We start from the raw sequence: 288358 nt of genomic DNA on the forward strand, positions 1-288358 counted from the left end.
TCAAAGCTGCAAATCTCTGATTCAGGTTGTATACAACCAAGTCAAAAAGCCACAGGGATTTGGCTTTACCATTTGCCTTTCTTACGTAGCTTTTTTTCAATGACTAGCCTTGAAAATATTCAGAACTTCCTAGAAACTAAAAGGTAAAAATTGTCCCTAATGTTTCTTTCAAATGGCCTTTTACTCAAGCAGGTATCTTTTTGATTAATGAGAGATCAGATGCCTGTGACATCTGGGAATACTGGCTATCCTAGAGGTGGCGTCAGGACACAAACAGGAAAAAATGAAACCACTCTGAATATATAAACCAGAAGGATTGAAATGCGAGAATCGACTAACAAATGATGAAATACTCCAAAACAATGGCAACCAGGAAACAGGAGACAGAGAATCCAGATATTCACAGTAGGAAGCCCCCCACGTTATCCACCACCAGACAAAGGGACTAGGACTCAGGGATCAACATTATTTGGTAGAAGCTAGGGTGTGTTCATACTAACTGGTCAGCACATTGTCTCTATATAAGGCAGCAGTTCTCAAATTTCGTGTGCGTGAAAGTTATATTGCTTAAAATGCAGACTCCGAGGACTCACCTCCAGAGGTTAGGATTCAGTAGAATCTGATTCGATGGTATTAAGCATAGGAATATGTATTTTCAACAAATACCCTTGGTGATGCCCGTATAAGTTGTCATGGGCCACATTTGTAAATATATTATTAAGGAGTAATTTTTCACAGAAGGTCTAACTATAACAAAACTACTTGTTGAGAAAAAAATGTTGAGTGGAGAGTGATGGAGTTAGAGGATGTTCACGAAAAAAAAAAAAAAGGAGAGAGAATGCATTAATTTCATGCATCCATTCAAGCCCAGATCTTCCGTCTCCTTTTCTTAGACACTTGTGAATCCCATTCCACATATCTCAATTTAAACATTTGAACATAAAAGTATATACTAAAGAATTTCTTAGATTGCATAATAGAGACAACCTCAGATCACTTCAGGATTAGTGTTAAGTGACTCAAGAGGGTAAAAGCAAAGAAAAATATTTCAATGGCTGCACAGCTGCTACTGAAAACTGAAATTGCAAATCATTATTTAGGACATCATGTCGAACATCAGTGTGGTGCTCTAACAGAAGATTGGGTGACCCAGTTTTTTAATTCTCTTATATTTAGGGGTCTGCACCTCAGTTCCTTTGCCATTAGGACTCAGCTTTTCTTCTTACCTCTTTCCGTGAATTTTATCTCTTTCTTTCCATGTCTGCATCTTCCTCAAATGATTTATTCATTACTAACTCTGAATCTAAAGTTATTTATCTACCTTTATATTCAAAGCCCCTCAAAATGCTGTCATCAAGTATATTAGGTAGCATCCTATATGGAGCCTATACTGAACAGATGTCTCAGATTTGTTTAGAATCTTCAGTAAGAATCCCACTACAATCCCGCTTTGATTAAGACTGCATGTCCCCATATTTCTTCATATAATTTTAATGGACAGTTGCTCATGTAATTTTAGCAGATGACTAACTTTATCATTTGCATTTTAACTTTTTTTCTAAATTTCCTTTTCAAATTACAGATACTCTCAAACCCATGTGCTAACCAAACATCCAATACAGACAATGAATTAGCTGTTACTCAAAGGTTTCAAATAAGGGTGATGTCACCGCGTAATCTGTCTGCCTAGTCTATCATGGCAGATCATTCACCATTCCAAGGATCTTCCTCTCTAGGAAGTTGCAACTGCTTCACTAAAACTTTAATAAACGCATACCAATGATGTCTGAAAGTTATATAAAATACACATAATTTATTCTTTCTCCAATAGAATAGCTACTCAAATATTTAAAAGCATCTATTATGGCTCTCCTAAGTCTTTTTTATCTCTAGCCTAAAATCCCCCAGTTCCTTTCATCTCCCTTAATGTGTCAGAGTTTTCAGACACCTCACTGTTCTGAACACATGCTAATTCGCCAATGTCTGTTTTACATTGTGATGTACAGTATTAGAGAAATTATTCCAAGTGTGAACTGCATAGCAGATGAGATGAATAACTTTCTTTATCTGGATATGAGACTTTGATTAACTCAATTTAATGCTATGTTGTGATAATATTTTCAGTGGCATGATCAGAGTATTGAATCATGCTGAGCTTGTCATAATCAACAAAAACACAAGAATTATCTATCCAAAGATGCTATATATCACTTTTTCCTGATCTTTATCCTAACTAGTAAAGTCAGATATTGGCATTCTTTCCTTTTAAATTTCATAATATTGATTTGATTCTCTCACTGGTTTTTGTAACAATAATTTGAAATATTGAGGTCATTTACTCTTACAGCTGGAAATGGTTTAGTTTTATCTATAACATCAAAAGAAAGCCCAATGGACAAAATAATCTCCATAGTCCAGAGTTAACTGACCTTCACTATACAACAATTCTCTAATTCCCTAATTCTAAACTTCATCCATGTATGTACCATCTGAATACTTGACAGTTATAATTAGCGATGGTTCCGAGTTATCAAAAGATTAAAATAAAAATAATATTGCCTCAAGGCTCCTGGGTGACTCTGTAAGTAAAGAGTTGGACTCTTGATTTCAGCTTATGTTATAGATCCCAGGGTCCTGGGATGGAACCCCACGACAGGCTCTGCGCTCAGCACAGAGTCTGCTTGTCCCTCTCCCTCAGCTCCTCCACCCGCTCATGTGTGCTCTCTCTCTCAAATAAACAAATAAATAAATCCTAAAAAAAAAACCATCCCAGAAATAATACTGCCTCAACTGATGTTTACAGAATCTCTGATGCAGAGAGCTGAAATTATTATTCTTGATGTCAAAGATTTGCTTACAACATTAGAGCTAGTCTAACACACAGCAGAAGACACAACAGAACTAATAGAGGTGGAGAAAAAGTAGACCTGGAAGGGATGAAAGGATTATAAAGGGGCATGAGGACTCTTTTACGGTGATGAATATGTGTATTATCTTAATCGTAGTGATGGATTATCAGGTGTATTCTATGCCAAATTCCTCGGATTGTACTTACTTATATGTGTAGGTCATTATATACCAGTAATACCTCCATAAAGCTGTCAAAATAAATTGAGGGACTCAAGGCCTTTTTTCATGCTGATTATATCTATCAATATTACTCAATAGGTAGTTAAAACTGAGAAAGTTTAAAAATATTTGTTTATTCATTTAAAAACAATGCTAATTTCACCTCATGCTAATATAGCATTTTTATGAAAAAAAATATTTTCCAAGATATGAAAAAGTTAGTGAAAATAGAAACAGTACTTTACATTTTTATAAATCTCTTTTTACATCTGATAACAGAAGGCAACTAGATTTTCATACATACGACATTCAGTCTATTACTAAACATTGTATTGATTGATATATCTCAAAACATACTGACTCACACAGATGCATAACTGGAAATGAGAGTATTTTCATAGCCTTTTCAGATAGTTGTGGATATTCTTTGATGCTATACCAAACTCAACAAGTGGTGGTTTCTTAAAGGTACATTGCACTATAAAAATTCAAATTCTATCAATAAACTTTATATGTTCTGTTACTTTAAAATTTATTAGACTACATTTCATATTAAATAGATTTTTACCTATGCATGAATGTGTGTATGCATTATAAATTTGAAAAAATATGGATTACCTGAGCTCTGCAGTTCTTTCCAAATTATGATCCATTTTATTTTACAGTATCAAAATGACAAATTCCAGTTTCATCTTGAAAACAGAGATTTTCTTCTCTGTGTAACTATTGTTTTCTTGGTCCTTTAGGTGATATTCTGATTCAGTAAGTTAAAATATGTAAGACCATTCCCCTTATGAGTAAATGCCTAACTTATGGTATGGTTATCTATCCTTTCATGGATAAAGACTATTTCAGTATAAAATGTACACTCATAACATTCTAGCTATGGGACATGAGGCCTTCAAGATCTGATTCCTGCATATATTTGCAGCCTTTTCACCATCCTGTGTCTACACTCAGTTTCCTGAATTCGACTTGCTTGTACACATTTTATTGAGTTGCCACATATATATGTGTTTTATTCTGGACAACACTATTCTTTTGGCCAAAGAACTCTTACTGTCTGCAGAAGTGAGATGCTTAACCATGACTTGAGGTAAGCCTCCTTGACCAACCAGAACAAGATGGGGGTTCCTTTCATGTGCTGATACACCAACGATCCTACCTACTTTCTTGGTCTTTATGAATTAAGGAAAGGCACTCCCTCCAGTAAGATGCAGGAAGGCACATGGCTTGGCAACATCTTCCTAACAGACACATCTTCACTTAATTAGACACAGCCTCCACAGAGAGCTGGGAAGGAAGAACTGGCTTAGATTTTACCTACCATGCGATGCTCCACCAGAAGCCATTGTAAGAGCATAATATACAAAACTTTTCTAGATGTTTTGACCCTTTCATACTACTGTTCATGAGTAAAAAGGCATGTCCTCAGATACACTATAAGCACCACAAGGAGGAATCTGCTTTATGTGTATCCCCAGGATGCAGCACAACATCTGACACATTACCAGTGCTCACCAAATAGGCATAGAATGAGGGAATATTGGTGGAAATCTATATACTATATATATACTATATACTATGGCACATATCAGAGATTTCTCTTGGAGCTTATGTCATGATATGTATTTTCCCTCCACTGCTAAATTCATCCCATCATCAATCTTCACAGGATAGATTAGTGTGGGAAGCTAGCAAATTAAAATACAATTATTTATGGGAAAATGTTTTTTTCTTTCAAAATGAAAATGTAAAGCATAACAAACAGACAAGTAAATATATTTCAAATATTATTTTGGTTACCGGCAGAAAGAGAGGAAAACAGCAAATTTCAAACATGTTTGAATTAACAAGATTCAGAGGAAGTGGGAAAGCCATGGAAAGAACAAGAACTGTTCTTCATAATTGTGCGTAGAAATCTAGTCTGTCATTTTTCCGGGCACATGAATTTAGGCAGATTGTTTAACCACTCTGATCTCAATTTGTCATTTGTAAAATAGATGTATACTTACCTCCTAGTAGTGTTGTTGTGAAGAGTCAGAAAAACAAATGATGCATGTAAAAACCCAAGACATCACTTGGCATATTGCAGGCACTAAGTATTTGGTGGTTCTTTACTAATTATATATGTTCTTATCATATTACTGAAAGTAAAAGACACCATGAAAAGAGAAAATAATTTTTTAGATATGAAGTTCAAAAGATGGAAGTCTTGATTTTTTTGATGTGCCATTTCTGTTTTGTACATTGCTTCAAATTTGCATTTTCGTATCAGTGACAAATGCATGAAAAAGTGTACATTTTAAAATATTTAAATTAGTATATATTATTTAAAAATGCATAGTAGCTTTACTATTCCATAGGGCATTTGACTTCAAATAACCAAAAACATGACATAACAACTTGTAAAATTAGTTTGCTTCACATAACATGAAATTTGAAGAGGCAGCTTAGAGCTGGAGAAGAAGCTCAATACACCAGGATTGACGTGGATTCTCTCTTCCTCACCCTTCCTTGGCTTAGTTGCACTCATACTCATGCTAGTGAATTCTGCACAGGCATGGCTTGCCTATCCTTAAGTGGTGGATGGGAAATTTAACTTTTAGTTTTCCAACACTGACAGTAAAAGGAAGAAAAATCAAAAGTGGATTAGGTAAGTCTCTTAACTGAGAGCAATTATGATGTATGGTATAGCAACTAACCCAACCACATTTACATGTTTTCATATAAATGAGATTAAATTTAAATGAATTTACCAATATTCTACATTACACTTCCTGCTCAAGTTGCTTTTGTACTTTGACAATGAAAAATGTGAGTTGTGAGAAATACACCCATTATGTCAACAAATAAGCTATTAGAATATCAAGGATTCAGGGGCGCCTGGGTGGCACAGCGGTTAAGCGTCTGCCTTCGGCTCAGGGCGTGATCCCGGCGTTATGGGATCGAGCCCCACATCAGGCTCCTCCGCTATGAGCCTGCTTCTTCCTCTCCCACTCCCCCTGCTTGTGTTCCCTCTCTCGCTGGCTGTCTCTCTGTCAAATAAATAAATAAAAAATCTTTAAAAACAAAAACAAAAAAAACCCCTGAATTAATCAGAATTGCGTTGAATGTAAATGATCCAAATACTCCAATGAACAAATGAGAATCAATCTGAATGAAAAAAGGACACGAACCTAACTCTGTGCTGCTTGAAGATACAAGAAGGTTGACTATAAAATGATATAAGCATATATAAAAACATTAGGCAAAAGTAAACTGATGGTTCCATTAATATCATACAAAGTAGATTTTAAATCAAGAGGATTATGTTAAAAAACAAAATACATCCAACTAAATTTTAAAGATCAAATTGGCTTTATTCAGTGATTCATGAATTGATCAGCATCCCATCCAGCAAACAGAAAGCTCTGTTGAGCTGCAGGGAAGAAAGAGTTTTTAAAGAAATGGGGGTGGGGAGAGGGGGGGTGGAAAAAGGAAACTATTAGCAAAGAATGCATTGTTTTAGGCAAGGTTGCCCTCCTAAGGGGAATGGAAGCGGCCTATCAGTAAATTTCCTTCGAGGGCTGACCAGGAAACTCCAGGTTGACTGGTTAAAGGTCACATTCCTAGCTGGGTGAAACTGCAGTGAGGTTAGGTATTAATTCTTGGTTTGCTGATCTGGGGCCTTAACATAAGTGATTACCACCTGTGCGGTTTTCTTTTTAGCAATCATTAGAGAAAAAGTACATGCTGTAATGAAAACAAATCTCAAGCAAATATAACAGTTCTAAATCACTGTGTGTGTCATCCCAGAGTCACAAAATAAGAGAAGAAATAAATCCATTGAAGAGATTATTTGTCCTGTTGATGAGGACAAAAAGTAATGGTAGCTTTCATAGTCTATTAGCAAGGAGGTAAATTCATACTACCACTACAAAAAACTGACAGGATCTAATAAAGCAGAATACAGGTTTGTTCTGTGACCCAGTAGTTAATATATATCCAGTAGAATGCTAATTTATCCACTAGAAATGCCTACATATCTGAACCAAAGAATATGCACTGGAATACTCAGGGCAGCACTATTCATAATAGCTCCAAACCTGAAACTGCTCAGATGTCTGTTACTAGGAAAATAAATAAAGTGTACTATATTCATACAATGGAATGTTAAACACCGATGAGAATTAATGAACCACTGCTACGCATAACTAAATGGTTGAATCTTACCAACATGTGTTGAGTGAAATATGCCAAACAAAAAAGATACTACATAATTCTAGTTTTACAAATTTTTAAAACAGGAAAAACTAATTTATGGTGTTAGAAGTCAGAGAAGGCAGTTCCCTTCCTAATGACTAGGAAGTGGCACAAGGTGGCTTTCTTTGTTCCGGTTATGTTCTATTTATAATTGTGTGTGTGTGTGTGTGTGTGTGTGTGTGTGTGTGTGTGTGTGTGTGTGTGTGTTTAAATGAAATTGGCAGCATTGTGATATTTATTTAGCTCTGTGTTTATGGCTTGATCAATTTTATGTATGTATATCATATTATGACTGTTTTTATTTTTTTTAAGATTTTATTTAGTTATTTGAGAAAGAGAGAGATCACAATCATGGGGGAGGGGTAGAGGGAGAAGCAGACTCCCTGCTGAACAGGACTCCATCCCAGGACTTCGGGATCATGACAGGAGCCGAAGGCAGACGTTCAACCGGCTGAGCCACCAGGCACCCAACGACTATTTGTTTTTAAAGGTACATTATGTATTTGGCCCTTAGTTCCGTGTAGAAAATGTTTTCCTAAAAAAGTTCCATTTGAAGTGAATCTTCAGAATTATACAGAACTTATAACAAAGATCACAAAACTTCCCAACTATATGACCTGTAGGAAATTAAGAAAGCCCTATTGGTGGACATTTGGATGTATTTTTTTCAATGATAACTGGCAATGTAAATGTTCCTACACACCACTGTGACTAGATAAATAAATAGATTAAAACATATATATAAGATATTATGATATATATAGGACATGCCAATATGGTATTATGAAATATATAGGATACTATAGGTACACGTGGCATTATAGATATATATAACATCATATATATATATAAACTAATACTAATTTTATTGTATTAGGTATCACATATATACATATATAATACTCATGATTTTGGAGATTATCCAAGAGATTATTGAAAATCATTGTCTACTTAAAAAAAATCGATTGTTTTAATGACCATTACAGTACAAAGTTCAATTTCTGAAAAAGCAAAATGTTTATAATGACAAATAAGTCTTTCTCATACTTTTTCCTTCTAGATCGCCTCCTGGGAAGTAATTGCTATGAACACTTTCCTGTTTATTCTTCCATTTCTTGTTTCTATTTTTCCCTGTACAGTATTCTACACCTTATTTCTTCTTCCCCCACATAAGTAAATCTTGCAGGCAGTACATTTTTGTACATATGGATCTGTTCCTTTCATTTTAACGGCTACATAAATTCCATTGTATTAATGTAACACAGTTGATTTAACTGGTCTTTTACTGATAGATATTTAGCTTTTCCCAAATTTTTTCTATCTGTACTGCATACAATGCACATTTTTATGCATTCATCATTTTACATGGGTGAATATAGCTATAAGATGAATTCTTAAAAATGAAATTGCTTAGTGAATTGACATGAGGATTTTTAATTTTGATTGATAGCGTTTCATAGTTTTCCATTAAGTGGAAGCAATTTACATTCTCATCAGCCATGTATGATTTTAAGCATTTGTGTTTTAGAAAAATAATTCTGTGTTACGTTGGACCATGACAAAGAACAGTGATATGTGGGATGCTAATTCAGAAACTAATACAGTAATAGTCGATGCAAGTAGTCAGGGCAAAGGCAGTAAGAAGTGAGAGGAAGTAACAATTTCAGGAAGTATTGAAATAGTTGAGTTGAGAGGATTGAGATAATGACACCTTTGAGTGCTCTATCCATAATGGCCTTAAGTGTATCTTTTACTAAATCATCGAACTGAAGTCCCAATAATTCAAGAGACATCCAGTCCATTACCACTTCACCCCTTGACTTGTTAGCCTTTCAGTTCCTTTTGCCAAATTCTCACTTCATTAAAGTGCTACTAAAATGAATTCCTTTTGTCAGATGTCTCCACTATTCTCCATTAAGCCATTAATACGGGCTCTTCTCTCTCAAGAACTTTGGCCTTAAAGGTTAGCAAACTTGAAGTTCAAGTATTTGGCCTTTATCATTACAAGACTGAAAAAAGCTATTCTTAAATCGGTCTCCAAGTTTAACCTCCAAATTATATTAGGTCCAGCATTAACAACTCTACAGTCCCTAGAGGAGAGCTGTCCTCATAATTTACATGTGGAGAAACATTTAAATTTCCTGCAGGGAAACTGAAGTTTATCAGGGAGTACAAGCAGCAACTCTTGATTATTTGCATACATTCTTCACCATAGACCAACCAGTATCCAAAATCATGTTGAGAAGCATGAGATACTCTTTCTTCCTTACATGAGAACCCGATAATCCCTGTCACTTTCTTAAATGTGATTAGCTTATAAATTTGAAAGAAGGTAATGGAAGCTAAAACTGTGATGCAATTTCTCTTGTTGAAGAGAAGTAAGATTCTGTGATTTTGTAAAACTTTTATTAATCAGTTTTGCTTGGACCTGTATTACATTTGACAATCTCACGAGGGCATGATAATCTCATAGTGGTCTTCCCACACTCCCTCCCCAGGTGGCATAACTAGCTGATGACAACATAAGAACAGTTTAGAGGATAGAAAAGGTGGTATGACCCCTGGAAAGGTTTCATAAGGGCTTGAGTTTTATCTTCTCCTGGTAGAGATGTCTGTGGAGGATGGGCGTACAACATATTTCGTTCCAGCTTAGATGCAAACTTCAGGCCATTATTTTTTGAAATCTGAAGCTGGCAGATACAAAGTTGAGAGGCCTGGGGAGCAAACAAATAAAAACTAAGCTAAGCAAACCTGTGGTTTTGAAGTAGTCAGGATATTTTCTGCTTTCCAATTGTTAGAGACTTATATTCTACTTTCAGGGAGGCTGTTTTATTGTTCCAGGAAAACAGTGCATTGAAATGTGTTTTTTAATTTTGAAGATGTAAAGCAGAGATGTGACTCCAAGGAATGCAATTGCTCTGTAAGAAAATGTAGAGGTTGGCTACGTTGCAAGTAGACTTGCATATCTGCAGATTGTGTTTCCCTTAGAGGAATTTTTTTTCCAAGTATGGATTTAGAATGTGCTGTCTCTGACAATTATGGCAAGCCCTGGGGGGAATCCTTATGAAAACAATGGCCACAAGACATGAGCAATAGAGACCTCATAGGACTTAAAAACGGGAAAGCCCAATTAACTTGGGCTTGAAGAGAAACTGTACACTGGTAATGAACCAGGCTTGGCTAAACAATGGACTATTGCATTGAACTGCCGATGTCCCACACTATTATTATTCAAGACAAATAATTTGCTTGAGAGGAAAGGGGTTGAGGCATGACTATTGTTTCCAAGAAATTATTTTTTTGAAGGCTTCAGGCCAGACTGCACCTCTGCGGTTGGAGATAAAATCTTCCTTAAAAGAAGTAGAAATGCTCATGACAACCACCCTGGGAACAGGTGAAACTGGGGACAGAAATTCAACTTGGTAGGTCTTAGATTAGAAAAAAATAAAAAATAAAAGACATTGTCTGTTCTACTCTGGGTAGTAGGATTGTCATCCTCAAGAACACCCCTTTAAGTATGGGAGGCAAAGTTTTTAGGAGGGAAGGAAATTGGCCATCACAACAAAGATTCAGGCTAGAAGCTAAATGAAGCTATTTTGTTAGGAAGATTCTAATAGTAAGGCTAGTTTAGGTGGTACTTTGAGCTGACATATCTAATATGTAATACGTATCTAATACTAATTTTAAATTACATGCAAGTTTTATTTCTATTATATTTTAACTTTCAGCATCCTCAGTGGAAGATTAAGGGAAAGTTCATGTCCATGCTTGTGATAAAGGACAAGAGATAAAAAAACACACTCAGAGACAACATACTTACTTGTTCTTTCTGCAGAAGTTTGTCATACTTTCTATATACCAGGCACCATTCTGGATGCAGAAAGTAGATTGGTATGCAAAATAGTCTTGATGAATGAGACAATGTCTCTCATAACACTCACACTCCAATGTGAAAAGATCAATAAAATAGAGAATCACCAATTTAAAAGTAAACAACCAGATAATATAACAAATAGCAATATTATTAAAATAATAAAATAAGAAATTATATGTTTGTGTGAACTCAGCCCTCACAATAGGCGCCGATTTCCATTTCGCGATCTATGTTGTCCATGATCCATGATCTATGACACCATGGTGCCCGGGTAGAACATGTGACCTACTGTAAGGCAATCAGTACATTCTATTCACTAAAATGATAGGTTTGGGGATAAGCTCTTGACCCAAGATGATTCAACCATCTTGGAGTTTTCCAAGAATTTCTGAGGCTAAGATATGAAGAAAGAAGCATACAGTGCTTTGAGCTGCTAGAAGCTATATTTATATCGTGAAGAGAACAAATCCTAGGGTGACTGCAATAGCATTAAAGGCAAAGTAGAAAGACAGAAAGAAGCTTTGTCCTAGGGAACATTATTTAGTCAAACTCAAGTATTATCTGAGAAAAATGCCACCTCAAGTTTTCTAGGTATGCAAGTCAGAAAGTTCCTTTTATTATTGAAGCCATGTTTATTCATTGTTACTTCCAACAACAACAAAAAGTTATAGCATAAATTTGCCTATAGAATGGAGACTAGCTTATAGTTCATCATAATGCAGAGACTGGCAATGCTTGTTAAGTGACCTGGAATTCTTACGGGAAAAAGGGATAAGCAAGATCCTCAAATCAGATCAGAAGAATATAGAGTTTAAGATTGAAATACTCTAACAACATCACATCTTCTATGCCACAACTGAGGCTCAATGATGTTTATATTACACAAAATATATATATATGAAACTTTCATTCCAAAAAGCTTGGAACCCCTTGGAAGGGACTCATCAATTTTCCTCATAATATCACTCCAAAGTAGTCATATTATAAGTAGTATTATTCATATTTTACATAAGGCAGGAGAAATTTAAAATTCTTATAATCCCATTTATCTAAAAATATGAAACTATTCACTCCAGACTAAATATAACTTTGCAGTGAGACACATTGGTCCTGAGCTGCTTTAAAGTTCAATTCATAGAGCAGCTAAATGCTGAAGTTTTTAGGCATTTTTATTTTATTTTATTTCTTATTTATTTTTATTTTCTTAAAAATTTAATTATTTATTTGAGAGAGAGAGCAGGGCGGGGGGTGGGGGGGGGAAATTTAAGCAGACTCTGCACTCACCACGGAGCCCTACGTGGGGCTTGATCTCACAACCCTGAGATAACGACCTGAGCAGAAACCAAGAGTCAGATGCTTAACCCACTGTGCCACCCAGGTGCCCCAAGTCTTTAGGCATTAAAAATTTTTTTTACAGTGGGAAACCTGGGAAGAAAAAACTTTTTATGTGCTAACATGTATTTATATTTATATATTCTACCCAAACTGTTTTCAAACCATATTGTCATTCTGTTAAGAATTAATATTTCATTTTACCATCAGAAAGAAAAATGACAACTAACATGATGTCGTCAAATGGGACAAAATTTTGAGATACTATTTTAATAATAGTATTAATAATAATGAATTATAGATTTAATATTGATTCATTAAGCTTATCCACCCATTCCAGCTTAGTATTTCTTTGGCGTAATAATGCATATTTTGAGACACTAGTTTTCTGAGTTAGAAACAGTCTGTGTCAAGAAATTATCTACATTAACCAATTGAGACAATTGATTAATTAACAAACTGACAATCACTGCTTTGCTAAAAATAAGCAGATAATTAGATGACTTCTCATAATAATTTATGAGTTTTTGTCTCATTTTGTAATATTAAATATGGCACATACATTGGGATTACAGTTAGTAAACTTACACTAGGCACATTACCATCATTAAATGAGTATATCCTGCCTGTATAGATGCGACTAAATCAGGTGCTAAGGCTTATGAGCTTAATTTTCAACTGTTCTATGATAGCTGTCCAAATAGTCAAGTGTTCCTTAAATATCTTTTAAACAAACAACAACAGCAACAAAAAAAAAAAAAAGAAGAAGAAGAAGAGAGAGAGAGATGGCATATCTACCATAGACTCTGCTGGAAATTAAATACATTTTAAAATTTACTTCTTATAAAATACCATTAAAATGAAGTAATAATGAATTTTTGCAAAGGTAGGTTCTTACACAATGTTACTGGAAAATGAATCAACTTTAACTCTTAAATGCATTCTAGATTAATGTATGTTACTAGGAAATTCATTTTGGTATGCACATCTATCACTTGAAGCTACTAATTGAAATGTCCTAGCCACAAAGAGTCACCTTAGATACTGCAGGGTCATGACACAGAAAAGTTAATACTATTTCCAGTAATTTTTTCCTCCTGAAATTAATGAAGTCTTAACAATTAGAGGTTTCTGTGATCCAGGTAAAAGTCATATTCAATTAGAATGGTTTTAGCAGAAAGTAAATTTAGTATAACTGCTTTTAAAAAATTACGAGCTGGTTTTAAAATTAAAATTTTCAAATATACACTAGTTCCTTTCTAAAATTGCTAAAAATATTAAAGCAATTTGTGGTATAGATTATATGTTAAATGGTACAAAAAAATCTAATTTCTGGAAAATTGACCAAATATCGAAAAGAAAAATGTTACCTTAATCTGGGTGACAGTTCGTGAACTAACTAAAAAATAAAATGCCAAAAAATAAAATAAAATAAAAATTGCAATGTCTCTACCTTTCAATTAATAGCATTAATGGCACTCATCCTCAAAACTTACTCAGGATTTTTAATTTGAATTTGTATGTTAACAGCACTAAGTAATTGAACACACAAAGTAAATTGGTTAACAAATAGTTCAATGGAAAGATTTCTAAGTTCACTTCATAAACGAATTTTACTGTTATCTGTCTAATTTATGCCCCATATGTGATATGCATAAGCACTCACACATATAAAGCAAAGTAATTGTCATGATAGAGCTCCTCGTTGCATCTTTGACCGTGATCTATTGTGCTGAAAAGAGATTCAGGTTTAGGTAGGGATTTGAGGGAATAGTTGAGTAGCAGATGTAAGGTAAGGTTCAGGTATAGAATATGAATTCAAGGATGAAGCGGGGAATGAGGCAGTTTCAATACAATTATTACAGTAAATTATACAATTTAAAGGAAGTAAATTGATACAAGAATTTTAGAAAGCAATTCATCAACTTAAGGCAACTTTAAGCCCCAAATAAAGTTCCATATTTTTAACCCACTCATCTAATTCTTGAGATTCTTTACGAAAATATATAAAAATTGTGAGGGATGGAGATCAACTGTACAGAATGAAGATGCTCTTTCAGTGACAACATTTACACTGGCAGATGTTAGAAACAATCTAAAATTCCAATATTGTGCAATTAGCTTGCTTATTTCAGATGCACCTACTTGATGAAATTTTTGCACTAATTTATTCATTTAGCAAGCATTTATTGAGTGCCCACTCTATTTAAGAAAATGTCCTAAGTGTTAGAGACAGAGTGGTAAAAAAAAATTGTTCATGATTCCTGTCTTGTTGGAATTAACTACTACCAGTCATCATCAATTATAATACTCTTCAATGTTATACAAGTACGTGGAACAATGATTATGAATTATTCAATCACTGACTTTTTAAATAAATTATTTATATGAAAGTTTCAAATATAGTGTGTAGCATTTCCTTGCATCCTTCACCCAGCTGCCCTCAAATATAACATTTTACATTACCAAAGTATAATTGTTAAAACCAGAAAGTTGAATTAAATACCTGGAATAAATTTGACCAAAGAGGTGAAAGACCTGTACTCTAAAAACTGTTAAGACACTGATGAAAGAAACTGAAAAAGACACAAATAAATGGAAAGCTATTTAGTGCTCATGGATTGGAAGAATTAATATTGCTAAAATATCTATACTATCCAAAGCAATCTATAGATGCAACAAAATCCTTATCAAAATTTCAATGGCATTTTTCATAAAAATAGAGCAAGCAATTCTGGGGCACCTGGCTGGCCCAGTCAGAAGAGCATGTGACTCTTTATTTTTTCTTAAGTATGTATGTATGTATGTATTTATTTATTTATTTATTTATTTATTTATTTATTTATTTAAGACAGAGAGAGCGGGGGACGAGCAGAGGGGGAGGGACAAGTAAATACTTCACTAGGTGCAAAGCCTGATGAGGGGCTTGATCTCACAACCCTAAGATCATGACCTGAGGCAAAAGCAAGAGTTGGATGTTAAACTGATGGAGCCATTGAGGCTCCTGAGCATGTGAACCTTTATCTCAGGGTTGTGGGTTCAAGCCCCATGTTGGCTGTAGAGAGTACTTAAATAAATTCAAATTTAAAGAAAAATAATGAACAATCCCAAAATTTGTATGGAATCACAAAAACTGAAATAGCCAAAGCAATCTTATGAAAAGAAACAAAGCTGGACACATCGTGCTTTCTGATTTCAAACTATCTTACAAAGCTGTAGTAATCAAAACAGTGTGGTATTGGCATAAAAACAGACAAGTAGAACAACGGAGCAAAATAGCCCAGAGATAAGTCCACACATATATTGTTAATTAATTTATGAAAGAGCAGCCAAGAATATACAAAGGGGAAAGGATAGTCTCTTCAATACATGGTTTTGACAAAAATGAATAGCCACATGCAAAAGACTGAAACTGGACCACTGTCTTGCACTGTACACAAAAATTAATTTAAATAGATTGAAGACTTGAATGTAAGACCTGAAATCATAAAACTCATAGAAAAAAGCTCTTTGACATCAACCTTGGCAGTGATATTTTTTTAAATGCTTTTTTTTTGAGAGAGAGAGAGAGAGGGGCAGGAGGGTCAGAGGGAGAGGGAGAGAATCTTAAGCAGGATCCTAGCTCAGCATGGGGCCTGATGCGGGGCTCGATCTCACAACCCTGAGATTATGACCTGAGCTGAAATCAAGAGTTGGATGCTTAATCAACTGAGCCACCAGGCACCCCTGGCACTGATTTTTTGATCTGAAAACCAAAGGCAAAGTTAACAAATGCAAAAATCAACAAGTGGGACTATATCAAACTAAAAAGCTTCTGCACAGCAAAGGAAACCATCAACGGAATGAAAAGGAAATCTACAGAATAGGAGGAAACACTTGCAAATCATGTATCTGATAAGGGATTAACAAAATATATAAATATATAAAATATACAAAAAAACTCATACGACTCTACAAAACACAAGCAATCTCATTAAAAATGAATAGAGATTCTGAATCAATGTTTTCTCAAAGAAGACAAACAAATGGACAAGGACATAAAAAAGTGCCCAACATCACTAATCACTAGGGAAATGCAAATCAAGACCACAATAAGATATCACCTAACACCTAAGAGTTGGAATGGCTATTATCATCAAAAAGAAGGGAAAACAAGTGTTGGCAAGGATGTGGAGAAAAGGGAAATCTTGTGCATATTTGTGGGAATGTAAATTGGTATGGCTACTATGGAAGAGAGTATGGAGGAGCCACAAAAAATTAAAAATAGAAATATACAATCCAACAATTCCACTTCTTGGTGTTTTTTCTGAAGAAAACAATAATATTAATTTGAAAGATATATGCACCCCCCTGCTTATTGAAGCATCATTTATAATAGCCAAGATAGGCAAACAACCTAAGTGTCCATCAATGGATAAATGGATAAAGAAAATGTGATAGATGATATATGTAAGATATATGCCTATTTATATGATATGCACATATAGGTATAAATATCACATATGATATATACACACACACACACATATATAATAGTCCATTGTGTGTGAATACACACACACACACACACACACACACACACACAGAGTGGAATATTATTCAGACATAAAAAAGAATGAAATCTTGCCATTTGTAACAACATGGATGGATCTTGAGGTCATTATGCTAAATGAAATAGAGTAAGACAATTACTGTATGATTTCACTTATATGTGTTTCTAAAAACAAAAACCAAACAAACAGCAACAACAAAAAACTCATAAATGAAGAGAACAAAATGGTGGTTGTCAGAAGCAGGGAGTAGGGGTGGGGGGCAAAATAAGTGAAGGGGTCAAAAGGTAAAAAGTTCCACGTATAAAATAAATGAATCGTGGAGATGTAATGTATAGAGAAGCAACTATAGTTGATGATATTGTATTGCATATTTGAATGTCACTAAAAGAATAGACTGCAAAATTTCTCATCACAAAAAAAATTATTGTAACTTTGTATGGTGACGCCTGTTAACTAGATTACTGTGGTGACCATTTCCCAATATATACAAATATTGAATCATTATATTATATACCTGAAACTAATACAATATTATGTATCAATCATATCTCAATTAAAAAAACAGGAAATTGACATTGGCATGATAATATTAATCAAACTACAGACCTTATTTAGATTTCTTTAGGTTTTATAGTCATTCTTTGTGGGCATAGCTCTATGCAATTTTACCACATGTATAGATCCATAACCAACACAGTCAGAATACAGTAACATTTTCTTACTCCAAACAAAATTTCTCTTGCTGCACCCCTATTGTCTCATCTCTACAAACCTAACTCTTGACTACCACTGACCCATTCTTCATAACTATAATTTTATGATTTCCAGAATACTATAGCATGTAACCTTTTGAAATTGGCTTTTCTCACACAACAACAAGTTGTTGCATGCCCCAATAGTTTGCTCTGTTTTATTGCCAAGTAGTATTCTCTTGTATGGATGTATCACAACTTGTTTACACTTTCAGCTGTAGAAGAATATCTAATGATTGATGCTTGATGACATGAAAGTGACATGTAAGTTATGTGTATATATTTTAAAATTATAAGAGCACACAAGCTCCCTTAAAACATCACTTCATAGCAAGATGACTAGACCCATTAGGTGATTAATAAATATTTATTGGTTAAATAGATGCCCAGAAAAGAAAAATGGAAAAATTGTATTAGTTCATTTCATGAAGTGATGTATAGTGACTGTTGTCATAATTTTTTTTTTATGGAGCTCTATTTTGAAAAGAACATGGACTGCACAACCTAATAGTTAAACTTCCAAATCTTTATCTTTTTAACTACAATACGTTTAACATTTTACTAATATTTTATCCACACTCTAGCTTATATTATCAATAAAAAATTTCATGAAGTATTATTTTCCCATGTTCCAGATAAGAAAGCTGAGGCTTAGCAAATAATGAACTCATGCAAATTGGTAAAAAGAGACTACTTCCAATAGAAAAATGAAGAAAAACATTAATAAAATGCCTAATAATTATTTTAAAATACTTAACTATCTAGTAAGCAAATACACATTTATTGAAAGACCAATATTATTTTCTAACTATCAAATTATCAAAGATTTTTTTTTAAATGATAAATATCCAGCACTTGAGATTTATGGGATCAGAAGTTGGCACAAAGTTATGGAGGGCAATTGACCGCAAATATTTTCACTAAGATGATAGTAAATCCACTTCAAGTATTTTCTTTTTTTTTTTTTTTTAAGATTTATTTATTTATTTGAGAGGGAGGGGCATAAGAAGAGGGAGAGAGAGACTCTCAAGCAGATTCCTGCTGACCATGGAGGCTGACGCAGGACTCGATCTCATGACCCTGAGATCAAGACCAGCCAAAATCAAGAGTCAGATGCTTAACTGACTGAGCCACCCAGGTGCCACACTTCAAGTATTTTCTTAAATAATTATGTGTGTGTTTGTGTGTATATACATACATATATATTCACACACACATATACATCCATATACTTGTTTAAAAGTTGTTCATGATAATAACAAAAAAGATGTTATTTAAATATCTAGGAAGGGGCCCCTGGGTGTCCCAGTTGGTTAAGCATCGCCTTTAGCTCAGGTCATGATCTTGGGGTCCTGGTATTGAGCCCCACATCAGGCTCCCTGCTCAGTGAGGAGCCTCCTTCTCCCTCTGCCCCTCCCCCCTTCTCGTGTGTTCTCTCTCTCAAATAGATAAATAAAACCTTATAAAAAACTTTAAAAAATAAAATAAATATCTAGGAAAAGAAGAATGATTATATAAAAAATGAAATAGCAGTATTTATAGAATTTATAGATGTTTTTCATAGTAACCGCTATTGTTTTAATATTTTTCTTTACAATTATATTGTAATATTTATATATACAATGGTTATATATTTTACAATAAGAATATACATGTAAAAATAGTTTATATTGTTCAGCCACTTTCTATGCTTAAAAATCACTTCTCACTTATGTCTCATTTGATTGCACAGTAACCACTTAAGAATGTGATTATGGTTCCCATTTTCCTGACAGAATACTGAGACCTAAACTTATGAAGTGATTTGCCAATATCTCACATATAGTGAATGTCAAATTTAGTTCTAACAATCATGTTTTCTTTCTCGTGGTGTATAGCATTCTTTGTACTATATTATGCTGACAGCATATGAAGAATTACAGTTCATGGGTAATAAATATATCTCACCACATTTATGCACTTTAAAACTTACATTTGCATAAGTAGTAGTTTTAAGTACATAAGCTTGAAATGATTATAGCAGTTTTTTAAATTATTCAGTCCTTGACAAATGTAAACTGTGACAAATACATTTCCTATCAAAAGAAAGATTGTCAAATAGCTAAACATTGAATGGAACACCACCATCAATATTTCCAATATTTGGTTGTTATGAAGGACATTGAATTTTGCTGTAATACAAGAATAGCCCAGGGGTGCTATATTTAAAACTATATAGTCATTTCTATTAAAATCCCAGCTTTTCAGGGATTTATGCCAAAGCCATAAAAATTTTATTTGATAGAAAGGCAGAATTGAAAGTCTCTGTGGAGATTGTTTTCTTCCCTTTTCATATAAGATAAGCCTACCTGTTTGTTGTCTTCATGGAATCCAAACACTTTAACAGAATACGAATATCAGATAACTATTAAGCTCTTAATGTATACCAGCACTCTACCAGTCTGAGAAAATGTGTGCTGGTTATACTGTCTCAAGGCTTGCCTATTCCAAATTCTGTTCTTTTAAATCTAAAAAGGTTTTTGGTTAATGTTAATGGGCTCCAAACTCAGAATATTTTGAGTCACTCTGCCATCACTTTACATTGAACAGAGAAATGAAATGTTAAGTTTTCCGTGTTATTGAGAAAACTCTCTGATTATATTTTATTTTTGGAAGGGTGACACAACTATCACCTGTCAGCTATCTCTCAGAAGCATATGAATTTAAAGCTAACTTTTGTAATTTTTTCTATTATTCAATTAAATATGCCTTTATTGAATCAGAATTCTTTGCTTAGAATCATGTTACTGCTATAGGAGATAAAGAGAAATACTGGAGATTGTTCTTTCCTCAAAGAGCTAACAATTTCATTGGGGAGATAAGATAAACCCATGAAGCAGTGTGGTTCAAATACATAAATTGTGATCATTGTGAAACATTTGCTAAGAGCATAGATAAAAAATCCTGTGGTTGAATACAATTTAACTAGCTATTGCTTCACTTCTTCAGGACCTTATGACTAAAGCAGTATGACGCAACTGGGTGCGTAAGGTACATTAGGACATTGGTAGTGTTTTTGATCAAACCGAATCTGTGTTTTCTTTCTTTTTTTTTTTAAGATTTATTTATTTGAGAGAGAGCAAGAGAGAAAATGCACGTGCTGAGAAGGGAGAGGGGCAGAGGGACAGTGAGAATCTCAAGCACATTCCCTGATGAGTGGGGAGACTGCCACGGCTGATTTCACGACCCAGAGATCATGACCTGAGCCAAAATCAAGAGTCGGAAACTCAACCTACCGAGCCACGCAGGCTCCCCAAGAATCCGAGTTTTCTTAACTAAAAGGTGAAAATTAAGTATGATCAGTGTTTTTCAGACTTTAAAAAGACTGTTAAACCCCCATTAGTAGTCATGAAATCAATTAAATGGATCACAGCCAGCATTCTTTCACAAATTGAAATAGTTTAAAATAGGTAAACAGAAAATATCAAAGTGTACCACCTAGTTAGGGTAAGTGTTGTTTCATGAAACTTTTTATTTATGTTATGTGTATGTGTTTGTGTATATATAACCCACCATAAAATATATTTCCATCTGTGGGTCATAATAAATGAAGTTTAGATTAGATGGACTAGTTTCATGCCATCTCTTAAAGTTTATAGTTTTGTAAACTCTCTCAGATTTCATCAGGCCATTGCAATACTATACCACATTAAAGATCGATGACATTGGCTTTAAACTTTCATCAATTTAAGCAAGAAATTCATCCTTCTAAAATCCCCATTTTCTCAATCTGTTATTGTAAAGAATATGAAGGTTGGTGGTATCTTGCATGTGTCATGACTGTTTTAGTATAACTTTTTCTATTCTGGCACTGTTTTCTTGGTGTTGAGTCATATCTATCCTGAGACTTCTTGCCAGTGCTTGAAATCTCTGTAAGCACTATATTTCATGCACAGTATCATGTGGACCCTGAAACCCCAAGGCTCATTCCTGGGACCTCATAGTGCAGTACATAAACTGAATTCATTCTTTCAACTTCTAGCTTAAGGCAGGAGTTTTTGTTTGTTTTGTTTTGTTTTAAACAGAGATCAAATTTTGTCCAACTAGCTGTAGGGCAACCAATGCTGTCCCATCATTTTCATATTTTGACACTTCCCTCTCCTCTCCTTAAGATCCTAAAGAACTCCCCTATCTTCCTCCAGCCAAAAAGGAACAGCCCTTAGTGTCAACCATTTGCCTATTTGCTGTTGGCCTACGAAGTCCACCCTTCTTGGCTCTGCTATATATTTTAGGCGTCTTGGAGTCAGCACATTGTATTTCTCAGGTCCCTTTGGCATCTGGCTTTTCAAGGCATTGCTATCATTGGGAACTCAAACAGGAAATCAGAAAGTGGGAGGAAGCTTCTTGCTTCTGGGGTCTTTGAATTGGTAGTTATTGAAAATTGTTAAGAGATATGGGGGGTGATATTGGATTTAAGCAATCTGGAGAAGACAGTTACCTTTTCAAAGTCAGTCTTCGTTGAGCTGAAATTTTGGTGGGTAAAACACGTACAATAGGTTCCAATAGAACAGCAGCAGGCATAGCACAAGGACTTTTGAGTATCATTACTTTTTTTTTCCAACTTCTCAATACAAAACCCTTTTTCTCCTCATATCCATCCAATACTTATATAATAAATTCTCCAGATTAAATCTCTTCCAAATTACTACAGTTGATCTGTATACCTAACTGAACCCTGACTAATATAGTCCCATACATGGTAAATCCTTCAATATAGTTGGGGAGGGGAGACATGACTGAACAACACTTCCAGAAGAATCTGGGTTAGTCAGTCAGCTCTGGTTTAGTCTATGAAATAACAGAAGAAAATGTTTAGCTTGGGTTTATTAGGCATTAGTTTGCCAAAGATTCTTGAAGTAGATTGTGATATTTTTCAACAAAATTTATTCTCCCCAACCTTGCTGCATGGGGGATATATTTCTCTGCTCCGTAGAAGTTGGGTATGGCCATGTGATTTCTTTTGACCTATGAGTTGTGACATAACTAACAGCATTAAAGTAGTGAGCCCTGGGGTTCCTGAGTGGCTCTGTCAGTTGACCATCCAAATCTTGGTTTTGATCTCATGGGTTGTAGGATCAACCCCGCATAGGGCTCTACACTCAGTGGGGAGTCTGCTTGAAGGTTCTCTCCCTCTGCCACTCCCCCCACTCATGCACGCACACACTCTCTCACTCTCTCTAAAATAAATAAATCTTAAAAAAATAAATAAATAAGTAGAGCCTTAGCCTTATGGGACATCCACGTATTTCTGCAGCCCATTGGGGTGCTCCTGACTACCACCAGAAGAACATCATGCCCCAGTTGGCTTCTGCCCTTCTGGTCTCAGAGGGAACATGCATGGAGCAGAACCATCCTAACATACATATGGACCTGCAACATGAGGTTGAGTTCCCCTTGTCAACCCATAGGTCTATAAGCATGAGAATAAAAGCTGTCATTAGCCATTGAGGTTTTGCAATTGGTTGATATGCAGACACTACTAATGTCATAGATTTCTAACAGTATTTTAGCCTTTTCTACCTTGTTGACTTCTCTATATGTAATTGCTGACATAGATAATCCCTGCAATCAATATCTGTGTAACCCTGACCTGACCATTCAGACCTGTTGTGACCTGCTATATAACATCTGGTGGTTTCACATAGACCCCTGAGAAAATGAAAATGTGATTAATTTTTCAGGACTTGCACAACACTGAAAAAAACTAAGAGGCTTAGCCAACATCTTTAAGATATAGCATTTCTTCAAAAAATACACTGTACTGTGTTTAAACTAAAAATTTATTATCCTTTATTCATTCATTTGTTCATTCATTTATAATTGTTTCAGGTATAGGTGATATGGCAGCAAACCAAATCAAGGTTCCTATCCTCATTCTAGAGGTGTGGAAAGACTCCAAAATATAGATAAATACATCTCTAATATACTGCCATGGGCTGTTTTAGGTAAGGTGGTCAGTGAAGACCTTTGGTCTTCTGACAATTATAGTAAACACTAGTAGAGCTTATGTCTGTGTTATTGTTTTGTGTATATATATTATTGAGTATATATAGTATTATATATAATATTAAACTGATCCATATTAGAAAAGAATTGAAAGTATGTTTTTCGTATGTTCTAATTAATGACTTTTCTGGACATATTGGGTTATATATGCAATTATACATATTATTGTGTATATATAGTATATATATATATACTATATATATATATACTATATATACACAATATATATGTACACAATATATATACATAATATATATATATAGTGTATATATATATATACACTATATATACACAATAATATGTATAATTGCATATATAACCCAATATGTCCAGAAAAGTCATAAACTAGAACACATGAAAAACATACTTTTAATTTTTTTCTCATATGGCTCAGTTTCAAGGACATAGGAAAACATTTTATTTATATGGCTCCTCATAAAAAGTGGTGTATTTGAATTTCTCTTATATTGTGTTTTAGATTTAAAATAATATAAATATTGTCTTTAGGCAGTTTGATGGCTAAATAACTCCATGGGAATTTCAACACAATATAGTTCATAAATACTGGATAAAGCTATTTGACATTCATAAAGTCCCCTGACATCCTTACATGCTCTGTTAGTATTAAATTCATAAAGGCAGCAATGAGATTTAAAAGCATTACTTGTGCAGACTATTTTCCAGTAAAAATACAAATAGAACCCTTTGTATTTGGGTTCCTCACAACAAAAGGAGAGGAGAAACTTCTGGTGACTTAATAACCACTATTTACTCTGAAGTAGTAGGAATCACAGAAAATTTTCACCACCGGTAATGCTGTTCCAGGCACTGAACAAAGAAAACTACATGATACGCCCTTTGTCCTTCAAGAGATTACAGTCTGAGAACATTTATTTTGCCTAAAAGAAACTAATTTAAGTGACCTAGGGCAGAGCAGAAGTCACATATACAGTTCCCAGGCAGTTAGTATGGGGATGAAACAGAAATGGGAGAGACAAGACTCATCTTATGTCTGTGGAAATGCAAACCTTCTAAGAGTAGGAGGAACTGACCTTTCACCTGTGTTAAATACTCCGAAGGCACAAAATAACTGACTCGATTCCTCTTCAAAATCTTTTCACTGCAGTTCACTTACGCTTACTTCTGTTTTGTTTTTGTTTTTGTTTTCTCAACTCTCAGCTGTTAAAGAAATCATAGAAAGCAAGACAAAAATATATTTTTTTCTGGGAATAATAGAGGCAAATAAAACACATTACCACCAGTGTCACACATAAGGCCACACAGAGGTAAGAATGTTCTCATAGTGGAAGCAGCGAGAAAAATAAAAAGAAGACTGGATATTATTTTAACTATGGCATTAAGGCACATAAAGAAAACAGTGAGAATCAGATGGTACTTAAAAAACTGAAAACTGTAATGAAATGCAAGAGTGTAAAGACAGTGAGGTTTTTAAAAAATGCTATGTAATATTTAATAACACACACACACCCCAAACACGCATTTAAAAAAAAACAACTCCTAAAGCCATCAACAGCATAACAACTAGAACGTTTTATACCCATGTGCTCCTGCTTTGATTTTATCCCTATCCTGACTTTTTTTCACCATATCTTTCATCACAAAATAGGTTTTACTACAAATGCATGTGTCAAAAGAAAAGGCTGATAAATATAACATCAAAATTTAAATGTTTTGATAAACAAAGGGGAAAGTAATCTTGAAAGATACACAGTAGAGGATGAAACATATTATATATAATTGATAAAACATGAAAATAAAAGTGAAATACGAAATCAGCAAAGAATATGAATAACCAGTGTGTAGAAGAGGAAACTCAGATGATTTACACACATATATACAAATTCAGTAATTCTCAGTTGTAATCATAGCAATTTAAGTTTATAGAATAAATATCACTCATCAGATTAGAAAAAATGAAAAAAAATAATATGAACATGCCAATGATGCATTGACAAATTGTGAGGAAATCCTGTTTTCTTTCTTTCCTGATGGGAGAGTATAAGGCAGTAGAGCTACTTTGGAGAAGAATTTGGCAATATCTGTTAACACTGAAAATGTATTTATACTGTGATTCAGCAATTCTAATTCTAAGTAACAAGATAGAAAAAGCAAATTCACATATGTATATGGAGATGAACTAAAGTCTTTTATGAAAAACTCTTTCCAAAACTTAAAACCTAAAATAACCACAGTTTCCCAAACAGGAAAATAGTTAAATCTAGTTTGTTCATCTGATAGAATAATATATAGCAGCTGTAAGGACTCAACTAGACCTCTATGAGTTAGCATAGACAGGTTCAAAACGTATCTGAGTGAAAAAAGCAATCTGCAAAATATGTACACTATGGTATTATTTATGTAAAAATAAAAGCCTGCGCCAAAATTTTTGTATGTTTTTGTTCACGTATTTGGATGTATAAACAGTCTTTCTGGTTTCTACTAGAAGGATACACATGAAATTCCAGCAAGGAGGGGAAGACAGAAGGATGGTGATCAAAAAGATGTAAGCTTCAAATGGAATATTCGTATGAACAGACTAATACAATAATATATTACTTGAATAATTGAAAACTGTTAAGCAAAAATAACATTGAAAAAGAGGCATTTTCAGGGAAATGGAAAGTTGAATCACACACTCAACCTGGACTCTAAATATAATACATATTATGTCTTCATGGAAATCATAACATGAAACATTCAAATAATTGTTCTTCCTTTGAGTCTACATTCACCTGGTACCTTATAATTTTGATATTTATCTCAAGGAAAGAATTTGTTTAGCTCAACAGAATAAATTCCTTTGTTCGCTTAGTATTAGATGTCTACCATGTGGCAGTCACTGTTCTACACAATGGGGCCATAACAGGCAATAAAATGGACCATAATTCTTGCCCTGTGGAGTTTATCTAATAGTTTTATATATAAAGATGTTAGATGGTAGTAAATTATATGGAGAAAAATAAAGCAAAAGAGGGCCACAAAATTTGAGAAAGGAGTTATTGGGAATGAGAGGTGGACAACAACATCATTAGGTTGTTGTAGGTTATCCTCGAGATTTTGAATCTGAAGAAGTCGGTTAGTTTTAACCAAAAGAGATCTTATTAGGCTCTGTCTGGGTACTGTGTTGAGAATACACTAATACCGAGCAAGGGTAGAAATAATGAGACTTCTTTGTGAGTTACTGCAATAGTCCAGACAAGAGAAGTTGGTGATCTGGACTGGTGTGAATACAAGGAAATGGAAAGACATGGTCAAATTCTAGATGTGTTTTGAACGTAGAGTCCACAGAATTTGCTGCAGGACGGTTGTAAAGATTTGCAGAACAAGGAAGACAGAGATGAGTCCAAGGTTTTTGGTTTAAGTTATAAATATCCAGTGACAATTAGCTGAAGTGGGTAAGACTGTAGAAGGAGCAAATTTGTATGAATAATAAGAGGCTGTGTTGAACACGATAAAATTGAGTTACATATTTCTTAATATATGACTGCTCTAATTCTCACTGTAAATTAATAATAAAAATTCTGGTTAATATAGCTTTGCTTCTGAGTGTGGTTAGTGTCTTTTTCTCTGTAAGATTGCACAATTGTCAATGCACAGGTATGACCAAGAATGTAGATTATAATGAAGACAAAGAGACTGGATTTTGCGAGGGAGTCTCTTCACAGCCAGCAAGCCAGTTTACCGTGTCACATTTTCTAGGGACATCTATGCTTCAGCATCTACTGCCTTCAAATGTCAAGACAGTGATGGAAAAATACCTGTTACTGTGAATTGATGCACCTAATCTACTATTTAGCTTGGGAGAGAAAGGAGAACAAAGGCATAGATTGTACCTTCCAAGGGTATTACCTTAGACGCGCTAAGCAGGAAGAAGCAAGTAGCAAAAGAGGAACTATGCATACAAACTTGGAGTTGGCTGTGGTTGACTGCTTTTCACATATATCTTCCTAGGGTTAGAGCACAAGGAAGCAGTTTTATCAAATTCCGTTGCCTTCCGTTTAATTTCCACTCACCCCAGACCACTTGTTTATCTTTTCCTGCTTCAAAGGCTTCAGAAAAGAACAAGTTAGACAAAGCTTCTATTGCCAAGGAAGCGAATCCCAGATTGAAATGTAGTTAGCTATAGCTCTTGCTACTGAGAATTATGTTTTCTAGAGCTTTCACAGAACTTAAAAAAAAAAAAAAGGATAGGGATGAAGTAGATTTTACAAGTAGATTTTATTCAGAGAATGCAAGTGTATTAGGACAAATTAACAATTTGATATTTTTGAGATAAGCATTAGGTTACTTTAATTTATGGAACAAGAAGAAACACAAGCTTACTGAAATTTTTACTTTGCTCCTGTTGAACCAGTGATACTTGAATATGCTCACTATAGTACTCTGTTTCATCAATCATGACATGCTGATTTTTTTTTCACATTTTAACATCATTGCAATGGATACGTATTGAAACAAATGTCTCCAAGCAGCAATCAGCCTACTTGCCGGTGGGGCATAGTTGGCATTACCTGTGCATGGGCAACCATCAAAATGCCTGATGAAAACTTGCAGAAAGATGGCGGGAGCTTGTAGGAAAGTGCAGAGATAATACTGGAGTGTTTTTTTTTTTTTTAACTCTTCAACATGATCAGAAAAGACAATGTTTAGCAAAAATTCCTGACATTGGGGTGCCTGGGTGGCTCAGTAGGTTAAGTGTAGGACTCTTGAGTTTAGCTCAGGTCATGATTTCAGGGTCATGATCTCGGGGTAATGAGATTGAGCCCCGTATGGGGCTCTGCGCTCAGCATGGAATCTACTTGAGTATCTCTCCCTCTACCCTTCCCCCACTTGCATGCACGTGTGCATGCTCTCTCTCTCTCTCTAAAATAAATACATAAATCTTTTTAAAAAAAATCCTGACATGGTTTTTTTAAATTAAGCTAGATTTTTATAATTGCGAAGTTGTCTTAGGAGCCCATTATGGAAGGATTTTTAATTATTCTGTGTAAGATTTTAAGAAATGTTGTCTCCTCAGTACTCTTAAAGATAATATTAATGACCGAATTGAAAAATTTCTCAGAAAACTTATAGCCTGATTGTGTAAAACTTTCAGAAACAACTCAACCAATTTACTTAGAATGTTCTTTCCTTCTGTGAATGCATTAGATTGATAAAACGCTATGTCTATTTAAATCTAAAAGAGCTCTTTTAGTATAAAAGTATAAAATATGAGTCTAAGTGACAATAAGCATGGAGTTATAGTTTAATTGGCATCATCTTTTTTAGAGGTAACAGTGCATCTTAGAGTCAGTGAAATACAGTCTATGATTTACAGTGATGGCTTCTTATCAGATCAAGACCAAGATCAAAACAAGGTCAAGTTAGCTTGAGAAACTGATGCAGTAGGCAATCAAGAGATCTAGTTACGACACTAACTTGCTGGGGGACATAAGGTGGTAAATACAAAATTTTGCTTTATTTTTCCCAGCCAGTAATGCAAAAATGGAAACAATTGGTTAGGAAATAAATTATGTGTCAGAAGTAATTGTACAAATTCATTTAACACCCCAAACATTTTTATGATTTTTTTTTTTTTTGCCCTGGCTCTTAGATACAAAATGATAATCCACACGGCATGTATTTATAGTAATCCTTTTACCAAAAATATGTCAATGTAGTTCAAAATAGCAGCTTCCAAATTAAGTATCTAAAAAAGCTCAATTTTGGCACCAACTCTTAAGTGAGTGAAATTATCTCTCCAGGGACCAGAGCTCAGATGATCCTTTTGGAAGATCAAAACAAAACAAAAGGGATGCTTGGGTGGCTCAGTTGGTTAAGCGTCTGCCTTCAGCTCGGGTCATGATCCCAGGGTCCTGGGATCAAGTCCCACATCAGGCTTCCTGCTTAGTGAGGAAGCTGCTTCTCCCTCTGCCTGCCGCTCCCCTGCTTATACTCTTTCTGACAGGTAAATAAAATCTTAAAAACAAAACAAAAAGTGCCCATTTGTTTCTTTGATGATAGAAAAGCAAAAATCATTACAATTAAATAAACACAGCTGGCCAGGTTGTTTCTCTGACTACCGTGTATAAGTGTAAAATAGCATCCTCGTCACGCTCTGTCATCTGCTCCCGCATTATTAGATTAACATTTTATATTATTACTGTGTTTTTTATTGTCCTTTCCTTCCCCAAACTGTAGCCTCTGTGAGAGCATAAGACTGGTCAGGCTTCTTTGTCTCCTAGGAAGTGTATGAACTACAGGAAGTTTTCAATAAAAACTTGTGGAATGACTGAAAAAATTAGGTATTTGGAAAGATCTCTAAGCAAAATAACAAGTATATATAAACCCGATGTGTCATTGAGAATGAGACTAAAGATAGCATGATCCTTACCCTATATTTTCACAGACACATGTTTAATAGATGTGCTCATCTGGGGTCAAGTCTGTGATATCCAGGGAAGGGGGTTTTCAATCTAAAGGATAAAGCAAGGGTTAAGAAAATCAAACTTGATCTTTCTTTTATTCTCTGGTTTCTCTTGTTTTCATCACATCCTGACATAATTTAAGAAAAATTTTAATGTCATATGTTCTATGACATGGAACAATTTGATGATGGCTTTAAGAAGAATTTTGAGAGTAATTTTTATATCATACTTACTGAAACTTAAATTACTGTGTTTTCTTTTGAATTGCTATGGTTATGTGTTTCTATTATAAACTTTCAGAGGTTTTTTAGTGCTTTACAGTTCTGTCTTTTGCTTACGCTCGGAATATGTGTTTTAGTTATTAAGTGAAAATTACTAATCTATTTTCTAAACAATTTAATTTGAACAAGTTGCTGCTTAACTTTTTAATTTAGATTTAGATCTCTGTATCATCCATTTATGTAATAATTGTTAATAATTTTATATGCTACTGTGTCTGTAGTACACATTTGACCTTAAGCTAAATGATTTTGCAAAAATCAGTGAATAAGTAATATGCACCTATGGACATTAGAAAAGCCTAGTCTTTGAAGTTTGTTTTTCTTGTTTTTGAGTTTGTTTGTTTTTTTTAACAATAAATACTGGGTAAGAATATTTCAGTTCTGAATATGTCTCTAATCACAGTTATAGAATTGATCACATTTTTAAATTATTAAACAAGCATTTTTCATGATTTCGTCCCTGATTAAGCAATCTGGTGCAGGGGGAACATTAAAGAAGGCCTGTGAGTTAATCTTCAGAATTTTCAAAATTTACCATCATCTCAAGGTCTAAGATTACTTCTACTGCAATGAATATTAGCAGTCTAAGCATCACCTAAATGATTTAACAAAAGTTGAATGCTCTCTTTCCTCTCTCTCTCTAAAAGTCTAAACTTTTAGACTTTGGGACACCTGGGTGGCTCAGTCAGTTAAGCGTCCACCTTCAGCTCATGTCATGATCCTGGGGTCCTGGGATCGAGTCCTGCATTGGGCTCCTTGCTCAGCGGGGAGCCTGCTTCTCCCATTGCCTGCTCTGCCTACAGCTCTCCCTGCTTGGGCTCTCTCTCTCTCTGACAAATAAATAAATAAAATCTTTAAAAAAATAAAAATAAAAGTCTAAACTATTTGGGCCATAATAATAATACTAACAATTAACGTTTCTATGTCCTAACTACTCATTACTAAGCACTAGTGCAACTATGCTATCTCCAGGTATTCTACACATATTACCTCGTTTAATCTCAAAAAAGTATTTTAGAGTCTAGGAAGACCAATATGGAGAAGTGAATTGTAAAAACCTACAGTTCTCTTTCTGTGTGTTTCTACTTTACACAGAACACTTCACTACTGACACTTCTTGTTGCCAAATGTGTGTAAGTCTTTCCACACACACCAAACAATTCTTGACACCCACCGGGTGTCCTACAATTTAACGTAGGTCTGACACTATCTACCTGGAGATAGCGACCGACCCACAAAACTGATCCCTCCCCACTTCAGATGCCAATTACGAGTAGTGATTCCCAGGTTACCCACAGCTTCTGTGAGATTTGGCGACAGCTTGGATGTCCCCATGATCCCCTGCTTGGGTTCGATTAATTTACTAAAGCTGCTTTCAAAAGATGCTCCTAGTGTTCTTCTTATCACTTATTATATATCTTCTATTATCTCACAAGAAATAAAGAGACTTGCCTCAGATTAAAGACCTTTATTTTTTTTTTAAAGATTTATTTATTTATTTATTTATTTATTTATTTATTTATTTGACAGAGACAGAGACAGCCAGCGAGAGAGGGAACACAAGCAGGGAGAGTGGGAGAGAAGAAGCAGGCTCCTAGAGGAGGAGCTTGATGTGGGGCTCGATCCCAGAATGCTGGGATCACGCCCTGAGACGAAGGCAGAGGCTTAATGACTGCGCCAACGAGGCGCCCCAGATTAAAGACATTTAAACACAGGTATTTCCAACTTTGATACCAGATCTTGACCACGGTGTTATAAAAAGCTACCGTGCAATAATTAATTATCTTATGTGATATGCCTTTGTCAGATATAGAGGAGTTCGTTAGGAGGATTGTGGCTGGTGAAAACTATCACTGTAGCTATTCCTAATAGTCCGAAGTCTCAAACATCTGACTTGAGAGGACTTAAACTCACCTATATTTGAGGTATACTAGCTACTACCATAAGCAGATCTTTAAATTGAATAAGGAGACCTCCAATATATCTTCCTTTGTTATTCTAAGTAAGATAACACATTGTATCTTTAACACAAAGCAATTTGGCTCAAAACTTTCAGTGTAGATGATTCCTTTGACCGAGATGGACTGTTTTTTAAATTATTATTTATTTGCCTTACTAGCGAAACATATTTGAGTGTAAGTTTATTCAAAATAAGCTGCAGAACATATTCATATCTTTACCTTTTATAACATTTGCCTGTAATAAATACTAAGTACATATTTCTAATAAATGAACAGCAGTATTAACATAAGTATCAGAACAATATTAATCAGAAAAAATAGAGAGAAGGCATCTATGCCTATAAAATATCCACTTGTTAGTTCTGCCATTGTCTTAAAATGAATTTGATGTGTGTGATAAACTGAATAATGGCCCCTCAAAGATGCCCTTGTCTTTAATTCCCATAACCTATAAATGTGTTTCCTTACAGTGAGATTGACTTAGATCCTATGGAAGAGGGCTCCTGGAAAGTAATGGAGTGGAGCAGAAGGAAACTAAAAAACAGGTGTTGAAGGTCTTCATATTAATCTGCATGGAGATGCAGTCACCTGTATCGAAGGCAATTGAACGATATCCAGGATTCTCAGAAAAAGACAAACATATTCAGCATAGAAAGGCAATGTTAAATATCTGCAAATCTCAGAAAATGAAATGCCATTTTATAAGTGTATCAAGTAGTAAGAACGTCCCTGGTTCCCTTTTCTCCGCTCTGTCCACACACATCTTCCTTCCCTTGGATCCTACCTCTAGCACCAGAAACCACTTTTAGGGAGCTCAGGGAGAAGGGATGTGAAAGGGCCAGATGAGGAAGTTAGCCCTCTTCCCTTGCATCTTTTGCTGAAATAGATCTCAGCAGTGATGGTCAGCAAAGATCTTATGTTAAATTAAAGTCAGTTGTCATTATTAAATAGAATTGGACTATTTCCATATTTGAGATGTTTGGGGTTTTTTTTAATTCAAAGAAGCTAACAAACTATTTATTTTGTACAGGAACACACTAGAACTGGCCAAAATCTGGGACTGAAGGTCTAGCACCTATGGAATATATATGGAAGGCAAAATTTCTTTATGATTATACATCATTAATTACAACTTATAAAATATTATGATTTATTTAATAAACAAGAGTGCTGATAAATCATTCAAGACCTCTAAATTACTTATTTTTTGACAAAGAATTTCAGAAATCACAACATGAATAAGGTCAAGTAGTACACAATTAATCAATCCCATTTTTTTTTACAATCCTTGTAAAGGAGGTTTCAAAATGTTCTCTTGAACATGAAGCCACTGATGGTAGAGCTCCTGGCGATAATGGGCCCGTGAATGCATTTCTGTGTTTAACCAAGAGCCTTGTGTCAGAATGACCTTTAAATATTACGAACATTTATAATAGGAAATGTAATAACTCTTTATAAGTATAATTGAAAAGACTTCAGTCTTTTCTATCCGCAAACACCACAAATCTGTTGGCAGTTTTATTCATATTACTTAAAGTGATATTTTCATAACTGCCCTCCATGAGAACCCTGGACAGGGTGTCAGCAGCTCTGGATTCTTTTTTGGCCCTGTTGCTAGCTAACACATTACTCTAGAAATACCATCTAACTTCTGCATTCTCTCGTTCCACATTAAAAACAACAACAACAATAACAACAACAACCACCACAATAACAACAACAACAATATATTATAGCTACTCCAAACAGGCCAGAAAATGATTTTCAAGTGCCAGGCATGTATATAAGATATGGTTTCCCAACATCTTCAACTATGCTTTACCTTGTACTTAAGGGAGGCTTATTTGAAGATTTAAAGTTGCCTGGAAATAAGTAATCAAAAATGAAACTTAAAAAATGCCATTTAGACTATTGTCAGAGAACAAAAATAAAGAATGCATTTAATGAGAGACGTTCATATTGCCTGCATAGAAAAACGCAAAAACCTACAGAGAAAAGTTAGAGAAGACCTAGATAAGAGATCTATCCTGTTTATAGATACAAGTCTTGATGCTTTTCAATTATCCTCAGATTGGTCTACAGAGTCAATGCCATCTCAACCAAAATCTCAACGGCACTGTTTAGTAAAAATTGGCAAGGTGGAAGAGGCTCAAATAACTAAGTATTCGTATGGGGGAAAAGATGAGCCCTCCCTTCTATCTCACATGATACATAAAAAATAATTCAATAGGTAAATTCATAGAGACAAAAAATAGGACAGTGGTTACCAAAGAGAAAAAAATGATGAGTTATTGCTTAATGGGTACAGAGTTTCAGTTTGGGTTAATGAAAAGTTCTGGAGATGGGTAGCAATGATTGCACAATAATGTGAATGTACTTAATGCCAATAAACTATACACTTAAAAATGGTCACAATGATCAATTTTATGTTTTATATAGATAGAGAGAGATATATTTTAAAACCACAATTATAAAAAAAAAGTAATGGAATCTTTGAAAAGCAACGTGGCCCTCATCGCAACCTCTGGTCCTAACTTATTTGTGGCTTAACAAGTAGAATGGGATGAAACCACTTTGCCACACTCAAAGGCTCGGAATGAAAGACCAAATAAAATGGTGCTTAAAGACTTGAAAGTATACATCAGACTAGTGGAATTAAAAAATGCATGGCAGGTACATGTTGAAAAATGTGTTCTTAGGACTCTGAGAAAATGAAATAACAGAATTTCCATTAGACTGAGACGTGAGACTCCCTTGAGATGCTGTATCTGGCTTCTTACACAATATGTGCAGTTTAATGTATGCCAATTACGCTTCAATAAAGCTGTGAAGAAAATAGTGCAAGGTGAGTGATAGAAAAAAAATGTAACAGCTAAAGATATAAAACTTGTAGAATAAAAGAGAAGAACGTCTGTGATAGAGGTAAACAAATATTTTTACAGAACACAGAACACAAAGAGCCCTAATAATAACAGAAAAAGTAAGACCAACAGTGACAAAATACTATATGCTCGTCAAAAGGAATCACTAAAAAAAATGAAAAAGTAAAACGCACACTTGGGTATTTATCTTTGCAATGCATATATATGATAAAGAATTTGTTTCTAGAATATATATTTTAAAAATCTCAAAAGCTCAGTCGTATAAAGACAAGAACACAAAAAATGGGCCACAGATGACTGGATTAAGAAGTTGTGGTCCATATATACAATGGAATATTACTCAGCTATCAGAAAGAATGAGTTCTCAACATTTGCTGCAACATGGACGGCACTGGAGGAGATAATGCTAAGTGAAATAAGTCAAGCAGAGAAAGACAACTATCATATGATTTCTCTCATCTATGGAACATAAGAACTAGGAAGATCGGTAGGGGAAGAAAGGGATAGAGAAAGGGGGGGTAATCAGAAGGGGGAATGAAACATGAGAGACTATGGACTATGAGCAACAAACTGAGGGCCTCAGAGGGGAGGGGGGTGGGGGAATGGGATAGACTGGTGATGGGTAGTAAGGAGGGCACATATTGCATGGTGCACTGGGTGTTATACGCAACTAATGAATCATCGAACTTTACATCGGAAACCGGGGATGTACTGAATGGTGACTAACATAATATAATAAAAAATTATTAATTAAAAAAAATAAAAAATAAAAAAATAAAATGGGCCAGAGACTATTAGAAACTTCCCCAAAGAACGTGCAACTGATGCATAAACACATGAAAGGCATTCAATGTTATTATTCATCATGGGAATGCAGGTAAAACCACATCAAGAAATCATTTCACTAGAATGACTAAAATTAAAAAGAATGACAATACCACGTGTCAGTAGGCACACGCAACCACTGCAACTTCCATGTATTCCTCGAGAAAAGGAACTGGTACCATCATTTGGAAAACTATTTGGCAGTTCACTATGAAGTTAAAATATACCTACCCTGTGATCAAGCAAATTCATTCCTAAATATCTTCCCGGGAAAAATCAAAATCTATGGTCCCCAAAATACTTGTACAAAAATGCTTAATACAGTTTTATTTATAATACTAAAAATTGGAAACAAACTAAAATGCGAACGCATAAACACTGTGAATATTTATATAGGGAACACTGGTCAGAGATATAAATAAAAGCACAATCAAGGTGCACAAGAGCATGAAGGACTCTCACAGAAATCATGTTGGGCAAAAAAAGCCAGTTATTTAAAATTCTACTTGTATAGAGACATAGACCAGGAAAAACTGATAATAGAAATCAAATCAATGATTGCCTGGCATGGGGAGAGACTGAATGAAGGGTGCATGAGAAAACTTTCTGAGGTGTTGGAAATACTTTCATTTGTGATGTGATCACCTAGGAGCAAATACTTGTCAAAACTCATTGGATTAAATACTTAACATCTTTGCATTTTATTCACGTTATGCCTTGTGATCATTAGCTCTGTGTCAACACGGAGGATATTTTTGGATGAGATTAACATTTAAATTGGTGAACTCTGAGTAAAGCACATTGCTCTCCATAATGTGGTTAGGGTTCATTCAGTCAAACAAAGAGAACGAAATGACTGGCCTCCCCAGCAAGAGGGAATTCTCCAGCTGAATGCCCTTGGACTTCATCTGTACCATAACCTCTCCTGGGACTCCAGCATACTGGTCTATACTGCAATTTTGGACTTGCCAGCTTCCATAATCGTGTGGGCTGGTTCTTTATAATAAACCACCTCTGTATACACACATTCTATTGATTCTGTTTCTTTGGCAAACATTGACTAATACACACTTCAAATCCAGAAAACAGCATTGAGTAAATTCACTAGGAACAATATACTAGTTCCTCAAGGAAATCCTTCCAAAATTTCATTCCAATCTAAGTTTCAGAGTACATACTTCAGAGATAGCCAAAAATACTGTTTATTTTTCTTTATGAAACTTAATTGTTCCTACTATTAGGGAAATCAAATTTGAAGTTTTATTCAGTCGATCCCATCAATTTACATAATCCAACTTCCTCCTTCCTAAAGGTTCTGAGCCTCTATCATCCATGAAATCTATTTCTAAGAGGATATTTCGATGTGTCCCTACTCCTAGACCACAGTCCTCTGGCTATGCTCCTGCCACAGAGTCTTACTGCTATGCATAGCCCTTCTGGGGTCTCAGTGGGGAGTGCCTGGAGTTTAACAAGGCCCCTCCTTCTTGGGAGAATCTAAACGTCAATGTTCCTGTAAATCCCTGCTAACCTGTTTGGCTTGTAGCCAGTCTTCCACCAGGTTTCTTAAAATCTTGCTCTACCTGGTATAGCTTGGGAATCAGCCAAATGCTTGAGGAATTTGCATGTGGCTTTTTGTACTCACTTTTATGAAGTTGCCTTTCTCCAGGATTTTTCTGCTTCAAGTCTCATCCATTTTCTTAGTACCAAACTCATCTCTGTAAAATTAGCCATTTTCTGCTCCTCATTCCCATGAGCTGAAAATTGGAAAATACCTTTGAAGGAAACAGTCCAAATGCTCTAGTCACACCACTTTTCCTTCCCTTCTCCTAAGGTGGAGCCTTACAACCCAATTAGTCGCTCTGAGTCTTAGTTGCTCTCTAGCGCTTTCTAACAGTTGTTTTGCATAGTTTTTCATAGTTAGTGTTTTCAAGGTCTTCACAGCTAGAACTAAAACCTTAGTTTTAGTTTAGTTTAGTTTACCAGAGCAATCTTTAAAAACATAAATCAAATCAAGTCACCCCCCACCCACACCATAAAATCCTGTAATGGCTTCCCAATATACTTTGAACAAATTCAGATACCTAGTCTTGATCTAAAAGTGCTGCATAATCCGACCCTTGCCTACCTCCCCTAGTTCACCTAGAACCAGTCTTGTGTCATTTCCAGGTTTATATGGCCACATGTCCCTCCTTACTGGACAGGGCCCTTGGTGCCTGTGCTCTTTATGTTTGCAACCCTCTCACCTCTGTCTGAAACACTGTTCTCTGACTCTTATTGGTTGATTTCTTCTCATCCCCATGGTTGACCTAACTATAACCTTCTCAGAGAGCTCCTCCCTGGTTGCATTGTATAATTCCATACTATCTTGTTATTCCTTATTTCTGCACACTGTTTTTTACTTTTCCCTCTCAGTTGGTATCATGATAAAACACAGAGCAAAAGCACATAAGAAGAATTGGGGAAAGTGAAGGAAAAGTAAGTAGGATTTAGCTTTGCAGAGAAGGGGAGAATACAATTACAGCATCTGCAAAGTCACCTACATCAGGAACTAATGAGAATATTCCAGTCCACGGGAAGAAGATAAACGAAGAAAGGGGTGGGTTTGGGCCACGTTCTACAGGGTTCCGTGAGACCTACTAAAGAGATTTCCTTTCATCCTGGGTTCAGTGCTCTAAATGAGCATTTATTAGAAACTGAGACCATTCTTTATCAAATTTTGTTTTGTTTTTCACTAAATAGTATATTGCAAACCAGTTTCCAAATCAGCACATATGCACTAATACTGTTATGCTTAGTGGCTGCATTTAAACATCCCATATGGAGGACATTAAAGGTTGTTTCTAGAATATGACTACTATGACTAAGGTGTTTTTGAGCACCTGAGAGAGGCATTTTGTGCATTTCTCTGATTATATTTTGAAGACTTGATTCTCAGAAAGTGAAATTTCTGATTTAAAATATATATACACTTTTAAGGTTTAATGTTCTTATTGTCAAAATACTCTAATTTACAAATAAACAGTATCATGCAAGAGTACCAGTGTTTTGCCACATCCTTTCCAAACAGGATATTGCTGTTTTTCAATATTTTTGTCAATTTGGTAGAAAAGTGATACCTCATTTTGATTATAAGATAAATTGAACATCTTTTACTGTATTTATTAATTGCAGTTCAACATTTATGAACTATCTTTGTGTGTATCCTCAAACACCTTTCTATTTGTACAGATGTTATTTTTTTACTAAATTCAAATTGCTTTTTATGTATTTAGCGAGTTTTGATAGTCTAAAATATGTAACTAACAAACATGAAGTTATTTTATTTTTATCAATATTTAGACTAAATTTGCTTTGTATGTTCTCATCTCCTTCTATGCAAGCGAAGAAAATTAATATTTGGTGGTGTATTTGTTCTCAACTATAGTGGATCTCCAAAACATTTTACGTATTCATTTTGCAGTGAGATTGCTAGATTTTCCTTACATATGTGGTACAAGTTTTAAAAGTTCTTGACTTTTAACTTTTCCATATTGACAGTTTTAATTTTATGTGGTAAATCTTTTTTTCTTTATGCTCCCCCACCTTGATATACTTGGAAAATACTTCCTTACCCTAAGATACATTTTAAAATCATCTTAAAATTTCATTGTAGCATATATTAAATAGATCTAGAATTTATTTTGATTTATGTGGTGCAAGGGGAATTTAAGTTACTATTTCCTAAATAAAAGCAAGTCATTGTTGCATATGATAAAGTAATCTTTTCTCTATATGTTTAAGATGTCAATTTTATGAAATACCCAAGTTATACGTGTAAGAATATATGGATATATGTGAATTCAGCCCACATGCACATACTCACATACATGGACACACCTGGATCCAGGTATTTTGCCCTGCTTAAGTGATATACCCACTAACTTTTACAATAGTACTTCTTACTATTCATTAAATTACACATTATATTAGTCACTAAATTTTCACTTGATATTTGCTTAGTAATGGAATTAAACAATTAAATATAGTATATAACATCTCAACTTTACATACATATTTTAACATATTGTAAGACAAAGCACCATTCATTATTCTTGTTTTCAGAAGTTATTGAATATCTTACTTTATTTTTAAAAAGTGGTACAATATCAAATGATTATCTCAAACCACATCACAAAAATGTTTGTCACATCTGATGCAAACATGAGAGTCATCTCGAAATTGGAATAAATATAGGAGGAGAAATGTTTTCTACAAAACTGGGATAAAACTAGATTCCAAGGATTTGCTCAACCCTATTATCATTCATCCAGTGCCTTACTGAGTACACAGAAACCTTTCAGTAAATATTTATTGATTGATTGAAAAACACATTTGAAGGCATTTAAAGTGTGAACTATTTGTTCAAGCTGTACAAATAAAATTACACAAAGAGAAAATTCCCCTTTACAATTTTATCAGACATGAGTTTGAATCAACAATTAATACATGTTTATTGGCTAGTTGTAAACATCTCAATTGTTTTATAGTATATACAACAAAATAGAAGATACAATGAGTCTCAAAAAGATTGTAGTAAAATGTGCATTTAACCATTAAGAGGAAATTAAGAATTCTGAGGATAAGGAAGTTTGCAATGTCTGGAATCTCACAGGTTCTGTAAAGAAGATAATAAAGAATGATGGCCTTTCTCCTTGGGGCTTTAACAATAGGCAGGGCAAATGTCAGCACAGCAGAGATTCTCTCCTCTAGTGCTCAGGACTCCTAATGAGAGAGCTTTGATGAACTATTCCCCTGGAAGCAAGTAGACTTCTCATGTTTGTGGCAATTATCGTAGGTGGAATTATTTTTGAAAATATTGACTGGAAAAAATAAAACATAATATTTTTAGCTCCTTTATGCATAGTGTGCATTCTCCTTGCCCCCCCCACCTTTTAAAAAAATGTTTGCTTTCTTCTCTTTTTTATTTTTTATTTTTTAAAGTTTTTATTTATTAATTTGACAGAGAGAGAGACAGCCAACGAGAGAGGGAACACAAGCAGGGGGAGTGGGAGAGGAAGAAGCAGGCTCCCAGCGGAGGAGCCTGATGCAGGGCTCGATTCCAGAATGCCGGGATCATGCCCTGAGCCCATGACAGACGCTTAACCACTGAGCCACCCAGGCGCCCCTCTTCTCTTTTTTAAATTTCATTTCCAGGTAAGAAACTTAGGTTCATGACAGAGGGTATCAACTAAGTATTCAGTTCTGTATTCTACAGGTCTTAGTACTGTCCAGCTGTTTACGTTATCTATTTCCCACATAGTAACACTGTAAGCACAGCATATGCTAACAAAAGAAATAAGGAAAAGCAGATGAAATATATTTAAGCCCACCATGTGTTATGCTTGGAGACATGATGCCGGGCTCTCCAGAGGAATAAAGAATAGGACCTCGAATAAGTTTGACTTTGGGGACACTGGACTAATACACCTGAAAGAAAAAAACAGCATTAACAACCTAATGAAAAAAATCTATTGAGATTAAAACATAAATAATTAGATGATACTTCACGATATTGTTCTTAATGTATATATATCATCTGTCTTTAAAAATCTCTTTAATATTTTATATTTGGAGAATTAAGTTCAAAACAAAATGCTTCACAACAGATATGTCAACTTGAGCTTTGCATTTCATATTTTATCCCGGAATGTTTATGAATTCTCTGCTCATTAAGTCTTTACCCCAATAACCTTAGAAGTTCCCTTGCGATTCCCATTTTAGTGCCTGCTGGTTGATATTTATATCTTTCAGAAACAAATACTTCTACTTTGAAATTATGAAGGGGTTAAAGTAGTTTATCACATGCAGAAAATAAACACATTTTTTCCTGATAAAATACCAAGAAAATGAAAATAAATAGATGGATTTATGGATGTATACCAAAACATCACTAAAGCTTAGTTGACTCTGTATAAAAGCCACCTCAATAATCAGTAGAGATCACTGCCAAATCCATTCGACAATAACAATTGAAGTCAATAGTAAAGTCAGTCAGAATCATCCCTCCAACTACATTGTATCCTCGTTCAGTTATCTAGCCTCCGCAGTCACGGTTCCAGATAGTGAACCCTTTTTGTCACTATCATTCTCTTTCATTCTTCCTCTTTTATCTACAACTACTCTATAGAAAATAGATTTATGTAGCCCAGTTTTAGCACTAGAGTTTCAATATAAAAGTGAAATAGTCTCTCTCTCTTTCTCTCTTAAACCAATTCAAGAAAGGAGAGAGGATAGAGAGGAACCCCTGAGGCTCAAGTGTCCTCAGTAATTTCTTTTTGGTTTTGATATGTGGTAATGGCTGAAAATGGAGTAATCAGAGCATCTAGTGCCCAACTATTTCTTCTTAGACTCAGGGTGAATTGCAGCAAGGTACCTACTTCTCAGGAAGGCCCTGTGAGCTAATAGATAATTTATGCTAGGGCAAATCATTTCACAATAATTTAATAGTTGTTAGTTAGGTGTTAATAACTATTCTTCCTAGCAGTTCACAAAGAAGCTCCTGGGAGAATGGGAAGTACAGAGTATTTAACAACTATGACACAGTCCTTTGGACCTTTTAACCCTTTGGAAAACTGGTGTTCTAATCCAAGTAGATTATTCACAAAACGTAGTGATTAATAGAAGCTCTTTCCATGATTTCTGTTCTAGTCTACCCAAGCTCTCCCAAAGAACCCTCACCAATAGAGAGTATGATGGTCATGATCAACTGACGAGAATCCACATAAATGTGTCTTATCTATTAATATCAACATTGTGATGACTCAGCTACAGTCCCTCTCCATTCATGACTGGCAAGTTAATAATAGTACTACCTCATAGTATTGGGATAATTAAAGGAATTCGTACATTATATTAGAACAGAGTTAGCACTCAATAGACATTAATGGTTTTACTCTTCTGCTTCTTGCTGTAGCTGCCATTGCTGTAATTAGCAGTATTGGATACCAGCCTGCATGACTGCCTCACCTTCCTGGTCCCTCTCCAGGCTCCCATATCCTTTGGCCCACTGCAGCAATGAATGTGAAAGCATGTGGGAGTGAGGAAGGCACAGACCTCCACGTTACCATTTTGGTACAAGAGTTAAATAGGTCCTACCCTAAATTTCCTTCTACAGGATTGTGTCTGAATCACAACTCTTAAAAAGATTTAACTGAAAGTTCATAGTCAACAAAGGGGGATGCAATCTGCAGCTATTTACAACTGCTAAGCCATGTGGTTTATTTCCGAGCTGGCTGGACCTGGATCACCCTCAAGGATTCCCTAGCAGGGTAGCACTCTAGCGGACAACTTGTCAAAAAAGTAGCAAGCCAGTTTACCTCTCATCATCAGAAAAGTGGTGGAACATTCTCTTCTAGGAGAATGCCCATTATTATGAGGCCCAGAGAGAAAAATTCTCCCAACCAAATGCTTATCTCTTCAATTCTTATTTTTTTGTCCCAGAATCTGCATTTTCCTCTGAGTCATTTTCAATAAAACTCTGATCTCTGCAATATAACAATACAGTTTAATGTAGTTTAATCCATTCTAAGTATTCTAAAGAAAAGAAACATTTCTACCATCTGTCTCCTTCTGCCTTCTCATCCAGTTAAAAAACAGCAACAAAGTCAGCACACATAGAAAGTTCTGCCTCAATCAAATATACACAATTTTATATTGCAAAGCTGAATGTTTAGTTTCTTTATCTAAATCATCTGCATTTAAGTTAATGGACACTTTAGTTCTTCCATAGAACAATGGTTGGGTACATTATGGCACATCACAAACTTTTGCAGATGTGCTCATTAATTTTTTTTCCAAAAATTGCTTTAATTGCCCATGATATGCTTGGCACTGGTAAATAAAAACAAATAAGCAGAAATTATTTTAAAAACGACTCTGTCCTTTGAAACTAAAAATATGCTTTTAGAGAAAAAAAATAGTTAAACACAGAATTTTACTATGGCTTGCCATAACTTTTATGAAAGTAACAGGGAACAGCAGAGAATAATGAAAGATGACATTCTTCATGGCGTGGTAGGTATCCTTTTGTCGTTGTGTGGTTTGTCCAGCAATGGCATGTTTTCTGGGTATGATCTTGTTTTTGAGGACACCATTGCCTCCATTATGTCTGGAAAGTGCAGAAGCTGGGTAAGTGTTGAAAATACTAGTCAAAAAAAAAAATTTCACTACAACAAAACTAAAGTGGCAGTAATATAACTAAATATGTAATGAAAATGGCAAATTTGGCATGTGTGTATGCGATGAATCTTTTGAAGATAGTATGGATTTTGAGCAACATTAGCAAAGCATACATCATGTGACCAATACCGTGCTGATGCAATTGCAAAAACTAGCAAGAGTAGCCTGCTGGCCTCTCTCATCCCCTACCTGCTGTGTTTTTCCAGAGTTTTATCTACCTTCTGAATTCCCATGTCTTTTATTTACCAGGTTTATTGCTCATTCCCACTAAACTGTAAGTTCTACAAGACCAGGGTTTTCTTGACTGAAGAATCTCAAGTGCTATAAATAGTATCTTACACATAGCAGGAGCTCACTAAATATTTGTTAAATCAAGGGAATATGTAAGTAAAAGAGTGAACAAATGAACAGATAAAACATGATATCATTTCATCATGAATAATACTGGATGAATTCTAAGAATAACTTGTATTTATGTTTTTTAAAGCACTCTTAAGACCCGTTTAATCTTCCTTCTCCTCCTAGAGGAGCCTGGTATAATTTCTACATATAAGTAGTTTTGATTGATTATATATATATTTTTATTAAAGTATGAGAAAATAATGTGAAAAAAACACTGGAGGAATAATTTATATGAGCAAATGTAGGTATTTTAAAAATATTCTGATATCCTGGTCAACATTCATCCATCAACTCAACAACTATTTATAGAATATCTACTATGCATCTGGCTTTGAAAAAGAAAGACAATATTACTGGCCTTATTATAATACTTGTAAGCAAATAAACAAAGTGAATCATTTCAGAACATGCTAATGCAATGAAAGTTTAGGGTGATGCAGGCATGAGGAACTTGCTTTTTTTGGTTAAGGCAAATAGGGAGATAACTTTTGAACAGAGATCAGAACGGAGTGATTGCACACTCTGAGAATACTAGAAAGAAAAGTTCTGTAGGCAGAGAGAACAGCAAGTATGAAAGACAAGATGCAAGCAAAATGAGCAGGTTTGCAGAATGGAATGAAGGCCAAGAGATGGCTGGAGATCACTGAGAAAAGAGGACTATGATGTGAGTTGAAGACAGAAGGGTATCTGGGGGGTGCCTGGGTGGCTCAGTCGGTTAAGCGTCTGCCTTCGGCGCAGGTCATGATCCCAGAGTCCTGGGATTGAGCCCCACATTGGGACTCTCTGCTCAGCGGGGAGCCTGCTTCTGCCTCTCCCTCTGCCTCTCCCCCTGCTTGTGCACGGTCTCTCTCTCTGTCAAATAAATAAGTAAATAAGTAAAATCTTAAACCAAATAAAATAAAATAAATTTTTAAAGATTTTATATATTTATTTGTCAGAGAGAGGGAGAGAAGGAGAGAGAGAGGGAGTGCACAAGAGGAGGAGAAGCAGAGGGAGAAGTAGGCTCCCTGCTGAGCAAGGAGCCCAACGTGGGGCTCGATCTTAGGACCCTGGGATCATGACCTGAGCTGACGGCAGACATTTTACTGACTAAGCCACCCAGGCGTCCCCCCTCCTTTTTTTTTTTTTAATATTTTATTTATTTATTTGTCAGAGAGAATAAAATGGAAGGAAGGAAGGAAGGAAGGAAGGAAGGAAGGAAGGAAGAAAGAAGAAAGAAAGAAAGAAAGAAAGAAAGAAAGAAAGAAAGAAAGAAAGAAAGAGAAAGAGAGAGAGAGAGAGAGAAGGAAAGAAAGAAAGAAAGAAAGAAAGAAAGAAAGAAAGAAAGAAAGAAAGAAAGAAAGAAAGAAAGAAAGAAAGAAAGAAAGAAAATGTATCCAGGACTAAATCATGTGCTGCTGTATTTACCATGGGAGGAGTTTCACCTTTGTTTCTTGTTGACCTGTACTTTGCTGGAAGTTTTCATGTTTGTAGGTAACACAATTTGATTCACTTTATGCTTTTAAAAATATCCCAGTTGTGACTAGAAGAAGACCCGCACTAGTGGGAAAAATATTTTTATCATGAGTAGTTTTCTTTTTCCTATTAAAATTTTCAGGGAAAAATGGTAAAAAAAAAAAAAGATTGTGTATTGAATTGTCATTATTATCTACATATTTTTCTTGCTTTAAAAGTCAAAATTGTATTCATAAGCGTTGCAAGTACAATTTTTAAAATTTTATAATTAATTTTTGTCTAAAATGCATTCATTTCTTCACAACTAGCCTAAAATCTCCAGGGTGTAGAGGAAAGAAATTAATGACAGTTACTCCAGTCCAAGGATATCACTTTCTATAGAAATAATTCTAAATCTTGGGTTACTTCAGTCCTTTTCTGTGAAATTGCACATTAACCCTGGCTGATTGCAATGGGTAAAAATCATCAATATTTCACTTCTTCCCCCCCTCTAAAAAGCTAAAACCTGACGGGATAAGTTAAAATTTAAACCACGATGTGGTATTAAATTCAGTTTTGGCAGTTAGTAGATATTTTTTATCCTACAACAACAGATGTGACTAAAAGAATTGATCTTGTTGACATGGTTACCCTTGTATGGCTAGAAATCAATATTAACAATATCATCTACCATTGCACATTCTGGCAAGGAAATTTTTGCCATTCATAAAGTCAGGCTGAGCTTGCTTTCCATTGTAGTGTCACAGCCTACTTCTGATGGAAAACATTTTTATCTGCAATTGGCTAAGTCGTTTATCTTAGTGAGACAGCACATGCAGCAGACAGCATCAGCAAGTAGATAAAAGAAAACTGCCATCATTAATTATCCTGAGGGCTGGAATTGGGGTCCCTGAGCTTCCAGTAGCCAACTCACAAAGAGGGTAATAAAACTTGTGATTCAAACATAATTAGGTGCCATATATTGTTAATGTCTTTTTAGTCACCTCTTTAAATGCAGGATCAACTCTAAGTCTATGTGAAGCTGATTAGTATCCAACCAAATGTTGCAGTGTTTAATGTGGATTTACTATTGGCATTGCAGTTGAGCTTCCTGACAAATTTCATGACAATCATTCGTGTGTTATGGGTAACTGTATCCCGGATCTACACAAACCAATAAAGTGGAAGACTGAAACAATACTCCAGGTAGTTTTTCTCCCACATTTTGATTGATTAAAATTTCAAGAGAAAATTTCAAAGAAACACCAAGTTTCCATTTAAAAATATTTTTCCTGTAAAGGTCATCTAAAATGCAATTGTCCATTAGCACCATCATTTTGACAAATAGGACATAATTTCAGAACGTCTAATCGAACAATTACAATTATACGAAAAATTTGTTGCACCTTTGTCCCTGATATAAGATATACAAATCTTGCTGACCCTTGTGACTATTTAAATATTAATTTAGCACTTATGCATTTAGCTATTGACCCTTATATTTTCTGTTGTAGACTTTATAGTTTTTAAATGCATTTCTACATATGCTTGTCTATATTTAATGCAGAAGTTTCTGCCTGGACTCTGATTTTTCTATTTGATGAGTTCTACAGCGTTTTGCTATGCTAGTCTTTATATTTACACTCATTCATCTCTTTAATATTTTCAGTTTGTTTAGCATTGAGCTTTAATTTTGCAGATAATCTTTTTCTCTAAAATTATACCAGCATTTCTCCTAAAATTTACCAGAAGTTTTATAAATTGGATCATCTGTTTTTATCTTATGCAGTGAAAATCTACCCCACTCCCACTCAGAGAATTTCTTAACTACCTAAATCAATGATCAAAATGCACGTACATGTTACAAATGCTTCCACCACCCACCCCTGCCCCACTAGATTAAATTTCAAATATTTTGGAATATGTAAGTTTGGTTCAGGTAGAACGTCTGAATTTACTTTAAAAAAGTAAAATTTACAAATCATTCAGGGATGTATATGATTTATAAAAACGCTCACTATTTACCTGTCACGGAGGAGTATTCATATCTCTGTGTGTGTGTGTGTGTGTGTGTGTGTGTGTGTGTGTTAAGTGATCAGTGAGTGGATCTGGGGGAGTTTGTTGGCTTGGCATGATCATGGAAAAGCCATGTTTCACCATACATGGAGGAAAATAATGAAAAACTTTCTATGTATCTTTTGTTCCTATTTCTTTCCCTCATTTTGCCATTGACTTAAAAATGTAGACTAGATTTGGTGATGTTGTTTGCCAATTTCAGCAAAGATGTTGGTGTTTGCCTTCTCCTGTAAAGTGTACATACCTGTACAAACACAAAATAACTCGAGCACATTGAAATTTTCTTCCTGGCTATGAGTAGTGTGTGTGTGTGTGTGTGTGTGTGTGTGTGTAAACTATTTAGGTTTCATACATAATTGGAAAGGCAACAGTATGGGAACACTGGATAAATTGAAGCGGAAGACAGAGAATGAAGGAGGATACTTATAAAGAGGCTTCTCCATTTCATGATTTCCCCTATATTCACCCTTCTCATAAATCAAGCATTATATAAGTTGAAAAAAAAAAAAGCATCATAAATGTCTTAAAAATGCACTAACAACAGCTCCATACAGGTTTTCAAGGGAAACAGTGGTGGTTTGGAGTTTTTGGGTTTTTTTTCTTTTGACATTTGAGGTCAGCATCAAGTATAACCACAAGTTCCCATAACAATTCTTCAGTGTCCTTACTAAGTGACAGGATTCTGATAAGGGCAGCACCCAACTGACTCAGTGTAGCAAGTATCGTACTTTTGACTCATACGCATGGCCTCTTGCTTTTATGTTGCCATCTGCAGAAAAATAAATCATCATAAAGTTGACTGAGTGTGTCCTATATTCATCTGCTTGACTGTGTTTGATGTAATTGACTGACAACAATAAAAGAGAATTAGAGAAAAGAGGCATCAGTACTGTCAAGTGGTTGTCACATGACCCACGACTTCCAAAGGATGGTCAGGATATGGATGGCCTGAGAGGAAAGAAGCCATCCAGGGAGAACAGAAACAGCACAGAAAGAGCATGACAGCATGGCGTCTGTGTCTGTGTGGGGAGCGTGCTGCACGTGTCAGAAGAGAAGAGAGGAAGGGTATTTTGCGCAGTTAAAAGGTTAGTCTGATTGAAATAGATAGTTCAGTTGTTAACTAATAGGAGATGATTTTAAAACTGTAGACTTCAGTGAAGTTATTGGATACTGTAATTTGGGTTTATTTTCCTATCACATTTGACATCTCAGCATAGTAGCACTTGTAGCACACTGAGGAAAACCTAATTATCTTGAAGAGAGCATTCTGTATAATCTGTGGTTTTCATGTTTTTTTTTCCTCCTCTGTTTACCAGACTATGAGACTATTAGAAAATCAGTGTCCAGGCAGACCAGGACACTCTATAGACAGCAGAATCCTATGTGTTTTTGAAATATTGTATAAAGAGGGGCACCAGGGTGGCTCAGTTGGTTAAGTGTCTGCCTTTGGCTTAGGTCATGATCTCAGGGTCCTGGGATTGAGCCTTGCATTGGGTTCCTTGCTCAGCGGGGAGCCTGCTTCTCCCTCTCTCTCTACCTGCTGCTCCCCCTGCTTGTGCTCTGTCTGTCAAATAAATAAATAAAATCTTTAAAAAAAACAAAAAATAAAGTAAATAAAATAAAATATTGTATAAAGAAAATGTAGAAAATGTCTGAAACGATATCTGCTAAGACAGCCAAATACATGTTACTCTAAATATTTATAAACCATGAACTACAACATCCACACATTTTTCAATTAGTAAAGAACAAATGGAAATCGTCAGCCAGAGTTTTTCTGATGGTCTGATCGGATGTGTTGCCTGTGCATCTCCCCCTTGACTCAAGAGTCTTATTACACCTCAAATAGTTCTTCACATTTTCTTGTTAATTCCTCCAATCACTTTTGAAGTTTTAGCTCTGCTTTTCCAACTTTAGTGCTCTTGTATGCATGATCTTGCTGTTGGGGTAGCAGTCTTTTGAATTGAGAGAAGGGTTTTTTTACACTTCTCTTGGATGATTTTGTGAATAGAGTCAATCTAAACAGAAAAAAAGTAAAAGCCTATATGCCACTTATCTATGTTGATTTATATATTTATTTTTAATTTAATTTATTTTTTAAAAGATTTTATTATTTATCTGACAGAGTGAGCGAGAGAGAGAGCAAACACTGGTTGGGAGGAGAGGCAGAAGGAGAGGGAGAAGCAGAGTCCCTGCTGAGCATGGAGCCCAACATGGGACTGGATCCCAGGACCCTCAGATCATGACCTGAGCCGAAGGCAGACACTTAACCTAGTAAGCCACCCAAGCACCCCATGTTGATGTTTTTTTCTTACCTTTGAATTATCCCAATGTTAGAAACTTGAATACTTTAAACTTTGTCTTGCAAGTAGGTGCTCCAGGCATAGTACTTAATCAGTGTAAGATGGCAGAATATGCCAGAGCAAAATATGCCACTTTGGCATAAGGATTATTTTGAGCTGAAGGCAACTGAGAAGAAGCAGATGCAAGAAAAGTCTACCCCTTCACCAAACAGGCATCTGTCTAAAAACTGGACATAAATTTACAAAGCTGTTCTTCCTCCCCTCCCTACCAGGAAGGACAAAAGTTAATCAGTGGAGACAACTTTAAAGATTTATTTATTTATATTAGAGAGAGAAAGAAAGCATGAGCAGGAGGGGCAGGGGGCGAGGGGGAGAGAGTCATAAGGAGACTCCATGCTGAGCCTGGAGCGTGATGCGGGGCTTGATATTTTGACCCTGAGATCAAGAGCTTGAGCAGAAACCAAGAGTTGGACGCTGAACCAACTGTGCCACCCCTAGTGGAGACAAGTTTTGACTCTATCAGCCTGGAGACAGCAACCAAGGAATCTACAGAATAAACTTTACTAACTAGCCTTGATCTATCATTAGTTTTCCCATGTATTTGCCTTTCTACAATTGGCTGCCTCTTGAGACTTAAGGTTCTTTTCTTTTGTCTTGTCACTTTTCTAAGTATTATTCCTTTATTAAGATACTACAAAAGCCCAGTTCTAACAAAATCTCTGAGTTACCCATCTCTGGGTACTCCCAAGTGCCACATGGACCTCCAAAACTTTTAAGAGACTTCTGTTTCTTTTTCTCTTATTAATCTGGCTTGGGCCAGTCTAATTTATGAGCCCTCAGCAGGAAAACCTAAGATTAGTAGAGAAAGAGATTTTTCCTCCCCTACGTCATTTAATTCCAAAATCCTGTGGATCTCTCAGCAAATCTTTATGGCTATGTAATTTCATTTCATGCCTAGACGTAATATTCAGTATAAGAACCTTGAGTGCCAGCTATACAATGCTGAGAAAATCCTTTGTGCATCCAGCCTCCCCATATGGTATAGCTCTAAAGATGGATAGCAGCAACAAACTTAGTGAGTCCATGTGCAGAGACTGTAATGGGAATGACAGATAGCATGACACACAGAAGAAACAGTCAATTAATCAGTCAACATTGATGCATGGTGTTCCTACTTCGGTCCATGCCAGGCATTACAGGAGGGGTTGACAGAGGCCTTGCCTGAGAAGGTCTGACTTGGAGACCAAATATTTCTTCCAGTAATTCTAAATATTTTCTCAATATTCCCAAGTTCCCATATTTATTAAATTATTAATTTTTAAGAGCAACCGGTGACATTAAAAAGAGTTAAATATGAAAGTTTTGTGGAATCATTAAATGTTTAGGGAAAATTTTTTGTGGTAGGACTTCTGTAGCAAGATTTCTGAAATAAACATGAAAGGTATAGTATAAAGCAGGAACCGATGTAGCAGAGAAGCTGAAGACAGACTCACGGTGGCATATTCTGGAAAGAGTGAGATTTCACTTAAGAGAAGCTATCACCGAGACAGAGCCTGAAGTAGCAGAAGACCATCTGTTCAGCCATCAGAAATGCCATGATTTACTCAGCGTGAGGGCCACAATTCAAGGGACAAAGAACAAAATGTGTTGAAAAAAAGTTTGGCAAGTAAAATGGCTTTAAAATCGTGTTTCTTACTGACGGTCTGTTGACATTCTGCACGTAATAGGTGTCCAAAGAATGCAAGAGAATTATTGTCTGGTCAGAATAAAATATGTCTCTTTAAAAGCTACATTAAGGCTTTTATCTCCTGAATATGTTCTGACTTTGGAGATTTAGAATGATCAATTTCTATCACTGGTAGAGAGCCATACTCTGAATATTGAGTTTAAGATCTATCATTTGCTTGAGCTGTATTATAGTAGCTTAATTTTTAAAACAACACTGCTGAAATCATTTTCATACAGGAGCTAGATAATAGATTGTAATACAGATTAGAAGAAAATGCAGCACATTTCTTCAGGGTACAAAGCAGGTGCAGTTATGTCTGTGCGTGTGCATCTGATGCTTATGTATTTTAAATGTAAATTGTTTTCTTTTAAGAGAAAATACTATATTGAATATTGATGCAAAGGGATTATATATTTGTGTTTTATTTTCCTGAGTTGTAAAACTCATTTTCTACCTCTAATGAGAGTCCATGAAATATTCCACAATGTTTGCAACAAATCTGGCTTTTAAGGAACAGATTTATATAAACTATACCTGGGATTTTTCTGTGTCTATATGCAATTTCTTTCTTTGTACCATTTTATGCAGGGTTATTATAATTTTATCTATGGACGTGTTTAAGTATGTTTTGAGTAGTATGGGAAAAATCAAAATTTGAAATTGAACAAAGAATTCAAGATGAGTTATCAAGACAAATAATTTTCAAATAATGAATTTTAGAAGGTAAAATACTCCTGCAAAATCTTCACTATATACAGCACATATCTGAACAATTTCAAGTTGTGACCTAGTAATCAAAACCTTTCCATAGGACTGCCTACAATGATCATCATTAAGAATAGTGTAGATATTATATAACAAACATCGAAGAGGCCTTCTTTGAAACTAATGGCCAATATTACTATAACTCAGAAGTACGTACATGAACAACTTCATAATAAAGAGGAAGCTCAATGGTATAAGAAAAAGTTGACTTCAATCTCAGTTTGAAGTTAAAGCATAAATTGGGACCACAGTGAGCATCTGTAATTACAGAGATGCGCTGTGGAACGGTATGTGTTCTTTTTCTGAAGCATTTCTGAAGAAGGTAAATGAGGCATGATGGTATACTTTTTCATTGGTTATATTTTCAATACCTCCTTTGTAATGAGCCTAAGGTGGCTTGGGAGAAGAAAGACATAAATCTCTAAATGGAGATACCAGAATGGTCTCTCTATGCAATGATGGGCAAAAAAATAGTTGAATTCATCAGGGTAGCATAACTATGAAAAACAGAAAGACCATGTATTAGTATTGTTGATAAAGAGCTTGAACTACACAAAAATGAAGTAAAAATGTGATAACTCAAAAAAGAGCCTGAAAATAATGACAGAGTGCATGTTTCTACCATCCTACCCTCTTAATTCCAATCGTATCCTCAACTACTGCTCCTGAATGAAGTACTACTGAGTAGACTGGTTAAGGTCTCAGACTGCTGGGTAGGGAGACAAAAATTAAGCATGTAGTACTATCTAAACTCTAGGTTCTGACTAGCTGTTCCAATACTATTCAAAGCTGGTTTGAAGTGTGGTGACAATAGGCTTCTTTCCCTCTGTAATGCATCACATCTATTCTCCTAATAAAATCATAGGCCTAGAGACCTTTGGAGGCAGGCCCTGTCCTGATAAGCTTACCACATGGGTGAGCCAAACGGAATGCATCCTTTCCACAGATAAGCAGTTCTGAAAAACAGAAAACTAGGAAGTGGTTGAAGCAAAACAGTAACTCACGCTGAAGTTTCTCCGCATGAAAGCATGAGGACATAAAAGCAGAACCCCCGCTCCCCAAACCTAACCCCAAACTGGAATCTGGGGGAAAAAAAAAAAAGAAAAGAAAAGAAAAGAAAAGAAAAGAAAGAAAAGAAAAGAAAAGAAAGAAAAGAAAAGAAAGAAAAAAGAAAAGAAAAGAAAAGAAAAGAAAAGAAAAGAAAAGAAAAGAAAAGAAAAAAAGAAAAGAAATTAGAAAAGAAAAGAAAAGAAAATGTACACAGAAAGTTTACTTTCTCTTAGCCAGACAGACGCCTCCTGACCAAGTCTGGAGAGTTCTGGGATGAGAAATCAATACTGAGAATCCTGGAGAAGACTCCATCTGCACCAACCCATGGACTGCTGAGAAGGCTTGGAGTTCCTTGGAGTTCCGTGGCCCTGGGAGACATGTTAGAACGTTATACCAGAAGACACTCTTTAATCTGCATTTTGGAGAATAGCAAATTTTTCAATGAAAGAGACTATGAAGTAGAAAGCATTCTTGACGGCACTTCAACAGAGGACAGACATTGCCAGCTCGGACGTCACCAATGCCTGGTTGTGGGCATCGAAGCACTTCCTGTCATTTGCATCCCTCAAGTTACCGCGATAGTGTGATCTGATTTATAAAGGCAAACAAAGCCAGGAACAGATACACGCTTAAGGAAATTCAGCACCTAGAGACCAGAAGAGTGGTGAAAAAACTCCAAACAGGTAGGTAGTTCTAGTGAATTTGAATTTGGATTTGAATTTGCATCTAGCTTTGAAATTGAATCTGGAGGAAACCTATGACAACTGCTACAGAAACAAAAAGGGGGGCGCCTGGGTGGCGCAGTCGTTAAGCGTCTGCCTTCGGCTCGGGGCATGATCCCAGTGTTCTGGGCCCCACATCAGGCTTCTCCGCTGGGAGCCTGCTTCTTCCTCTCCCACTCCCCCGGCCTGTGTTCCCTCTCTCGCTGGCTGTCTCTCTCTCAGTCAAATAAATAAATAAATAAATATTAAAAAAAAAAAAGAAAGAAAGAAACAAAAAGGGACCTTGAGATTAATTCAGTTAACAATAAGGCTTTCAGGTACAAAAATATATAATTCTCAAATTTAAAAATTAGAAGTGAGGAAGTAAGTGGTGATTGTTAAAATTAGGCTAGTGTCCCATAATCTTAAAATGGTGAAAATGCAAAGAAATTGACAAGGGACTTGTAATGTGTATCCAGGAAGTCTGCCATGTGAAATATAGAAGTTAAAGAAAAAGAAAATGAAAGAGGTTGGGGAGAGGCTGTAAGTACTGAAATGACAGAGATTTTCCCACACCAATGCACATATGGATGCGCACACACACACACACACACACACACACACACACACACATCCATTCTGGAATGCTTTGGCAGAACTTCTGTATTCTAATTTTTTTTTTTTTAATTAACAAGCTTCCAGACAAAAAGAACAAATTATTTGCAACCACCCGTTGACCCCTCTGTTTCCCAAAGCAACAATCATAGTTCTGGTAATCCAATTTGTAAGGAGCATTTCCATCTCCCATAGGAGCCAAACTTGTTAGTCTCTTTTTTCACCCAGGTCCAGAGCCTTGTAGGTCTATAAATTCAGTCTTTTTCCTTCCTTCCTTTCTTTCTTTCTTTCTTTCTTTCTTTCTTTCTTTCTTTCTTTCTTTCTCTTCCTTCCTTCCTTCCTTTCTAATTTTATTTATTTATTTATTTATTTATTTATTTATTTATTTATTTATTTATTTATGAGAGAGAAGGAGAGAGAGAGAACATAAACAGGGGGAGAGGCAGAGGGTGAGAGATAGAGAATCTCAAGCAGGCTCCACACTCAGTGCAGAGACTGACTCAGGGCTTGATCTCAGGGCCCTGAGATCACTACCTAAACTGAAATCTAGAGTGGGACGCATAACAGGCTGAGCCACCCAGGTGCCCCTCTTTTTTTGTTTTATCTATTTCTTATCCGCAGAAATATTTTTCATTTCTTTTGATACCAGCTATGATTATTTTATTTTTCTCTTTTATTATATTATCTATTATTAGTTGGGGGGCCTATATTACATGGAAATCTTCTCTGTCTCTCTTTTATACATACACACACTTTATTTTATTCTCTTTATTACTAATCTCAATCCCATTCCACTATAAGCACCTATTCTTTCATTCATAATTTGCGTTCTTCCCAAACCACTCTCCATGACTTATTTACATTACTGTGGATTTTTGAATAATACATAGCCTATTTTGGTGTGTTTTATGCTCATAAATTGCATTATGCAATACATCTCATTATGTAATACATCTCAGGAAAATGTCTTGATTCTGGTTTTTACCGAACATTTTACTTTTGGTATCTAGCTATGTCGATGTACACAAATCTAGTTCTTTCTACTGTTAGATAATATTCCATCGTATGTGTCGCACACATTTTCCTTAATTTCTTTTCCTTGACGGCATTCCTGAATCCTTGCCCTGAAAAGCATGCTGAAGGTAGATATTGTCACACCTTTCTTTCTGTCAGTGTGGGAGGATTTCTACAAGAAATAGACCTAATTTCCAGCTGCACAGGTAGAGATGTATCTTTACCGCTGGGGATGATTGGATGTCTGGTTTTGACTCAGTCAAGGTAAGGGCAGTGGAATTTCTATTGTTTTGTTTAGGGTTTGAAACTGCCCTGACAACATGCAAGGTTAGCTTCTTTACTGATAGTTTGCCTCTGGCCTAACTATTTGGATGAGCCTGACTTGGCTATTTACCAAGCCACTGAGAGCTTTTGGAACAAGCTCTCCCAAAGATAAATTCCTCATGCAGATCTTAACAGCTCAAGTCAGAGAATCAGCCCACTCCCAGGGCACAGAGATTAGGCCCACGTGAGTTCACACTGTGGATATTTTTCAGATCTCTGCATTGGGTAAATAAAAGTCTGAAATGGGTATATTTTTGGGGTCTGATGAGTTAGTTCAAATATCTGAACTGGGAAAAACAGTACAGATCTATCCCTAAGAGTGGAATTGCTGATTCATAGAGTATATTTCTGTTTCATTTCAATAAATTGCAGAAAGTTCTCCTTATTGGTTTTACTAGACCAAAATGTCCAAGACTTTCTACTTTTCCTCCAACTGTGGGTGCCATCTGAAATTTTTAATTTCTATCAACATGATTGCTGCATAAAGGTATGGTAGCATGACTTTAATGTGCACTTCTCTGATTCCTAAAGTGTTTATATATCTCTTTGAAAATGTATGGAGTCCCTTTGTGAATTACATATTTTAATCCTTTGCCCATTTTTTATTGTTTTCTGTCTTTTTTTCTTGAGGAATTCCTTAAATATCCTTGATATTAATCTTTATCTACTTTTAACCTCTGCTACTTTTCTGTTAGCCGAATTCAATTCCCTCTCTTATAAAGTAGAAATAGTAATGGTCCCTATAGCTCCTTTTTTCCCTCTAAAGATAAAATGAGATACTACATATAAAATACTAGTACAGCATTTAATATTTGGTGAGAATTCAGTTCATATTAGGTATCTATTAAGCTTTCTCAAATTGAGCTAATAGTTTGATGGACCTAGATACATATATAAACTTAGATTTAAACTTAATATTAATCTATGTTTAAATTGAATGATTTCTTCTGTATTATATTTAATCCAGGACCAAAGTCTCAAGCTAGACACAGGAAGTTTAGAATGTACACTATGGTGACAGATGAAGGAGATGCAGCTGGGAAGTCAGAAGCCATTACTCTGCACTTGAACTCACATTAGCCTGGCACTCCAGCCTGTGTGGGAAGCACACTCTGCCCTTAAAGCTGACCTGCGTTTCTGCAGCAAGCACCTGACCTGCTGATGAGGGAGGGATCCACACTCTCTTCATTTGGGCACAGTTTTATCCATTGAATCCATATATTTGTATTTTCAAAAGTGCAACACTTTCATCGCCATTACTCTTGCCCCTAGTGTGTGATTTATCATCCAACATGTCAAAATATTTTGAAAAAGGTATCATGAAATACAAAGTCTAAATTGTGTCTGATTTCTATATGAAGAAGAATAAACCTAGAAGGGAAAGAATAAAATACACTAGAATGTCTTAATAGGAAATAGAATCATTCATAAAGTCATAAGGCAAAATATTTGTATTTTAGATATTTGTATTATAGATATTGGCAAACAGAGATAGATATGGAAAACAATGGGTCAATTGGAATGCTCTTATATGTGTGTGAAGTTTTCGCTCAGTAGAAACTTTTCCTTTTAGTTACTAAAAAATTCTCTAAACATTGAAAATATTTCAGAAGTTCTCAGGAAATGATCATTAAAGTAAGCTGCTAGTGTTTGATAAATTCCCACCCTCGTTTCCTTTCTTGGCTCTTTCAATCAATACCTCTGTTCTTGGCCAGATTCCTTACCAGCAAGGAGTTCTGGGGAGCGTTTTATACTCACTTATCTAAATCAGATCAGTATAAAATGCATGCTGTCCTAAATTGTATATGTTCAGACTAGATTAATAAAAATAATTCATCCCTTCAAATTAGTTCCTGGAGTACTATGTTAAGTGGATGGAAGATCACATCTAGGCACAGAGGAAAAGAGTACAATGTGAATTCCATTACCAGAGACAGCCACAGGCAAGGGAGAAAGGGTGTAGCTTCAAGCTTCTTTGGAAACTTCTTTGACTTTCCTAAGCAAAATCATCATCACCTCTTCCTAATTCCACAGGATGTACTTTCAGAATGCTTTGAATAATTTAATTATAATCATGTTCTCTGGAGATCTAATAGATCACATGTAAATATGAAATAACTACTTTTCTTGAAAGCTTTCAGACCAGCTATTGACTTTTATTACATTAATCAGTAAATTTCATTTAATAATCAAGTAAATTACAAAATATTATAGACTTAGGGATTGTGCATATGTTCAAGCTTTCCAAACTGAGCTGACCCTCATGTAATTCAATGAGCAATACAGGTGTACTTTTATGGCATTTGGATTATTAAGAAGCTCTTACTAGATAACACACTGTTCCGTAAACCATATGCCAATATGTTCAAGTCCCACAAATGTGATAGGGAGTGTTCCTTTTATTGTACTGTGCTGTAATTGTACCATAATCAAGATGTAGAACATAAGAAGCAGTAGTAATAGATGCACTAGTCATATCTCATAAGTCATGAGTGAAGAGATGTGTTTTTATGAGTGACAAAAGGAAAGGCTGTGAGATAGGAAGAGAGGCGGTAAAGGAGAATGAGGATACAGACTAAACTGAGATTTGCACTGTTAAAGAAATGCTAGGAACGAGAGCAGTCAGTGTAGAGGCTGTCAGCAGAGAAGGCAGTTTGGATTTTCCTAATTGGCAAATCATTAGAGCTTTGCCCAAGACGAGGCTCAGTAATTGAGTAGAAGTGGAAGTAAGACTTAAGGATAGCTTGCCGTTAATAAGAAACATTAATGGCATTACTAGGGAAGCCTAGGTGGCTCAGTCATTAAACACTGGACTCTTGATTTTGGCTCAGGTCATGATCTCAGGGTCATGGGACTCAAGCCCCATGTATGATTCCGTGCTAGGTGTGGATCCTGCATAAGGATCCTCCCTCTCCCTCTGCTCCTCCCTCCCCCATGCATGTGTATGCACACACTCACTCTCTCTTTCTCTCAAAAAAAAAAAAAAAGGCTTTACTACTCTGCTCTTCTCTTTGAAGTCAAGAGAACAATCCTTAGAAAATGGAGAAGAAAACTCTCTCTTTACTAAAACAGGTAATAGCTATAATTCCAAACCAGAAATTATGAAGAATAGCTGCTGAACACAGTAACGTTTCAGACCTAAGAAGTCTGGGTGCAGTGAGTACACTCATACCTCATATCAGCCCTAGACAGAGTTCTCCCAAGGCAGGTGTCAGAGTTCTATGGGACACAATAAAGAATACCTTACCCAGAGCAGTAATTCTGGACAACTTGATAGACTGAGGATCAATCTCTAAACTCCATTCCACTCTAAGTATTGGAAAGAAACGTAAGACAGGAAGAGAGAGTACATAGATCAGCCATGGTCATAAGAAGTCACAGTCAGTACAATACTGTGGAGGAAAGTGCAACAGCAATTGGCTTTACACACAATAAGATCTAGCTAAATCATCTCACAACACAGAAACCTTTTTCTCCTGGACCTACACTCTAAGCCATGCTGATTTATTGCTTCAACGACAACTAAAAGGATTGGACCACACTGGTAGATAAATCCCCTAGACCTCCTGGGGACCTGTTATGCTTCTGAGCTACAGGAGACTTTAATTCTCTTGAAACAGAATCAGTCAGTTAAATAAAATATCATGGGAAGCATTATAAAACAGATAATAAAACCTGACTGGAGTATAAATGAAGGCCACAAAGTTAAAGAGGAAAACTTGAAGCAATTTTTGGGAAAGTACAATCAATAGGGAAAAGAACATTGCAAACAGAAGAAAGTAACTGTATAAGGGAAAACAGAGAGGTGGATGAGAGAGTAGGGGCAGTCAAATTTTCATAGTTAAGTTTAGCATGGCTAGCCTATAACACACATGGGGGGAAAGGGCCAAAATGAGAATCCCAGGTAGACACAGGCCAAGTCACAAAGAGCCCTTGGTAAGTCATGACAGGTAGTGATGGTGGAAACGGGATGGAAGGAATGAATAGGTAGTAGTTAGTCAAAGCGAGGGCTTCACGCTTTCTGTAAAGCCCCAATAGGATGATGATCTTGTGATTTTCATAGTCACACAGATAAAAGGAAATTAGGAAATAATTCCTCTTCATATTTCTTCCCACTGATGATTTTTGTTCTGTATTAGTGTCTTTTAATTTGAATTTTAGAGTCTCCTACTTAGCTTCTATGGTGTTAGTAAAACATTAACCTACTATTGCATTCATTCTGTGTTAGGGCAGTGAGTCCAAAAGTTCATTCCTGCAACCACAATACAAATACAGGGGTCTTATACGGGATGAATCTGTAATTAGTAATAATTACAAGGAATTATCTTTGTTCTGTGTCTGATAATTGAAAGTTACAAGTCGGACAATATATAAACTGTCCTATTGGAAGTAGGTCCTACGTAAACTGAATAAGAGATGTAGCTAATCTACAAACTAAGTACGCCCTGGCTGGCTTGGATGCCACAGCAAACATCTAGACCTTGAAGCCCTTTTGTCATGTAGAATAGCTTGGGGATCCTCTGATCAACACAGGGAAGGCTGTGAAGATCTGGCTTTTTCCAAAGCTTTTTGAAGTCTTCGTAAAATGAAGGATCATGAGGGTGAATATTTTAAACAAATGTTCTAGAGAATACAATATCGTAGTCAACAGGTATGGATAAGTGGATTACAGAACAGCAATTAAGCCCAGCCAAAACGAGAGAGGAGGAATTTGTATGGGAGCAAGAATCACAATTATGTATCTATCTACCTATCTGTTTGTTTATCCATTATCATTTAACCAGTGTTATGGAATTTATGGTATGTGTTAAAATGCAATAGGCCACATATAGATGAAAAATAAATAAGTAAAGTGATTGATCCAGTGGATAAGTTATTGTACAGTAACTACAGAAGAAAGTTAGAACCCAATGATGCCAACCCAAGGTCCCCCAAGGACAGTAAAGGTAGAGCAAAAAATTGATTTTATTCTCCCTAGCACCCAAAGCAAAGAGTAGCACCATTCTGCATAATTTAGACCTGAATATTTCTTCTATGATTTCTCAGAGCAGAATCACCTTTTAAAGTAGAATATATATAAAGTAAAATTCATGCTTCTGCTTTTTTTACTTCCTCTTCCCCCAATTCACGCTAAAGCAGAAAGTCAAATTGGAGTTCTGTAAGAGTTAAATTCACTCAGAGCCAAAAGCAGTGGGGTTCAAGTGTACAGCTTGGGATAAAATCTGACCTTCTTGAAAAGCCACCCAGATGCCAACTGATTTACCACGTTCCTTGAAATGTCAATGGTACCTGAGCAGATTCATCCTCAGAATGCCTTCTCTTGCTCCAAAAGTATGTGTGCATGTAGTGGGGTGAGAAGGATATACTACTTATCACCCCCTCCCTGAGTTCTTACTTCTACAAATTTATTTCGTTTTATAGACTATCTCACTCCACTAGAGATCATCTCTTTACCCCATCAAGTCATACTGTGCTAAACACCAACTTTAGTAATTTATTTCCACCAAGGGTCAAATGGACACAAGAATTGTGGCTGGCATTTTAGGTAGAAGAAGATGTACAATGCAGGACAGTAACAGACACAATCACCAGGCTTCTTTGTCCCTGTCATCATTTTTTCTACTTGCCCATCACTTTCCACCTGCAAGAATCTTAACATAGCTTCCAGTTTAAAATGGTAAACAAAGTTTGCTTTCTGTCTGTCCCATCCCAACTTAGCTATACTAACGTTACAGAATGAGCTGTTTGAGAGTAAATTTGCAGTGTTTGTTTGACCTTTTTGCCTCTGCGCTCAAAGTATTGAGAGGGCAAAAACTGGCCTCAATCTCTTAAAGATGTTAAATCATTTTCTGGTCACTAGTTCGACTTTTCTTGCCTCATTCAGAGGGAAATGGTAGCGTCTAGTTGAAATACTTCAGGTGTTTGTCCTTTGAAAAACTGGGTAGATGCCTTCTTATTTAGGGAATAAGGTAAGCATTCTCTTGTGTTGAAGATACATATACTTCTATACATAAACACATACACATATTTACTTATTATATATACATATTTGTGTATGTAAATATATTTATGCGCCTATTCATATATTTAGATATTTTAATTATTAAATTTAAATTAAATATTAAAGTGTTAAAATAATATTTTAAGCATTAAAAATTAAAATTAAATCAGTAAGAATTGGGCAAATCCTAAAATTCAGAACAAACCAAAATAATAAATTGAACTGTATTTTATAGATGTAATAAAACCACTCTGAATGGGGAAAAGCTAGAACCAATCTAAATAACTTTTTCGGTACTATGTGCCTGGAGGCATTGATACCTGGTAGCAATAAGCTTATCTACAGACCAGATTTGGTTTCTTAATTGTCCCCTCTAAAAAGAACCAAAGCCCCTTGGAAGAATGACTGATTGCAGGGCTGATGCAAGATTAGCCTGGGAACATCTTGTGCTAGAAAGTAAGCAAGTGCTCAAAAACAAAATGATGGTGACATGTCAAAAGGACAAGAACCAAGTTGAAGGAGCTCCCACTGGCTAATGTGGGACAATTTGAGCTCCAAAATTATCATCCCCAATGATGGGAAAAACTGACCTCATGTGCTTCCTAATGAGATTCCCTGAGAAGGTCTTAATGTCATTAATGAAGCATTCTTGCCCAAAATTCTGAACCTAGATCAAATTATGTGGAAACAGCAGATAATCTTAAAATGAGGAATATTCTATAGCATAACTATTCTCTGCACTTCAAAAGTATTAGTGTTTTATATGATAAAGACAACCAACGTGCATATGGAAAGATGCTGAACATCACTAATCAACAGAGAAATGCACGTAAAAATGGAGGTTCCTCAAGAAATTAGAAATAGAACTACCATATGATCCAGCAATACTATTTCTGGGTATATATCCAAAAGAATTGAAAGCAGAGTCTTGAAGAGATATTCACACACCACGTTTATAATAACATATTCACAATAGTCAAAAGAAGTAACCCAATATCCGTTAGTAGATGAATGGATAAACAAAATATAATGTAGACATACAAGAGAATATTATTCAGCCACACAAAAAAAGGAAATCCTGTCACAGGTTACAACATAGATGAAGCTTGAGGACATTATGCTACATAAAATAAGCCAGTCAAAAAAAGAATACTATATGATTCCACTTATATGAAGTATCTAAAGTAGTCAAATTCGTAACAGGAAGTAGAATGGTGATGGTCAGGGGTTTGGGAGCGGTGGGAAGGGGAGTTGTTCAATTAGTATAGAGTTTAAAGATTACAAGATGAAAAAGTTTTGGAGACTAGTTCAACAACAATATGAATATACTTAACACTACTGAACTGTACACTTAGAATAGGTTAAGATGGTAAATTTTGTGTTATGCGCTTTTTCACACACAAATAAACACAAAAAAATGAAAAACAAAAAGGTATAAGGACAGGCAGAAAAAAAACTGTTGAAGAAAGGTCACAGTTAAATTCACTGCATAATCTTGGATTTGAGGCTGTACTTCGAAAGACAGTTAAGAGGGACGTTATCATGCGCAATTGGAACAAAATGGAATAAGGTTTGTTTCTTAGATAACAGTATTTTATTGATGTTGAATTTCCTGATATTGATAACTACGGTGAGATTATGTAAATGAATATCCTTGTTCTTGGGAAGTCACACTTAGGAAGTTTTAGTGATAAGGGGATATAATATTTCAATTTAGTCTTAAATGGTTCAAGAAAAGACACAGGCATATGTGTGTTGGAAGTGTGTGGGTATGTTTATGAGAGAGAAAAAAACCAAATGTATCAAAATGTGAAATTGGTGAATCTTGGTAAAGATATACAAAATTCTTTGTACTATTTTTGCAACTTTTCTGTAGGAGTGAAATTATTTCAAAATAAAAATTAAAAATATGAAATCAATAAAATATGGTAAATTGATACATCTTCAAAGTTTTACAATTTAACATTTCATAAGTCATCATACATAAACAAACCAAATAGATCTAATTAGTTACATACAGTATCAAATAACCCACTAGCAAGCCTGTATATATGGATTGTGTGAAAACTCTTTGTACCTAGCTCTGACTCTTATAATCTGCTTTTTATTTAAATACAGAGAAAAAATTAAATTAATTTGTTAATTGCAGTTCTTCATGTAAGATATCAGGCATTTGGGCAAATTGACATGCAAACACATATTAATAGAGAGCTATTAAAATTCCCTTGCCAGGACACACCTTAAATACCTTTGTGAATTTAACAGTGAAGGAGAAATTCTGATGTAGGAAAAAGTGAATGGGTTACAGGAATTTTAGTTTCTAAACAAATTTTAATCACCAACTGGCAGAACAGCGTTTGTTTATAATAAGCTCTTATATTTTTCTCAGAAAAACTGAAAATACTATGTAAAGAGGTTGGGAAAGTCCCTGCCCCTTACTGGGAAATTTTTCTAATAGAATATATACTTCACAGGAAGGAGAAAATAGATTATTTGAATATAGCCTAGTGATTTATTGGCACATTAATTTGTTTTGCTTTCCTTGCTATAGAAATGGGGGAGGGGAAGGAGGAGAGGGAGGGAAAGAGATGGAGGGAAGGCAAGGGGAGAGGGACTGGGGAGAGATGAGTGATGGAGAGTTGGAAGAAAGGCAGTCAGGGACTGCCTTCCCCCACCCAAGAGGAAACCACCCTTAAAAGATTTTACACCACCCAGGAAGGAGCCGCCATCCTTGACATCTGTGACAAAAACCTGATTGGATGGCAGGGGCTTGGATGCAGGGCTAATCAGATTAAAACAGCCTGCCAACAAGCCCATAAAAACCCCTGGATTTAAACACCAAACTGACAACCCTCTTGGGGCCCCTCCCTGTTTGGGAGCTTTGTACTATCACTCAATAAACCTTGCTTTGCTGCCCACCACTCTCTCTGGTCTACCTCTTCATTCTTCGAAGTGATGTGACCAAGAACCACCAAAGGAAAAGAAATCTTTTCTTGCAAATGAAGGCAAGAGGGAGGGGAAGAGAAGGAGAGGTAAAGGTAGGGAAGGGAGGAATAAGGGAGAAAGAAAGGGGAGGAGAAAGAGCAGAGGAGAATTTTAAGTGTGTGTGTGTTCTGTTCTTTATATTTTTCTCTACGCATATAAATAACATTCTGCCTTCCGTGGCTTCAGAATAGAAATTGGTGAGAACATGCTGACATGGCTTTTAAAAAAGAATATATTATGTTATATTGGTTACCCCCAAGAGGAAGGGGAAAGAGTATTTGGGTGGGCAGGGAGGTGGAGTGGGGAAAAAGAGGCAGAAGAGACAAGAGAGAAGGAAGCTAATAGGTTCATCTCAGGGTATTTTGTTGTGCTTAAAATATCCGGGAAAGGAGAGTCCCAATAACAACTCAGATTAAATCTCCCTCTACAGAAGTGATGATTGAGGTCCTAAAACATTGTTATTTAATTTGCAAAATAGGTTAATTAGAAAGTTTCTGTATATTGTAGGGAAGAAAAATAATTCTTCATCTATTCTTCTGAGTTTACAGGTGGGACCCCATAATAAAAGACAGATTAACAAGAGAAAAACAAGTTTGTTAACATGAATGCCTTATGTATACACGGAAGGTACCCAGGGGAAAATGAGCAACTCCCATAGGTGGTTTAGATTCAGACTTATTCAGACTTTAAATACCATCTTAAAAGGAAAAGGAGATGAGAGATGTAGGCCTCTTAAAGGGGAGTAAATGAGTATTAGGAAAGATGAATGGGCCCTTACAAGTATAGGTAAGAGATGCGATCATGACCAAGTTGGTCTGGGTGTGGTGTTGACTTCTAGTCCCCTCCCTGTGACAAGAGTCAATCATCCTGGTTGAGGGAACTCCCAGGGAGGGGATTGATAACTGAATTCCTTTGGAAGGATCTGTCTTCAGGCTGATTGGGGAGCTCAGAGAGATCTTTTCCCCTTTGCTGTTTACATTCCTGCAGCTCAAGATAATCCATACACGACAGCGACATATGGTGGCAAGTTCTGAATTCCTGCAGTCATATTTTGGAGGGGCGCATTCTGCTATCCTTCCATGCCCAAATTTGTGACTGCAGCTTCTTATCAGTTCTTCCCCAACTTGCTCCCTGAGGTTGAGGTTTTCTTTCACTTCTCAGAACACTTTTGTTAAGAGTAAGACCGGGATTGGCCACCGAGCAGCTCTGTATTCAATCTCATCACCCATTTCTACTCATGGAACATTTAGCATTAGAGTGTCATAGATGGATGTGTAGCCTAGGATTCTTACACAAACAAGTGGCTGCACTGAATTTAATTCGGTAAATAATACAGCAAACACCCACTGAAGTCTACTATTTGCCTGGCACTGGTTTAGCTATGGTAGATAAGCCCAGAAAAACAAGGGAAATGTAAGGACTACCCCTGAAGTGGGAGAGCGAGGTTCTTGTTGCACAGAGTCCAAGAATGAATCTCGTGGACAAAGGAGAGTGAGTAAAGCGATTTAAGTTTATTAAGCAAGGACACAGACAAAAAGCTCTCAGGAGTGAGAGGGAGGGGGTCTCGACAGGGTTGCCAATGTGGGCCTCCACTGGCGGTCTTTCATTTAGAACTGACTAGGGAACGCATGGCCTTATCATTCTTGTGATGTTTTAGTTTGAGTAAGGACTGGTGATGACATCTTTAATGGCTTACTTCTTTTTTAGGGCCTGGTTATTCTTTGTTGGGGACAGGTGATTATCGTAAAAAAGACACTCCCCCCACAGGCCTAGGGCAGGGTGGTCTGTTTTTTCCCTAATCTCTGGTTTCCTTGCATTTCCACATTTTTGGGATTTTTGTGAGCCTGATCAAGGATTCCCCTATCTACTTTTCCCTACCTAGCCCCACCTGTCCTTTACTCACCCCTAGGAAGAAAAGAACTTCCCTTATATCCCTAATCATCAATTTTGTGGGAAGAAACTGAATCATTTTGATAAAAATGTAACTAATTTAACAGATATTTGTTTAGCTCCATTTTATGGACAAGGTGCTAAGGAGGGTAAAATCAAAGTCTTTACCTTTTAGATATTTGTCATTTTGTAGGCAAAATGATATATATATGGAAATTAATAGACAACTGAATTAATACAACAGTTTATCCTGGCAACAACATATTTCTTCTTCTTCTTCTTTCCAAAAAAGAAGAAATGGAAGCTCAATCTATTCTCTTTTCCCTCCACAGGGGGCACGTAAGTGGAACTTATTTTCATCACTCCCTCCAAGGCTTGATATTTCACAATTCCTTTATATTTTTAGGGCAGGATATCCCTGGCATTTAGCTTTGTGCCTGATGCAAAGAATATGCTTAATACTTTTTTTTTAATGAATGAAGTGTCAAAAACAGGATAATAGACCCATAATGTAGTCACTTAAGCTAAGCCCCACATCACCAAACTGAGATTTAATTATAGTTTTGTTCCCCTCCCCCCAAAATGGAATCTTAAACCACTCAAACAGGAAGTATCTGATCAGCAGTAATTAGGTAATCCAGCTGAAAACCCATGCCATGCCCGAAGGGAACGTGACCCTGCCATAACTAATCTGATTTTTTATTTAATCTAGCCTAATATTTTTGCTCCAGCTTCCTTCTTTCTATGAGTCTTTCATTTTGTACAGCTCCTAGGAGCCCCTTTCTCTCTGCTAAATTCAGTGCTGCCAGATTTGTGAACTGTTGAATAAAGCCAGTTAAGATCTTTAAAATTTACTTGGTTGAATTTTGCTTTTTAGCAGAAGGTAACAAATTAAAAAAGAGATTTACAAAACATAAGGAATAGGAATGTAGCCTAGAGCTCTAAGCAAGTTCTTTAACAGTGGTGTTAAAAAGGCAAAATTCAACTGAGTAAATTTGAAGAGCTGATTAGATTTATTAAAGGATTCATGAATTGGGCAGCATCTCATCTAGCAAGTAGTGGGGAGCTGTAGTGGTTCTAACAATGGAGTTTTTATAGGAAGGAGGGCGGCCCAAGAAAGTTACTAGCAAAAGAAAGGATTGTTTCAGGCAAGACCACCTTCCTATATAGGGAAGGGCAGGGGATCTTATCACAGGGCAGATTCATATTTTGATAGAATGCCTTCTAACACTACTATCAGAGATTTTAGAAAAACTAATGTGCAAATAAGACCTTGATAGGTAAATCTGTAGCTCTATTTCTATCTCTGTATTCGCAGTCAGTAGTGAAAGGAGTGTGATTCTTCACCGAAAATGACACATACTCCAGGCCAGGCTCACTTCCTGGATATAAGAATCAATCTTCCAAAGTTCTTACAGCCCAAGAAATAAATAAAACAGAAAAAAAAATGTGCAAATTTTGAGACACCCAGACCTGATTCAAAGTTTTACTCTTTCAACTTAATAAAATAAGGATATATGACTCACTTTGTAGGAGTATCGTAAAAGTAGGATTGATGAAATGAAATATATTTTTTCTTTGTTCAATGACTTGTATTAAATTAATTTCATGTGTTTTATCCCCCTCTTTGGAGACTGAAAGGTAATACTTTTTTCTAATTAATTTGGGGGGAAGAAAAAAGAATGTGTCACTTATGGACTTATGTGTCTTATTACTCTAGCTTTCTACATGCATTGCTTTGTATTTTAGTAATTTTCTGAGAAAGGCAATTTAGGTCCATTTGATAGATGGCATACTGAGCTTCAAAGAGGGTTAGGCAAATTGTCCCACGTTATACAGTGAACATATGGTAGAGATGATTAAATCAAATAATGCTTTAGCTGGTATGTTTTGGATGCTCAAAAAAGCATAGGCATGCATACAAAAGGGTTCAATTATTCAGGCCCATTCTCTATCTTTATTTTTTTTTTTCATTTTTAAAAACTTTAGGGGTGCCTCGGTGGCTCAGTCATTAAGCGTCTGCCTTTAGCTCAGGTCATGATCTCAGGGTCCTGGGATCCAGCCCACATCGGGCTCCCAGCTCAGCAGAAAGCCTGCTTCTCCCTCATCCACTCCCCCTGCTTGTGTTCCCTCTCTCCCTGTGTCTCTCTCTGTCAAAAAAATAAAATGTTAAAAAAAAAAAAACCATTAATCTCAGTATAGTTAACATATAGTGTTATATTAGTTTCAGGTGTACAATATAGTGATTCAACAGTTCTCTACATTACTCAGTGCTCATCGTGGTAAGTGTATTCTTAATCCCCTTCACCTATTGCACCCATCCCCCCACCACCTGCCCTCTGCTAACCATCAGTTTGTTCTCTACAGTTAAGAGTGTTTTGGGGGCTCCTGGGTGGCTCAGTCCAACTCTTGATCTCAGATCAGGTCTTGATCTCAGGGTTGAGAGTTCAAGCCCTGTGTTGAGCTCCATACTGGGTGTGGAGTCCACTTTAAAAAAAAAAAAATGTGTTTTTGGTTTGTCTCCTTTTTTCTCTCCCCTCCCTTTTTTTAGAGATAAGAGTGTGCATTCGATGGGGTGGGGGGTTTGGGGGCTTAGAAGCAGAGGGAGAGAGAGAATCTTAAGATGGCTCTCTGCCCTGTGCAGAGGCCAACACAGGGCTCCATCTCATGGCCCTGAGATCATGACCACAGCCAAAATCAAAATTTGAATGCTTAACTGACTGAGCCATTCAGGCACCCTGATTTGTTTTGTTCCTTTAATTGCACGTACGAGTGAGATCATAGGGTATTCGTCTTTCTCTGACTGGTTATTGTACTTCACATTATATTCTCTAGATCCATCCATGTTGTTACAAACCAGTTGCTATCTTTAGTCTTCTTTCTGAAACTTTACTCTTTGATTTTATACTTAAAAGGATATTTACCCAAACACCTGAGCTCAGGGACAAGCATAAAAAGATAACAGAGGTGGAACAATAGAGAGATGATAGGCTTAAAGGAATAATTTGCATTTATTAAGTTTTCCAGGCTACTTTCCACTTGATCTTCAAACTCTTTCTTCCTTGTCTTGTTAAATGACTAAATTGATAATTTAGAAATTTTTTAAATGTACCTATTGGGCAATAAACTATATTCTAGAGTTGAGAACCTATTTTAAAACTGTTGGCTAAAATATTCATTTGTTAAACATCAAACGGCCTGTAGACTAGGAACTCACACTGCATTTGACTGCTGGGCACAGCCTCAAAATCCAAGTTTCCTTTATTCCCAGAATTGGGAAAGAACTTCTCTCCTGTCCTTAGTGTATTCCAGAGCCCAAAGCAAGAAGAAATGCAAATTTGGAAATGAGCTCCTGAGCAAACTCATTAGTTCAGCTTACACACAAACAAAGGTACTGTATTTAGTCGGTAGGATCCTTATAGGATATAGCTCACGTGCCCAAAGTTTAAGCAGTTGGAAGGCAAGGCGTGTTTAGAGTCTAAAGGGCAGAGCTGCTTAGGGGGACAGCGCGCTGAAGGAGCCCTACCTGTTTGAACTAGACTAAGAGCAGCATTTTGCTTAGATGTTTGTCAGTGACCGGAGATTCACTCTCAGTTTAGAAAGAGGAGAGGAACTAAAGTTAGCTCACAAATTCCCCTCAGGGTGGAGTCTGAGCATAAGTGCCCTGAACTTCTCCCCCTGAGTCCTGACCTGTAAGTTTTCAAGGAAATCTTGAGAGGTTTTTTTTTTTTTCTTTCTTTCTTTCTTTTTTAATAGGAGACTGGGAGCTGTGAACCCCATCGTTGGAATCCTAGCTGGTAAGCGGAGATGCTGATAATACACTCCGTACACAAATATATAGTCAGTGATTTTTCCAAAGGAAAATTCTCTCTGCTAGAATCCTTGTTATAATGTTTTAGAGGTTTCTTCTGCCAATTTCTTCTCTTTTTGTTTCTCCAAATTATCTTCATAGAAACAGCACGATCCTGTAATGTGCAACCCCCCACACTTTAAAATGTTGGGTGAAATAGAGCTCCTCACCAGTGTCCTGCTGTCACTAGTACTACGCGATTCATTTAGCACAAGGTGATTACGTTTGACTAATTGAAGTTAATTCTGTAGTTACTTGGGTTTAAATGTTAAGATTAGATAAAAATTCAGATCTTTTAAAAAAAGTATTAGGTCTTATGTTTTCTGATAATTCTAGTTGTCTTACGGTGCCATTAGTCATATTCAGTATTTATTTGGAGAAGTGAAAATGTCTATTTCATAAGCAGGGTTTCTTCCCTTTCATTTTACGAAATATTTGCCTAAGAATGGAGAGTTGGTACACTTTTATTTCATAGCAAAAAAAAAAAAAAAAGTTTTTTTCTTTCCTGCTTTTATTTTGAGGAGGGTGGGAGTTTTTTTAGGGGTAACGTTAGAGCAAATGCCTTGATCTTACTAATGGGATATGCTCAGTATGTAATTCATATGATCATTGACATGAAACATGCAGTTGCAGAAGTGAACAGTGATACATTTAGAGAATACTGCTCTGTGCACCTGTATTAAATAACATTTTCTTTCTCACTTAAAAGCTTTGCTCTTTCTTTATAATTTGCTTTGCCAGCTTCTAAACTTTGAACTCATGTGTAATTTGCTAATTTCAAGCACGAAACTTGAAACTGTGTGAAGATTAACCACTGAGTATTCACAGTCATTTAACTATTTAACCTTAGACGCAGAGGTGACTGGAAGGTCCTGAATTTCATGATTCCGTGAAAACAATCATTTTTTATAAAAGTTTTAGCTTTAAAGTTATAGCTGCCTAATAAAATTGACAGAACACAATTTACAAAATTTCAAAAGCTAAATTGAGGGTAAAATGGCAATTTCCATCACAAGGTATTACTATTAGAAGATATTATGAACATATCTTTTATCTCTGTATAAAGGAATTTACCTAATTAATTTCATTTGATCCTAACCATGAATCTCTGAAGAAAGTAGAACTTAAGTTAGTTTTATATAACATTGCAGCACAGAGAAGTTAGGTGACTTGACTAAGAACAAATGTGTATATATACCCACCTTCTTAATGAAATCAAAATTAAATACACGAAATATAAAATTCGGAGTTTTTTAACTTGAATTGATTTTTTTTTTTCCAGTAAGAGCATGTCAATTTATTTGCAAATGGTAAACCTAGAGGAGGCACAAAATTGTGGCTTGTGAAGCACTAATTGCCTTAGCTGGTGAGTGCAGAATGAAGCAGCAACTATTCCTAGTAAATAAATACTTCCTTGGAGCGAGGCACTCCCGTATTGTGCGCCCTGAGGATTGTATTCACTTCTGGTGTTGGCAGTGCATTTGGGCAGGTGAGACCAGGTGTGTTCTCCCTGAAAGCCTAATTCACCAGCAGGTATTTCACTCTCTGTGCAGGTGAGTTTGTGACATTTGGGCTGTAACAGGCCCAGAAGAGGGACCAGCCTCTTTAACCTCTGCCTGGCTGGGATTAGACTAGAAGGTTTGATTAAAAAGAGTAGATGGATTTTTCTGCTGTAGTTTGCAGGTGGAGTAAAGGCTGAAAAAAAGAATGAAGTTAGGGGAAAAAGAGAATGAGCCAAAGAAACATTTTTCAAAAATCATAAAGTAAGATAAAAGGAAAAATAAAGAGCGGCAGGAATTCTGCTCTTTGCGTTCTACCCACACGCTATGCCAACATGGCTGACACCGTTCCTCAGGTGAAGTGCAGTCCCAAACAGTGGACTCTATTATTATCCTTCTCTCACCTTTTAGTTTCTAATCTCTTGATTCCAGAGTTTGGTCTGGAAGTAGAAGAAAATTATTCTGACCCCTCAAGATTGTTACAAGGATTAAATAAGAAGCAAATATAAGAAGGCTAATGAGTTAATATGAATATCTTATTTTATATTTTAAGGTTTTATTTATTTATTTGAGAGAGAGAATGAGTGCAGGGAGGGTCAGAGGAAGAAGCAAACTCCCCGCTGAGCAGGGAGCCTGATACGGGACTGGATCCTGGGACTCCAGAATCTTGACCTGAGCCAAAGGCAGCCGCTTAACCAACTGAGCCACCCCAGTGCCCCCGGATAACTTTTGTTAAATAAAGTTGGATTTTACTGGGAATATGATGGTAGCAAACTAATCTGTATGCTTAAGTAAGCTGTTCAGAGTTTACAGTCAAGCCCAGTGAACCCTCAAAGTTCTGACTCTCCAAAGAAATCCCTAGATAATAAGGCAAGATCTTCTGATTCTTAGTCTCATTGAAAATGTTTTTCTAATTAATTTCCATGTGGTTGGAATGAGAATGGCATCCCTCTAGGAATAGTCATTAATACTGTGAAATAATTCAAGCTATTTTGTGCATTCTTACTAAACTGCTGTTTTAGGGGAACACTCTATCTAAAAGCCACTGCAGGAATGGAATGGCTACAAAGATGCATTCAACAAGATTCAGGCCTCCAGGCAGAATATATATAGTTTAGTAGGGTGGACCAACAATTCAATCAAGCCACCAAAAGTAATGTGTTTATAATAAAAACATACTTGATAGGCAGAAAACAGTTCATGGGATTCTCAGGACAGCCAATTCTCTAGGTGACCTTCCAGGCCTTAGAAGTAGTTTGTTGCATGGAAGGATTCAATGATTCTTCAGACTGGTTTATCCTGTAACCTTTCAGGACACATAACTGTTCCATCCCCTGCTATTGCATAACTAAGTTGGTTCTTATTTGCTTCTGAAATTGCTTCATATTTTAACGATCAGTGGTTCTGCTTGACTTTGAAAAATTGAGTAGCTCAGGGCAATACTCCTAGATCCAACCATCTTATCATTGCTTTCTATGCTTTTTAAAAATTTTTGCTCCCATTTCCAGCTGTATAAATAACTGTCTCATAGCTCAGATTCCTAAAAGAATTTGATTAGATGCTCAGCTAAACACCATCATGACTGGCTAAAGCATTCACAGCAAGTCACTCACAGACCTTTGACAAGCAATGCATTGTCTCCGGTGAGTCAAGTGTCCAGCAGAGGTCTAGTCAATTGTGACCAGGCAATGTGAAGTGGTAGAGACACTGTCATCTCTATGCAAAAAGCAGACTATTTCATCAGAAGGCAAAAAGGTGGAAACCTATGCAGAATCAAGTTGTAGGTGTGGCAACATATTTAAGCTTTCCCAACCACAGAGGCATCTAAATAAATACAGTATCTTGCAGGATGCATTACTTATGAATAAAAGTGTGCTCTTAAGTGTTATAGGTATCCAGAGGAAGAAAAACTACTTTTAGTTGAGAAAACATGACAGGCCTCATGAGAGGGGGAAAATAAAAGTAGCATTTGAACTAAGGCTTTGAAGGTGACTGGCATGTGAATATGCAGAAAAGGAAGTAGAACATTTTAGGCAAAGGGAATGCATGAGAAAAATCACAGAGATAGAAAACTTCGTGAAAAAGACAAATAATAACTTAGTATGGTCAGATATGGAAAGAACTGTCAACACTAATGTTGAAATCACTGACATTTTGTACAAAAGCATGGATTGGAGCAATTGGCAGCCATTATTGGCATCAAAGCTAAAAGCATGCTCAGATCAAGCTCAGTATCCTTACTTGAGAATATACAGAATAGCTTATCAGGGGGACCACTGGCAATTGAGAAAGGAAGAGGTCAAATGAAGAAGAAGAATTCCAGTTTAGAGAATAGGAAGTATGCTTGTTTTACTGGTATTGTATAACATTCGGACATGCGACTCTTTATTGCCTCAACACTGGGGTCTGTTGGTTGGGGTGGGAGAAAAGAGGGTGTTGAGTAGAAGACAGATGATTGATGGAGATTTGAGAGCCTCATCTCTGTTAGTTTTAGGTAGGTCTTAGGATTTCTAGGCTTTAAGTATAGTCTGTGAGTTGAAAAATACCAAGCTTACATCTTGTGATCTAATTTTCTTCTGAGCTGCAGACCCAAATACCCAATAGCCAGTTTGTTATTTCTACTTCAGATTTCATGTGTCCTAAATAGAACTTTGATTTCCCTCAAAATTTTTCTTCCTTAGGTATTTCTTATTTCACCACTTTCATCATATTTGCTCAGGTTCCTCACCAGAGAAAAATCTATCTGCCTTTCCTCCAAAATATATAATGAAGCCACACACTTCTCTGCTTTTCTCCTCATCACATTTAATCCACTATCATTTTCCCCTGAACTGCTAAAATAACCTGAATCTGCCCCCTTTTCAACTCCTCCTAACTCATCAGAGAGCAGAAAAACTGATTTTTATTTCACGCAAAATTGTGTCCTATCTCTTTTCCGACTCAGGACTCTCTAGCAATTTCCTATTAAACTTAGAAAAATCAAACTCCTTTCTGGCTTCAGAGTTCTTCATAATTAACTTCTGCCCCCTGCCTTCTTTACTACATAGTGTCTCCTTCTCCCTTACTTCCTTAGTGCATTAGCTGAACTGGCCAAGCTTGTCCCCACCACAGGATCTGTGTATTTTCTAATCATCTTCTCTAGTTCCTGGTCATCACATGTTTGATTCCATGACATGTTTCATATACGCACGTAGATCCCTGCCTCCAAGAGATGCACTTGACCCTCCCCCTGAGGAGGTCATTCCATACCCTAGTGACTCTCTGTCCCATTACTCTGCTTTTTTTATTCATAGCTCTTGAAACTCTCTGGAATTACATTATTTAATTATATTTTTCATTTTCCATTAAAAAGTAAACTCTAAAAATGTCTTACTTACACACGATCCTTTACAGGGCTCTTTCATCAGTGCTTAGAGCTACGTGGTTGGTGTTCCGCAAGTGCTAGTTGAAAGATAGACGAATGGAGGAATGCCTAAGTGGAACCACAAAAGTATAAATTTGTAAATCAGGCTACCTGAGAAATTTTTTTTCCTCTAATACTATTCTTGCTCAATTTCAAAAAAGCTAAAACTTTGGGAAATATAAATAAATCAATATAAAGAAAGTTGGGGTCAAGTTTAAGAATATGTAGTTAAATTTTTATTGTTTCTTCCTCCCCCACCCAGGAAATTTAAGCTTTCTTTCCAAAATTGTGAGAAATTTTAAATGATGATTAAACAGAGCAAAGGGTAGTTTCAGAAAATATCACGGGGTTCTGCTTTGTCCTAAGATGGAATATATAGTTTTAAAGAGAAGTTTCTCTTTATCAGTAGCCGGAAGATCTCTTTGGTCTTTATATGGCAAAAATTATTAACATTATTTAAGGTAAAGTTACCTTTCTCATCAATATTGTTTTCATTCACAATAAAGAATTTGTTATGGTTCTATTGTATATATGTCCCTAATTTTAAAGCTGTGATCCAAGAACCGCTGGGAGTAAAATAGTGGAAGCGGGATAGGGAGAAGAACAAGGTAGGTGGGGCACTGTTTCTCTACACTTTTCACAAAAGCATCTTTACTGTTACCCTCAGTAAGACATCTAGAGGAAAAGGGGATGAACTTACCTATGTTTGAAAGTCACTAATATGGTCCATTTTCCAGAAAATAAAAATGGAAAGAGTGAACGTTTATTAAGACCTTACTCTGTCCTACCACCATTACCTAAATTTATTCTTTCAACATCCCTAAGTTACTATCATTTTCTTTATTTCACACATGATTTCTTTATTTCACACATGAGAAAAACTCAGGCCTGAGGTTTAATGCTGTTTGGTTAATTATATTATTTCTGAGGTTGGGAAGATGAGAATCTTAAGACAAAAGGGTTGGCTAATTTTCTACAGAAAAAAAAACGATGATGGCTAAATTATTTTTAAGTATTTATTTTCATTTTTAGAGAAACAACTTATAATGGAGCCTTCACCTCTCGAGTTACCAGCTGACACAGTGCAACGCATTGCATCTGAACTTGGATGTCACCCGACAGATGAGAGGGTCGCCCTCCGCCTTGATGAGGAAGATGAGCTGAGGCACTTCAAGGAGCATTTTCATATCCCCAAAATGCAGGATCTACCTGCCGGTAAGAGCACTGAAAAGGATTTTATTTTTCTTAATTAATTTATTAATTTATTTTTGCTACTGCATGTGTTTATCATAAATCTTAGAAATCATTGTTCTGTTATATAATAGAGCTATTGTAATGATGTCTGAAAAACAGTAAGTTCCTGGTGCTACTAAATCAGCCTGTCAGCCTACCTTAGCCTCAGATTCTTTATGTTCCTTTTCTTCTTCTGAATAAAATACTTGCAGGGTTTTTATACTGTCATCTACTTCTTTGAACAATAGAGTGACTGATTGAAAATTATAGGCAGACGCGTTTACTTGTTCTCTAAGCACTTAGAGCTCAAAACAATTTCTTTTCAATACAGTATTAGAATATCTCTTATTTTGTGGCACCTAGTTTATGATAACATGATATTTGTCTTAGAGGAAATATTATTTTGGGATTTGAGCATATTAAGAAGATGTTATGTGAATAACCAACTTTGTGTGCTGTAAAGATGGCATGTATAAGATTTACCAAAAAAGAAAGAAAGAAAGAAAGAAAGAAAGAAAGAAAGAAAGAAAGAAAGAAAGAAAGAAAGAAAGAAAAGAAAGAGAGAAAGAAAGAAAGAAAGAAAGAAAGAAAGAAAGAAAAGAAAAGAGACAATCAATGACTAAGAAATACAATACTTCATTTTTTTTCTTTTAAATAATATGGTAAGCTGACTCTGTTCTGAGTTTGGGGGATGTCCTATTTTAAAAAAATAGGTAGCACAAATATAAAAATACGACTTTTTAAAATATTTGACTTCGCTCCATTTTACGTCAGTGAAAAAGACTACCAGCTTGAATAGAATTGATCCACCAAAATGATTTTCAGATATTTCATAATTAATTCTCAGTTTTCTTTAGATTAAATGAAGCAGATATAATTTTGGATACTCATAATCCAAAAGCATCAGCTAATATGATTTTAGAATGAGATTGGGTTGCGTAGCTGTCTTATTTGGCGTATATGTTATTATGCAACCCAGGAAGGCACCCTATGAAATTACAGAAGTATAAAATAAGAGAAAGCTCTGTATCCAATTTAAAGTTGCTTAATATCGGGGCGCCTGGGTGGCACAGCGGTTAGGCGTCTGCCTTCGGCTCAGGGCGTGATCCCGGCGTTATGGGATCGAGCCCCACATCAGGCTCTTCCGCTATGAGCCTGCTTCTTCCTCTCCCACTCCCCCTGCTTGTGTTTCCTCTCTCGCTGGCTGTCTCTATCTCTGTCAAATAAATAAATAAAATCTTTAAAAAAAATAAAAAAATAAAAAAATAAAGTTGCTTAATATCAATTGAGGTAGACATTGATAGAAATGATAGCTCTAGGAATAAAATGGGATAAGTGAAGGGAACTGAATCACAGAAAAAAAAAATCTAGGTCTTTCTAGAATCCAGCATTGAAAGGGCACTTTGATTTAAATCTTAAGGGAAGAGAATTTTGTGCCTGAGAAATGAGGAAGGTAAGTCTAGGGATATTCTTTCAGTGATGTGAGAGAAGGTTGCCTGGTGACATGTGACACACAGGGTTGAAGTCCCCTGAAGTCCCCATGACCCACCTGAGACAAGTCTGCTCTGGTGACCCTGCCCCAATGTGTTCTCCAGCCCATGGGTTGCCTGGGAAATTTGATGGGCTCCTAGACTGGAGATAACAGCAGAAGCCTGGAGGATCACAAAACTTTAGGTGGCCTTCTGAACAGACAGCAAGAACTATAAATCAAGAATTAGGGCTCTAGAACTTTTTGACATTTATGGAAAGTTGTAATTTCCTCAAGATTTAGAATTATTTTATTCCTTTTCATGAGTGATGGGAAAAGCAGACATAGCAAAGTAAGCAAACAAAAATACTAACAAAACCTATTCTGTGAGGATAGATGATGGTATTACAGAGAGAAGGAAAAACATGGCAGCAGCACTGGGGAGGAGAAAGTGGCCAGTGGTATAGTGTGGCTGAAGCTTGGACCATCTTGGGAAATGAGGCTAAATAATGGCCACGTCTAGATACACATTGAAGAGCAATGACTACTTCCCGCACATGGGAAGTGATGCATTAGGGAGTTTTGGTTGCTTTGTCTGTCTTTCTTTTCTTAAGGTGCTTTTCTTCTATATAATACCATCAGAGATTTGAGGTAGGGCTCAGCCCTGAATTTCAAGACTGTTGAAATGAAGGGGTACATGGAAAATTTAAGCCCTGTTTGAATGTATCACTTTTTCTGTTGTTAAACCTAAGACTCACTGGCTAACATGACTTCATCCTCATGCGGAGTCAGTTTTGTTACAACAAAATATTAGTTACATTCTCACATTCCTGTCTCTGCCTTGGAACTTGCTTTCTACCCATCTCTCCCAGCACAGTGGATTCGAAACACAACGAACAAAACTCGATTGTGTTTGTCCTGGGGGGCATTGTGGTCTTGAGATTGCTGTGACTTCCTGCTCTAACTCTTATCTAGCTGGGTGAGTTTGAGAAGCAAGGAGCCTCTCAGATCCAGTGTTCCTACATGTAGAAAAGGTAAACACTGCTCCAAAATGTATAGGGACTTTCTCAGTGTGAAAATGAGGTTATGTTAAGTGAGCCTAAGACAGGGCCAGAATATTAGTTTCCTTGCTCCTTCAATACAGACTTCTAACTTCAGTAGAGATTTTTTTAATACTGGCTCAATACAGGACTCTTCTACTAAGCTTTGAGATAATTTAATCAAAACCTAGGTAAAGAAAGCATTATATATATAATCACTTCATTAGACTGAAGAGTTGACTCTCGTGTCCTGATGATGGTTATAACATTTTTTTAAATTGGATGTTCAATAGGAAATGACATAAAAATTACAATCTAGGATAAATTCTTGATTCCTAAAGAAATGTAAAGAGAAGGAAAAAGAATTGATTGAATATCTGTTCAAAAACTACAGTTTAGAATGATATAAAAATTGACTTCATTAACCTCAAGAGTTCTTCTAGATTCATTATTGTCAAAGTCTGTGGGTTCCTGACCAGCCTAAGGAGGATCACCAGGGAATTTACTAGAATATGCAAATTCTTGGGTCCCAAACCAGAATTACTAAATCAGAGACTCGGAGGGACCCCACTCATCTGTTATAGATCACTTAGGATCATGCCACAGAGAGATGAATCTGTCACTTCTTATTCCCACTATACTCCCTCTGGGTGCTTCTTACTTGCCAATGGTTCATTCTTTCAACAAATATTTATTAAGCACTTAACTCTGTTCGAGACACTATTCCCAGAACAATTTATCAGAGAACTAAAGAACAACGTTGTCACAGCCCTGAGTTTTTATTCTGGTATAGGGAGACAGAAAATAAACTTAGAAACAACGTGGTATATACTCTGCTCTCAGGTGGTGCTCCAAGTGTTGTGAGGCCTGCCAGGGTGCTAGCAGCGTTCTTTTACCCAGGACCACCTGGGGAGGAACCCTGATGAGATGACACCTGAGCAAAGGCAAGAATGGAGTGAGGAAGTGAGCCTCATGATTCCAGAGGTGAAGATGAGCCCAGTGAACAAGGTTCACCAGGCTCAGAGGCAGATGGTGTGCAGATTTCCTCCTTTTGACAAATAAGAATCCATCAAAAAACTAGTACTTCCCCTTCTTAATAAAACCTTCCAAGAACATCTAAAAATGATACTACCTCTCAAATTAATTTAAGAGACTAGCATAACACTAAGAACAAATGTTCTTTAGTAACTCTGAATAATGAAAAACAAAGAGTGTAAATAAATAAGTTTTGAACAAATGAAAGGATCGTGACTCCCAGTATAGGCTTAAAACTTTCCAAGGAAAGGCTGTAGGCACAGCTTGTGAGTTTCTGGTATTCTGCCATTAAATATAATGTCTGCTCAGGGTTTCTAAGAGCTTTTTATCAAAATAAGAATAAGTTGTTTCTCCCCCCCCTACTCTTAGATGGTTTTTGAGCTGTTGCTAGAGAAAAGGGTCAAAATTATTTTTACTCAGCTGGTATTACACTTATGTTCAACTTTATTCTAAAGACCATGCCCCCAAAATAACACACACACACACACACACACACACACACACACTCACGCATGCGCACATACTTGCATGCACAAAGAAAAAGGAAGAAAGGAAGGAACATGCAAGACATAAATATTGGAAAGACCTGTCTAAATTTCTTGAATTTATTCCTGTTTGGAAAATCCTTGTTCCTAAATCTCTGAGATGATATTGGATAATTCCATAAGATACATTGGTTTGGCGGAGATGCAAGAAAAAATTTTTTTTGTTTTGTTTTTGTTTTTATTTTTTTTTATTTTATTTTTTCTTACTATTTTTTAAAATTTAAATTCAATTAATTAGCATATAATGTATTATCTGTTTTCAGGGGTAAAGGTCTGTGATTCATCGGTCTTACACCCAGTGCTCATTACAACACATACCCTCCCCAGTGTCCATCACCCAGGTACCCCATCCCCCACCTCCCTCCCCTCCTGCAGCGCTCAATTTGTTCCTAAGATTCCTAAATTTGTTGATGGGCCATCCTAGGCAGAAGCAGCTCCATCTTGGGCCTAGAAAATTATTTCAACAGTATTTTTATCGCTGTTTCTTTCATACTCAGATATTCCCCTCTTTCAATTTTATCAAATATCCAGGAAAGATGAGTAAATTGTCAGCCAACTTTAATAAGTTAAATTGAATGCTATCCAAATAAGATCTACTATTACTGTGACTCTGTGATATTATCTTGTTAGATAAAATTGACATAGAAAACTGCCATGCTTGAGTTTGTCTCCAGGGGTTCCATGTAATATAATAGAGCCTCTTCAGTTCAACTATTGTTAGGCTCAGAAGTTAGTGACAAGTATGAAGTATCAGTGAATGAAATGTGGGAAAGTATGCTTTTCAGCATAAACTAGAATCCTTTATTTAACGGAAGCTAGCATGTTAAATAAAGGCTTTATCCAACTTCGAGAAGACATATATTTATGACTGTGTATATCTAATTTCTATAAGAAAAATAAGAGCATTTCATAGTTAAAAGTTTAATTTTGTATATACTTTGAACTTCTCATTGCACTTATATTCTGCAATTTCATGGGCTTATCATCTTGTCTTTCCTTTTGTATTAGACTATTTGCTCCCTGAAAGCAGGGACTGTCATATTTCTCTGTGTATGAGTTGGAGTCATCTAGGCAGACCCTGGGATGGAGGTGGTCAATGAGGTCTTATCCCTCAAAAAGAACAGCATTTGCAAAGACACAGCAAAAGAAAGCATAGTTGCTGATGAATTAGAGAATCTGTTATTGTGTGCTTGTGTGTGTGCATACACATGCATTTCGCTGCTGTGATTTTTGAAATTTCTGCTGCGTTTATACGTGGCTGTGAAAAATACTTCAGCTTGGAACCACAAAACTGTATATTAATGTTACTAATATCATTTCATCAACAATGTAGAATCATATTGAAGAGGGCAAAAATAGAATTAAGGAAATGATTAAAATACTCTTGCAGAAATCCAAAGGGAACTGTAAAAATCCAAGTAAAAGCACTGGAAGTGAAAAAGGAGAAGAGAATATTTTAAGTACTCACTGAATAAACCTGAAATCATTATTCATTGAATAAACCATTAACTGGGAGAAATAACTCCCTTGTTCCATGCATTCCCAGTCGAGACTGTTATATCTTCTTGTTGAATTGATACATTTTCATTATGTAATGTTCTACTTTACCAGGGATAATTTGTTTTCTCTGCAGTCTACTTTGTCTGATACAAATATACTGATCTCGGTTCATTTTGATGAGTGTTTGCTTGGCATACCTTTTTACACCCTTTTATTTTAACCTACCTACATCATTGCAGTTGAAAAATAGACGGTCGACCTATAGACAGAACATAGTTGGATCTCTTTTTGTTGGGGGGGGTCAGAAAAGCAAGATTTATTGAGCGATAGTACAAAGCTCCCGAGGAGGGAGGGGACCTGAGAGGGTTGCCCTGGATCTCTTTTTTTAAATTCAGTCTGGCAGTGAATTTCAATTGGTGTGTTTAAGACTCTTTATGTTTAATAAATTACTAATAAGTTTAAATTTAGATCTACCATTTTATTATTTGCTTTCTGTGTCAGTTTTTCATTTTTCTCTTTCCCCTTTCTTGCCTTTTCTTTGATCATATGATTTTTTTTGGTATCACGTAAAGTCATATATTGAATTTTGGATTATAACTTTTGCGTAAATTTTGTAATGGTTGCTCTAGAGATTAAAAACACATATACTCTAAAATTTACATAATATGTATAATATATTAATATATACTAAATATATATTAAAACTTTTTAGTTGATTTAGAAGTATTTTATCATGTCAAAGAAGATGTAAAAAATTTACCAGTGCATAATTAGATAATTCTCTTTACCTTCTTCTTTTATGCCATAGTTGTCATATATATCACATCTGTAAACACTAAAAACCTAATCAGGTAATGCTACCATTTTTTCTTTTCAATATTTAAAACTGTATTATATATATATTTTAAGATATTTACTATTTCTGTTGTTCTTCCTTCATTCCTAGAGTCCAAATTTCTCTCAAATATTATTTCTTTTCACCTGAAAGAAATTCCTCTCATCTTTCTTTCTTTCTCTTTCTTTCTTTCTTTCTTTCTTTCTTTTTTTCTTTCTTTCTTTCTTTCTTTTGAGAGCAAGAGAGCAAGGGGGGGGGATAGAGAGGGAGAGGGAATCTTAAGTAGACTCCATGCTCAGCCCGGAGCACAGCACAGGGCTCCATCTCAACGACCCTGGGATCATGACCTGAGCCAAAATCAAGAGCCCAGCACTTAACTGACTGAGCCACCTAGGTGACCCTGTTTCAGTCACTTCTTAAAAATTTTGTTCTGTTGGTTTTTATCCTTCATGGTATTTGATGAGAAACTATAGTCAGTAGAATTATTGGCCCCCAGTAAGCAAAGGACTATTTTCTTCTGGTTTCTTCAAAGACTTTGTCTTTAATTCTCGGCAGTTTGATTATAATGTGTCTGGCCATGCATTTATTTGAGTTTATTCTCCTTGGAGTTCACTGAGATTTTTAAGTTTGTAAGTTTAAATTTTTGACCAGTTTAAGGAGTTTTCAACCATTATTTCTTAAAACATTTTTGCATCTCATTCTTTCTTCCTTTCCTTCCAGTGTTCTAATAATACAAATATTATATCTTTTGATATTGGCTTACATATCCTTGAGACAGTGTTCATTTTCTTACAATTTCTTTTTTTTTCCTGATGTACAAATTGGGTGATTTCTGTTGATCTGTCTGTAAGTTCATTGACTCTTCCTTTGCCATCTCCATCTGCTCAGCTGTCTTTTAAGAGTCCATTTTGGGGGGGCGCCTGGGTGGCTAAGTCGTTAAGCGTCTGCCTTCAGCTCAGGGCGTGATCCTGGTGTTCTGGGATCGAGCCCCATGTCAGGCTCCTCTGCTGGGAGCTTGCTTCTTCCTCTCCCACTCACCCTGCTTGTGTTCCCTCTCTCGCTGGCTGTCTCTCTCTGTCAAATAAATAAAATCTTTAAAAAAAAAAAAAGAGTCCATTTTGGAATTTCTCAAAATTTCATTTATTGTATTTTGTAGTTCCGAAGTTTCAGTTTGTTTCTTTTCAAAATACTTTACTTTGCTGAAACTTTCTTTTTATTCATTTCAAAAGTGTTTTTCCTTACATCTTGGATTATAATTATAATAGCTACCTATGGACTATGTCTGATAATGGAAATACCTGTGTTGTCTTGCAGTTGATGTCCATTGGTTTTCTTTTCCATTAAAACAGGTTGAGATTACTCTGGTTCCTCTTATGTTGAATAAATTTAGATTGCATCTAGACATTTTGATATTACCTTATAAGTCTTTTTTCTTTTTAAATCCTGTCAAGAATTTAGTATTTTTTGTTTCCTTTGGTTTGCTTTAGCGAGCAACCTACCTAGATAAGGTGTTTGCAAGTTCCTACCCCTCCTTCTGTGGATGGTGGTTCCAATGTTAATTTGGTTTTCAAAGTTTTTGCAGTGTTTTTTGGATTTGTCCTGTGTATGTGACACTCAATCACCAATTTAGGATCTAGCTTCAGTTCTGACAATCTTGTTAGTAATACTGTTTAGGATTAGATCCATTCAGGCAGGAGTGAGCTCAGAAGTTCCTGTACAACTTTATATGATCATTTTCTTAAGCTCTCAATAGGCCTAACAATTTCCTGTTCCCAGGGGCCCATCTTCATTTTCTTCCTCTGGGTATAAAACTGAGACTTTAATTTATCCTTTTTTTTTTTTTTAATGCACTTCCTATGACTATGCTTGTCTTCAGTGCCCAGAAGCAAGAGGGCACAGAGAGCAAAACAGCTAGAGGTATCCAATATTCTTAGAACCATTCTTCCTCTGGTGAGAGAGAAAGGTTTCCTGTCTCCATGATTTGGACGCCTGTGCAGCCACTGTCCCTATAACTGCCACCACTGTCACAGGATTGACTAGTGATGACCATGAAAGAGAACTGAAAAATGAAAGAGAAAAGGAAACAGCAACAAGATTTCTCTCTCTCTCTTTCTCTCCCCCCCACCCCCCTCAGGCCCTTAGTGATTCTCTACAACTCCAACCAGAGATAGGCATAGTAGGCTTCTCTTGGAGTTCTTAGAGTTCACACTCAACTACATAGTTTGGAGTTTCTGGCTGTCTTTGAAAGTAAGCCCTGAGAGATTTCTCAGAAGTAGAAGGAAAATAAGAAACTCAGTGCCAGTTGGTGGTATTTCAAATTCTGGTTTTCTTCCCCAGTATACTTATTACCATTTATTTTTCAAACTCCTCAGATTCTAAAATGCTACTTGGTGCATTTTAGTCAACATTCAGTGTGTCAGAATGTACTTCTCCATGTCAAATTGTGTCTTAGATTTTTCTAAAGTATAGAAGGCAAGAGCTGTTTTTCTGTGGTTCAAGAAAAAAAACATTAAGTCTAAAACTATACCTAAAAGAAAGAACATTTATTTTAAAATCTTTTTTTTTTAGCAAGTTGTTTCATTCTGATGACCAGAACCAGAACTCTGGTCCTTGGGCATTTTGAAATGCAGTACTCTATGTGTCATTATCATCATAAAAGTGATGTCTTGGCCCCCATTAGTTTGCATCTGGAAATTATTTGTTTATTATTTTTTTTAAAGATTTATTTCTTTATTAGAGAGGGGGGGGTTATGTGAAAATGGAGGGAGGGGCAAAAGGGAGGGAGAGAATCTCAAGCAGATTCCACACTGAGCACAGAGCCCAATGTGGGGCCCAATCCCAAGACACTGATACCATGACCTGAGCGAAAATCAAGACCCACTGAAGCCACCCAGGTGCCCCTGGAGATGATTTGTTTATTTATAAAATTTTTACCTAGTTCCTCAGAGGACTGTGGTCTCAAGAGATTTATAGACTTAAGCATCAATCCCAGTTAAGCAGTATTCCAAATTGTCAAGATTCAATTCAGTATTGCCAACAAGAATAACAACAACCAAAACCCAACATAATAGTACCACAAGTATTTAGATTGAGACAATTTTGCAGTTAGACTGTTCCTATCCAATAAATTCATGTTACCTGCTTATAATCTTCTTGGTATTACCAGGGTTCCAAATAATCAAAACACAAATGAAACAAACACAACTTGAATCTCTCTGCTTTCCATTACTGATTATAATAAAATCAGCAATAATTCCATGTTCACCAATCTTCGAAAACATTGTACAGCTTTCAGGAGGGTCTTTTTAAAATTTTTCCTTTCTTCTTTAAATTTGAGAACAAAATTTCTTGTTTAAAATAAATAAAAAACTTAGCTCAGATTTATCAAATGGACAGTCATAGTATGCTAAAATCTTAGCCACTTCTGAAGTGAAACAGGATGTGGAATTTTCTTATTCAAGAGAAAAACATCAATTAAAACTAACTATATTTAAAAAGAAGGAAATTTATTTTCAAAAAAAATTAGAGGAGAATATGTTAACAAACTAGTCTTTTATTCTAATGAATAAATACCTAATAATCTGATAATAAACATTAAAATTATAGAGAACAAACTAAAAAGGAATTTGTAATGCTGAAAGGAAATGATTTATTTATTTGTTTGTTTATTTATTTATTTATTTATTTATTTATTTATTTATTTGGAGAGGGAGAGGGAACAGAGGGAGAAGCATACTCTCCCCACTGAGCAGGGAGCCGGATTCAGGACTGGATCCCAGGACCCGGAGGTTGTGACCTGAGCCAAAGGCAGACACTTAAACCGCTTAACCAGGTGGTCCACCCAGGCACCCCCTGAAAGGAAATATTTAGACTTACTACTTTTCACATATTGACATTCCCATTTAATGTTGGTTTATGTGCATATAGTACCCCCAATGGCAGACATAACAAAGATGGACACTGCCACCTTATAAACAAAACCATTACCACTTGAACTCCTTTTTATAAAAAGTTTAGAGGGGCTCCTGGGTGGTCAGTTGGTCAAGTATCTGCCTTTGGCTCAAGTCATGATCTCGAGATCCTGGGATCCAGCCCCTGCTTGGGCTCCCAACTAGGTGGGGAGTCTGCTTATCTGTCTCCCTCCTGCTTGTGGGTGCATGTGCTTTCACTCTCTCAAATAAAATCTTTAAAAACAGGGGCACCTGGGTGGCTCAGGCAGTTAAGCATCTGCATCTGCCTTTGGCTCAGGTTGTGATCTCAGGGTCCTGGGATCGAGCCCCAAATCAGGCTCCCTGCTCAGTGAGGAGTTTGCTGCTTCTCCCTCTGCCTCCTCCCCTCTGTTCCTACAACCTGTCTCTCAAATAAAGAAATAAAAATCTTAAATAAAATCTTCAAAAAAATGAGAAAATTTAAAAATATAAGGTTATTTTAGACGTTCTTTACATAAACAAGTCATTTTTAAAATCTTTGGAATTTATGTTTGTTTTCAGTCAAATCAGAGGGTTACTTCTAGGTTTTTCTCTTTATAATAAGGAAAAAAATAGAATCACTTTATAATTACTCTACTAACTTTGCTTTTGAATGATTTCACATGTGTTTTATTCTTGAGTTTTAAAATACTTTAAATTATAAATTACAATAACCAGTTGCTATATTAAGTTAAAAGTAAGGTATCTTCTGTGACCTTCAGTAATTCAGTTAAACTTGAGAAATCTCAGTTTTGGTTTTGTTTCATTTTTAATAAGGGGGTAGTGCCAGGCCTTGTGAAATGTGGCCACATAAGGAATGATTTGGAAAGATTCTAGAACTATGTCGTATCCAGGCCCCACATCAGACCAGTTAAATCGGCATCTCTGAATCAAGGCTAAGCACTGTATTTTTTTAAAGCTCCTGATATGATAAATAGTACATAAATCCAAATAAAATATATAAAGATCATGAATATCTATTTTTGTAATCTGTGTTTTAAATTATCATTTCATGAGTAGATGATCATAACTAGTTTAAAAAGTATTATACCTCCATATGTGTGATTTTAAAAATACATAATAGTTTATCTCTTTCAAAGAAAACAGCTGCTACTTGTATCCAACAATGTATTTGCAATTGCATTATTATTTGGTCAACTTTGATAACATTAATTGGATGCTCCAGACATACTGAGTATATTTATTCGTGGAAGGCAACTTTACTCAAGACTTGAAAATAGTTACAACTCGGGCTCCTGGGCGGCTCAGGCAGTTAGTTAAGTGTCTGCCTTTGGCTCAGGTCATGATCCTGGACTCCCAAGATCCAGTCCCACGTTGGGCTCTCTGATCAGCAGAGAGCCTGCTTCTCCCTCTGCCTCTCACCCTGCTCAATGCTCTTGCTCTCTTTCTCTCTCAAATAAATAAATAAAATTTAAAAAAATAGACTAGTTATAACTCAAAATTTAGAATAGCTTCATTAGCATGCCATCAATTACTATATTAAGGGGTCATATTTCTTTTCAGTTAAGTGAGCTTGAATTTAAATCATTCCAAAAGGACCCTACCTGAGAAAACTGCTTGCTGATTTATGGTAACATCAGCAGAAAGAATCTTGACATACGCTGTCCAGAGGTGGGAGGTGGTGGTAGCAAGTAGGATCAAAGTTAGCAGCTGGAGTGCACATGAACTACGTCAGGCAGCTGGAGGCTGGAGGACTCCAGTGGGGAAGAAATTCTAAAGGACCCATAAAAAGTATGTTCTAAGGGAAAGGGCTACTAATAATATAAAGGAACCAAAGCCAGATTGTTTTCCTGCCTCTATTATTTATTTCCTCACTCCATTGGAGGGACTGAAGGCAGCAGCAGTGAGGAACAAGGAGGAGGGGGAGAGCCTACAATAGACATACTGCTTTGTTCCAAACTACATTTTTAAAAAAATTAGATCAGACCTGAGCTGAGAGTGGGAGAAACTTTAAATTTGAAGTGATGTTGAAATTTTGATTTGAATTTAAGAAGCAAAAATGGGTTAGTCTTGGAACATACAAATAAACTAGAGAGTAAGAAAATAAGGTCTAGAGTGATGGACATTTTTGATGCAGTAAAATGTTACTTAGAATCAATTAAGGGAATTTCCAGAATCGTGAGCTCTACAAAAGCAACCTTTGTGAAGAAATGAGACTTCCAGACAAATGGCCCTTGAAATGTTGACTTAATGCCCAATTTAGGTGAGGCCTGTTTTAACCAAGTGTACTGTTAAGGAGGATATGTGGGTTGAATTGTGTCTCCTAAAAGAGAATGTGTTGAAGTTATAACCCCTAGTACCACAGAACATGACCTTATTTGGAGATGGAGTCTTTACATATGGATGTAGTCAGTCAGGTTGAAGCAGGAGAGCTAGGTTCCTGTCTCATGGAGTCCAAGAATGAATCTTGCAGACAGAGAACAGTGAGTAAAGCAATAGAAGTTTATTGAGTGAAGATACAGCAAAAGCTCTCAAGAGTGAGAGGGATCCCTCTTGTCTGGAGGGCTTTTAGGGCTGGTCTTTTATAGAAAGCTAACCAGGGAACTTAAATTCTTTTAACATCTCTATTGATATCACCATTGAGCAAGGACTAGTGATAACACTTTGTTTTTAGGGTCTGATTATTCTTTGTTGGTGACAGGTGATTATCTTAAAAAAAAAAAAAAAAAAACCACCCAACAGGCCCAGGGCAGGGTGGTCCAGTTTGTTCCCTTATCTCTGGTTTCCCCACACCTGCACATTTTTGGGATTTCTGTGAGCCTGATCACATAGCCCCCTATCTATCTCTCCCTACCTAGCCCCACCTGTCCCTTATTCAAGGTTAACTGAGGTCATTAGGGTGAGCCCTAATACGATATGAATTACAAGAAGGGGAAATTCAGAGACAGATGGAAAGATACATGGGCATCAGGCATCATGTGTGGAGAGCACCTGTGAATATGGAGAGGCACTGACATGTCAAGTAGAGAAACCTAGGATACGCCCTTCCCTCATAGACCTCAGATGGAACAAACTGCCCACCCCTAGATTTGGACTTCTAGCCTTCTAGAAATAATATATTTCTATTGTGTAACCACTCAGTTTCTGGGATTTTTACAGAAGCCCTCGCTTCTAATACAAAGGATTTATACCAGTGATGTTTGCAGGTCAGTCGGAGGACACCGAGAAGGGGTCCCACAGGACTAGCCAAGAGGGTCTTGACTTCAGGCAGGATGGAAATCAAACATGAGCCAGCAGGAAGTAAAAGAGTTTATTGAATATATAGAGAGAGATGGAGGGTGCATCCCGGAGACTCAGAAAGGAAAAGAGCATGAGTCTTGTTTTTGTTTGAGTCTGGAGTTTTTACTGGGGATTGCGGTCTGGTGCATGTGTCCTCTCATGTATCCAAGAAATGGTCAGAACGAAGACAAAGTCCATGTGTCATTTTCGTAAGTCACTCATTCCCTGAAGCCAGGGTCTTATGTCAAGGTGTTTGAAGTCAGTGGTCTTGGAGAACATTGATGAGGGCCCCACCTGGTCCCTCCTTAGATGTTAACTATTGTGCTGGAGGACTCCAAAGATAGCGTTATCTCTGTGTGTAGCATTATCTCTTTGTCCTTTATAAGGAGGACCTATGCTATTTGCATTACAAGGCATGTGTAGAGTAGGGTGAGGGTACCCATCATAGTAATAACGGAAGCTGGAGAAAAGGGGAAGAAAATGGCTTTTTTTCATGGGGTTCATTTAGTTTCTCTGTCTCAACAGGAAGCAGATATTCCCAGCTCAGAGGGTATTTACAGAAGATGGAAACTTTACTGTAAAGGAAATTCGTGCACTCTTTCAACATGCCCAGTCTGTGCTGGAATTTGGAGAATGACCATAAGACCAGGATCAGAAAACAGTTTTTGTAATAACATTCTGTGAGAACACAGTCACGTTTATTTGTTTATATATTGTCTATGGCTATTTTTATGCTTTTAGTGACAGAAATGGGTCATTGCAGCAGATTGTATGGACCACAGATATTTACTTTCTGGCTCTTTACAGAAAAAGCTTGCCTTGCCCTGACTAGAAAAGGATCACTGCTTAGGGGTACTGCCTACAAGGGGACAAAACTGAGCAAATGTAGCAGATAGTCTGGTCTGGACACAAAATCACAGGGTGCCTCAATCATGACACCTCTCAGTATTTTCTCAGAGTAGTAGATATTGAAACAGTATGGGTCAAGAGGAAGCCGCTGAGACGCTTTATTTACATTTTCATCCCTAAAATGGGATGGAGCCAAATCTAATGGAGGAACATCTTCCTGAAAAAAAGAAACAAAGACACTAAAAGAAGAAAAATTGGGGAAAAAAAATTTAGTTACAGTCCTGAATCATTATGACTTAACCAAAATTTGGGACCCACCAAAATAACATGTGTTAATAAAACAAAAGTTTATTTTGAAAAGGGAGATTACAGTAAGCTCCTAATGTCCTTTGTGAAAAAGCCATTGAAGTAAGAGAGAAACCCAAGAGGAATATTGAGAAATTACAAAAGCTTATGTGCAAATTGGCAACTCCTTCAAAGAAGAGAAATATGCATGCCGTCATTTCTAAGATACATATTTTGGCAGAACATCAAATCCTCAATATGCTAAAAAAAAAAAAAAAGTTGTTAAAAGAGAGTGTCCTGGGATGCCTCGGTGGCTCAGTCAGTTAAGCATCTGCTTTCTGCTCAGGTCATGATCCTGGAGTCCTGGGATTGAGCCTGGTGTTGGGCTCCATGCTCAGTGGTGAGTCTGCTTCTCCCTCTCCCTCTGCCCCCCCACCTTTGTGTTCGCTCGCTCTCTCACGCACTCTCTCACATGCTCTCTCTCAAATAAATAAAATCTTTTTTTTTTTTAAAGATTTTATTTATTCATTCGACAGAGAGAGACAGCCAGGGAGAGAGGGAACACAAGCAGGGGGAGTGGGAGAGGAAGAAGGAAGCTCCCAGTGGAGGAGCCTGACGTGGGGCTTGATCCCAGACCACCAGGATCACGCCCTGAGCTGAAGGCAGACGCTTAACGACTGAGCTACCCAGGAGCCCCTCAAATAAATAAAATCTTAAAAAAAGAGAGAGAGAATGTCCTGAAGAAAAAGAATGACTGGTTTATGTCAGTCTTGACTAGATTTTGGAAGACAATGTTTTCAGAAAGGTCATTAAATGGAATATTAACACCAGAATCCACAAGACGTATAATAGCCAAACCACAGGCACTGAAGACTAGGAAGTATGTTCTCCTCTAAAGCCCACCCATTGTCATGGGTATATTCCAGAAGACTCTAGACTTGGGCTCTGGCTATAAAGCTGCAGCTGATGATGATCAGTAGTAATTGATGTAACAATCAATAAAATTTCACGTAATTTTCAGGATGAGTCATGGCTGACCCTAAGGTCCAGCAAATAATGGGTATCCTAACTAATGCAGTGGGGTCCTCTTGGCACAAATGCAGAATAACTCCTAATATTCAGGGAATAAAGATAGATGCTGTCATTGAAGAAGATCCAAAAGCTGATCACAATTTGGGAATGCCATGTTCAGCTTATTTTCCATCCCTGTCATACATGAAATATGGAAAGAGATGCTGGGTTACAATGAACAGTAAGGAGTAAACAGGGAAAAAGGGGAAAGGGGGAAACAAATTTGAACCATATAATTATAAATATTTATGTGTGTGATGTAGTCTTTGTACAGCAGCTATCTGAGGGCCTTCTCAATATTCTCAAGGGCTCTTTAAGGTTGTCACTCGAGTCCCGTATCTCCTCCCCACAGCATCCCTTCTCCCTGAACTATCATAACTACTCTTTCTCATAGTTGGTTACTGGCAAGGGAAGGGCCATGGTTGTACAGTAGGTATGTAGGGGGAGGGCCATGGTTGGGGAGGGCCATGGTTGTACAGTAGGTATGTAGGGGGAGGGCCATGGTTGTACAGTAGGTATGTAGGGGGAGGGCCATGGTTGGGGAGGGCCATGGTTGTACAGTAGGTATGTAGGAAGATGGGAGGTGGTTCTCTCCAACCTTAGGTTCCAGTAGTCCTTCTGACATTGCTAGCTTCATTCTTCTGTTTCTCCAAGAAAAGAAACCAATATAGCAGTTCTGGGCGGGGGGGGGGGGGGGGTACCTACAGTTGTGGGACCTACAGGAGATACCACACAGGTGGATGAATGTGTCTTAAGTAAAACTTGTTGGAAGGGCAGTGGTGTGAGAAAAATAAGGCATATTCATAATTTATTCGGCAGAATCCAACAGTAAAGTAAACCCGTTCCCAGTGTTTCTTCGCATTCAGAGAAATGACGGATCACTAGGAGGAGGAGGATCTTTTATTTGGTGCAATTAAAAAGACATTAATATCTTCCTAATGGTTTGGGTTACTGTACTTAATTAAATACTTAGTTCAAATTTGAGCCATGTGACATCAATTAAAATACGCAGTAATGAGTATAATTTGCAGTCCCACACTGGAGATATAAAAATGGTACAGTTTTTCATTTTTTTTAAAAAAGGAATCAAATTGGACAGCTCCCAGATTTGATGGAAAATCTTGGTTCCTTTATTTGGGGATTTGCCTTTGTTCTTCCTAGGGGTCCGCACATTTTTGGAGGCTTCTTGGTATCTGAGGAAGAGGTCTGTGAGGTGAAGATGAACTGTCTTGCTCCCCCTCACCCCAGCTTCTGTGGCTGTTCGAGGGCAGGTGGCTTCCGTGGCAGCAGCCTGTCCTTCCCATCAGTCTCTTACCTAGTCCCCAGCCACACCTGCAGAGCTACTTCTATCACCCCTGGGATCTTCAGTTGCAGAGGGTACAGTCCTTCATTCTCTCAGTCTTAAGGAAAGCAGTTTCACCAGCTTCGTTCACACGCTTTTCCTTCAACTCTTGGAGGCCTCGTCCTTGTTTTCTGTTAGCACACAGTGCTGCTCTAGGGAATTGAGGACTACCTTTTCCCTCTGCCTTTCTAAGTTCTAGGCCAAAGGCCTGTCACAAAAGACAAATTAACAGGATAAAAGCATATATATATATATATATTTTAAATACAAGTTTTACACGGAGGGGAGACTTCAAAAGTAAATGAAGACCCGAAGACACAGTTAAACCTGAGTTTTTTTCATGCTAGGTTTGATGAAGAGTGGACACTCATGGGAAAATGTGACAAATAGCAAAGGGTATGACCCGAGTGCAGTACACTGGGGGAAACGGTAAGGCCTGTTCCTTGCATTCCTCTCAGTGTCTTGGAGATGAAGGTGGATAGGGAGGGCACCTCTCACATCATGGTTTTTATGACCTCCTGAGGGAAAGTCGTCCTCGCACATGCCATTTCTCAAATCCCCTCAGCTTAAAATGCTCAGTATGCCAAGATGCCCTATTTTAGTGTAGAGCGTGTACTCCTGCACCCCAGCAGTGCCAAGAACATCAGTTTCTAATAACAACCTTACATTTTTCTGGCATAAGTGAAGCCAAAGCTTAAAGTTCTGCTTATCTCTCATGTTATACAGACCCAATGGGACTAAGGTGGAGAGGTACGCTTTCTCTTCATTCTTGTGGAGTTTTATAGAACACGTTTTCTGGATACTGTATTCTGCCACATTACACAATGCCGATTGAATTCTCAGATAATGCCAGTTGATGTGCTTTGAGACTTTTTAAACAAACAACCAAGTAAGAGGAATGTAGTGAAAGGAGATGGGGAACCATACTTTTGTCTGGCATGGGACAAGATAATTTAGTTTACAATTCTGCTGTTCTCTCACATTGAACACACTTCAAAAATGACTTTCTAAATATAAGCAGCCCACTATGTATTTGTCTGTAAAAGCATCAGCAGTGAAAGAACAAGACAAGACAATGGGAGCAGAGATGTGGGTGATTGGCTGCTCATGCTGGGTCGTGGATGGGGCTGACACTCACAGAACATGTTTAGTCTTCAAACATGGATTGGTTTGCTAATAAAACTGCATTGGTTGCTGTCAAGGGAGAGTTGTAAGATAGACCATAAAATTTTGATTTATTTGAATAAGACATAGCTACAAATGTTCTGCCTGGTTATATATTATATGTATATAGAGATACAGAGTGAAAAAATGTGTAAATCCTATGTTTGTACTTCAGATATGTAAATATTCATTTAGATTTTTTCATTTGCCTTACCTACAACACCAGTTACTGCAGAAGGTTAGTATGTGCCTGGACTCTGGTAACCTTCTAGTATGACTAAAAGGGCTGATGATACACTTCCTATGAAAATTACGCTAACTTTTTTCTGTTGCCTTCATCTATTTATGATTGGGAATAGTCGCTAATTTAGACTTCCTCGTGGAGCACAATAAATATGAGAGATCTCAACAAAAGTCTCTATAAATGTAAATTATATTTTAAAATAAGAAAATAAAATATTGTTTCTCTGAAAACTTGATATTATCCTTGGGAAGAATTATAAGTTATTTATTATCCTTATTGAAGTTAATTATGTTAATTATTTGTACTGGATTAACAATGCCACATGGAAGAAGGTTAATTAATTGAATAAGCATTTTTTTTCATTTCTTTCTGTTTCAGTTGATTTATCTTTAGTGAGTAAGGATGAAAACGCCATCTATTTCTTGGGAAATTCTCTTGGCCTTCAACCAAAAATGGTTAAAACATATCTGGAAGAAGAACTAGATAAGTGGGCCAAAATGTAAGTATTATCTCAAAAGCTATCATTTTGACATCTCATATAAGAACTTTATTGTTTTTCCTCCAGATTTTTATTTAAATTCCAGTTAACATGCAGTGCAATATTGGTTTCTGATGTAGAATTTAGTGATTCATCACTTATATTCAGCATCCAGTGCTCATCAGGACAAGTGCCCTCCTTAATTCCCATCACCTATTTAACCCATCCCCCCACCCATCTCCCCTCCAACAACCTGCAGTTTGTTCTCTATAGTTAAGAGTCTGTTTCTTGATTTGCTTCTCTCTCTCTCTTTTTCCCTCTGATGTTCATTTGTTTTGTTCCTTAAGTTCCACATATGAATGAATGAAATATGGTATTTGTCTTTCTCTGACTGACTTATTTCGCTTAGCATAATACTCTCTAGTCCCATCCACTTCATTGCAAATGTCAAGATTACATTCTTTTTGATGGCTGGGTAATATTCCATTGTATAGATATGCCACATCTTCTTTATCCATTCATTATTTGTTGGACATTTGGGCTCTTTCCATAATTGGCTACTGTTGATAATGCTGCTGTAAACATCGGGTTGCATGTATCCCTTCAAATCCCTCTAGGCTATATAGTACTTGGCAAGGTGTTCAGTAGACTCCTAGAAGTTTAGACATAGAGGAACCTTAGGAATCATGTCATTCAGTACTCTCATTTTATTGATAACATAACTAAGGATCAGTAAATAAGGTCATATGGCAAGTTAGTGACAGTCAAGAGAAAACTTTCGCAATATTAGAAAAAAATAAGTCCCTCTCCCAAGTTGATGCATCTAAATTATATGTAATCATTTTTATTTTATTTATTTAATGGCTAATAAGGGAGTTAAAACTTAGAATTCAATTCAGTGTTTTCATGAGTTGTTCTTACACTGATTTTTATAAATAAGGAAATAAAAATTGTTGCGGGTTAGTGGAGTAGAAGGTACTGCCCTCCCCAAACTGAGTATGTTTATTTATTGAGAAGATGCTCCATTTGGGCTTAGCTAAGCAGGCTTCTTCAACCTGCAAGAATCTGAAATCTTAAATCCATTTTTTCCTCCATATCTTCTGTTCTACTTTTACTCTTCTGCCTAAGAAATCCCCCACATTCCCTGCTTCTTTGGATGCTTACCTTCCTTAATCCCAACCTTCTCAACCATGCTGATGATCTCTCCCCAACTGCCCATTGTATTAATAATCACTGCTGGGGAATAGGCAGTGTAGAGGTATCTATTTTCATTAGCTTCATACTCTCAACCATATTGTAAATCCCTTTAGGAAGATAACTTAATTTCATGTGCTTGTAGCCTTCCTCGGTAGTTACTAATAAAGCTGAAACTAGAACTATTAAAAAAAATACTTTTAACTAGTAAAAATTTAGCATTATTTAATTTTTAAAAAATATTTAAAATATTAAAAATAAGACACAGGTAAAGGTGCTCAACATCATTAATCATCAGGGAAATGCAAATCAAATGGCTAAAATAAAAAACACAAGAAATAACAAGTGTTGGCAAGGATGTGGAGAAAAAGGACCCCTCATGCACTGCTGGGAGTACAAACTGGTGCAACCACTGTGGAAAACAGTATGTTCCTTAAAAAATTAAAATAGAATTACTAAATGATCCAGTAATTCCACTCTTGGATATTTTCCCAAACAAAGCAAAAGCACTAATTTGAAAAGATGTATGCATGCCTATGTTTATCACAGCATTTTGTACAATAGCCAAGATATGGAAGCAACCCATGTGTCCATCCATAGATGAATGGATAGAGAAGATGTGTGTGTGTGTCTGTGTGTGTGTGTGTGTACTGAGTAATATATATATGTATTTCTCAGCCATAAAAAAGAATGAAATCTTGCCATCTTGCCATTTGCAACAATGTGGATGGATCTAGATAGTATAATGTTAAGTGAAATAAGTCAGAGAAAGACAAATACCATATGATTTTACTTATTTGTGGAATTTTAAGAAACAAAACAAATGAACATTGGAGGAAAAAAAGAGACCAAAAAAGACTCTTAACTAAAGAGAACAAACTGATAGTTGCCAGAGGGGAAGTGGTGGGGGGATGGGTGCAACAGGTGAAGGGGATTAGAGTACACTGACCATGATGAGCACAGAGTAATGTAGAGAATTGTTGAGTCACTATATTGTACACCTGAAACAGATGAACTCTGTATGTTAATTATGCTTCAATTTAAAAAAAAAGAAAAATATTAACAATGAGTAGAAATATTTTTTAAATATATGCTGAATATTAGAATCTGAAAATAGGTAGGAGGAGGAGGCCAAACCCGAAGGTCAGAAAAAAAATGCAGAAAAATGGAGCTAAATCAGGTAAGAACTCGGACCGAGATATTTGGCTCTCATTCAAACTCTTAAGTGTCATCTTCTTTCTTTAGTTTCATGCCACTGGTCTTCATATTGGGAACAGCACCTCTTTTTAAAGTTTATTTAACACTGACTGTGCTAATGATTCCTACCACAGGCATCAGATAACACTGTAAAGTTCTAATTTCAGTGGTTAAGAATATAAATTCTCAACTCAATGCAAAAATCATAGAGGTTTATATAATTTATTACACCTGTTATAACTGTATCTGCATAACTTGTATGCATAAATTGAAAAATAAATATCACCACATTTGGAAGCATTTTGCACTAGCAGGTTTTAGTATTTAAAAAATGAGGGTCATACTTAATAAAAATGGTTAATATTCATTTTTGCCCTTAATATAAAAGAGAGCAGAGAATTAGATTGAATTTGAACTTTAGAGAGTGTCCTTGCCTCTTGGACATTCAGCGAGGGTGTGCATTTTTATCCTTCAGGCATTTAAAAGAGATGCTGCCTGGCTATCCTATTCATCTCTCTGTGATTACCCTACTTTATTAGACTGGTTGATTATTTTCAAGACTTTACAGTTATATTCCAGGAAAGTGCCTTTCTGTCGTAATACCCTTCTATTGTTGTTAACTTTCAGTTTTATATTTTACCTTGTGACAGTAGAAAATGACATAATCTTAAGGCCTTCTACCCATTTTTCGTGAGATGATTCAGAAAAGGGGTGCATATTAATGCCTTAAGCATTGTAAACTACGTTTAAAAGACTTGTGAGAAAAAGATTAGGTACCTAGTTAGCTTTATTTTGTCTTCACTTTGTTTTATTAAGTCTTCTTGCTTGCTTTCAATCTGTGGTCGCCCAATGTCACCCCCAGCCCCCGGTCTCCCTGTTGATGTCAGTGATGTTTGAAGGGCAAGGTCAAAATCGAGGTGTGTCCTATCCCACTGCCCATCTTTGATCTCAAAAGTGTTTGTTCGTTATTTCTTCGGTCCTAAATAGTTAGCTTAAAATTTTACTCTGGCCTTTTCCAGCTAAGGTTCTGTTGGCAGGAAAACTTTTCCTCTACCAGTTTACATCCTATTGGTTGAGAGCCTGTGGATTCATCGATAAGAGATGGATTAACAGAAGTTTCTTTCATGGGCATGCAGAAGTACTCTACAAAAAGTGATTCACTGAATACCTAGGGGTAAGGTTTATATACCAGTTTAACCAAAGGGGGCAGTTTTAGGGCTTCAATAGGAAGTATAGAAAGTTCTATTGGACCTTTTCCTTTGATGATAATAGGCATATCTTTTCTGGCTGGAAGATCCCTGAGAGGGAGATTGATGGCATCTGAATTTGCACCTCCTGGTGTTGAGTCACCGCCCATCTGTGAGTGGGCTAATGGCAGCTGTATTTTCCGGAGAGTCTCCTTAAATCAAGGAGTGTTTCTTTCTTAGGCTGCTGTTTGTTCTCATGCTTCACGAAAGTAATCTTCTTGCCACTATGGTGGGCTGTTGGTCCCTTGACTTTCTTTTCTGACTATTGCTTTTGTTTTTGTACTAAGATTCTTGCACATGTTTGGCTTGCTTCTAGATCCGGGCTTCCCATTATTGTGGTGAGTTCCTCTGATCATCTCTGCCTCTTCACCTTCTCCAGCCCCACTTCTGCCCTGCTTCTTAGCTGATTCCCAAACCAGTCTGGTGCCCTCCTTCCTTCTCGACCAGTGGAAGATTTCAAGAAGGACTGAGTCAAAGAGAGCTACACAGTTATTAAATATGCTAATGCAAACTGAAATTAGTTGCCTAACAGGAAAAAATAATATTAGAAATTTATAATCTTAACAGTAACACAAAAATGAGAGTTCTTTGAATAAGTGAGATACTGATCTGGGATATTGATAACAAGTCTGCCTGGCCATCCAAACCATATAAGGTAGGAAATATCACTTTGCTCATGGGTGTTATTGTCTGTGTCTCTATCTTTATGTTCTATCACAGACATACTACCTACCTATTTACAAAATAAACCGTCACTGGCCATAAGGCAGCCCGATTTTATAATTCGTACAGCTACCAACTTTGATTACTTATGCTAGAGGAAAGTCAAGAATAGAGGCATACTTAGAAATATTTTTGGACCTAAATGATTTCTTCCAGAACTTCTATTCAAGATAAAGCAATGAAAATAAAGCACTTACTCCGTGGGTTTTAAGCACTTATTTTTATTTTCAACTGTATGTGATTTCTAAAGTAGATTACTTTACGTGGGGGAATTATATTTGTTTTGCGAAATAACAATATTTAGATACTTTTAACATCTTAAATAGAAAAAATTTATGGTGATTTGACTCATTTGATATGTAATAATTAATTGCCAGCAAAATGGCGCTATAACAATAACAAACAACATTAATAAGGGTCTGTGGGTCTGCCAGAATTTTTTTAGAACATTTAATATTACATATTTACATATTACAGATTTATTAATGGCCCAGATTATTTAAAGGACAATAACATGGGCTAATAATCACAGTGGGGAAGTTTGGCTAAAAGAGAAAGATATATCTATCCCGAAGAGCACATTACAAGTTGAGAAATGTGTATTATGTCCCTAAGATACAGTCAACAATATTTTAGGTCTTCTGAGTTGTCATATCTACTAGATGGATCGTTTTCTTTCTTTTTCATAGCAGCAAAAACTTGACCCAGTTGTATCTTTACAGGGATTCTTCTAAGACCTGTGTGACACTTTAGGTAGGCTTAGTTAAGAAGAAAATAGCCCACTGAATTACATATTAGGAACAAACTGCATGGTTAGCAGACAGTGACTGACGTGCATGACAGTGTGTGCAGAGAGGGTGCTGGGGAAGCAAGGGAAGGAGAGCTCCCACGGACACTGCAGGCTCATTCAGTTCATGTGCTCCTTTAAAAAAATAAAGTGTATTCTGGGAAGAAAAAATGCTCCTCTACCCCCCTACATTTAACAACTGGACCTATAAAAACTGACAACACACAGATTAACAGGAAATAATAATTACTACTTACTAATTATTAATATTATAGGCATGAGGACATGGGGGGAGTGAATACTAAAAAAAAAAAAATCAGTGTGATTCGAGAGCTTATACGAGAGCAGGGTAGGAGGATGTAGGCCACTTAGAAGAGAATAAATGATTTTTTAGGAAGGGTGAAAGGCACTTAGACTAGATAGGAGACCTGATAGTTCGTGACAGTCTTCTGGGTGTGCAGTCGACTTCTAGTTTCCTCTCCGGGACTTCGCTGGCTGATGAAATTCCTGGGGCGGGATTGATGATAGTTGAGTTCCTTTGGAGGACCTGTCTTGAGGCTGATGGGAAGTTCAGAGGAAGCTTGTCCCCACATTTGCTGTTTTTCTCTTGCCTTCAGCTCAAGATAATCTTTAATGCCAAAGAGGCACATTTTAGTGTGGCATAGTCTGCCGCCCTTCAGTATGAATGAGAAAGTACATGGTATGACATATTACAAAGATTTTCCTAACATCTGTGGTGTTTATCATCAGCTGGGTCACAGATTAAAAAAAAAAAAACAGTGATATTAAGGATTCTGTGATGTCTTATTTATTTCCTTATGGGGTGGGGCTGGGGGCAGGAAGGAGCTTTTAGAAAGCCTGGATACTTTTTATTTTGTAGGATGGTTAAAGCAGAGTCCTCTTTCAAAGTGGATCCTCTATTAACTTCCTAATTCGATTTTACATCCTGAAATCTAATTTTGTGAGCACATAGCACTCCGTAGACATCTCAGAGAACACCCCACTCAGGGGAATGATTAATGCCAGGGTCGTGAGCGAACTATCTGCCACGCTCTTTCCTTTGCAGCACTTGTAAAAGAAGATTGCAACCATGCGGCCAGTATTTTAGGCAGTTCTGAATGAGAGCAATGTAATCTTTTTCTTAACTCGGATACATGTGTTTCAAACTGCACTGTAATCTACATCAAGGCTTTCTAAAGACAGGCTGCTTTAGTTTGAGTTTATTGGGGTAACAAGTTCCTAAATCCGTTTCACTACCCCGGGCTAGTAGACTAACAAAAATAAAGAAGCAGACTGTGTGTGCGGTATTTCAAAGGTGGGGGGAGATGCCAACAGCATTGCGGCAAGAAACATACTCTTAAAGATTATTACCACAGTGTCCACCAGAGTGAGAAGTAGGTGGCCTACTATTCTGAGACATAAATTCTCTGAGGCAGAACATAGAATTTTACTACCTAAATGTAATGATGTATTGTGCTATCAGCAAGGCCACGGAGCTCTATGTGATTAAAATAAAAAAGGATCCAAGTATCTGCCTTTAACTACCATTTAATGATAATGATTTTTGTCTTTAGCATTTATACTGGAAGTCAAGAAAGAGGCAAGCTGCAGGCTATCTAATAATAATATGAATAATAATAACTAGCAATTGCCCTTCTCTTCCTCCTTAGTTCTTAGAGTCTCTATTCTCAAAGTCCTCTTCCCTCATCTCAGTTTATACGTTAATCAAAATATTAGTTTAAAAATTGCATTGTACCCCACATACCCACTCAGTAGAGTTACATTAGGGAAGAGTCAGAAAAGGGGTCCTATGTGCCAATCTCTTTTACGTGTTATCTTATTTTTCACAGCCATCCTTTAAGGTACATATTACCATTTATTTTACTTTTACAGGCTTCATCAGCTTATAATACATGTAGTCTCATAACCAGTGGTGACCTGGAATTGGCTCAGACCAGGCAATGAAAGCAAGTCATTAAATATTAAGGATTTTGGTTGATGCCAGGAAATGGACCACAGGGGATATTCACATCATGAAAATCAACAAAGGCTAAAAGCAGGGCTCCTTTCATCCTATTACCCCACTGCTCTCTTGGGTAGAGGAAATAAATTTTCCCCAGACCCTCCTGAGTTCTTAGCTGAGACCCCTGTAATAAAAGACAGATTAGCAAGAGGGAAAAAAACTGCACAAGTTTATTAGCACGTATAGGTCTTGTACACACGGGAGATATATGGGGGACAAAGGACGTCCCCCTCCCTGCGATGAGTTAGAATTCAGACTTAAATCCTATCTTCATAAGGAAAGGGGAGGAGGATGTAGGCCACCTAGGGGAGAATAAGTGATTTTTAGGAAAGATAAAAGAGCCCTTAGAAGAATAGATAAAAGGTAGGATAGGTTGTGACAAAGCCCATCTGAGTGTGGTGTTGACTTCTAGTCTTCTCCCCTGTGACAAGACTCAGTCTTTGCTTTTGATGAAATTCCTGCGAAGGTGATTTATGGCAATTGAGTTCCTTCTGAAAGACCTATCTTCAGGCAGATGGGGGAGTTCGGAGACAGCCTCTCTCTGTACTTGCTGTTTTTCAAGGGTTTATAGCTCAAGATAATCAATATACCACAGTGACATATTTTGGGGTGACATATTCTGCCACCCTTCACTTCTGAGAGCAGGTTTACCAGTCACTGCTGCCAGCTTACTGAATTTCAGAGTATAGATTCAGTGCACTATACAAAATATACAGGCTCATTCCTTTCTCCAACTTCAGGGAGTTTTTGGATTCCTAAGGAATTAAGAACAATTAATTCAGAGCTTCCTGCCAAAAGTTTGCAGCAGCACATTCAGTCACGCCCACCTTGATTCTTCGTTTCAGTTTCTTCTTCTATATTTCAAATGTATTTCCTTCCTCATTTAATAGAAACTTCTTGAGAGCAGAAGTTCTCTTACCTATTTTGCGTTTTTCCATTATGCCTGTTGGGAGGCTTACCAGAATAATAAAATTGAGCTGGAATATGGTAGATGAAATTGTTAGAAAACAGGTCAAGATGTAATGTTGGCTTTGATTATTGCCAAGTTTATCTGTCTACTTATAATGTCATCACGAATATAGTCACATTTTATATACTTCGGTTTAGTTTACAGATTGTAGTTATATTTAAAAACTGAATTTATAATCATTTTAATTTCTAGCCTCAGAAAATAGTAGCTACATTTTAGTATAGATACTACTGTGTGCTACAGGTAGACAAGTAGAATGTTCAGATAGTCTTGAAATTTTCAAAATAAAGAAAAATAACATCTTAGGCTCTAAAATAGAGAAAAATAATGAAGTAGTACATAGGCAGTCTCCACTACCCTCCAACAAAAAGGAAATTAAAGAAATTAATAAAATGACAAGTTAAAAAAATAGAGTTCTCAAGTATTACTTTCGGTTTTAAAGAATGACTTTATATAATTACTAAAACACTACAAAGATTCATTTAGAAATGTCCAGTTGTTAATGCTGATATATGAAAAATTACACACACACACACACACACACACACACACACAAACCTAATGGTGTTTATGTCCGTTTTCAATTTCAGGGGAGCCTATGGTCATGACCTAGGAAAACGTCCTTGGATCACAGGAGATGAGACTATTGTAGGCCTTATGAACGACATTGTAGGTAAGTACAAAATGGATTTTTTCCAGAAGAGTCATAAAAACATTATCATTTAGATAGGAACTTAGATTGGTCAGTGATCAGAAGACAGTATCAGTTGAGCTGGGGGAATGTGGAATTAGAGTGAGAACAGTAGGACTTATATCCAGAAAGAATTAAAGTAATAGACAAACCATGAAAACCTGAGGAATACGTGTTTATTCAGAAACAATTATTGAAACTCTGCTGTGTGTCTGTCAGGACTTGTGGTGTAGGCACGGAGGATAAAATGGTGAGTAAGTAAAATAGCAAGAATCCTCATCATCTTTATCCCATGGGATATCCTCATGGGACTCCCATTACAGGAAGATACCCGTAAAATGTAAAATTAATATATACATATAATCATGTAACACAGAGAAATAAAAAAAAATCATTGGCATCAGTGCTTCAAAAGAGAGGTAATTTCCAATTAATGATGGAGGGGACTGAATATAAGCATTTAAGGACTCTTTTTTTTTTTTCTCTCTGAATTCTCACTAAACAACTCTTAGTGGAATTTAAAAAATAAAAAAAGTGTAAATCCCAAAGAACAAGTAGAGCAAAGGAGATGATAGCAACATTTTGGGAGTTGGATAGCAAATGGATACGTGGTAATTCCTTTGTTAAAAAAAAAAAAAAAAGTAAACCAAATCTTCATCTCCCAATGGAAAAAAATGGAAAGCCACCCGCTTTACACTGCAAAATCTTCAATAATTACAATAAGCCTTGCTCGAATGTGGGAATAAAATGGGAATAACGAGAGATGTGTTGAAGGTCTGTTTAAAATTCATTTAGAATGCCAGCTCCCTTTGTCCATTCTTCGCTGCCAGGTGAATCCTCCTCCCCAGATGACTGGGTGAGTCTCAGGAGAAGGGAGAAGGCTCCCAAGGGAGGATATGTATACTATATTAGTCTGCTCAGGCTGTCATAACTAAATACCACAGACTGGGTGGCTTCAGCAACAGACGTTTGCTCACGGTTCTGGATGGAGGCCAGAAGTCCGAGATCCGAGGGTGGTTTTCTGATTGGACTCTCTTTCTCAGTTGTACATGGCTGGCTTCATGTCCTCACCTGACCTTTCCTCTGTGCACACTCAGAGACCAAGAGAACTCTGGTGTCTCTCTTCTGAAAAAGACACCAGTCCTTCTGGATTAAAACCTCACCCTTGTAACTTCATTTAACCATTTTTACCTCCTATACGCCCTCTCTCCAAATACACTCACATTGGGGGTTAGGACTTTTAACATAAGAATTTCAGCAGGACACAGTTTAGTCTATAATGTATTCCTTGGCAAAAACAAAAGAATTAAATGGATGTTTATCCACTTCTGTTCTAATTTAGTATCCAGTATCTATGCAGGAAACTGGAACAGTCTTCTCTCTGATATTTGGACAACCTAAAAATTCTGACGTGAGTTTTCCCAGTACAATGGCTCAGTAGGGTCCCCTTACAACAAACCCCACCACATGCACAGTGGAAAACACACTCATGTGTGATATAGCCCAAAGTACCAGACTTGTAAGGAAAATCTATTTTTAGTTTATGAACCATAGGAATGTGTTACCTATTCAAAAAGTTAAAAATAGGTCGCAGGCAAAAGCAAGTTCCATTTCCTACTAGCTATTACTGAGTAATCATTACACTACATACATTTCCATTTCGTGTGTTTATATTATAGGATCAGAATACTGACTTCTAGTTTAAAATAACAGATTTAAGTACAAGCCAAAAGTGATCCCTTCTATTCCAAACACATAGCGATGACAGGAAAAACATTAGATAACAAACATACAGCAACACTAAAAATAAAAAATAAAAAAAAAATTCAATAGAAATCTCTGCAGACCAGAAATACTGCCATTGCTAAAGAAAGGAGCAGTTGGAAGCCTGGAAGCACAGTTTTTTTGGGCAGCACATGAAGCCAGGCTGAGTGTGCAGAGCCTGCGTCCAGCCCCTCGCAAGGAGCCCCAGGGGACTCTGCACAGTTCTGAATGCCTGAGGCTGAACCCAAGGCCAGCGTGTTGGTCAGTCAGGGCAGGTAAAGGCGAAAACCTAACATCTCCTACCAGATTAGTCAAGTTCGTGGGAATACAGAGCACTTGATCAGGTGTCAGCATTATCTAGAGGACTGTGTATATTCTGATGGAGGAAACTATCACCCGAAGAATCCCGGATTGTATTTAAGGGTGTGTTAAAAAGTTGTTTAATAATGCTTCCATTTGTTTTCATTTTTCAGAAGCTAATTATTCATTCAGATGTCTAACATTTGAATAAAAGACCTGAAAAAAAATCTGGATTAATTTGACCTCAGCATATACATGTTTTCCTTAGCTGTGGATTATTTTTGTTTCCTTGCTAGGTTTGCGTTCAGAACATAAACTGCATACTAATCCAGTTATTTTGTTCTTAACATTTATCATCCTCTAAAAAAGGAGGTAGGATGTTTATATATAGGCCAGGGAAGTGGGAAGGTGATATTATTTTGTGAGATTTATTTATGAAGCCAGTAAACCCTGCAAAAAGATTTCCTTTGACCATTTAAAAGTTTATAGCTTTATTGCAACTTACTAAATGCACAAGTATTTTATTTGCCCAGCAAGTACGTCACAACCATCACTGAAATTTCAAACGAGGCATCTCTCATTGCAATTACTAAGGAAAATGAAAAAAAAAAAAAACCCACTAGTCAAATTTATTTAGAAAAGTAAAAGGATTGAACTTACTAAAAAACTAAAAAGTATATGTTTATCAAGTCTAGCGTTGGGGATTTTTCTGTCTTTAAAATACCATACTAAGTTATCACACATACGGGACAAACTTCATTGTTTTTTTGTGGTTTTGTCCTGAATGTTGTATTAATTAAAGTACAGACATTTGATCTTAATGATATAGGATATAAAAGATACCAATTTCTTATTGAAATTAGCATTGTTACTTTCATAGACATGAAGCTCAAAAAACAATATGCGTTTTGTTTACTATATGTATCATAATTATTATGTATCATAAGTAACAAGAAGCATATAATTTATTTAAGGTAGTCTTTCCAAAGTCTCAAGTCATTTATGATAAATACATTATATTTCATTTAAAATGTTGTCAGTGAATGAAGGCAGTTTTTAATTTAATTCTGATTTTAGTGAATGTCTGTTCTTTACAATTCATGGTTTATAAGAAGAAATATTTGTGCTATTTTTTTGTTGACCAAAGAATGTGAATTGACAGTGTCTACAAACTATATTAGAAACAATATTTTAAAAACTTTGTCCTTTAAAAAACAAAAGTCAGTAACTATTATCTCCCAAATTTCTTTACTTTTTTTTTTTTTTAAAGATTTTTTATTTATTTATTTGACAGAGAGAGAGAGAGACAGCCAACAAGAGAGGGAACACAAGCAGGGGGAGTGGGAGAGGAAGAAGCAGGCTCCTAGCAGAGGAGCCCGATGTGGGGCTCGATCCCATAACGCCGGGATCATGCCCTGAGCCGAAGGCAGATGCTTAACGACTGCGCTACGCAGGCGCCCCCAAATTTCTTTACTTTTTAAATTCTGTATAATAGAGAAATTGTTCTTAAGTCAAGGTGAATATTGAAAAAGTTCACTCTGTTTTATTAGGTATAGATTATTTTAGAAAGTGTTTTTAAGTATATTTTTATTTATCTCATTTGTTGCAAATCCCACCCACATTCCCTTTTTGCCTGGATCACTAGGAAATTCTGAGAAAATTTTATTGAATTGGAAGTAGCAAAAACATATAACGATTTCTATTTGTTTCTCATCTGCATACGTTGTACTCTATTGCTATTTTTTATCGTTCTTCCTCACTTTGTAACCCAAGAAACCTTAAATCCTGCTTGGAAGTAGAGGCTGCATAAATCATGAAATAATTAAAATAATTATGTGGTAAGTACGATAAAAAGCGGCAGAAGTCAAATTTATTTTTGCTACCTGCAAGCTATGCAAATGTGTCATGAGCAAACAGACACATTGTATATTTGGGGCAGGGATTGAATCTTCCATGTTCTTAAAACCATAGCCTTTATTTCACCATAAAGTTTCCCAAAAAGAAGTAACAGGAGGATAATAAAAATTATTATGTGTACAAATTGGTAGAGTGGACAGAGAGGAGGAGGAGACATGAGCAGCTGTATTTTTTCAGAGACGTAGAAAAGAATTTCAATTTCAGATGAGAAGAAAAACTGTTAATAAAACATTTTACATAGAGCCAACAATTCCTCAAAACATGGAGTAACTTTCCCTTATAATTAATGTCATATTATCAAGATGCTAGAAATAGAATTGCTGAAGAATATTATTAGTATTATTATTAAGCCTACTTCTCCCTGGGTACATAAAAATCACAACGGGCTAGATACATGCATTTCAGCTTATAAAATGTTGTAATGTGGACATAAGTTTGCTTTATGAAACTTGTGGTTGACTGAGTAAGCCCTAGAAGCTGTCTCCAGTTACGAATCCTCAACCATCACCAGCCAGCCACCTCTGGAGGCCGCAGGAATTTAGTACCTGAAAGACAGAGTGAAAAGTTCTCAGACTTAGCTTGATTACAAACCTTACAAGCAAATCCACAATAGCATTTGCATCTGCTTAATCACTTATACAGAACATGGTTGGCAGTGAGGAGATCCATCACGAATCCTCTTATTAAACACTGAGCAGCTTGGGGCCCTGTCATTTTCTCTTGGCAAAATATTTGAAATTAAAGTAAAATAAGAAAGATGCAGAGGAATGTTGGTAATGAAAATGGGTCTCCTATATTTGATTTACAGGGAGTGGATAATGTAGACAACATTTCCCAGTGTAATCTGAAACAAAGATATTAATCTTTTTTTTCCTCCTAAGAGAGGGTTAAGATTTTGTCTTACTTTCTATCTATGAGACTTAGGGTGAATTAGTTCATCTCTTTGGATGCCAGTTTCCTCATTGACAAATATGGACAATTAAAGTAGATATGTAGTGTGTGACTGTGAAGAATATGTGAAAAAATACAAGTCACATATTTAGAAGTATTGGCACATAGTAAGGACTCAATAAACATTCACAGGCCAGGCATTGAGGTAAGAAGGCGGTGCTTGCATTTAACTAAGTTACACAGTCTGGGAAAGCAAAACATTATTTTCAATAAATAAACAAGCAAGAAAGCACTCCACAGATGAAACCCTGGCTCATACCCATCTTGGATGAAGTGATTCAAATCTTGACATTTACTGCAGTGAATTGTGGATGATCTTCTAAAGTGAAGACTTTCAAATCCTGATAAGCATTCAGGAAGTTTTTAAAAATTTTTGCCCCGCAATACTTGGAGTTCTTCATGTTTCAACAGCAATTCAAAAAAAGCTGTAAGGAAAAAGAAAAAGAACAAAGAAAAGCAACTTGAAAGAATTTCAGTTTGCTTAATTTTTTTTTATTATTATTATGGAGTGCTGATGGTACTGAACTATCTTAGAAGAACAAGTGTTGGTTTCAGAAATGCAATTTGAACCAAAAGAGATAGGTCAGATAGGTAAATTTTCCTTTAGAAGTATGCCAAACACCAGTCTGATTTGTGATGCTTTGGTGTTAGGAACCCTTGATTCTTTAGTGCCTCTAGGTTCTATTTGAAATGTGCGTTCATGTTCCGCAACTTTAAGAGCTGCACCGTCCTCAGACACACCTGTGTACGTGTGCACACACATTAAGTGTGCACACACATTAAATAGACGGACCGTCTCCTTCACAAAGTTCAGTGGCAGGTGAGGAGAGCATTTTGTGAAGTGCGCGGCTGAATTTGGAGTGTCCTAAGATGAGATAATTTTTGTGCACGGTGGCAGACAAATTACTCAAGTCAGTGAGGGGTTATTTACAAAGAATTGATCCGGGTGTTAGTATGCCACCCAAGTGAGGCAGTAGGTTCCACGGGGTCAAGTGTCTGACTACATTAATTGAGCCTGCCACATCTGGTTCATTAAATTCTTCGCAAGAAAAATTTTAGGTGATCCAAAATGAATACTGTATTGTTTGGAGGATTAAAATTTTCAAGGAATCTACAGTTACTTTAATCAGAATGCAATTGCTAAGCCAAAATAGGATGTCTAACCTTCATTAGAAAGTCTCCTTCCCTTCCTGCGTCTTCTAGTTCTTTGTTTTCATTCTGTGGTATCTAACATATGAATTCTTTTCTCTTCTCCTTACATTCCTTCAAATGCTTCTCTTTCTATGAATGCTGCTCTCTTTTTAAAATTCCTTTCCCTTTTCTCTTTTCGCTTTCTCTACCAAAATACTTGGTTCTCAGAAAAGATGCATGTAAATAGCTAATAGGGATTTAAGGATAATACTAGATTAGATGTCTTAGATAATGTTTTGTTTTAGAAATAACAGTAAGAATTCATACCAGAATTCAAAGAAATAAATATAGTAAAGCTGGCACCATTTCTTTTGCATATTTCCAAAAGATTTTTGTATTGTAGGAGAAGACATATGCCACCGTATGCAACATAAGGTTATCATATTCATATCTATCTTGGAGGTCTAGGACAAATTCTGTTTAGAGCTGGGAATGTAGAATGAGATTGGTGTCACTGCGCTTTGACTTTGACACTGTTCACCTTGCAAGGACCAGAGATACAGCTTCTAACCAACTGTTTACCAACATTGCACGTCAAATGGAGAAATCCATCTGTGAAATGTTTTTCTTGACTACATGTCTGTGTTGAAATATAAATTCCTGAGTTATACACTTACTTGAGTGGCCTGCCCTCAAGTGAACTTATCCTGAAATCTATCTATTAATTATTTTACTTACTGTCTCCTCTTCTAAAATGGAACTCTAATAGAAGTATCTCTTTGGATATGAAATACAGGACTTGTATTACACATTTTCTCTATTGCCTCATACAGCTTTACAAACAATGGCACAAAACCCATTTTTTCTCAGTGATAAAGAGATTTTCCTACTATACAGGTCTAATTGCTTTTAAGAGACACTGTAAGAACTAAAAATACCTAAGTATTATCGTCGTCGTACCCTGAGTTCTTAAGTATCCAATGTGTGCTTTGAGTCTGTTTCTAGTGCTCAAGCCCTCAATACTGAGAATTAGATCAGATTATGATTGTGTAGTGGATAGCTTAGTTTTGCATGTGTTCTCCATCAGATAATACCTATCTGTATTAATTATCTTGCATCTCAGTGTGTATGAATAAATCCCAGAGCTATTTAAGTCTTTGTGTTTTGCTTTCTAGCTTTTTGTCTTATAAACTATTAATATATCTCACTGTAATAACAGTGAATTACGTTTGGCAAATTAGCTCTCTTTTATTAAAGGTGCATTTTAATTGGATATTACAAACAAACCAGCTTTAAAAATGTGATTGGCTCTGCTTTCTTTTGAGATACACTTAAACCACAAAAATGTACTCTGTGGGAATTTGGCAAACTACCTGATAATAGGATAAATCATTTTTAGTTTACAGGAAAAAGCAAATGCTTCATTATTTTGTTGCTATTATTTACTATATTAAAAAGCAAGTATAATTTTAGCTAGCTGTGTGCATGTGGGACTAGATATCGTTTGATAAAATAAGTCAAGTGGGAAAACTTCCATTTCTTTGTGATGACACATCAGATATGTCCTTATCTCTAAAAGCATTAAGGATGAAGGACTGAAGTCTCCCTACTTTGTTTTTCCAAGTAACTTCAGCACTAATAGAAAAATCTAAATTATGATATGTTTACTTCACAGGAGCCAATGAGAAAGAAATAGCCCTAATGAATGGTTTGACTGTTAATTTACATCTTCTACTGGTAAGTATCCTTTCCCACCAATGTTTAGTATACACTCATTTGTAGAATCTGACATTTTTCTATCTTTAATTCATGAGCGTCTGGTGGTTTACTTATTTAAAAATAAGTTGTGTGGTTATTTTCATTTTTACCAGGAAATGCTGGATAGAAAGGCTTCTTCATAATCATGGGAGAGTTGACTCTTGCAAAGAGCTTTAGAATAATGAATGGTTCTTATCTCAGAACATAAGGAATAGAAGTCACAGTGGGTTAAAAGCAAAACTGCTTGCAAGCACACAAAACAATGATGTACAAATGCCAGCAAACACGGAGCTTTTCAGAGAGAGTTTTCCAGTAAGCTGGACTTCAGCAGGGTGGGACTCAGGATCAGTTATGTCCTTATAATTTTGAGGGAGTAGGTTAAAAAAGAATTAGAAAGTAGAACTAAACTGGAGAATAGGGATCTAATACCTTAAATGAGTTAGTGTATTTAAAGTGCTTCCTACTTCCTAAGTACTTCATAAATACGTATATCTTAAAATGTCAAATATATTCTTGATTTGGAATATGGTGCCTGTAGTAACTGCTTGATGCTTTGAAAAAAATTTATTTCATTTTAAAGTGAGTTTTTGGAAGCATGTCTACTGACCAAAGCACACAATGACTGTATTAATATGAAGAAATGATTGTTAAATATCTAAGGGAACACATTCATGGAGTATGTTAAACATGGTTGTAAATAGCATTGTTTTAAGTTCAGACACCTCAGGTGTTGATTCCTAGATAAGTTACTTAATGTCTGACTGTGGACAAGATTTCTACATCTTCATTTTCTCCCTTGTAAAAATGAGGACAAGAATACTTACTTGATAGGTATTATACAAGGGTGAAATGTAACAATATGTGAAAATTGCTTTGGCACGCTGACCAGTGATCAACACTGAGTCAGCCGTAGCGATCGTTTCATTGTTACTGTTGTCAGTCAGTGGTTATTCTCTAGGAACTGTCGGGGTGGGCGGGGGGGAGGAAGGTCTCCCCTGAACAAATGAACTACTCCTCCCTGGTGCCTCTAGAAATGTCAGATGTTTCATGTTAGGGTTGAAGCCATTTCACTTGGACCTAAAATAAAATCCCATAAAATAATAAGGCAGAGGAAATACTATGTACCAGAAAACAAATCGGCTCTATGAGATAAATCAATATAAATAAAGTTTATATAGAACATGATATTTCAGTCTTATAATAGAGAAATTACCATTAAAGGCATTGGGAAGATAACCTTTCAATTAAAATTTAAGTAAAGTTTGAGAATTTGTTTTTATCTCATTCATGTTGTCTCCCAAATTTGCTTTTCCATTGATAAATGTAATGAGCCAATACCTTCTTTTATTTTATAATTCATTAGAAATAAGGCTAATTGGAAAAGGAACCCTTGACAGACACCTAGATGTGTAATTGAGTCATGCCTCTAAAATGCTGGAGATTATAAAATGAAAGTATGGTATAAACTGAACAAATGTATAAATCGTGTACTAATGCTTTTCTCAATAAATCCATTTCATTGCAGTTATCCTTTTTTAAGCCTACACCAAAACGGTATAAAATTCTTCTGGAAGCCAAAGCCTTTCCTTCAGATCATGTAAGGATTCTTCAAATTATATTTATATTCTTTCTCCTCTTCCTAGAGGAGCACACCATTTGCCTGTGTTGAATAGTTTATTCTCTAGTCTTTTCCATGTAACCTTACAATAAATAGATCTGTCAAATGCTTTTGATTAGGCATTTTAAAAATATAGATTGTAGCTTTATTTCTTTTGTTCAAGTAAAACGTGTTAAGGGAGGAAAGATTGAATAGGAACATTGATTTATTAGTCTTTTTAAAAACATTGAGCGAACCGCTGGTTTAAATCAAGTGCAGTTATAAATGTTTTATTAATTCTTGTTTATGTTTTATTTTATGAAATCAAATCAATACATATACCCAGTGCTTAACCCTTTGGCTACATAGAATAGGGATAAAACTTCTATTTGTCCATAGCATGCTAGCATAATTACGGGTGCTTTATTATTGAAAAAATATTTTTTAGGGATTAAAAATATCTCTTGTGGTTCATTAAATCTTGCTTCTTTAAGAAATGTGATTGTTCCAGACATAGACATGGATAAAAGAATATTGCATATTTCAGTTTTAGAGTTAGAAATTTGATTTGTCTTTCTATTATCACTATTAACTGTTATAATATACATCTTGTAATTTTAAGTCATTTAATTATATCCAAATTAATAGCCAGTACTTTACTAAAAAGGATCAAAACCCTAATATTGAGAAAAAATTCAGGGTCCTATAATTTCCTGCTCCCATTCATAACTTGTATTCTCAGTGAAGGGAACTTTCTGATGTTTGTTCCTTTTACTAGCTTACTCTTTTTAGGGTAAGTGCTTCCTATAAGTTAGTTCAAGTGCAGTAAGTCCACACTACTGACTCTGGTTACTCTGTAAACTCTGGTTTTGACTTAAAGTTGGGTGATTTAATATCTTCTACAAATCTCATAGAACTCCCTAAAGTCTAGATGACCCCCATGCTTCCATCCATTTCTAAAATACAGTGTTTCAAGGAATGTTCAGATTCCTGCATATAAATTATATTAAGCAGTTCTTTTCTGGTGTATTCTGTTCAGTCACTTTTAATCTTGACCTTAGATTTAAAGTAATAATATGCTTTTATTGTTATTTTATTATCTCTTCGGAGTTATTTCAATGTACTTCTGTGAATTGGACTTGATTTAATAAACATTCTTCTTTTCCAGTATGCTATTGAGTCCCAGCTTCAACTTCATGGACTTAACATTGAGAAAAGTATGCGGATAATAAAGCCAAGAGAGGTATATGAGAAAGAGAAATAAATACTATGTTCCTATTTAGTATTGATTTTTTCCTTCATTTTCCTCAAAAGTTTATTATCTCCATTACTTCAATGGAACTTTCAAGAAAGTATAAAAGACTTAATACTTCTGTTACTGCTAGCTTATTTTACTTAAAATGGAGAATTAGCTCAAAAACATATTTATTTTTATTTTTCAAGGGATAGTCACATTACAAGCAAACTCTTTTCCTATGAATACCACTGGAATTTGCCATACTCTTCAGTGGGGTGGAAAAGGATGACAAATTGCATATCTCATTTTCAGTTTCAAATACCATTGCCTTTGGATGCCTTTAAAATATTTGTTGAAACTGAATGATGCCTATCTTTTATACCTCTTTTTAATCTAAGTATCAAGTGTTTTCCTTTGTGCTTGGATGGGGTGGGGGTGTAGAAAGGGATGTGGTGTAGTGGAAACAGCTTGGGCTTTCGTACCTGGCTAACACACCCACAGAAATCCCAGGCCCACCAACTTACTGGGTAAGGGACTTTGAGAAAGTTACTTTATCTCTCTGAGATTCCTTCATATTTAAGCAGGTAACAAACGAAACATCTAATCAGTCCTGACATGTTCAAGACCTCAAATACTGTGCACTTTACATTAATAGAGATGTAAGGCCAAGTTGTACAGACTTTGACATATAAACCCTGCAGCTTGTATAATTTGGCACCAAGAGATCCACACAGAATATATTGTGGGTTTCACAAATGATGCTCCCAGGCTGTTAAGCCAATGTTTGAACAATGACTTCTTTCAACCCAAAATACTTTGAGAAATTAAAATCTACTCCATTTAGTTCTTTGCCGACATACAAGCAATTAATGGAATAGAAAGTTCTCATACCTGTGACAGGATATCTATTTCATACATCATATATAAATTGCTAATTTCCAGCAAAAATGAAGATAGCCACTAATTTATCAGAAGTTTTAATGTTGAAAGAGGTAAGTGTTGTGGAACCTCATGAGTTAATCATAATCTTGGGAGCATTCTTCAGCATTACTAGATTAGAGCAGGTCAACATCAGAACCATATTCTACCATTAAGAAAGACATTTCTTATTTGCTTTATACTGATTCTTTAAATAAATAATTAGTGTGCATAATACTTTATCTTATTCTCTTTGAAATGATTGGTGGACAAATCATTTTAGATTCTTTTAAGAAAAAAAAGAGTTCTGGATTACCATGTTATTTATTTTACTTAGAATTTGTCTTAGAATTACTGAAATCCTTCTCTTTGCATATAAAATAGACATCAGTTAACAATTTAGAGATCTCAGTATCGGTACTGTTTTTATAGATTTCAATTCTGTAAAGAAGTTCCTAACTTCTAGTAGAAACTGAAATATGTGTTATATTTGTGATATATATGTGTCTGACATGGGACACAGTAATTGATAAATAGCGAGAATTACCAAAAATTAAAAATAACTGGAGGAAATTTTTGAATACCTTAATGAACTTCCCCCAAATACTAATGCAGTTAATGATGCTTTGACCTAAAAAATTATGTCAGATTTAGCACTGGAGAAAATTAATAAAAGCTTTATAAATGGATAAGAATGATAGAATACAAGTAGATACTTTGTATTTAGCTGATTTCTTTTTGTTCAAGTTGTTTGCAAGACCAAATCTAAATTCACTCAGAATTTCCAATAAGTAACCTATTGTTAGTCTTAGCTGGGAGAAGTGGAAAAAAACTAACCTTGATACTATTAAGTTTTATTGGTATTTCTCTTCATTTTTGGAGCTTGATCTTTAGATCAGTGTGGAGGAGAGTTTACTCTTAAGATAACAGAAAATATTGGTTAGCTTATACTCAGATAAAAGATGTGTATCTTTTATCCTGGAAAACAATGTGATAGGTTGATAAATGAAGTAATTTCCAAGAAAATTTTGCCATTTACTATTTCATGGACTACTTGTACTTTCTGTTATTTTACTGGATGGAAGTAAGGAGAAAACAGTTTGTGGGGATGCAAATAGTAAAGACTAATTGAAAAACTGAAGAGTAAAGCAAGCAAGTAGGGTTTTGCAAGACTTAACTTTATAAACTTTGTTGTACCTTTTTGTTATCATTTCTTACAATAACAAAAAGGCATGCTGAAATGCTGCTCTCTTGCGAGAATTTTGAAAGCCATTAATCTGAAAAAAATCGTCTTTGATTTTTCTTACGTGGGCAAGAGCTCAAGGTGAATTTTACACTGGGAAATATGAAGTGACAAATTTGTTGTTGTGGATTGGATGTAACTTGTGCCTGACTCAACTTCAGGGCGAAGAAACACTGAGAATAGAGGATATCCTTGAAGTAATTGAGGAGGAAGGAGACTCAATTGCAGTGATCCTGTTCGGTGGGCTGCATTTTTACAGTGGACAGCTCTTTAATATACCTGCCATCACAAGAGCTGGACAAGCAAAGGTAGGCACATCATTTTCTCCTTCCCACCTTGCCCCAAACATCACTCTACTGAGGAGTGCCCTAACTGCACTTCTGACAAAGTAACCTTTGTGTGTGTCTGTGTAAAATTATTTAAAGAGTAAAAAAAAAACCAAAAACACAAAACCAGTAAGCCTTACATTAAAAAAAAAAAAAATCTGTACCCTTTCGCATTAGGCATCTCTATTTAAACCTTTTTCTGTCACTTCTGTTGCCTCACTTTCTCACTGCCATCTGCTGTCCCAAAGTTTGCCTCTAATCAGCAAGATAGGTGAGCTTCCTGCAAGGTGATGTCATTGGTACTGAGTTAGTCCATCAGCAGGCACGAGATATAATACTTCGGATAATAACTGCATATGCTAGGACTCTTAGAAACACAGCTCTGGGACTTTGTCGTATTATAGCTCATTCTAAATGTAATTCAGTTCTCACCGAAACTTAGGTGCTTGAAGAAAGGGAGATGCGGAATAAAGTTAACAGAAGATTGAGTTCTACATGGTGTACTTTTAAAAAGCCACTTTGTTCTTAAGACTCTTGAGAAATTATGATCCTGCCAGTAACGAGAGTTTTTCCCTACATATTACCAAGTTACACATATATTGTTTACTATTTTGAAATTATGTCTCTCTATGTATGTTTGTAAAAAAAAATGTGTTTTTAGTCTTTGTTTGCCTGAAAAAAAAAGAAATCAGAGGAACAATATTCAACAGCTACAATTTGTATTTAAAATCCTTAAATAACAGTTCTATTTGATTCAGCAATGAAATTAATGCATTTAAAAAGGTGACAATCGAATTTTATTCTGAACATTAATAAGTTACGGGATTAATACATGTGTGAGATCTAGTTAATATATTCAGTTATTGAAGCTAATGTATAGAACTAATGAAAAGAAATTTAGCACCGTTATCAGCAGTCTCTAGGAATTTTCAACCACGACTTCCAACTGGTTTGATGGATAACTGTGAAAAGTGGTGCATTACAAAAGATATAAAGATAATGTCTTCTTAATTTAGGCATGAAATGTTAAACACCAAAATAAAGGGAGGTCAATAAAAAATTATATTTTAAAATGATATGCAAGTAATCAGCAGTCCCTGATCCCCTTAGTATACATGCATGTCTCATTAACCTTCATTGAAGTGAGACAGGAAGATAAGAACGACCATGGGTTTTGGAATTACAGTCTGAGGTTTAAATCTTGGCTAAGTCATTTAATTATTACATGATCTCGGGCAAGTTACCTGACTTTTCTGAGCCTCTTTCACAAGTGTTAATTTGGGATAGCTGTACCCACTTCATAAATTCAGTGTTGAGAAGGAAGAATATAAAATATCCGCTGTGTTGAACACATTCTGCTGTTTAGTGAAGGATCCCTCACACCTTTTACCGTCATCAACAAATACGAAGCTACGGAAAGTGGCTCAGATACACATTTTCTTTTGTTTCCCATTGAAAAGTGAAATGAATTTGTTTACTTAGGTGCTATATTTAATTCTCATTCCTAACTACTTTGCTAAACCATTCTCTGAGTATTTTGTAGGCTTTCTTTTACTTAAAAAGTATAATAAATGCCTACCATGTGAAATGCTCATTGAGCTTGCAGTCAAATGAAGGTAGGAATGCGCAGTTCCATCTCAGTGTAACTGCACAGAAGTGACGGATACTATGGGAGTGAAGTGGTGATTGGGTGGACTTCAATTTATCCATTATCAGAATTATTCTAACACTCATTTATACTCTTGCTAGACAATTTCCCCATTCCCAGTGGAGGTTGAGAGAAGTTATTTAAAATGTAGACTTACATAGCTCTCTTGGGTGGTCTATGAAGATAAAGCTGAAGAGAAAGGCAAAGAGAAAATTAAAGGTGTCAATCGAAAAAGAAATTCTAGGGGAAAAAAGGCACAAAAAATCACTGTTAGAAATGGCTAAATAAGATAAAAGAAAAAAAAAGGAAAGTTTCTGGAAATGAAGTATGGCAGGAACCAAAAGATACTGGGATGTAGCAAGGAAAGTCAACAAGAATAGTTTTTATTTCATAATCGTGTGAAAGGCAAGTGGGGACAGGAATTTTGAAAAAACGTATTAATTAAATAAATGCATGTATACCAAAAAGAGCACAAATCATAAATAAGTGGCTTGATGAATTATTTTGAACCCTTAGAGCCATCACTGACATCAAGAAACTCCTAGAACATTTATACTACTCAGGATCCTCAATTGTGCCTTCTCTCAAATACTGTGACTTCCCCTCCAAACATATCACTCCTGACCTCTAGCCATATATATTAACTTTGTCCATCTATAAATGTGTAAATAATGTGCTCTTTTATATCTGTTTTATTGTCTCACTATTATGTTTCTGAGATTCTTTCATGTAGTTTGTAGCAATAATTTTGTGGGGGCTTTTGTAGCAGTACTTGTTTTTCTTCTTATTTCAGTATATCATTTTAGTATATGAAATAGACCACAGTTTATTTTTTTTTCCATTCTAATCAGATAGATATTTGAGGTTTATTTCCATTTGAGGGCTATTGCAGTAAGTGCTATTCTGTACACTCTGAGACATTTTTTTAGGTAAGCATTCACATGATTTCTGTTACATATAAACTTAGGATTGGAAATCTTGGAAATAAGGTGTACATATGCTTAATCCTAATCAATTATACCAACTTCCCAAAGGGTCGTACCAATTTGGTACATACTCCCATCAGCATGTATGAGAATGTCTGTTGCTCCACATCCTCACCAATAGCCAATCTAATTAGTTTGTAACGGTAATGCATTGTAGTTCTAATTTGCACTTCCCTGACTATTGATGAGGTTGGGATCTTTCAAATGTGTTTTTGCCTTCTGAGTGTCTTAAGAAATGCTTGTTCAAGTGTCTTGCCCTGTTTGCATTTGGCTTTCTGTCTGTCGTTATTTGGCTATAGGTGGTATAGAACTGGATTTTGAAGCATAGAAAAAATACAAGATTTCCAGGGATTGTCTAAAAAGAAAAATTAATAAATTAATCAAAAGAAAAGCTTTGATTCATGTAATGAATTTCAGATGCCGAGGCTTTTCTTAAGTGAGAAGGCCTGAGATGGTGACAAGTGGGCCAGGCCAGTGAAAATTAAACATAACATCAGGTTATAAGGGAGGGCAAGCATATGAAAAGAGACGTTAGTTTGAAGATACATTTTCATTTTTTTGTCTTTGAAGTCTTTGAATGTCTTTGAAGCCATTTATTTTATTTTATTGGCCAACCTGCTATTTCAGAACTCTGCCTCACCTCCCTATGTCTAAATTTGTCATATTCTATTAACTTGGTTCTACTAATCATTTCTTCTTTCTACACCCACTGAATATCGTTGCTCCTCATTGTCCTTTGAATTACTATCCCTAAAAATTTTAACCACTGCCAAGAGTGAAAGCTACAGGGTACTCCCACATTCAAAAATGGTTATTTATGTTCTTCTCCCTATTAACACCTGGAAATCCTATATCCACTCTGGCATCAGTATGCTCTAGTTTTGTCTCCCCCTAAAATGACCCTAATGTTTCCTGCCACCACACTTCTGGACCTTTAGACTCAATTCTGACACTTTCCTCTTTTTTGCCTTTTCTACCAGTCACTTCTTAATTCCACCCTCACGGCTTTGGTCTTTTCTTTAATGCTCCTGAATCAATTATGAAGTTTTTAAGCTTTAAAAACAAAATCCCAGTGAGAAATTAGCCAAAAATTGGAATTTCTTTTTCTCACCATGAGAGATTGGAGTTAGGAGGCTGCTGGGATGCACTAGGCAGTTGAGGAATGTCTGAGTGGCATCTCCAGGGTTCTCTTGGTTTTTTCTCAGGCTTCTCACATCGTGGTCACAAGACAGTTGTCCTAAATCCAGATATCACAATTCTATTTAAGGCACAGGGAAGGAGGGAGAAGTAGCAGTGCAGCTTCATCTGTCCGTTTCAATCCAAAGCGCAAAATTATTCCCAGAAAAAGCTAGCAGATTCCTGCTTATGATTCATTGCCTTCTGAAGTGGTAGCTTCAAAAGAGCATAAGTAAAGAAATTTTTAACCTTTATAGCATTATAGCAGAGACAGGCTAAGAAGAGTTTGGTTAACCAACCCACAGTATTCTTTACATTTTCCATTTCCCCCCTATGGGGCATCAATGTTTCTAACTTATTTCCTCTTTCCTCTTCCATCACTTCCTAATTTTTCATTTTCCCCCTTTTTTCTTACCTTCTTCTGTTATTTCTTTCCTGCTTTATATATTATTTTCCACCTCATTTCACAAAACATTTGAAAACGATTCGCAGGAAATTGATTAGACAACATAATGAAATACAAAGGGAGAGAATAAAGGGAAAATCCCTGGGTCACCTGGAGAAATGAATGGACTCACCATAGATTACAATTTCTCAACTTGAATTAAGATAAGAAATAGGTAACAAATAGACATTATTTTCAGTGGAAAGTCTTGGTGTATTAGGTAGACTAGGTCTTGGTAACTAATTCATAAAGCCATAAATGCTTTCATTGTGATACATGTTTATTGTTCATGTACAGCCAGGAATCTACTTTCTCCCATGAAATTATCCAGGTTTTCAGTGATTCAAGTTTGTGTCCTATGTCTTTCAATACCCTGGATCCTTTGTCTCATTCAGCCAAAGGAACGGGATAAAAGGATGAAAAGGGACATACTAACTTCTTATTTTTTTAAAGATTTTATTTATTTATTTGAGAAAGAAAGAGCATGAGTGGGAGGGCAGAGGGAGAAGGAGACTCCTCACTGAGCAGGGTCCCTGATGCCAGCCTTGATTCCAGGATCCTGGGATCATGACTTGAGCTGAAGGCAGACCCTGAAGCAACTGAGCCACTCAAGCACCCATAACTTCTTAAAAGCATTAACTTAACCATGGCAAAACTTACTTCCACTCATATTCCATTGACTAACACAGGGACAATCCTGGGAAATGAAGTATATTTGTGCACTCAAGAATAATAGCTGTTAGTTTCGCCACACCTTTGCTTTGCTGATGGAGTAGAATACTTATTCTGAGATGCAGTGTAGCATTTGCATTAATAAAAAGTTCACATGGTGGAGACAGGAGTCAGACCTGGTCTTGAATCCATGTCTCTCCCTTAGTTTCTAGTATACTTCGGCTTAATTCACTGTGACTTCATTTCTCCACCAATAAGTGGGGAAAATAAGAGTGCCTGTCCTAGGAGAATTAAACAAATACTATTCCTAAAACAAGTAGTATTTAGAGCTTTGTAAGTAATCAGTAAATGTTAGCAATTACCAATATATGAGAAAAAGACATACTGGAATATCCAATGTACCAGAAAAAGAAATAATGGATTCTTAGGCACAAAGTGAAACATTCAGAACTGTAAACTAAAGACTGTCACTGGACATTTCATACTAGAATATAAAAGAAAACAATAATCTAAATATCATGGTTAAGACTCGAGATTAGATTGAACTTTTAAAAAGTTGAGTGATGGACTAATGAAAATTTTAATAATCTTATCCCTAAAAGAACTCAGTGCCAATGGGTTATACTCCACCTTTCTTCTTCAATGCCATGTAAAATGGCCTACAGCACACTGGAACTTGTGGGGCCTGGCAGACAGTGAGTAACAAATATTGGCTGAATCAATGAATGATTGATGCCCTTATTTATCACTTTTTTTTTTTACACCATTTTACTGTACCTGGATGCATGCTGGCATGTTAGTTTTCTTGTAGCCTACTGAACACTGAAATGCAAAGAATATCTTAAAAAAAGACTCAATTTTGCAAATCTGCATTTTGTTTTATTAGCTTCTACATTTTCATGTGTAACTCTCCACTGAGTATGAATATAAGCATCTCTTAGGCCCAACCATAAACTGCCTAAATTATTAATAATTAATAATCACAATTATAGCTCAGTTTGAATAAAAAAGAATGAATTCTGGATCCAGAATAATGTCAAGACAAAAGAAGGAATATGAGTAAAAATATCATTTTAAGAAAGCCATCTGTAGTTTTAACAACATTTAGAAAATCTGAAGTATCTAAGCAATCCTCATATATAAATGGTCACCGCACCAAACCATCAATTTGTCTTTAGGGAAGGCCTAAATTCTTACTAAAGATAATTTTGAGATTCTTGTAGGAGTCAAAAATGATTGATCAGGGGCACCTGGGTGTCACAGTCTTTAGGCGTCTGCCTTCAGCTCAGGGTGCAGTCCTGGCGTTCTGGGATCGAGCCCCACATCAGGCTCCCCTGCTGAGAGCCTGCTTGTTCCTCTCCCACTCCCCCTGCTTGTGTTCCCTCTCTCACTGCCTCTCTCTCTCTCTCTGTCAAATAAATAAATAAAAATCTTTAAAAAATGATTGATCAAGCCTCAAAGTCCACAGAAAGTTTGGCTGAGATGTTTCTAGTGTTGGAGTTTGGGAGTCAACTCTGTAAGGACTATGACAATAGAGTAAGATCAAGAAAACAAGTGGTGCCTGGGTGGCTCAGTCAGTTAAGCATTCCCTTCTCAGGGCATGATCCCAGAGTTCTGGCATCAGGCTCCCTCCTTTCTCATCAGGGAGCCTGCTCCCTGCTCTCCCTCTGCTCCTCCCCACCACTCATGCTCTCTCTCTCTCACTTACTCTCTGAAATAAATAAAATATTTAAGAAAAAAAAAAACAGTACTTGCATGGGATTTGAGTAGTGGATCAGCTGGGAAAAATTAGTAGCAAATACATTTGTATATAACTGTAATATAAATTGGCATGTTGTATGAATTTTTTTTTAAAAGATCTTATTTATTTGACAGAGACACACAGCAAGAGGGAACACAAGCAGGGGGAGTGGGAGAGGGAGAAGCAGACTTCTGCCTAGCGGGGGAGCAGGGAGCCTGATGTGGGGCTCGATCCCAGAATGCTGGGATCAGGGCCTGAGCTGAAGGCAGATGCTTAACGACTGAGCTACCCAGGCGCCCCTGTATGAATTTTTATACATAAAAATTAACCTTTTCTAAAAAGGTTAATATAAGAACTTTCAATATGAAGTAATCTTTACTAGAAATTGTAATGAGTACAGTTACTAAAGTCACTGCCAGTTCACCCAATAGGATCTTCTCATTAGTGCATAAAAAGAATCATGTCTCTCTACTCCCTATAGTAGAATGACATGTGTTTGATTTTTCATTTATTCTTTTTATCAGTAAATATTTTAGTAAATTATAATAATGGAGATCCAAATAAGAACACCTAATTTAGCCTGGAATGTCAAAATGACCTTTAAAAAAAAAAAAGATTGATTTATTTGAGAGAGAGAGTGAGTGAGTGAGTGAGCACACAGAAGGAGAGGGGGAGGGAGAAGCAGACTCCCCACTGAGCAGGGAGTACAATATGGGTCTTGATCTCAAGACCCTGGGATCATGATCTGAGCCAAAGGCAGACACTTAACCCAACCAACTGGCCACCTTAGGCAACCCTCAAAGTGACCTCTTTAGAAAAGATGAGACCTGAGCCAATTCTAGAATTAGAGGTAGGAGTTAACCAGGTAAAATCCCCTCCAGGTGCCTACCTGTGCGGTAGGAACATTCTAGACAGCTAAAAACAAAACAAAACAAAACAAAAAAACCCTGACTGGATTACAAGAAAGCAAATATTTTAGTATAATTTAATTGTAGAAAAGATTGTATAATTTGACAGTTAGAAAAGGTATGACAAGAAAAGAATCTAAAAGGCAGACAAAAGTAAAGAAGGGCTTACTAAGCTGTATTACACATCTTGAGCTTCTCCCTAAAGACCCGCAGAGAGCCACTGAAAGCTTTTAGGCAGTAAAGAAACTGCATTTTGTCTTAATTTTAAGAAGAAATTTTCTGCCTACAGGAATGAGTAGGAATGGGATAAAAGTGGGCAGAAGTTAGGAAGCAATTGCAGTTGCTCTGCAAGAATTGAAAAGTCTCTGTCATGATACAGTTCAGCATGGGGAGACCAGATAACAGATTTATCTCATTTTACATGAAACATTTTTTTTCTGATCTCTCATAGAAATCATTTTTATTTAACTTTATTATATCAGTCATGTTAAAGACAAGTTTTATATAAATATCAGAAATTAAGCATCTATCCTGAGCTCTGGGGGTTTCACCCAGATTTAGCTATTCATAGAATTCAAGGATAAAAAAAAGACCATAGGTGTAGTTAAGTAGACACAGAGATAGAGAAAAGGGAAAAAAATGACCTGGGATTTAGAGAAAATGCCCCATCAGCTAAACATCCTTTACTTTGAGAATAATGAGGGATTATTCTATTCAAAAATATACATCTGTAGTCTTAAATTCATCCCGGTTGGATCGTGGAATCAATAAATCAGAATATGTTGGTAAGGAGCAGTACCCAAGAATCTACAACTTTTGAGCTGTTTCTAAGAAATTTTCATCAGATGTTTTATTTTATTTAAGCTTTTCAGTAGGTGGACCATGTGAGAAAGACTGATTAATTCTTAATAAAAGAGGAATTTCGGATGAAGATGTTATTTTGGAATTGCCGATCTGGCAAAAGCAAGCCTCCCTATTGCCAGTCATGATTGTTGATTCTCTAATCACTCTCATCAGGGCCATGATACATAACTATTTCTCCAGATCTAGCTTCATCCAAACCAATGGCTCCCCAAATGAAATATTACACTTAGAGGTTTTTTTGTTTTTTGTTCATTTTGTAGATGATTTTTAAAAATACTTCAGTCGTCTTAAGATCCAGGCTACTTTCTCCAATATCCTATTTTTCATACCACTTGATTAGTCAAAGGAAGGGGAATGTAAGTCTTTGTTAAACTGATAAATGAAAGTGTTCCAACATGAAATATATAGATTAGTTCTAATGTATTCACTAACCACTGTAAGAATGGAAAGGTAGTTTTGTGCCTCATGGCAATGAAAGTGGAATTTCAAAATATCCTTAAGCAGAAAAAGAAAAAAAAAACAAATAGAATGAGAGAGATTTCTCTTAATGTCCTCTTTCATGATGCCCTTCTTTAATGAGTTAAATTATTTATGCAGACAAGATTAGGAATATCAAACTTCAGTTGAGGTCAAGAGAAAATGTTGATAATCTTAGCAAATTATCTTAAGTAAGGTGGTGAACAAACAAGATTACTGTCATATTGTCTATAAAATAAACTTTGAGAAGAAATTTAAGAGTGATGTCTTCAAGAATTATCCTGTAGACTCCTTTGCAATATTAAGTTAAGTACATATGTCAATTTAAATACATAAGTAAATCTGGTTGAGAAATTTGCTGTGTAAATTGAAACAGTTGTCACTAGAACATATCTTATGAAAAATGGGGCTCTCTTTCAATATAGGTATTATTACCTTGTGATGGATAAATTAAAGAGTTTCTTTAAATTCACTTTGTAACAGGACAAGCAGATAAAAAGAGAAAAGTAAATTTTAAAAGTCACACATTTGCGAAGTCAACTGCCCATGTTTGGTAATGCTGTGACTAGATCTATGTATCTCCTATTGCCCTGCCTCATGTTTATCTCACATGATGACTACTGTTCTTTTGCCATTTGTGGGATAAAGTCCAAATCACTTGACCCTTTATGATTTTGCATATACTTAAATTATCTGTATCATATTTGCCTCTGTTCTCCTTCACAGAACTTGTTTCAGCAAAACCAAATGTTTCTTACATTTCCTGCCCAAATTTCATACTTCCTGTCTCCATGGCCTTTATTCTTAGCCTTCTCTCCTGTTAGAATTTCCACATGTGAAGATTCTGTTCCTCCAGCTTAACCACTACGTGCTTCTCTAGCCCTTTTTCTATATGCAAACATGGCATATTTAAAAATACAGTTATCACATGCCAACAATGAAAAATACAGACATTTTATATAAAAATTCCTAGTTTCAGATATCTTCTGAAAAATTAGAAGGTTGACAATACTGGATCATCATTCCTGTAGAATGAGTGGCAAGGCTGGCTAACAGCGCTGCCCATTTAATGGGATTTGAGCTCTTCAACACAACTCCCATCTGTACCTGGCACTGAAGCAGTGACAGCTGGCATGTATATGCATGTTTACATTACAAGAAAGGGTAAAGTGAAGTATTTCTTACAGGCCCAACTATACACTTCTTGACTAACTCCTGTAAAAAAAATGAGTGTGCAATCCTTGACCTTCATCATCAAGATTTTCTTGCTCCTGTGTCAGGCTAAATCATCTTTCTGTTGTTATTTTCATAGCATGATGGAAAATGTATTATTGGCCACCTTTTTGGCACTGTCTTACAGTTATTTCTGTGCCTATCTTAAGTCTCATATTTAGGAAGCTTATGTCAGAAGAGTACTCAATGACTTATTGAGGGTGGACCCTGTAAACTTCACAGATATATGCTAGTGTTTTGCACATAATCACTTACCTTTAAACACATACCTGTTTGGCCAGTGAATGAATAAGTGTGTGCTTATCAGCAGGAGTGGATCAGGCTAATTTTATGGATCACATACTGCATAAAAAGCAAGACTGTATCCCCATTTAAATAGAAAATTTGGAAGAGTTATTTATAATGGATGGGTATTCTAAAAATCAAAGCATGATTTGTAAATTTTGAGTTTTTTCAAATTCCATTTCTGTTCTTTGACACACTTAGGACACGCAGACTGCTCCGTTAAATCATTAAATATTAAATGAGCTAAATTAAGCTTGAAAAATTACCTTGAGCTATTTTTCCCATCTTGGTATCTAAAATAAATCAAACAAACTACTTTGTGTGAGGTCCTTGCCAGCTGGAGAAAGACTCCAGAAGAGACCAGTACTACTCAGTTTGTTTTATTTTTTCCTTTTAGTTTTATACTTACTTCTGACAATAAATAGAGATGACAATCACTGTTTCTTTTCTGGTAAAAGAAATAGCCGAAATTTACTCTTGAAAGCACACTCTTTGTTACAGTAAGACATTTTCACCTGCAAATTCACAACACTTAAGAGTCCCAAGATCTTTTTGCCTTTTCTGCCTCCTAAATCCTTCACTTTCTCTCGACATAGCTATTGGCTCTGTCTCAAATCTTCTTAACTAACACATTATTCTTCATTAACAAAGTGCTCCCATGTTCCCCACCTCCTATTTCTCATCTCCAGATTTGTCAGTTGCATCAATATCTACTTGAAGAAAGTCCAGTGAAAAGGATGAGTCTAAGTTTCTACAATAGTGCTTTACATAAATGTGAATAATAATAGGTACTGTTGGGGAGGAAAAATTTCCTCTATCCTTCAGAATTCTTCTGGCTGGTCTAACAATTAAGTTAACATGAGACAGGTTAACAGGAAAAAATCACATTCGATTTTTTACATATGGGAACCCCACATGCATGAGAAAGAGGTTCAAAGAGAAAAGTAAAGTGAGGTATATATCCCGTCCATAGCTAAGGAACTGGATAGAAGCCTGGTGCTTCGAAGGGGAGGAGGCAATTCACAGTGTAATAGGAAGAACAAATGATATTTAAATGTTTGCCCTGACATACAAATAGGTCATTCCGATAAAATTTATCTCTGGTAATAACTCCTATTCTGAGAGAGACCTCCAATTTAGATTCTCCTAGGTAGTTAAGGGGGGGGGGGTAAAAATTCCTCTTAAGCTTGCAGTCTTGATTGCCTTTGGCTCAAAATAATCCAAATGCCAAAGTGGCATAATCTGGGGACACATGTTCAGAACTCTTTCATATGAAATAAATGAGGAGCATATTTGAAGAACCTAATAAATTTAGGCTAGATGAAACACTTTCAGAATAAAAATTCACTCTGAAGTATTTACAGAGATAGTTAGGCACCTCTTACAGAGATCTCTACTGAATATTATCAGTAAGATTATTATCATTTTAACTTAGCATCTATGTATGCTTTTGAATCACAGCACTTGAATGAATTTTGGAAAGTTAAGTGCTTCGAGACTGTGTCAGGAAAACCTACCAGCTTTCATCATCATCTTCATTCCCACATTCCTCTGTAATTATGAACTTCTTTGGGGAATCCTAAGATCAGAGCTAACTGGCTCACCTGTTATTGTTAATCCACCATTGGTTCTTACTGTCTATATAGGGTTGACCAGCACACAAACATAAACACTCAATCACTCACTCACATATGCTCCTGGAACTTTTTTTTTTTTTTTTTTTTGTCTGTTCACTTGCCCCAAACTTTCCCATCAGTTTTTCTTTTTAAGGTAATATTGTCCAGATTTACAGCACTGCAGTTCTTTGTTTCCTATGGCTTTTATACCAAACCAGGAATGATATTGACAATATTTAAAGACCTGATTGGTATGTTGTTAAAGCTGTAGTTTCCACAAACATCCATGGGAAGGTCATATTCTCATTACTAGTATACATTACTAGCCTCGAAGGTACTTACAGACATGTGCAATTTACCCACCATGATGCCCGTGCCACTGCCAAGGGCATCCGCTGGTGCTCGGACATGCACTATACAGGGAATATGCAGAGACTGGTATGTACGAATGGCCACAGGCTAGCTGGTGGGCACCTCCTGCAGGTATCTCCCAGGGATCATGGGACCTACAACCATGGGTGATTATTCAAGTGGCTCAGGACAAATGTTCTTTACTTACCTTAAATATATTACGTTGGCAATTACATGAGCATACCAATAATACCTGCTGACTACCAACTCTGTATACCCACAAATATCTTATTTTGTATAATTACCCTCTTCACACCAAATCTGCTACTTACTGATGGTCTTCATAATTTATAGGATTTTATTGGTGAAGAAGAAACAAACTAGTGTCAGTCTACAGTCAATCTATCTGAATGAATCTATAAAGTTGTCAGGAAAAAATTAACCTGTATTATTCCATGTTTTATTTTAATAGACAAATAATCAAATTTGAGAGACAGTAAGCTACTCCTTCACCTGGAAATCCTGAGATTTAATAAAAATCTATTGAAATAGATTATGCACAGCCCCTGTGCATATTATTCCACTGGTTAGAAAAATGTTAGTATTGTGCTAGTAGGACGGCAAGGGAAAAACACACATGATATTCCTTGTTTTATTGAGGGATTTTTAACATACTTTTGACTACTAATAATTTTCCGAGAAACTTCATTTTAAAATACACCAAGTCTGAATAAGTTGTTTATACCATAAAATAGCAACAGGAACAAAGGGCCTCAAATAATCTTTAAAATTTAATATCAGTTTAGAGAATTTTTATTGAAATTTTATGACTTTTTTTTACTTATTTATTCAACAATTTAAGTTGATATTATGTAAATGTAGTAGACAATAAGACTGGAAAATTGCTGCAAGAGATCTATGCAAACAGGGCCATCAATGAGATAGAAGACAGAGTTTGACAAAAGAATCTTTCATAGAAGTTACCTTATTATCAAAACCTGAGCTACCCACGCAAAGTGAGGAGGGAAAGAATACCCCGAGACAGAGAAAGGTTTTTGCAAATGGAGGTAGGTAAGGGGCACCTGAGACATGAAAACGGGAAAAGACCAGGTCATAAAGATCTTTAAAAGCCATACGGAGGAAAGTGAGTTACATTCTGAGGCTAATGGGGGTTCTCGGAAGGGACACAAGGAGTCTTACACTCAAGTGTGATTTAGCGAGCTCATTGGAGGAAGGCAGGCTGGAAGTATTCAGAATCGTTTGAAGATTATACTGCAGTGGTCTGGGGATTGACTACAAAGTGAGGCGGCCTGGTAGCAGACCACTGCTGTGCTTGTACGTGGTTGTGTCATGATTGTGAGCTCTTGTGGATAATTTTAATACAAATCTATTGAAAAATACTTGACTTTCATTTTAAAAATTGCATGAAGTAGACACTCAGATGTGGAGTTTCTGTTTTCACCTATTCCTGTTGTTTTTCTACCTACTCTTAAGAGGTAAAATAATGAAAATATTAACTTGATGACTGTTGGAGAGGCTTTGGAGAAGTGTTAGTTTTTCCTTTATTTTTAAGATGCTGCCATCTAGTGAAACTTCTGTAAAATCAGTTTGTGGTGATCTCATTCAAGTTTGTCTTCTGGTCCTTTTCTCAGAACAGTTACATTTTAGTAATTTATATTTCTAGCCATCCATGGGGAAAGATTTGCCCATACATTAAAACATACTGTAAGGGCTTCAAGTGATTTTTTTATGTGGTACCACAGATGTGACTACAGGACTTTTAATAATGGGATACGGTAGGTTGAAGTTTCATGGTTTCTTCATTGTGCCATCCTTACAAATAATTGATAATAAAATAAAAATGCTGCCTTTCTATTCCTTAAGATTTCTAAGCTGAGTTTTAAAAACAGATAAAGAAAAACTTGAGTCATAAATATTGTTTCGCAAAAAACAAACATCATTGCCTTTATTAGAAATATTGGCAAGAACAAAAGAGGATTTTAAATCCAGGACTTTTATATTTTTTCCAAATTGAATTTCAAAATTAAGATATATCTTAAAATACAAGCAAATCTCTGTGTGTGTGTTTACTGAAGCTAAACATTAGCCTGCAAACCCAGATTTTGATCAACTCTAAATCTTAATAGAGATTAATTCTATTACTTTTCTATGACTCTCAAACCTTACATTAGCATGAAACATCTGTCATATTTTTATGGCATGTATTGATAATTTTTTTTTCTGTGAGAAACAAAGTATGAATTCATCCCCCCCCCCCAAAAGAAACAAAATCATATAGGTGGTACCGGTAAGAACTTTTTCTTCTATGAGATACTTCTGTGAGTAAGGTTTCTAATTGACTCTTCAGTATATTGAGATTTCTTTATGACACTAATGCTCTTTCAGGGGTCAGCCAATCTTTTCTCTAATGGTCAAGGTAGGAAATATTTTTGGTTTTGTGACCCATATGGTCTCTTTTGAAACTACTCAAAAGTCATCATAGACAATATTTAAACAAATGAGAGTAGTTTTGTTCAAATACAACTGTATTAATTAAAAACAGGTCATAGTTTACATCCCCCTGTAATAGCAGTGTGAGGTTAGTTATTCTTTTTTTTTTTTTTAAGATTTTATTTATTTATTTGACAGAGATAGAGACAGCCAGCAAGAGAGGGAACACAAGCAGGGGGAGTGGGAGAGGAAGAAGCAGGCTCATAGCAGAGGAGCCTCATGCGGGGCTCGATCCCACATAGCCGGGATGACGCCCTGAGCCGAAGGCAGATGCTTAACCGCTGTGCCACCCAGGTGCCCCAAGGTTAGTTATTCTTAAGAGGTATTAGAACAATCTAAAATTGGTCCCTCTGCGATTACTTACTTCAAAAATTTCAATCAATAGATGTGTTTCTTAAAAGTTGCAGGAAATTCAAAATTTTGAATATGTGATTATTATATATGCACTTAGTAAGCTAAAAATAGAAAAGCTCACAAGTAAAACATTGTTGCAAAATGAACTGTCACCCCCATTTAATGATCATGGGTTTTTTTTTAATTCATGTTTATGTACAAAATTGTCTTAATACGGAATGAATCACTATACTCTCGAAGTAAAACTTTTAACATTTTGATTTATAGAAAGTTAAACGTTTTAATGGTAAGCCATGAAAGTGAGAAGTTCCTACTTGGGTACAATTTGGGTAATTATTTATTGCTACAGGTTGTCCTTCTGGGAACTTAATGGAAAGAGGCTAGTTTCTAAAACAGTGAATTCTACTAGGCAGACATATAAAACACTTGGATCATGTAAACAAGTAAATAACTAAGAATAGAGTCAGTAAGAGGCTGTTAGCATCTCAAGTCAGTGTATAGGGAGAACACAGTGTACAGTCATAAACAGCATCATTTTTATTTGGTCATTTTTCTGTCAGCTGATCTAGGCAATACTTAGTCGTAGAGATCCTGCTAGTCTCAACTGAATTCACTTACACATCCCTGGCCACCTAAAGAGAGGTGGAGAAAGTAGCTGATCCAAGCTGAGCTCAGGTGAGGGTGACTTTAATCCTAATCCCCATTTCTTTCATCTTCCTTCTGAGCCAGCAGGTTGGCTAAGCATGTCCTTGTTACAGAAATGGCAGAGGGCAAGTGAGAGCAAGCCTAATCTAATCACGCAAGTCCTTTGGAGTCTCTGCTTGTATTACATGTGCTAACATTCCATTGGTCAAAATAAGTCACCTGGCTAATCTCAGGGGCAGAGAATTGTATCCTGTCCACAGTGGGAAGAACTGAAAAATTACATAGCAAAGGAAATGGATACAAGGAAAGACAAAGAATGGGAAATATTAGGGCAATTTACCATAGCTTGTATATACTTGAATTAAATTAAATATGGGGAGGATGTGGGGTTTAGTGATAACTGAAAAGTACTGTTAACTTCATCAGGTTAGTAGGATACAGTAATGCAGAGGTTCTCAAACTTTTTAGTAACGAAAACCTTTTACACTCTTAGAAATCACTGAGGACTTCAAAGAGGTTTTGATACTGTGTTTATATCTATATTTACTATATTTGTAACTAAACAAATTCATTCACTTATTTTAGAGCAACAATAACAAACACATTTTAACATAAATGCTATTAGGGAAACAAAGCCATATTTTCTAAAACAAAAAGAATGTTGTATATTTGGCAAATCTCTTTGTTGTTTGGCTTAATAGAAGACAGCTGGTTTTCTTTATCTGCTTCTGTATTCAATCTCTTGCTTCTTTTTTTTCTTCATGAAGCATATGAAGAAAATCAGTCCTCATGCAGATAGTTGGAAAAAGCAGAAGTAGTTTACTGGCTTTTCAGTTTATTGTGAATATTGCTTGGTACTGTACCAGAATTTGACAGGTTGTGGTATGCAGTGTGAAACCAAATTACTGAACTTCTGTACATTGTTACATTAAAATCCATTGTTTGATTTTGCACTTTGAATAGATCTTTTATCCATGCTTGATATGTAACATCAAACATTGGTTGTTTGAAAAATACTGGTTCATTTTTTCCAAATACCTATGTACTTAATTATATATTATTTTAAAAATTATATATTACTACTAAACTCATCAGAAATATCTTTAAGTATTGGGAAATGGTTGTCCTCATAAAAGTGGATACAAATTTTCAAAATCCTAATTTCTCTTGGAAACTACTTTTTTCATGGGCAATGAAGACTATGAGTTGTTTTCCTCGAATTGACAGACTCACTTCATTTTCAGAAGAATGTCTGTCAAACACCCAAGTATGAGTTACTGTTATCTTTCAGCTGTTCTTTGATGCAAAGAAAAAAAAAAGGTTCTCTGTGAAATAAAAGTGGCTAGTTCAGCTTGCAACTCAAATAATTGCATGAGGATGTTATTTTAAGGCAGCCGTCTTCAGAATGTGGTCAGATGTTTTATGCATACTTCCCGCGTTAAACCTTAAACACATAAGAATGAAGGTGTTGAGATTTAAAACAAATTCATCAGTTTTACAGCTTTCTCAAGGAGATTCGTAAATGACACTGTCTTGCTATTTCCCCCTGCTACTAAATGGTTTTGACCTACAGTGATTACTCATGTGATCTTGCTGCTGCCTTGATTTGTGCTAACATGCCCCAGTTTTCCTGTAGCTGCTTTTGCATTATCGGTGCAAATGTCAACACAGTGAAGAAGGCAAAGGATGTCTTCACATATTACGAAAACTATTTCGACCTGAAAGGATCTTGGAAATGCGCAGTGTTTTGTGGTTCAGACACGTGAACCACTGCACCAAAGGACACTGTATTTATAGTACAGCAGTTTGTCAAAGATTTTCTTAGAGATATTTATACTTAGTATTTCTAATCATTAAGCAAATTTAAAACTTGTTCTTATGTTCTTCCCCAGGGTTGTTTCGTTGGCTTTGATCTAGCACATGCAGTTGGAAATGTTGAACTCCACTTACATGACTGGGGAGTTGATTTTGCCTGCTGGTGCTCCTACAAGGTATAAATTACTTAATATATTTACATCCTTTTATCACACATTGAAATTGATCTAAATGAAAAACTGGAGCAGTGGCCAGTTTCAACTATTTTGAGTTAATGTTCCTCCATTTCTTTCATGACTGCGTTTCTGATTTTAGTTAATTACAAAGACATATGATGTAGTAGTATAAGAATTAATTAAAATCAGGTATTTTCATCCACTGTAGAGTACTTACTCCTTTAATTACTTGGCAGCTACAAAAAAATCAAGAGGTTTGGGGTGGAGGGAAAGCTCCACACTTAGAACTTAATTCAAATTGATTAGGTTCTTAGTTTTTTGTCGGTATGTTGTGAAATGTCTACTATGTAAAGATATTTCTCATGGACTCAACTTGATATTGACATCTGAAGACAATTTAATTGACAGGGATCATGGAATGAAACCAATTTTATTTTAACTTATATGTTTTTAAAATGTGATACTTTTTATTATTTAAATATTTATGTGGCAAATAATTGAAATGAATAAGCTTTAAAATTAGATAGACTTCATTGGAACTCTTATCTATTAGTTGAGGCAAAATTTGGCCACAAAAGTAATAGGTATTTATTCTCAATTAATAATGCTATGTTTGTTTTTTTTCTTTGAATAAGGTGATACAAAATTCTGTTTTATTAGAAAAACTCAAATAATTGCACATTTTGAACTGGTCAAAAGTTGGTTTCATAACAAAGAAGTCAAATGATTTCATTGTTTATTTTTGTCATATGCTCATACAATTTAATTTCTTTTCAATCCAGTATTTAAACTCAGGAGCAGGAGGTCTTGCTGGTGCCTTTGTCCATGAAAAGCATGCCCATACAATTAAACCTGCGTGAGTACCATCTTCAGATTCTTTGGTGATGTATAAATTAATTTGCATTAATAATATGCTAAATTTACATGAGTTCATTAAGGTGCTATCCAATAAGAATCTGGATTGATTATAATTATATCACTGCTCTATTAACAATGATGCACTTTATCAGAAATAAATGCCTTTCAAAGAGTTCAGTTGGTTGAACAAGAAATTTAATCACAAAAAGGGAAGCTTCAATGCTAAAAATGAGTCACTGTAATCATGTAGAGCAGATGGTTTAATGCAAAGAGACGACTTATTTTTGTTCAAAAATTAGACTTCAGAAAATTTCAGATTCTTACATTGATGAATAAATCAAAGGCAACCAGAGCTGTGCCTAATCGAGCCTTAAATGTGGTATGTTATTATTAAAATTACATCTACCTTTAAAGCTAGAAACATTATACGATGGTCTTGTAAGGATTATCTTCTGTCCTAAAAGATTTTATAATCCATGAAAACTGCAGAAGCTGAGCACCGAACAACACAGGCTGACTGCGTAAAAAGCAATACTTTTCTCCTTTATATAACTTTTTCATTTTTTAGAGCAAGTATAAATGCAAATGTAATCTATTAATGCATTTATACATTTTTATTTGACGAGGGAACTTGTAAGTTTGTTTTTATCTGGTATGGAGATACAGAAATAATATTCTGCAAAAGCTCCTTTCATAGTTGTTGTGTCAGAGTATGTGTGGTGAGGAGACTGTCTAGACTCATAATAGGTAATATAATAATGTTTGATTAGTTTTCTGAATCTTCTCAGCCACTGGCTGAGTGGTGTAATCTTTACAAGAATTGAAGCTGAATTAGTAATAAAACTCACATTTCTGAGGTTTTATGCATATAAATCCAAGAAATTTGAGATGATTTGCTACAGTTCATTTAATCGTGTCTAAAATTTCTTCAAGATTTTAAAGTTTTAAAATTAAATAGAGCATTTTCTTTAGACAGGTATTTTGTCAGGCAGACGTCTTCCACAAATACACTGTCAGTACATTAGATCTCCATGTCCCAAATTCTCTGAAAAGAATCTAAAGCATTACTATGTTATAGGAATGCCATGCATATTTTAAAAGGTCTCTTTGTCATTTTTAGCAAACCCCGCTGATAGTGTTTTACCTAGCATAATTGTTTTCCATGTAGACGGTATATAGGATATTGCTTCCTTTGCGTAAGGACTCCTACTCTGACCGTTTCCCACTCTCCAATTGCTTACATTGTAATAGAGGATCTGATGTTTTATATCGACCCAAAGAGAAGCCAGTGGGATGGTTGGGGGATATGTAAATAATCTACACAAATTCTGGAGAATGTAAGGGGTAGTAGTTAAGTTCTGATCTTATAGCATATGTCTATTGCACTTGAGATTTCTTTTATCACTATTTATCCTTCATGGATGAGGAACAGGAGAGGATGAGGGCTTGTAGTGGGCTCATGTGTGCTTTATCTTGTAGAATCCCAACATCCTCTAGGACACAGTATGTGTTACATCTTTGGTCCCAGGAGAAAGAGTATATAGACATCCCAGATTCACGTTACTGCTTGATCACTTGCTGGTATACCCTTCAGGTATACCCTGAAGAATGTTCCATGATCTCTTGATGTTCTAGCCTCTAAATACAGGTAGTATCAGCATCCACCTCATAGGCAATGATTCTGAGAGTCAGATGGGATGGTGCACATGTAAAGTGCTCGGCCAGTGGCATAAGCATTGCAGTGGTTCTTACACGGACGCCAAATGCTTTGTTGCTTCACGTGAACTTGTATGTTAACTGGTAGACTTTGGTCTTGTAGAGATCATTTATCTTAAGTAGAAAACATAACCTCAGAGGTTATGGTTTGTGCCTTTGAGGACATTAAACAGTCCTGTATACCCTACCAAGTTCATTTCAGCAGGCCTTTGAGAAACTACCATGGAAGTATCCATTCCTTGAATTCTCTCTTGTACAGGCCTTGTCATCTTACTGGTTCCTCATTAACTAATGAATTGAATGAGATCTTTATGCATCTTTGTTTCATATTTGTATGAGAGCCAAGCTTTTAAATTTTTTTGAAACCTGTTGTTGGCATTTTAACTATCTGGCTTTGGAGACTGACAAGACTCAAATCAGGCTTGACTCACGAAGCCCTCTTCACAGAAAACCCCATTTGGCGGTGGTGGTTTGTTTGTTGTTAAAGCTTTTTATATCACGCGGGAATGACTAATTCCAGTGGTGCCAAATCCTACTCAATAGTGGAATGTAACTGCTATTGATTTAACAAACTTTGTGAAGTAAACTCTGTTGCTTTTTTAAAGGGTGACATCTAGTGGCTAAGCATGTTATTTCAAATAAATTGTATACAAATGACATTTTTTACTATCCGGTCGTTTATTCTTTCTCAAGAAATTTTAACTATATATATTTAAGTTAGTTTCTCTTTTATGTTATTTGACTATATATTTATAGTGCAATCATTGTGTAGTCAAAGCCTTCAGTAAAGAAATGAAACAGGATGAAGGTCTAGGTTAAAATTAGGGGCATTCTAGATGTGTGATTAAACAGAATGCATAAATGTTCATCAAGGGTGGTGAAGAAGGGCATTATGGAAGTGATCGAGCCACAAGGTATAGAGAATGGATCCCAGGATATGTAACCCTGCATTCTAAAGTTTATTATTCAGTGTATAACTTTGAAATATCTCTTAGATGTTTCCATTAGCAACTGGTAAATGATATTTGTACCAAGAATTTCACTTCTTCGTCGTTGTTGTCTTCTTCGTCTTTTTTCTGTTTAAATAGGCATTTTGGCCATTGTTCAAACTGATGACCTAAGACTTTTTTCCAAGAACCTTTTGTGAATAAAGAGAAAGAGTCAGGCCATAGTCGATCCACTGCACTAAGCATCATAACTCAAGCTGTTTTTCTCAACTAGATTTTGACTTGTCCTAGTTTATCACCACCTTTTCTCATTCCAGTGTCATATTCTAAACTTTGTAGCTAAGAATTACTCTTAAATTAGAACTGATGGTGAGTCAATGTCATCTTTTTATTTTTTTTTTCCCCTTCAGGGTTGACTTCAACTCAATCTATAGAATTAATAATGATCATTCTGAGATATAAAGGGAAATAGTTTTAATTGTAGGCATTTGAAGCAGAAATGTATCACTAACAAGGTACTTAACTACTTCGATTTTTTTTAACTTTATAAATGTTGACTTTTCTGGTATACTTTAGATCAGTACTTAACTTTTTGATTTTATGGGATTCAAAAATATCTGAAGCTCATAAAATGATTCTTCTGTACGAGCCCATAGACTGCAATCCAACACCCCCTGCCACACATAACACATTTTTTTTTCCTTTTGAGAGACTTCTAGCGTAAGAACAGGAGTGAATCATATGAGCTATTAAGATTCCTTCTGTCACTACTTTCTACTCCATCCAGCGAAACCATGCATACTAGAAAATGGCTGTTCTTCACTTCCCATGCTGGCACATAAACCTCCAAATACTCCAATGTATTAGATCCCCTGAAATGATATTTCCCCTGGGATTTTTCTTTTTTTAAGTTTTTTGAGTAACCAAGAATGGGGCCTACTGATAATTTTGATGAAAATGCTAGAATTTTAAATCATGCCGATCTGTTTCCATAATGATCTAGAGGTATTTGCTTGAAGCCTGTAAATAGATGTGTTATTTTTAAGGCTTTATTCAGGCTTGAGTCATCTCCTTTATTGTAATAAGTCACTTTCAGGTTAAAGAAGAACTAGCCAAAGAGGCTGGACAACTTCACATAGTTAAGGCAAATTTTAGAACTCAGAAATGTAGGTTATTACTATTTTTATTTGGCAACTTAAAAAAAAATAGAAGAATGCCAAACAATATTGAGGAAAGTCTAAGAAAGGATGAAAAGAGGCATGAAGTAAACAACTTGTTTATGCTATGCTTTGCACAACTGTATGATCAATGTAATGAGGGGAGATGATCTAATGCACATTTGTTCCGGGGAAAGCTGACTTGATACATTGATTCTACGTACTTTCCCAGGCAATGTTGTAGAATGCCATTGTTCAAAACCTACCTGTAATTTAAACCTTGTCTTGGTTTCTTAGTGATCCTTTCGGACTTACTACTTAGCACATCCTTGTCTAGTACCTGCCTAAGGTCTCCTTCTCCAAGGCTAGAGAATAAGGAAGTGTGGCTGACACCAGCAAGGTGTGTAAATTCATGACTCCAGATCTTTTAGAATGTGATAGGCCAGTATCAGTAGATTTCTCAGAGTTTTCACAGAATCTCTAGTTGAAATGTGACCTCTACCTCCCAGGGCATCTGTTCTACCCATTTACCCTGTTTCTTACGTTCCATGTTTAGTATTAACATGGATGACTTCTCAGCCACAACTTTTTGACCTCTCAGCCATATTGGATATACTTGACCATCTCCTCTGTCATTGATGTTTCCCTCCCACAACCACAAGCTTCCAGTGCGCCATTTTCTCCTGCTTCTGCTCCAACTTATGTGATGACTCCTATATTTTACGAAGTTTACTCTTTCACTTTTTCACTGATTCTCTCAGTGCCTCGGAACTTGGTCCCTGAGCCCAGAAATATCTCATCCACACACATGATTTCAGCCACAGACGTTTGTAGAGGACACAGCTTTACCACTTGCTTACTTTTTAGCCCTTACTTTAATCTGATTGCAAATTACAAGATTTTCTGATTATCGAAGCATTAAACCAGTTCCCAAAGATACATGATAATGTAGGAAAGCAAAGATTGTCATAATAGGAAATATTCCCTAATGAACTACACACTTAAAAATTAGCCTTTACTGAACACCCTTTCCAATTAGTATTAGCATCTATCTCTGTGAATTATTATAAAAAGTCTTGGTCTCTTGCTGATTATAGAATGTTACAAATATCAGATAACACAATGAAAACACAGTGAAAATGGGTTGTAAAGTAAAATTTTTCAGGAGATTCAAGATTCCCTGATGCAAGTGATACCGAAGAACTGCTGAATCACAAAATTATGGTCAGTGAGAGTCTGTCAGAGTTAGAACCAATAACAGATGAAGTAGAGGAAATTAGATACGGTCCTTCAAAAGCAAATGACTTGAATATCAGGGATTAAAAGGAAATGATGAATGCTTCAAAAATTTTTATTGAAATGATCATTTCTTTGGTCATGCTAAAAAAGTTAAATGTAATATGAAAGAGACTGTATTTTTTTATCATCATTTAAAAAAATACGCCAAAAAATCAACACTTGATTTATTATTCCTTTTAATAATTAGCACATTATACTTTTAACTTGTCAAATTACAAGTTAATTTTTATATAATTTTAAACTTACTTTTTAAGAGCATCTCAATCAAATTTAATTTTTTCCCCCATTAATTACTATAAAAATATGGTTATTGGTTTAAAGTGGATTTTATTTTAAATGGCCTCAGTTTTCCATTGGTCATCAAATAATGAAGACTCTCGGTATACCCATATATCTTTCTAATCTCAGGAATTAAACATGGTGAAACTTCCATTTTATCTTACTCCAATACAAGTATCCTTTCTAAGGTACTCATTTCTTTGTCATGTAAAGAGAATGATCCTGAGTATTAAGAAGACATGAACAGGGGCGCCTGGGTGGCACAGCGGTTAAGCTTCTGCCTTTGGCTCAGGGCGTGATCCCGGTGTTATGGGATTGAGCCCCACATCAGGCTCTTCCGCTGTGAGCCTGCTTCTTCCTCTCCCACTCCCCCTGCTTGTGTTCCCTCTCTCGCTGGCTGTTTCTATCTCTGTCGAATAAATAAATAAAATCTTAAAAAAAAAAAAAAGAAGACATGAACAAATATAACCAATACATATTTTTGTGCAAGTAACTTTCACAAATGGAAGTAAATATAAGATAATGTCTGTGATTTTAACATATAATCCATTTGGAAAGATTATTTTAGGATTTGAATAAATGATTTAAATGACAGGTAATACAAGGTTAGGCTATGTGCCACAAGGCAACTTCTTAATTATTGCTAGGTGACTTCTCAGAAGTTGCCATAGGAGCAGTGGAGGGATAGATGTCTTTAACTCAGGTGCTTCAGAAAAGCTTGAGCAAGGTGGTGGGGAAATTTACAGTTACAAATCTCTGCTAAATAGAATGCTGTGTTAACTAATGAATAAACTTACTCTGTTAACTTTGAAAGCTGAAGTCATTGTTTATGAGAAAGATTTCACTTGGTTTCATAAATTTCATAAATTTAAGTTTCATAAATTTAAGAAAGTATAAAGAAGAAAGAATTACTTAAATGACATTTCTTAAAGGGATATGTCAAGTGATCATTTCCTTCTTATACTTTTCACTAGAATTTTTATGGAATCTGAGTTATTGACTTAACATTTAAAAGTCTGCCTATTACCATAAAATTGCTCTATATCCCTATTCTGCAGTATTTTAGAAATTATAAACAGTGGTGAAATCAAGTTTGTTTCATGCTCATACGCATAGGGATGGGGCCTTGAACTCAGGGTCATGCTTTCAGGGTCATGCTCACACTTAATTTCAGAAACATGCTCATGGAGTAGGTTATACCTGTCCTAAGTTCTAGTCCCAAAATTCTCACCATGAGGGGTCCAAAAGACAACACATTGATTGAAGAAAACTCATGTATAGAATCATGACATATAACCAACACCTATCTTCATTCAGAAACCATTTTAGATAAGTAACTCTAAAAGGATCCCTCATCTTCTTGGCTTGACAATTTTTACTATGCAAAGTCATCTAGATGGTTTTTCTGTGCTGCGAATTTAAGCTGTGATCATAAAAATAACATTTATACTCTGAGGTGTGATCATGATTAAAAATAAGTTCAGTAAATAATCTCATTTTTTCAGCTCAGGAGATAAAGTAATCCTGGCTCTTAAAGGAAAGCCAAAATAGAAATTATCAGTATAAAAAGATACATTAAAGCCATTGTTCCTTGCAAATGACTCCTCTCAGATAATGATGACATAATCATTAATTTGGGAAAATTGGAGTCCTTTGAAATCTCAAAATTTATTTTCTCTTCTAAAATTGCAGTCTAGCGTCTCTGAAGATATATGAGGTCAATGAACCTTTCAGACACCAAGATTAAAACTTGTCAAGGAGCTTTAGCTCTTGTTTTAATCACTTCAGGTTTTGCCCCAAAGTGACCGTTGGAATCTGCAGGGTTTCTTGTTGTTGTTTTAATATTAACTATGAAGAGCTATTGCTAAACTTCTATCTGTTCTTATGAGAAACATACATGTAGCTATCTGGCTCTTGAAGATTTGCCGAAACAGCCATGCTACAGTGATGCCTGCTGTGTGGGGCAGCACGGGGAACTTGTTCATCTCAGACAGATCTCTTGGGTCCTGGTGCCTCCAAGATGGGGCTGGGCTAACTTGACAAATGACAAGAACCTCTTGAAATACTTTGTTCAGAACGAAGGTCTGGACTCATGTGATGTGTTTTCTTTTTTTCTTTGTTTACTTGTTTTTACTCAATGTCAAAGGAGAAGATTTGATTGCTGGGAAATGATGCTTTTCTCTAGAGTTGAGATCTGTGTGTAGAGAGTTTGCCTTGCTCTCATCTCCACTGCAATCAGCTTGGGTCAAAATCTCAGAAGATTTTGTACAAGTTTGGTAAAAGCCATGGAAACTTAGGGAGAAAATGGGCCTTTTTTAATTTTTTTAAGGAGTCTGTGATCCTTGTAAGAATTTGTCTTTACATGTTCAATGTGATTGTTTGAAAATTGATTATAAATTAATTCTAAATTTTTTTAGTACAGTGACATTGTCCTTGAGATCTTTCTTTACGTTCCTAATCTGCAGTGCCCCAAAAAATACTTTTTAAAATTTTGTTGTTGAATATATGTCTGTCTTTACTCTTAGCATAATAGACAAACCACTTCTAGCATATGGAAGCATTTCTACTTTGCAAGTTATTCTGAAGGGGGCATGATTTGCAAAATACTGTCAAATTAAATATGCATTTCCATATGCTTCTACAAAGACCAAATATATCCAGGAAAACTAGCTACAGACAATTTAAAAAATCTTTCATGAGCATTTTGATCAGCATTGCAACTAGTTCTTTCAAAAGTCCTAAAATCAGACATCGTCTCTCTGTTTTTGTGCTTTTAATATCAATATTACCTCAAAGGATTACAAACCAATATTTCAAAATAATAATATATTTCAGGAAAGCATATGCAGAAAATTTTCAAAAGATTTATTTGTTAATAAAGCTTTCACACCAAGAAAATACTGACTTAGCTCTTTTAAGAATACCATATTATTCCGAAACTTCAGGAAGTAATTTTCATTAACCAAAACTCATGATATCAGGAAGTGCTTTTTTATTTTATAAGTATACTTGTCATACTGTTAGATCTCTGGACATACTTGAACAAACCTCCTGTTGAATAAGATTTGAAGATGTAATGAATATGTAACAGAACCAAGTGAAGCACTCTAAACAATATTTACAGATGAGTGAGCAAATGAGAGGAGGAAAAGCAATTGAGTTTTGTGATACTTTCTCATACTATTTTCCAGAGCAGCGTTACATCAGTAGACTTAGAAAGTACAGAGCGGTTGTGAACAGATGAATATTTTTTAGAAAATAAGATTTGACAGAGATCTTTTCTACTCAAAGTGAGTTGGTAATATTTTCCCTGTCTAATGTTGTGGACATGTCAAACCTTAAAATAGTCATGCTTGGCAACTAATTGCTGGCATCAAGGGATGAATGTACAATTTATGAGGTAAAGCAACCGATTTTGTTAGTTTTTGAGATTTTTGTTTGTCATTAATACCTTTGAATCTTCTTCTGTCACTTAGCTATGCTTTTACTTTTCCTCCAAATGATCACCAACTGCCTGGGATTAGACCCATCTTGCTTTTCCTCTCAGTTTTTTTTTTTTTTAAGCCCTTATTCTACTCCTTTCCCTGATCCTTATTCCTGTGCACTAGCACCATCTTCCTTACATGTACCTGAATTACTGTTACTTCTGGATTCCAGTACCTCCTTGAACTACAGCAATTGTGCGTCTGTGTCCACACCTTTCTTCTCACTCTGCAAGGTGGTTCAGCAGCATTAGTGCGCGGCTGTGAAGAATGGCCTAAGAATGTGATTGGCAGAATGGGTACCTTGGAACCATGCCTAAATCCTACCAAACGGGTCTGCCCTGAGGGCAGAGTTTTAGTACATTCGAACTCTTCTTTGTTTGCTTTTGGTCATCCCAAGTTGCATTGATTGGCTGGAAAATACTGTCAGTGGAGGCTGGAAGAAAACAGTTTGGCTGATGATAGATGAATAGAGCTTGGAACAACCAAAAATGAAGAGCTGAAAAAGTCTGGAATTGTTCATGAAAAGAAATTAGTATTTTCCACTGAAGATTGTGGAAGAATTTTGACTTACAATTGTATAACGCCCCTGTAGTACCTTCACAGGTATGTGAATATATATATGTGTATATATATTCCAGGTAATTTTTAAAGTGTTTGGGATGTATGGCCAAACAAAGCAAAGGTCCCTGTCCTCATAATACACTCTATCAAGAGAAGACAAACTATACCTATAATAAGGGGCACATTATATGATGTGTTTGAAGTTCGTAAGTCCTATGGACAATTGGAAAAGTAGGATGGAAAAAAGAGGTATAAGAATACTCTGTGGAATCCTTGGCAACATGCAGTATTTAAAACGTATGCAGGAAAGCTCACACTGGGAAAATAAGTTGCGGATGAAGAGGCGAAGGAGGTGGAGCGTAGGTCAAGCAGTTACCTGGTGAAGAGAGTTCCAGGCAGAGGGGGTATCTAAGTGTAAAGGTTCTAAGACAGGAATGTGTCTTAAATATTTGAGGAACAGCAAGGAGGCTAGCACGGGTGGAACAGATTGAGCAAACTGGAGATTGGATGAAATTAGACAGAGAGAGAGAGAGAGAGAGGGGTCCGTAAAATGTAGTCCCTGTAAGGTTATATAAAGACATGGGCTCCATTCCCATTTTGCCAGAAATGCAACATGACACAGCAAGTTGCAAAATGATCCCCCTGGTGGCTTTGTTGGGAAGAGGCTGTAAGAATAAGAGTAGACTTCAGAAGACCAGCTGGGGAACCATTACAGAAAGCAGGCAAGAGGTGACCACGATTCAAAACAGGAGAATAGCAGAGAAGGTGATGAGAAGTTGTACAGATTAAGGATCTACTATAAAAGACAGGTGGCACCACTCTGAAAGAGGTCAAGAACAGAAACATATATGTCAGTTAAAGGATGTCTGCAATCATTCAGAAGTGAGCTGCTCACTACCTAAAATACGGTCATGGCTAATGGGATGAAGAAAGCAAGATAGAGTTAAAAGTTACTAGAAAGTTGAATCAACAGGACATAGAGAAAAGTTTGGATAGAGGGAAAAAATTAATTTGATGTTTGGGCAAAAGGATGCTGAATCATTAATTAAATGTCATGTAGTTATTTCATTTATCAACTAAAAAGTATTTCTTGAGATCTACTGTAGGCAAAGCAGTATGCAGTACATGGGGGATACAGACATGAATGAGCTCCTGTTGTCCTTTCCATGTGAGCAGCAAAAGGAAAGAGAAGTTGGAGAAACCTATGTTGAGGAGGTGCTATTTGAGCTGATGGGAGAAATTCTCCCAAATCTTGCTGAGATGGAAGGGGAATAGGCAGTGGTGGGGTGTTTGAGGTAGGGTGGTTTTGCATGCATCCCAGTCAGGGACCAGAAGATGGAGGTCTTTGCATTCCAAATAAGGAATTTCAATTTTTGTCTTAGAGGCAGTAGGAAGCCATTGATTGTTCACATAGAATGAGTTTACAAATTCAGGTCTCTTCAGCTCTCCAGGTATTTGTTTCCTCTTGGGAAAAATAGTTAAGCATGGGGGATCTGCTAAGATTTCTTCCGGCTTTTAAACTCTGATTGTCAAACAATAAATATGAAGCATCAGAATAAAGGTGGACTGCCTCTAGGGATAATTTTCCTTTCCTCAGGTATAAAAGACTACTATATGCATACTTCTTAAAGTTCAGCTACCAAAATTTTATTATGAAAATTAAGAATATATAAAAGCTATTTGAATGAATAAATTCCTCATTACTTTCTGAATAAAACAACCCTTGTGGAACTTTTCGATTCTGTGAAGCACAATTATTTGATGAGGATTTTAGGTGATACACTTTTACCTGTGGTTAGGTTATAGAGGGCATTAGGATATGGAACAACAGGCATTCAAGTTTATCCCCAATTGCTGTTACAGATTTCTAAGAATAAACAATTACACTGTAATTCAAATGTTCCATGTTTTTTGGCAATACTGCAACAATTTGTCTGATTCAACACAGTTTTTGAGTCCATGAAAGCAGTAAGACGGTTTTATTTAATTTTCAGTTGTGACTTCGAGAGAAAGAAAGAGGAAGGGTAGGGATGGAAGGGGAAGGGACTGAATGGGGGTTAAGGAGAGGGGGAAGGGGTTGGGGAAGAGGATGAGGAAAAGGAAAAAAAAAAAAAAACTTACTCCAGTCAGGTTCTATTCCTGAACACAGACTAAAATTATTAAACGTATGGCAATACATTGTCAAATTAAAGGACATTATGCAATCAGTCTTTATTGCAAGTGTCTTTCTTAAAACAGATCGTGATCTAATTTGCTTATTTGCTGAATTGCTCTAGTGATGAATTGCGTTTATAACATAGATTAAGGAGACTGGGAAAAGTTGTTTCGTTTTGTTTTGGTGAGATAGGGATAAGGAGAGGTAAGGGGTTTATGGAATAAGTTACATTAATTCAGTGCATGAAATATTCAGGGATTCATACTGGAGATTCTGCCATTAAAGTCTTGCTAAGGAGATCAAGGAGAGTTGGGTATTTCATTTCATAACTCTTAGCATCCAAAATCATATTCAGTGGATCCCTGGTGGCCTTCTCTTGCTGAATTTGAATATCATGCCTCAAAGATGTCTTTATAATAGGTGATGCTTTCCATCTGATAATACCTATTTGAAACTCCTTGTAGGAAATTGATGATGTTCAAAGAACACAAAGCATATTAAAATCTTTACTTTTTATTATTTATCAGATCTCTTCCAAAACCTTCTCTTAAAATTCTGTTAATGTCTTCATTCTAAGGAAATGAACTCCCTGCTTGATTTTTAAATTTTGGTGGCAAAAGATTCAAATTTCTAGTCCAAGTGCAATGAGATTGCATCTTGTTACTTTTCATATTCAGTTTGTAGAAATGATTTATGAGCTTGTTGCGATAATAGTTACTTACAAACTGATTTAATGGTTTTTGATTTTACTTATTTGCTTTAGAATTCATGCCAAGATTTCATTTAGATCACATTTCTTTTGTATTTTATTTTGCCTTTCCTACGTTCCAGATGGTGGGGTCTTAAAATGAATTTAACTTTCCCTTAGATTTTTTGTGATGTATTTTGTGTTTGAATGAATTTTTTTAAAATCACCATTTCTTTATTTGACTAAACAATCCCCATTCCATCTAAAAAGACTTGGAGGTGTGTTCTGTGAGCAGTGTGAGCAGTGCTTGTCCAAGTTTACTAAATTAGATGCCTCGGTCAGTGTCCTTTAAGAAGAGGAATTGATTACAGAGGTTATAATGAAAGAACAGAGAAATTTAAAAAAAAATTTTTTTTCAAGAAAAAAAAAACACTATATATTTCTGCTAACTCAGAACCCTAAGTGCATTTTTTAAGTAATCTGGGTAATAATTGCTTTTATAGAATCTCTAAGTCATTAAAAAAAATGCCCCAGGTGATTTTTGCTTTTGCTTGTGAATATGCGTGATCATAATGGTTTATATCTACATTTAGGCTTCAACAACTAACACTTGCGTTATTGTAGACTATTTATCCAGTGTCTTGGAACCTCATTATCCTTATCTGTATGGTGAGGATAGTAATAGTATCTAGGTCTTAGGATTATTTTTAACAAATTAAGCAATTGCTTAGAACAGTGACTCATAATGAAGGCTCAGTTAACATTTGTTTCTGTTGCTTTCAAAAGTATTAAACAATTACAAAAAATATTAAACAAGTACAAGAACTTAAATCAGGAAAAACACATGCATCCCTAAGTTACACTTGTTGGACCATTTGTGGGTTTTAAAAAAAGAATTTTTTTTTAGATTTTATTTATTTATTTATTTATTTATTTATTTATTTATTTATTTATTTATTTGATACAGAGCACAAGCAGGGAGAACAGCAGAGGGAAAAGCAGGCTCCCCGTAGAGCAAGGGGCCCTATGTGGGGCTCGATCCAGGACCCAGGGATCATGACCTGAGCTGAAGGCAGATACTTAACTGACTGACCCACCCAGGTGTCCCCTTGTTGGACCATTTTTCTAAGACTAGTTGAGGAGTTAGTCACCTGGATTCACATTGTTCACATTGTTTAATTGGAAGATAATATGGGGAAAAGACTTCAGCTCTCATACATATTATTTTTGTAAATAGAATTCTTTTCTTCTTTTATCATTTTATTTAGATTAACAATTTTTTTTTCAAAAGTCTAATCCAGTTAGTAGGGTAAGACTTACAGTAGCATAGGCTCTTACATTAAAAACATCACTGGAGTTGTTTTTCATGAAAATATTCAGAACAACTTGAAAAATGTCAGACATTAAGAAATCTCAATACTTTTTTTTTTACTTTACAAGGGGTTATGGGTAAAAATAAATTTTAATAAGTTAAAAATGTCATTCTCATTATATTCCATTTAAATGATTAAATTTCTTTCTATCAAGTAAAACTGTAGAACAATTAATTTTAGACAGCTGTAATCATTTCCCCAAGAAATGACATTTAGAATTTAATTAAGATTGAAAATAGATACCCCCATGATTAAAAGAACATGATAATTATTAATACTTTATATCAGAATAAAGATACAAAGGAAGAAGAGCATCCTATGAAAAATCAGTGACAGTTTGAAACAATTCACATCTACTGGCCCCAGGACTTTGAAGCACATATAACATGGAATATCTCCTCCTGCCATATTTTTATGGCTACATGCCATAAAACTAAGAGTTTGTTGAAGTGTTTTGATGAATATTTTCATAAAGTAATTACTTTGATCACTGAATTTAATGACATTACTGTCACATCTAGATACCGACTATAGTCCTGTGTTATGTAGGAAGTTACATCTCCCTATTCCGGTGTACTCTGATCTCGTTTACTACTAATTGTTCGCGAATTACAAATAGCCTCTATGAAGAACTGTTTCTTTCTTCTGTTTCTCTTATTACTCTCCTCTAATAACTTCAAAATTCATGTTGATGAAACTGCACTACCTTCCTGAGCCTGAGGTTTCATTTCTTCCAGGGTTTCAGTCCACTCAGTATGTCACTCTTAATGGAATATGTCGGCAACTCTCTCTTCCTTAGCTGTTGGTTAATATAAAACATTTAGGTTCCAGTCTATTCTCTTTCTGTCAATTCCTCCCACCTCACTATGTCTCCTGGATGTTTGCTTCTTGATGAAGACTCACATGTCCACCCATAGTTAAAAGGGAAGGTGTGACACAAAGGCATGTACACCAGAAAGCAGGGATGGGGAACTTACCTACCCTTTGGTTGAATTAATATCTATTTAATGAGGTCCATACCCCCCAGCCACACCCAATAACTTTAAACTGTGGACAAGGACCATTTCTGTTCTAGCTCACTGTACTGAATTAATGAATGAAATATAGAAAATCTTGCTGTCCTTTCCTCCCCGGAGGAGGGGGGCGCTCTCACAGCTGTGGGGGTGGGCCGGAGGGGGGGGGCTGGCAGAATGCTGAAAAAATATAAGGTAGATAGATAGTCTGTAGACTCTAATAAGCCTCAAAAAGAAAAGTAATTTAACTAGGAGCAAAAATGATAGAAATAAACTCACTAATGACGTGTCAACTTTACTTTAACTTCCACTAAACCATTGACCTTACCCAATAGACCTTACGGTCTATTTTAGATCCTGCTCTTCTACTCAGCTTCCAGAGACTGGGTATCTCAGCTTCTACTTGCTTATTGGCTTGTTAGGATACTCGCTCTGAACCTGTTCTTCCAACATCCTTCTGATGATGCCATCTCAACCACAGCTTCTTGCTTTGGGTCAGTGTTCTGCTTATATACTGAGCAGGATATGGGCTTACTTATGTTCCTTTGGATAATCACTCAACCTCTGTAAGCCTTCCTTTTCTCAAATCTACAAATGTGGAAATAATACCTACCTCAGAGTGTTATTGCAAAGATTATGAGAAATGACATGAAACTATCTTGCCCATTTCCCAGCCAACATGTCTTGCTTTTGGTCCTTTTATCCTTAGCAGTTTGCTGTGCAAAACTGTGCTAAACTATGCCTTTTGAATAAGATTTCCTATTGGCATAAGAACCAGTAACGTGATCAGCTACACCACTCTTAAATGTACTATGGGATTATATAACTTCCACTCAGGAGTAATGTGGAAGCAGGTGCAGAGCGTGACAAATGCTGAACAATTAGAATCTCCAGTGGGGTCTAGAGGCCGGTTCCCTTCATACTGAGCCCGTGGATAACAAAATATAATTTCTTCAGTAAATAAATGCAAAAGAGGCAGACCATCATCAAATAATGAGGTAGACAACTTAGAAACAATTATAATACCCTATTTGTACTTTTTCAAATATGAAGTTAAAGTGCTTTGTATAGATTCAGTAAATAAGGCCTAAAAAATGATGCCTTGACCTCAGTTATGGAATCAGTTCTGTTTTTTGTTTTTTTTTATTCTCTAAAGAACACATTTTCCCCTTCATGTAGTCACTTGTTTCTTTCACATTTAGGTTATGAACGTGTCATCAGTACTTCAAGCACAAGCTATTATTCCTCCTGTGATAACCATGTTCGCACGCTAGGTCTTTGATGTTTCTGTCAGATATTCCCAGCAACCACCATAACTCATGCTCTTGAATTTTTAATATCAGTCCACAAACAGAAATGACAAATACCTAGTCCTTTAGCAAACACACAAGAATGAAAGAAAAGTTCCTAAATAGGAAAAACATTGAAATGTTCTCCCAGTTTTTGTTTTGATCCTATTGAAAAAGACTGGAAAAAAACATTTTGCCCTTACTTTCATGACCTGTCTCACAGACACTACATTTGCCTCAGATTTTTTAAAAAGAATGCAGAGGTAAGTTTTGAATGTTTCCATAGAAAGCATTATGTGCAATATGTTATTTTTTGTATGTAACTACAGAAGAAATAATTCTCTTTAACAAATTGCCGTATTTTCCTTTTCTTTCAAAAGATAAGAAATAAAACAATAGTCAGTGCCTCTGTTCTAAGAGATTGTAAATGCAGGTAATCATTCAGGCTAGAATTTCTTCCCTAATTCCTCCTTTTTAGGCAAAAATAATCTGAGCCTCAATGAGTGTGAGTCCCCTCATCACCTACCACAGTTCTGTACTGCTGAAAGAATGGGCTTTCAATAAATCTGCATCACAATAAACATAAGGACCCCAAATAAACCACTACTTTGTATAGTGGTTTTGCTTTCCCACTCAGTTTAACTCATTGATAGAGCTCAGGTATGTGTTCAGATTGACTTAAAATAGGTTCTGATTCTGATATTTAACTTAAAAACATTTCAGAACTTTGATAAATGTACCTTTAATTTTATTATTGATTACAGTTGTCAACAGAGAATTGATAATTTTTTAAAGTTATATATGTTAAATCATCAGGCCATAAACTTTGGTGGGTAAATAATTGTATTTGTTTTGATTTTTATCAACTTTTTGGTGCAGGAAATTCAGTCTTGTCAGTTCTGGGTAAGCGTGGTGACATTTGTGATTTTTCTCAGTAAATTCAGAGGTTGAGTTCTGTCAGTTCCGAGTTCTTTTTTCTTGCTACTTTCTCCCTAGGATGGCATCTGAGATTGCAGGGGGGGTGATGTACAGATAACTCAGGCATGGTTAAGGGAGAGGCATTGGGCTCTACAGTCATCTCTTGGGATCTACTAAAATGCACCCAACACCCCCTTGGTCATCTGCTTCTCCTACTGCTGCATCCTCCAAGCTGCCTGTAGAACCATCATGGCCCCATGCCCTTTATCCCAACCCTCTAGATCCATGAGACACTGAATCTCTCTGTCAGTTCTGTTCTCTTCTCTGAAGGCACAGGGATTTCAGGATTCTCTCTTGGGTGTCTTGGGTTAGTATGATCTCTGTTGTATGTGTTACCATGGTTCCATTCTGCTAACATTTTTACATGAAGACCATGGTACCAAGCTGGCATGGAGGGATTCTGTACAAACCCTGGATTGCCTTCTAAAGCTAAGGGAACATAGTTCAGGCAGTTTCTATCATCACCTCTTTTCAAACATATCCGGAGTTCCCACTGACCTCACAACCACCCCAGTATCCATCCCCTTGAACTTAACAACGGGTAGGGAGTCCATCACGGCTCAGTATTGGGAATCTAAATCTGATCTTTCTCTTCCCTTTCTGAAGCTTCTCCTTCCTTAGCATGATCAAAGTTTGTTTTATTCATGAGTTAGGTTCATTGTTTTCTCAATTCTCTCTTCCCTTTGCTGTTTATGGCATAGACTTTATGCTAGGCTATATGAGACACATCATGATTGGAATTCTCCAATGTCTGTCTATTGCAAACCAGAAATCTTAGCCTTTAAAGACTACTGTCTCTAAGTTTCAAAAGCTCATTTTGGAACTAAAAGATGTTTTAGTACTATATGCATCCCTCAGTGCTCTCCACTTAACAGGTTATCTGGAAACAATAAAATTTACTGGTTGACCATGGAGAAGAAAGTTATAGGTAGCTATCTGAAAATGATGGGACAGATTTTTAATTAATTTCTTCAAAGTTTTACCACTTCATTTTTTCCAAATAATAATGTATTAGTAGTTGTTTCTCAATCCATACATTTTTTTGTGTTGGGGAAATTGGCAATTAATGTGTGACTAAAAATATTATTGGTACAAGAGAGGAGAACCCAAACTGGACTATCAGTTTTTTAATTAGATTTTGTACTTCATTCTGGAAAACTCATTTGACAACAATACTGAAATTCAATATTAAATGTACACCTAGAAATTTATTGAACTTAATTTAATAAGTCAGAATTCAGGGGCACCTGGGTGGCTCAGCCAGTTAAGCATCTGCCTTTGGCTCAGGTCATGATCTCAGAGTCCTGAGATCAAGCCTTGCCTTGGGCTTCCTGCTCAGTGGGGAGTCTGCTTCTCCCTTTCCCTCTACCTCTTCCCTCCTTTGCTTGTGTGCTCTCTCTCTGTCTCAAATAAATAAATAAATAAATAAATATTCTTAAAAAAATAAAAAATCAAAATCAATTCATTTAGGATTAAATGGCATAGTACAAAAAGAAAATAAGAGTGGACAAGGGAGGTGGGGGGAAATGAGCGCACATGGTCTGTGTGTGCTAGAGGTGGGGGACACACCACCTACCAGGGACATAATGCGAATGCTCAGCCAAACAGAATGAATTGGTATGCGATGATTATTCACAGTGTCGATGTATGCAACTAAAAATCTGACCAGTTTTCCAATGCTAGAGATTTCATGACCAGTGACCAGATAAAGAACAAATAGTAACCTCCTCACACTCTTAAACTTTCTCCTGTTCTCAGAGGCACAATGACATACTAAATGTAAGCTTAGATATTTGTTCATTTATTTGTGTAGAATATTCTTCTTACTTCCTAAGTAGGCTTTTCCCCCTGTTTTGTTTGTTTTAATTTGTTTTTGGAGATGAAAATTGGCAGTATGTAGGATCACTGAAATATAACCATGGATTTTTGAGCACATAAATGAGACCATTTAAACATTTCCCCTCAAAACAAGACATATTTTGGGATGAACAGGAGTATGTCCTATAAAAGTAGAAATTCAGATTTTACTAGTATGAATAGTGCCGTTTAGATGGACTGTCAACTTCAGACAATGAGAAATTCATCAGTGGGCTCCTTGAATTAAACTCAGTGGCTTGAGTTGAATTTAGTGTAATGCCAAATAAATGGTTTTGTGAAAACTGAGGAATTGCCTTTCCTATTTTCTGCATTGGGAAATATATCCTGTCCCCTTACTTTCTCCCTTCAGACCATTCAAACAAAATCTATCGTTTAACTATCAGTCTAAACACCAGCCTATTCTGGAATATACTTTGCTCTCAAAATTTACTCTGTTGAAATATTTTGGCAAGTTAACTTTTTTTTTAAATTTATTTATTTGAGAGAGAGAGAGAAAGGGAGCGAGCTCAGGGGTGGGGAGGTATAGAAGGTGAGGAAGAAGGAAAATCTCAAGCAGACTCCCCGCTGAACTTGGAGCCTGTTATGGGGCTTGATTTCAGAACCCTGAGATCATGACCTGAGCCAGAATCAAGAGTCGGCCACTTAACCAACTGAGTCACCCAGGTGCCCCCGGCAAGTGAACTTTTAAAATAAAGCTTACCCTGAGGCTTTTAAAAGTAAAAGTGGGCATCTATGTAGGTAAGTATTAAGGTCATTGCCATCATATAAAATATCACAGTTAATGATTATTTCAGTTTAAATGAGGTATGTTCTTCAGAACTGAGGCAAGACCTCAGCCGCAGCCATAATTAAAATTCTATTGTTTCATTGATATGTCTTTCAGTATGTGGATATTATCATTTAGAAAAATACCTGCTTATATTTAATAGGATTATTAAATCATTCCTTCCTTCTATACAGCGTAAGTTGAGAATTTTCTCAGTGTACATAGATTTCATAATCATTTCCAGAAAAGTCTCAGGTATTTTGTTATATAACTGTCTTTTAAATCAATGCTTAATGCTTCTCAAAGTAAATATCCATTATAAGAAACTTCAGAATCTCATATAAACAGTTGTATCATAAAATTTATTTTCTCTCCATTTATCCCATGGATGGAGTTCAAAATGTTATATGAGCTGATACACATTAGATTGGAGAAGGTTCTGCCTTGTATTCTAACCATTAAAAAATAATAACTTCAGAGTTTGGTTCCTGTTTAAATAAGGGATTTTAAAAGTGGAAAGAAAAGCAGATTTTTAAAATGTTGAATAAATTTCAGATAATACCTCTTCAGGACATACTGGTTACATCTCAAATGGGGGGGGGCAGATAACTGTCAATTGTACGAGGAGTAGTCTGCCATTAGGAAGTCCCTTAATTCCCAAAGAAACTTGTCCTTTCTTAGCTCTGGTCTTAGCACATGCTACTTTGGCCGTCTGGAAGAGTCTTTCCTTCCTCTTTTGCCAAAATACACTCATTCTTTACTCAGCTTCGTCTGCAGTCTCCCCCCTGACCGTCACCACGCTGGCTAAGCTGCCATAGCCAATGCCTCCCTTACATCTCACATCACGTCACCCAGGTGACAAACACTCATCTGCAAGTAGTAAGAGGCAAGTCCCTGTTCTTACCAGCTTACGTTCTAGTTGGGGGAGAAAAACAAAATAAGCAAGTATTTAGTATGCACAAAAGATACTCTACATTCTATTCTATGTCTTCTTCTGTTTGTTTGTTTCATGTCTCTTACAATCATTCCCTTTTCAGGACATAGAAGTCTTCCTTGTTCACTTTTAATTTAACAGTCATATGGCATTTTATTATATAGATTTACCATGATTTGTGAAACCAACCTAATTTTGAAGGAATTTGAGGTCTTTTCAATCTTAAACTATCACTAGAAAGGATGCAGTGACTATTACATAATTCACTTCATAACTGTACAAGTTCCGGTGAATAAATTCTCAGAAGTGAATTTGTTAGGTTGAAGGGTATATGTATTTGTAACTTTTATAGATAACTATTCATTTGTTCTCCAGAGGGGTGCATCACTTCACACCCCCTCAATAATACATGAGTTACTCATTACCCAAGAGAATGTATAATCTAATTTCTAAATTTTCGCCAATCTGAGAGGTGAACAGTAGTATCTCAGTGTAGTTTTAATTTGTATTTTTCTTACCTTTAGTAAGTGGAGAGGTATTCTTTTTAACATTTAAGAGGCATTTTCCTTTTCTATATGATCAATTCAGATCTTCTGGTCATTTTTCTTGGGGTATTTTTACATTATTGATCTTTAGATATTTTTTTAAAAAGATTTTATTTATTTATTTGACAGAGATAGAGACAGCCAGCGAGAGAGGGAACACAAGCAGGGGGAGTGGGAGAGGAAGAAGCAGGCTCATAGCGGAGGAGCCTGATGTGGGGCTCGATCCCAGAACGCCAGGATCATGCCCTGAACCGAAGGCAGACGCTTAACCGCTGTGCCACCCAGGCGCCCCTGATCTCTAGATATTTTTATACTAAGAGGATTAACCTCTTGTGACATGAGTTGCAAATGATTTTTTTGTAAAATAGATTGTTGTTTGATAGAACCTTCTCCTATGATTCATTACTCTATGGAGATAATCCTATGACTTTCTCTTTAGCTTTTTAAATATAGCAAATTGTATATTACTTGATTTGTTAACACAGTGCCATGTTGTTTTCATTCTGAAGTTTTGTAACATAGTAGTATTTTATAGAAATATTCAACTTCATTGCTCTTCTTACTATGAGTTGTTTTTCCATATAGCATTAGAATTGGCTTATCTAGTACCCAGTTAAAACATAAAATAAAATCCTTTATATTTTTTTGTTGTTGGGATCATCTAAATTTGCACATTAACTTGAGGAGAATTGTTTTTTTTTTCTTGTTGTTGAATATTATTCAGATCTCTTTCTTGTTGTTCATATTCAAGAGTGTTTTAAAATTTACCTTTGTAGGTCTGGAACATTTCTTGGTACTATATTCATTTGTTGTCATTTAAAATTTTTCTCATATTAACTTTATGCCAGACTACCAAACTAAAGAATATTTTTGTTCATACCAGTACAAAATCATGTAATTTGGAAAGTAGTCATACTTTACTTCCTCATTTCCAATTTTTATAACTGTGAAATCCTAGTATTTTTTTTATTATAAAGGTTTTATTTATTTGAGAGAGAGAGAGGAGGGGAGTGAGAGCAGAGGAAGTGAGAGAAGCAGACTCGCCGCTGAGCAGGGAACCCAACGCAGGGCTCAGTCTTAGGATCCTGAGATCATGACCTGAGCCCAAGGCAGATACTTAACTGACTGAACCACCCAGGCGCCCCAGCAAGATCTCAGTATTAACTGGAAGCATGTTTAGTGTTCTCCATTAAGGGCAAATTTGACTTTTAGACTGACAAAGATATATTTCATTGCAATAAGTATTTTCTTACTATTATTTTGTTTCATTTTGATTTTTTCTTAATTAACAACAGTTGCAGAATGTTGAAAATGTCTTTACAGGGTCTTTAAAGATGCTCCTGATTGTCTTTTTAGTTTATTAATATAATAAATTGTATATTAATAAATTTGCTAATACAAAACCATTTTTTCATTTCTTAAATAAACCCTACTGTTCATAACACATTATTATTTTAATGTGGTGTTTGATGAATCTGTTTGTGATTTTTGTATTAACATTCTTAGGTCAGATTGGTTTGTGTTTTTCTTTATGTGTGCAATTCTAACCTGGTTTGATACTAATGTTGTGTTTTTTTTCCAAAAAAGTGTGAGTCTTTCCTATACTCCTTTTCTTTTTTTTGTATTAGTTTCGTTTTTTATGCTCTTAAATAAAATAGTTTAAATAACCTTGGAATTATCCACTCTGAAAAGTGTGGCAGAATTTCCCTATGTGATCACCTTCTTTTAGGAATTTTAGGTATTTCAGATGTTTCTTTATTTTTTCTATTAAAATCTGCAAGTTTGGATTTTTTTTTCTTTTCTGGAATTAGTTGGGATAAATTCTCCTAGAAAATTATCCATTTTAATCTAGGTTTCGAAACTGATTTTAGGGGCACCTTAGGGGTGCCTGGGTGGCTCAGTCAGTTAAGCGTCTGCCTTCCACTCAGGTCATGATCCGGGGTCCTGGGATCGAGCCCCTCTTCTGCAGGGAGCCTGCTTCCCCCTCTGCCCTTCCGCCTGCTCATATTTGCTCACTCTCTTGCCCTCTTTCTCAAATAAATAAATAAATCCTTAAAGAAATAAAAGGTAAAATAAAACTGATAAAATAAAACTTATGATGCTCTTAACGTTTTCCTGTTTTGTGATTATTCCTCTCCATAATGTTTTGTTGTTTATTGCAGCTTTCAGTTTATTTTCTTGTTCTCTGCGACTCTTTAGTCTTATTATTGATTTATTTGCTTTCATTTAAAAAATGTTTCTATTCATCTGACATCTAAGGCTGTGAATTTTTCTCTATGCACTATTCTAGCAATATCCCAAAGGTACTGATCTACAGCATTTTCATTATTTTTTAAAAAGAAATTCTACAATTTCAATTTGATCGCAAAAGTAATTTGAGATAAATTTTAACTTCCCAAGTAAGTGAGTCATCTTGTTTTTTTGAGTTTCTTATTAATTGCTCACTTTATTGGATTGTAATCAGAAGACATAGCCAGCAATATATCCACTTTGGAAATATTACTTTATTTTGTAGTTAATTATAGTCAATATTTTATGAGCACTTTAAAAAAGCTATAATCTTTACTTCAGGGCAAAGCATTAAACATTTTATGAATTAGATTTACCTCTTAGTCTAGAAATTTATACCTGTTTTGTCTTTATTGCTAATATCTTAATTCATCAGCATTATAAAACTCCCTTCTTCAAACCGTTTAATTCTTTTTGGTCTGAATTTCACCTTGTCTGATACAAAGATTGCATCCTCTGCTTTTTTCCCCATTTTCTGCTTGTACCTGTGCTCATCCTTTTAGTCAGTTTCTTTCTGAATCACTCATTTTAACCGATTCTCTTTGATTTATGGTACAATCTGATAACTTTGTCTTTCAGTATTTGAATTAAATCCATTGATTTTTATTGCTTTGACAGCTATGTCTGGTCTTAATTCAGTGTCATTCAGTGTCATATTTTCTGTTTTTTTTAGCCTTTCAAGATGAGATATGTTTCTTTTTCATTCATTACTTTTCAGCAAATATTTCTGATATTTCATATTTTAATTCAAAATTTTAATCTTTCTTGTTTTCTTCTATTAGTTCCCTTCCATGAGCAACAAAAGCTTTAGCAGGTGTCCTTTCCTTCTGCCCAAACACCCATCAGCCCATGACTTAGTCTATTTTGACTTGGGTGTTTAATGCATATTCCTAGATCTGATTATACTTCTATTACTTGATTTATTAAGTTTAAATGTAGATGATCAATGAAATTACTTCATTACCCCCATTTTGCCAGTTATCTCTTTTCACATTGTCCTATAACATTAGTTCTGTCACCTTCATTCCCACATTTGTTTAATCCTCATCCTATAATTAAATGCGTTCAGTAGTCACCACATATCTTTTTGTCACAATGTCCTCAGGCATCTCTTGGCTGACTTAACTTTACCCTCATGTAGATTTTCATGAAGAACTCATGAGATCGAAGAGGCACATGCACCCAGATGTTTGTAGCAGCATATCAACAATAGCCAAACTATGGAAAGAGCCCAAAAATCTGTTGACTGATGAATGGATAAAGATGTGGTATGCATGTTTATATATATATAAACATTTTTATTTTTTATATATGTATAAACAATTATATATATGTGTATATATATATATATTATATTACTCAGCCATCAAAAAGAATGAAATCTTGCCATTTGTAACAACGTAGATGGAACTAGAGTGTATTATGCTAAGCAAAATAGGTCAGTCAAAGAAAGACAAATACCATATGATTTCACTCATATGTAGAATTTAAGGAACAAAACAGATGAACATATGGGAAGGAAAAAAAGAGGGAAGCAAACCATAAGAGACTCAGCAATAGAGAACAAACTGAGGGTTGATGGAGGGAGGTGGGTGGGGGGTGGGCTAAATGGGCGATCCGCATTAAGGAAAGCATTTGTTATGTTGAGCAATGGGTGTTATATATAAGTGATGAACCACTAAATTCTGCTGAAACCAGTATTACACTATATGTTAACTAACTAGAATTGAAATAAAAATTTGAAACAAAAAATAAAAACTGGGGGCGCCTGGGTAGTGCAGTCGTTAAAGCGTCTGCCTTCGGCTCAGGGCGTGATCCCGGCGTACTGGGATCGAGTCCCACATCGGGCTCCTCTGCTAGGAGCCTGCTTCTTCCTCTCCCACTCCCCCTGCTTGTGTTCCCTCTCTCGCTGGCTGTCTCTCTGTCACATAAATAAATAAAATCTTTAAAAAAATAAAAATAAAAAAAAATAAAAATAAAAAAAATAAAAACTGAGGGCTTCAGAGGGGAGGGGGGTGGGGGATTGGGATAGGCCGGTGATGGGTGTTAAGGAGGGCACATATTGCATGGTGCAGTGGGTGTTATACGCAAGTAATGAATCATGGAACATTGCATCAAAAACTGGGGATGTACTGTATGGTGACTAATATAACAAAATAAAAATTATTAAAAAAATAAAAACAAAGAAAAAATTCATGGTGGAATATTAGCTCATCTCTTGCTTGATCAACACCAGTAATTTTTATACAGTTTGGCTTATTCAGACATAATAATCATGCACTTTCTATGGTGGGGGTATATTATATAGATATTTCTACATTATTCTCTTCACTGAATGGTTACATTTGATAAAATTGAAACAAATCTAATGTTTGTTTGTTTTTTTCCCTTTATTCTGTCCTCACCATTTTTGCCTGGAATCCCATTTTTTCCCTTCATTCTTAAAGTCCAATAACTTTAATAAACTTTAAATAAAATTGACCACTCTTGATTAATGCTCTTCAATTCGCTCAATATTGCATTTCTTCAATATAGTTTATTCAAATCATTTTTTTCAAATCATTGTTGCCTTGAATTATAACTTTTTTAGAAAGTTGTGTTTGGTTTTTTTGTTTTTGTTTTTTTCTTTTTTTCTGTTGTTTTTTTGTTTGTTGTTTGGAAATTTGCTTTGGTTATGATATAACATCTTTGCTTATTATATTTATAACTTTCTCTCTTGACTCTTAAATCTGTTTTCTTTTTCTTCTTGTTTATTTTTTCGCACAGCTGTCCTCTGACCCTTAGTGTCTTTTCTAGTCTCCTATTTTCCTTGCGTTCTTCCCAAACTCTTTATTTCTTTTATGTGTTTTATTTGTTTTTTTCTGATTTTTTTCTTGATTCCTACAAGCTTGTTTTCATCCCTCCTGTTGTCAAGCTATATCAGTCCTATTCCTGCATTTCTACTTGGTATTTTTGCATCATATGAAATATTACTTATTAAGTTTCTGTTGTTTAATTTACTTACTCCTTGCTTTTCCTGTTCATCAGCTTTCTGGCAACCTTTTTGTGGTGCATGCTTTTTATCTGTGGGTAGATTTTTCTACTTTTACATTTTTCATATAGAATCTTCGTGACAGTGCAATACCCAGTTCCTTTTCCATTTCTCATCACTCATTGGGTTTAATTTTCAGCAATCTGGGGAGACACAAACTGGAGGTTAGGGAAGGGGACAGGGTAGCCTTTCAGCTCTCATTCTCAGACTACTTCCCACTATTAGGCTCCTCTTGTGTCTTTATATAAAAATGTCTTCTCTTCTTTTTTAATATAGCTCTAAATTTTTAATATATCTGAAAATAATCCTGCTCACCCCTGTACTTTACTTATACGGTTTTATCACGGGGGTAGCTTTTGAAATTAAAATAAGAAAACTTTCCCTTCACTTCAGAAAGTAGTGGAACTTCCTAGAACTTTCCGGGAACTTCTCAGGTGTTGTATAACTTGGGCTTCCACTGCTCTGCCCCAATTCTTTTCTTTCGCTGCTCCTACATAGCTTCAACCCATGTAAGCATTTCAGGCAGGAGAACTGTCGTGTTGGGGTGGGATGGGAGGGGTGTTTGATAGGTTTGAGAATGAATCACTTGAAATGAGAGAAGAAATATTAGAAATAAGGTTTGTAAGGAGGGCATGTATTGCATGGTGCACTGGGTGTTATATGCAACTAATGAATCATCGAAGTTTACATCAGAAACCAGGGATGTACTGTATGGTGACTAACATAATATAATAAAAATAAATTAAAATAAAAAAAAAAAGAAAGAAGGTTTGAAACTTAAGCTTGGGCTAATAGGCTATGAATTTTTCCCTTCAAGAAAAGGGAAACCATATAATATTTTTAAGGATAAAAGCATCAGCAGCACCTGGGTGGCTCAGTTGATTAAGCGTCTGCCTTCAGCCCAGGTCATGATCCCAGGGTCCTGGGATCGAGCCCCACATTGGGCTCCCTGCTCAGCAGGGAGTCTGCTTCTCCCTCTGCCCCTCCACCTGCTTGTGCTCTCTCCCTCTCTCTCAAATAAATAATTTTTTTAAAAAAGGATAAAAGCATTTGTTATCTTACATCATTAATCAGTCTTGCTAACTAATTCTATATAAGTATATAAATTATATGTACATAGAAAAATACATGTGTTTATATATAGAAGTATATATGCATGTGTATATATTCAAAGTATACAAAATAAGCTAATTTTATAATTAAAGTTTGAACTAATGAATATATGTTAAAATTACAATTGTAGTTTTTCTCTGATGCAATAACCATTCTTGCTCTTTAATTCTGAAGAATATAGGTAAGAATGAAGCAGAAATTAAAATTTTTAACATTTTGGTTAAATACTAATGCATTATATTTTTATTGTTTTTTTAATATTATTTTATTCTAAAATTGGAATAATATTCTAAATATTGTGATCTCCACATACTCTTTTTGAATATATATTCTTTTATATAGGATTTATAGAATGGGTTCAGTAGTATTCCATTGTATGAAAGTAGTAGTATTCATTTTATTAGCTCTCTATTCCAAGATATTTAGGTGCTTTGATACTGTAAATAGTATTGTGCTCACTGTCCTAGTACATAAATCTTAACATACTCCAAATACTGTAATCCAAATAGTCCTTTGACTAAATTGGAAAGAGTAAAAGTCCTGGGACAGGAATCTATAAATATTTTTCATATACACTCTCAAACTACTCTACACAGGTTTTATTACTTAGGATTCTCATGATTAGACAAAGTACTCATTTCTTTTTCTTTGAATCCTTGATGAAAATAGGCTTCATACTTTTTGAATGACTTTACAAATTTGACGTATGAAGTCTGGTCCCATCTTTATGATATTTCACATTTTAAAAATTATTACTGAGATTGAACTTTTTTTCTCTAAAATTGTGGGACATTTTCATTTTCTGATGCCCTCCCCATGCTCTGTGGCTGGGTAGCTTCGGGGGCATTGCCCCTTCTGGAGAAAAAATTTGGTGAAAACTCAGAGGTGGCAAGTAGCAGCCTTCTCCCCATCATTGGTTTGCCCTTTAATTTTGTCTGTCTTTTCAAAACGGAATTTTAAATATTTGTAAATCTGTTGATATTTGCCTCTATCTTTCTTTTTGTTTTTATAGTCAGAAATTTTCTTTTCAAAACCATATAAATATGTGAATATCTTTTCTTTATCCTTGAATTTTATGAAATGTGACAGTTACCACTTACTAAATTGTTACATGATCTGAGGACTGTTTTTATATTTTCTTATTTTTTTTTAAGATTTTATTTACTTATTTGAGAGAGAGAGAGCACACGCAAGCAGCAAGAGGGAGAGCAGAGAAGCTCAACTGACTCTGTGTTGAGAGTGAAGCCCAACCAGGGGCTTGATCTCACAATCCTGAGATAACGTCCTCAGCCACAATCAAGAGTCTTAACTGCCTGAGCCACCCAGGCACTCTTGTTCTTATATTTTCTGTCATGTTCTATTTGTCTCCCTGATGCTTTGTTCACCAGTTTATGTGCATTTGTTAATTTTATAACATGCTAATCATATAATGTATAGAATACTCATCATTATAGTCTTCTATTTCAAAAATCTACTATTTTTACTCATATATTCTACATGAACTGAAAAATATTTTGCCCAGTTCTAACAAAGTGCCTTGGAATTTTTTATTTTGGCAGCATTAAAATGAAAAATTTATTTAGAGAGAACATACTATCAGAAATATTGAGTTACTGTTTCTCGAATTTTACATTTTTCTTTAAATTATAATTCTTTTCCTGTAATATGCACACACATACATGTATATGATTTTTTCCTATTTATGTATTAATCACACTAAAATATGACAGTAATCAATTTCCTTAGGAGTTACTCAAAAATTTTCCACAATTATATACGTTATTCTAACCATTTCTCACTAGGAAGCCTATTGTGAAAAATACATTATTGCGTTAATTGCTTTTCTTTTTGAGCTTCTACTTTCATTTTTAAATCTAAAAAAAATTTTTTTTACTCATTTTATTTTAAATAAGAAAAAGATCCTTAAATTCAGATTTTCAGATGATTTTCCATTGTAAAAGTAATAAAACTAGTAATATAAATAAATTGATTTTTATCCTCATTCTTGATAAGGTTAAAAATATTAATTGCCTTATGATATCATGTAACATGTAAATGCTTAAATATTTGATGGCTCCCATCACAAATGGTTTCGATATGCAGGCCCCAGATTCCTATATTAATTGCAGTTATTTTTATAGATCAAAAGATCTGTGTTGTTATTTATGTTTTAGGTTAGTGGGATGGTTTGGTCATGAACTCAGCACCCGATTTAAGATGGATAACAGTAAGTATATTCAATTTTACTTCCCAAGTCATTTCATTTTACCTTTATTTCAATTCTCATCTGTCTTTGTAGGATATGTAATATAGATGCCTCATGGGGAGTGCACTTTGAAAATGCCACTGAGAATTCTTAAAATAAGAAATGACATTTCCAGAGTGTAAGACTAAGTGTTTGTACATTTTAGTATGAATCTGAGTCTATCCCTTTGTAGGGAGATAAGTGGAAGTGAAATGTAATGCCCAGGACTCCGATCTCATCAATATTGAGTACCCAAAACATCAGGCAGTGAGGACAGAAAGGAATTTTTTGCAGTTAGACCCAGAGAGACTTAGGTGTCAGTCCCACTTTGCTGCTTAATCGTTCTGTGATGCTGCACAAATTCTATCATTTTGGGTTTTTTGTTTTCTGTTTTCCTTCTTACCTATCTAACGTGAATACAAAAATCTGTGTCAGGGTTTGATCTGAGAGTGAGACAAGTTCAGAGCTATAAACCACGTAGCACATAGCAGTGCTATTTAATACATGTTCATTTTTAGCTCTCCTTTTTCAGTTATACCTTTTGTGGCTTTTGCCGCCCACCAGACAATAGCAGGTGAACCCCAGCAGGTAGGAATAAAAGTACAACATGGGCAGCGTGCTCTCAAACTGCCCTGCTTTTTCCCCAGTGACTGACTCTCTGCTTCAATCACATCGGATAGAGAAAGCTTCCTAAATGTTCTGTGAGTTTCAGTTCAACTGGATCCTTCAGACTGCTACCAACCTGAGTTAATAACTATCTTAAATAAATTCACATTTGCAAAAACCAAGATGCAAATGATCAAGATGGGTTCTTGTAGTCACATCAAGATACCTGTATTTTATCTTCGCTCCTGGAATAATTAGCTCTGATAATATGCCAGTTACTTAAATTTTTCGTGGTGGGTTTTTATATCAACCAACGAGAGAGTTGGACTAGATCAGGAGCGGGCAAAGTCTCTCCGTGAAGGGCCAGAGATGAGATATTTTAACCTTTTGGAGCTATATGGCCTCTGTGGCAGATACTCACTTCTGCCATTGGACTTCTGAAGCAGCCACGGACATAAATGAGTGAGTGTGGCTCTGTTCCAAGGAAACTTTATTTCAGAAACAAGTCGTGGGCCCGGTTTGGTCCCCAGGACATAGTTTGCTTAGCCCTGGGTCAGATGGGTCTCTGAAGATCTACAATATTCTAATTCTCTTTTAGTCAGTCTTAGCTAATTTAATCCAACTAGCAATCTTAACTCTACTGGGTTTGACTTGCTTCTATGCCATCTAATTGATTCTAATTAGGATAATATCTACTGTTAATTTACCTTTTAAATATATCATATTTAGGCAGATCCTTTTTTTAAAAGCCATTTATTTTTTTTTACCCCCTAGGAGAAGTCACTTGACCTAATAACCCTAGTGCTAAAAGTCACCTTCCTAGGTCATGTCATTCGTATTTCTGCCTTTGGATGGCATTACAATGACAAGCCATTAAAATCTTGATGTTATGTCTTTCTCTCATTGATGTGCTTTCATGGTAGAAAAGCAAAGCGTGGAGCACAATAAGGAATGCTGGTTTGGGAGTGGGAGGACAGAGGATGAGGTCCAGAATGCTTCCACAAGAGGTCATTTTTATGTGTCTAAGAGCTCCGAGGTTTGGTAGGCTGCTAAGGACGTGGGGACAGGGGACACAGGCATTGCAGGTGAAGGGGAAATGTGCCACTATTTTAGGTCCATAGAGTGTCTCTTACATATCTCAGAAAGCTTAGGAATAAAAGTTTTTAAATCTTACTCTTTTTCTCTCTACTACTTCATTACCATAAAAAAATCCATAGAGGACATTTTTTAAGGGACCTTCTATAAAAAAAAATGACATGATGTTCATTTTTCAGAACTGCAGTTAATCCCTGGGGTCAGTGGATTTCGAATTTCAAACCCTCCCATTTTGTTGGTCTGTTCCTTACACGCTAGTTTAGAGGTAAGTGATCTGTGCTTCAACCTTCCCACATCTTTACCTATTTCTTTACCTGTTGTGGGAGCTTCTCTGCGAACCAGCAAGATGAATGTACACTGTGTATAAGCAATGACCAAAAGCCAGTGTTCCCCTCAGGACAGTCACTGTGGGCTAATTGCTATCTTTATTTCTGTTGCCAGCCCCAGCACTGTGTTTGGCACATAATAAATGCGGTTGGCACTTGGAAAATGTTTGGAACTGACCCGTGGATACATATTTTTAGTTCCATTTGGAATTTGTATGAACTTAAATAAATTGTTTACTCTTCTCGTGGTCTCTCTATTACAAAATAACCATGCAGTGTTTAATTCTTGATTAATTCACTCATTCAGCATTTATCTATTAAGAAAATATTATGTGCCAGACATTGTTGTGATTACTGGGGACTCTGCTTCTGCTGGTTCTGTGAGTCAATGAATTCACACAGTGCCATGTCACAAAACTGTAGGAAGACATACTTTAAGGAAAAAAATAGAAATCATCAGAATAAACTAAAGATTGAGCAAAGTTGTCTCATGAGGTAAGGTTTTGTTTTTTTGGTAAGTGGAGGGTCTATGCCATTCCATTCTTGTGTAATCTGTATTACTGGCTCAATATATATTTTTTAGTAAATTCATATTTTTAGTTAAAATTAATTTCACCCTAAATAATAATATCCAAGGAATCTATTTGGTTTTCTAGATGTGCATATCTACCTTTCTACCTATTTATATAGGTAGATACTTACCTACTTCACCTATCCATTTATATATATATTATATTCATATGTGTATCTATGTAACTTAATCATTTGGATATTAATTAATTTCAGGAGGAGACTAAATTTATTTAAGTAAATATAAATTAAATAATTATATGGTATATAATTAATATTAATACACAGATTAAGTAAGTGTATTTTATATACATACATAAAGGAAAGTACATTTTAGGTAAGTATGTGTTTCTTTTTTTTTTTTGGTAAATATGCATTTCTAACAGATTTTAAATATATAGCTATTCAAAAGAGAATTTGACTTTTTTAAAGTATTTTAAAATCATCTAGTTTGTGATATTTTAGGAAATCCTGTTGTGGAGTATTTCAGAATGAACGACTGGGTAAAGACTTCCAAAATCTCTCTTAAACCTCAATTCTAGGATACTGTGAACACGCATAGCAGTTTCTCATTTGGCCACTGGATGGCAGTGTCAAGTTCTTTTTTTTTAATACAACCTCACCACTAGACCGTGGTAATCAACTCATTTCACTTCATCCCAATTTAAAAAGCACCTACTCAGTGTGACCACTAGATGGAGCTTGTGTCTTTTTCGCTTTTTGGCAAGTTTTTTTTTTTTTTTTTAATTGAAAATAGACCCAGTAACAAGATTTTTCAGCCAGTGGAAAAAATTTTATTTTTTGGGGGGGAGTAGTGAGGAAATCTGCTTAGCAAGTCAGATAATGATATTTGAATTGTTTTTATAATATCTATTCAGAGAAACATTCTGTTAAATGTTTTAAAACGAAATTAAATTTTGCTCACTTCGCAAGTTTGTATCAGGAAGAAAATGAGTTTCAATATGAAAAGCACTAAGGTGTACCTTGGGAAGAACTAGTACTTAAGGTTATTTCCTCTGATCTTCCTTACCTTTGCAAATAAGTTCTCAGCCAGATCTAGAAATTTTAGACCCTCTATAGAGTATGTTTCTGCAGTGGCCTATTGTCAAGTATTTACCCCTTCTGCATTAAAAACAAATCACATTCTTAGTTTTTCTATCACTGGTTTTCCAGGCTAGGCTTGAATGATAAAAGGCACAGAAAATTTTTACCACGGGGGCGCCTGGGTGGCTCAGTCGTTAAGCGTCTGCCTTCGGCTCAGGGCGTGATCCCGGAGTTCTGGGATCGAGCCCCAGAGCCCCACGTCGGGCTCTTCCTCTGGGAGCCTGCTTCTTCCTCTCCCACTCCCCCTGCTTGTGTTCCCTCTCTCACGGGCAGTCTCTCTGTCAAACAAATAAATAAAATCTTAGTTGTTTTTTTTTTTTTTTTTTTTTTGACCACCGCATCACACTGTGTTATAGTCACCTAGACAAGTTTTTGTTTTCAGCTGGAATCTGAAGATTGATTTATTTGTTTTTTTCTTTAACACTTAAACTTCGCAAAAAGACCCTAAAAGCACAAGAAGTGGCATATATCCTTCTCTGGAGCATTTTATCACTTGTATTTCTCTTGAGCCTCTTAGAAATACCTTACTAAGTTATTTGCTGCCGAGGCTCCATTCTAACCAAAATTACCTTTACATAATCCATCGTTGTGATGAAGAAAGAGTTGTGAAATTCTTCCTCCCTATTATAAATTGCAAAATTCCGAAATTACAAAACAGTGCATTTCTTTGCTTCTTATTCTTTACCTAACCATTGAAATGTTCTACTCTGTAGACGCCCTGTGAGTAAGCATGAGGGCTGCCGTCGGGTTGCTCCTGCCCTTGTTTCCGGTAGAGCGTTATAACATATAGGTGATTAAAGTTGGAATAAATGAGAATAGATACATGAATCAAAGTGCTGTTCTTTGTTGTAGCTACTTCTCTTTCAAAAAATATCCTACAAAGAGCAACTGGAGGAGAGATTCTAAACTTAAGAATCAGTGTACATGGATATGATATCAGTTTGACAATTTGATTTTTTAAAATATTAATATGGTTTTGTTGATAATTACATGTGCATCCAGTTGAATGATAGTATGAAAAATAGCACCTTATAATCTGTTTCAAACTCTTTTTCTTTATATTATTGGCTCTTAATCATTTGTACCACATATTTCTATACTACAAATACAGATATATATGGTACATACTTTATATATATCAAAAATGGGGATCAAGGGAACCTAGGGTAGGAACCAGGAGGCATACTCTAGCCCTCACTGGGACACTAAGCATGACCTTAAACAGGTGACCGCTGTCTCTTGACTATATGTACTCTTGAGTTCATTTGTCACATTTTTATAGTGAAGATGTTTATAGCAGATTACTTCAGAAATCTCAATCTTCCAGCGGCTAACTTGGAATTAAAAATATATCTGTAGTATTTTGAAGAGTCATACTTGTATGTAGCGACAGGTAGACAGTTTTTAGAGTCTTTCAGTATATGAATTTATAACGAAATAAATAGCTCCAAAATACAAAATTAGAGCAGTCAATTAAAATATATTTCAAGTAAGAAGAAATGGACTATGTGATTCCTCGGAAAGTGATCATGCAGCCAATTTGAAGAATTAAAGAGAAAGAAATGTGACAACTGAAAACATCATACTGTACTTATTTTTTCCATTTAAACTTGTCTAACTTTTCTAGCTTTGTATTCATTTTTCTCAGTAAGAAAAATAACCCATGTAGTTGAAACTCTGCCAAAAAATTGTTATCAGCTGAATATTTTCAAACTACAGTTTTCATTTTTTTCTAATTAAATAAATACTCGAGAGTCTCAATACGGAAAGCATAGAAATAATGAGAAGCCAAAAAGAAAAGATGTTTATTCTATTCTCCAGTTAACTCCCATTATCCCCTTTTAATATTTTTATGTGAGTCCTCAGAAGAGACCTTTACACCCTCTGACAGGATTTTAAGAGTGCCTCACAGTGCAGCTGCCCTTTACTGTGGTTTAAGGATGGAAAATGGTTTCATATTAAAAAGTTTTTTTTTATCAAAGAATAACGGTATGTTAAATTTGAGACTACTTGTCATAAAAAAACACCGGTTTCTAGCTACCAGAGAAATCTGCAAGAACAAAATCTCCTTTTAAAAGAACCGTACAAACTTAAGTAATATTCCCCAAAGTCTTACTAACTTATGAATACAAAGAAATATCATTAAAAGGAGCACTTGACACATTGCTCCTACCTGTATCTTATGGGGCTTATGGCAGAACCAGAACATTTTTCAGAATTATTTGTAAATCAAATGTTCCTTGAATTACTATTCATCTCCAAAGAGAAGATTGGAAGAAGTCCTCTCCTATCCTTTTCTTTCTGTCCTGCCAACCAAACCACTGGTGGGTCCTGCTTTGCATCTCCCTGCTCCTGCCCGCCGTGAGAATTGATTCTCAATCCAGGCTCTCTGGATCCAGAAAGTTGGCTGCGTTCCCTTGAGTTCACCTTGTGCCAGGTCCACTTACATTTTATTTCACACCGGGCAGGGAGGAGATGCCTATCCAACGCGGGGGAACTCAGGCTCCGTGAGTCACTCGGGTTACCTGCTTGTACTGCCCATCCCACATACCTTCTGAGACTGACCTCACACTCTACCTGCAGCCAAGCTCGGCTTGCCTCCCAAGCCTGTGATGTGTGGTTGAGGACAGAGACCGATGCCATTTTACCCTGTTTCTCCTGTCTTCCTTGGATCCTGTGACCTTCAGGACAAATCGCTTGGTCTCCTTTGGCCAAATCCATGGCTTCCATGCCATCTAGGTCAAGAAAATCTTTGCCCAAATGGTTTGAGTTCTGTTAGAATGCCTGCTCACACATGCCGCATGGATAGACAGAAATAACTATTTTCCCAAGCTTCATAAAGTCTAGAAGTCACCGAATGACCCTGTCTTTGCTCTGTGGCGTAACATGATACCGAAAAGGGATATTAAGTGACATGCCAGTGCATCAGGCTCTGTTCGCAGTTCATTCAGTTCTTACGTGTAGGATATATTTTTAAACTCTACTTGACCTTAAGAGATAAGCCAGGAAAGCATGTCTGTTTTGACCTCTAATGTTCCAACACCAGTTATTGTGTGCACTTGTCACTCATCTTAATATAAGACACCTCAGCCAGCAAATGGCAGTAGTTTCACACCCGTGCTGGAGTTTAGCAGGGGGAAAAATGATGAAAGGAGGAGGAAAGATAAAAAGAGAGAGGGAGGAAGAGAGACCAAAACACACATGCGCGCGTACACACACACACACACACACACACACACACACACACACACAGAAGAAAGGGCGCCTAACTGCCTCAGTACTAACATATGTATTAACTAACGTTACTAGCTTCCCTGTCTGACAAAACTTAATTTTATTATTTAACCGTTTGCTGACTGTTACTGGGGAGATTTAGGAGTTGGTAAAACAATTATAAATAATACTGGTAACACTGCAAAAATTCATATGTACACGAGTGTTTAGCCCTTATTATACTTTTGTGTGGACCAAAAAACTATATCAGAGTAGAAAAAAGTCTTCTTGATTATGATTATGTAAAATAGTTTGGAAGAAAAGGTTTGAAGTGCATGATCTTTAAATGCATTTATTAAGGTATGTTTTAGCTTGGTAATTTGAAATAACTCTAAAGGAATGTTATCCTCACTTTTCTTCTTCTTTCGCAAGTATTGTTTAAATGACATTTGTACAGTCTTTCCTGTTACGGCAGCTTTGCATTCGGCTTTTAATGGCAAAGCATTTAAAAGAGGACATGTTTTTACAAAGGATTATCCAAAATGGGATGTTTTTGGAAAGGTCGAAAATGGGCATTTCCTTTTTTGACATGATTTTCAGTTAATTTTTGCTTCTTTGTAAATCAACAAGACACTGTTAATCGGATTGTTTCTCATTCTGTAGATCTTTAAGCAGGCAACTATGAAAGCATTGAGGAGAAAATCTATTTTGCTCACCGGTTATCTGGAATACTTGATCAAGCATTACTATAACAAAGATAAAGCAGATACCAAGAAACCATTTGTGAACATAATTACTCCATCGAGCATAGAGGACCGCGGCTGCCAGCTTACACTAACATTTTCTGTTCCAATAAGATGTGTTTTCCAAGAACTAGAAAAACGAGGAGTGGTTGTAAGTATATCTCTTGCTTTGCTACCCAGTGTTCTCTCTGGGTTGCATGTGGGGGTGAAATGTGGGTCCTTGGTTAATTTACTGGTGCATGTTATTTCATGTTGGTCAGCCAGTGAGGATAGATTTAAGTGCCAACTAAATATTCATCACTGTGCTAATTGAAGGCATAGAGATCTGTCATTTCTGATAAAAGGGAAGAAACCGCAAGTTTTGAATATAAGAACCAGTCTCCCTTAATTTATTCATTCTTTTCATTATGGTTTGAGCCGGAAAAAAATTGTTTCATCATAATCAATTAGGACATGTTTTCACTAGTTTTTACTAGTGAAACTCCAAATATGTATATGTATATTTATTGAATACACAGAATTAAAGAACATAACATAGTGGAGAGGAAGAAAAGAAGTCAGTCATACTTAGTTGTTTGATTGGGCCAAGTCATTTTCAACCTTGTCATTTTAGTCAAAAAAGAACTGTAGACACATCTCAGGGGTGTTAACATTGTATGAAATAATTCTTTTTTTAACCCTTGGGCCTTAGTGATCTGTTTAGTCCCTGGAAGAAAACGTTAATAGGGTCATTTCAGGAAAAATGGTCCTCTTGTGTCTACTTCCAGTGACAGTGTGGTTTAGGAATTTCTCCACTCATGTGGTCCTGTCACTCCTGAGGCGAGTTACCTCAGATTCCAGAGGCACAAATCCATGTATTCGTGTTCCAAATCAAGGTCTCTCATTTGTAAGCAGTGTGCTTCTGGGAGAGTTCATGTTTTTTGGCTTGAGTTTTTGCCTCTGGATTTTGGGGGCAAAAATGCCTCCAAAAGTGGTTATGAGAATTAAATGGTCCAGCACACATAAACCATTTACTGTACTAACTCACAGTGGGTGTTTCTTAAAGATTAGTCATAGTATCTTCAGGCTGGACCAAATTATCTTGGATCCATTTTGTGACATTTCAGGGATACAGCCAACTCCTTACCAGTGAGAGTAGGGATTAAAGAATCCAGTGTAAAGACTATTAACTAAAACTCTCCAGGTGTCAGTGAGGTTCTCATTCATTTAAATTTGCCCAAGGGTTCTAGTCTCTCCAGAGTCTTCCCCATTGATAAATTATATCCATGACTTACTGGATGCCACAAGAAGATGATTGCCACAAGAAGATAATTCATGATAATTATTCATGTTTTAACTATTATTAAGAGGATAGTTTTCAATAACATAGAAACATGTTTTACTGCAAAAAAAATGCTTATATATTGTTTTAGGGAAATCAGCATGATTGCCTTATGTAAGTTTATCTTGAATGTAGATTTTTCATTATGTGAGTATTGCTAACATTATTGTGACTTAATATTTTTCTCCCCACAGTGTGACAAGCGAGAACCAAATGGCATCCGAGTGGCTCCAGTTCCTCTCTACAACTCTTTTCATGATGTTTATAAGTTTATCAATCTGCTCGCTTCTGCACTCGACACTGCAGAAGTCAAAAATAGCAGTGTTTTCTAGAACAGCGTAAGCAAGCGTTACTGAAAGGTTCTATGGTTATTTTATTATTATTTTCAAATTTTAATAATTGGAAGTTTTTCAAAACTGATTACACATAACTGGCAATGAATTATTTACTTTACAGAAAAATCTGATATATTTTTTCCAAGAGCCTGTGATTCTGAGGAATCCACATGTCTGCCCAATTTCTTCTTTCTTGGTCGATCAAAGTTTTCACTGGTCCAAGTATTATGTACACAGTCTTGCTAGCTGTCACATTTCGTGGTCAGTGAGTGTTTTATGTTGATTTAATTTATGTTGATTTAATTTATAATTTGACTGACAACTGCATAATATATGTGCAATTTTTGTGTCAATTTTAGAAATGTTACTTTAGTTTTAATTTACCGAAGAGTTTCTTATAGTCACTGTAATTTCACAGTCTGATATATGTATGATTTTGCAATATTCCATCCAACTCTAAGGAACAGAAAATACATTTTCTAGAGCAGTAGCTTTTCAAATGTTTTGGCTACAGTCCACACTAAGAAATATATTTAATATCAGAGACTAGTATTTATATGTGTTTATGCCTTATTTTATTGATTCTGATATACAAATTTTTATCATATTTTAACATCTGTGAAAGAAGTTTTTTTTTTTCCCCCCAATTTTCAGTCAACAATTCTCACAATTGCCATTGACCATTCTTTCATGTTACCATCCCTGGCATTAGCGTGCTTCTCACAATGAATAGATGATTTTTTTAAAAATGGCATTTATAGCAAAAGCAGAAGTGTCATAAATGATTTTTTTTAAGATTTTATTTATTTATTCGACAGAGATAGAGACAGCCAGCGAGAGAGGGAACACAAGCAGGGGGAGTTGGAGAGGAAGAAGCAGGTTCATAGTGGAGGAGCCTGATGTGGGACTCGATCCCATAACGCCGGGATCATGCCCTGAGCCGAAGGCAGACGCTCAACTGCTGTGCCACCCAGGCGCCCCAGAAGTGTCATAAATGATTTGTCCATGCTCTATTTATTATTCATTTTATCTCATTACAACAAATGTTGGTTGAAACTTGCTAATCCCCCACCAACTCTTGGGTTCTAATCCATTTCACAAGGTTGTCCCTTCATTTGGTGTTATTGTGGTTATTTTTTTAAGGGGGACTTGCCCTGATAGAAGGCTTTAGATGTGACCCTGTCTCTAAAATAGTGAAACAAATCATTCCAAGATACTTGCTATTGAGAATTAGAATTAGCAAATGAGTGCTTCATCTCTGAACCTTTACCCCAAGTCTATGGACCTTCCTTTCCTCTGTGTGAATTACAGTTAAACTGAACCCTGATGGACCTCTCTGGTTTCAGCTGTTGATGCTACAACCGCTGTTCATGAATTGGCGAAATAGTCTACATTTGTATACCTGGGCAGCGAGAAAGAGTGACTACGACAGAATTAGTGCCCCTGATGAACAAATTTGAATGAAACTAACGTAGACAAACAATAGAGTTAAATAAAAAGATGCAGAACTGACTGCGATACCAGCACCTACTGATACGTATTGAGTACTCCCCATGAACCATGCATAGGGCTGATCTAGTTATATGTTATCTTACTTATTTGAGTGGTTGCATAACTGCTTTAGCAAAGCCTCCCCCCTCCAACTTTTGGCAAAACTCATCTTTGTGGATGGAAAAGTTCTCAAAACCCTAGAATTTGAATCTCTACAACTTGATGTAGAAGAAATGTCACAGTTTTGAATCTCACAGTGGTAAGCAAAACAGACATGGTTTCAGTTCTCAGGGAACATGCAGCTTGGTAGGAGAAATAGGTAGTAAGACAAACACCCAAGAAAATACATGATTACAAACTGTAGGTTTTATGAAAGAAAAACCAATGATAGTATAAAAGAAAAATCTCAAGGGTATTTTAGATTGTCAGTAAGGGGAGGCGTATGAAGGTGCTTGTAAGTTTAAGTTCTAAAATATCATGCTAAAAATTTTTTAAAAAATAAAATTAGCTTGCTAATCACATTCAAATTACATCAAATTATGTACATGGATTATTCAAAGAATGATAAGTACTGTGTCTTTATCACGCAGGATAGGAAGCCAAGTGTTAGAAACTCCCTTTCTCCCTGCTTGTATTCCCCTTCCTCCCCAAATCTAGAGATAACCATCAAATCATATTTTGTGTTAATCATTCCCTTACTTTCATTGAAGTTTTATACCTGTGTATGTACCCATAAAAATAATATGAGCCAATTTTGCCTGTGTGTGAACTTTGTGTAAATACAATTGTATATGTTCTGCTTTCTTTGCTCAACACCGTTTTTGAGAGTCATCTGTTTGTTACCGCTTTTTATCCATTTGCATTGCTGCTCAGTGTTCTAGTACATAACCAGAGTTAAGCTATTTATTTATTTATTTATTTATTTATTTATTTATTTATTTATTTCTGGAGTTGCTCATTTATTCTACTACTAATGAACATTGAGTTTTTCCAAATATCTTTAACATTGCAACAATGTTGCTATTAACATTCTTGGTACACATATTCAAATGTTTGCCTAAGACATACAACTCTGAAAATGTCGATTCATAGGACACACACATGTTCAACTTCACTGTGTAACATCAAACTCTTCTCCAAATAGGTTGTACCAGTTTCCAATCTGACCAGTAGGAAATGAATGTTCTCTTCTCTTGATCCTTGCCAGTAGTGGCTGTTGATTGCATTTGTCATGTACGCAGGCTAAAATAGGGTGATTACTAAAAATAACAGAGCGAATGTATAACTTCCGCACACGTAGGAGGAGAAACAGAATAAGGACATACGACACACTGCAGTTTATGCTTCAGAAACCATGCTTAATCTGTGGATTGAGCCAAGACTAGAGTTTTACCTGAGTTTTACCCTTGCTCAGCTCTTTCCCTTCCCATGTTCGAAGTTTTTCCTTATGAGCATCCCTTTCAATAAAACATATTAATCCAGGGGCGCCTGGGTGGCGTAGTCCGTTAAGTGTTGGACTCTTGGTTTTGGCTTCCATCATGATCTTGTGGGTTGTGGGATCAACCCGTCATGGGGCTCCTTACTCAGTGGAGAGTCTGCTTGAAAATTCTCTCCCTCTGCCCTTCCCTCCACTCCTTCTCTGTCTCTCTCAAATAAATCTTTTGAAAGATAGCCTCAAGCTCTATTTCTAGGAAACCCAATCTGAAATAGCATTTCTTTAATCTAGTGTTAATAACCATAAGCCTTTTATATTCTATAGCCAGCATATGATAACTTTCAGTTTTGTTTCTGTTGGTTTTCACAAATATGCTTGTTTCCTTGTGTATATTCTACTTGTTAACTTTTTTTTTTTAGTACTTGGCTAACTTTAAACCACTCATTTTATTGACCCCCTTGGAATTCTTTGAGAACTGGGTTAAAGTATATCTTTCCAAAGATACTCATTTTTGCTTTTGCCAGTTACTCAGAGTCATTTCTGACACAAGAACACCTAAATTTTTTTAAAAGATTTATTTATTTATGTGGGGGGGTGGGGCAGAGGGAGAGGGAGAGAGAAACTTAAGCAGACTTCCCACTGAGGGCAGAGCTGATGCGGGGCTCCATCTCATGGGAGCACAACCTGAGCCAAAACCAGGAGTTGGATGTTTAACTGACTGTGCCACCCAGGTGTTCCTAAAATCTTTTTCAGTTTTTTTCAGATCATACGGGTAGTATGAAACTGTATGTATCAATCCTTACATGGGCCAATTTAGAGTTACAAACTCTGAAGATACTAATTTTTCTTGCTGACCCTTACATACCCTTCGGTTGCCAACATTATGTAGGGCTCTTACATCAGCGTATTTAGTTGGCTGGTCCTATCTTCTTCATTGTCTGATTTAGTTATTGGTACTGAAGCTCAGTGACTCTAGGATGTGGCGGAAACTCTTAGGACAAAAACCATACTTTTACTTCCCAGGTTACTGCTTTTATTTTGGGGTTCTTAGAATTTCTTTCTTCCATGCCATCTCATTAAGAGGCTTTTTTTTTCCGTTGATTTTTTGTTTTGTTTTGTTTTCCAGTATCTAATCCCCCACGATATGTTAAACTGTCATGAAATGTTTTATGACTAAAAAAATTATGCACTTCCTATTTTCTTAGTAGAAAATGTGTTTTCTTAATAATTCATGCGCATTTATATACATACAATTCTTTTATAGTGATGCCCTTGGGAGTTACTGTAATACATACAGCTGTCTGTATAACAGATTTACTATACAAAACTGATTGGGGGAAAAGGGTGAGTGTGAGGTCAATAACTAAACTTCAAATTACAGAAATGTTTTCTATAGTTAATTTCTGCTAGGTAACTTTCTACTTACCCTTGAGGTTTAAACTATGTGAGTTTACATTCAAATTGTGTTAGGTTTTGTTCCATAAACTGAAATCACTAGAGCATTGATTTTTAAGTAAATGGGTTTTTGCATCATCTTAAGAAAACTGCAAACACCCTGAAAGTATCGTATCGTATGAAGCACAACAGTGGAAATCACCGAATTAGGGCATCCTGTAACTGAGATGATGGGTTTGATGCTTGTGTGGGTCATTGGCATCTGTATTCTGTGTTTTCAAAAGAAAAAATTTGTTTTCTGACTTCTAGTAATATATGTTAATCTCAGCAGGACATATTTTCAAAGAACAAAATAGTTAAGAGGATTATTATGAACTAATGGATTTAAGCATTTATGATGTGTTTTGATTTATTCCAATTATTTTTATTAATGCTCTAGTCTTCTAATTTCTGACTCTTTAATATGGCTCCTGAGTCCTTCTGATATTACCTTAACTCTTTGATACTTTTTACTGCTTTTGGTGTGAGAAGATTTCAGGCTCACCTTGTATATTTCCTATCTCAATCTTGACATCACTTACTTTTCTAAGACTATCCAGTTCCTTTTGGAAGAAAATGATACTTAGAAACCATAATCTTAACAGTAAGAGTGCTCAGTATCATCGAGTTAATCATAGTTTCCAGGATTTTCAGTTGGCAGAATTAGGAAACACATATATTAAGAGAAATTGTATATTTCGTATTCATATCTTCAGTTTAGGATAACAGGATTTTTTATTTAACTTAATTTTATATCATGCAGAAAATCTTGGTTCTGATATTACTGGTTTTGTATATAATATATGCTATAATTATCATATGCATATATGCAGAGTTTTTTAATTAATATACCAAAGCGCTTATGAACAATATGATGAAAGCAGTTTAAATTTTTTGAAACTTTTTTTTTAATGTCCTCAATACATCTCGCTAAGAATAGCAAGTCAAATTACTGTGTTTTGAAGGCAATATAGTAACTCTTCTCTGTATGGTTATAGCACCAGTTGCATTCATAGTTAGATTCAGTACTTGAGAATTTTTTGCAATTTTCATATATTTTCTTTAACTTTTCAATTTAGTTCAAAATTGTGTAAAATACTTATGTAATTTCAACTTCAAATTTACAAAGCAAGTTATACTCAGAGAAGTCTGGATTCTCTCCCTACTCATCGCACTTTTATTCCCTCCCACTAGCTAGTATTTTTTCATGTTTTGGTTTATCCTTCTGCTTACATATCAATAGAAGTCATGCCTATAGATAAAGTCTAGTTAAATATATGTATGTGTATTACCTATATATAATATATGCTTATAATACCTATAATACATATATAGGTGTGTATATACCTATATGTGATTAAAAATCATAAGTATATAATATGTATTAATAAAACCCAGATATATATGTATCATGATATTATAACACATTTCTTTCTTATATATAGTAGCATATTATAAATATGTTCTTCCACTTTGGAAAAAGCATTACAGAAAATTACAGCTAATACTTAAAGATCAGCAGAAAGTAATTATTTTCAACTCTTAATAATTGATTCAGGCAAAGATCAAACATTAAAAGTTGAAAAACTCCATAGTGGGACATCAGATTGTCACCATCTGAACTCACTGAATGAATCTGGTGCCACTAAAAATAGACGTAACTAGGTCCCTGAGGCGGTGGGATATGAAGTAGGCAGCATCACTTGTGCTGCAGTCTCAGGAATTTATAAACCTGAGTCCAGTCAGACTTCAGGGCTATTTTCCAGTCAAAACTACGGGGCATTGCGGTGCCCGGGTGGCACAGTGGTTAAGCGTCTGCCTTGAGCTCAGGGCGTGATCCCGGCGTTATGGGATCAAGCCCCACATCAGGCTCTTTCGCTATCAGCCTGCTTCTTCCTCTCCCACTCCCCCTGCTTGTGTTCCCTCTCTCGCTGGCTGTCTCTATCTCTGTCGAATAAATAAATAAAATCTTAAAAAAAAAAAAAAAAAACTACGGGGCACAGAGAAACAAGTTCAATGACCCCACAAAGAGCAAATGCAGGGAATGCTCCACGGCAGTTGATCAGGTTTCCTCAATAAGTCAGTGGCATGAATAGGGGGAAGGTGAGGGAGAATGGACTGCTCTCCTGATAATGAAACCAAAGACACATAAGTAAATGCAATTTATGGACTTTCTTTGGATCTTGATTCAAAGACCATGTCATTAGGAGGAGTAAGTCAAATTACTGTGTTTTAAAGGTGATGTGATAACTCTTCTCTTTATGGTGATAGCACCAGTATAGCACCAACAAAAATACATTGCTGAGAGAATTGAGGACATATTAACAGGGGAAGAATTTTTACACAACTTGTTAGCTATGATAACTGTACTTTGGATGTAAGAAGATATTAATATTTCTAGATAGATATACCTAGCCATGGGAATAAAATGATACAAAGTCTGGAGTTGGCTTTGAAATTCCTCTGCCTCTCCTCTCCCCAAAAGAATGCTAACAGATAAGTTACCACAGACTTAGTGGCTTAAATCAACACACATTATCTTACAGTTCTGTAGGTTATAGTGCCAGAATAGGTCTCACTAGACCAAACTCAAGGTTTGGCAGGGTTCTTTTCTAGAAGCGTTAGGGGAAATCTCATTGCCTTGCCTTTTTCAGCTTCTAGAAGTTGCCTATATTCCTTGGCTCTGATCTCCATCTTCAAAGCCAGCAATGTTGTCTCTCTCTGATACATTCTTTCATAGTCGCATGGCCTCTAAATCTACTCTTCTCCTCTTCCACTTTCAAGGGCTTTTGTTATTGCATTGGGCCCAACTGGATAATCCAGGATTTTCTCTCTGTGAAAGTCAATAGATTAATCTTAATTCCATCTGCAATCGTAATTCTCCTCTGCTATATAATGTAAAATATTCATATGTTCTGGGTATTAAGACATGGACATCCTTGGGGGTCATTATTCTTCACAGCACGGGAAGAAAGGATGGATGGGAGGAAAAGAAGGAAGGAAAGGAGGAAAGAGAAAAATATATGATGAAATCTTGATAATTCTAAAGGATTTTAAGATTCTCTCTACTTTTGTTAGTATTTGAAAAACAAGCAATAAATTGTGGTGACTTAGATAAGAATCCAGGACACCTGACTCAAAATCCGTGATTTCTAAAAAATCATGTATGTAATACTTTCCACCCATATTCTTATGATGGAAACAATCCCTTCTGTCTCCACATGTCAAAAAAATTTATCTGTAATTTTCTTATGATGGATTTTGAAAGGAACATTGTATCTTACGTTATATTTGTATGTCTTTTCTCCCTACCTTAATATAACTGGGTTAATATTTTGTGTGGGTTTTGTTTTTGTTTTGGGGGGTTTCTTTGTTTTGTTTTGTTTTGTTTATTTTATTTATTTATTTTACTTTTTTGGTATGCCCTGCAGTACTTACCACTGTGTTGAACATACGGTTAGGCTCTTATAAGCAGGCAATTAATGAGAAATGTCCAGTTAAAACAAGTCAAATATGCTATCCATTTTTACCTTGAGGCCACCACTGGTTCAGTTTACTATCACATTGCATTCTCCTTTGTCTTTAAAGGGGCTCAAAAACCCTCTTCCAGTGCCCCACCCAGAACCAAAGTTGAGAATGATTTCATCGTCATAAATCAAATAGGAATAACACTTGAAAGCATGACTTCTCACAGAAGACAAATAAGCTAACAATGAATTCCTGAGTCTCTGTTGAAACTTCGATCGCATATATTCACAATAGTATTTTAGGTGAAAAGAACTGCATTTTTGTGCCAATATTTACTAAACAGGGGTCTTGATTTTCTCTTTCCCAGTTTGTGAGAGCTTCACTTTATGCAGCTGTCCTTGCATTCTATTGTGTTAAGCAGCAAGCTTGTCAAGAATGGAGACATTGCAGTGATAATATGCAGAGTCTATGGGAGACATTTTCTCTATGGGTTAAAGTAAGTAGTTGGATCAAAGTCAGGACATAGATGCTACAGCTGGTCTAGGAAAAAATGGCAATTAAGAGGAAAAAAAAGAACAGAAAGAGAGAATCACAGACAGTCTTTTTTTAGGAGGCAACAACAGAACCAGACTGTTTGAAATTGGTAACTGACTCCAAATGTCACATTTTTTCACTGAATTCTAAATAATATTGCTATTTTATAACTGTTACTTGGTTGTATTGATGGCCATATTAACTTATTTCATAACAAACTTGCTACATTTATTTTTATACACTATATATATTTGTTATCTTTTTCTTATATTTCCTTCTCTCAACAATACTTAGATTTGAAGAAAAGCATGCTGAAATTTAGAGAATATTTCTTCAAACGGCTTTCAGTTCAGTCAAAGCTGACACATTCATTGTGATCAGTTTTGTATTTCTGCTAGTACATGTGTGATTACTATCTATTAGAAAATCGCTAGTTCTCTAAAGATAAGATGTAAAACTGTAAAAATGAATAAGACAATAAGAAAATTGTTTTCAAGTACTTCCTCTGGGAAAGTTGTGTAAATTACAATCATATAAGAGAACAGAAGTAGTGTATACTAATCTATATTTCTAGGTAATATTACATTATCTCATAAAAATAATAGTAAATGAATATAAGTGGCATACACCTAGAAAGAGCTCCAAAATGATAAGGGACCAGAGTGCATGAGAGTGTCAACACACTTTCAAAGCTGGAAAGTAGAGGAAACTGGCAGCAGAAACCTAAAACATAATTTCTTGTGTGAAAGAGAAGGATATCAAAGAGTAGCGATCTGACTCAAGTCAACCATTGAAATGGTTAGTAATTGGAGGTAACAGTTATTTCTGAAGGCCAGGTGCATGTGAGATGGGAAACAGGTGGTTGAAAGTCTGTAAAATTCGCTGTTGGACCCCAGATCCCTTCCTCCAGCCTGTGCAGTCAGAATACTGCATCTTTCCCACACCCACAAAGGCAAGAGTTTACTTCTGGAGAGGATGAGCTACTGTAGCTCTGGGCTTAGGGACATGAGGACAGCTGAAGAGATGGATGAACCATTTGACTGCAAATGGAGTGGTTCAGCGAAATTTTGCATTCTAAATGGTAAAAGTCCCAATTCACTTCCCCCCACTTGCCTCCCAAGAAATTATGCATGCACCAGGGATCATATCCACCATTCCTCCAGCCCCCCTGAAGAATATGATTTAGAGATCTCTCTCGGAAAACTGTCCAGTCCAATTGATAAGAGCTACAAATCCTTGTATTGGGTCTCATTGTGGTACAATGCTGCCCACCAATCAAAAAGTTCTGCCCCTGCACAAAATGCTTGCACCTGGTTTTTAGAGTTCCAGTTTTAAAAATGAATGAATGCAAAGTATCACCACACATTTGACAATAACATCTAAAATGCAGGATAGAATCCAAAAGAACAAACAGAAAAATAATACAATGGAAAAAGAAAAGAAAGAGAAAAAGTGGGGAAAGTTATAATTAATATCTTTCAAGAGAAAAGAAAGAACTATGGAATAAGTAAACTATATGCTTAAAGAAAACAGAGAACAAGGAAAAGCTCTTGAAAATTAAAAGTAAATCAGAAATTAAAAATTCAAAGGAAATTTTGGAATTTAAAATGAATTATCTCAAAAGTAGAACAAACATTATGCAATTACAAGATTAATACAAGAGGTCAGCATCTGTTTAAGAGTAGTTAAAAATGAGAGAACAGATAAAACAGAAAGGAGGAAATTATGTAAAAAGAAGAAACTCTTCAAGAACTCACCCCAAAACAGAATAAAGAGGCTCATTGAGTACTAAACATAATAATTTTTTTAAATGTAAATTACATTACAGGAAAAAAGTAAGACATTGGGGATAAAAAGAATATTCTAAAACTCTACAGAGAAAATTAAATTATGCTAAAAATATCAACAATCATAACAATATAACAATTCACCATAATGAAAGACAATAACGAAGGATGCTTTTGAGATTCGGATGATAAGTTATTTCCATTTTCCAAGCCAAACCATCAATTAAGTGTGAAGGTAGAATAAAGATATTTTCAGGCAAGGTTTTAGGATGTTTTCTTTGCACATATTATTTTTTAGTATTTACTGAGAAAGACTGAGCCACAAAAAGGAGAAAAGAAGACAAAAGAAAAGACAGCAAGATTCCCAAAATGATCATGAAGAGAAGTCACAGGACAACAGCAGTCCATCAGCCATAAAGAGGAATCACATCAGACTAGAGCAAATGCTCAGAGAGTTCCAGGGGATGCATCTCTCTCTCTCCCTCCTCCCCTCTGCCCCCACAAACTGATGAAATACCTACTGCTTGTTATAGTTCACTGTTCTAAGAAGAGTTTTAAATTCTCTCAGAACTAATTTAAAGATTCAGATTAGTACAGTGACAGTATCAAGCAAATTTGAAGGAAGGCAATTATTAACTGTAAAAAATGAGATTGTACAATAAAAGAAACATTATCAGAGTAAACTGAATAGTTAGAAGATATATCCCCTATGTCTCAATTTAATATTACAAAAATGCTATGTCCTCAATATTTTTTGACATATGTTCCTATTCGATTGTATATACACAACACCAGCTGTAAACAATATTTATGCAACTGTAAACATGCAAACAATGAATATTGCTGTAATCTAAATCATGATTGTACCGTATTTGGAGGATGAGGGAAGAGAAAGTATATTTGTGTCTATGAGGTTGTGTTCAGGGAGAGAAGGAGATCTATAATAACTAAATCCTCAATTTCTTCAGTAGGAAAAAATAATGCTGCAAATACAGAAGATACAGAAAAGCAATAAAGTCATATTAAATACGGAGCTAAGTATGAGTGGAGACGGCTAATATAGTGGAAAGCCAGCAGGTCTTGGTTAGCAGGAATTGAAGGGAGCTATGAATGGGTCAGAAACTACTATTTTGGGCATAAAAGTTGAAATATTGCAAAGGAGTACACTGTAAGAGAGAAGTTCACAGACTCTGAGACCAAACTACTGGGTTCAAATATTGGTTCTATACCTACCATTCATGTAATCCTGTGACTTCAAAGCTCGATGCTTTCATTTCCGTTTGTAAAATCAGATAATAATAGTACTACCTCATAGCGCTGTCCTACAGATTACTGGTTAAATACATGACATCATTTAAATAATATGTGGCACACATTACTAGTACTGTGCAACTGTTAACTATTTACATGAATTACTTTAATAAAAAATTAAAAAGAAAGCATAACACATTATGTGATACATAGAAAGTAGTCGAGATAGAAGAATCACTATATTAAAAACCAAAGATTAATGAAATAAAGCTGTCTTTACCTACTACAGTATGTTTCTTGTTATCTAATACACAAGAGTATTTCATTAATTATACTTAATCATGAAAGATTAATTTGTGTCCATTGTAACTATCAGAATATAAACAAATTGCCTAAGAGAGGAATTAAAATAGACTTCTAGAATATCAGAATCTCATTCACTGAAAGGAATGAAGACAGTAACATTGATTTCAAACTGATAATTAATGTTTGTCTGAAGCCTAATTAATACTTAGGCTAATATTTCTTCTGTTCTGCTGAATTAGCCCTATATCTGCTTTCGATATGCTCATATGGTAGTAGGCATGCCCTTTATGTTTCAGCTTAATATTGAGAAAATCCTAGGGGCGTCTGGGTGGCTGAGTAGATTAAGTGCCTGACTCCTGATACTTGCTCAGGTCATGATCTCAGAGTCATGAGATCCAGCCCCACATCCAGCTCTGTGCTTGGTGGAGAGGCTGCTTCGGATTCTCTCTTTCTCTCTCTCCCTCCTTCCCTCCCCCCATGTGCTTTCTCTCTCAAATAAATAATTTTTTTTAAAAAGCAAAAAACATTAAGAAAATCCTAAATTCTCAACATATTTTAATATAAGTCCCTACTGTTTAATATACAGTATTTTTTTTTCTCCCTAGCAGAGGTTAAGGATACAGATTTTTAAAAAATCAACTGTGTTTAAAGAGATGCTGTCACATGGGGGAAAAACAGGTAATGTCTGGATTGTGGTGGTTTATTAATTGTAACATGCAGTAAACCATGCTTGTGTTTTTATTTATATTTTCAACATACAATATAAATAAGAGCACCTCCAGATATTCTTTTGGCAAGCACAAAAGCTGTTTATTTGACAGATGATATAGACAATGATGTATGGCTCATAATTAGGGAGAAAGCTGTAGCTTAAGAAGTTCCGATGGCATTCAAACAGTTTGTGTGTAACTAAACTAAGGCTGTTCGTGAATGGCAGCTTTAAAACATTTTAAACATGTGGACAAAAAATTGAATTTTTATTATTGTAAATGAAAAAGGAAGATTCCTGGAGAAGCTAGACAACATACTGTAATCCAGGCTTGAGCAAGTCGAGGAAGAATGGTGTCATATAAATAGAAACCTGCTCTTCCCTCGCTGTATTTCACATACAGAATCTGAAAAAGAAGAGCGCTCTCGGATGACAATGTCCAGCAGCACACAACTCGTGCAGACACAGAAGTGTTTTTTCTTCTGAAAGCAGAAACTTAAGAAAGAATCACAATGAGACCTATTCATCTCTGCAAATCTAGGTATATCCCGGAAATTTTGAATTTTATGAAAAAAACTAAAGCCAGTAAGTTCCTGGATATATGTGTGTGATGACTGAAAGAGAGAATAAGTTATCCATAGGACAGCTTAATCCAGTCATTGCCACCAGACAGGACGTAATTCAAAACATTTCTAGGAAGGACTAAATTTGGATATAGGGAAACTCTATGATAAAGAAAAAATTATCTTCATAGACTTCTGTTCATCCAACTCATATTGTAGTTAGCTCTTTGTCAAGTACAGCTTAGAAAGGATTTTCAAACCATAGTCATAATTTCTTTACAAGAGAGAAAATGAAGAAAGATAGAAATAATACAGAAAAAAAGGAAGGAAGGATGGATTAGTAGGGCTGAGAAGGTAAATTGCTGCTTACCTATGTTCTTGTGAGAGAGTTCTGTTGAAACAAGTTTTCCTGCCTCCTCAAGTTAAAGTTGTTTTTGCAATGATAGAAGGACATTTTGAACTCTTGATTTAGTAGTAAAGGAGAATTGTAGATTTCTGAGATCTCTGTGGAATTAATAATGATACATTGTCTCTAAAGCTGGGAATAGTAGATTCTAGTTGTTCAGATGCTGAGGAGAAATGAGCTCACCGCCATGGATATCATCGTTAACGTTCTTTCCCACTGCACAAAAAGTTAGCTCAAATGTTCATCATGACCACGTCTCATTAGTGCTGGTGGGACAGACAATGATTCATAGAAAAGGGTACCTTTAAATAATAAAGAGTGAGAGCATTCAGAACATCAAGAGAGAAAAAGTCTACATTGGTTTAATTATCCAGTTAAGCTATTTCACCTAGTATTTATTAAGTGAGGCCACTGTATTAAAATGACTCTAGTAAAACTTGTAATTTATCCTAGGGTTCTCTCAACTCCTCTACTCTCTCAATCCACCAGTGACCCTCCTAATGACCCTGTATCTGTGTTCTCTGCACCCACTCATAGATGCCTTAGTTTGGGCGGTAAACATTTCTTGCCTGGGGTGGTCTCCTAGACTCCTATCCTCACTGCTTTACATCTTATCCCCTTCTATTCACACTTCACACTTACTGGTAACATGTTTCTGTGTGAGCCGGATTCCATAGATGGCCCCTAATGAACCATGCCACCTGGTGTTTGGGACCTTGTGACCTGTCTTCCCACACAGAAAAATGGCTTTGTCCTATAACTGGCTTTGATCAATAGAATGTAGCAGAAGTGACATGTAACTTCCAAAGTTTCATTTTAAGAGATTTTCAGCTTCCACTTTGCCCTTTGAATGTTTCTCTTTGAAGCTAGCTACCAAGTTCTGTGGAAACCCAAGCAACACCATGGAGAGTTCTACAAGGAGTGAACTGAGGTGCTAGCCAACAGCTTAAACTGAACTCTAGCATGTGGCCAGCACCAATTACCAGCCATATAAGTAAGACCATCTGGGACTTTTATCTTGTCCCAGTACTTCAGCTCATAACACATTACACAGAAGAATCAAGCAGCCAACTCACAGAGTTGTGAAAAATAATAAATTGTTACTACTTTAAACCACTAATTCTGAGGTAGGTAGTTACACAGTTATAGATTATTGAAACAAAAATTATTACCTAGAAGTGAAGTGCTAATGTAACACAAAGTTAAAACATCTGGTATTGGCTTTAGGACCAGGAAGTAAGCAGAGCCGGAAGAGTTTTAAAAGACTCTTAATGGAAGTTGGAAGTATAGTGAGTACATTGACATTGGAGGCTTGGAAAAACAGTTGACCCGTTTTAGTTAGAGGTACCACATTTGGTAAAGTGGTTGCCAGGAGGTAGAAAGAATATCTAATTAATCTGTATTTAGCTAAAGTTTCCAGACAGAGTGTTAAAAGTGTTAGCAGTTTTTTTCTTTTTGTTTTGTTTTCTCATATGATAAAGAATCAGATCTAGAGACATACACTAAAGAAAGAACTACTGCTCAATTTTCAATCAGAATATAGGTGAAATATTTTTATCCAAGACCAAGGGTTGGGAAATAAAACTGTCAATTACAGACTTCTCCATCTTGAAAAAGATTCTCAAAATAAAACAAAACCTAGTGGTAAATATCAAATCCTTCTATTAAACATAATCTCAGGCTCAAGATCAGATGACAGGTGCACCTCTAAAACTTTTTGTTGAGATTTTGCAGACCGCTCAGCTAGACAAAAATCACTTCTAAGATCTTAGCAGTATTTTTTCTGAGTATTATAACTCTTAGCCGAATATGGAATGTAGCCTCTCAGGGTGTTTTATCTAATGGAGTAGATTATATGATTCTATTTACTGGACTGGATTAAGATTTGATACAAAAAAACCCACTACACTTCCTAAAAAATTGTATCGATCAGACTTAAAAAAAACAAAAACAAAAACAAAGACAGTTCAAAATGAAAATAGTTTCATTGGGTCCCAAAATGTTACGGGTAAGGCAGGCAGCTCTTAAGATGTCTCCCAATGATCCCTTATGCAATGTCTTCCCCTTGGGCATTGACTGAACCTAGTGGCTTACTTTTAATGACTACATTATGGCAAAAGTGATGAGATGTCACTACAAAGATCAACTTACAAAACAAAAATAAAATAAATAAATAAAAATTAAAAAAACCTTTTTTATGTTTTGCTTACCCCATCTTGCTCTCTCTCTTGCTCAGTTTGATGGAAGTTGGATGTTACGTCATTACCTGCCCTAAGGAGAGAACCATGTGTCAGAGAACTAAAAGGCCTTTGGCCAGCAGCCAACAAGGAATGAAGACCTTCAGTCCAATGGCTTATGAGGAATTGAATCCTGCCAACAACCCTTGAGTGAGGCTGGAAGAGGATCCTCCCCCGTTTGAATCTTGAGATGACTGCAGCCTCAGCAAACAAATTGATCGCTGTTGTGTGAGCAATCCTGGTTCAGGGGATCTGGCGAAGCTCTTACTGAATTTCTGAGCCACAGAAATTATAAGATGATAAATGTTTAGTTTCAAGACACTAATTTTTTAGGTAATTTGCAACACAGCCATAGATAACGAATGTAAGGAGGAAGCAGGTTGAGAAAGCTACTCAGCTATTGCTCGCGGAAAAGAAGTAAGGACTCAGAATGTGGAATCAAGAGAACAGGAAGTGAAGCCAAGAAGTACAGAGGACCACTCCAAGGGAATAGAACTGAGCCCTAATAGAGGACTGGTGGTCTATGCCAACTGAGAATTGTTATGGACCAGTGATTGCCTCCATCATTTTCTCTCTCTCTTTTTTTTTTTAAGATTTTATTTGAACAAGAGAGAGAGACAGAGAGAGAGCGCGTGAGCAAGGGGGAGGGGCAGAGGGAGAGGAACAAGCAGGCTCCCCGCTGAGCAGGGAATCTGACTGGGTGCTCGATCCCAGGACCCAGAGATCACGACCTGAGCTAAAGTCAGATGATTAACCCACTGAGCCACCCAGGCGCCCCTCTTTTACTTAATTTCAATTAACTTTCACAAATCAGTAGAAACTTAACTTTGCCTGCAAGATTCCCTGACCCTTCTAAACCAAGCGTCTCTTCACAATGTACTTATGCACTTGGGAATACCTTTATTAATGCTTTTATTGCACTCTGTTGTAATTTGATTCCTGTAACTATGGAATCATGGCTGATTTGTCTTCATATCCCTGAAGCTTAACATGCTGCTTAACATATTCAATGAATGAATGGATGATTTTAGGACTGATGACCGAACGCCGAGATGTGGAAGAACATCTGAAACAATTAAAATTGCATGAATGACAATAAACTCTTGTGCAACCAGGAGTTACTTTTGTTCCTTTTTTAATGATTTCAGTTGAGTTCTTAGAGGTTAAAATTTTCAAGTATTTCTCTAATAAGTATCATTGTTTTATCTAACAGGTATAATGATAAATACTAGCTCCATAATGGCTATAGTTAATTGTTTGCTCAACATGTGCCAGACATTTGTCTAAACACTTTGCATTTAATCTCTATTACAATCCTGTGAGATAAATACTTCACTGTGTTCATATTATACATAGAGCAGAAGAGATTAAGTAATATCTCCAAGATCAAAAAGCTAGAAAGTAGAAGAGTCGGGAACCAATACTGTCAGTCTGGCTCTGGAGCTCACATATTTAACAAATGTATAATCTTTCTTCTCTTGGAGCACACAGCTAATTTGGTTTATTTTAATTATTCACCTCTCAAAATGTGTGTGGGGAACTCATAAAATACTAACTTTGTACATGCAGTTTCTCAAAAGTAAATTAAGATAAAATTACTACTTACCTCATTCACTTCTCAGAAAAATAAACAAAGGAGTATTTTATGGGCTCTGGGGTTCTAGCAGGAGGCCTTCTGTCATAGGTCAGTGATATCTAGTAGTTAATTTTCTGTTTTAAAGTCATTTTGCTACTTCCCTGTCTTGTTCTTTTTTACCTGTCGTCTTATACTACTTATTATAATCTTAATTATACTAAGTTTTCCTACTTCTACCTCCCTAAAAGGAAAACAATTTTTAAGGATATTTAAGTAACTGCATAATAGGTATTGATTGATTGGACTTTAGTCTTCTCATCTTAAAATGCAGTTCTACAGTTTCCTTAAAAGCATCGACAGATTCCTCAAAAAGTTGAATATAGAGCCCTATGACCCAGCAATCGCACTACTGGATATTTACTCCAAAGATACAAAGGTAGTGATCCGAAGGGGCACCTGCACCCCAGTGTTTAGAGCAGCAATGTTCAAACTATGGAAAGGGCCCAGATGTCCATCGGCTGATGAATGGGTAAAGAAGATGTGGTACACACACACACACACACACACACACACACACACACACACTGAAATATTATGCAACCATCAAAAATTTGAAATCTTGCCATTTGCAATGATGGAACTAGAGGGTATTACCCTAAGAGAAATAAGTCAATCAGAGAAAGACAATTATCATATGATCTCACTGATATGTGGAATTTAAGAAGAAAAAAGAGGATCACAGGAGAAGAGAGGAAAAAATTAAACAAGATGAAACCAGAGAGGGAGACAAACCATAAGAGACTCTTAACCATAGGAAACAAACTGAGGATTACTGGAGGGGAGGGGGGGTGGGGGGGTAGGGAAACCGGGTTATGGAGGTTAAGGAGGGCAAGCGATGTAATGAGCACTGGGTATTATATAAGACTGATGTATCACAGAACCATACCTCTGAAACCAATAATACATTATATGTTAATTACTTGAATTTAATAAAAAAAAGTATATTAAAAAAAAGCACTGAGGGAAGGACAACAACCAGAGCAGAAGAAGGTGCAGGACCTTCATCACTGCACTTCCACCAAAGCTTATCTGATTTCATCTGATTTACATATTCGTCCTTCAGAAATAGTAACTGAGCTCCGGCTACAAGACACCGCCTTCTGCAGGCTAGGGGAATAGAGTGATAAGCAAAAAAAAAAAAAAAAAAAAAAAAAGGGAGCTCAGACTCTAGGGGGAGACAGGCATAATGGAAACACACTGCAGATATTAAATGAGTTTGGGTAAGGGCTATAAAGAAAAAGAACAGAGTGCATAAAGGAAGCCTGACAAGGGAAACTTTTACTGACAGGAAGGTCAGGGAAGGACCCACGGAGGAGGTGATAGTTAAATGAGACCTGGAGGATGAGAACTAGGAAGCAGAGGGTCTGGGAAACAGTATTCTAAACAAAGGGAAGAGTCCGTGGGGGAGGGGGTTGGTGGTAAAAGGGTTTCATGTGGAAATGAGCTTTAAAGGCATTTGAGAAACATATTAATAGGCAAGGTTTTCTATGCAAAAGTTCACAAAATTTCCTGTTTCTTAAGGTCCTTTTCAGTTTGAAAATAATAAAGCTCGAAACAAAAGAAAACATTAATTTGCAAGTGTTGTTTAGTTTTAGTGTTCCTGTAGCTAGTTCAGTTAATATTAAACAGCCTGCAGGACAACGTCGGTCTGAAGTGAGTGGTAACCATATGGACTGAAATACCTGTTTGGTCTTTGAATGTTCCTTTTATTTAATCTGTTCTCCCAAAGGGAGATGGTTCTCCATTTCGTCCTACGTTGACCATTCAACTAAGTCATTACAACAGGGTCAGCAAACGATGGCCTGTGGGCCAAATCCAGTCCAGCATCTCTTTTTGCTTATCCTGCAAACTAACAATGGTTTTCGTATTTTCAAATGGTTAAAAATAATATTTCATGATATTTGATAATTGCATGAAAATCAAATTTCATTGCCAACTTTTTTGGAGGGGGGAACTTAGCCCTGCTCACTTGTTCACATAGTATCCATGAGTACTTTCACACTGCAAGGTCAGAGCTGTGTGGTTGTGACAAAGACCTTATCATCCTCGAAGTCTAAAATATGTACTCTCTAGTCCTTTACAGAACGTTTTACTGACCCCTGCATTAAAACATTAGTTTGTTGAGGTGTTATCAATAACATACTCCTGCCACTAATCTTCAATTCAGTTGCATGCCCATGGCTTTTATTCTAAGTCCTACATGTAGACGAGCTGCTTTTTCTACCTTTAAACTCAGGAATAATATCCCATTAACACACCAGACCATCAGATAACTTTATTTCCAAAAACTATTTGATTTTGTTGTTGTTGTCATTTAACCTTGATTCTTTAGTAACTTCCTAAATTTTATTTTAGCATACTGAAAAATTTTCTGAAATTATAATACAAAAAGTTAACATTAGGTGTCAGTATTTTACATATTATTTAGTAAGTGTATGGCAATGAAAAAAATGTATTGGGTTATTACAGAGAGCATTTTCATTAGAAAATTTTACCTCTTGTTAAAATGGTTGCTCTACCTTTTCTTTCTTTCTTTCTTTCTTTCTTTCTTTCTTTCTTTCTTTCTTTCTTTCTTTCTTTCTTTTATTTTTGGTTTCCGTATTAATGAAATTGTTTTTTATGATACCTACAAACCAAATTTTTGAAACTCTTCATCATTTTTTTAGGTATCTACTGCTACATTTTTATCATATATCTGTGAGTGCGAATAGATATTAGCGTGGTACAAAGAGGTATCCTTTAAATGTTCTCTATAATAATTTAAATGAAATTTCAAAACAGAGACCAATTAGTGGCAGGATGCTTTTGCAGGGAAAATACCAGGGAAGCATTATAGGAAAGGGGGAGGGATACTAACTTTATCATTTATAACATTGTGACTGTTATTCCTTAACCTTCTAGTTTATAACATTGTAGGTAAGAAAAGTAAATCATCTTGTTTCTACTCTTCAGGGTCACTGTGAAGATCAAATACTCTAACACTTACCCACAAGCCAATTGTCAAAGTGGCTGGCTCCATGGGCAACCCACAAATGGTAGCACTTCCCTCCCACCATCTCCTGTTTCTTTCATCTTTAAATTATTTTGAGTAAGTGGATTAATATAACATATGAAAGAGACCTAGCATATGGTCTTCAAGAAATAGAAATGTTCTCTTCTCTAATCACTTAATCATGCAGTCTTATAACTCTGTGTGTGTCTTATATGTGTCTCACATGCCTTTTATTTGTGTTCATATCACTAAGCTTCAGATAATTTCCCAAATAGTTGGAGATTAAAGAAGATAAAATCTATTCCAGAACTTTAAATATCTTTAAAATAGATTTAGTCTGAGTTCCTTTTAGTGCATCCGTAGCTATATGCAATATATAAGCATAAAAGATTCCTGAAGATATCAAAACTATATTGAACCCTTATAAATCAGTACGGGAAAAATCAACAACCAATAAAGAGCAAAGAACATGAATAAACAATACACACATATACACACACACTATTCCAAGGATCAATAAATATTTAAAGCAATGTTCAACCCCAGTAATAAAGAATAAAGTAAAAATGGAAACATTAAGGTTTAATAACTAACTGCTAAAAAGTGATCACCTATTTTTCCTTTTCTTAAACAACTGTATTAGATTAAAGGTTCTTGGTTGCTATTCCAGCTAAGAAGTGGAATCTAACTCTCTTCTTGAATCTGAGCTGACTTTAGTGATTTGCTTGACCAATAGGGTGGGTGCCTTTTGTGACTGGCATAGAAACCTTGCTATTTATACTCATCTCTTGGAACACTCTCTCAAGGGGAATCTGACTGCCATGAGAAAAGGCCCAGTCACTTCAGAGTGTCATGCTGGACAGCATGGAAGCACTCCTACCAGCAGACCCAGTTGAACCCAATCATCTAGTGATCCCCTCTAAAATTCAGATATGTGAGTGAAGAAATTTTGGCCTCTCGGGACCAGTCCATTTGCTAGCTGAATACAACTGAATGTCCTCAGTTGATGTCATACAAAGTAGAAGAGTCACTAAGCCAAGCTCTACCCAAATTCTTGACCAAACATTCATGGGGTGTATTGATTTTAGCTTCTAAATTTTGGTGTGATTAGTTAAACAGCAAGGCATAATCAGTACAATTGAGACAATCACCAATGTCATGGACTGCATGAAGAAGATATCAAAAGCCTTAATTCAGTGGTAGAGTAAGACAGTAGGTATTTAAACATTAGTACTCAGTTATGCAAGGATATAATATCCTCACCCCCTACTCCTGATAAATCTCTGCCTCCAAAGTCCAATGAAGCAACTGGAAGTAGGGTTGGGAGGGTACCATACTTTGCTAATTAAAGGAGTTCTTTTTTTTTTTTTAAAGATTTTATTTATTTGTTTGACAGAGAGAGAGACAGCCAGCAAGAGAGGGAACACAAGCAGGGGGAGTGGGAGAGGAAAAAGCAGGCTCCCAGCGGAGCAGGGAGCCCAATGCAGGGCTCGATCCCAGGACCCTGGGATCACGCCCTGAGCCAAAAGCAGATGCTTAACGACTGAACCACCCAGGAGCCCCTAATTAAAGGAGTTCTTAACTCATTTGATGGCAAAACCTGATCTGGTCCAAACTCATTTGATGTGAACTTAGATAAGACTATTTATTGCTTTTTTATATTACATTTAGTGCGATTACTCATATATTTTGCTAGAGTTATGTTAATGCACTTAAGTGATGCTATCCTAGACCCCACTGGGACTGTTATGTATTTATTATATGATGTATGTATCATATTACTTTGTAAACTCAGAAAAATTCTAAATTCTAAGTCACAGTGGACCCAAAACGTTCAAATAAAGGAGTGTGAGCCTATGTGATATAGAGTTAAACACATTATTTCAAGAGTCAGACTGCTGGGTTTAATTTTTCAGTTCTGCCACATACAAGTGTATGATGATGGTCAAGTTACTCAGTCTCTGCACCTTAATTCCCCCATCTCTAAAATGGGGATAACAATTGAATGCAGATGTATTCATAAGGCTTATCCAAAGATTATTTATAAAGGTAAAAAACTGGAATCAACTCAAATCACAACTGTAAGGGAATGGTTTAATTAAGCCATCATTAAAATTCTAATTTAAAATTCAAAAAATTTTAAGTCCTAAGATGCACTACATCCAAGACTGTAAATTGATATCAAAATAGAAAAAAACACCACTCCTGCCCCCCAAAACCAAGAACCAGGAATATACATCAATGTCATTAAATCTACTTAAGAATGAACTAAATACAGGTGTATTTATCACATTTTATGCACATAAAGAGAAAGTAGAGTTGTAATCCCAACTAAGAGGGTAAATGAGGACTTTCTCTTCTTTCTAGTTGTTAGAAATCCACAGGAGTCCTGGGGCACCTGGGTGGCTCAGTTGGTCAAACATCGGACTCTTGATTTCGACTCAGGTCATTATCGCAGGTCCTGTGACTGAACCCCACATTGAGTGCGCTTTGGGCTCCACGCTCAGTGGGGAGTCTGCTTGAGGATTCTCTCTCCTCCTCTCCCTCTGCCCCTAGCCCTACGCTCTTTCTCTCTTAGGTAGATAAATAAATCTTGGGAAAGAAAAAAAAGAAATCCTCAGACATCCCAACCTCATGGGTTGTCTTTGAGGGGAGGGGTAAGTGAGTCAAGGAGGAAAGAGTGTCATCTAAGTGCGGTGGCATTGCTGCATATAGCAGGTTTCACTTCCAAAAACTCAACTACGTGTGCCCAAAGAAGATTAAAAATAAAAAATAGCCTAAATTGTGTGGGCGACTTATGTAGTGCTCCATTCCACTGAATGAGTTGAGCACCCAGGTGAGCGTGACAAGGGTGACACAAATTCCTACTCATTTCTCAGATGCTTCTCAGGACACAAGCATATCCCACACTGCATAGGATTCTAGTGTTTAAAGATGAGATTTATTTTCTTAGTAACATTTTTTCCCCCAAAATACATCCTAGATGCTTTATCTGGAGATCAACCAAAGCATCCTCTTTTCTAATAACAGAGGAAAAGCTAAGCACACTGGACTTATTTAAAGAGGAGGGGTCTTCAATACGTCATCTCCTTTGTCGATTTGTGGTTTGTTTGGGCTCACTGAAGCCGTTACATCTTATATCCCCACAACTTACAGATGTAGAAACTCAGAACTAACACAGTCAAGTTCGAGAGCCTTAAGTTCCCACTCTCTGCCTGTTTCTTTCCCCTCCCTCTCCTCCACTGTGTTTCTGTGAGGATTCCACCATTCTCACTTGCTAAACAATCTCTTTCACTGATGATTCTGTTAGCTGCTTCAGCAGCCTCATAAACCTGCTTGTCTCCTGTCAGAAAACAGGATAGTACCTCAGAGGATTCTCTGGCTTCCACCACTACACACTTACTTTAAATACGGGAGATGTAGAATTGAAAGCAGGATCTAGTCATTGATTTGCAGGAAGTATATGCGTGACCTTTTGAACAAACTAAAGTCCATCTCGAGCAGGAGGAGGTGGTCCCACCTGTGGAGCACTTGCTTTGTTCTCTCTCCATACCTTCTTCCACTGCTCTCTCACTAACTTTGAAGAGAAGGATATGATAATTCAAACATTCGGCCATCCAAGATATTGATACTAACCTAGTCCCAGCCTCCTGCAACCTGTGGTGAGGGGGAGATACTCTGTGAGCACCAGGGCCCCCTTGGCCCTTAGTTCTCTAAGTGAACGTTTCCTCAGTTGGGTAGCTTTGTTTGGTTTTGTTTTTCTGCTAGCCCAGCAAGTTTTGAAGCAAACATATGAGCAGGAAATTAGGGGGAACAGAGCAGTCTCACTCTACCCACAAACTTTCACCCAGTCTATGATAATATATTATGTTAATGATTAATATTAAAAATCCAAAGAAATTGCCTTATCCCTTAACCCATTTACCTGACATTCTCACAGGAGCAGTTTGTTTTCTTTAACTGGAATATCACTTCCTCCTCCATAGCTACCTACTTTTTAGATTTTGTGATTAATAATTCTGAAAATAATACGTTTTTTAAAAGCTGTCTGTTTCCTGGCCCTGAAATACCAAGTCATCCTTCAAGAGCAAGGCTAGCCTGGGTTCACTGGGCTCCAAGGCCTCATTTTGCTTTTGTCCATTATTTAGCATCTTTGGGCTACCTGCTTGCCTGTTGTATCCAGACATAACCCTGTCCACTAAGTGGAGAATCAGGCCCTTGTCAGATATTTTAAGAATCTGCCAATGTCAGAAATATTAAAGAGTCTTCTCAGATCTTTTATAAGCAGCTAGCCAAGGAGAAAAACATATCAACCACCATTCTCCAGTCTCTGGGATGTCACTTACATGAGAACCGACTCAGTTCCTTCCCCAAATGTTTGTTCCTTCCTCCAAGTTGCTATCAGTTTCTGTTACTGCGATTCACCACCTCCTCAGTGAGCCTGCGTTTTCTTCAAGTTCATGCCTCTGTTGGTGTATTAGTTTTCTATTCCTGCTGTAACAAATCGCTACAAATGTAGTAGCTTAAAATAACACTCATTTACTATCTTACAGGTCTGCAGGTTAGAAGTCCAGCACGAGGGGGCGCCTGGGTAGCACAGTCGTTAAGCGTCTGCTTCGGCTCAGGGCGTGATCCTGGCGTTGTGGGATCGAGTCCCACATCGGGCTCCTTGGCTAGGAGCCTGCTTCTTCCTCTCCCTCTCCCCTGCTGTGTTCCCTCTCTCGCTGGCTGTCTCTCTGTCACATAAATAAATAAAATCTTAAAAAAAAAAAAAAAAGAAGTCCAGCACGAGTCTCACTGGGCTGATATCAGGACCTTGATAAGGTTGCATTCGTTTCTGGAGAATCTATTTCTTTGCCTCTTCCGCTTTGCAGAGGCTGACTACATTCCTTGGCTCATGGACCCTTCTTCCGTTTTCAAAGCCAGAAACAGTGCACCTCTCTGATCATTGCTCCAGATGTCTGACCGTAGCCAGGAAAGGTTCACAGGTTTTAAAGAGCCATGTGATTGGGTGCACCTAATAAATCCAGGATAATTTCCCCATGTCCAGGTCCTTGACCTTCATCACACCTGCAAAGTCCCTTTTTGCCATGTAAGGTAACATTTATAGTTTCCCGGGATTAGGGCATGGACACCCTTGAGGGTTATTATGTGATGTGGGTCTGGAGCAAAAGGTCAAGAAAGAATCCTTTAGATGTTTTCAGTGCAAAAAGTGTGTTTTTATTAAAGCACGGCGACAGGACCTGTGGGCAGGAAGAGCTGCATTGCGATTGCAGGAGCAATTGATTATATACTTTTAAACTGGGAAGAGTAGAGATAAAAGAAGTTTTCAAAAAGGATTTTCACATGTTAAAGAAGACTTACAGGATCTTGGAGGTCTGGCTATTGTCAAGCTAAGGTTGCTTTTTGCCTCTAGCAAAGCATGAACATTAAAGCGTTGTGAGTTCCTTGAGAAATGTCATATTGTGTCTGGCTGAGGTATTTATCAATGGGCTGCAAATTGTAAGGAAATTTAATTTTGTCTAATTTCTTTTACCTTTGCTCCCTTCATCATTTAGTTTGCCTATCCCACTTGGCTTCTGACCACTCCCCTTTCTCTCCTCCTACTTTTACTTTGCTGCCTTGTGGAATTCCTGCTCCCTCTTACCCTGAAACACGTCGCCTCCATCTCTGCCACCTGTCAATAATCACAGGCGGATTTTTCCTTGGAAGGGAGGCTTCCAGATCATTCATCTGTGCTCTCTCTGAAGTTCGTAGTTGGAGGAAGCAGACTCAAATGGAGATTTGTGTAAAGGAGATTTATAGGAAAATGCTCTGGAGATAAACTTGCACCTGTGTGAAGGGGACAGCAAGGGAAACAGGACCTCACTGATGGGAGACGGTGAAGATTAATGAAGTCACAGCAAAGTTCTCAGCCAATCCCAAAGGGTGTTCAGGGTGAAATGGTCCTTCAGAATTGCTCTCCAGTTGAAATCTTTTGTATGGGGCTCCAGCATGCTCTCTATAGAAGCTGGGGTGTAGGAAGGGGGCGGCTGGCATGACCCCAGGGTAGGCAGTCCTCAACACTCCCAACAATGTGTTTTGAGAAATTAGTGTTTTAAGTCCAAAGAGTAAGAAATGGGCATCGAACTCTAAGAACAAAGGCTTTTGCCTGACTGGAGTCAGGAAAAGAGGATCAAAGTTTGAGGATCAAATGAAAGTGAGATAGCCTGGTATTTCCTATACCAATGACTTCTACTTGCTGTTGTTTGTATATGCAGGCCTAAGTGAGATGTCAGGCTTCACTATCAGGAAGGACACAGGGGTAATGATCTTATTCCTGCTACCTGCCACATTGACCCCCCCCCCCCTTTTGCTGAATGGTTTCTTATCTTTATCTTTAATCTAAATATCCTGGGTACATATGTGTGTGTTATTTTTTGACAAGCCATTACAAGTCCACATTTAATGTAGAAATACTATAAAATACAAATGATTCACAACAAATATGTGAGAGTGTACATATATACAAATATATATTGTGAACACACACACATATTCAGAAATCCGTGTAAATAGCTAATCTTGCTTGATAAATGTTGCCATTTTGGGGGTGGACAGTATCCCTGAAGGTGGTTTTGGGGGTAATTAGAAGTCTAGTCTGAATTTGCTTTTGTTGAAAGAAAAGGAAAAGAAAAAATGCCGTTCTTTTGTAACTACTAGAATCAGCTCCCAAAATTTATTTTTTTAAATAGAAGTACACAAAATTTAACAAGTTTAATAATTTAAAAGACTTATAAAGAAAAAATTGTCCCAACCTGGTCTAGGACAGACTTTTAATTCACAACAGCCTTCTGGGAAGAAATTAGCATTCCTGATAAACTGCTTAAGCAATTTTCAGATAAACTTTTAATGGTATTAAGACCTCTTCTGGGAAACCAGTTGTCATCCCACTCTGCTGAATGATAGCTAAGAGTTCAATGATCTTTCACCAGACATCTTTTATTTTTCCTCTTTGCTTGTAATCTAAAAGAATATCCTACCACTCTTTGTGTGTGTGTGTGTGTGTGTGTGTGTGAGAGAGAGAGAGAGAGAGAGGGAAATTTCAAAATTGTCCAATTTAGGACTTAGAGTAATTTGGAAATAAAATTTGATCAGTGCATATAACTAAATTTTCAAAGTCTTTTTCAAATATCAAGTATATTATTGGCATTTGATCTCATTTATTAGCATGATTTTCTAACCATTTTAAGCTACAGTTATGAATTTAATACTTGATTTTATTTATTAAATATTTACATTGTCTGAAAAATTTGCAAGTACTTACATAATTATTACAAAATTTAGTAAATTAAATTTAAAATTAGAATAAACCTATGCCTATAGATATTCTAATACAGTATATAAACTTACTGAGATTGCAAGTTAAAATTTCAAGTTGGAACTGATTTCACATAACATGTTTTAAACTGAAGTTACAAACCTCACCTATTATTCTAATATGCTAAATTATTCTAATATACTATTATCATCATTATATTATGCTATTATTATTCTAATATGCTAAATTATTCTAATATACTATTATCATCATTATATTATGCAATTATTATTATTCTAATATACTAAATTCTGCAAAGCATTTCAGATATTTAAAATACCAAGTATGCACAGTTGGCTTAACAACAATGACAAAATAATAATATCATAGATGTGAATCTCTTAAATATTTTAACACTTAATTCAAAATCTTTCCAGGTTTAAAAAAAAAATGTAGTTGTGCTTGGGTGGCTCAGTCTGTGAAGCCCCTGACTCGGTTTCCGCTCAGGTGATGGTCTCAGGATCCAGAGATCCTGCTCCCGCTCCTGGCTCCGTGCTGAGCATGGAGCCTGCTTAAGATTCTCTCTCTCTCTCTCGTCCACCCCCCACCCTGCTCACACTCTCAGTTCTAAAAAAAAAAAAAAAAAAAAGCTACGCATAATGAAACAATTTCGACACTCAACACAGCTTGGGAGATTATCTTCCCTTGAAATTTTTGGAATTGCCTTTCACGTTTCTGGTTCTTAGAGACCAGAATATATTGATAAGGTAGCAATGGCTCCTTATCATGGATTCTGAGGGACTTCCCGAATGTATATGTAGAATCCAAAGAGCCTTCCTAACTTAAGATAGGTGGACTTAGATTTGAGCCATATAATTTTGAAATGAAACAAAAATCTATAATCCTCACTGAGGAATTAAACGCAATTAGATTTTCCATTTCTTTTACGGAAATGGTGTCTCCATTCTACGTCCAAACACCCGTGTGCTGAAAGGGTTTCACATCGTCTTAGTATCATATAACTTTAGCAGATATGAAAATGATATCAATCATGTATTATTGACTATCCTTTCTCCTAAGCTCTTGAACTTCTTGCCTCTCATTTCTGAAAACAGTGCCTTCAAGCCTTGTTTTCCTCATGAGGCAATAATGATGCAGGCTGGCCGAGTTGGAGGACCCAGAGGAGGGTCCCACAGGATCAGCCAAGAGAGTCCTTAGTTTTGTGCAGGATAAAAATCAAACTGGAGCTGAGAGGAAGTGAAAGCAAAGTTTACTCATGAGAGAATGCAGATACAGACAGTGTCTGGGAGACTTGGAAAGGAGGCATGAGTGAGTCTCATCTTAGCTTGGGGTCTGGGGTTTTTACTGAGACTTATGGTCAGTGCATCCAGGAGCAAAGACAAGTGTTTAGGTGTTCTCCATGAGTGACTACACCCTGGAGCCTGAGGTCTTGATGAGTCAATGATCTTGGAAACCGTTCATGAGGACTCAGCCCAGCCCCGTTTCTCCTTGGATGTCATCTGTGATGCTGGAAGACTCCAAGAAATCATTAAGTCCTTGACCTTTACAGGGAGGATATACGTTACCTGTTCTGTAAGGCGGGTGTAAGGTGAGGGTATAGGTGCTAGCAAGAATAGAAGCAGGAAAAGGAACGAGAAAAGCAGTTTTTCATGAGGTTTCTATACTTTCTCTGTATCAATAAGAATAATAATGTCCAATTCACAGGTTTGTTGTGAATACTAAATTAGGTATTTAGAAATTTCTTTATAATAGATTTAGTGCTGTTTTTGTTTTGTTTTGTTTTGTTTTTTACTGCAACTACTAACTAGCCTTTACTGTGTTCTTACTACAGGTCAGATACCACAATAGGAGCTTTACATTAACCCACTGAAACCACTAAACAACGCTAAGTGTTAGGTAACGCTAATATCCACTTTGGAGCCAGGGCTTTGGGAGCCTAAGTTATAACCTCTGATTATGGCTACAATTACGTTGCTAATACGTGTGGAACAGAACTTAAAGCCAGATCTGACAGCCTCCAAGGGCAGCTCTTCTTACCTCTGTTGTATATGAGCGCTGGCTCGTAGAGTTTGGAAAGTGCCCTAGGCAACCAGGAAAAGATGATCAGTGTAAACCAGACCATCTTGAAACTCGTTGCAAAGAGGGTCCACTATTTCTTACACCATCCTTTTCCTTTTACCTCCACAAATGCCCTTTTATTGCTGTTTGACTCTTTCATCTTTGCTGGGCTTATATTACCAAGTATATATTAAGCCTTTCCAAGACAGGGAATATGTTTTACATTGTTTGCAGTTCCTCGGTGACGTGGAGCATGACGTCATACACATGGTAAGTGCTATAAAAGCAATTGTTGAATGAATTGAGCAAATAGTTAAAACAACAACAAAAAAGGAACACTGGTTTATGTTATTTAGTACTGACCCCAGAGGAGATACTTAATTAGGGGAGTGGGGAATGAACCCTTTATTTAAAGATGTATATATATTTTTTTACTTCTGCTCCACACTTGGCGTTTACACATACTTTATCTCATTCAAGCCTTTCAACAACCCGCCAGGATTGGTTGTATGACTGCTATTATCATTGCTGTAGAGACACTAAACAAGTTAAGAAACTTGTCAAAGGATAAAAATCAAGTAAGCATCAGGGCCAGACTTTGGGGCCTACTGTGTCTGATTTCAGCAACAAAAGGAAAGAACTTTTCTTTTGATTATAAAGTGAGTACTGAAAGCTGCTTATTGTTGAAAGTGTTTCCTGCCACAATGCTGAACATTTTAGTAGAACCCTTTTAACAAGGCTCCTGTATTCTTCAAAGAAATTGATTTAAATGTAATACCTTTCAGACTGGGCCAGTCATTTGAGGAAATGAAAAATATACCAAATTGATCTCAGTGACCTGCCGCCCCACCTTTCATGCACTCCTCACCCTCTAAGCATGTAAGGGCTTTTTATCACCCAGGGGATCCTCAGAGCAGTCCTGTGATGCCTTCCCCATTCCTTTTAAACAAGTCTGCGTGGAACTTTGCTGACATCTCATTCTCAGCATCATTGAAATTAAACTCACTCTTTCCCCACTGCCCCGCATGAACCTTGTTCCTGTTCCTTCTGCAGCCTCTGTGTCACTTAGTGACCTTCCATCTATTCGTTTGCCCAAGCCAGATGGCCATGTATTGACTGCCCCCTTCCCTGAAGCTCCCACCACTAATCAATCACCAAGCTTTATTGACACTACTCCTACCACTCCTAGAATTGTTTTTTGGTTTTTGTTTCCTTCCCCCCCCCCCCCCGCCCCATTTCCACTGTCAGGATCATAGTTCAGTCAGCATTTCTTTTCTTTTCTTTTTTTTCTCTTTGCCTTGGATTAATGAAAATGGACCTTTACATATTTCTCTGTTTTGGATCATAACTTACCCTTTGAGTCCTCTATGCTACAGCCAAAAATATCTTTTAGCTGGAAAATATGTTCTGGTTGGATCCCTTTTTTAAGCTGTCACTATTTCCAGGAATCTGGGGACAGAATACATATGTGGCCCTGATAACTTTTAAGTACCATATTTCACATTCACCTCTTCCTCAAACTGCTCTTTGGCCAGAATTAGCCAAGTTTTCTCTTGCTTTGTGATATTTGCTGTTCTTGCTTAGAAGACTTTTCTCATGCCTGGTCCCCGGTGACATTCCACTCCTTTAAGTCTCAGCTAAGTATTGACTTACCAATGAAATTCTTGCTAATGGGTATCATCCTTACCTCCGGTAGCAGGCTTACATGAGCTATCTAAATATTCTCGTAGCCAAACTAAGTACTCTTTTTTTCCATGTGTTTCTATGGAAGTGTTGTCCTTCTTGGTTTTATCACCATTGTATTGGTCTTCATGTCCTAAGTATTGGACAGAGATCTGGAATAGAGTAGGCATTCATGGAATGCTTGTTTACCTGAAATATTAAACTTATTCATCATATTGATTATTGATTTAATGTAGGAAACTTCATGTAACTGACACACACACATTTTTCTAGGTCTTTTCTATTTTAGAAATTATATATGTAAGACAAAAAATAAGAAAATAAGAAATCCCGCTAACTGAAAGAATATTATGCTTGTAGAAGTTTGAATAGCATGAGAACTTAATGGAGAAATGTTTGTAGTAAATGTGTACTAAATTAATGGAAGAATAGGTAATGAAAAATGTATTTTTATACAATACATGTGTGACATAATGCTTATATATTTTACTTTTCTTCTAGCTCTTTTTAGAATGCAGGTAAGCATTCAATGGGATGGACTAATTTGACTAATTTAAACAACTGGGACACTCAAATTTAGATTAAAAAAGAAAATTTTAAGATAAGATAACAGAAAGAGTCATAAATCAGTAAAGTTGGTACAAGTGAAGGAATGTAAAATGCTCAATCAGAATAAAAAAGAAAAAGTTCATTTGTTTGATATTGTGGCATGTGTCTTTCACTGCACTTAATATCTTTTCTTCAAAAAACACAAAGTTGCAAAAATTCACTGAATTTTATATTGACTAGGTTAAATAAAATTATTAAAAATATAAGTATTCTACAAGAATTCTGGTGTGTAACACAGGTTTAGACACTGTGTGGACCACTTAAGTATTAGATGGGTTTTTTGTTTTGTTTTGTTTGTTTTTTGCTCTTGTTTGGTTTTGTTTTTATGATGCCCCAAACTTTCACTCAATATTGGTGACACATTTTATTTGCACGCCCCAAAACCTCCACAAATGACTCAGTTATAGATCAGTAATTCATGCTTTTTTATTCTTCAATTTTATTACCTCAACTTACTCTTCTAAGCGTCGTTTTATGTTTCTAGTTAAATATAAGTGAAAATTGATTGGAGTATTTCTCAATGGAATTTTATCTTTATTTCATCATAATTGCTTCATATTTGAATAATGACAGATGAACTGCCTCATTCAATTGCAGTTTTAAGGCTTTGAAGTCACAATAACAGCACAGGATTTAAATCCTCAAGCCATTATTATAGCAGAAAAGACATTGGAGAAAATGAAAACTTATGGTGCTATAATTTGCTGGGGGGAAAAAAAGACTGCAATGCTTAAAACATATTATTTCCTGGACAATTTCTAACCTAAGACATTATGACGTAAGAGTGAGCTGGACAGTTACATTGTGGTCCCACCTTCCTAAATTACTTCTAGAGCAGTATTTTATAATTATTGAGCCAAAATTCACATAGCAAGTAAATAGCACCACAAATATTTTGCTTCAGGATGAAGCATTATCTCAGTGGCACTTATAATGCTATTCTGCAACAATTCCGTATTTCACCAATAGAGATTTCATCGGATCTTTTTCTTTTTTCTCTGACATTTACATCAAGAGCTGAGTACTTGTTAATACTCTGAGGTACGCATTTCAAAGTTCTTTCTGTCTTTGTATTCAGTTTTAAGTAATGAATCAAACACTATGCAGAGGCTAAAAGTACAAAACAGATCTTGCATTTAAAATTTCATTAAACATGGCTAATGTATTTTGCAGTGGCTGATTTATACATACAACATTTTCATTTCTTGACTAAGACATTATATTTCTACCAAGGTGGCATCGAAAGTTTTCAAGACCTCAATATATAGGGGGATGAGATGCAAAGTAAACAGAATAAATGAAAACACCAAACACTCGCATAATTCAGAGCTCACAAAATAACACACATAATAGGAAATATTTATAAAGGATTATAATGAGTAAACAGCTCCCATTTGAAATTACAGAAAGACCCTTTTTTAATGGGGATTTTCTTTAGCCATTTACCAAAGCAAGTTGATAGTCCTGATAAGTCAATACCTTTCTTTAAGAATAGAATTATATGAAATAAAATTAATTATATATTATAAAAGTTATATTTTGTACTAACACTAAATTTGGTCAAGTTAGAAAACACAGTGATACCAGTTTCTGGGCTAATACGAAGAACATCATTAGACATTTCTTCTTGAAAGGATCATAGCAAACTATGAATGAAGCACCTGAGTCAGGAAAAAAACACCTGATATTTCTCTGATTGTGGAGATGTGGTCAATGCTGGTAGAAACTGTTTTAACTCTAAAGCCTTGTTTGTTTACAACCTGACGCTGTTTAACTACTCAGATGTCCTATGTCATTTGGGCTCTAGGAGAAAAGTGAGATTGAGTGCTCAATTTATGCACACAGTCAATGTCTCCTTATGTTGCAGGTTATTGAGGAAATCACCAATGTCTTTTGGATCTTGGGGATGAATTTACGATTAAGAAAAAAAGAGTTTAATACCATGACAAAACCTATGTGCATATAAACTTAATTGATTAGTAGTTATTTTTTGAAAATATTTTTGTTTTATTTCATCTGCTCCTATCTGATTCTTTTTAACAGCTTTAGATTTCTGTCTGAGTTAAGGGGAGCTTTGTTTGATACATTTTATCTTTGAATTGAATTTGGTCAAGCTTCGTCAAATTGACTGATTAATTGTAATCATCGCGTGTCTCAATTTATTGTGATTCAAATCCCCATTTGCCAACCTCTTTTTCTTGAGGTTCCTCCTTTATTTTTTTTTTAAAGATTTTATTTATTTATTCGACAGAGATAGAGACAGCCAGTGAGAGAGGGAACACAGCAAGGGCAGTGGGAGAGGAAGAAGCAGGCTCATAGCGGAGGAGCCTGATGCGGGGCTCGATCCCATAACGCCGGGATCACGCCCTGAGCCGAAGGCAGACGCTTAACCGCTATGCCACCCAGGTGCCCCCCTTCTTTAAAAAAGAAGATCAGGACTTAGGAGTAGATGTTGGCAGCAATTGGTGGGGTCTAAGTTGGCAAGAAAGAAGATGATGAGGAACTGTAAGAAAACATATCAAAGCATTTGCCTTTCTGTGCCCAAATGCACAAGGTAATATCTGGTGTCGCAGATCTAGGAAAATGTTACAGAGAAAACTATCCCTGTGATGTGTTCACATCTTACGTTTTGAACCAAACTCTTAGGTTCTAGACACTCTCCCCTGTCTTTCAGCTGTGGTGCCCAAGCTTTTATATTTCCAATCCTTCTATTGAAATACCTCCTTGACCTCTGTGCACCAGCACCAAAATAATACTCCCTTTTCCTATTCCCTCCTAGATCCACCCCTAAAGTTTGCAGGGCCCAGAGCAGTAGTACAAATAGAGACCTGTATGTGTGTGTGTGTATGTATACATATATTTTTTTACTCAATATACTTAATATATATATTACTTAATACTTAAAAGTTATAAAACAAATTATTAATGAACTATTAAATACTTCCAAGTTCTATCTTCCTACCTTGATGCATATTCCTTTATAATGACCTGGAAAACCAGATTCAAGTTTTGAAATTTGTGCTCCTTGGAGACCATTCTGAAATGAGAGTGCAGGTGTGCCAGCCCCTTGCCCTGGGTCTTCAGTTCCAGCCAGGCTCTCTCTTCCTATTCTAGGCTCCACCCCTCAGCTGGAGGGACTTCACCGGCATGCGTGTCTAGCTTCATCCAACTTCTTTCCCCAAAATGGCTTTTCCTTAGTCAAGCCTGAGGCCTGATGGTGCACATGCCTAGCAGTGTGGCCAACTCTTGGAAAGAGGGAAGCAGAGGAGAGAGAGTAAGGTGATCTAGAAGAAGGTTAAGGGCTTTTTGGGCAGGAAATTCCCAAATCTTCAGTAACCGTAGATGTCTAGGTGTCCAGAGACAGGGCTCCAACTGGGTACATGAGCCTGGTCTGTGGACCCCTCACTCATGGAGAGGAGGACTGCTGGAAGAGACTAGAGTACAGCCCTTTAAAATGTGGGTCTCATCAAGGCAGGGGCTCCTCTAGTCTCAATTGTATTTAGAGAAGAAGCAGCCTAAGGTCATTCATATTAATATGTGAATAGTTAATGATACTAATTCCTCAGTAGGGTTGAAATGACCCCCTACTTTTAAAATAAAGGAGGTCACCAACTTTTCATATTAAAGATCTATTTGTAATGTGGTTGTTTGAAACTTGTCAGATGGGTCAGCAAAAGCGTGCTTAGTTTACAATATAGTTGGAATTCTAATGAAAAGAAAGGGAGAGACCACACCAGTTTTGCAATACTAGTTAATTAAATTATATATAAAAACATAAAACAAAGGAAAATAAACACAGAAGTCTTTTGATTTCCTGTAATTCTTCATAAAATTCGAAATTTCCCAGTAATAATTTTTGACCAGGACTATAGCTGCTAATACCCTGGGACCATTTAGATCAGAGTCTCCTTAACTCGAGGGACATTGAAATTCAGGAAGAGAGCTTGAAGAGTAAGGTGTTGACACTGTGTTGATCTGCAAGTTTGAAGTTCAAGCAGGGCTTTTTGCCTTTGAGCACGGCTGACACCTAGCCAGTTTAAGTACAAGGCTAGATCTGCTGTTTATGGGTGGTAATCTGGTCAATATGTGTGCCTTACCACTATTTAAATATTTTGAATATCCTTGCTTGTTGGGTCTCTTCATTGTCTCTGGGGCAATTTAAGAAGTAAATTACCTGAAACATAATCTCAAACAAGCTGTACACCAGAAAATGAGAAATATTTTTTAAAAGATTTTATTTATTTATTTATTTGAGAGACAGAGAGTGAGAGAGCTAGAGAGAACATAAGGGGGGGCACAAAGGGAGAGGGAGAAGCAGACTTCCCACTTAGCAGGAAGCCTGATGCCAGGGGGCTCCATCCTAGGACCCTGGGATCATGACCTGAGTCGAAGGCAGACGCTTAACTGACCGAGCCACCCAGGCGCTCCAGAAAAATATATTTTAAATATATTAAAATGTTGTAATAAATCAGAATCATATATAAGAAGAATGATATTGGTCCTCCACTATTCAACCTTTCATTAGGAAGCTTTCATCTTTGGGGAGTGTGGGCAGAGGGCAAGCAGAGGCAACACTGACTCAGGAGATAGGGTTTGTTCTCCATTTCCAGTAATTTTCTGCCCAAATCTCATCAGATTTGGCTGATGGAACTAACCCAGGCTAACTAACTAACCATAAAACCATGTAACTGAGATTTCTGAATTTATTACCTCTATTGAGGAAATCCCAGGCAGCCACAGAACCCAGAATAGTCCCCATCTATATGTAAGCTAAAGTAAACAAGTGCCACGAGGTGGCACCAGATCACAGATGAACCTGACACTGACTTGGATTCTGTAGGTACTTGGGTCTCAAGACTTCTAGCTGCCCGGATCGACGGGATAGCCCCTGTCATTTCCTTAACCTCACAATAATACAATCCAAGGTTTTGCATGATTTATTATTATTTGGATCCCATTTATCTTGACTTGGAGGGATTTTACTCTACAAATAACTATAACAAGAAGGAAAAAAGATGGAGATACCAGTCAATCAGTAAAGCCAAATGGGAAAGTTTAGGATAAGAGGTGGAAGTAACTTAGCAAATTTGAGTTTGGACAGCAAGATGTCTATCAATGATGAAGGACGCCTATATGTAATTCTACAGACCAGTAGAGTCACTTAGGCCATCCTGTACTGGCCCCATTTCCTCACTCTGTGACATTGACCTGCATAAGACAATATCTCAAGGAGTATTTTCCTGAATTAAATGGAATAATAAAAGTAGCAGAAATCCATTTGCCAGAATGATATTTGTTAACAAAAATGGTACAACAAAACTTGGATGGCTCCCCTTTGATTTAAGAATAAAAGTGAGCATCTAGGATAACATGATCTCAAACTAAACCCCGGCCTAGTTGCAGGACTTACCTGTAGATCACTCATATTAACATGTTACTTCCGGGCGACTGGGTAGCGCAGTCGTTAGGTGTCTGTCTTCGACTCAGGGCGCAATCCCGGCGTTCCGGGATTGAGCCCCACATCGGGCTCCCTGCTCTGCTGAGAGCCTGCTTCTTCCTCTCCCACTCCCCCTGCTTGTGTTGCCTCTCTCTCTGTCTGTCTATCGCTGTCAAATAAATAAATAAAAAATCTTTAAAAAAAAATAATATGTTACTTCCTTAGATTCCTTGATATGTGCTTGTATCTTTGTATGTCTCCATATACATACACACACACACATAAATTCTAGACACACGCTACTATTTTTCATTAATTATGTAAGATTTACTTCATTGTTTATAGCTGAAGATACAGTATCTTGCTAGATTTTTGTGTCTTACTAGATTTTGTGATCTGTACAGTAAAAAATAAAAATAATTGTATTAATTATTTTAAATGATCTTTGGCTAGACTCTGATTTTAGAGACAAGAAACAATGGTTTATCCAATGGTCATTTTCCCTTTCTTCCAAAGTAGCAAAACACCAATTTTCTTTTTGGCTGACAATGTGCTCGGCAAAAAGATCACATTTATAAACCTTTTTCTTCTGGTCAGTAGTGGCCAATAAGATATAAAAAAATTGTTCATCTGTAACTTACAATTTGCTGATAGTACTCTCTTTACTATGAATGAAAATATAAGAACTAGATAACGTTAGAAGAACTCATTTATAACACTGATAGATCCTTAAGTCTTCAATATTTTTCATAGTCAATTCACTTTTTGAGTATTTTTAACATTAATGAATTTATTAGAATGTTCACAAAATTTATAAGAATCTAAAAATGAGATTGAAAAGCATTAGAGTAACAGAAGTAATCAAGATATTTTTCAACGTTTTCCTCACTTTGCTGTCTGCATGGTCATGCCCCATCAGATACTAAAAGAGTTTTAGTAAAGTTAGTTGAAAGGAGTGGGAGAACATTTCTGAGAAGTCAAGGAGTCCATTTCATTAATTCTGAAATTATCTATTTATGTTTAGTCAGGATATATACAGAGTGAATCTTTCTAAATATTTGTGTAATATGATAGTTGAGGTTAAAAATAATACAATCTTTCATCTAAAATAAACTTACTCCTAAATATAATTTTTGGTGACTTGTTTTACTTGTAAATTTTTAATTATTCTAATATTTTTGTTTACCCAAGATAAATATGAACTAGAAGAGAAAAAAATCTATACAGTTACATCTTTACTTTGGAAGAAGTAATCTGCCCAGTTTCCACAGGTGAATGTTGATAACCAAATCCGAGCAAAGCAGTTAATAATTCCTCATCTACTGCATATTATTGAGATATAGTTTATTTCATATTATCTACAGATTAATTTTGAATATGTAAGAAAATTAATATAGTATAACTCAAGCTTTATAATGAGTATTACTATGTTGAATGGGTCAGAATATGCTGAGATAAATTGCATTTAACAGTAAATATTTTCTGTGTTCCATGCCCAGAAACACTCTCATTCAGTAGGTCACTGGATGGACATTGAAATTGTTACACAAACACACCCACATTCGTAATCATTATGGTACAGAAGTTTTGACTAGATTTGGGAAAAAATAAGCAAACAAGCACTGCGCTCAAACTTCCAGTTAGCCAGTAACGGTTTTCCAAAGAGCTAACCATGGGAAGTAGACAGTATTTTTTTCCCCAAGAGCAACAGTACAGGTTTTGTTCATTGTGTGTAAGGATAAATATATGTTTTCAGTTTTAATAACTGAGCATATCTTGAGAGTGAAAATGTAACCTAGCTGAAGAGTCATTATAGAGTTTTTTTTCTTAACTGGAAACTTTTCCCCCCAGCTGTCTGCAGAAATAGATTATTTCTCCTAATTTCCTGATTTAGTTATAGTCATAGTGTACATAAAAACAGATTTGATTTTCTTGGAATCAAACATAAAATGAAAGCCAAGGCCTTATCACTGAAACAAGACAGCAGTTTTGCAGAGCTGTGTACATCCTTTGAACTCAGATGACATTGTCTCAGAGGAAAAGATGTTTGATGAGTTTTTTACACTTTAAAGCTCTTGCTAAGGAAAATGAGCTGGGGATCTCTTTTGGTAGAATTGGGGGGGGGGTGGATCATTTCGTCTTCAAAAGATGAGGGAAAAAGTGTCATTTTCTATTTCCCTTAAGTATCATTCTTTCAAATGCTTGTGTGACAAGAGGTTCAACAGGCTTAGATTTGGGGTTTTAGTTTTCCAGAAATGCATGGAGGACTTAAATGGCCCTGCACATCAAAAGGAAGAGAGAGGAAAAAAATCCCCCTAGAAAGAAGGAAATGGTGCAGTAAACTCTTAAAAAAATAAAATATATTTCATAAAATTGCTACAGTGACTCAATAGCCTACAACTTAAAAGGAAATTAACAATTAAAACTCAAAACCGAATTAACTAACATTATGCACATCTAAATCAAGCTGTCAATGATAAACCAAGGGAGAAATGCTCTTTAGAGACAGAAACTTTTAAAAGCATTGGTTCACTCAACACATACATATTATGTGCTAAGTTCTGTACTAGTTGTGTTTATATACAGAAGATGAGGTCAGGTCAATAAATGAAGAACAATGAGAAATAAGGCGATATAGAGGAGAAGGTAGGAGGAGAGGATAAAGTGATGAGTGACTGAAGTGATAGAGTTCAAGGAAGAAAAGTTACACCTGAAAAGATTGGACATGTCGACAAGTGTGGAGTCTGAGCTCTTGCACTGCTTACAACTTAGTGTGCTGCAGTTTCATAAATGGTGACAGAAGACAGGAGATTCCTGGGTCCGAGACAAAGGACATTTTTCACAGCACCGCAGGCAGCATGGGCTTCATGTCCACATCAGTTTCCCTTACTCCGCAGGTCCCATGGCGGCCATATGGAGAAGGACTCAGGTGAAGAAAGTGCACACAGTGGGTTTCTACATCAGAGCAGAGAGACTTTGAAATTAGAAAACCCCAGTTATGTCTAAGGGCAAACCTGCCCAACCAACCTTTGCCCCAAAGGGAGACAAATCTTCATCATCCTGAGCAATGAACAAACTCCTCTCTGCTCCCGGGGATGACACTACATCTTCCATGGCTGTTTGCTATACAAAATCCTTGAAAAGCTTCTTGAGAACAGAGCTGTTGATGCCTTTGGCTCAAAGAAGGCCAGAAACAGGAGCCCCATAAAGGATGTAGAAAGTATAGCAATTTCAAGTGACATTCTTGCAACGTTTTGCCACTTTAGATCTCAATAGGCCTTTTCTTTAGACCAAAATATTATTGGCACAAATCATTCTTCCACATGATCTTTTTAAACTCTGCTCAGCTGAGTCATTCTTGAATGAAGCAGACATATCTTGGCCAGTTTATAAGACACACAGGTTTGTAAGTCCTGTGAAAACTTGTAAAGACATAGCTTTTTGGGGAAATTTTTAGGAATTTTCATCATACATGTTTTAAAAGTGACTTTAAATGATTTTGATTGATTATTTTTGTTTCTTCATCTTCTTGTCACTGTTTTAGAGGAAAATATATCATTGTGGTGTTTGCCAAGTCTAGCAGCTTTGAGCTATTTATAATTTTCTCCATGTCCTAATCATTTTCATTTCTTCTGGTGAACAAAAACAAGGCTCTTCAGCCTCATTATACTGTTCTTTCACAGACTCTATAACAGTACAGAACCTAGCCAGATAGAAATGCTTCTATTATGTTTCAGCATGAATCACAGTAGTGATTAATTGTAATCTTAAATCTTGAAATAAAAACCCAAACTCCATTCCTGCTAAGTTATGTAACTTGTGTTTGTTTTCTTTAATTTCCTTGTTAGTTAGGGAGATAATTTTTTATGTATAAGCTTTGTATTATTACTTCGAGGTGTGTTGCTTCATTCCACCTGCAGAGAGTAGCTTCAGTGATACATGATAAATTATTTAATAACCAACTCTCTGAAAACTAAAGCCCCAAGCTGTAACATTTGCCAATGTTTGTGGTGTAAATACTTCCATCATAGCCAACTTCAAGCTACCAACACAAAGTCACTGAACGTAGGGTTGAGATGATATGTGCACACGTGGCTCTTGCAAGCTTCTCTGAGCCTGCCCCAGCTCATCGCTTATTGGACTGTTTCATCAATTACTTATACTTTCCATCTGTGATATGGAGCATTGGAAAATAGGAAAGCCATAGTTTAATTTGTAGTTGGCCAAATAAAGTGTATATGTTGGTATGATGACTGTCTGGTAATCAGAGAGAACAATTACAGTCTTTTTCTATTGGTGAATAATGGGATTGTTTAGTTACCATATTTACCAGACTAGAAGGCACACTTCCATCAGTCAATACCTTTGTGCATATGCACACACATTCATACTGATAACTCACCAGCTTGTTTCTCTAAGACTCAGTTAGAAAAGTCTCAGTTTATAGAAGTCATTCCTGAATCTGCCTTTCATCCCAGTCCACCACCTTCTATGTGTTTCTATCACATCTTCAGATCTTTTTGTCAAGTTAAGGAAATTCTCAGGCTTCATCCCTTTATATTTTGCTGTCCCCTATCTTCTCTATCCCCTTCCTCTGTGTCATGAGTACTCTACGAAGATGCACACACGAGCTGTGTCTTTCCACAATGTCAGCTTTATTCAATCATAAAGCAAAGTTAAATCACAATGATAAAGCAGGTTTAGGATTCCACACTCAACGACAATTCACCATGGGATTAAACTTGGCTTATTCCATGGCACACAAAGTAGGACAGAAGACAAGCCACACAGCAAAGACGTACCAAATGCGAAGTCGGTCTGTGGGTCCACAGTTGAGATAGGGCGTTGGGCTGGTCCGGGTCAGCTCTCGCACTCACTGCTTCTGACGTTCCAGCAGCGAAGGATCTCAGTTCTGTTTGGAGATCCATCTGGCAGAGCCTTCATCGGCAGTTGTCTTTTTTATGTGGTCACGCATAGAGGGGTCAGGTCCTAAGAGTCTAACAGTTTGCTGCCCAAATCCTGCCCTTTTTAAAGGAATTTCGTCAGTTTTGGGTCTCTGCAGGCCTCCTCTGCTTCTGCTCCTTATCAGTTCTGGGTGTCAGCTGACGTTGGTCCCGGGGAGATCTCCCAGCGGCAGTACCTGAACTGCTGGCGTCATTGCTTGACCCAGGCCCCTGCTTGACATGAGAGACTCCATTTTGCTCTCTACTCTCTGGAACTCCTTTAAGATGCATTCTAACCTTTCTCTATCCCTTATTCATTCTTTCATATTTTTTTCCAGCACTCTTGCCATCTTCTAGGAGTTTTCTTCAATTCTATCATCTTTCTTCATCCATCATTGATTTTAATATTTCTTTTGAATTTTTAATCTTACTGTTTTTTTGTCTTAGTACCAAACTTTGCTTGAGAAGAAGTTAGTGGAAAGCCACATTTTTTTGGTGAAGAGTTCAGAATAATTGGTATTTATTACAACACAATTGACATAAATTGTGTAATTTGTTAGACATTTTACATGTGCATTACTTTTAGAAATTAAAAGAAAAAGCTTGCCACCTACAATGCTATTAAAATTTCAGTATTTGTCATCTACTCATTAGAACGTAGACATATATTTTCAGGTTATTTCATTTTTAATGAGGTGAAATACAAGTAGCTGATATAGTCTATAAGACACAATTTTTTTCATAAGCATAAAGAAGTAATCTTTGGTTTCTAATTCATTTCCACAGAAAGGAAATAAAGCAAAGAAGAACAATAAAAATTATAAGCCCACTAATTCAAAGTATTGGTTATTTTTTAGCTAGAAAAAATGAAGCATATTCTATCCATGATGATGCAAATGATCCTTCTACAGTATTTCAAGAGTGACAAATTTATTTAAAGTGAATTATTTTTTAGATTGTGTTTTTCATTAAGAACTCAAGAATATCCAATGCTTGGTCAAAACTAATCTCCGATGGTTACATGTGGAAAAGAATTATGTGAATGAAACAACCTTTGATTTTTAATGATATGTTTAGATATTATCAAGAAAAACCATATAATGGTAGAATATTTCAGTTAAAAGGCATTATAGTACAGGAATTGTATTCAAATTCATGGCCCAATATAAGTGTACCCAATATAGTGGAAGAGGGTCATCTACCTACTACTAGAAAAATCTCCGGTAATCAAGGACCTGAGTCCTTAATATGTATTTTAAAAATTTTGTATTTGTTTCTTATAAAAATATGCCATTTTTATGGAGCTCTGGTGTTTTTGATGGAATCTATGTTATTTCTAATCTTTGTATTCAACTTAAATATCCTCATTTTATAAATTATTTTCAGGTATCCTATAATCTCAAATTCTGAAGAATTTCTCTTTGTCCTTTTTTTTTAAACACTGGCTTCTGCCTAAAAGTTGATCATTTCTTCATATGCAGTGTCATTGTCATTGTGAAACACCTTAGACAGGGAATGAAAATGTGTGGATGGGGCTAGACTTCCATGCTGTCTGGATTGAGGAAGTACTTGCTACATAGCAGTTTTGCATTTGCTTTTTCCAAAGGCCATGTGGTTTCACTGGTCTAAAAGCAGTTTTACGTGGATTTACAGAATTAGAGTTTTCAGTATTAGGGAAGATGTTATGCATCTGGATCCTCGACATTAATTAATTTTCAATTTCTCACAAAAGACTTTTTCTTTCCCCACATAGAGCCTAGTGATGACAAACTTTCTTGTTTTTATCTACTTTAGTGTTTCTTTTGTGGCGCTCAGAGCCATTCTAGGCTTATCTCTAAGCAAGAATCATTTCTACATCCCGGCTTTGCACAAGCCCAGTAATGTCTCTTCATTTCCTCAGTGAACAGGAAAATCTCAGACCCGAAGACTACATGCCTCCTCAGTTTGCCGTAGCAGCAGCCTTCACTTGTTCTCCTTGCTTCGGATTTCCTTTTTAATCCTGTCTTTCCATGTGTTCACTTTCTTTTCTGGGATGCTAAGTTACATATTTAATATTTTTAATTCATAGTTTTTCTTGCATTTCCAAATGTTTGCAGTGATACGGCAGAGCCATATCAGCTCAGAAGGCAGTGTTCTTAGAACAAGACGTCTTTCCATTCCAGCTTGCACATACTCCTCTAGTATTAGCTGCGATGCTTTGTCAGTAACTTGTTTCCTTTCCTCATTCTTTCATTAGAGTGATATACTCAGGGGCTCCCAAAATAGAGGCCAGGAGCTGAGCTCTGTGATCCTGGGACCTGGCAAAGTACAGATGTCCAGAACATTGGGGCTCCTGAAGTACATTCATGAGACAGGAGCCTTAAAACTTCTCCTTGTGGCCACTTAAGTCCATAAAAGGAAGACAGCCTTATCCCTGCTACAATATCCAAATGTATAAGATGGAAAGAATAAACCAAGATGTGATGACAGTGCCTTGATAAAGGTAAAGGAGACAGAGGGAGGTGCAGACTTGTCACCTAGCAAATTTGCCACCTAGCACACTGACTTGCACAATGTGCATAAAAACTATTGTTCTTACTTGGCCTCCAATGCCCTACATAATCTCTCCCCCACTGTCTGCTTTCTAGTCACACATGTCTCTTTCCTATTATTCAAATTGCCAAGCATGCTCTAACTTCGTGTTTCCTCTTTCTTCTGCCTGGACCACTGTTCAGATACACACCCAGCTCCCTCTTTGACCTTTTTAATGTTTTGCATCAGAAGTCGCCATGTCGGAAATGTCAGTACTGAAAACTCCATTCCCATCCACATTCATCTCGATGCTCTCCTTTATCTCTTGTTTCTGTGAATTATTTATGCCTTGGTGCCAAGCCCAATACCTTTTCTTTCACCTACTCAAGGTCATTGTTTCAGCCAGCATCCCTTTTATATCAATAAATTTTCCCTCTCCGTTGTATCACCCCAATCAGCACAGAATGAAGCTATTATTCTCCCATCTGAAAAACAAAACTTCTTATCCATCACCTCTTCCCCCTCAAGCGTTGCATATCTAACACATATCTAACTTCCCTTTAGATTACGATTTCTTCGAAGAGTTGTGTATACTTACTATTTGCTGATTTTGCTTCACTTTTTTCCATAGCTCTTACTAATCTTGGACATATTATTTATTAATGTGTTTTGTATACTTATTTGTTTATTGTCTATCTCACACCACCAAATGACATTAAAAATCTCTGAGAAATTATGACCTTGGAACTTCATGCCATGTATAGAATAAAGTAAATGTTCTGTATATATTTGTTGAGTGAATGAGTAACGGGGAGAATGAGTACACTCATTTTTTTTTTCTATAATAGTATAACAATTGGTTGAAAGAAATGTTGTATTTCTTTCATTTCCCATAAATAATCTAAATCTGGTCTTGTCCTCAACCACTTGCTTTGGTGAGAAATTAAATTTCCATCATACTTTGCCCCCAGTTCTACACCCAACTTTCAACCCTTGAAACTATACAGGATTCCCAGTTGCTTCCCTGGTCCGGGGAGCAACTCAGGCCCTTATGAATGTCTCTGAAATGCTCCTTGTCCAAGTTCCAGGGTATAATTTGAAACAGGTGGTCCTGATGCTTCTGGGAAAATGTAGGGTATGGAGATGGATCAATTCTTCACCCTGAGAATCTCTCTCCTAAAACCTCTCTTTGCCCCATTTCTGCTCATTTTAGTCATCATTCCCATCTTGCTACTTTACTGATAAAATTACTGCAATCAGAAGAGAGCTTCCACCAACACCAGGTACTGTACCTACCTGTGTATTTGCACCTTGCCCCTATGCTCTGGCTTCATTCCTGGTGCAATGAATGAATTGCCCATGCTTCCAGCTAAGGCTGAGGCCAGTGACACTGCTTGTGCCGATTTCTGCTCCTTTGCTTGGGGACAGCATCCCATGATACATGTTTTTCTATTTGGCATCATCAGTTTTTCCTTCTAAAGTCTCATCCCCCAGTGGTATACTCGCATTCTGCTAGTCTACCTAAAAACAAAGGATGAAAACTCTGATTCCTTCTCTCCCTCAAGAAGTCACACTATTTCTTCTATTTCTCTTATTTCCTGTAGAGTAAAACTCCTGAAAGGTATCTGTATCTGCTGTCTTCAATATATTAAGTTAAGATTTTCTGACTCATATCCCACTAAAACTGCTTTTATTGGGGTCACAATGAACTGCACATTGCTATCTCTAAAGATGATTTTGTCACTCTCATTTTACTTGAGTTATCAGCAGCATTTGTTAATTCATAAATCACTTCTTTGAAAAATGTTTTTACTTGGTTTCCAGGACATCAAATTCACCTGTTTTTTTCCTCCTTTTCTGGCTGCCCTTTTAAAGTCTGTTTTGCTAATTTTTTTTCTCTATCTTAATTTTTAATTTGAGTCCTGGGTTCAGTCCCTACAACCTTTCAATATACATTCACTCTATAGGCTATCACATTCAGTCTCAGGGCATTAAATGCCATTTTTATGCTGATGACTTCCACATTTATATCTAATGTGGACGCCTTCCTTGACCTCCAGGCCTTCATATCTACCTACATATTGGTCAACTCCATTGAGATGACGAAACAGCAGCTCACAGTTAACATGTACTATAACCCAATGGGCCCCAATGCAGCAGAACCAGCTCTTCTAAAATTTTTTCCATCTCAGTGAACAGCAATTCCATTTTTCAGTTGTTCAGATATACTCTCAAGGTATCTGTGGCTGCTCAAGAGGAAATCTGCTTGGATTCACTTTCAAAACACAACCAGAATTTTACCAGTTCTCCGTTAGACCTGCCGCCACCACCTTGGTCCAATTCCCAATCATCTCTGCCTTGGAATAGTGCAATAGTTTGGTACTTGGTGTCCCTGGTTCTCTTCCCTCCTGCTGTAGTCAATTCTTCATAGATAGGGATTTTGTAAAACTGTAAGACAAATCATCTTACTGCTTCCCTTTCTCAGATTGTCCAGAAGGGCAGGGAGACCCATATGGTCTAGGCCTCTATTACCTCTCTGACATTATCCCCATACCCCTCCCTTTCTTGGTTCTCTGCAGTCACCCCGATTTCTGTACATTTTTTAACCATCCTAGACACGATCCTCATGCAGAGTTTTTATACTTGCTATCCCCTCTACCTGGAATACTCACCTCCCACCCTCAACCCACATGGCTCCCCCCCTCTCTTTAGGTCTTTACTTTCCTCTGTATGACCTCTCTTCTTATCAACGTAAAATACTCAATACTTCATGGGTCATTTCACTGCTTGCATTTTTTTCTCCTTATCGATGATTACTATCTAATATATTCTATATCTTAATTATTTATCTTTTTCTCCCTAATAGACAGTATGCCCAAAGCCTACTATATTGTCTGGCACATAGCAAGTTCTCATTAAGTGAATATATGTTGCTCCCAGATTAAATACCAATGCTGGGCATCTGCTGGGGGCAGAGCACAGCTCTCCTGTAGTGAGGGAAACCCATCTCTTGCTCATCCTAGTCTCAGGGAATCTAACTTGTCCTCAGTCTAAGTCAAACCTTTCCTGCCTTTGTTGTTCTCCTTTCATGTCCAACTCACAATATCTGTCCAGAGGGCCTAGAAATTTTTGGTTTTCCCCGTAATCATACACAAACATGCAGATACAATACAAGTAAATGTTACCTGAATCACAAGAACTGAGACCAAAATCAGTTAATCAGTGTGATAAGGGAAGGAAACCAATGCTGTCAGGAATCTGCCAGAGTTGGGTTGCTAGAACATAGGGCATATATATTTCATTTTTCAATTTTTGCAAGATTGCTTGTCAGAATATCTTCAGTGTACAATTCTACTAATGATGTATGTGAGTTCTTCTCTCCATAAATTCTCATCCAGATTTTGCCATTTCAACAAAAGCTAATTTAACTTGTTTTTATAGTGATTGCTGGACAATTTGTGCGTCTCTTACATACTGGTCAGATATTTTCACGAATTATTTGTTTAAATTATTTTATTTCCAATTAGGTTTTCTATTGTTTTCCCATTTAATTTGCACAAATCTTTTGTCAATCTAGGTATTTTCTACTAGTCTGTTATTTTTCTATAACTTTGACAATACTGTTTCATAATTAACAGAAATTCTTAATTATTGTATAGTCAAATCCATGTATTTTCCCTCTCTTCTTTTTAATTTGGGGATGCTGCTTAAGAAAGTTCCTTTAGGGGCACCTGGCTGGCTCAGTCAGAATAGCATACAGCTCTTGATCTCGGGGTCATGAGTTTAAGCCCTATGTTGGGTGTAGGGATTACGTAAATAAATAAATAAATAAATAAATAAATTTAAAAAAGGAAAAAGAAAGATCTTTTATTGCAAAAACATTTTCCTTCATTTTACTGTACCAGCATTGTGGTTTTACCTTTCAAATACGGAGTTTAATACAGCTGAGTCTACCTTTGCATGGGGTGTAATGTAGGGGCCCAGCTCTATTTTCCTTGGTTTGGTGATTATGTCTTGCCAACACCATCTATTAGTCAATCTGTTCCTTCATGTTTACCTTGATGCTATTTTTGTTATAATTCAAGTTCTCAAATAAATTCAATCTTTTTCTGAGTTGCTCCTGAGCTAGCACTGAAATGTTTTTTAATCCTATGGTTTTTAATAATCCTATGGTTTTTTAATCCTATGGTTCCATATCTGACAGGGGAAGTCATCAGTCTTTGCTCTTCTGTTTCAAAATGAACTTAGATATTTTTTGACATTTTTTCCTATGAAAATTCTGGAGAAGGCTTGTTGTGTTCTTTATAAAAAATATGCTACAATTATAATTGGGATTTTATTGAATCTATTTGTTGATTGAATTGGACAGATTGATGCATTTACACTGTTAGTATTCTTATCTGTGAACATAATATATTTCCATTTTATCCTACCATTCTTCTAGTTTCTTCAATAAAAATTTAAAATTTAGAGAACTTTTGAGAGAAATCTGATTTTAGTATGATTCACAAGAATGATTTTTACCTTCGAAGTCTATTATTTCTGTTAGTGAAGAAGCAAAAAGAAATATCAGGTGTGAAACTTTTCCTTATTATTCATTTTGAGTTGTGCTGCATAGCTAGTTGTTAGGAGATAGCCTAGTAATTTAGAAGAAGGGCTATGGAGTTGATGATTCTGGGTTTGAATCCTGGCTCTACTCCTTACTAATTGGGGTAAAAATTTAACCTCTGTTTCCTCATTTTTATTTATTATTTATGTATGTATGTATGTATTTCAGAGAGAGAGACAGAGATAGACCCAGAGAACACAAGCTGGCATGAGTTGCCACGAGTTGGCACAAGTTGGAACAAGTTGGGAAGAGTTGGGAGGAGTTGGGAGGAGCCGGGAAGCAGGCTCCTGCTGAGAGCCCTATGCAGGCTTGATATTAGGACCCTGTAATCATGACCTGAGCCAAAGGCAGACACTTAACCGACTGAGCCACCCAGGGGCCCCAACAGTTTCCTCATTTAAAAAAAAGAGTATAGTAACGTTGCTCAGTTCATAAAGTTGTTCTGAGGATTAAGTGAAAGAAAAAAATGTAAAGTGCATGATACAATTCTTATAGCAAGCAATCAAAAAATATTAGATAAATATTAGATTAGAAAGAGTGAACATGTTAAGCCACAAGTGTCAAAGCCTTAGGCTAGAGCCTCAATCATAATCATAGTAAGTTTGTCTCCTTCTGGAGACCAAATTTAAGTGTATCACTTCCTAAGTTGTTAACTTCCTATTTTACACAAAGAAAGGTGTTTTTGTCTCTATTTAATGTCTACTTGTTCCTAATCAAAAATAAATATTGAGGGGTGCTAATATGGTATTTCATATTTTTCCTATTCAAATATCAGATATTAGTGCCTATATAAAAGGAAAGAGCTAAGTATTTTTACTTGTTCTAGGTTTCTGAGCCTGACGTGGATTTACAAAAGCTTAAACCAAGTAGGATGGTGCTAAATTTTTTTGATGCTTCTAAGGAGGCATCAGCATTGCCCAGCTCATTCTTTTATTTTTTTTTAATATTTTTTTATTATATTATGTTAGTCACCATACAGAACATCCCTGGTTTTTGATGTAAAGTTCCATGATTCATTAGTTGCATATAACACCCAGTGCACCATGCAATATGTGCCCTCCCTATCACCCATCACCAGCCTATCCTATTCCCCTCCCCCCCTTCCCTCTGAAGCCCTCAGTTTGTTTCTCAGAGTCCATAGTCTCTCATGCTTCATTCCCCCTTCTGATTACCCCCCCTTCTTTATCCCTTTCTTCTCCTACCGATCTTCCTAGTTCTTATGTTGCATAGATGAGAGAAACCATATGAGAATTGTCTTTCTCTGCTTGACTTATTTCACTTAGCATTATCTCCTCCAGTGCCGTCCATGTTGCAGCAAATGTTGAGAAATCGTTCTTTTTGATAGCTGAGTAATATTCCATTGTATGTATGGACCACAACTTCTTAATCCAGTCATCTGTTGAAGGGCATCTCGGCTCCTTCCCTGATTTAGCTATTGTGGACAGATCTGCTATGAACATTGGGGTGCATATGGCCCTTCTCTTCACTACATCTGTATCTTTGGGGTAAATACCCAGTAGTGCAATGGCTGGATCATAGGGTAGCTCAATTTTTAACTTTTAAGGGACCTCCACACTGTTTTCCAGAGTGGCTGTACCAACTTGCATTCCCACCAGCTCATTCTTATGTATCTGTCTACACGTCTTCATCATTTATGAAATATTTAAGTCCATTTACCTACTCTTGTTGAAGGAGGCCATCAAGAGGATGTGACCCCTGGTTGACCCCCAAGCTGGACCTGAGCAATGGGAGGTTCCTTGCCCCTTCCCCTGTCCTTGGAATGCACATTTTGTTCACCATTCGCACAATGGGAGCCATTTTTAAGGATGCAGACTTGAGAGAATAGGTGTTATTGAGACCATCTGGACAGTATATTTAACTAAACTTAGTTAAGGCCTGTATATAAACTTCTAGGATTCTGGTGAGACAGTGTGGAGATCTATTCATCATTTTTTCAGCCGCCCACGATAAGCCTCATATGAAAGTTTCCTTACTTATTAAACCTGCCACCTACCCATCTGGAGTGGCCTGCCTCTTTCTTCAGCCTCTCCCCATCCTCCACTCACTGGGACCAGATTCAGATTTCACCCAGGGAACTCCCCAGGTTTCAAACTAACAGTTGTTGAGCCAACAAGGAAATGGAAAAGAGGGATCCATGGGGGGAAAGAGGCATCCATGGGGGTCTTGGGTCTTGGGGGAAATCCCAAACTTGGGAGAAATCCCATCAGATGCGTGTGGATTGCCAAGTGAATACAGGGATGTCCCCAGAATGCCAGCCATTTTAATGTGCTTGTTGGAGGAACTGCACATAGCACGTTGTGGCAAAGAAGGAAAATGCATGGCTGCCACAGTGGTCTGGCCTGTACTGTGGGTAACTTGGCTGACTGCTGATGCCCAGCTAGAGGCTGAAGCCGAAGTTGGAGAGCTGGAAGAAGAGCTGAAGTTAGAGAAGATTGTGTGGTTGTCCACTATTGTGCTGGCTTTGGGGCTGGCAGACAAGGTGGGAGAGCAGGACAATCAGTTGGAGACCTCCTCGGGCCATTTTTGCAAAGGTAGGAGGGTATAAGCTGCCATTGTTTAAGTCCAAGCACTTGTGACAAAGCCTGATTGAGATGTTAAGAGATGGAATCCCTGGGAAAAATGAAAAGATTGAAGGGAAGGGTGTTGTGATTGAAAGTGAAATGGAGGAAATGCCCCTTGCCCTCTGACCCCTAATACAAAGGAAAACAAAGGCACAAGAGCCACCCTGGTTAGTGGGGTAGCCTCCATCAGGAATGATGAGGAAATATATGCCGATTGACCTTACTTATATAGCTGCCAAGCTCCAACAAAAGGCCAGGGAAAGTGTCCAGTCATGGTTAGTGCAGCTATGGGATATAGGGGGCCATGGCATTTCTTGGACAGGGCAGAGGGCAAAAAGAATGAACAATATCACCACGCACCCTGTCCTTTGGCAACACCTGCAAGGTACTAGGAAGACTGAAGTTATTCTCTTAAAGATTGGATTATTCTAGTCTGCAGCAAGGCTTGGCCCAATGAGGAGATACCCCCTGGGCCCATGGGATCCTGAAAATCTATGGAGGAGGTACAACAAATTCTTAGGGAGTTGGAAATGAGAAAGGCCATCTATGTCCCTGTCTAAGACCACATTCACTGTGGGAACAAAAGCCAAGATACTCCAGTCTTCCCCAGCACCAGTATGGGACCTCGATATCCATGGTCCCATACTATGATAGCCCAGCGTAGGACAAAACATTTACAACATTGGGCACTCTGTTGCTGATCTGGGGCAACTTAACAAATCCTGAGAATTGGTAGAGGCTGTGGGAAAGACCTAAGACAGACAGGGAACTCAGAAAGCCAAAAGGTTATGCCAATCAGCTGTAAGGGGTCCAAATAAAAGTAACCCAAAAACAAATGTGGCTTGATCTCCTTGGTTCTGGAATCCCACCTCAAATGGTAGACTGACAATCCAACACTGTGTTGGTCAGCCAGTGGAAAGCCTGAAAACCTAACCAACGGTTCAGACCTGCCCCATCTGCCCCTACCATTCCTGATGCCCTGCCTGCTCCAATAGAGGCCTGAGGGGTACAGCCTCTTTGGATCGGTGCCTCCTATTCTCCAGGTATAGGAGGCAGGCCAAGATTACCTCCAGGTAAGTGCCACTGGAGGTGATGGGAAGCCTCATGTTGATCTGACTATTCACTGGTCCCTCAAAATAAACAAAAAGTGATGGCTGTGGTGGATACTGGAGCCAAATGTACTCTAATACATGGTAACCCTCTAAGTTTTCTGCCCCCCTTAATGCTATCAGCAGTTACAGAAGGTGAAAGTCCCTTTGGCACTACAGATGGCACATTCTCCCCCATGAGAATATGAAGCTTTTATCTCTCCAATACCAGAGAACATATTAGGCACTGATCTCCTACAAGGTTAAACTCTGCAAATTCTATTAGTGAATTCTGCCTTCAGGTTAGAGTAATCAACCCAGGGTTGAAGAGAAATGCCAACTGGGAACAAGAAAATCTATTACCCTTGTGAAGAATGGTAACTGTCAAACAACATAGATTGCCTCAGTGGGCAGGGTGTGGGGAGGCCTAAGAAAATAAGAAACTATCTAAGAACTGCATGCACTGAATGGGTATTGTATGCCCTGCCCATAATGCCTTCAACAGCACAGTATGGCTAGTAAAAAAGCCAAATGGCTCATGGTGGATGATGGCGGACTACTGAGAATTAAACAAGGTAACGCCATCCCCCCCAATCCATTCCACTGTACCCACCATTACTACCACCATGGATACATTGTTCGTGGTCCTAGAAGTGTTCCATGCTGTGGTAGACTTAGCAAATTCTTTTTCGGTACATCTCTGGCTGCTGAGTCACAAGATTAATTTGCCCTCCCATGGGAGGGGCCACAATGGACTTTTCAAGTGCTTCTCCAAGACTACATGCACAGCCAATAGTATGTCATCTGAAGGTGACAGACCTGTCCTTATTCTCCTTCCCCACCTCAGTGAAATGGGCCCATTACATTAATAATATAACATTAACACGTGAAGACTTGCCTCTCCTACAGGGTACTTTGCAGATTTTGTTGGAGCATCTGCAAGGGACAGGAGAGGTACTGAACCAACAGAAAATTCAAGGCTCAGGCACCACCATAAAGTTTTTGGGAATCATTTTGTTGGGTAAGGTGTGAATTGTCCTAGAAGCTATGATAAGAAGCAAACCTATCCAACCTCTAGGAACATAAAAGAGATACAAACCTTTGTAGGGATTTTGAGAAGTTGGAGGTCTTTTGTTCCTTCAACTGGCATAGTGCTTCTGTCCCTTATACCACCTGGTAAAGAAAGGGAACATGTGGGACTGGGGATCAGAACAGCAAGCTGCCTTTGCTAAGACAAAAATACTAGAGAAGTGGATTAAAGTTCTGGCCAGGGCTAGCATTTGAATTAGATGTATCCATGACTCTGGAAGGTATGGGTTGATCACTGTGGCAGAGACAACAGGAGAGAGTGCCCCTAGGATTTTGATCCTAGTTCTGGAAGGGATCAGAAAGCCGACCTACCCCATAAAGCAACAGCTCCTAACAGCGTACACAGTGCTCCTCTAGGTAGAGCCTCTCATGAAGGAACAACATATTATGGTAACAACTTCCCTTCCTATCAAGGGTAGGTTGAGAATACGTCCCACTGACCCACCTCTACCATGGCTCAAACCCCCAGTTGACTAAGTGGCAAACCTATTTGCAGTAGAGGAACATCCTGTCCACCAGCCCACTGTCTCTAAAAATGTGGGTACTACTAGGTCCTACAGAATATGTAGATTCTCTAAATGCCCCCACCCTATGCCTATGCCAGCCCCTGCGGCTTGTAGGGAGGGAGCAAGGAAAATCCCACTGATGCCCAGTTACAGATGCCTGGAAATAGGAACAAACACAGCAGTCAGGGGACTTAAAGAGAGTGGTTTGCTTGGCGATCACTCGTGAACCCTATTGTTAATCCTTTGCATTGGCAGCTGGGCTGTCATAAAGAGATTAACCCCATGACTTGAACAACGGAAAGCCAAGGAATAGGTGATCATGAATAAACCCTCGTGGGGTCAAGATATATGGAAAGGCATTTGAGTTTGCCTGCGAGAGCCTGAGGGAGTCCTTGCTGTCTTCCACATCTGGGATCATAAGGCACTAACACCCTGTGGCAATCAGGAAGCCGAGGCCTTAGCTCGGGCACAAGCCGTAACAATAAACCCTTCAGTAGATAAAATAGATTGGATGCATAGAAAGAACAGCCATGGTAGCACCTGGGTAGGATGAATATTGCCAAGGATACCTGATTGCCCTTGAAAGACACTGACAGCATGCACTGTGTCATCTAAACAATGCTGAAGGCCACTGCCAAAAGAGTCTGGGACCATTGGTCAGAGTTCCCAACCAGTGAAGGATGCAAATCAATAATATTGATCTCTGCCCTTTGAGTGAGGGTTCTAAATATGCCTTGGTTTATATGGACACTGAGTCTGGCCTAACCCAAGCTTTCTCCTGTTGCATAAACTGTGCTGTCACCATTATGGGATTAGAGAAGCTGAGCACTGTGTATGGAGCCCCTCATCAAATAAACAATGATCCGGGGTCACATTTTGATAGTCATGATATGTAAGACTGGCAAAGGACCATGACATTGAATGGAAGTTTCATCCCCTATAACCAGCAAGCATCAGGATTAATAGAAAGGAAAAATGGAATATTAAAGCAATGGATTAAATTACTAACAAGTAAAACTGCCTCGGCCAAGTGGACTAAAATACTGTCTCACTCTTTAATACATTTAAATGATCAACCAGTAAGGCCTGATGCCCAAATGCCAGACTAGGGACCCCTGCCGAGATACCCAATGCCATAGGTATGAAAGTCACAGGACACAGCTATTGCCCTGACTCTCACCATATATCAGTGCGTAATGTTGCTGAGAACACCAGGCCCCATCACACCTGGAAAAGGCCTTACCTCCTGAAATTTACAATGGAATATCCTACTAGTATAGGGGAGTTACTTCATATTCCTGGGTGAAAGGTAACTACTTAGTCTCCACTAGGATCCCATCATCCTGCTATAAGCCAGACCTAGAAAAATGCATTATACTTGGATTGGAATATGCACCATTAAAAGAAGGGAGAAGGTGAGGGTCGTGGTCTTGCACATCCTGCCTCCAGGCCATCTCCTCATGCCCGACAGTGCTGCATGCCCTGGCCAACATGTGTGATATGTACAATTAGATCAAATTCCTAAAGCTGCAGCCACATTAACAGCTAAGGATCAGGGCACAAGTATAATTTATATAGGAGGGGAAGACCTTCCCATACAAATTCTTACCAAATATGTCTTTTCAACCTTAGACTTCTCCTGTTCATATGTTGTCTAGTCATGATATGGACACCTGAGAGAAATACCATTGTACAGCGGGCCCACACATCTGCCTGCCAAAGGAATCAATCCAGCTGTTGGATATGTGGGCAGCTGCCCCTGTCTAGCTTGTCAGGATTGCCATGGTGAGTGTCACCACTCCAGGGAGAGGATCAAAAAACCCTGAAGCATGTATATTAAGGAAGAACAAACTAAGACTAATGTTCTTTTTTGTTTGTTTGTTTTTAAAGATTTTATTTATTTATTTCTCAGAGAGAGAGAGAGCACAAGCAGGGGAAGCAGCAGGCCGAGCGAGAAGCAGGCTCCCCACTGAGCAAGGAGCCCCATGTGGGACTATATCCTAGGACCCTGGGATCATGACCTGAGCCGAAGGCAGACGCTTAACAGACTGAGTTACCCAGGTGTCCCTCAGTGTTCTTAATTTACCTGACCTTAACGATACTGATCTGGAAACCTTGCCTGTATCACACACTATCAATAATGCTGTAAATGGGTATTCTTTTTTGGTTAATCAAACTATGCAGGCAGCCCATCAAACTGCTGACCAAAAGGACCCTGAAAATACCACCATCAGGGTCTTTGGTGACTATATCCAGGTTGGGATGGGTTCATGTGGCTCACCCTGGGTTATGGACATTTGGGCACCAAGGACTTAGGCTGGGAAAGAAAAATCACCCTAAACAGAGCAACCCCAACACGCGAGGGATACAGAATAGATAGCATAGGAACTATGTAGTCATTCTGTCATATCAAAGAATAGTGGTTGGTTTGACATGACTGGTGTGGCCTCAGGTATTTATTGGGAGCCCTGAATGGGACCCAGTGGTTGTACAGCACAAACCTTCGGCCGTGGCTTCCATCTGAGTGGCTGGGCCACTACACTCTGGGTGTTCCCTGCACACAGGGGAGAATCCACCCCACAGTAACAAAAATGGCCAACCTTCCTCTCAAGGCATGTTTTGTTTTCCATTGGAGCAATCACTTGGCCACGGCCTTTGTCCCCTCCATGGGTCTGCAGGACTTTGCAGGACACATAGAAGCCCCTGCTAAATCGGCCCAGCAAGCCTTAAATGATAGCTAGCAAAACCTGTCTTTACTGAACCCTGAAATGTCTCCAGGGGAAAAAGCTGTCCTCCCAAATAAGATGGTCTGGAGCATTACTATTGCCTGAAGAGGAGGCACTTGTGCCATTCTCTAAACAAAGTGTTGTGTGTTCATACCTAATGAGTCTGCTGATGTATCATCTTTATTAAATCACATAAAACTACTAGTGAACACTCTGAATGATCTGAACCCCAGCCTAGGGACTTAAATCAATGGTTGAAAGCATGGGGCTCTCAGTAAAAAAAATAAAATAAAATAAAAGTTACTTATTTTCAAAATCATTATCTTAGTCTGTGTTTTCTCTTTTATGTTTCTCTACTGTTGCTGTGGTATTTCCCTCCTATGCAGCCAGCCAGCCACGGGACTAGCCACCTCCCAGCTAATAAAACTTCTTGCTGACCTTTCAGCACACATTATAAAACAGAGGGGCATAAAAGATTTTAAGAGCCAGTTAGGAGAAAAAGAATGTCAGAGGAGGTCATCGAGAGGACTTGACCTCAGGCTGACCCATGAGCCACACCTAGGCAATCAGAGGCTCCTCATCCCCTCCTCTGTCCTTGAAATGTACATTCTGCCCACAGTTCCCACAGTTCACACAGTGGGAGCCTTTTCAAGGCTGCAGCTTGGAGAGAGCAGTGCGTTGTTGAGACGCTCTGATCGGAGGGATTGTGTGTTGAGCCCAGGTAAGGCCTCTACATAAACTTTTGAGATTCTGGTGCAGAGATCTACTTGTGTGATGGCCCAAGACCAGCCTTGTAGTAAGTCCTTGGCTTATTAAACCCGCAACCTACCAATCTGGAATGGCTGCCTCTTTGGTCTGCCCTTGTCCTCCATGTACGGAAGCCGGTTTCAGATTTCACTGGGAAGCCCCCGAGTTTGCGAACCAACGCTTTTATTCTGGCAGATAGATGGTTTTCATTTGTGTGTTCCATTATATCAAAAATAACCTGAATCTCAGAGAACGTCAGTGGCTTGGCCAAGGTTAAATAAATAGCAGTGTCAGAATTGAGGCCTGAATTCCGATTTCCTCACTTTCAGTGAGGAAGTATCATGTTCTTCCCACTTTTTCCTCTGTGTTAAGGACAATATTGAGTACAAACCTCCAGGGATCTACACACTTAAAAAGATGCATCCCAGAATGACAATTGATAGTGAGATCTTGGGTCAATCTGAAATATAATTTTGAAAAGGGGAGTCTTGGAGAAATTAGATTAATTTGTAAGGGACATGCCATCCTTCACGTGGGTTATATATTCCAAATATTTTTTTTTTAAAGATTGTCTTTATGTGTGCCAAACATTCCACACCACTGAGAGCTATTACACAGATTTCTAGTCTAATTGGTTTGTATGACAAGAGATTGTGATTTAACTTTCTCATATATTTGGAAGGGGAGCTTTTCCTCTTGTGAAACTCCTGCAGATCTCACAAAACCAGCCAAGCCTGGACATCCAGGAGCTTATTTCTTGAACTCCATGGTTCAATGAAGATGCACATCCTATCATTGTTGAGAGCCCTCCCCACCCCCCACAAAAAATATGTCTTGGACTGGTCGAAGTCCGACACAGATAAGCACATAGCAGCTTGCCAAAATGACACCCTTTGCATCCTTCATTTTATTTTTCTTCTTAAATCAGGCCATGCAAAAGATCATTCACCTGGAGCAAAAGCTCGTCAGCAGATTTCAGAACTGCTTAGGAAACTGTCACCTCCGCGTGAAAGCCAGCACCAGAGCAAATGCCGCAGCATGTGCTGCACGAGCACCCCTCTTTCCTCCAGGTGGCATCAGGGCCCTGGGCTGCTGCGTGCTCTCAAGTTCATTAGCAACATGTCCAAGACCTTAGACTTAGGAACCAGAGCACCCCTTGGTTGGTCCATCCGTGAGTGAGACAGAAGTATCAGCTCTGTGAATTGGAAGTTGCTTCTTGGCTTCCCAAGTCCGTAAGCAGAGCCTCCTGATGGTATGTGAACATGCCCACACCGACAGAGGACCGTAGAGAGTTCGGTTTTAAGTTCTTGCTAGAAGGCAGAGAAAGAGGAAGTTCCCTTAGTGTTTCCCCGCCTGCTCCTCCCCCTGCTACATTTTTAACCACACATTTTCCCCCATTAAATCAGAATTGATGAAACCTATAGAAATGTAGTAATGTTTGAAAATTGAAAAGCACATTGAAAAATAACAATATTCTTGACTATACAAGGCAATTTCTTCAAATCGAGTAATGATGTGATGTGTGTGGTTAACCGTATCTACGCAGGAAGTGGTTTTATGTTAAAGTTTTTGTACTCACCCCCACCCCATGCCTTTTTTTTTTTTTCCCCTCCAGTACTGAAATTAAGCAGCATCCAACATAGGCCTACTCTTACGACATGTGACTTTACTGTTTTCCGTTTTTGTTGAAAGAGTCATTAACAGTTGGAAGTTGATGGCAGTTTCAGTAACAAGTGATCACCGAGAAAAGGTAAGTAAATTTTAACTTTATATTGAACAGGAAATTTAAACTTGAAAATGTTTGGCGGTGTCCTATGCTTTTGTATGAACATACGAATATTTCTACAAAAATGTTTTCACCTGTGATTAAAACATCTGTTTGTTTCTTTTGGTGTAGAAAGACTATTCTTTTCATATTTGCAACTGTCAAATTCCAAAAGTCCTTTAACAGATATTACACTAGAATCATTTGCTAAGATTTTATACTAAAATGTTAAAGACAGACTAAGATACAGTTTGAGTTTGAAAGTACTTTTAAAAATAACTACTAGAGAAAATATGGGACTTTGCATCTTTAACTGATAGTTTTACAAAAAATGTGTACTATTCAGGATCCAGATAATGAAAGATAAAAAGGCACTTTGTAACAATAAGAAATAACATCTGAATCACAATGTGAAAGATATCCAATATAAAGTGTTGTATTAAGTTGGCATTAGAAACCCTTGAAAAGGTGTAGTTTATTAAATGTGTAGTTTATTAAAGAGCTATTAAAAAGCAGGAAAGTTCTAAAATGCAAAAGAAAGCTCTCTGTTATGACACTTGAGTATTTTAACTTTTTCCTAAATTGTATTTAAGGTATAGGGTGAAAGGAGTGCAAGTTTCTATTTCATAAGCAAAACTGTTAAAAAAAGAAGACATAGCTGACTTTATGGAAGGTTACATTTGGGAGAAGGGGCAAATTAGAGGTATATTTTTGGTATTTATGTAATTATATAATTTTCCTTCCTTGAGATTTTCCAAAATAATAACCTTAGAAATGAAAAGGATTTGTTAACCATAAAGTGAAGAGAACTTTTCTTTTATATTGACTTCTTGCTTTTATAAAATGTCTTTGTGTTCTGTAACGAACGTACAAAAAAATATAAAGTACTGTTAATCTCAGAGACAAATACCTAAAATAAATCCGAGTGTAGATTTTTGAAAGAATTTTAATAAGAGTTCCAGATATGATCCATTCTTTCCTAATATTATTTTTATTGTGCTGTTGAATGGGAGAAGTGATGGCCCCACCGATTTTTTTGTGTTATTAAAAAATGGTTACAGGGTTGATAAGTGGCAACAATTCTTTTCTTTTATTATCTTTTATTGAAAGACACATATAAATGTTTTTTGATATGGTCAGTTTAGTAGGAAATTATTTGGCATACTAGTATATTCTATTTTCAAACCTCTTCAGTTGTCAATACTGAGGCTAGCTACTTGTTGACTATTAAAAGGATCACAAAAAAAAATAGAGATTAGGACTTGGTGTTCAATACATGTTTTGTTGTTAGAGTGTAGGGAGACCCTGGCAATATGTTTTTGCTTTGATATTCTGATTAGCTTTTCAATTGGTTACATTTCCACACAATGGAAAGCATTATTTAAATCTGTCTTCAATATTGTGGTTCTGAACCTCTGCATCTAGAGAAGCTGTATAATTCAGATAGTTTGGGTTGATATGTTATTACTTTATTTCATTTTGTTATAAAAGAACATCACATGAATAAACATATGTAGTACTTACACATTAACAAGAGTGACTATCCACATAAGCATTTGGCACTGAAAACATGTCCACTGCAGTTTTTTAAACCATTTTATATTTTTAAATAAAAGCCAAATTCCTTGTTAAATGATTGTTTTTTTCCAGAAACTGTCAAATTAAAATATAAATATCTTATGAAGTCTGTGTAAAACCGAGAATGAATTACGTAGCTTAGTATGGATTTATAAAGAGCAACAATTAGAGATGATAGACATATAAACTAAGATACTCTCAGAACTGTTTGTAAAAACAAGTAATGCATTATCTCTTGAATACACAGACCAGATCTTAAAGAGAGTCAAGTATAAATGAGGTACTACTCTAGGTTACTATAACTTTATACATCTTAAGTGAATAAATAAACAAATTTTGGTGAAATGAAACAATGCAGAGAATCTCATTTGGAAAGTAATTTCAAAACTCATTTATTAAAAGTACATAGTGCTTTTCCACTTGGGGCCAGCATTCAGCAAAATTCAGAAAGGAGATTTTTTTCTTTGATATTCCTCCTCTTACTCGTTTTGAGTGCTTTGATTTGGAGTGGCCTGCTCTGTCCCTAACTTAGGGTCTTGCAGCCTTGGTACCTAGAAGGACAGACCCCACTTGGCTCCTTCCATCCCACTCGCATTGTCTTAAAACTTACTTATCCTATTTCCCAGCACTTACAGCATCTGATAAAAAAATCCATGCTCACAGGAGAAGGCTACAGAGCTTTGTTTCCCTTGACTTCTTAACCAGGCCTCCCCTACCTGGTATAATTTTAATAAGGTCCCCAGCAGACAGATCCAGAGGAACAGCTATTGTTGAGAACTTCGATCAAGTGAAGAGAAGGTTATTGGCACATAGTTGGGGGGGAGATATTTGGGGGCAGGAAGAGTGTTTTGTTAACCATTGGTCCTGCTATGGTATTTAAACACAGAATGTCTTATATGAAGGGTTCATAGAGATGTGTCCTTTACTCTAAGATATTCCTGTATAAATACACACCATTCTTGTAGTGGATGAAAATTAATTGCACTATGCCTTAACACTATTTTAATATTCCCATACACTTAGAAAATATTTAACATAATCCATTGCTTCATATATATGTATCTTTTAAATAATTTAATATTCTGAATTTAAATCTTTGGGTACCAGAAGCATATTTTTTGCACTGCACAATACATGTTATAGAGCTAGACTTTAAAATATAAGTATTTTCAATTTCAGTTTAGAGTTGGCAAAATGCCTTTGTTTTCAAATGATAGAAAATTAGGTGAAATTAATTTAGGCACTAGAGATAGGCATTCGTTTGTATAACTAAAAAACCCAAAGAAAGCAAAGTCAGGCATGGTGGAATCCAGGAGCTCCCACAAGATTGTTAAAATTGGGTTGTATTTTCTTCATTACTTTGCCTTTTTTTTTTTTTTTTCCACTGTGCTATAAGCCCTCTGTGACAGAGGCTCACAGAGTTCACAAGAAAGCTTCAGGTTTACATTTGACCCTTTCAGTCTGTGCTGCAGAAGGCTGGCTTTCCCCTATCACCACAGTAAAGGTCTCAGACTGAGATCTGATTGGACTGAATTTTGTCACATGACTGTGGTAGAGCTAATCATTGACTCTAAGACGCAAACACCAGGAGGGCCTGGCTTGGGTCACAGGCCTTCTCTCCCCTGGAGGAGCCGCCTGAACCTGCAATGCATGTGTTCTCAACGGAACGGAGGCGTCTCCACATAGAAACTAAGACGCTTTCCCTGGGAGAAAGATGGTTTTATTTCTCATAGGTAAAAGCCACAGAACTCTACTACACAGCCACATAGGGTCACATTTAAAAACATTGCGTATTCAAATTCTCCAAACTTTATAATCAGATAGAAATACAGTATCAGTTTAAAGGTAGGTCTGAATGAAGCAAGTGTTTCAATTAAACTGAATTTTAAAGTCTTTTTCAAGAGCTACCTCATCTATGAACACCCGTCTCAATATTTTTCTTCTAGAAGTTTATAATCTAGTATGATTGTTGTATTAATAATTATAATACAAGTGAAATTTGTCCAGGACAAGATAGCGTGTTCTCTGAGGATTCAGAAATTCACGAAAGGTTTTGTCTTCCTGTTATGTGCCAGACAATAAACTCGAGAATTTCCTGGTGTTAACATCATTTGATTATATCCTATCAGAGAAATCAGGACAGTTTGGAGGAAAAATTTGTAGTAGTTTTCAGAGAGGGCTCAGATTTGGGATTTGAGAAACATTCCAGGGAACAGAAAGGGGATATGTCCGAGCACAAAAGTCAGACAATTTCCAAGGAAGAATGAGTTGTCTACAAGTATAGTAAAGGAGGTAAGGCCGGAAAGACCATTTGAGATCTTAATACAGTGGACAGATTATGATGAAGGGTTATGAGTAACAACAGTTTTAAGCAGGGGAAATTCATAAGTGGATGTCCATGTTTTGTATCTGGATGGGCTATCCAGCATCGGGGTTTATTTGCTTCTTCCATGTATCTCCCTGGTGGTGGCATACTCCTCAGGGCAGTCTGCAGGAATGGTTGCAGTCAGTGAAGGTAGGTGTCCCTGTAACATCGAGTGCTGGCTTCCCTCCCAAGGTGCCTTGAGGTCCTTAGACAGGCTGTGGTTATGATTTTTTTAAAATTGTATGGAAGTATTTTTGTTTTTGGTTTCTTTTGTTTGTTTTGAATTTAAGAATAAGTGATGCGGCAAGATGGTTCAAAATCAAAACTTAAATATAAAAATTATAGAAAAAAATCTTTCTAACATTCTCATTTCTATATACCTCTGTTCACCCCTACCTTAACCCAATAGGCAACCACTTTTCATTGTTATTTTTTAAAATCTTTCACAGTTGCATATATATAATGTGTGTGCATATACCATCCTTTATTATATTAAAGGTAGCATAGTATACACAGCTCTCCACTTTGCTTTGTTTCTTTTAGTAATATCTTAGTGATATTTCCATAGTAAAAATGAGAAACTGTTCAATTCTCTCTCTCTCTCTCTGAGTATTCTCTCAGTATTCCACTGTGTAGATGTTTCACAATTTATTAAGAGTCATGGGTGTCTTCAATTTTTGTTAATGCAATTAACGTGTTAATGAAATTGTGTGTGTTTTAAAATATATCTGCGGGATGAATTTCCAGGGATTCTATTTATTTATAAGCCAAGAGACAAAATAATTTTGATAGTTATTGCTATAATAACTTCAGGTTAGTTGTAACTTTTTTTTTAATAATATTTTTTTATTATATTATGTTAGTCACCATACAGAACATCCCTGGTTTTTGATGTTAGGTTCGATGATTCATTAGTTGCATATAACACCCAGTGCACCATGCAATATGTGCCCTCCCTATCACCCATCACCAGCCTATCCCATTCCCCCACCCTCCTCCCCTCTGAAGCCCTCAGTTTGTTTCTCAGAGTCCATAGTCTCTCATGCTTCATTCCCCCTTCTGATTACCCCCCCTTCTTTATCCCTTTCTTCTCCTACCGATCTTCCTAGTTCTTATGTTCCATAGATGAGAGAAATCATATGATAGTTGTCTTTCTCTGCTTGACTTATTTCACTTAGCATTATCTCCTCCAGTGCCGTCCATGTTGCAGCAAATGTTGAGAAATCGTTCTTTTTGATGGCTGAGTAGTTGTAACTTTTTGAACTTCTACCAGCCACTTAGAATGCTGATAGACGCCCCATAGCTTTTCCAATGGATTGTGTTGCTGAACTTTTTAGGTTTTGCTGATCAGTAGAAAATTATATCTCAATATAGTTTTATTTTGGTATTTCTGTTATTATGATCAAGATTGAGCTTATTTTTAAAAGATTAAAGTCTACTTGTTTTTCTTCTTTTTTTTAAAAGATTTTGTTTATGAGAGAGAGAGGGAGGAGCAGAGGGAGAGGGACAAGCAGGCTCCACTCTTGGCTTGGGGCTCCATCTCAGGACCCTGAGATCATGGCTTGAGCTGAAACCAAGACACTTAACCAACCAAGCCTCCCAAGTGCCCCTACTTGTTTTTCTTAATAAGATAATGTATCCTTTCTCAATTGTATAATTAAGGACCAAAAGCATTAGTGAAGTTCAAGCCTTAGAAGGGGTCGAAGAAGTAAGAAATTGGGGATAGCCTATGTAAAATACGCTTTTTATAAGTCTTAAAATAGGTAGTAGCTAAAAAAGGGATGAAATATGAAAGTTGAAGTGAAGGAGAAGAGAAAAGGAATGGAAGTGAAGGAAACAAGGGGAATATATTCAGAAACCTGACAAGGTCTCAGAGACTAAGCAGTTGGGTATAACCAGTAGCTCAACTAGGAAAGTTAACAGAATAAGTTAACCTGAAACTGAAGGGAGAGCTCTTTAATGAGTGTGTATGTGGATGATGGATATAAAGATGCACTAAGGAGACAAGGTTGAGGAAATATACACTTCATGGTTCCCATCTCCTCTGAAATTGTAGGAAAGCTCATCTGATGAAAGGGAATATTTATGGGATACCAAAGAATAAGCAGAAAAATCTTATTTTTAAAATTGTACTTGTCGATTACACACAACACTATTGTGGGTTTAAAATTGAGTTTTTTCTTTTGGTGGGCATCAGCCCAATTCAATTCAATTCCATAAATAATTTTGAACTCTAAATACACTGTGTTATGCTAGGAATTATTGGGGACACAAAAAATCAACGTGCTGTCTAGCCAATGAAAACTTTTTAGGTAGTTTAGTGCACAAACACAAGAATTTAAGTATAAATCTACATGTATAAATGCAATGCTATAGAAATATCACAGAACACTTTATTCTCAGAGTCCCAGACTCATTTTGCCAAATCCAATGGTCATTTACATGTCTTCATATTATCTACTATGTGAACTGCATTTGATGCAATTGAACATTCCTTCCCTCTTGAATCTCTCTATTCATCTGACTCCTGGGAGATTTCATTCTTTCGATTTTTCACCAAACTAACTGGATGCTCTTTCTCTGTCTCCTTTGATAAATCTTCCTCATCATTCAACTCTAAATATTGGAATGCCTTGCACTCAGTCTTCAGATTTCTATCTTTTTAGTCTTAGCTCTTGTCTTCTAAGTTTATTCGTAGGCAAATGTCTTGCAGGGCCATGAGTTTAAATATGATCTATATTCTAGTTTGATCTCAAGATCAGGACTTTTTCTTAGCATTATAACTATAAATGCAACTGGCTACTCATCATCTTCACTTGAATATCTCGAGATATCAAAATGAGTGTGTTCAAAACTAACCTCTTACTTACTCCCTGCTTGTCCCCAATCCAACTTGCTTCTTCCCTATTTTCATCCATCTCACTTAATGACTACCACCATTCATCTATCTGTTGAGGACAATAAACTAGAATTACCGTCAATTATACTCTTACCCACACATTTCCTACCCCAAACCACATTCAATTCATCAGCAATAAGCAGAGCCTGCAAAATATTGATTTAGCTCCCATTATCCTGTTTGCTTAACTTTTCTCAATATGGCTCTTGAAAAGTTACATACTTTTTTCAGACTAATGGTTCTTTATTATTTGTTAATTTTTTGTTGGTTGGTTGGTATAATGACTTCTCCTCAAAAAAACAAACAAAACAAAACCCTGCTAAATGAATACACTACAATCTGTGGCATGTAGCAACATCACAATTTTAGATAAACTGCACTCACAGATACACTTTCTATTTTCAAGTGAGAGAATAATCATACAAAACATATGGAGCAATTTTAGTTTACACATGTTTGAATGAACTCAAGAAGGTTGAAGTGGTGGCAACTTCTAGAACCTTCCACTCAGGTTTTTTTCCGACCCTGAAGATGTTTTTCTGTGTTATAATTGATTATTAAGTAGACTCTGTGGGCAAGAAAACCATAAGTCTCAGAAACATTGAAACCTTGGTAGAGGAAATGATTCAGAAAAAAAGGAAATTTAATAAATAAAAGAAACATTTCTGTGTTACATTTTTTATACAATTTATTTTTTATCAAATTGTTGCTACTACTTATGTGAACTGATTTATTTTATCTATTCATATATTTTACAAATGTTGATTATATATCTTGGGCTTTTATTTAACAGTTTTTCTCTTAGGAGGAATGAATTAGACATTAAGCAAGGGGTAAAATGTATACTGAAATATCCCCAAATCAGTTACTTCTTACCACTTCTACCACTGATACTACAGAATCTTCTTGACTCATCTCCCTGCTTCTACTTTTCACACCATACTTATTTCCCAAGAAGTAGCCAGAATGACCTTCTTAAGACTTAAGTCCTACAACTTCCCCAGTAAAAAAAAAAAATTCTAAATGACTTTCTATTATATTTCAAATTAATTCAATCTCCTTTCATGACTTGCAAGGCCCTCTCTTTCTCATTACTTTGCTTTCATTTTCCTAAGTAGCATTTTGGATATGGGGAATTATTATTATTTTTTGTCTACTTGCTTAGTGGCTATTTTCAACTTAGACTGAATCATCTATAGGCATATTGACCTTGTCTGTTTGTTTGCTACTGAATATCTAGAAAATAGAACATGGTAGGCATATGATAAACATTCAGTGAATATTTGATTAGTGAAAGAATAAATGCTATAAAAGTTGACTCTGGACTATAGAGTCAGAAAAGGCTTTCTGGAGATTTGCGACTTCTGCTGGGCCGGAAAAAAATAGGATAAATTTAGGGGAAGAGAAGCTAGAAACATATTTCAAACAAATGACACTTGACGGGTATGTTTTGAGTAACTTCGCTGTGATGAAAGGTGGGATTGAAAGCCTGGATTCATTATATACTATAGTGCCTTCTGAAACCCAGAAGAAATGACCCACCATCTGAAGACATACTGCCATAAACTGATGGAAAACACCAATCAACTTAAGCATTTGAATTTTAAGCTATTTTACTAAAACCATTAATTTTATGTTTACTTTAAATTAATTTCTTAAAAATGCAGAGAACTTTTTGTTCCAGGCTCTACTGGTGTAATACTGAACTTAGAGTCAAATGAGATATCTGTTTAAAAGAGCTCTGGAAGGTAGAAGCTCAGGAAATTGGGTGCTGAGTCAAGGGGAAATTTTGTTTCTGCTAATTTATCTTTCTGCATTAGTTAATTTTATATTAGAATGTAAAGGCTAGAGTCGGAGCAATGGAGCTCTTATTCATCTTTCTGCTAAAGGCACTAGGAAATCAAGTAATCTGAGCTTCCATATAGTATTACCTATTTATACAAGGATGGTTATCTTAGGAGGAATACAGGAGAAAAATGAGTGTTGATTATCCTAGTGGTGTCTCCAACACTGGTAGGTACTATGGTGTTACAAAATACAGACAATATTTTCTCATTCTCAAGATGCTACAGTAACATGAGACATTGATCGATATACATCAGAGTGACATTGTTAATAATGATCAATTATATATACTGCATGTTGTATATCAGATGTTTTGCCTACCTAATAGGATATGATAGCCACAAAAATCATGTAAAGAAGTTGTACCCCCATTTTAAAGATAAGGAAGTTAAAGGTAAATGGCTAAGTGCCCACATTTACAGAGCTGTGTGGTAGAGTGTGCCATGATTTAGAGGCCTATCTGGGTTAAATCCACGAGCAGACAAAATCCATGTTACTTTCACTATGCCATGCTATCATTTTCTAAGCCGATTAAGTGTCAGCAGCTAAGCAATGCTGGACTTCGTTTGTGAGGCCCTAGAGTCTGAAAGGGTCTAAAAGGATCCTGCTTTGTTTGCTGTCTAAAACGATACCATCTGTGGAAAACCTGTTTCTTGTTTGCTGCATATATTGGCTTCTGTAGAGATGTTACACAACATGTGAGGAAGAAAACATTTTTTTGCCTCTGTTTCTGTCATACGGCAGGTGCTTTTTCTATTTCTCTTTTCTTTTTCCTGTAGACCTACGTCTTTCCTCAGCCCACAAATCCCCCAAATACTTTCTTAGACGATGCTGTCGATTATGAAAACAACTAGCCACAAATGGTTATTCAGTATTCGAAGTGTGCCTTGTCTAAATTGAGTGTAAAATAACCAGATTTTGAAGACTTAGTACAAATAAAAGGAATGCTAATATCTTTTACATTGATTATATGCTGAACTTATAAAATTTTAACATATTGAATTAAATAAAATATATTATTAAAGTTAATGTCACCCACTTCATTTTTCTCCTGTAATGTGGTTGTCAGAACATTTAAATTTTTTCCAGTTACCTGGCCTGAAACAAACAAACAAACAAACAAATAAAAAAATAAATAAAATTCTTCAAATATAGTCCTTAAATTTCTATCTTTGCCCTTGGCCTTTTCCCCTATAGTGTTCCTCATTTTCTTTATCACTTGATGCCACTCCATGGAATCCCAACAGTGGTTCGAACTGAGTATGTGTCAAGTTAGCCCCTAATCTCTCTACAGAATCCTTCTCTTTCTCCTGCTTACTTCAGTTAAGATGTCCCTATTCCTGAAATCACCTAAAAAAATAAGCTTGGAATCTCTATGGATTCCTGGATACTGCTTATTCCTTACATTCAATCAGTCGCCATATTTTGGGGGCAACCATTTGCTTCTTACCATGTCATTTCTTGTCATAGTTACTAATTTGGTCATCCATTAAGTCTTGTCTAGACTATGGCCAAAGGGGTCTTACTTGCTTTTATACTTCTATTTCTCTTTTTTTTTTTTTTAAAGATTTTATTTATTTATTCAACAGAGATAGAGACAGCCAGCGAGAGAGGGAACACAAGCAGGGGGAGTGGGAGAGGAAGAAGCAGGCTCATAGCGGAGGAGCCTGATGGGGGGCTCGATCCCATAACGCCAGGATCACGCCCTGAGCCGAAGGCAGACGCTTAACCGCTGTGCCACCCAGGCGCCCCTATACTTCTATTTCTCTTGCTCCTTTACTTTGGCTATTTCAGATTCACCTTCTGTTTTCAGGATGATGGTTGGGTTCAAGTTAATTAACCCAAGAATATCTATTATCTATTCATATTTTATTCAGAGTTTTGAAAATAGTTTTGAATGCATTATTTTATGGGATCATTCAGCAAGTGAGTAAGAAAAGCAGGAGCTTTTCATAGATTTAATAGAAGAAGACAATGAAATATAGAAAAATTGAATTGTTTCAGGACATGTCAAGAACATATTTTTCTAAGTGTTTTCTGATATCCGATCCTGTGCTCTTAATATCTTATTATCACTGTAAGGAATAAAAAAAGTTCTAGAACAGAATTTGTTCGGTTGATTGCATGGAGAGAAGAGAATGAATGCTCCTACAACCAGGCATTTGATGCCTGTCTGAAATCTCCAGGCTCCACCACTTGCTAGATATCGTCTGTGGGATTTTGTGCAAGTTACTTAAACTCTTGAAGTCTGAGTTCCCTCATCTATAAAATGGGGAGTTTCCTCACAAGATAAAAAAGAAAATAACGTACATAAAGAACTTTGCCTTGTTTGTGACACAAAATAATTGCTTTAAAAAGGTTAAATGTAGTGTGAATAGTAGCTGTAGAAGTAGCTGTTTTATCAGGTTGTCTAGAATCAAATGATGACCATATTTTTCCTTCATTATGATATAAAAATCATGGCAGGATAATTCTGCTTTATTTCAATTCTAAGTATTATGATAACATTATGAAACTCATCAAGAGCAATTTCTTGCTATTAGTTTCATTTCCTCAATACAGCTGCACGGGGGAATGTAGTATAGCCATGTGGAGGAGAAGAAAGAAAGCTCTTTTCTTGTTCATTTACCAATTTTTGGTTGATTTGGAAATTTTCCTTCAAGCAGCTCAAGGTGTGTCCTCACAGAAAATGCCCTTTAATTTTGGAGAATTAATCAATCACACAGAGCAATTTAATTAATTAATTAATTAATTAATTAATTAATGTCATTTATTTTTGGGGGGCAGCAAAGAAAAGTTTATTGAGCATAATACAAAGCTCCTGAAGAGGGAGGGGACCCAAGAGGGTTGCCCGCACAGAGGTATTTATTTATTTAAATTTTTTTTTACTTATTTTTAGGGGAGAGAGAGACAGAGAGCACAAGCAGGGAGAGCAGCAGGCAGAGGGAGAAGCAGGGTCCCCGTTGAGCAGGTGTTCCCACACAGAGCAATTTAAATAGTGGTAGAGAACCATTGACTCTTGGACTTGAAATTAAATGAAGCAAAGAAAAACTACAGACAAGGAGATAGAAAAAAAGTAGAATTCTCTTCATCCATTTTTATTTTATATCTAATTTTTTCTAGGGTGGTAAGGTGGTGACATAAATGGTTCATGAGACAGATATGCTAGGGTCCTAGTAAAGTGATTCTGAAAAGGAAAAATAAGAAATTTGGAAGGGCCAGGGTCTAGGCTGTTGATCCAGTTAGAGAAGAGTTAGAGTGTTTTGTTTTGTTTTTTCCCTGAGGAATCCTACTTAGGATACTACGTATGGAGGTTGAATGACTCCATCGATCAGAGTCCTAATTCTGAAAGCAGTCAGTGTTAGGATATTGGACTAATGAGAACAGGTGTGGTGCTGGGAAGTGACAGACCAAATGCTCAGTGGCAATGGTGCTGTCCTTGGAGAACTGGCTCCATATCCTACAGGCTAGAGGGCTTTAGGTTAGAAGTCTAGCTTAAAGAAGGGGGATTAACAAGTGGGCCATAGTTTCAGAGTGAGAAATCAGCTTGGAGACTAGAGACTGGTGAGCACGGCAGATGGGTAGAGTACGATTTGAGGCTGAGAAGGTGGGGAAGGCAAGATGCGGTGCTTGTTCTAACTTCCCCTGACCATGATGTACTGTATCCTAGGTCCATTTATCATCTTTTGATGTGGGGAAATAGGAAAAAAAAAAGGAAAGAAAAAAAAGAAACCAGTGACACTTGGGACTGGGAATCACAGCCATGCTAATATGGTGGCCAACCTGAACTTGTTGGAAGTGCTCATGATACTGAGGGAATTAGAGACAGGGAGTTTCAGGCAGGCACCAGATGCCCGTAATGCTCTCCATGCAGTACAGAGCAATGCTGACAAATACAGTGTCTGATTTTAAAGAACACAGCCAATTTGGTCAGAAGAAACTCACAACTCAAATAGGGAACAGAAAACAATAGATGTCAGGATATAATTATCTGCCAAAATATCATAGGAACAATAAAGGGGGTCAGAGCAGGGAGGGGAGCAAAGGGGAACTTGCTTAGCAATAGCAAAAAGCACAGCACAGTATCCTACTCTCGGTAATGTGAGATAATGCTGAAAAAGTTATACAAATAGATGAAATAATATTAATCTCGGATGAACCTCTTTCTAAACAGATAGAGTCTCTTGGTTTTGTTCTCCATTTCTAATCCTACTGGCTTCGATTGAAAAATAATCAAATATAGAAAATGATATTGATTCAAAGGTGACTGGCACCATAGGTCACAGTCACAAAGGCCCGCAGACCAGTCAGGATATCTATGCAGATGAAGTAGAAAGGGAGGGAACCTCTGGATCGGAGAGAACTTGCCCTGTTTACAGGATGTAGAAGCTGTCCACCCCCGGCTGACTTCTACCATACATCCTTGACCAGCTTTCTATATCTTCTGATTTTTCAAGGGAAGACACACAGATCTGCACCTGTTTTTTGAGTACAAATCCTCATTTTTCAATTGGAAACTGATTCAAAACATTCTAAAACATTGTTCAGGCCCAACAACATATGTCCGTGGGTTGAATTTGGTTGGCAGTCTGCCGGTTTTCCACCTCTTCTTGAATTTATAGCTGCTCCTAAGAAAGCAGGAGCAGAGTGTCATGATTAGAAAGAACTAGACTCCTCCAGATAACTTACGTATACAGAATAAATCTTAATAACGGTTCAGAGACTCACTAGCACATTAGATTATTCTACAAAAAAAACCCCCATTTTTGTATAGATTTTTCATTGAGGCCCTTGTTCTGTTTGTCGAACTTTCATGAGTGGGTTCCTTTTCCTAACTTGAAAGAACCAATGCTGTTCTATGGCTCATGTTCCTCAAAGCATTTTTTAACCATTAAAAGTTGTCTCCAAAGGCTAACTTTTCTAAGTAATAGCAAATGGAGTCATCCTTAATTTGCCTGGTATTTTCAAAGTCACATGATACAAGATATGGACCAGACATGTACACCTGCATGGGTGCATTGTTGTAGCGGAGAGGAAAGAGATTTGTATACCTTAGGTGGTGAAGATAATCTTAACAGCGGTTTAAACACATGCACACACCCACATGCACACACACACGCACATGTGAAGTCCACAGTGTGCTAGATGAGGAAATATAAGATGGGTGTGGCCGTATAACGCATTTCATCAGACAAGTTATCTATGAATAGATCAGCATCACTAAGTCTCAGGAGTAGTTAGGACAAAAATGTAAGTGAATAAAGGGAGGACAAAAGGAAAAAAGATTACTATTGAATGATTTTTAAAGAAAAGAGATAATCCTGATAGTCCTTTTAAAATTCTAGATATTTTATGCATTTCCTTTTGACTTCAGTGAGGCCGGGCCCAAATTCTGTATTTTGCTTTGTGAGGAGCCTAAATTAAAATAGATATTTGGCTATACTACTTCGAATTATAGTAACATTCAATTAACTGGAACCTCGTTGGATAGATAATGTATCTAACCTTCTTCCCTACCTCCTGCTTCCTGGGGTGAGCCCTGAATTCCACTTTGAGGAAAGAGAAGCACGCCTGTTTAAATCTTAAATCGAGTATCCAGTCCCCAAACAACTCCTGGGTGGAGACTCCTAATTATGCACCTGAAGTTTTTCAAGAGATTAAGGCATCAAAACTGTCTTTTCAGCCTAGAAAGAAAAAGATACATTTTACGAAATAAATATACTTGGCATAGTAAAGGATATTCAAAAGCAAGAATTAAAAAATCAGTCAAAAACTTTCAATGAAAATAATGTGAACTAGTAGAAATTTTTGCCATTTTGATATTCTTGGTTTCATGAAAAGAAGCCTCGCTGCCCAAAAATTTCAGATTAAGTTTAGGTGAAAACAACGTTTTGTGGAATTTGTTTGTTCTCACACCAAACATCCTTTGATGTTTTACAAGCAAGAGAACTGTTTTCCAAATGTTTAAATTGATGTTGTTTTACTCACACTTACCAAGTTCATGATATAAACATTAAAAAAAAAAAAAAACACTCGTGCTGAAACACTCACAATAGACCCAGATTGCTTGTAGTATGATCCTGTTGGGTTTTTCCTTTATATCAAATAATTCATTTTTCAGTATCTACCTACTTAGCCACATAGTCCCTTCTCTTATTTTTCCCGACTATGATCAATACCACTTCCCCAACTACCAACAAATTCCAAAGTGAAATACATTCCCAGGAAACTTAATCAGCACAACGATATTAGCAAATATGAACTGAGTAGCATGGGATTTAAACGTAAGAACAATAGTAATTAGTAATAATTTTAGAACAATGTGGATATAAAATTTAAAAAGAGCTTTATGTAATTCTAGAGACTTGCTTGTCAGAAAAGTGCAGTGTGCCTCTCAATCACCAGGGTCAAGGCCAAAAAGGGAGTTTCTCAGGCTCCTCTTTAGTGTTGCTGGATGGGAGTCTTTGGAACGTGCAGTAGAGCCTGCATGTTGATGAAGCTTTGGATTGTTGATGACACGGAATCATTGTTGTATAGCTTTCTTACTCCTCACTAGTAAAGCCATTTGTTCCTTTTTAACTCAAGTTATTTCTGACCTTAACTCCTTGGAGAAATCTTAGTTTAATGCAGTTAATCTTTAGTTAATTCCAGTGGAATGGAATTTTGTGAGTTCAATATTAAATTATAACAAGTGATCATGGCTTTGGTCTGCACTTGCGATGCATACATAGGTGTCTTTCCCTTATTTACAAGTCCCAGTCCTTCAGCAAGTCATGCCCTTCCTCATTAGACATTTGCTCTGTCTTCAACCACAACTTCTGCTGGTCACCTGGTCATTCATTGCCTCATTCTGTTGCTAGGATTGAAGTCCTACCTCTCTACTGCCAGTCTTCCTTCTGGATAATTGAGATAGGGCTGAACAAATACCCAGTAATCAGAACTCTGGCATTTAATAACAAACCTTCTAGTTGATAACAGTTTGCAAATCTGAACTTCTGAGTATTGCCCTTCTCAGATTGTCAGTGGTTGTTTTTTCCCATCTGTCGGATAAATCTTTCTATTCACCTTGGATCCCCAGTTGCCAGTGTTCCTTGATATATGTGATTATTGGATACGACCGCACTTCTTGTCAACGTTTGTGGATAGGAGAGCTCCCCAGTGTCTTTCTACTTCAGATCAAGAGCCAGATCCTGGTCCTTTCTCACCTCAATAAACCACGAGAGATGGCAGGCCTTTCTAATTAAAAGAAATATATATATGTATATATATATATGAAATACATATGAATTATCTCTCTAGAAAGATACCCCTATCTCACAGCAAACACAGAAATTATTTCCAGAAGAATCACCGTTCTAAAAATAAAAGTTGAAACAACAAATCTTTATAAGGAAAATACAGGAATAGTCTTTGTGGTCTTGGATCAGGCAAGGATTTCTTAAAAGGACAAAAAAAAAAAATCACTAATCCTAAAAGGAAATAAATGATAAATTGGACAATACTAAAATTAAGAATGTCTATTGATGAAAAGATTGTATGAAGAGAGTAAAAAGTCACCCCAAGTGGGAAAAGATCATTATTGCAACATATATATTTTAAAATGGCTTGTATCCAGAGTAGAAAAATAACTTCTACAAATCAGTAAAAGAACAAAGAACCTAAAAGAAGAACTAACTAAAGTTTTTTTATAAGCACTCCACAGAAGAATATTACATAGCAATCAGCCACACAAATAAACTTGTTTGAGTGAAATAAGCTCAGCAATAAAAAGTACGTACTCCAGGTTTTCCATTTATATTAATTTTAAAAATAGGCAAAATTAAGAAGACAGAATAATGATTATTTTTAGTGGGGTGGGTGTAGAGTGACTGGAAGGGAGTTTCAGGGACTTCTGGAATGCTGAGACTGTCAAGTTTCTCAGTTTGGATGTGGTTACATGAGTGTGTTCAGTTTGTGACAATTCATTGTGCTTTATACACAAACATGGACTCACACACAAATACACACACACTATTTAAAATGTATTTTATATATGCATAATTGAACGAGAAACTAATTTTTAAATGCATTAAAGGAAATATACTGAAATATTTTATTTTAATAGTGTCATTGTCACAACAATGGACTATGACATTACTGTCCCATTTTCAGACATGTCCCCTTGGCACTGAAATCCAATCCAATCAATTCAGACTTTGAAGACAGAAGCATTAGGGAAAGACTAATCGGATACAATAACAAATTTGCTAAATAAAACAAATGTCAGCCATATTTGACTACTGTCAATTACTGACTCCTGTTAATTACTGTCAAACACTAATTATGCAATATGCAGCTTCCCCATATTTTAACCTGGGCTGGCCAAGATAGAGATAGAGGGGTCCTGGTGTACTGCAATCAATGCGTGATTAGATTTAATCGGCTTGATGAAAGGGCTTTGCAACTGAGTCACATCCTTTAGGAATCAAACGTTATGGAACATGAAATCCCAAGAAACGAGCAATCACAGGTTAAAATGTACTTTTTGCCCTTGGTACTCTTCCAACAAAGATCAGAGAATGGGTCCTGTCCAGAGAGTGTCTGAGACGGCTTGTTTTGTCGGTGTTTCCTAATGTGGCTGCTGAGCAACTCGTTCTACACCCAATGTTTTCTCCTTAAGTGACATTTCATCATTCAGTGCCCTAAGATAGTCACCCTGTTTTCCCTTAATTGATACTTGTACGCAAGAGGCGGAAAATGGCTCAGCATTTCTTGCTAGATTAGGTCAAAACTGACAGAGGAAACAGAGGGAGGATTGCATTACTTATGCCCCTTATGGTTCTCCTGTGTATCTAAGGAGATTGCCATTTCATAAAATTTCTTATGCTGCCTAAACATAATTACAATAGCACAGGCATTTTATTCCTATTTGCTTTTCAATTTTGTACTACTTACCTGATCACCGGAGGGAAATTCAGAAGCAGTTCTACTAATCTTCGCTTTATTTTTCTTCTGTGTCTTAGTAAGATGTAATTGTACCCTTTGATATCTCTTCCTTAAGTGCTTCATTCTGTGTTTCCTGTGAAGTCTGCACCTTTCTCTTCACTTAATTGGTGACCGGAAGCATTAAACATGCACCCAGAGGTTCAAAAGGAGGTTCCTGAAGTTTCGGAGTATTTTTTTCCCAGATTACTTCTCCGGTGCTCTATCATAAGATCAGTGTTTACAAATAGATGCTATGGTATTTATTCTGATTTGAAGTTAATTGCTAAATAAAGAAGGCATCCCATGAGAGGCGTCCCATGAGAATGCTACCGTTCTTCAGTGGCTGGGGATCCATTTCCCTGGGTGTCTTTTCACCAAATCTTTTGGGAGGGGATTATGCCTGAAACAAATCATCAAAGTTTCCCGGGCTCTATAAGACAACACCCAAATGCTTTGCTAGAAATGGCAAGATTCTCCCCATCCAGCCGTAATGGACTATCTTTCCTCCCTCCCATATTCCACCGTTTGCTGTGGAGTTTCACTCCTGTTTTTCTTTAAATCTGGTGATCTCGGCCAGTACTGCCTTTGACAACCCTGCTCTGCCTTGTGGATCTTTTTTCTATACAACATCAAGGTCAAATGTCACCTTTGCCTTAAGATTGTCCTCAGTCCCACCCTCCATTGCACTCTTACCAGACTCCATGGTAGGTAAGCGTGTTCATGTCTTCCCCGGGGGTTTTCAGTAATTTTTGTAGAAACTGTGGGACCTAATAAGTCTATTTTTCAGGGTAAAGCCTCAATAAAATACTTGAAATGTAAATCAGTTGCTTTGCTCCCTGAGGTGCCCAGGGGATGAGAGATGGCAACAAGATATCATGATCTAAAAAAAGATCAAGGTTGCCTGTCACACAATTTTGTCCGGGACTTATTCTACTTAAGAAATATATTTTACTTGTCATTTTCACCATTTAGAATGCCCACGGGTAATGACAATAACTGTACTACAGTTTATCCATGCAGCTGACTTGCCAAACTTTGTCAGTAAATGCAGAATATCACCCTGATTCCCTGATTAAGTTAAGTTAAATAAATGTGAAGCCTTATTATCACATTTCCTATATATAACACCTGCCTAGTCAAAGACAATGTTACCCAATGGGGTGGCTATGGTCAAATTCTTTTACTCTGATCTTCTTTTCTCATTATATTTGACATTTTTGAAACTGAGTTTTATTGCACTCTCTCTGCTTATGGAAGTGGTCTGGGGAAATTAGACTTAATAGAGATGTAGAAGCCACAGGGAAAAAAGAAAAGGAAAGTGAACTGGAAGGAAACTGAAATTAAAATGTTATTTTAGTAAATGGCTGCTGTGGTGGAGACGACAAACAATTGCAATGCAAGTTAATTACTGACCTGTCAGGAAAGTGTAGCACGAAGGTTGTGCCACACATTACTGGAGCTACCATGGCCACAAGTCATTTCCACAGGGGAACAAACAGACTGTGCTCTACCACAGATCAACATAAGATCTTTCCAGGGGATAGAAATGAATTTCTCACAGAAGTAATATTTGTCTGTGGAGTTTCCTTGAGTTCCTTAGCAGACCTGAAGAAACAGCACTTCCCACATATTCTGGAAAAGGAATGGAGTCATATTGCCACAGAGGGCTCCTGGGTGTTGAGGAAACTGTAGCTTGTGGTGGGTGGGGTGACCAGACAGCTCACTTGCCATAGGGTGAAAATCGAGGCTAACGCTCATGGAATGGGAATTCCCTGAGGGCACCCCCAGTGCTTGCCTCTGTGACAGTTCTCCTCACAACATCTTCAGTGGTGATCCATGTCAGGCAAGGGAGTCCTTCTGTTTGGAGAAATCATATGAAGCATCTAAAGGAATTTGAAAGTCAAGGAAGACTTTTCCTATTGTCAGAACAAATAACCCTTCTAAATTCTAAGATGGTCATTAAAGGTACTCATTAAATTTATAAGAAAGAAAAAAAGGTTTTAGTCTGAAATGAAATTAAGGTATCCTTCATATTTTTAAAAATCCATATTATTCTCCAAGGATGGGCCTTAGAAGGCATGAAAAACATTACTTTTTTTTTCTGCCCCAGCTTATCATGCAATAATCATTGTTCATTGGACCTTCCAAACATTGGCCAGAGTGACTTATACATATTTTTTTAAATAAGAAATCGACTTGATCAAAGACATTTTCCAATTGGTTTTGCTAGGCTATGTACACTGGCATTAACTGGTTTCTAATTTGTTTTCCATTTATATATTCAATAAACATTTATTAAGTATCTATTGTTTTGTGAGGAAGCACAGGTAGATTTATAAACACTTAAATTGAAAGATGTACATGATATATACCTAATATGGCTTACTATGATCATATGATCTGCCTGATCTCTGTCAGACTTTCTTTGGAATTCTTGTAGCCTTATTTTCCCATACATGGTTTCCACTTGGCTTGGGGGTCTACAACTAAAGCAAGGATGTTTGGAGATGCAGGACGTGGGTTCTGTCCTGGAGCTACTGTGAACAGGCTGTGGCAGTGGGGGAAGGACACTCAGTATCTCTGAGCTTCAATCTTTTCTGCTCTGTAGCATGGAGATGGTAACATCGTGCTTATTCAGTTTCTCCTAGCCCAAATAATTCTTCCTACACTTTTATTTTTAATGCTACTGATGGGAAAGAGATGTCAAAAATATACTTTCTAACTCAAAAGGGCAAGCTGCTGAGCCTTAGTGTAATTAGCAGAGTGCAACAAATAATTGATGGAGCAGCTATGAAATTTATGATTAGACGGATTATCACATTCACTCCTATCTGGGTACTGGCGGTGGGAGTGGGAGAATCAGGCCCAGAATACCATTGAACCTCGTCTGGTGAGTGGAGCCAGTTTATGTGGCTCTTAAAAAAGTGCATTCTCATCACGGTTTCCTGTTTTTAAAGCAGTATTGAAAGTGGAACTAGAGCAATATCACAAGCTCCTCTTGCTCTTCTTTTGGCACAAATAAAATCAGGAAGTCTAGAGAAATTGTGAAGACAGTCTTAAGTGATTTACATTTCAATTTCTCACTCAGGGATATTTATTTGGAGAGTTTTGTGAAATCAATGGATATTTTAGACACATGCAAAATGAACTAATTCTTCAATATTTTCATTAGTCATTCACCACGGCTCTCTGCGCCTCCTGTAAGAATGTAAATGCATAAGGCAACACTGTTTTCTCTAATAAATTTTGATAATAATGATGATTATGATAATCATAATGAGTAGATGATATGTTCTAGGAAGAACAAGGGGAATACTGAATAAGCATCACGATCACATGAAACTTAATATAACTTATACCTAACAAAATGTTTGATGTCACTAAGTGGAATGTAAGTAAGCATAGACAAATGTTATTGATTTTACAATCTACTCTATGAAATAGAGAAAGTTGAGGGTCAATGAGGGAAGAAAACGGGGGTGAAACAACAGAATGATTTCAAAGGCCTGTGAATGTTCCTGGAATAATAACATGGAAAGACTCACAAATTGCAGGTTTTCATTGCCTTTCTGACTAGTGCATTGTGAAATTGATATGTATGTTCCTGCGAGCACCTTCACTCTCTGATGCTTGGAGCCAAGTCCTGCTAAACCCTGGGGTGTGAGGCTTTGCCTCTAGGTTGGGCAGGCTTCATAATGGAGTTTGTTCCCCTAGGACCTTCTTCCATAAACACTCAGAAATAAGACCACCATGGCAGGGCCTTCACATTGCACAACTCCAGGAGACACCATTTACTAAGACTTGATGCCAGTGTCCTGTTCCTAGTCACAAATGCTCCCTCCCCCTGAATTCATTGAAGATCAGACATGGAGTAGTCTGACCATAGCTCTTCTGCTACAAGAATTTCTCCCACGTAGTCAGAAGAGTTTCCAGTCTGAGATTCAGGTAAATGATTCCCTGAGAGTTAAAGGGAAGTTTGAACAATCATCCATGCCATTATGTGAATTTGTTTAAGTATTTCCCTCCCATCTACATCTTTGTGATTCACCGAGAGGACAGATGTTTAAAGGAGATGGGTAAGGAAGAATGGATGGTGGAATTTCAGAAATGCTGACTCTGTAGGTGAGACGGGGCCTAAGTAGGTGATGCAGAGGGGGGCTTCGGCAGCCAAAATATGAAAAGGATCATAGGGTGTCTGGCAGAGGAACAATAGAGTATTAAGATGCAGGCAAGGAGAAAATGAGAAGTTGAATGAGGGTAAAGAGAAAGGGCTATAAGTGGAATCCAAATACAACTTGAAAAATTTGGCCAAAACAACCTTCTCCACTTTGTATGAGGGTCTCCTAACAGGAGGGATGGAAATAAATCATCTCTGAGCCCTCAAGTGCAACAGTTAAAAGTTCCACAGCCATTAGTATAGCAGTTCTTTCAGCCCCTCAGATTTCCTTCCTCCTCTGTCCTCTCTCCTTCCTCTTGCACATCCCTGGGTCCTGCGAGCAGGGGATGGGGGTCCTGCACACCTCTGTCTTGCACTCATTTCATCTATACGATGCATTTGTGTATTACGCCATGGAAACCTCTCTTCCTTCATTGCTCCTTCAGAGAGTCTAGAATACCAGCCCCTTACAGTCCTGCTGGGTTAGAAGGAAGGGGCTCTCAGTTAGTCCTTCAGCCCCACGAGAGGCTAGCAAGATGACAGACTCACGCACACTGAGGTTAAATGCCTTTTCTTCACAAAAGCCATCATTTCTCTTTTCCTTGAGCTTTTTGGTACTATGTTTTCCCTTCATGGCACGTTTAAACATCCACGTTATAATCTCACAGTTATTTGTATACTTTTGGACTGCTGAGCCCTTAGTCTGAAATGCTTAACCTGTCCTGACTTAGCACCAGCACCAACTCATCTACCTTTGCACACTTTCTCTCCACCTCCCAGTTCCACCTGAGTTTGATGCCGTTACTCCTCTCCCCACATGGACACAACTCTATTTCCACTTCATTATTGATTTGTTTCTCTATCACCCTCACCAACCCATAAGGCACCTGATATTAAGAAGAAGAAGAAGAAGAAGAAGAAGAAGAAGAAGAAGAAGAAGAAGAAGAAGAAGAAGAAGAAGAAGAAGAAAGAAAGAAAGAAAGAAAGAAAGAAAGAAAGAAAGAAAGAAAGAAAGAAAGAAAGAAAGAAAGAAAGAAAAAAAAAAAAGAATCTCCAACCTGTGATACAGTGCATGCCACTTAGGAGACACTCCATAAATGTTGAATGCATCATTTATTTTCTGCTGGTGGAAATCTTTAGGAGGGGGTTTTGTGTCATACTGTATTCTTCTCAGAGCAATATGGTGCTCTGCGAAGTTAGATACTGTCAAATATTTGCCAATACGAGAACAATTATGAAATAATATCTAGTGAATGTAATTGTAGAACACAAACTACTAGGGAAGCTGAATAAAGAGAAAAACTAGAGTGCCTTGGGGTATCAACAACATGTGAAGATGGGGGCAGATGGGAAAGGAAGTAATGGCTAGAGGAGAGAAAGTGTGAAGAGAGAGAAATCACCTTACTACAACTAGAGGAGTAGTCAGCCTAACAAAAATGTCTGAAGAAAGAAGATTCTGAAAGATTTTTTCTGCAGCCTGTCCCCAAGAAAATAGGTGGGGAAGCCAGATGAGAGGCCTTTTAAGCAATCCAGCCTTTTGACAGTAACTCATCACTAGGCAAATAACGAGTTGATTGTAAAATCATTGCAAGAATGCGAGTGTTGATTTGACATTGAAATTCGTGCAGACTCTGAGGAAGGAACATGTTCTATAAATGGCACGTGGCAAGGCTATGTAAATACAGTGGCTTCATGCTCCTGGCCGGAAGATAGTGGCTTTAGCCCTAGTGATTTCCCTCACTAGCATTACAAACACACCATCTTTTATTTCAATCTAATGAGTAACATGAAAGATCAAGGCTTACATGCACTCAGAAGAGAACCCAGATTTTTCTAAAAGACTTCTGTGTTTAATCATAGATTCCCCTCAACCTCTATCCAAATTCCTTGAGGATCAAGTGATACCAAAGCATTTACCTTGTTGCTTATCTGCCTAAAATTGTTGAGCTTTCTAAATCTTCAGTAATACTTTCTTTGACTGCATCAGTAAAGTAAAAAGAATCCTACAGATCACAGCAATCCTCTTGGCTGACCCACTCACTAATGATTTTTTTTTCCCAGTGATGAAACAGAGGTCTGTAGGCTTGTACACAACCACAAAGGTGATCAGTACAGACAGTACTGTCACTAGAAGTCATCATGACCCCTTTTCATGCAACCAGTCTAATTACCATGAATCCAAGGCCACTATTATAATGACAATCCCTCAATTTTCATTCTTTCATTTTTCCTAACTCTATTCACTAAAATATACCCTGAATAATCTCGTGCTTTAATTTTTAACTTTTTAAGAACTTGAGTATAGTTGAAACAAAATGTTATATTAGTTTCAGGTGTACAACACAGTGATTTGACAAAATTTTACATTTACTATGATCACTACAAGGATACCTACCATCTGTCACCGAACAACTCTATTACAGTATTAGACTCTATTCCTTTTCCCGTGGCTTTTATCCCTATGACTCACTCACTCCATAACAGGATGCCTGTATCATCTACTCCCCTTCACCCATTTTGCCCATCTCCCCACCCTCATTCACTCTGGCAACCATCAATTTGTTCTCTGTATTTATAGGTCTGATTCTGCTTTTTATTGTTGTTTATTCGTTTGTTTTGTGTTTTGTTTTTTAGACTCCATGTGTGAGTAAGAACATGCGATCTTTCTATGTCTCAGTCTGACTTATTCCACTTAGCATAATACCCTCTAGGTCCATCCATGTTGTTGCAGATGTCATGATCTCAGCCTTTTTTGGCTGCATAATATTCCATTGCATGTATATACCACATCTTCCTTATCTAGTCATCTATCAATGGACACTTAGTTTGCTTCCACACCTTGGCTATTCTAAATAATGCCGTACTAAACACAAGGGTGCATGTATCTTTTTGAATTAGTGTTTTTGTTTTCTCTGGATAAATACCCAGTAGTGTAATTATTGGATCATATAGTATTTCTATTTTTAATTTTTTGAGGAAATCCCATACTGTTTTCACAGTGGTTGCACCAGTCTACATTCCCCGCCAACAGTGTACGAGGGTTCCTTTTTCTCTGTCTCCTCACTAACACTTACTACTGCTTTTTTTTTTTTTTTTTTTTGACTTTAGCCATTCTGATAGGTGTGAGGTGATATCTTACTGTGGTTTGGATTTGCCTTTCCCTGATGATTAGTGATGCTGAGCTTCTTTCCATGTGTCTGTTGGCTATCTGTATGTCTTTTGGAAAAGTGTTTATTCAGGTCCTGTGCCCATTTTTTTTTTTTTTTAAGATTTTATTTATTTATGTGACAGAGAGACAGCCAGCGAGAGAGGGAACACAGCAGGGGGAGCGGGAGAGGAAGAAGCAGGCTCCTAGCGGAGGAGCCCGATGTGGGGCTCGATCCCAGAACGTCGGGATCACGCCCTGAGCCTAAGGCAGACACTTAACGACTGCGCTACCCAGGCGCCCCCCTGTGCCCATTTTTTAACTGGATTGTTTGTTTTTTTGGTGTTAAGTTGTTCTTTCTACATTTTGGATACTAACCCTTTATCAAGTATGCCACTGGCAAATATCTTCTCCCACTCAGTAGGTTGCCTTCTAGTTTTGTTGATGGTTTCTTTTGCTGTGCAGAAGCTTTTTACTTATTTTCATGTAGTCCCAATAGTTTATTTTTGCTTTTGTTTCCCTTGCCTGAAGAGACATATCTAGAAAAATGTTTCTACAGTCAGTGTCAGAGAAATTACTACTTGTGTACTCTTCTAGGATTTTTATGGCTTCAGCTCACACATTTAGGTCTTTTCCATTTTCAGTTTATTTTTGTGTATGGTGTTAGAAAGTGGTCCAGTTTTATTCTTTTACATGGAGCTGTCCTGTTTCCCCAGCACCATTTATTGAAGAAACTGTCCTTTCCTCATTGTATATTCTTGCCTCTTTTGTAATAGATTAGTTAACCATATAATCATGTGCTGATTTCTAGGCTTTCTACCCTGTTCTACTGATCTGTGTGTCTGTTTTTGTGCCAGTATCATACTGTTTTAATTACTACAGCTTTGTAGTATGTTTTGAAATCTGGAATCATAATACCTCCAGCTTTGTTTTCTTTCTCAAGATTGGTTTGGCTATTCAGGGTCTTTTGTGGTTCCATACAAATTTTAGTGTAGTTTATTCTGGAAAACTCATGATAGTAATAGTAGAATCCTCATAAATATCGAAAATTCATAGATTTGCTTTGTTATTGTGAAATACTTTCTGATTGGCTATGAAAAATTAATAGCTTCAATAATAAATAATACACAGAATAAAACCAAAAATTTATTATCCTATACTGGGGTATATGGAAAATGCATTTACTTTTTTTTTTTTAGCAGTTATCTATATAATAATACTCTATATCTTATTCAAGTTAGAAGTAGAGTAGAGGTAAGATTCCCTGTCTGTATTAGTAGTCAAATTTGATACATTTTAAAATCCTTCTCATCAAAGCAGCTGTTATTATATTCCTATGGAATAGTGGAGATGAGATTTTCTTTTTTTATTACTTCAAATTTTTATTTCAAGTCTTATTGAGATGGCTCTTTTATTCTCAACAAGATGAGTTTTTATAATATATCGCTCATGAAGCATAAAAATGAAAGTATGAGCAAAATAAAGACTTAAGAAACTTAAGTCAACTTAATTAAGTAATTTTTAAAACAGTTTTCCTGTAAAAGTCTCTATGAAGTATAACTGAAATACAGTAGTGCAAGTACTTATACAATTTGATCATTTTTAATATATGCGTACAATTGTTAAACCATCACCACAGCCAAGCTAACAAACATATCCGTCACCTCCAAAAGTTTCCTTGTATTCACCATAATCCATTTTTCCTTTCATGCCATCTTTAGGCAATCACTGATCAGCTTTCTGTAATTAAATATTGGCTTGCATTTTCTGGACTATTACATAAATGAAATCAGAAGTACACCATAGGTACTTTTTTGGCCTGGCCTCTATCACTCAGGAATTTGCAATTCATCCATGTGGTTGCATGCATCAATAGTCCATTCCTCTTGTTGAGGTAACTAGAATGTGTCTGTTTACCAGTATGGGTGTTTTGTTTTGTTTTGGAACAAAATACAGGTCCTCCGCTTTTTCTGTCCATTATTCTTGGGAAAATTATTAGTCTCTCTGATCTTTATTTTTCTATTCTAAAAAAGTATGAGTTTAATATCTATCTCTTGGGAGTTTTGCAAGAATTAAATCACTGAGTGCATTGCCTGGCACATAGTAAATGCTCAACAAATATTAACTTCTTTTCTAAGTTATTACTCAATTGCCTTACTGGTACCAATTATGAGGTAACACTTGGCCTCCTATTAAAATGTTTTCATTCTTTTCTTAGCTTCAACATTACCATGATGCTAGCTAACCCCATTGTCTTCCAACAGATATACGGGTACCAATACAGTTAGCTCCCTAAAATACAATCCTTCTTTTAGATTATCCTGGCCTCTGTAACTGATGACAATTTTTTTCTACTATTGGACACATGTGCCCAGGCCAGCTCTGGAATGTCTATAGGTGAGACAGGGAGACAACAATCAGCCCACATGGGGGTCTGTTTCTAGAAGCTCAGAAGCTGTGTTTGCATTGTAATTGTTCTCTTTTAAATGAGATGATATATTCCTCGGAGGGGCTTATGGAGAGGGGCTGTTGAAAAGGATTATGGATTTAGCGAAGCAGCTAAAGCCCTCCTAGTCTGCCTGCGGATGCTGCCACGGTTTAGTTCTCTTCACTTGCTTTTCCAATTATTGTTTCATCTCTGCCTCTCCTTTAGCATGTGCCTGCCCTGAATTTTCCTGCCTAAATCAGACTTCTCCCATTAAAACAAATATCAATAAATAAATGGGTTTGATTTTCTCTTTTTTCATATTCTTCATCAACATTATGTCCAACAAAGCTACTGAATCTAGTTCAGTTGGCAGATGGCGGTGGACAAAGGACCTTTCTTTAATTTCCCTCCTTGGGTATTGTGATTGGGGGTAGGGGATAGGACTGAGCACCATGCAAAGAAGGCCAAGCCAACAAACATATTTCATAGTCAATGCGACTAGCTTAGTTTGCCCTAAAGCCAGTTCTACTCACTTAAATATGACCTTATCCATGTAGGTTTTTGGTCACCAAAAAAGGCTGCGGGGGGGGGGGGGCGGTTAGCGTGTCGAGGTGGGGTGGGATAGGGTGGGTAAAAGGTCAGTGACATTGTGAATGAAAACAGCATACACCCCAAAGATGTTTAATTGGCATTTCTACATAAGGAAGACTATCATATTGCCATTAGGACTTCTGTAATGGATTAGGAACAACACAAGTATGGATGCTGGCTGTGAACTTGGAAGTCCTCTGGCATGCATAGTACTGTCCACATACAGAGGCCCCACTTGATAAAAACAATTGCAAAGTAATTACCTTCTCCACTATTCAGAGAGGTGGAGATTGTTGCATTTTTGTACCTTAGTGATGAATAGGAACCTGCACCCCACCAAGTTTTTCTTGGAAAGATATATTTAGAATAACATGATGCTTTTATATTTTATCAGGATAACGCTATAATATGCAGAAGTCTACGAATTCTGATACCTCTGTGGAAACACTGAATTCCACCCGTCAAGGCACCGGAGCTGTGCAAATGAGAATCAAAAATGCCAACAGCCACCACGACAGGCTGAGCCAAAGTAAATCCATGATCCTTACGGATGTTGGGAAGGTCATTGAACCCGTAAGTCAAATACCCCCAAACCCCCATGTTCCGTGATACAGAATTCCGTTAAAAAAGAAAAAAACCCAACTAATTAGCTTTGTTTTATTTGTTTTCCTAATGTGCATGAGAAAACTGTTTTTGTAATGCATTTTATCTTGCCTACTTATAGTCATAATAATATCCCCAGTTGCGAGAGAGGAGCTGGGCTTAATCCAGAGCGATAAAGTGGATTTGGAGCTAGACTGAAGAGCACCTTTGACTCATTTTAAGGGCCTCCACTATCATGCTTCAGTGTTATAAAAATAATGAGGTTATGCTAGCATGTGGTGTTTGTACTTCCAAATACAGTACATCACTTTGAAAAGCCAGAGGCTAAAATTAGCTAAGAATGAACTGAGGGGAAAAAAAATCTTAAAAAAAAAAACCATGAAAATCTCTTTCTTAAAATCTCCCAACGATATATAATATTGGAATTACGATTTGATTTGGAATGAGCTTAAATGGTGTGGCGATGGAAGGCTTGGAGAGGAAGCCATTTTGTCTCGATAATGTGTCATTAGGAAGATTTGAAATAAAATAGTTAGAGATGAACTCTACTGCCAATTGTGTCCCTGCCCCTGCACGCATCCTGAGCCACTAAACACACTGATTGCGATGAGTCTCCTCTGGTTAATTTTCTTCCATAATGGTGGTAACTTGCAGCTGAGGCCATAGGATGTTACAAAATTATTTATGCAATGTTAGCCACTCTTTTGGACCCCAGATCTATTTTGTTTCTCACAGTGAGAGCGAGAGCGGGAAATAGGTTAGCTGGGGACAGGCTCTGAGTCCCAGTCATTCTGCAGAAACATGTGAGCTATTAATTGAGTGTTCTGTTAATATCGTAGGGGCCTATGAAATATTCAGCTCCCTAACTGAGTTATTAAATGGGATAAACTTACTGAGTAGCATGTTACCGATTATATTTATCCTCTGTTTTCACTTGAATTTCGAGTGCGAAATTAACCCACCACCCTCTCAAGAGCTTGAGAAGTACATGGTATTAATCATGGTTTCTTCAGGTATTATAGACAAATTTAGCACGAGGAAGCCAGTGATTATATGTCGGGAGTGGGAGATACATCCTGAGATAAGGTACCGAGAGATGTGTTTTTCTTTATTTACTCTCTCATTTAAAAGTATTGTCTGCTGGGAGGCACAACACTGCCAGCCTGACTTTGCTTTTCAACCAGCTAAAATGTTCCTCAACTCTGAACTCGAGACAGTGGTTAGAGTAAATGATTGGAATCTCTATAATGTATTATCAGTAAGAACTGTACCTTTGAAAAAGTTTAAAAGTTAAGTATATTTAATGATGCCTAACATATTTTATTGGCTGTGTTTAACAAAAGGCACTATGCCGCAGTTGTTTTTGACAAGCATGAAAACATCACAGCATGAGACTGCAAAAGGAATTATGGAGAGAAATTACAAGTGATCCATCTCTCAATGAATTATCCACCTCAATAGCCCGCAGAACTCAGCTACCAATTAACACCTACTTTATTACATGTTGGGATGTACTTAATAACTTTCATGTGTTTATGCACTATTACCTTGACTGATGCCTCTTGTACAATTAGGCATAATTGGCATATCAATATGCAAAAGTTAAAAGGATTAACCCTCTTAAAACTAATGAGCATTTCTGTATCCAGCTGCTAAATGAGACAAAATTAGCATTTTTCACTTTTGGGCAGGATTTTATCATGCAGTTTCTCATTGTTGATATTACCTTGTTACATAACTTTAGTTTGGGGGGTTATATGCTGGACTGCTAGAGAAGAGTTTTCCAAAGTTAAATTAGCTATAATTATCCCAGCTTTTGTTTCCGCATTCTTAGCCTGGGCAATATGTATTCCTCGATAAGGAACAAAAATAAAAGTTACTTTTGGTTATGTGTGCTCAGTGCATAATTATATAAAAGGGGTATTTTAGTGAGGATATGTCATTTCACCGAGAAAACTTGGCTCAGAGATACTGTATTGAAAGCTTGCCATGGCACTAATTTTCTTTCTGTCTCGGTTCTTTTCATCTTTTTTTTCCATGCACAATTTTCTGACTAGATACTGACAGAATGTAAAGTATTTTGGCATATTTATTCAAACAAGCCTGTTAAAGATATCTGCTCAAGCTAAACTAAGAACTTGATTTTTCAGAAGTTAGAGGTTGGGGTGAGGTCAAGGGGGGAGATCTTGAACTTAGGAGAGGCAGGAGGAGATGCATTGTAAAAATGTGTGCACGGGTCACATGCAGCATGGTTTTGTTGTAACAGAGACACTTACGTTTAATCTGTACAGAAAAAAATTAGGACTACTTAGAGACACACACACGCGTATATATGTTTTGCATCGTATTTAATGTATGTGGCACATACATACCACGTGTCCCCTGGCATGCCTATTATGCAAATGTAATATGGACTTATTGGAGTATATAACATAAGAATCTGATGTTACATTCACAACGATTCAACTTATTACAGACAATGATAAAAGGTTCTCAGGTCCAATCAATTGTATAATTTTGTCATTAATTCATAAAATCCTCTTTATTATCACGTTCAATTAAAAATATGTCTAACATGACTGTGAACTTGGAACACCATATTAAATTCCCCTGGATATGTCAGAAGAGCCTATATTCTTGGTATCCTAAAGAGAGGAGCAGGCTGACATGCCAATATAAACATTTATTCGACCCTGTGCTATGCAAACACAGGTGAAGTTACATTCCAGTTTTCATTACCTAAGGGCTGCAGGGAAGCATTTCAGTAAAACAGGTATTAATCTTCCATTAGTATTTCGTTGGCGGTGTGCATCATTTTCTTTAAACACCAAATAACCATTTTTCTGTAGTTAATAAGATCAATGCCTTTTCAAAATCTGAAAAGGCCACTTTGCTACCTGGCCAATGTGGGAGAGGGGGAAGTTTGGACACGGGAGGACGTGGTTAGCAGAAAATTGCCTCTCTGTGAGAGAGAGCTGGAGACCTCCGCTTGGTGGGGAAGGAACGCTCTTTGGTCTCAGTGATTTGTTGTCTCATCCTGAGCACTGGAGTGAGACCTCTTAAAGGTGGACTGCTTATTTACCCGAATGTGCGAAACACAGAAGCAGACGGCTTAGTGAGCGTAAATGGGGGGCAAGTGAAGTGTGCCTCTTTAAGTGCTGAAAGGCTAATGTGCAATCCAGCAAATAGCTGCTGCAAAAGGTTTAATGTGGCTTTGATGTTATTTATCAGAGGGAAGCTCCAGCCTACTAGACAGTTTAGAATAGATATTAATGAAGAGTTTAAATAGCCCAAATCAGGAAAATTGCAGACATAGGATTTGCAGATAGGAGCAGTGTCGGCATTTAATGCTGGTGTCTTAAGCAGCCACATGTATGAATATTCACCATTTCCATCTTGTAAACTCCACAGAAGTGCAATACTTTATTCATGGCCCTCGTGGACAGGGAAATATCTTTTTATGATTGTTAGGATAAGGACTTAGGTCGAGCCGTTCCTAAATGCTAACGTACACGACTCCTTCTGCGTCCATTAACAGACAGTGCGTGTACATTTTTCTTTTTTAATATATTATAAAGAAAAAGGGGAAACAATTTTCTTTTGTTTCTTACTTCTGTGATTATAGGATACTTGCCAAAGTTGTGGCTAGCCAAAAAGGCAGACATAAAAATTGCTACTAAAAATATAAGCCTTCTGTTTAGCAGAGTTTTTGAGAAATATTATGAGACTGTAGGACTTGGCCATGTTTACTTCAAATCAAGCTTATAGTTAGGTTTGAGGCTTTGTTTGTATAAATTGTCCTGAAGTGGATCCTGATATTTAATTAAAATGACACTAAATCACATTGAATTGATAAGACTTGGCATCTCAAACAAAGGTAATTGCCCGTATTGGTTTTCTGCAAAAAGAGCGCTGCTTGGAAAATGTGCAGCCAACACAGACTGTCAACTCCATTTATAGATCAATATGTGAAAACCATTGATCAGGCAGGCATGTATAACAGTAACACTTTGCATTTATTTGTTGTTTTTATACCACATTAAGGCTTACAGGATTATAGGCTTCCTAAATATTTTGACTTCCTCATAAATATATGATCTGTTGCATGTTAATTAAATGAGAGTCTGCAGCCATTTCTAAAATTGTTTTTAGTTTGATGATTTCCTTTTATTGCTGTGGATCGTATGATCTGAAAATGGATTAGTTTCCTTCTGCATAAAGATTATTAAAGCTTATTTTAATGTGTCCTATTTAGTGTAAGATGTGGCTGCCTTTTGCTTTGAAAAATATAGATACAGACAATTATTTTCTCTTAGCGAGTGGCTGATCTTTTTTTATTAACTGAGCATTCTCAGTGCTCTGGGTAGAATTATTTCCTGACATATTTTGCACACTCTGTAGATAACGGGTCTTCTTGATTTCTCCTGATAGAATGTTTTTTTCTTTTCTTTTTATCTACCTCTGTCGTACAGGCATCTGATCAAACATTATGTAGAAAATAAACTGATCATCTCAATTAAATTCTAGCCACACACAAATATAATTTGAATTCTATTTTTCTCATTCGAGAACAAGCCTTATGAACTGTTCCTGTACACGGCATTCTGCAGTTAAATCTTTCTTATCTCATCAATGTAAGGACAGTGTTTTGTTCCTAATCTTTATTGGACTATTGTGGATGACATTTGTAAGCCATTTTGGTTTATAAGGGAAAGCTAGAGGACAGTGGAGTGAGACTCTCCATAGATCCAAGCCTCAGATATGACTACGCAATAATGTGTCTTCCACTGCAATTTTCTTTGCCACTGAGAGGTCAATTTTGTTGAGAAATCTTTTTATATCCTCTATATACGTTAGGAGTGCTGCTTTCAAGACAATACTTGGCTTTATATACAATATTAAAGCAGTAATAAAAGAAACCGGATTTCAGAAATAGAAAAAATACTCATGAAATGCAAGGGTTACCTAAGGTAACCAGTGTGCTGCAGACTCAAAAGTTTATCTGCTAGAATTTTGACTTTTACATAATATTCGCTGGGGGTGGGGGTGGGGAATCGAAAACCACCAGAGATTTCTTTCCTTGTCCTTCCTTGCTCGCCCATGTCAGCTCATGCAGTGAAATGTTTAACTCTCGTTTACCAAGCACAGATTGGACTTGCCAAAGGTTCAGAAAGTTTACAATGACAGTGGAGAGTCTGTGCTTCAAAGAATGAGCAGAGGCTCTTGAATTCACGTTCGTGGCTGCGTCGTTTTCATTTTAACTCGAGCATAGCTAAATTTGTTTATAATCTCCTACTGATTGAACATGGCGCTGAATGTACATGAGATACATTTTTTTAAAAGTTAGTCCTCTGATTACTAATTTGAATCCAAAACTCTAACCTTGTTAGCATCTGGACTTATTTCCATAATAACAACCCCTTCAGAACCTACAAAGTAATGAATAATTGACAACAAATGAAATGTTTTGATAGTTGTCGGCACAAAGCATGTTTAATGTTTTGTGTTGCTTCCTAGCTAATTATGTAGATGACACATTTGTCAGACCTTGACTGCCATTAGAAACGTGTTTCCAGAGGGGAGAAAAACAGGCTATTCATAGAGTAATTAACTAGAATGCTCAATGACCTGTGAGAGATTCAAATCGCTGCCAGTTCAGACATTGTTTTGTTACAGAAGCAGAGGGGTAATTAAAATTCCAAATTACAGTCCTATGATGGAGCATTTGTTTGTTGACAGTATACTCTTACTCTAGTTTGTTAATTCTTTTTTAAATTGCTTCTAATCCATTTTATAGCTTTAGGAGTTCCGTCTTTGAATTTACTGACAACTAATATTATGGTAAATTGTACTTCAATGGAGTACCGCCGTGCCTCACAGTTTCAAGGGAGCACAAGGTGGGTGGGATAAAGCAGCTCCTTCCCTGAACTGACATATCAGGTGCTGTCAGGAAGGAATGCCACTAACGGGGAACATCTTGTTAAATGCTGCCTTTCCAATTCTGTATTAGGGGAGTGTCCTAGCAGAAAATGCAGAGATAAAAGAAAAGCAATGATGAACATCTAAAGAGGAGAAAGAAACCTAACCTCTCAACAAGGAATGATTGATTCAGGGGTTGTCTTCCCAAGGAAGAGAGAAGAGTTGGGGCCGAGGGTGACTTGGGGAAAGGCGTTGAGCTTAATGCAAGAGAAGCAACAGTCTGCAGGAAAGCTCTCCTAGAGCACTCAAAAAGGAGGGCATATTTTACAGCACTACCTCCCATCTCACAGGTCAGTAACAAACCTCAGGATAATAGGTATTATCCGTGAAATTTTTCAAAGAATTATTGGCACGGTTTACAAATCCAGAAGGCTAACATCGTCTAAAAAGTTCAGCTCAAGTGAAATATTTACTTAGGTTGCTGAAAGTGAGAATATAGTTTTATTAAAAAGATCTGACAGAAGTCACACGGTGTTTGATGCAGGCGAGCTGACAGAGGCATCCAGTGAGCGTTGATTATCCCGAAGTCACTGTCAGCTAGGATTGATTTTCACTTTCTCCATTTATGTAACGGTTCCTGTAATACAGCTGACCCCGAATCACGTTACCTTGTCATTTCTCTGCATGGATCAAGAAGAGATGAGCTGAAAATAGCTAGACACTGACCTTGAACTTGCCAGAAAAGTGAGAAGTGACAGTGGGGTTTTTCTGTAGTTCATGTACAAAGATTAAGGCAAACTGTTCCTCTGTTGAGTTCACTGTAGCAGCACAAGGGGGCAGAGCAGTACTAGAGATTACAGGTAAAACAGCTTCTGCACCAGCGTGGAAAGGCTCTGAAATACCAAGTTAGAGCCAGAGGTCTCATTTTTACATCTTGGTGTAGACATAAAGGAGAATTACTGATGAATCAAAATCTCGGGTCCCCTGATGTTCATAATCAGTAATCTAAAAGTGTACATTCTAATTAAAAAAAGGTTACCTAATACTCTGTGTGGGAGCAACTATGTTTTTCCACTGAATTATTTGCAGCACCTCTTATTTAATTCATATTATACTCTTCCCTCTTAAAATAACTTTGGAACCATAGTCAATATTATGAAGAGAGTGTTATGGCAAATTCCTAAGCTGATAGGTGCCATTTTAGGTGTAATTGTATCAGAAGATGGGAACAGTCTTTTTATACTCACTAAGTATCAAAATCCCAAGACTAACATCAGACAGCGTTGCATGGTGATGTGTGCTCACAAAGGGGTAACACGCTAGGTGCAAAACGATGTTTGTCACATGGTTTACATTTGTCTACACTTTGTAATTTTCCCATTTTAATATTTGCCTTGGTTTTCAAAAATGTCCCTTAATAGATCATCATTATAACCTTGATTAATCGAAAACACCGTATGTTGAACATTGGCCTTTGCTTCGAGCACTTAGTTAAGCTAAATCATTGTTGTACTGATACTGAATGTTTCTCATAAATGGCACCCAAAGAACTTGCCAACTGCAGCAGAGAACTGAAGCAGGTTGAGAAACAGAAGAAGAACAAACACTGACTTGATTATCCCCTAGGTTGTAAATGCCTTATGTAATGGCAAAATAGCATCTTTGCATGTGCGATGGCACAATAACATTGTAAACCTCCACAGCAACAAGATCCATTCTTGCATGTAGTGGATACTTTCTCTGTGTGTACACACGCACACACATATCCATCTTTTATACATATATACATATATAACACAGATATACACATCTCTGTATCTCTATAGATGTACATGTAGATACACAGAGAGAGATGTATAAAATATTTATGTATTTAAGCTCACACACATATACATCTATTATACATATATACATAGTATATATATACACATCTCTATATCTCTATAGATAGAGATGTAGATATACAGAGGGATGTATAAAATATTTATATATTTCAGCTTATTTTTATATTCTAGGAAAAATAACCACATGCATACGTCTACGAGCTGAAATATCAAACTGCTTCAAGACCCCTCTTTTGTAAATTTAACTCAGGACAAACTGACAATATGAAGATCTGAGAAATAAGTAGAATTGCAATACGTTTCGAGGATGGAATAAATAGGAGAACATTCTGTTGCTAAGAATGTGGTTGAAAATATTCAGAATACCTGTGTAATCAGGTTTTGGCCTCATGTAGAATAAAATAGCTTAGTGTTTCAAGCATAAGTCCTCCAACTTAGAAGATTTTGATGTGTGTGTGTGTGTGTGTGTGTGTGTGTGTGTGTGTGTGTGTGTGTAGGAGTGGGGTCGGGGGGAGGTATGGTGGATTTGCAGTAATGACCTGGTGTGTCTAAAACCGACATCTTTGAATGCAATCCTAAGGACCATTGTATTCCTTTAGAGTCCTTTGCATTCCTGCCCCTCAGAGCACGCAGAAGGCCTCTTGTATGCCCTCTCTCAGGTGGTAAGACCCCCATCCCTAAATGGTTGGTTAGCTTCTGCTTCTGAGGTCAGGGCAGACATAAAGGTGTTGGCTGCTAAAACACTTCCCCCAGAGTTGCTTGTTCCCCTCCCTTCGCTGTGTAAGGCTTCTAATAAGGGACTGCAGTCCCTGATGTGTTCAGATTCGGTTTATTGTTACCATCTGTTTAATTACCCTCTCAGGTTTGTGTTGAGAGGCATGAAAGTATTTTATCCAGCCTTTGAATCCCTGTGTTCCTAAAGAGATGTGGGTAAAGTACGTGTCAGTTTTCAAAGAGCATATTAAAAACTGATAAGCAGAACCATCTCCAAACAATACCATATAAGGAAAATGCATTATTTTTTACATTAATGCGTGTTGCAAGTAATTAGCAAATGTACAGTGCTGTGGCACTCTCTCCCAGAAATGATGCCATCTTCTTTACGTACAATCTCACATGCTTCTCTTTTGAGACGATGGATTTTTGTGATTCCCATTCACTTCCAATACACTGGGCATAAGTTTATTGGGGAAAGATATTGGGGTTTGAGTTGTAATAGGATGTATGGTTGTCATTTGTCAAACCAGTTTAAGGATGTGCAAAAGTGGAAGAGAAATCGTGTACTCAAAAAACAAGAATAGAATCTTTGGGGAGAGGTGGGAAGAAAAACAGGAAAATTAGTTATTTTGTTGTTTTTCCTCTTCCTCTCTTTATTATTATTATTATTATTTTTATATTCCATATTTTTTCTTCCTAGAGAAGCCCCAGCCTGTTGTTTCTGGTGGCTACTGTAGTTACCATGATAGGGTATATTTTCCACATGCAAATGCCTTTGATAACAAGAATTACACTGGCTAACCTTCTCACCCCCATTATGTTTGAGTTATTTTATACACCAGTATTTGGGTGAAATTAAAAAAAAACATAAAATGAAACAAAACCAAATTCAAGTGTTTAAGTCTCAAAATGTTCTAGAGGTCTGACTCTGAAAACCAAAAGGAAATAAATCAGGTGATTTTACTTCCTAAGTCAAACAAGAAGTCAAATGGCTACTAATGTTCCATTTTTATTTATCCCTTAGGAAGTGATTTCAATAACTGAACACTTCCCCTAAGATTCCAAGGTCGTAGTAGATTGAGAATGTGTTTGAAAGCGTTCAGAAATGGTAGTCTTGTTTTAAAGTGAATGCCCTTCCACAATACCAAAAACATAAACAGCCAAAGTACCTTTTTCTTTCTATTCCTCATGAAGAAATCAGTGTTATTCTTGCCTCATGATCTTGTATTATTTCTGTGGATGAAGAGAAATAGTGATGACACTAACTTTCTTCCATGACTTTTGGTCACCTGACTTGTTTTCTTTCCCACAGGCTAAAGGGAAGCTGTAGTTTTAGTATTTCCAATGAGAAGGGACATGTGTCTCCTTGCATTGAATTGTCTTAGATCATATCATGTAGCACAAAGTGACCCAATATAGGAAGACAGGAAAACAAAGTGACAGTTTTGTTTGCTCAAATATAAATACCATCATCAAAACATAGGGGCAAATTCTGGAGGCCCATAGCCTGATTGCAGGAATTAAATAGCAAGAATGATATTCTGTACTTAAATAAAACGTGTTCAAGGCATAGTCTATAACCAGCAGTGAAAAGATAACGAGCAAATAGCTTAGCTCAGGTTAGATAAACTGAGTGCAACTACTACCGTTTTTAAAATCCACGATAAAGTGAATTGACTGATACTTGATAATACATCACCCACTGTGGTCTTATCTATTGATCATAGCCTGACAATGGGTAACCTTTCATGGCAACTTCCTCTTTTACCCTGAATTATTGACAGTGTTAATGCCAATAACACATGATCAAATAGACAGGAAAGAAGTTTACATTCCTGGGTGTGCTATCCTTAACCTCCCTGCTTTTAATATCATAGTTTAAAAAAGAAAAAGAAAAAGAAAGAAGACATTTTCTTTCTTGTCTTGAAAACACTAATGGATTAGCTTTTACTTTCACACACAGTATTAATGTGACATCCTTGTAATTCTCATCTACAACACATTTTTGGGAATAAAGCCCAATATTTAAGGGAGTATTATAATGGTCATTTTTACCCCAGTGCCCTCTATCTCGTATAACAAAAATCCTAGGGATGTTACTCGAATGGTCATAAGCTCCCTGAATTAATAATTTCCTGCTCGCAGAGTCGTCATCATCCCAACCCTGCCTTTAAAAGTCCCAAAGTGGGAAGGGGGCAAGCAGGTCAACAACTTTCATTCATTCATTCATTCATTCATTCATTCATTCATGAGTCCCTTCTTGTATTCATTCGATAGATATTTATTGGTACCTACTATATGTCAGAGACTACTTTGCACGCTGGGGATACAAAACAGAAAGAGTCTCTGTCCTCTTGGAGGTTACATTCCAGCGAGGTGGAGTCCTTGGGTAGCCTGGGTTCAGCACGAGCCTGAGCCCGCTCTCTTGCTCACTTTGTCCCCAAAACACCTCCTCACCCTCAACACTAGTATTAGCTTCATGCACCTTACATCTTGTCACAAAGATTGTATACAGTGCTTAAGACTGGGGCTGTGATGGAAGAGACCTTTCCTGTCACTTCCGGTAGATGTATTCTTGTGGATTGTAAATCTCAAATGAGATATCTTTTTTAAATTTTGAATTTGTGGGACTCCCACCTGATTCTAACCTACTTTACACTCTGCTTTGCTTACTTTGTGTGTATGTGTGTGGGTTTTTGGTTTTGTTTTTTTAAGATTTTTGTTTATTTATTTGAGAGAGAGAGAGCAGGAGAGAGCACAGTCAGGAGTAAGTGGCAGAGGGAGAAGGAGAAGAGGGCTCCCACAGCTGGGCTTGATCCCAGGACCCTAGTATCATGACCTGGTGCTTAACCAACCAAGCCACCCAGGCACCCCTCTATTTTGCATACTTCGGCCAGTTTGCTGTGTCTTACCTCCTTTGACATACACAAGTTATTAAAGTACTTTCTTTGCTAACAAGTCAAGATGCAAGTATTCTTACTGGTTAAATAGCGAATATCTCTTTTATTCATCCTTTGTTCTTATCCCCCCTTCCATGTCTTAATGAACTTTAGTGATACGCTTTTTATTGGAGTCAAAACAATAATTTTTATGAATAAAAATTAAAATGTTAGTATGTTTACTTGACATCTATGACTGTTAATGCATTCAACATGAAAATTGAACACAGACCCAATTTAGGCTTTTACAGAGCTTTCAAAATGTTCACCAAGTTCTTGACTTCCAAAAGAATTTATTGTGATCTTTGCTGTTGGGCTCTTGCTGAACATTGTCCTCCAAGTAGCCATGACTTGAGGAATTTCGTGGGGTTGGTAGGGATGATCTAATTTACTAGGCTACCTAAGCAGTCCATCTTCAGTGCTGTTCCCATCTGTTTAAGAGGAACATTCCATCATAGCTCTTAAAACACATTGCCAGACATGACACTACTGTGTACTTGTACTAAAACAAAGGTTGGTAACACAGACCGTGAAAAAAAGATTGGAGAACATAAACTCAGTTGAAATATGAATTATTTTGAGGCTTACTTCATTCAGGAAAAAGAAAGAAAGAAAGAAAGAAAAACACCCTTTGAAGAGTAATTTCTTCAAATAGACAAACTAGGGACAAATACAGTAACATCCAGGTAGTGAAATGAAATAATCAGTTAACCAGTTTAAAGATTTAGCTACCCCCAAGGCAAGGTGATTCTTAGATCTTTCTATTTACTTGCTCATCCATAAAATAGGCTCTATTGAAACTTCACATTTCCTTATTTCTCATATGTGTGCATAACTAGATAGCAGTCTTGCCATGAGAAGGGACAAGGAAACCAGGATTAAATTCTGGATGCATTGAAGAGAATGGTTTTGTACCTTTTGACTGTGGATCTGAGCTTCTCTCCACCTATGCTGTCCTTTCTAAATCTGAGTTCCCCATCTCCTGCTTAGCTGAAACCAGTCTTTGAAGATTCATGCTTTCCAAGTTCACTGACATGTCCCTAGAACTCTGATAGCTTCCTTTCACATGTGCTTCAAGGACCTGTTTAAGGACATGATTGACTTTATATACAATATTTACACTGTAGCGTAAGGATAATGAGTCTAATGCAAGGGTTACAAACAAGCAGCTGACCCAGTTTTGCCCATAGGCAGTTAATTTTGTTTGGTTGGGATGATGTTTTTAAAATTTTGAACTTAAAAGCCTGTAGTTGGAATTGTGTCTTCATTAATTTACGTTACCTGCTTGGCCCTGAATACCTGCTGGCATTTCAGTTTGTAATCTTAAAGTTATTTCATTGATTGGCCTATTCAAGAGGGAGAGCATACTGAGGCAAGTCAGAAGATGACAATTGTTAGTTATAAATTTGGAAATTCAGAAGATGACAATTGTTAGTCATACATTTGGAAATGTAGTCCCTACCACATTTCACTGACAGTGTAAAAACATTCTGTTATATAGCTAAATATGAATTTTCTTATTCAGATTTTCTCATTTGGGTTTAATTTCAATTTTAGACTCTTACATTATTATAAATTAACAAACATCTTGCTGCCTTTTATACAACACTAAAAAATAACTGTGATTATCTATGGAAATGGCGTTCTCTTGTCACCAAGTTATAAATATTCTGTTTATTCTGGGTTATCTATGATTTAACTTTTGTGGGTTTTGTTAAATTGTTCTGAAAACTTGATGAGAAGCTACTTTTTATTTAAGTGAAACAGTGCACTTCTAAATCTTATAAAAAAGAACCATACCAGGACCTTAAAAGTGAGAAATGATGCTATTTAACAGTCCACAATATTATACAAAATTTAAATCAACTTAGATTTGACTAGTCATCTTATTACTTGCCATTTACTTTACATTCCTACTAATTAAACTTAATTTGAAGACTTTTAAACTTTGTTAGAATTTGTATTTCTTTTTCAGTGGACATGTAACATCCCATAAAAAGTGAAACACACATAAAAATGAATTCCACCGTCTCAACTCTGCTCCCTATAGCTAAACATTCTTTCTCTGAAGCATCTGCTTTACCAACTCAGAAGCTGTGTGCCTTTATGGAGAGAGATTAGGTTCACACGAGGAAGGAAAAATACCTTTGAAACAAAGATCAAAGGGCTCTCAGAGATCTCTAGATTTGCATCTTGCATGCTAAATTCAACCCAAAGACCTGTTTTACTTGGCCCACATATTGCTTTCACCTTTTTTCTTTCTAATTGAGCTGACATTTTAACATTGTGAGCTTTCACATAAAAATTTGTGTATGTGACATCTCTCAAAAAATCAGAAATTCTGGCTTTACCAGGCTGGCTTCCCAATGAGCAGGCAATACCGGCTGAAAAGGAGTAGCTGTTGACCCATCTAGATGGGACACGTGCCCCCTGGTTCACAGCAGTTGGACTAGAATCCTTTCACTGGAACATGTCTCCGACCTGACATTTGAGTTAGCGATTACAGCTAGAGCTTATGTCTTCCAGCCTTCTTTAACTGCCTGCTAAGGACAAAAAGAAGCAGAGCTGTCATCCAGACAACTGTAAAATTCATGTCTCCTTTGAATATGACTTTCCAAGTTGCCTCTACAAGGTGGGAATAGTTTTGAAATAGGAAAAAAAGGTTCTTTCATATGCTCAGGTGGTTATCTAGGATCAACGAAACTTTGGAAAACTTTATCCTTTGCTGATTCCCATAGACACTAATTAGAGGCCCTGTGGCACACCTATCTCCAATGACAAATCAAAGAATCAGTCTTGGGGAAATGTGGCAAGCCTTTGTCCCTGCAGTGGCCCCTCCAGGTTCAGTCAGAACCGTCAGTGGCGAGGGTCGTAAGAGGTCGTAATGCCCCTATTTGTTAGTTATGAGTTTTACATGTTCAGTATTTTGACTCTGACCAGGGTTAGCATTATTTTTCGGTAATGTAATCCAGGCATGAATCACACTGTCAAGTACACCTGCACGATGGTTACCTTTGAAGAGCTTCTCCACTCCATGGGAGCAAACAGGAGTCTGATTATGAACATGAAGTAACGCTGGGCAAACCTCGAAGACAATCCTGGCTCTGCCCCTTACTTGCTATGTTACTTTGGGCAGATTTCTGTTTGGGCACTCTTATGCATATTTTTAAATTAATAAAGACACCAGTTACCTATAGCGTGACAGATTAAAGGAAATAACATATATGAAGTGCCAGGTATGATACTGGGCACCTAAGAAATATTCAAAACTTATAGAAAACCATTGTTAGAATTATGCGTCTCACTTGTACGAAGTCCTTTGGGCAGGTCTGGCTTTGTAGCTTTGCGCTGCTCTGTGCCCCTCTGCCGTTGGATCATCACCGTTCAGTAAATGGGCTCTCAAGAGTTACCTGTATTCTGAACCATTTTGATTCAAACCACCTAGAGCTCTTCTTACTCATCTGATTCTTGATTTGTTTAAGCTTCTGATTCTTAGACAAGTCTTCGATATCTGATACTGTTTCCATAATAAAGCTTGCTACGTTCCATCCTCAGCTATGACTCTGGTTAGCTCTTACATTACAATAATATAAATGTTTACCATTTGGGAGAATCTACTATGTACTTGACACAGTGCTAAGTGCTATAACAATGAAGATTAGATTAAACCTTCATACCAACAAAGGAAACAGAGATGTGATTCCAAGAATGCCTGATACCAAAGTGCAACCTTTGGCCATTCTGAGCCACAGTCTGTATAATTCTAAGCCCTGAAACCCTACCTTGTTGTAGGCCCCATGTTGAGATTCTGTTATGTTCAACCTGGCCCAGAGAATAAATGGGAATCAGATGTATATTCTCTCTTATGTCCACTAAAATTCTATTGAACTTTAAGGAACCAATTAAAACTCCATCTCCTACCCAGTGTTTTATCTGGCTGGCCTTTCCCTCATCTGAACTCATATAGCAATTGTTCATTTGATTAATTATGTAATTATTCATTATGCATGGCTTTAGTGTATTTCTTTGTAATTTATTTCAAGAACTTATTAACCTTTATTATTGTATTTTTGTATTTTCATATTGCATATTCCCTATTAAAGTGAAAACTCCTTAAAGTCAGACATTACAGATATTATGTCTAAACTCAACAGAATCTGGCTGAAAATAAGTTACATATATGCACACACATACATATATGTACATATACATAAGTATGTATGTACATACATATATATACTTTATAAGTTACTTACACTTTAAAAAGTAAAATATTATGTGACTAATAGCATATAATGCTATCTTTTCTAATTTCTGAGCAGAACATCTCTGAAGACACAAAAGGGGCAAAAGCACAAGAGTAAGAAAAAATTAGAATCTAGGGATATCATAATTATAGGAATAAAGGGACTGAACTGAGGGGAGGAAACCCCATTAGTCCGTCTATGCTTTGCTTCCTGAACAATAAAGTCACCATTGTATCCATCAAGGATAAAAGAGGCTCATGTCTTCAACCGCCTATCTTTTAATTCAGAGATGGCATGTGTGCTAACCAAAAATTAGGCAAGAATTCCCTACTGCACAGCCACTGTTGTCTGAAATGGCCAGAATTCTGTTGCCCTTTATCCACTCCCATCATTTTATAGCCACACAGAAACAAAAACTCCTAGAAAACTACACAGTAGCGATAGTAGGGGACGGGCGGTGGGATAAGGCATCCCGGGAGCTATGGTAACAAGTAGATTGCTGAAGATGGAGCTGGAGTTACCACCAGGAGCACTAGTAGAAGGGCAGTCTGGGGGCTTAATTTTATATACATAAATATAATCAGTCTATTGTACTAGAGGATAAGACAGGGAAAGCTGGAAATGATCCCACCTGTATCTAGCAAAACTAAGTAGTTTGTTGGATAAAAATTTGATGGGGAGGGATGCCTGGGTGGTTCAGTCGGTTAAGCATCTGCCTTCAGCTCAGGTCATAATCCCAGGGTCCTAGGGTCCTGGGATCAGTCCCGCATTAGGCTCCTTGCTCAGCAGGGAGCCTGCTTCTCCCTCTGCCTGCCACTCCCCCTGCTTGCTCTCTTTCTCTCTCTGACAATTAAATAAATGATCTTTTTAAAAAATTTGATGGAGAATTGTGGCTATCAAACAAACTGCTCTCAAGCTGAACCTAACTCCAGGAAGGGAATTCACCCATCCCTCTGGATAATGTAATTCAGTTTGGAAATAGTCACATGAGCTTTTGTAACCAATGGAGACTCTATTTGGCCTGAGGTAACAAAAAAGTGGACATATAAGTAAGTAAATGGGTACATATATAACAGGCTTAATTTTTTGTGTAATAAAAATCCAGAGGCGGTAACTTCCCAACAGTTGTAGTGCCTACTAAACAAAATGTCAATCTAAACAGACACAGGCTTCTTTTCCCTTTCCCTCACTATCTTTAGAATGTAGTTTATTTCCTATTGCTGATCTTCTTATGGCCAGCAGATGGCTGCTTTACCTTTAGCATTACAACTGCATGGATTCCAGGCAGGAAAGACAAGCAAAGGGCAAAAGTCCTGTGCAAGCTGAACCTATCCTCTTTTAAATAGCTTTCATGGAAGGCCAATTCGGTAATTTCTACTTATATCTCATTTTTCAAAACTATATCACATTTGCTTCAAAAAGGACTGGGAAATGTAATTTTTAATCAGGAGAGTTCACTGCTATAAACACAATAATATCAGATAGAGATAGGGCTAGTAAAAGATCAGAATTAAATGATAGAGTGGATTAAGAGAGAGGCAGGCATGGGGACATTCTTTAGATCATATAGGGTTTTTCAGTCTATGATAAGGAGTTTAGATTTTATTACTTGATGCACAGCTATAGGTCACTGAATCTTCTAAGCAGTTGAGTCTCTCTGCTTGGTGAAGAATGAGTTAGAAGAGGAAGGGGAAAAGGGGCGGGGGGAACACTATTCAGGAGTCCAAACTATTCTTGACCCAATAGATGAAGGTAGCTTGGCTAGATTGATTGAATAAAGATATACAGAAGAAAAAAAATGAAAGAATATTTTGAGCAAGGAAGTGGAAAGGCTTCTGGGTGGAAGAAAATGGATTGATGAAAGTGCCAATCACTGAGATGGGAAGAACCAAGAATGATACAGATTTGACAAAGTGATTAGATTTGGCCAAATAGTTAGATTTGATTGTGGGAAGCTTGAGATTTCAGTGACATATCAAAGTCAAAGTGTCAGTGGCATAATCAATTATGTGAGTTTGGAGCTCAGGAAGTAGGTATGCCCTGGAAATATATTTTGATGCCAACAGCAAACAGATGATATTTAATGCTACAGAAACAGCCAAGATCCCAGTAGGACAAATTGCAGACACAAAAGAAGGCTCAAGTTTGCAGGGTAAGGCTGCAAAGAAGTTGAAGGAATGACTAAAGGGTGGGCATGAGCCAAAGGATGTCCGTGGATTTCAAGAAAAAAGTGGTGCCTGAGAATATTTAAGCAAATATGTATATTTCACTTGAGTGCCTATAGATTCAGTTTCTTTGAAGGCCAAAATATTTCATAGGAATTAGAAATTGGGCAAAACCTGTGGATCTAAATGTTGGTATTATGACTTAAAGATATAATAAAAACAGGGATGTTGTTTGTTTCATATGTAAGTAGTTTGTTTCATGTGTAAGCAATTTATAATCATATATGAATATTCATCCATGTATAAGTAATGTTTATCCCTACATATTTGAATAAAATCTAAGCAATATTAGATATCTTTACATGTTTTAAATGTTATCTTTCTACTCTTGGTAGAGGAAAACTCAAAATTTATTTTGCACTTTTAACTCCCAGGAAAGGTATCAGATTCCAGTTCAAGGGAAGCAATCTCTCATTACAACATCACAAGGAATAAGAAAAAGTAAAAATGTCTGGAAAATGATAACTGGCTTCAACATGCAAAATAAATGTTCAAAGATAGAATCAAAGGGCAAACATCAAGGTAAAGATAAAGAAATAAACTACACACAGATAATAAAGATAATCCACGAAACTAAAAAAAAAATACTTTAATTTTATCTTGAGTAAATTGAGTAGATATATTTTTGAACTTTATTTTTCATTTACAGTTTGCCCCAGGATAAAGTGATAAGCTCTATTAATCAGAAAAGGTTAATGGCATATTATTTTTTTTGGTAGATTGGTAACAGTGTCTGAACCAAGTTGTTTGTAACTTCTGTCCAAGTGCACTATTGTACCTCAGAAGCAAATCACATGAAAATGTCAACCGTATGTTTGATTTTACCCTCTTAAAGAAAAAAAAAAATCCTACAAAGAACATTATAAGATAATGGAATGTGTAAAATTAATCGTTTTTCAAGTGGTCTTTTCCAGTTTTATTCTCCTTGGTTGAATTCCTTTCTCAATTTGGCCCTCAAGATATGCATTCTCTCCTTGGAAGATGTGTTTGTGGTGACTGTCCCAGAGCCCACTTTGAGTCAACTCTCATTTATCAAACAATTCCCTCTCACCCACATATTCCCAGTGTAGTCACTACCAGCAAGTCTCCTTTATTTGTACTCTCTATTTGTACCTGGTGGATTCTATATTATATTAATTCATAAAACCAACTCTGCCAGACTCCCTACGGTTACAATTATTAAGGCTGTAACTGAAATGATATCTTTCATATTGATCTTCAACCAGAAGTTCTTGTCCTGGAGCTTTTGTTTCACATTAAGGCACTAATGATCGTCTCCACCAAATGAGCAGCTTTAATAGTCACAAAAAGCTGAATGAAAAGACTTTGATCATCACCTTCGAAAGTGCTATATTCCAACATCTTTTCCATCTGTAATTGGAAAACACTAACAAAGTTTTTTTTTTAAAGAAACAATAAAAATGCTTTAAAGAAACTTATTTTTTTACAGAAATTATCTCCTTTTTTGTTTGTTTTTGTCAAGTAATTTTAGCTCTACACATTCTATTTGTTTTCCAGGTCACACAAAGACTGTTTACTTATGGGTTATTTTTTAATATTCTGATCTTTAACAATTTTTAAATCTTCATTCTATAGGAACTGAAGTGTTATAAATTCATTTGAAATGATAAAAAGTAGGAAGCACTTTAAAATGCCTATTTGATTTATCTGTTAAAAGAATTGGTACAGATTAATCAGTGAAGTCTCCCCCATGTCTGGAGGGACAGAGGGACTACTTGATGGTTCTTTCATATTCACATCTCCTCCTGGAAAAAGTAGAATAATGATTCTGTAATGAATCCCCTATATAAACACAGTGTATCCTGAAAAAATATTAACGATATTTTTGTAATTGATCAAATGGGAAAAAATCTCTTTAGGTATTAATTAGACATATTAGCGTTATTCACTCGACTGCTAAAAAAGTAACAACACTATAGAGACTTTTCATATCCAAGTTTTAAATCAACTTTGTATTGTAGACTATTAATTTTCCCTGGGACCCTGCAGATTTCTAATTTGAACATGGACACTCTGCAGTGGTGGACTTACACATACATGGAAAGAAAACCAGAGAGGGTTAAAAAACATCAAGCCTGAATTTTTATGGATCATTAGCTCTTTAATGCATCTCAAGGGCTCCTAAACCAATGAACTGAGAGCCTTGGGAAACCTCTGGTCTGACCTGAGTGGAAGAAATAAGGAAGAGCACAAGTATTACCAGTGCTCGATGCTATTAAAATACCCACAGAAGACTAATTTGAAAACATATTAACCACGTAGTAAGTTAAGGCCCATCACAGATCAAAAGCTAAGTTTTGGGACAGGAAACAATTGGCGGAAGTAATTGGCAGATATTCAGGAAGGAAAGACTGGAAGAAAGAAGGTTGGGATGGAAAATGACCTGATAGCCTTTTAAGGCCTGTGGTTGGCAGAGATCCTTGTGATAATGATCTGCTTCCATTGGTGTTTCTTCCCTTAGGAGACAAATGCCTGAAACACAGAAACTCTGACGTCTCCAAGGGTAGGAAGCAGGCTTCTGCATAGACAGAGGGAAGAAAAATTATCCCCACCACTGTTACTTTCAACTACAGATCTTCAGGTGACTAATGCTCTCTAAAGTCATCTTCACAAGCCACTACAACTCTTTTAAGGCTTCTTCCTTGAACTTAGAAATTAGTGCAATATTTTCAAGGAGTGTTTCTAACTACTGTAAACCTCTAGTATCTCTAGGGCTATAAATGATGATCTTCTTGAAAACCCAACCTAATGCCAGATGTAGTTTCAAAGGAAAAAGAAAAAGCCAAATTCAAGTCAAAGAATCAGAATAGAGAACTATTTGAATAGTAATAATAATAAAATTGAATAATATAATATATAATAACTTAAAAATTAATATTTTATGATACATTAAAAATAAAATATATATAATTATCTAAAGAAAACTTTTTTTTTTAAATGTTGGGACTTTTCAAGGCAATCACTGCACGGTCAAGCTTGAACACAATTGGTTTCTATATCTTGAAATGTTCTCCCACATCACCAACTGATCATGTGAAAAAGAGAGATGACCTCATTACTTTAAGCAAAATACTTCAGGATGATTTTGTCACAGTCGAAGGATTCACAAAGATTATTTTATATTGATGGAAAATGTTAAGTGGGCAATGATACTATCATTCTATTATTATTCTATTATTCATCTATACAACAATGCATTTTTCCCCCCTCAAAGTTCTGGTTGTAATTTTCAGAAACAAGGAAATTACTCAATAAGAAAGTAGATCTATATTCTCAGGGCCCTGGGATCCAGCCTGGGTCTGGCTCCCTGCTCAGCAGGGAGTCTGCTTCTCTCTCTCCCTCTGTCACTCCCCAAACTCTCCACCCCTGCTCGCACTCTCTCTCAAATAAATAAATAAAATCTTAAAAAAAAAAAAAAGAATAGCTCTATTGTTTGGTTAATTTAGGAAATCTGTTCACATTATTCAAAAATAGTGGAACTGATATTCTTATTCAGGGTACAAGCTATTAATAAATTAATCATTATATTATCCAAAACAAGTCTGAGCTTTGGGCAGCTGGTTAAAATTGTTGGATGATAGCAGAGGGAATCTCCTTTCTCCTGTCTTCTCTATCACTTAATATTAAAACGTGACAACAAACTAACAAATAGGAAAATCTACATAAAAATCATCTTATACTGGTCAGGTCTCTGTCAGTTGCAAATGTAGAAACCCAATCTGAGCTAATTTAACTAGAGAAGAAAAAGGGTATTGGCTCTCTTAGCATATATTAGTTATCTATGGTTGGATAATAGACCGTACCCAAATGTTAATTTAACTCACAACTCTTCAATTTGGGCAGGACTCAGTAAGGAAGTTTCATCTCATTGCTTGGGGAAGCTCCACTCAGACCTGGAAAATTTACTTCCAAGATGGCTTACTTACAAAACTGGAAAGCCAATGCTATATTTCCTGGAAGCCCAGCCAGAGCTGAGAGTTAAAGGTGGGGGACTCTATTTCCTTCCACATGGGCCTTCTCTGACCTCATTCAGTGTCTTCATGGTATAGTAACTGGGTGCGAAGAGCTAGTATTTCAAGAGGACTAGGTGGGAGTTGTGTGACCTTTTATGTACTAGTTTTGGAAGTCATATACTGTCACTTTTGTGGTAGTTAGAGGCTTGCTACATTTGAGAGAAGGGAATATAGATTCTTCTAATTTTTTTTTTTTTTTTTGAGAGAGAGAGAGAGAGTACAGGTGGGGAGGACCAGACAGAGAAGGAGAAAAAGAAAGAGAATCTTAAGCAGGTTCCATGCCCAGCACAGAGCCCAACATGGGGCTCGATCTCATCACCCTGAGATCATGACCTGAGCTGAAATCAAGAGCTTAACCAACTGAGCCACCCAGGCACCCCAAGGGAATATAGATCCTTAATGAGAGGAGTGCCAGTGTCCTGTCGTAAGAAGAACATGTGGAATAGGAGATCTTGTGGACACATGAGAAAACAAAATTTGCCATATAACTGACATTTAGAAACACTCTGTGCTCTGCCTCTGCCTAATTACTGATTTACTGATTTCTTTTTCCTCCACAACACACAGTCTTTCTCAAAAAAGAGGGTAAGATGAGAGTTGGCAGTTCATATGCTTAGAGTGGTTTATTATAGAAGAAAAAGTTCTTCCCCATCAGCTTGAGCCAGAAAAATTCTAGGTAAAGAATAATTGGCTTTGTTTTGCTTATGAAGCTATTCTTAGACCAACGGCTGATCAAGGTGGGTGGCAGATAAGGACTTAAAAGGCCAGGTTATGATTTGGAAGGTTATGATTTGGACAGTACCCACCAAGATCATTTCATTGGATTAGGAATGGCTGTCCCTACTCTCGTCAAAGGGGGCTTGCATTCAGGACACAACATAAAGAATATTCACTAGAAAATTTGATAAAAGAAAGGGCCTTTTGTATTTTCTACTTTTTACTTTTTACTCTATGTTCATTTGTTCATTTACTCATATATTTGTGTATATAGATCCAACAGGCGAAGTGTTCCATCAATGGTTCTCAAAGGTGATCTAGGGGTCCTTAGGGATTCCTTGCCTTTCAGGGAGTACCAGAAGTCAAATCCATTTCCATAATAATTCTAAAATATTATTTGCTTTTTTAACTCTTATTCTTACATGAATATACAATGAAGTCTTCCAGAGGCTATGGAACATGTGATATCACAATAGATTAAATGAAGAAGCAGATGTGAGATTCATGCTGTCATCTATTAAGCCACACATTAAAGACACTTGCAAAAATAGAATGTAATGCCTCTCATATCACTACATTTTTCTTATTTCAAAAACAGTTATTCTCATAAATACATATTATTTACATT

At 36.6% G+C, this 288358-nt stretch overlaps 2 protein-coding genes across 5 annotated transcripts in view; both read left to right on the forward strand.

Moving 5' to 3' along the window:
* Positions 1-54776: 54776 nt before the first annotated feature.
* On the forward strand, positions 54777-178895 carry KYNU (kynureninase). 4 transcript variants are annotated; one of them, XM_087859550.1, is made up of 15 exons: positions 54888-54906; positions 71510-71550; positions 77538-77720; positions 96703-96823; positions 105534-105616; positions 113373-113434; positions 114981-115052; positions 116221-116295; positions 118612-118758; positions 136581-136679; positions 137462-137535; positions 167208-167260; positions 169159-169244; positions 174856-175086; positions 176451-178895. In XM_087859550.1, exons 3-15 carry the CDS (start codon positions 77552-77554, stop codon positions 176586-176588), a joined length of 1410 nt encoding a protein of 469 aa, XP_087715676.1. In that variant the 5' UTR covers positions 54888-54906; positions 71510-71550; positions 77538-77551; the 3' UTR covers positions 176589-178895. The 4 variants fall into 4 exon arrangements, with proteins under 4 accessions (XP_045638562.1, XP_087715676.1, XP_045638548.1 ...); XM_045782592.2 differs by lacking the exon at positions 54888-54906 and adding an exon at positions 71032-71144; XM_045782606.2 differs by lacking the exon at positions 71510-71550 and having other exon boundaries at positions 54777-54906.
* A 57320-nt stretch (positions 178896-236215) lies between these two features.
* ARHGAP15 (Rho GTPase activating protein 15) overlaps positions 236216-288358 on the forward strand; it is a 597544-nt gene continuing 545401 nt past the window's right edge. The window contains exons 1-2 of the mRNA XM_045782563.2: positions 236216-236499; positions 264880-265058. Coding sequence (XP_045638519.1) covers positions 264894-265058 — 165 coding nt within the window. The 5' untranslated portion in view covers positions 236216-236499; positions 264880-264893. The remainder of the gene's footprint in view (positions 236500-264879; positions 265059-288358) is intronic.

Source organism: Ursus americanus, chromosome 1 (assembly GCF_024610735.1).
Source record: "Ursus americanus isolate L20-20 chromosome 1, mUrsAme1.1.p, whole genome shotgun sequence".
Taxonomy (NCBI): domain Eukaryota; kingdom Metazoa; phylum Chordata; class Mammalia; order Carnivora; family Ursidae; genus Ursus; species Ursus americanus.

What these genes read in the sequence shown, in the direction of transcription:
- KYNU (XM_045782606.2), top strand. Translation starts at nt 77,552, where the DNA reads ATGGAGCCTTCACCTCTCGAGTTACCAGCTGACACAGTGCAACGCATT. An exon ending in TTAATTTACATCTTCTACTG is followed by an intron (nt 113,435 to 114,980) that starts GTAAGTATCCTT and finishes ATTTCATTGCAG; the next exon opens with TTATCCTTTTTTAAGCCTAC. An exon ending in CCGATTTAAGATGGATAACA is followed by an intron (nt 167,261 to 169,158) that starts GTAAGTATATTC and finishes TTCATTTTTCAG; the next exon opens with AACTGCAGTTAATCCCTGGG.